The sequence below is a fragment of the Eptesicus fuscus genome, chromosome 12 (assembly GCF_027574615.1).
Source record: "Eptesicus fuscus isolate TK198812 chromosome 12, DD_ASM_mEF_20220401, whole genome shotgun sequence".
Lineage (NCBI taxonomy): Eukaryota > Metazoa > Chordata > Mammalia > Chiroptera > Vespertilionidae > Eptesicus > Eptesicus fuscus.
In genome coordinates, this window is record NC_072484.1 from 34,356,962 (window position 1) to 34,566,159 (window position 209,198).

Sequence of the window (209,198 nt, forward strand, 5' to 3'; positions counted from 1 at the left end):
AACTGTGTGGGCGCAGATACAAAAGGAAGATGGCATTATAAACAGCAGTCGAGTTCATCAGGGCAGTGGCCGCAGCTCAGCCAGTTTGAAGGAATGCTCTGCTCCCTCCAACACTTTACGGCCGAAGTGAAATTTTGTAACACGTGGCTTGTACTTTAAAATTAAGGGTCACAGTGATTAAAAACAACCATGGTCAAGACATTCAGGGCCAAGTGACTGGCTGCTTCTGAGCTGCTTAGGATTAGTCTTGCATCAAGAAAGTAGGAGCAACATTATGCCCTCATCCTTGGCAAGTGCGTGCAAGGCAATCACAGCAGACATATAAGATGATCTTTCCCTCATGCTCAATGGAGAAATACCCTTTCAGCCAAATCCTCAGAAGGCAGAACTGGAGGCACCAGAAGCACCACACACAGGCAGCATCACCTCTTTCAAAAGATACTTTAATACAGAAAATAGAAAAGCATTTGTGGTGGGTCTTTTCAAACCTGGAACACAAGTTGTGGAAGAAAAAGAAAAACTTCCTCTAGTATCATGGTTTAGACTTTTTTTGTACTGCACATGCACATCTCTTATGAGACACACTTCACAGCTGTTTCTAAGATTCTCTTGGTGGCCAATAAGAAAATTCAAAAGAGGGAGGGTACCTAGCACCTTGTATTCCCTCATGGTGACAGCTAGAGGACTTGGCAGTGAGGTAGTAGCAACAATCCTCACGTAATGAAATGAATTCATATCTATGTAATCATTCCCTGGACACTAAAAATAGGATGTCCTCCCAAATCTCATGCTCCAACCACCCTCTCGTGGGAAGCTGTGTCCACTTTATGCATCTCAGGAGAAGCTGAGAGGAAATGGCTGCCCAGCTGAAGTCACTGCCAGTGTCGTTTTTAGGATAAGGATGCAGAAACCTCACCAGATCCCAGGCCCAAACTGTTTTGCTGAATTCATTAAGCACAATTTTTTTTAGAAAACTGAAGGACAAACCAAATTGAAAGAATCACTGTTATAATAACTTTAATTTCTCTTGCATTTTACAGAAGTCTGTGAACGATTTTAAAAAAGCACCACCTTACCCCATCTTGTTTCTCTGACAGTTGTTAAAGTAGGCAATGATTATGTCAACAGCTTGAGCATCGGCATCTTGCAAGGATTTCAGACCAACCAGCCATACACCAAAGAACTTGGCAGCTTTTCTATCTTGTTTTTTTAATACAATGGTATATCCACTCTGATGGTAAACCAGTCCAGCCAAATTTCCACAACACACTTTGCAAAATCAGTGGTGATTAGCAAATTAGTTAGCTTTGGCACGGAGCTGTGCTCGCTTGCCCGTGACAGCCTGGAAGCCGGTTTTGATGCTGGCAACAGAGCATCGAGAATGACAAGTTTCACACTGTAAGAAATAGAGTCGGGTGTCCTTTTGCAGGATTGTGTCAGGTGATCGGCATGTGTGACAGGTGACATATTCCTCTGCAGGAAAAGCAACATACAGAATTAACTGGTGGCCTGTGGTTTCTTTCCTCTAAAAACACTTCTACACTAAACTCTACAAGCCCAGGCTGGCACCCAGACCAAGGAAGCTTAGCTAAACTTATTTGTAAGTTTATCCCTAAACTATTCCAGGGTAAGAAAACAAGCCGCCTGCTGCGATGCTTCAGGTACTAAACCATGGGTTGGGGGGTGGGGGGGGTGGGCGGGGGAAGACTTCAAATGTCCAAGGAAGCAGGAACACTTGCCAGATGCCTTGCCTATTCGTGCTTTTTCTACAGGAGAGCCACTAAGAAAGACCTTACAGCTCTCCGAGGTAGGTGGGAAGAGACCTTATCAATTTTATGTGATGAAGGAGATAAATGCAGACCAGGCCTGAATGCAGACAGTTTTCTCTGGGTTGGCCTTCAGCCTGGAACCAACCAGCAGCCTTGATTGGCTGGGCCTTCTCCCTGCACCCCCAATCAGCGGCCAAGAGCCACCTCCCTGCCCCACTTCCCCATCACTATCATTTTACCTCATCCTTTAAGGCCAGCCTTTCCAGCTCCATTACAAACTAATGACTCCCCAAAATAATACAGCCTGATGAGAACATTTCAGAGTGATGTACTGAGATTAAATCATACACTTACTGATATATCTTCTCAAAACATTTTCTATCTGTTTCTGTTGGAATCTTCCTTTGATTACAAGTTGGTTATTACCATCTATAGAACCACTATGAAAGAAAACAAATATCTCCATCATTGCCTTTTCCTATAGGGAACCAAATTCCAGGATATTTACATTCAATGAATTTAAAATATATTCAATGGCATAGGTTAAATTCTAGTAGTGCTATACTACCTGGTTTCTCAAAAATTATTTTTAATTAAGTAGTTGATACCTGATGACACATCTACATTTCCTAATACTTAATCCAATTTCAACCAATTAAGTCTTCAGCAACAAATCAAATTTATAATTGATTTTAAGTCTAAACACAAATTGCTTCCTTAACTGTGTGATGGCTCATTCATCCAACAAGGTAAAACACTTTTACTGAATGCATACCATGTTCAAAGTAAGACCTATCTTTAAAATTTCTAAGCACCAAATACATATTTTGATTATCATATATAGTTGTTGAAAATGTCCTAAAACCGATTATGGTACTAGTTCAATTAATTATGTGAACATTGACTTGTACATTATTTTATTTTTTATATATATTTTTATTGATTTCAGAGAGGGATAGAAACAACAATGATGAGAGAGAATCCTTGATCAACTGCTTCCTGCACGCCCCCTCCTGTGGGGATCGATCGCGACCCTAGGACATATGCCCTGACCTGGAAGAGAACCCTGACCCCAATTCATAGCTCAATGCTCATCCACTGAGCCACACCAGCTGGGCTGAATTGTACTTTTAAATGTGTGAAATAGATCTGTATAAAACTGTTAATCCCTCTACCCCTCAAGTACAGTTAGAGTCACAGGCCACATATTGTCAATAGTACTTAAAAAGTTTTGAGCCCGGCCGGTGTGGCTCAGTGGTTGACCATGGACCCATGAACTGGAAAGTCCACGGTTCAATTCCTGGTCAGGGCACATGCCTGGGTTTCAGGCTCGATCCCCAGTGGAGGGCGTGCAGGAGACAGCAGATCAATGATTCTGATCATTTATGTTTCTAGCTCTCCCCTCTTTTTTTTTAAAAAAGAGAAACTTTTTCAAAAGAAGCTAATGACAAGCACTTTGAGAGAGCAAAGCTCTAGGCTAGACATTTGTTAAATATTACAAATCACAAAGTGAATAAAATTCATCCAGGTAGTGTTAAATTTCAACATTTCACTATAAAAATGACTTTTGCACCCTGGCCAGTGTAGCTCAGTTGGTTGAGCGTTGTCCGGTGCACTGAGAGGTCACCATTTTAACTCCTGGTCAGGGCACATGCCAGGGTTGCAGGCTCCATCGCCAGTGGGGGGCATGCAGGAGGCAGCTGATCAATGTCTCGCTCTTATTGATGTTTCTTTCCCCCCACCTCCCTTCCTCTCTAAAAATCAATAAAAACTTTTTTTTTAAATGACTTTTATACTGAATCTCTCCTGTGATTCTCCTTTAACTAGTCTTATTATTATCCTCAATGGACTGGAACCCTTAATCTACAGGCTATGGTGAATTCTAATACTTGATGCAGAGAATGTTTTTTCATTCACTGTCAAAAGAAATTGACTTTTTTCAACCTTATATTAAGTCCACTGACCTTAAGTTCACTGGTTCACAACTTGTTATAATTTATCCCACCGCTTAAGAAATTATTCTAAGAAGTAGGGAAAATACTGCTACTTTTACTCCTTCATTAATTTATACAAGTTAAAAATAAGCAATGATCTCTCCCAATTTTTTGCGGGGGAAGGCAACCAAAATTTTTGGTGGCCTTAAAAAAAAAAAAAAGCAACAATTATATAATTTACATTTAAAACATAATTCTTTTACAACATATCTACCACTAGTCAAGTAAACTACTCCTTAACCCCACAGCAAGTATAGCCAATTCCAACAGAGTTTCAAGAAAAGGAAGAGAGCAGAACACGTTAGTTATCTCTATACTGCCAGCAAGGCACAGGATTAAGTCTTTTAAAAGAGCTCAAGCTCCTGAGAAACAAGCAGATCTGAGTTTGCATGTTGACTGTACCATGTTATATATATGACCAACTACAACTTCACTAAAATGGTTTCCAAATCTTTAAGACAGCTAATATTAGTTTCTACTAACAGTTCATGCAACTGTTTTAAGACCGAAATGGTACCCAAGATGCTCAATATGTGTTATTCATCTTTATTATGCCCTGAATCTACTTATTTTTAAAGAGATGGTTGGCTTCCTAGCACTGAACGGTCAATTCAATGGGGATGGACTAGCTTGGTGCCTTCAACAGGTGAGCTCTTAAGATAAGGAAGTAACTAATTATGGATCCCTGTTTCAACGTTCCTCCTGTGCCACTCATCAATTAGTAAGCTGTATTTCATCAATAGCCTATTAACAATTTAGAAATACTGACCTAAGAAAATAATTTCCTTTGAAATCTAATATTTGCTCCATAAAGATCTAAGAATCCAGTTAATGACAGGAAACTCTAAACACAGCAGTGCCATGATCCTCATTTTGGTATGCCAACAGGCCTGTTCAGATGAGTCACTGTTAATTCAGTTCTCTATTCCCAAGCAGCCAAGCTCTCCCACAGAAATGAGTTGACTTCCCTCTTTCAGTGGCCTAGAAGTTCCTCTGATAATCAGGTGAATTTTTTTTCTTTTTTTTATCCTCACTTAAGGATATGTGTTTTGGTGTTTTGTTTTTGTTTTTTTTTGTGTGTGTGTGTGTTTTGTTTTTTAATTTATTTGAGAGAGAGATGGATCCGTTGCCTCCTATACGGACCCTAACCAAACCTGTAACCTTTTGGTACACAGGACGATGGTGCTCCAACCAACCAAGTCGCCTGTCCAGGGCAGCGAAATATTTTTTCTAAGTGTGTTACATATCCTTTTCAGATTAAGAAAAGTTCTTATGAAATGTCCAGTAATACTGTATGTAACTACACTGAGTGGCCAGATTATTATGATCTCTGAATGCATAATAATCTGGCCCTCGGTGTATGTATGTATGTATGTATGTATGTATGTATGTATGTATGTGTATACACACACACACACACACACACACACACACACACACACACACACACACATATATATATTAGAGGCCCGGTGCATGAATTCGTGCATGTGTGGGGTCCGGCCAGCCTGGCCCAGGGGAGGGGACATGGGCAGTTGGCCAGCCTGCCTGCAGGTCGAATTCCTGGTCGAGGGGGCAATTTGTGTATTAGCCTTTTATTATATAGGATATACCGTATTTTCCGGTGTATAAGACGACTGGGCGTATAGATTTTCCTGGGTTAAAAAGTCATCTTATATGCCGGAAAATACGGTACACTGAGTGGCCAGATTATTATGCGTTCAGAGATCATAATAATCTGGCCACTTAGTGTATATATAAATGCAAATATTGTTTCTTACCTTGTACCCAATTCAGCCAATAAAAATGCGAGGAGATGTTTGGGCTGACGATGTAATCTAAAAAGAAAGTAGAATATATAAACTATTCTCCATGGAAAACTAACCAAACTTTTAAAAACCAACTTGTTCACTGTTTCAATTTGTGACTATTCTGCTATTAGGTGAACTTTAGTGCACAGTTCATCAAACTCTGAAATAAAAGATATGTAATACATTTTAAAGACCATAAAATAATATTGCAAGTTATTTATAAATACTGTACATACCTATGAGTAAATGTCTATAAACCTGGATAGAAAAGGTAAACAACTTTAGAAAGTAACATCTTTTTCTGGGAAGGAAGATGAAAGAGTTACAAACAATGGCTTTAATTGTTAACTGTAAAACCCTCTTTTAAAGAAGTAAAAAGATATGAAGTAACTGTGCCAAAACGTCAAATACACCAAACCTGGGCAATAGGATACTTGTGGGTGAGAGGCATGGAATGTGATGGTAATTTAAAAAGCTTTGTCTTGACAATGTCCATCTGAGGAAGAGGCACACCAAATTTAGCTGTTTTCCCTGAGCTCATTTGCTTGGCAAGCCCACCCCAGCCTCAAAAGCTTTTCTACCTCCCTGGGTTGGCCAAGCTCCTGTCTGAGGAGTACATTTAGCCTCTACACTCTTCACTCCATCTGGATCCATTCTCATGCATCAGCATGAGTTTGCTTCTCTGACCTCTGGATGTCTGATAATACAAGCCCTGAGACCTGTAAGTAGGAAGAAGTAATATATTTGAACTCTGACTTTCCTTAACCCAACTTCGACAACTGTGCATACTCTTTCTACCTGCAATGAAGTCCTTTAACGTAAACATCACTGAAAATTTGGTATTTGGAATGGAGATTCTCCATTAACGAACTTACAGTTTACAAATATCTGTAAAGTTGACAAAAGAAGTTTTCTTGGTTCCTACTCGGACGACCTGTGGAGGTTTCATGACAAATTTCCTTTTCTCTCCAGCAACCATATCTGGATTCTTTTCCCTCATGATGTTGAACACTCGATTCAGTAGCTATAGAGATAAAGTGGTATTCGTGTACATTCTTATTAACAGCAGAGGAGTATACTGGAATCTTTGCTTTACCTTTAAGCAAACTTCACTTTTTATTAAATACACACATCACTCTACATTCTGGGAGCTCCTTGAGTGCAGGACTCAATTCTCAACCAGGACCTGGTCCATTATGAATGCTCAATTCCTTGTTCAAAGTTAATGAATGAATAAACCCCTACTAACTCTGGTGTTTCTATAGGAAAGTATCTGATACAATCAAGAATAAGATTCAGGAAAGCCCAAATAAGCAAACTCCATACTATCCTGATCCCAAATTAGCCAATTCCTCTCTCCACTGCTCCCCCTCCCATTCCAGGGGCTCTATCTCCATGTTCACAGATTCAGACGGGAACAGTGAGTACTATAATGACTGCCACACTGGCTGTCCCACATGAGGGCAGCAGGCAATGCTATACACTGGCTACGTGACCTCTGAGTCTGCTTCACTAACAATTTGGAGTACAATGGCCCTTCCAATTCAGCGAGCATTTATCTTGCCTTTCTTTGAGTTCTAGTGACTAGTTAACCCCTTTCCGTAACAGAATCTGTCTTACCTCCTCATACGTGTAGTCTCTTTCTGAGCCTGCCCAAGCAGGGCCTGTCTGGTTACTGAATGAGATACCATCATCTTTTTTGCTGTCTTCATCTTCTAAAGCTACAGATAACAAAGACTAAGAATGAGGGGTAGAGGCAGATCTAGAGAAATGAAAGTATCAAAGACATTTGTCTTCCCTCCCAGAACTACATTAAAAACAGCCTCAAGCATAAAGGCATTAAGTTTCACAAATAACCTCTCATTCCTTAAAAACAGGGTCTTTCATAAACAACCCTTAATAGAGATCTCTCTAAGAATTTGTGATAACACAGACACACCTAACTATTTCTTGATTTAACAAACAAGATAAAATAATGCACTGGGATAATTAGAAGAAAAAATATCCAACTGTTTAGGCACTTAAGAAACATTCACATCCATAAAAACCCATCTGCTGACTATAGTAAAGTTCTTTAAAGACCCTATGGCACTTAGAAACTAATAAAACAGCACTTTTAACAAAATGAAAAAAATTTTTTCAACATTTAAAATTCAGTTACAGTAATTTTTCCAATCACCTGAAGCTGCATGATTTAGTAAAATTACAATTGCCAAATTCTACCCCCATGAAATCTTTAACTGTCATCAAGTTAGATACTGTTTTCCTTTTAGCTTCCATAATCAGGTGGAAATAAGGGTCAAAATAAAATAAAAGAGGAGCCCACCTATCAAAGAGATTAGGCCAAAGGCCTAAGTAACGAGCCCCCAGTATTACCTTCGTCTTTCTCTAGAATTTCATCCTCATCTGGGAACTTGACATTTTTCTTTTTCTTCTTTTTATTGCCAAGCATAATGTCAAGGTCATCCTCTGGTTCAGCTGGTTCTTGAACATCACTTTCAATCTTAAGGTCCTAAGAAATTAAGATATAAGTTTTAATATTTTGATTCCAGGATTTTAAAAAAATGACACAGGCTGACATCCTTTTAGAGGGAAACATTTTAATATTCAAATCTGAAGTTACATATAAGAAATGTCTCTCATAGGTGAGCCAAAGTGGCTCAGCGAGTCCCTGTCATTTACGCTGGAAATTTGAGACAGTTCTGTGGGATCTTTTCCTTTCTTTTTATTCACCAGCCTTGGGGTCTTAAAAAAATATGTTATCTATGTTTCCAAACCAGGCCACTGTCAGAATCACCTAGTAAATGTTTATTAAGATTCTTAAATCTTTTGACTGACAATCTTTAGCAGGAATAAGGGTCAGGAGTATTTTAAAGAAGTTCCTAAGTATTCTGATATAATCAGTGGGAGGAGGAGGTTTTTTTCCTCCTGACACCAAATACATGGTGTTTTTCCACACCAATTCTTCAACTCTCCAACTAACTGGGTGACCTATAATTCATTTTAACTCTGAAACTACCTTAGTTAGTGATAGACTCCACAGGTTTAAGGGCTCAGTCCCTGAAGACTATCCTCACTTCAGAGGCCAGTCACAACTAATTAAATCACTGACTGCTGGTGATTGAACTCAAGTTCCAACCTCCTTCCCCAGGAAGAGGGTTAAAAAGGAGGAGGATGGCTGGGTATATATGAATTCCAATCATCTAATCATGGCTTAATCTTTTTGATGACCAGCTCTTACCTATACTGAAGCTATTCAGGAGTTCCCAGCCACCAGTCATCTCAAAATTGACACTTTTACCATTCCAGAGATTCTAAGGGTTTTAGGAGCCATGTGCCAGGAACCAGAGACAAAGACTAAATATCTTTTATTATACCACAGTCAGCCTTGCTACCAGACTGCAAAAAGGTATTTGGGCATCACTTCAATAGATGACATCATTAAAGAAGGGAAAGGCAGAACCCATGGAGAATTAGGATCACATGAATGAATGGAGACAAGGTAAAGGTTGATCCCAAGATTAGTTGCTATAGTCATAGATGAAAATAGGGCCTATCACAGCCCAGAAATTAGTCATAAACCCCCAAGAAGAGCCAGTCTCAGTCTCCAATCTCTCCCTCCTTTCATGAGCTTATCCAGCTCCCTGCCCTGAAATGTGCTGTCAACATTACCTATCAATATCTATTTTTGTGTGCTGACAACTGAACTAGTCTCACAATGGCTATAGTAATTTCAGAAATCTTATCAGCAGAAAAGTTTAAATAGTTGGGAGTAAATGAAGTTCAGCTCTAAGATCCCACATCCAGCTGTGTGGTCTTGGTGCCACATTTGGCCATTAAAGACCAATCAACCCATGTGTATTAGCTGGATAATACACAAATAAAAAAACAGTTATTAACCTAGTCTCTAAAACAGTGATGGGCAACCTTTTGAGCTTGGTGTGTCAAACTTCGCCAAAAAACTGAGCATAACTCGGGTAGTGTGTCACTTGGAGGAAAAAACATTATTTCACAAATGTTTCATCCTCAGGAGCAGCAAATGTTTCATCCTCGGCATGCGGCCGCCTCAGCGGCCGCGTGTCATCACAAATGGCTATGCGTGTCAGTGCTGACACGCATGTCATAGGTTCGCCATCACTGCTCTAAGATGACAGTCAATAAATGAGAAACTCAGATATGCCAAATATAAATTAGCACATACCAGCCAGCTTTCTAGTCTTATTCTATTATTTATTTTATCCCAGTAAGATCTACTTCCAAGCCGAGGCTAAGTCAGTCCTAGTGAAAGGAAGAGAATCGTAGTATTTTTTTCAAAAGCCCTGTGATGGTCTGAAAATTCAGATAGGAGAGCAACCCAAGATTTTAAAAACACATCACCTACAAGTTAACGTCCATGCCCTCACTGATAAAGATATTGGTAATAAACTCTTATGTTATGACTTCAATAACAGAGAAAAAAGTATTCAAGCACTTAGTAAGAGTAGATAGAGCTTATGTAAGTAACTCTACAGGACAAAAGCTACTAACCAGAGGAAACAACCAAGATTTTCTGTGATACATCTCTGATGTGTCACTTTGTTATCCAGGATATTTAAACCTCACTTGTTCAGTAAAATTTGAGCATCTCTCTTTCTCAATTTCCCTGCAATAGTAGGAAGAGAATCCCCAAACAAGGAGAAAATAAGATAAATCCAGGTAAAATGGTCTTGTTCTAAATTATCTTGAAAATGGGGAAAATATCTTATTTCAGTACCTTAGCAGTTAGTACACAATGTCTGATGACTCAATGAATTAACCAAGTCGTGGAAACTGTGACACTATTTCCAAAATGCAATAAATTACTATACAGTATACATTTCCTGCTACATTTGGGACATACCTTGTTTACTTAAGTTTGAGCAAATAAACTTTACCGTTTGGGTCGAGGACACAAAATGGGATCTTTAAGAGCAGACTTTCAGTTCATCCCTCCATCGATTCCATTCACCTAACTATCCACCCATGTATCTACTGTACTTATTCAAAAGAATTCTACGATATTTATATTGGAAATCCATCTAGTATTAAGAGAACCTACAAGATCAGAGAACTCCATAAAAACAGCCTGAGTGCTCTGGTTCTCCCACAGGCCATAAGATCATCAGGCACAACCACCACAGGTTGGTGCTCAGAGGTACACATACAGTCTTGGTGGCTCAGGTGACACATAAATGTGTGTATCTTCAACATGCCACCAAAGTTTAACAAGAGAGTATGTGCTTCACAGATTTCTCACTTAATGAAATACTAGAGGCCCGGTGCACAAAATTCATGCACGGGTAGGGTCCCTAGGTCTGGCCAGCGATCAGGGCCAAATGGGGCCTTCCAGCTGCCGACCGAGGCCTTCCTTTGTTCCATGACACCCCCTGGTGGTCAGCACACGTCATAGCAAGCGATCAAACTCCCGGTTGAACTCCTGAGGGGACACTTTGCATATTAGCCTTTTATAGATACAGATCTTTTACTCAGCCAATCGCAGTCTAGTTAATGACAAGGGGCATCTATAGGAGCTGCCCCCTGGTGGTCAGTGTGCTCCCACAGTGGGAGCGCTGCTCAGCTGACTGATAGGTGCCAGACGCAGGGCTCACCGCTGGCCGCCACAGCAGCCAGACCACAGTGGAGCAGCAGCGAGCCTACCAAGCGGTGGCAGCTGTGTTTCGGCCTGATCTTCACGGGCCATGCCAAAGGACCACACCAGTGCAGAATCTGTGCACCAGGCCTCTGGTTTTGTAATCATTTTACAGACCCACAATAAAATACATAAAACCTAAATTTACATTCCTTTTCATCATAATCCCTTTAAAATACCTTAATCAGACATAATGACCTTAACAGTGTGATTAAGTACTTAACAAAAGCAAAGCCAGTAAGAGATGAAACAAAGAGGGAGAAACATCAGCCATTGAGCAACCTTTCAAGAGGTCAAATTTTACCTTCAATAAGAAAGCAATACTACCTTTACACCTTCTTCCGCCTCATCAATATCAAATATCTTTTTTGTTTTTTTCTTCTTTTTCTTTTGATTAAAGAAGTTCAAGTCATCTAGATCATCAGAGGCATCTAAAAAGACGTAATTAAGATTATTAACAACAAACAGAAGGCAAAGCATCCAATTATGAGATAAACCAACATTTAAGCTAGTAATTAAGGGAAAACCTCATTAGAAAGCCATAGAGAACATTTATGTATCTGATCGTATCATGCCTCACTGTTCCCAAGACAAAGTCAGGGTTTTAACACAATTTCCAAGGCCCCCCCCCCAGCTTTCTCTCTCTACTTCTGCTAACATCTCATCTCCCATACCTTAATCCCTGGTTCCAGCCCAAATGAAGTACTTCCACTTTAGCAATGCCTGTGGTCTCTCACCTCCAGCCCTTGCCATGGACTCTGCCACATAACTCTTACAGGATCTTGTTAAGAGTTACTTCCACCAAGAAGCCTTTTCTAAGCCTATCTATCCCTTTCCTCCAATTGGATGCCCCCAAGGTGCTTCAATAGTATCTTCTGTCATTCCAAAGGAGGTACTTACTGGCTTGCTTATCTATCTTCCTAATAGGTAAAGGGAGATGATACTAATAGATAATATGCCTTGTTCACCTATATCCTAGTGCCTAGCTCTACTTGTTAATCAATCAACAAAAGGCCTTATAAAGTATTTCACATTCATCAAATGAGGCTCTTAACATGAATAAAATGAATTTTATCTACCATTACTGAGTAATATTGGGTTATGTTCAATAAATTTTCCATTTGTCCTATACTGTTGTACACTAGAAATATTTTAGGATCCCTCTGCTACAACATTTTTTTCAAGGAGCTATTTATGAATTCATTTTGTCTTATTGCAAGAATGACTTATTTTCCAAGTTTGTTTTAATTACATATAAGATGCTTAGTACATGATGGAAGTTCACTGAATGTCAGTTCTCTCTATCTACAGTAGTGTCTTATATTCAAGACATTATGTTTACGGAATCACTTATTTCTAATAAATAATTATCTTTGTCAAAGCACAAAAGTGAATAATTAATGCTGGTGTCTAAACTGAAACACTTTTTAAATAATTATAATTTCTTCTATATGTTTTCAGACTTGCTAAGACACATAACTACCTATCTTGGTCATATTTCTTTCTGCCTACACTCAAATACAATCACCATTAAAATACAAAAAGAGACCTGACAGGTTAGTCTGGAAAATCAGCCCTGGAATGACAAGGTGTAGCCACTTGTGGATTCAGTAGGAATTTTCCTGGAATTTGGCAAGGTCCAGTGCCCACAGACTGTCGATGGCCTCAACTTCCACTGGAATAGCCTTATCAGACTGAGGGGTCAATGTATGCACAAAATCCAAAACACAATGGAAGAGAAATAGGCCTTTCAGCAAAAGAGTTCCTCTCTCACACCTATCACTCACCTTTTTTCCTACTGTCCTCTTCATCAGCCTCTACATCTTTGTCCTCAGTGGGCTCTGGCTCCACTTCTTTTGTTTCTGAGGGTTGAGTTTCTTCTGTCTGGGCATCCCCTTCCTCATCTAACATAAAAGGCTTCTTCTTCTTCTTTTTCTTCTTGCTCATAGTAGGATCAAAAATCATCTGTTTAAAAGACAATAAAGAAGGGACCAAGTGATTGTTTTCACACTCCAACTATGCTGTATTCTCAAAAGACATGCTTAAAATTAAGAGTATTTTGCTCTAGCCCAACGTGTTTCTCAGTGGTCAGAGCATGGGCCCAGACACTGAGAAGTCACGGGTTTGATTTGCATGTGGGAGGCAACCAATCGATGTGCCTCTCTCACATCAATGCTTCTCTCTCTCCATCCATCCATTCCTCCCTTCTACTCTCTCTAAAAATCAATGGGAAAAATAACCTTGGGTGAGAATTAACAAAAAAGTAAGAGTATTTGATGCATTCAAGTACCAAAACAGGATTAGAAACAAGGCCATTCAACCCTCCTTATACTATTAAACATGGAATAAGAGTGGAGGGGGGTGTTCCTTAAACATGTGCACCACCTTTCAATTTGTAAATTACCACAAGGTACAGCAACTTCACTTTTAGTTTCATGAGCAAATGTGGAGACTTTATGATGAATTAATCACAGAATTTAGGGAAGGGACCTTAGTAATAACCTTTGCTACACCCCTCATTTTGTGGATGAGAAAATCAATAACTAGGCAGATTATACATGTTTACTTAAGGTTGGTAACCTGGAGTTACTACTCCAGAAGATTTGACTTAATAAAAAAATTTGTTTTTAATATTATCCTTAAGTTCAGACAAACCTTTAAGGAAATCCACCAGCAACCCTTCACATAGCAAATCTATATTTGAGTAAGAGAAACTTCTATATAACCTTTTATTCTGCTTTTTATTTCTGGAACATTAAAAGTTTTCTTGGGTTATTTTTATCTAATGTCCATTAGAGAATAAGCAAAAAAATTAACTAATACCTTGTAGACTGTACTGATCACTTGGGGAAAAAAATACAGATGAAGTATTTTATTTTTAAAAAAATATATTTTATTGATTTTTTTACAGAGAGGAAGGAAGAGGATAGAGTTGGAAATATCAGTGAGACATCGATCAGCTGCCTCTTGCACACCCCCTACTGGGGATGTGCCCGAAACCAAGGTACATGCCCTTGACCGGAATTGAACCTGGGACCCTTCAGTCCACAGTCCACAGATCGACGCTCTATCCACTGAGTCAAACCAGTTAGGGCCAGATGAAGTATTTTAGACATAACAGTTTAAACAACATATAGGGTAGACTCCAGTAGAGTGGAGTGAGGTCACTGAAATAGAACAAAATTGGATTCAAATACCAAGTATTTTTTTCTTTAAGCCCCTCACCAATTTATATCCAAATTCTATCATGCTTAAATTTAGCATTTTCCCCAATGAAATGCTATGACAGTACAGTGAAGTGTCTGGTGCCCAACTGACTAAATTCAAGTCCTGACTCTTGCTCTTACTTCTATTACCCCAGGTAAGTTCTTGCCCTCTCCACACCCGATTGAACATCAAACCCGCAACCCAGGTACATGGCCTTGACCGGGAATCGAACCCGAGACCCTTCGGTGCACAGGCTGACACTCTAACCACAGAACCACACCAGCCAGGGCTTAAATTTCTTTATGTCCTAAGTACATTAAGGAAACTGAGCTACAATGAAACCAAACTGTGGTCTATAATAAGGTAGGTTTGGTATCGTACTCACTCGATAGAGAAGGACCTGCAAGATATTCTGGAAACTGATATAGCCTCATCTCAATTATCCTCTCTTATCTTAAGAAGGACCTAACTGTATAAATGAGTAATTCTGAAATGCAGTCAGTCTGAAGAACTTAATTTGGCAAACTTAAAGAAGAACCAGGAGAAAAGAGTTCCCCACTGCTGACCTACAAAGCCATAGGTGACCCTACATGGAATGTCCAAGGAGGTAGCTACAGTTCATACGCACTCCTGAGATATGGAGATTTGGCAAAAGGACAGAGCACTCCAGATACTATAAGTTCGGTTGTCTGGCAGGGCTTACGATTCATTTATTGCTTTTTTTCCAAGTAGCAACTACCCTGGAATAATAATTACATTTTATTATTACTCAGCATGACAGACCAAAGATGAGAGGGGTCCTGAAATCAAAAGAGGACAGCCTCACAAGGGCCTTATCCTCTGAAAAACATTCGTATTTAGCCTATAGGTTAACAGTTTATTTGTAGCCTTGTAAAGGGTTTGAAACTGCAGGAATTACACACTGAAATAATTAATATCTCTCTTAATTACTGACTCTGGATACTTAAGACACACTCATCCCCTCATTTTATTCACACCACCTCTCAGAGTTAAAAATAAGGAAACCAGGCATCCTAACGCAGTGCCCAAAGCAGACCTCCCCCAAACCACAAGGTATGTTGGTCTTGATTGAAAAAATTGCTTTTTAAGACTGAAAAGCAACATAAGACTGTTGTTATCTCTAAGTGATAGGATTCTAGATTTTTATTTCTCTTTATATTCTTGTGCATTCTATACACTTAGTACAACACACATTCCATTTTTAAGTCAGAAACTTCTTTAGCTTCTTTTGCAAACCACCTTACTGTGTTGTATGAAAACCCAATGTTCTGACACTTGGTAAACGGGATCTAGTAATAAGCAATCTTAACTATTGACAGCACTTTTAAAAAATTGGTCTGGAAAATAATGAATGCCTACAGATTAGAGGATTTTTCCTTACAGGCATCACCCATATTTCTCAAATACTGCTTTTTAAAGGTCTTGGTTCCACTAAGTTAAAAAAGGCTATGTTGTGGTGAATTTTGGCTTAATTACCAGGTTTAGAAATGTGTACAGCCCTGGCCGGGTTGCTCAGTAGGTTAGAGGATCGTTCTTATGAGCCAAGATTGTGGATTCGATCCCCTGGTCAGGGCACATGCAAGAACCAACCAATGAATGCATAGATAAGTGGGACAGCAAACTGATGTTTCTCTCTCTTCCCTCCTTTCTCTAAAATAAAAAAGAACTGTGTACAGTTTACTTTCATTGTTTCCATGTAGAAATTTTTGCTTGTCTGTAAAGTAGTCAGAAATTAAGGATTGGCCTAAGAATACTTATCTAGTCTAGTCAATAATACTGGAGAAACCAGAACCTCACATCCTTCCAGAGCGGAAGTCAAAGGCTGGTTCTAGTCCCACTTGCTGTGTAATCTTGGGCAAGTTAACCTCCCTGGGCCCTAGCTTCCTGTCTATAAAATGAAGTTGGACTGGTAGACCTAAAAAGTGCCAAGCTACTTAATATTTTATTGGCTTCCAAAAGTTCTCTACTGGAATGCTGGTTCTGCCATATTCCACTTCCTTCAAAACCTGACCCCACTGCTAAAACTGAATCCTCCAGTACCACAAATCTCTCTGTTGATGGCTCTTTCTATCTCCTGTACAAACTAGTTGATCTCTCTTAACCTCCCCTATATCACTTGTGAGCACTTTACCATAGACACTACACACACAGCACCCCACAGTACTTTGTACTACACAAGTGTTTTATTTTTAAAAGTTATGAAGAGCTTAGAAAATATGTAGAAAAAACAAACGTGAAACACTGCCACTCTCAGAACTTTTGAAATACAGTAGCCCAGAGCAATGTCTACCATGACCTCCAAGCAAGAACCATCTACCTTCAGACTCAGTTTCTCCCTCGGGTCACCTAGATGTAGGCAATATTTCATAGATCTGGAAGTTTACTACTGGCTCAGCCACTTACTATTTGATCATGGGCATGAATCAACACTCAAAGCCTCAGTTTTCTCATCCATAAAATGGGGCTAACAATAATACTTACCTTACAGGACTATTGTGGAAATCAAATGAGAGATTGGCGTCCCCTCCAGAATAAATCCAAATTCCTTAATTTGGTCTTCAAACCCCTCCATGAACTAGCCACTAACCATATTTCAAGGGATTAGCGCTACCCAAATTAGGATAGTGTACTTTCTGTGAGCACTCTTACCTGTCGTCTTAACCACCCCTTTACCCTGAGATCAGCCTTTCCATCACAAGAGGAAATGCCAAGGATCGTTCAAGGGCTACCTCAGAAGCCAACGCTCCAAAAAGCCTAGGATTTCTCCTCTTCCTTCTCTCCAAGGCCCTATAGACCAAGCACTCGAATGTTTACAGAAATGAATTACAAATTCAAGAGCCTCCCCCCCCCCTTTTTTTTTTTTTTTTTTTTGGTGGGGAGAGCTGGCCGGGAAGCAGTAACTCTCCCACCGGTGTTAATGAATACCTACTGACAACACCTAAAACCCAATTTTATTTTAAGCCGTTTTATTTCCCATGAACTGGGATACATCTGGCCAGAGGGATTTGAGGAAATGTGCTGAGGTACAAGCACGAGGGTAGAAAAAGGCCCAGCCAGCTTCGCGGCCCCGACTTCCCGCTCTCGTCACTGCGAACTCCGCGAAGGAAAACTCAGGGACTCCACCCTAAAACTTTCCAAAGTTAGACACTTTGTGAGGCTGAAGCCCCTTGACCTCTCATCCTATGGACTTTTTTTATAAATAGTGCTCCAGATGAGAGGACAACGGCGGATACCGACCAGGAAAAGGCAGCCTGCAAAAGTTTTTAACGAGGGCGCTCCGCCACCCCCGGCGCCCGGCGAGGAGGGTTGGAGGGAGCTGCAGTGTCAAACCGAGAGGAATGCAGGGGTCGCCAGCCCCAATCTCGTTCAGTTGGGACATTCACCGGCATTCAAGCCCCATTCTAGGTGAGCGACTCCAAATACTCTCCATTCCGGAAAAGCCGGCTTCAGCACCGCCGCCCTGAGGAGAGCGGGACGCGGCTAAGACCGCGGCTCCGGAGTCCTCGCCGGCTCTACTGCTCCGGGCCGCCTAGGCCCGGCTGTCCCACATGGCGGCCGGCCGCTAGGCCGCAGACTCGGTCTCCCACACGGGGATGGGTTCGGCTCCCCGCCTCAGTCCCCAGCCTTAACGCCAGGGTCAGGCCCTCACCTCGTCTCCGGACATGGCTGCGGCTCGAGTAGGCTCCGCACGGACGAGAAGTCGGACAGGTTAGCCCCAGGCCTCAGCCGCGGTACAGATCTCGCCGACACCTCTCCCACAACCGCACTAGGCTCTTGCATCAGCGAAAGGGATGATACCCCGCCCTCGACTCCCAAGCGTTGAAAATGCGCCTGCGCAGAGCCCGTCACGGCGCAGGCGCGCGGAGGAGCTGCCCTAACGCGCTGTCTGGCGCGAGTTACGCGGCGACGCCGCATCTCGAGACACGCCGGGACTTGTAGTCCCCTCAGAGGAGGCGGGCAATTGCACGGCGGCCTCGCCGCGACCCAATCCTGTGCGTGACGTCTGAGGAAGACTTCCAGGAAGGTTCGGTTTTGCCTGTGGTGACTTTTACCTCATCTTTCGCGGAGTGGCGAGTCTGCTTGTACAGTGGATTCAGGGCCATTTCTCCTGGGTTAGGGTGAGGGATAAAAACCGTAATATGGACCCGTTGGGGCTTTAATTTTCCTATTACTTCTACCGTGCCTCTTTGGGGGTGTTTTAGTGTTTGAGGAACTCTAAATGGGAGCTGGAGGTACTCACCTCACTAGGGGGTTTTACTTCATGGGAAATTTAACCTAACATGTTGGATTTCAACTTGGGAGGTCGCAAACCAAAGAGAAAAGACGTACCCTGAGGAGAAACGGCCTGGCAAGAGCGGGCGGGCGGGAACCTCACAACTACTTGTTTATGAAGTCTCTGCTGGAACGCGCTGGGTGCATCGTGCAGTTCCCTTGAGGCATAATAATAGCATCTACCCTTTAGGGAGCTCTCAGCGTGTCACTGCCCTCCACCCAAAGACCGCCGAGAACACACCTGTAGTTGAACAAAGTTGTGCTTGTTTCCTGCAAGGCGGGGAGACACGGCATGAGGAACAGTGGGCATCTCTAGAGGGTGCTGGAGCACTAGCCAGTGTGGCTCAGTGGGTAGAGCGCGGCCTGTGTACCAAAGGGTCCCGGGTTTGATTCCAGTCAAGGGCAGGTAGCTCCGTTGCAGGCTCTTTCCCAGTCCGGAGGCAACCAATCAATGTGTTTCTCTCACATAAATGTTTCTCTGTCTTTCCCTCTCTCTTCCACTCTCCCTAAAAAAAAAAAAAAAACAAACAAACAAAAAAAAACAATGGAAAAATATCCTCAGATGAGGATTAACAAACAAAAAAAACTAAAAAAAAAGAGAGAGAGAGAGAGAGAGAGAGAGAGGGTGCTGGAAAGAATGTACAGGATTTGGCTTGTGTTCGATAATTCCCTATTTGGGAAATGCTGGTATGATTAGCAAATTGTCTTGATGGCTTTCGTGAAAAGATTTATTTTCCTTTACAGCATGGTACCAGGCATGACCTCCCTAAACTGGCTACTTGTAACAGACTTTCTTCAGAGATTTCCCCAAAGGTAGTAATTTTTTCCCCCAGGAAAAGCCAAAATTCCCTGGGGTGTTGGCAAGTCACAAAGCAATGGAAGCTAAGCTTTTCCAGGATATAGATCCTACTAAGCTAATAAGAACATCAACACAAATCATCATTTGTATTTTTCTAACCTCTTTCATCTAGGAATCTCTACAAAACATAAACATTTATTAATTTCTTCCCGTAATGGTGAGGGAAATCATTATGGTTTTCTTGTTTTATAGACACAGAAGCCAAGTTATGAAGTGCACAAAAATTAGTGAGGAACCCAGAAACAGACTACTGGAATCTTTACTCTGGGCCATTCTTGATGCTCAGCCCCACCCCAGATCTCCAACTGCCCAATAGTAAGCTAATGATTATAATTCTTCAATTGTATACTAACTTTTATGTTTTCATAGTCTTTAAAATATTCTGTAGTCTCTTGACCCATAAAATAGCAGGCCTATAGGGGGTGTGACTTAAATAATTACAGTACTTGAACTAGAACCCAAATCTCATGAGTCTTAGTCCAATACTCTTTCTACTTCGTAAGCAAGTCCATACATCCTTGTAAGTGATATTTAACTTATAGAAACCATAATTAGAGATTCTAATCTGCATAGAAATCCAGACCTATTCAACCCTTTTCATCCATGGGCACCTAATTATATGGGGCCTTTAAGAGTTAGCTTTGGAGAAACAAACAAACAAAAAAAAAGCAAGTCACTGAGGTATTAATGAAAATCACTTGTAACTCTGAAATTGAATTTATCTTTGGGTTCATGTAGTAGACGGAAAGTATAGTGGTGATCCCCCAAAGAAGTCTTGAATAGTTATCCTTTGAGAACTAAACCAGTAGGAATGAATTCTCAACTATTTAGTCATATATAGAAATGATTTCTAAGAAAATGTGTCACTGAGGAGATTTAGGAATCAGCATTTCTAATCAAGTTTACTAGGCTGTATATACTCTAATGAAAATACCATATCCAAATACTGTCATTATGTCAGTGATTACCAAATCCATATTTTCAAACCAAACCTTTCAACCTCACATATTCAAGTGCCTACTTCTCTACTTATCTACATTTGCATGTTGAGATCTCAAAGTTACTGTGTTTAAAACAGAACTTTGGGTATTTCCACTTGTAAGTCTTCTTCATCTCAAGGGCACTGCCTGCCCAGTTGCTTAAGTCAGAAACCCAGGAATTAACTTGAGTCCTTCCTTTTCCTCACCTTCATTCACTTCATTATCAAATCTTGATTCTATGTTCAAAATAAAACTAAAATCCAACCATTTCTATCTCCAATGCCACTAGCCTAGTCCAGGTGATTTTCATCTCTCTCTTGGATATTATAACATTCTCTTGCCCCTTTCCTTCATTACACCACAATTAATTTATTGGTCAGTTATTTAGTGGTGATTTTCATAATCTCACTTCAATACTAGAATGTATATAAATTCCTTGAGGATAGGTACAAGCTGTCTTGTTCAGTATGATATTCCCAACATGTAACAAAGCCTAGTATCATCACAGGCACTTAGCTACTTGGTAAATATTCGTTGAATTACTGGACAAAAATCCAGTAGTGCCCATGATTGCTTATAGGAATATAGTTGAAGTTGGAGCCTTAATTTAATCATGTGTAGTAAAAATGACAGAAGCTGCCGAAACCGGTTGGCTCAGTGGATAGAGCGTCGGTCTGCGGACTCAAGGGTCCCAGGTTCGATTCCGGTCAAGGGCATGTACCTTGGTTGCAGGCACATCCCCAGTAGGGGATGTGCAAGAGGCAGCTGATCCATGTTTCTCTCTCATCGATGTTTCTAACTCTCTATCCCTCTCTCTTCCTCTCTGTAAAAAAACAATAAAATATTTTTTTTTTAAAAATGACTGAAGCTAACATAATTAAAATTAGTTGTAATCCAATATGTCTGAAAGAATGTGTTAGAATTGAAATGGTTCACCTGGAATCCAGAAAGAGAGGAATCTGCCAGGATTTGGCCATGTTTTTTCATCCAGCCGTGTTCAGGATTGAGAAATTGTAAACCCAAAGAACATTGTTAAGCTAGTTATTAACATAAATAATTTCTTAGGCTTCACCTGGTTCCTGAATAAAATCATCCACCTCTCTTTTTTTCTCATCATTCACCAAACAATATTTTAATTACCAACTTAGAGTCCATGGTACCTTTATACCAGGAAGGAAATACCCTGGACAGCAAACACAAATAGGTATATTTTGTTAATCTTCACCTAAGGATATTTTTTCCATTGCTTTACAGAGAGCTTGGAAGAAAGGGAGGGGGGGGGGGAGGGAGAGAGAGAGAGAGAGAGAGAGAGAGAGAGAGAGAGAGAGAGAGAGAGATATGACTGGTTGGCTGCCTCCTGTCTCCTGTGCATACTCCAACCAAATCCACAACCCAGGTATGTGCCCTTTATCTGGAATCAAACCCGAGATCCTTTGGTGCCAGGGCTGACCCTCCCACCACTTAGCAACACTGGCCAGGCTCAAACACAAATATTTTAGTCACTGAAAAAATATTTTTAAACTCTCAAATGTAACTCTGTGAGGACAGGAAATTGTTAATCACAGCTGTGTCCTTAGAACCTAGAATATTGCTTAATACAAAGATTCTTTATAGGTGTTAGATAAATGAATGTGTATTAGTAAATTAGAATTATGCTTTATGCCACATTCTTTTATGAATTAGGTATTGTGAGACAGTCCTCAAGTATATTTTCATGCTAGACGCATTAGGAAAATAAGATTTCTTGTCTTATAGGCCAAATAAGAAATCCTGAACTCCAGCACTCTACCACAAGGGTCTGTGAGACCCTGTTTGGTTAAGTAGCTGACATCCTTCTCTGATGTCAGGATCTTGGCTTTTTGTAACTTCAGTTCATTCTCCATCTGGCCTGCAGTTTCCTTTAAAAGTCTAATCATGCTGTTCCTCTGCCTAAAAATCAGTTATTTATCTGTTACTTTTAGAATAAAACTATCCACAGTCTGCCTCTCCAGGGCTCCTCAGCACTGTACTCTCAACCTTTTTTTTTTTTTAATTAAGTTTATAATTTATTAATCCTCTCATGAAAAATCTGCACAACCGTCACTGATAAAGTCACCGAAGAATCTTTACTCCTTCTTTTTGCCAGCACCAACATTGGCCTTTGCAGTCCCCCTGACTTTCTTCATTCTGTTCTTACATTCCTTTCTCTGTTTTCTGGAGGTCTTCTTCTCAGATAAGCCATGTCTTGCAAGTCTGTGTTTGGGTTCATTTTTCTTTGCGTAATCCAAGGAATCATACATCATGCCAGAGCCAGTGGTCTTGCCACCACCAAAGTGGGTTCTGAATCCAAACACAAAGATGACATCAGCTGTGGTCTTATACATTTTGGCTAGTTTGTCCCGAATTTCTGTCTTGGGTACTGTTGCCTTCCCAGGGTGAAGGACATCAATGACCATTTGCTTCTGCTGAAGTAGTCTGTTGGTCATGAACTTCCTGGTCTGGATAGTTACCGTGTCATTCATGATGAAGGTTTATCTTCAAGCAGCCAGGGAGGGGAACAAAAGCCTCTACCTTTCTTAATACTCCCCATCATGTATTCTAAGTTCCAGCTACACTAAATAACTACACTAAATCTCCTGAACATGCTGGTCCCCTGGCTGAAATGCCTGTCCCTTCTCTTCCCATCTGATGAACTTCTGCCATCCTTTAAGATCCAGCTTACTTTTTAAAAGAAGCCGATGGTTTACTTTGTGTGGGGGGAAAGCTATTCATTTCAACTTGTCTTCTTTCATTACTCAATTATAGCCCTTATCATATATTATAGCTACCTTTGAGATCCTGGAGGGCAGAATTCTGTGCCTTACTCATCTTTCTTTGCTTCCCCAATGCCTAGTACATGTTTGTGAATGTAAGAACCCATTCGGGTGATAGATGAGAGCTAAATACTAACTTGTAATAGCCTTATCTTCTTAAATGTAGCCTCCTTCCCAAGGGAGAATGGCAAACTTCCTAGCTATATTCCATTGGAAAAAATTGGGTGTGAATATAGTCTGGAAAAAATGTGCTTTACATACTCCCTTTATGATTCACTGTAAAATGAGGTGAAAACAGTTTTATTGATAGATTACCAGGCTCTTAGAAAGAAGTGATTCAATTTTGAGGATATTATACTAAGTGAAATAAGACAGTCACAAAAAGACAAATTTTTGTATGATTTCACTTATCTCAGGTATCTATAGTAGTCAGACTCATAGAAACAGAAAGTAGAATCGTGGTTGCCAGAGGTTGGGGGGAAAAGGGGATAGGCTATTAGTGTTTAATGAGTATAGAGCTTTAGTTTTGCAAGAAGATAAAGTTTTGGAGAGTGGTTGAATGAATAATATGGATGTACTTAACACTACTGAACTGTACACTTAAAAATGGTAAAATGGCTCTACTGGTGTGGCTCACTGGTTGGACCTATGAACCAGGAGGTCACAGTTTGATTCCCAGTCAGGGCACATGCCCAGGTTGTAGGCTTGCTCCCCAGTAGGGGTTGTGCAGGAGGCAGCTGATCAATGATTCTCTCTCTTTTTTTTTTTCTTTCAAAATTGTTTTATTCTAATGGCCAACATGCAGACAATCCACTTCAAAGCGCCTCCATTGCCATGTGTGCAAACTGAGGCTCAGGCTTCTTGGCTTGGCCAGAAGCCCATAGAGCCTAGAGGACTGGCATGTTGCTTTACAAATGACAAAAGGAATATAATTGTGAGAAACTAGTGTTCACCAAAATAAAACGCTACCTACACTGCCAGCCAGGTTGACTAGATGCATACTGACTACATCAGTGGTCGGCTCGCGAGCCACATGCGGCTCTTTGGCCCCTTGAGTGTGACTTTTCCACAAAATACCACGTACGGTGCAATTGAAACTTTGTGGCCCATGCGCAGAAGTCGGTTTTCAGCCTGGGCAAGTCTATTTTGAAGAAGTGGCGTTAGAACACTCAAGGGGCCAAAGAGCCGCATGTGGCTTGCGAGCCGTGGTTTGTCAACCACTGGACTAGATCAATAACCAAAAAAATACTAAGACTTGTTAAGGGGCCTTTACAAAACAGGCTTCCTGGGAGAACCCAGGAGGCTAACCACCCAGGCTTGAAAGTGAAGAAACAAAATCACACTGGAAATAAAATCAATATGGAAATTTTCTCTGAGAACAACCAGTAGAGTTTTGGTCCAGAGGTATCTGAAGACAGTCAAATATGTGCGGGGTCTCTATGCACCCCAACAAGATGAATGATTCTCTCTAATCATTGATGTTTCTATCTCTCTCTCCCTCTTCTTTCCTCTCTGAAATAAATAAAAAAATATTTTTTAAAAAAATGGATAAGATGGTAAATTTCATGTCCTGTGTTTTTACCACAATAAAAAAGTTAATGCGTAAAAAAAAAAAAGGGAAAAAGAAAGAAAAAGGATTCAGCACACCGTGTACATACTCAGTACCTTGGATTGTCACTACTCATTGCCCATCTTTCTGCCTTGCTCTTGAGAGACTTAGTAACCCCCAAACCCAGCACAGTGTTTAGGATTTCTTAGGAGCCCAATAAGTGTTGAAAGAATGCATTAAATAATACTTGAAATAAAAAAATTAATTTCCTCCTCTCTTCTTTTGGATAATTTATTTCCTCCTCTCTTCTTTTGGATAATTTAAACCCTTCCTTTTAAAATTGCTCTTTAAGGCCTCAAATAATCAGCCAGCCTACTATAATTTTATCCTTCTCTGTCTTCATGTAATACTTACCATTTTTTTTTATATATATTTTATTGATTTTTTTACAGAGATGAAGGGAGAGGGATAGAGAGTTAGAAACATCGATGAGAGAGAAACATCGATCAGCTGCCTCCTGCACACCCCCTTCTGGGGATGTGCCCGCAACCAAGGTACATGCCCTTGACCGGAATCGAACCCGGGACCCTTCAGTCCGCAGGCTGATCCTCTAACCACTGAGCCAAACCAGCCAGGGCAATATACTTACCATTTTGACTATGCTAACTTGCATCATTATTTATTTTTAAATGCATGTATCCTTTCTTTTCAGCTAGATTATAAAATCCTTAAAGGCAGGGACTGTGTACTGTTGCCTCCTAAAGTGTTTTAAATCTAGTAGCATTTTGATGCTTTAAACTGTTGGTGATGTTACCCGGGTTTACTTAGTGTTTGGGCATCTCTACAGAAGACTTCAAAACTCTTAAGAAAACCACAATGAGATACCACCCCTCACATCCATTAGGATGGCTATTAGAACAACAACAACAGCATACAGTAGGAAATGATAAGCGCTAGCAAGAATGTTGGTGGAAGTGTAAAATGGTGCACCCATATGTATGGCTTATCCTCAGAACAGTATGGTAGTTCCTCAAAAAGTTAAAAATAGAATTACCATATGAATTAGCAATTCCAATTCTGAGTATATATCCAAAAGAATTGAAATCAGGGTCTTGAAGAGATATTTGTATAACCATGTGCATAGCAGCATTATTCACAGTAGCCAAGAGGTAGAAGCAATTCGTATTCGGTCATAGATGAATACTTCTATGTTATGTGTATTTAACCACAATCTTGTTTTTAAAAGCACTGAATGGGGAGTCAAAAGACAAAGGTTGGAGTTCTTTTTCCTCATGCCTTGATTTTTTCATCTTTAAACAGAATAATGAAGCCTGCCCAGCTTCTGTTTTTTTGTGTGAGGATCAAATAGAAAAGATAGCAACAATCAAAAACTTTTAAGATAATTTTTTGAGTATTGTTTTTTCAGTATTCCAGTGTCTCTGATATTTTTAAATATTCATTTTAAGTTTCGCGTCTTATTTTGTAACAAAATACTTTTAAAGATGCCTCAGCAATAACCTGTTACCACTTCAAAGGATATATGTGTGCTGAACTCTTTCAATTTGAAGTGCTCACCTTATAATTTGGTCCCAGGAAAGCAGCAAGTAAACAGTCTTTTTGAGGACTATTGATGACCTAAGATGATAATTACTAATGTGGTTTAGCATTAATTGAGGAAATACAAGCTCAGGATTTTCATGTGAGCGTAAGAAAGCTGATCCCAACTTGGTAGAATAAGTGGAAGAATTCACATTTGCTGAGTATGTACTAAGAGTCAGGTCCTACAGCAGATGTGTTTTGTATGGACTATCTCATTTAATCCTCACAACAGTCTTGTCAGGTTAATAATATTATCCATTTTATAAACAGGGACATGAAGCTCAGAGAGGTTAAGTCACCCACGATCACACAATGAATGACGGAGATGGAATTCAAGTCCAGGTCTGTGTGACTCTGAAGCTCATACTCTTTCTATTCTCTTACACTGCCTCTCAAAATATATTTGACTCTGCCTATTGGTAATAGAGTTAATGATAAATGATATATATTGATGTATATTTGTACATTTATATCAATTATCTTACTTGGTCATTACAAATAAGATAGACTGTGTAGGGATGAGTATCACCATGTTAATAATAAAGAAACATAAAGTCAAAAAATTTAACTTACCTAACATCAACCAACCAAGAAATGATAATAGCAGGACTTGAAAACAGGTACTGTAATTCCCTGACCTAGGCTGTTTTCACATAAGCTTCATGAAAGTGGAATTTTACCTCTGAATTTTATGGTTCTGACACTATTTTTTTTTTTATCTTCACCTGAGGATATTTTCCCATTGATTTTTAGAGAGAGGGAAAGACAGAAATATCGATGTGAGAAAAATACATCAATTGGCTCTGTCATTCAACCCCAAACATGGCCTTGGCTATTGCTGGTTCAGGTTTTTCAAAATGGAAATTTATATTATTTTTCTGGCATAAAGGTAATAAATAAATCCTCATTAAAAATGAAACAATGCATAAATTAAAAATGCAAGCCATCCAAAAAATTTTTTAAAATATATTTTTATTGATTTCAGAGAGGAAGGGAGAGGGAGAGAGAGATAGAAACATCAATGATGAGAAACATTGATCGGCTGTCTCCTGCACACCCCATACTGGGGATCGAGCCCACAACTAGGGCATGTGCCCTTGACTGAAATTAAACCTGGGACCCTTCAATCCTCAGGCCAACACTCTATTCACTGAGGCAGACCAGCTAGGGCCCAAAATTTTTATTAGGCATATACAAATACACACACACACACATACACACACACACATGTTTTTACAAGACTGAAGAACTTAGCCAAAGTGTCCTACTTCTGCAAAGAAGGTAAGTATAGCAGAGAGAGAAAAGATGGGGCAAGAAGGTATGACCAGAAAGTCTAGTGGAAGAGTGCTGGGGAGTGAAATTCCTCTTTTAATGAGGTTGAAAGAAAGGAGTAGAACAGATAGAAAGAGTTTAGGGGAGTTAACAACTAGAGGGTTCTGTTTTGTTCTTAAAAGTAGGAGGCAGCCCAGCCAGCATGGCTCAGTGGTTGAGCATTGACCTATGAACCAGGAGGACACGATTCAATTCCTGGTTAGGGCACATACCTGGATTGTGGGCTCCATCCCCAGTGTGAGTCATGCAGGAGGCAGCCAATCAATGATTCTCTCTCATCACTGATGTTCCTATGTTCGTCTCCCTTCCTCTCTGAAATCAATAAAAATATATACTTTTTAAAAAGTAGGAGGCAGCCCTGACTGGTTTGCTCGCTCAGTGGTTAGAGCCTTGGCCTCTGGACCGAAGGGTCTCAGGTTCAATTCCCAGTCAAGGGCACATATCTGGGTTGCAGGTTTGCTCCCTGCCCCCAGTAAGGCCCTGTGCAGGAGGCAACCAGTCGATGTATCTCTCACATCAATGTTCCTCTCTCTCTCTCCTCCCCTCCCTGTCACTCTCTCTGAAAAAGCAATGGAAAAAAATGTCCTCTGGTGAGGACTAACCAAAGGAGAAAAAAAAGTAGGAGGCAGATTCATCTGCTATAAATTGGGTGGGCAGGGTGCATGAAGAAAAAGAGAAAGGTGATATGGGGCATAACTACTCGTATTCAAAATGATGCACTCTCATCTTCTGAAGACTTTATCTGCTGAGGCCTTTAAATCAGAGTTGAAAAATTGGAGAAAATATATCCTAATAGTCCTCCTCCTCTTTTGCAAAAAACCATGTGCCCAGACTCTGGATGGACCCCTGTCTTAGATTCTGGGCATGGGATTTTCTCTGTGGAGAGAAACTGAATAAGGTGGTATATCGAAGAGCAAAGGAGGAGGGCAAAATGTGAAGAGGGCACAAGAGCAGGTGTTATATATTTCAGAATACAGGGAAGGTAATTAAAATAGCCAAAACTTCTGTGTTTTTCTTAAATCCCGATTTGAACCTCCCTGTGTACAGTGGCAGTGAATCAGATGTAATCTAAATATGTCCATTGACATATTTCTTGGAAATTTAATTACCTCTGGAGAAATCTACAGTGAACATATTCAGTCATTTTGGAAGGCAGTGGTGATTTCTCCAGGGGTGTTATTTTAAAATCAAAACAAGCCTGGCCAGTGTGACTCAGTGGTTGAGCATTGACCTATGAATCAGGAGGTCACGGTTCAATTCCCAATCAGGGCACTTGCCCATGTGGCAGGCTGGATCCCCAGTAGGGGGCATGCAAAATTCTCCCTCAGCATTGATGTTTCTATCTCCTCCCTCTTTAGAATCAATGAAAACATTTTTTTTAAGTTTAATAACAAGCAACTACCTATAATGAAGAACATCTTTATTTCAAACTATCACTTGAATTGAAAACAGACAGTATTTCTCAGAGTGTGGTCTGAAGAACAATTGCATGTGGGAGTTAGGATGTTAGGGGTTAGAAGCAGGTGAGGATGGAGAAGTTTGTTAACATTGTAGTTTCTTGGATCCCATGTCTCTGGGGTGGGACCTGAAATCTGAATACTTTACAGATGCCCTGGCCTACGTACTCACTGGTTAGGGTCACAGGTTTGATTCCCAGTCAGGGGCACATACCTGGGTTGCAGGTTTGATCACCTACCCTGATCGGGGTGCATGCAGGAGGCAACCAATCAATGTGTCTCTCTCACATCGATGTTTCTCTGTCTCTCCTCCTCCCTTCCACTCTCTCTACAAAATCAATGGAAAAAAATATCCTTGGGTGAGGATTAACAATAAGAACAAAAATCAATGAAAAAAATACCCTCAGGTTAGGATTAACAACAAAAATAAATAAATACTTTACAGATGTTCCAGATTTTTTTTAAAGCTTTTATTATGAAAAATACCAATGCTATACAAAAAAATAGAGAAACTAGTGTCATGAATCTCACTGTACCCATCACACAGCTTTAACAACTCATGTTTTCTTCTGTATCTACTATAGCCCCTGCCACTGGATTATCCTATATAATAAAGAGCTAATATGCAAATGATTGTCACGCCATCACGCCATAATGGCTCAGACACTCAACAATGGGGAGAGAGGAATGGGGACCAGCCAGGCTGTGGCCCAGGAGAGGGACAAGCCGCCCGCCCTGCGGTCTCGGGCGCTAGCGGCTGTGCTTGTGCCTGCTGCCCAGGAGAGGGACAAGTCGCACGCCCCACGGTCCCAGGCACCAGAGGCTGCACCTGTGCCTGCGGCATGGCCTGGGAGAGGGACAAGCTGCACACCCTGCGGTCCTGGGCACCTGCGGCTGCAGCCTGGGTGAAGTCGCCTGCCCACAGTCCCCTGTGGCTGAGGCCGGCCTGGGCGAAGCTGGCCCAGGTCCTGGGTGCCTAGGGCTGGCCAGAGGGAGTGAAGCCTGTGTGCCGGTTGCCTGCGACCGGCTGGAGGAGGTTATCCTGTGTCCCAGGTGTGGGGCGAGGCAGAGGCAGTTAGGGGCGATCAGACCGGTAGGGGAGCAGTTAGGGGCGATCAGGTAGGCAGGTAGAGGTGGTTAGGGGCGATCAGGCAGGCAGAGGTGGTTAGGGGCGATCAGGCAGCCTGGCAGGTGAGTGGTTAGGAACCAGTGGTCCCAGATTGTGAGAGGCAATTGGACATCCCCCGAGGGGTCCCGGATTGGAGAGGGTGCAGGCCGGACTGAGGGACTGACCCCCCCCCCCCCCGTGCACAAATTTCATGCACCGCGTCTCTAGTTATTAAATAAGTTCTATTATTTATTATTATTATTTATCATATTGTTTCATCTGTAAATATTTTGGTATTTATTGCTAAGTGGTAAAAAACATAATCACAAACCATTATCATGCTAAATAATTCTTGGTTACACTAAAGATATGTCTACTTCAATCATTGAAAAATTATGAGGTTATGTCCCCATTTCCATTTAAGCTTCCAAGGTTATATGTATCTCACTGATATATAATTTCCCCAAAGATTCAAGATTGTGTTTACACAAAGGCAGATAGGTGATTTGAATCATAAGTGGGTATTGAATTTTGTTTAATTTTTTTGGATACATGTTGACATGGTTATATATACAGTTTTGAGCCACATTAATAAAGTTTCTAAGGTTGAACCATTCCTGAGATAAAATCCTAGATTATAAAATTGAATTTGATTTGTTAAATTTATTTGGGATTTTTGTGACTATATTCATGGATGAGCTTGACCTGTAAATTTTTTTCTTCTCTTACTGTCCTTGTTGGATTTTAGCTTCAAGTATATGTCAGTCTCATAAACTGGCATTATTTATCAACATTTCAACAGCTTTTTTTCAACATTGGTTTTTGAACTTCCCTATTTTCTTTCTGTTTGAGTATATTCCTTAATAGTTCTTTCAGCAAGAGTGTTCTGGTGGTAAATGTTCTAAGTCTCTGTAGGTGTTTAAATAAATTTATTCTGCTTTTACTCCTAAATTATAGTTTATCTACTAGTAGTTATAGACTTATGTCACCTTGTTCAGGAGACCCTCTAGATTTCACAAGTTCTGAATACAATTTTATGTTAATTTCTCAGTTAAACATTCCTGAACTTAATAGGTAATATGAATTTGAATGGCTAATTTAGTGCATGCTTGAAGTTTTTCTCCAATACCTATCTATATACTAGAGGCCTGGTATACAAAATTCATGCATGGGTGCGGTCCCTAGGCCTGGCCGGCGATCGAAGTGTGAGCATCTGGCATTGAAGTGCAGGTCCCAGCTGACCTCTGGGTCCTGGGCAGCACCTGGTCCTCTGGGCCCCCGTGCACCCCCCTCCGCCTGAGTCACGGCACCCAAGTCCCCACACGGGGATGCAGTGAGCACAGCCAGACATCACGGCCTGGGCACAGCATGGGCCTCTGGACTGCCCAGCGTGCCACAGAAGCCGGGCGGGCAGCACAGTCTCTCCCGGCTGGCCTCGCAGACTGGCTCCTGCGCGAACCCACAGGGAGCCCAATCGGCCCTTGTGGTCCTGGCAGCTGCGGCTCGGCTCACCTGGAAGAGAGAGTGTGGGTGCGGGGCGGGCTCCTTGTGGGTGCCTGGCACCTGAGCACGGGGGCTTCCCTGGTGCACGAGCCCTGGCATCCCAGGGGAGGGTAGTAGGGGGAGCGAAAGCGAGCTCGGCAGACACCCTGCATTCTCACTGCACCTCTGTCCCCATCACCCCTGCCCCCAGGTAGCTGGCGAGAGGTTGCAACACGTTGCTGATGCCCACCATGTTCCGTGCCGCCCCCTGGTGGTCAGCGCAGGTCATAGTGAGTGGTCGGACTCCGGTCTCCCAGTCGAACTCCTGGTCAAACGACCGCCCGAGGGGACAATTTGCATATTAGGCTTTTATTATCCTATCTAATAAAGCAGTAATATGCAAATTAACCATCACTCCGCTATACCCACCAGCCATGCCCACCAGCCAATCAAGAGTGATATGCAAATTAACCCAGCCAAGATGGCAGTTAACTTGCATATCCAGGCAAAGAGTGAAGACTGAAGACAGTGGAGAAGGAAGCCAAGCACTGCAGAAAGGAGCAAACCTGCAGAGAAGTAAGCAAGTGGGGCAGTGAAGAAAAGAGGGAAGCAGGCAGGGCGGGGGAGAAGGGAGTGAGTGAGGCAGCAGAGAAGGGAGGGAGCGAGGCAGCAGAGAAGAGAGGGAGCGAGGCAGCGGAGAAGGGAGGGAGCGAGGCAGAGGAGATGGGAGGGAGCGAGGCGGTGGAGACGGGAGGGAGAGAGGCAGAGGAGACGGGAGGGAGAGAGGCAGAGGAGTCGGGTGGGAGCGAGGCAGCAGAGATGGGTGGGAGCGAGGCAGCGGAGACGGGAGGGAGGGAGCGAGGCAGTGGAGACAGGTGGGAGGGAGCGAGACGGGTGGGAGCTTCGCTCAGGCTGCAGGAAACCCTATTCTTGCAGGAGTATTCCTGCAATGGGCGGCTAGTATAGGATATAAAAGCCTAAGCTACAGACCGACTGGTCGACCAGTCGCTATGATGTGCACTGACCATCAGGGGGCAGATGCTCAACGCAGGGGATGAACATATGCTAAGTCCTGAAGGCAGGAATGAACAGAGCATTTGGGAAATGGAGGACACTTGGATTGGTATTAGAGTTAATGTTGGGGAACAATAGATTAGGCAGAGACAAATGATAACATGACCTGCTAAGATGCCAAAGTGAGGCTTTAAGAATTGATCAGATAGACCAGTGGTTGGCAAACTATAGTAAGCTGGTGAGCCAAATATGAACCACCTTCTGTTTTTGTAAATAAAGTTTTCTTGGAACACAGCCATGTCCACTTCTTTACATATTTCTATGGCTGCTTTCTGGCAAAGACAGAGTTGCCACAGAGATCTTATGGCTTACAAAGCCTTTACAGAAAGTTTGTAGGTCCCTGAGATAGTCAAAACTTGTTGAAAGGGGGATTTTAGAGAAAGGCTTTGAATCAATCAATTTAAGACTGTAAGCTAAAACTGATAAAAGATTTTGGGTGTTTTCAGAAACTCACACCAAAATGATGAAATTTTAGGTCAAAGAATAGGGAAATATAAAACTCTCTGATAAGGACAAGAATTAAATTTTTATTTAAGATCATTTTAAAAATCTCATATATTTACAGCTTCTTAAATAAAGCTCCAAGACAGGTTTAGAAAACTTTAATTGAAATTTTTTCCTAGTTTGCAGACTGTGTGCCTTAAGGAATAATTTAGGTTGAAATTATATTGTCTTGCTTTAACACTTCTTGCACCATTATTTTGGTTTCCCCCCTGCTGGTGTTCTTTTGTTTGTGAATCTTTCACAAACCAATTGGGGCCAATTATCTTCTATGCAATTAAAGCCAAATAGTTTGTGCTCTTTAATGCAGCTATTTCTCATTAATCTTGGGCATTTTTTATGACACTGTTTTCCCTCCTAACTAAAGCTCTCTCATTCTGTGATGGGGGTTTCTGCAAATTAACATTCCCAGTAAACTTTTTGTAGGGTTCAAACTTTTCTGAATCATATCTTCTCCCCTATGTTGACAGCTGAAGCGCTCCCTCAGGTTTAATAAAGTGTTATTTTTGTATTCATTATTTATTTCACCCATGAACATTCAGCAGAAGAAACAGGTAAGGTATAGCTAGGAAGTTGTATCTAGAAAATAAAAATGTAACATTTAAGATGATGACAAAACGTTCCCCTTAAAAAATTACTTTCACTTATTGTCATCTATGTTCCAAATCCCCACATTTTCACAATCAATGAACATTTACTGAAATCTTACAAGTTGCATGGCAATGGAGATTCAAAGTATAAGAGGGGAGGAGGAGGTGGGCTAGAAGAGGTCAATGGGGGAAAAGGGAGATATATGTAACGCTTTCAACAATAGAGTATTACAATCTTTTTTAAGATTTAATTTTAAAAAAGCAAAAAACAAAGGTATAAGACCTGCTTCCTGCCTTCTTTTAATTCTTAAACTTTTAGTCTCAGGACCTCTTTATACTCTTCATAATTTGAAGATCCCAAAGAGCTTTTGTTTATGTGAGTTTTATCTAGTAATATTTACCATATTAGAAGTTGAGAATGGGAAACTGTTGAAATATTTATTTATTTAAAAATAACAATAATATGCCTCTGACAAATAAATACCATAGTATTATGAAAACTATACTTTAAAAACAAAAAGTTGTGGAAAATGGCCAAAATCAGGATGACCACATTTTTTCAGGTTTTTAAAACCTATGTCTCTTTCAGTATGCTGAATGGCTTTTTTAAACTACACGTTATTTCCTTTAAAATCCCCCAGCTTGAGAAACCCTGCAGCAAAAGACTAAACTGTACCAGTTTATTTATGTGATGCATTCACAAGGGCAAGGGCTATCAAGATGGTCTTAAGGAGGTATTTTATAGCTCGGGTAAACAGAGAAACATCAACATGATGACTTTACATTTTGCATACCATGGCTATCTTGCAAAACTTGGAATATGAATTTTAGGATCCATTTAGAAGGCAGACTTTGTAAATATACTTAGTTTAATGACAAGAAGTTTTTTTCCCCAGAAATATAAGGGTCATATAGTTTTATAAAAAGACCAAATTTATTTGTCCCATAAAACACAAATATAGCAGTTTTTTGGGTTTTTTAAAAATATTTTTTATTCATTCTTTACAGAGAGGAAGGGAGAGGGATAGAGAGCTAGAAACATCGATGAGAGAGAAACATCGATCAGCTGCCTCCTGCACCGCCCCCACCGGGGATGTGCCCGCAACCAAGGTACATGCCCTTGACCAGAATCAAACCTGGGACCCTTCAATCCACAGGCCAATGCTCTATCCACTGAGCCAAACCGGTTTCGGCAATATAGCAGTTTTATCAATAATTGCAAACTCTTGGAAGAAACCATGATGTAAAACAAAACAAAACAAAACAAACAAACAAAAAACCCCAGAAAATTAATGAAAAGATTGGCATTATTTTACATATTTGTGAATTTCTTTAATGTCTGGCTTAATAAAAGACAACTGGATTCACAATTTTCTTCTGCATTTGACCTGTTGTGATATCACATGTCATGCAGCATCTAGAAAATTCCACCTGTGTGAAAAAGGCAAATAATGTGTTAGTATTATTTTGAAAATAGTTTTGACCTTATATACCCACTGAAAGGAAGGGACCCCAAGGGATCCTTGGATCACACTTTGAGAAAAGGGATTTATATATGAAAAAGAAAATGAAAAAAAGTACACAACATATTTCAAGTGACAACGAAAAGAGATTTCAGAGCAGGGAGCTGTAATAACACTAGGAAAGGGATAAAGAAAGAGGAAAAGGCTTTGAGAAGTAAGTAGGATTGGAGTGTGGCCTTGAAGGAATGATAGGGTTAAGGTGGAAATCTTAGAGAGGGCCTTACAAAGAATAAGCAGAAAATAGCTGCCACATGCAAGAAGCAGTAAGAAAACTAATAAGTTGAAGAGGAGGATTCATGTAACAGTAACCATAAGAACGCTGAAGTGGCTGTATTAATATCTGATAGAGTAGACTTAGGGTAAAGGAGCATTACCAGAGGTAAAGAAGAATACTTGCTTTTGTTTTTTTAATCTTCACCCAAGGAATAATGGTATTTTTTCCATTGATCTTCAGGGAAAGTGGAAGGAAGGGGGTAGGAGAGAGAGAAACATCTATGTGAAAGAGATACATTGATTGGTTGCCTCCCACACATGCCCGACTGGGGGCAGGGATCAAACCTGCAACCCAGGTATGTGTCCTTGACTGGGAATCGAACCTGTGACACTATGGTGCACAGGCTAACACTCTTAACTACTGAGCCACCCTGGCCAGAGCAGAAAACTTGTTAATGTATAAAAGAGGGTCTGATTATCAAAAAGACTACAGTTCTAGCCTGGCTGTCATGGCTCAGCAGTTGAGTGTAGACTAAGCATGTCAAACTCGTGGCCCTTAGGCCACATGCTTCCCATAATGAATATTTTTGTGGCCCAGCCAATATAACGTTATGTAAGAAATGTTTTAATAAAAATTTTGTAACTTAATTTTTACAATATCCTGTTATACATAATCCTATGTAATAAAAGGCTAATATGCAAATTGACCGAATGGCGGAATGACCCGTCACTATGACGCACACTGACCGCCAAGCCTGCTTAGGGCCTAAGTCGTCAGTCAGACATCCCTCTAGGGCTCCCAGACTGCGAGAGGGCACAGGCTGGGCTGAGGGAACCCCTCCAAGTGCACAAATTCCGTGCATTGGGCCTCTAGTTATTAATAACCAACTACAACTAATGACTGATTACTCATGTTGCATTCATTTCCCTTACTCGCCTTACGCACAGCCTCACCATTTCTCTCCACTAATACTAGCAGTGAATATTTTAGCAGCCGATTGCCAAGTCATTAGTCTTGTACTGACTTGTTTGGTATGTGCAACAGGAAATATTTCGCTTTTGGAGAACAAGAAAAGTAGGTTTATTTGCATTACACTTATTAATTTGTGCAATTATTTAGTGTCTGGTAAGTTAATGCTCAAGAAAAAATATTAATTCTTATTAAAATGTTCTATTATTTTATGTTAACAATTACTCATTTATTTCAGCTCTTTGTATTCAGCATGTCTCTACCGAAATAAACCTACGTTTCTATGAAAATTGAAGGTTGTGTGTTTTTTTTTGTAGCTCACATAAACTTAAACCTTGTTTATTTGGCCCATGTTAACCTTTGAGTTTGACATGCTTGGCGTAGACCCATGAACCAGGAAGTCACAGTTCGGTTCCAGTAGAGGTACTTGCCTGGGTTGTGGGCTCAATCCCCGGTGGGGGGCATGCAAGAGGCAGCCAATTGATTCTCTCTCATCATTGATGTTTCTGTCTCTGTCTCTCTCTCCCTCTCCCATCCTCTCTCTGAAATCAATGAAAACATATAAAAATATCTACACTAATAAAAGAGAAAGATGCAAATTGACCGTACATTCATGATGCCCACCAGCCAATCAGGAGTGAGTATTCAAATTAACCCAACAAAGATGGCGGGTTAATTTGCATGCACAGGCACTGAGCGGGGCTGGGGCGGGGTGGGATGCCTGCGTCGTCGCCATGGCGACGACGCAGGCATTCTGCACCGCCCCAGATGCTCTGGGCCTCTGGGCAGCATGGGAAGGCAGAAAGGCAGCTCTGGGCCAGAGTGAAGGCAGAAAGGTGGCTCCAGGACCGGAGCAAGGCAGTGCCGGCAGCCAGGGGAAGAAAGGCCCATTCTTACATGAATCTTCATGCATCGGGCCTCTAGTTTTTAATAAAAGACTACAGTTCTAAATATGTATTCATAGAACAACAAAGTTTCCAAATATATGAAGTAAACTGGCACATGGAAGGAAAACATAATAAACAAATATACAATTAAAGCTGGAGTTCTCAACACCTTCTCTTGGTAATTGACAGTACAAATAGACACAAAATCAGTAAGGAAAACATGAATAACACAGTGTAAGCCAACTGTATCAAATTGCCATTTATTGAACTCTCCACCCAAAACTGAAAAATATACATTCTTTTCTAATTTTTGTTTGTTAAACCTCACCTGAGTATATTTTTCCATTGATTTTTAGGGAGAGTGGAAGAGAGGGAAAGACAGAGAGAATATCGATGTGAGAGAAACATTGATTGGTTGGTTGCCTCCTCACAAGCCCTGACCAGGGCCCGGGCTGGGGAGGAGCCTGCAACCAAGGTATATATGAGCCCTTGACCGGAATTGAAACCGGGACCCTTTGGTCTGCAGGCCGATGCTCTGTCCACTGAGCCAAACTGGCTAGGGCTACAGTCTTTTCAAGTACATCTGTAACACTAATATACTGTAGACCATATGCTATACCATAAAATAAATATTAATATATTTTAAAAGTTTGAAACAGCCTTGGCCTGTTTGCCTCACTGGATAGAACGTCGGCCTGCAGACTGAAGGGTCCTGGGTTCGATTCCAGTCAAGGGCACATGCCTAGGTTTGGGCACGATCACCAGTAGGGGGCATGCAGGAGGTAGCCGATCAATGATTCTCTTTCATCATTGATGTTTCTATCTCTCTCTCCCTCTCCCTTCCTCTCTAAAATCAATAAAAATATATTTAAAAAAGAAGTATGCTATCTTACCTGTTATATACCCACAATATAATTAAAATCAATAATGAAAAAATATCTGGGGATCTCTTCTCAGCCTTTTTGCTAAGATCAAGTGAAAAAGTATCTGGGAAAATCTCCAAATATTTAGAAATTAAGCAAATATGCCTTTCACTAATCCTTGGGACAACAAGGAAATAAAAAGAAATCAAAATATTTTGAAGGGAATGATAAAACTATGTATCAAAATTTATGTAATGCAGTTATGGCAGTGGTTAGGGAGAAATTTATGCCTTGAAGTACTTATATTTAAAAAGAAGATTTAGCCCTGGCTAGGTGGCTCAGTTGGTTGGAGTGTCCTCTCATACACCAAAAGGTTGTTGGTTCACATGCTCAGGTTGTGGGCTTGATCCCTAGTAGTGGCCATGCAGGAGGCAGCTGATTAATGTTTAGTTCGCACATCGATGTTTCTCTCTCTGTCTTCCTTCCTTTCTCTCTGAAAATCAATAAAAATAATTTTCAATGCTTTTTTTAAATTTAGTTGTGAGTTTTTTATTGTAAAATAAAATAGAAACATTGTATATAGCAAAGTTTTCCACAATATATAAATGCAGCAAAGATAAGGTGTTCAAATTATAAAAAGTAGAGCTAAAATAAATACATCTTCATTACAAATATGAGATTATATAATAGTTGTATTTGTGCCTCCTCTGTCTTATTTATCTTTATATTTCCAGCCTAACTCATTACTAACCTTCAATATATATGTAATGCTGCTTCTTTAAAAAAATATATTTTTTATTGATCTCAGAGATAGAGAGGGAGATAGAAACATCAATGATGAGAGAGAATTATTAATCAGCTGCCTCCTGCATGCCCCCTACTAGGGGTTGAGCCTGAAACCTGGCATCTGCCCTTGACCAGAATTAAATCATGTGACCTCATGGTTCATAGTCGATGCTTAACCGCTGAACCACACCTGCCAGGCAATGCTTCTTCTTTAATAAACAAAATAAAAAAACAAAAAACATATACTCGGGTGAGAATTAAAAATAAATAAAAGATTTAAAAATCAAATGATCTAAAACTGAATAAAAAGAGAACAAAGTAGAGTAAGCAAAAGGAAGGACATTATACATGTAAGAATGGAAATCAATGGAATAGAATATGGACCAAAATTTGAGAACATCAGTGAAATACAAAGTTGGTTCTTTGAAAGATTTAACAAAATTGATAACCTCTAGCTAAACTGATTCAGAAAAGAAGAAAAATATCAAATTACTAATACTAGGAACGAAAGAGAGGATATCACTCCAGACCCCACTGAAAGATATAATAACCAAAATAAAAAAACTCATTGGTGGGCTCAATAGTAGAATGGATATAACAAAAGAATGATCCTGTGAACTTGAATATAAATTGTTCAATCTGAGCCAAAAGAAAAAAGATTTTAAAAATAAGCAGAGCCTTAGAGGACAATATCAAAGGACTAACATTTGTATTAATGAAGTTACAGAAGAGGAGGATGAGTGTGGTACAGAAAAAGTGTTTGAAGAAATAATAGCTAAGAACTTCACAAGTTTGGTGAAAGACATTCATCTACAAATTCAAGGACCTCAGCAAACCCCAAACAAAATAACGCCAAAGAAATCCATGATTTATACTTGACAATCAGACTGCTGAAAACTAAAGACAAAGAAAAAATACTGAAAGTAGACAGAGTAAAATGACATATTAAAAGAACTATGAATATAATTTATCTCTCATCAAAACATATGGAGGCCAAAGGAAGTACAACATTTTTTTAAAATATATTTTATTGATTTTTCACAGAGAGGAAGGGAGAGGGATAGAGAGCTAGAAACATCGATGAGAGAGAGACATCGACCAGCTGCCTCCTGCACAACCCCCACCGGGGGACGTGCCCGCAACCAATGTATATGCCCTTGACCGGAATCAAACCTGGGACCTTCCAGTCCGCAGACCGACGCTCTATCCACTGAGCCAAACCGGTTTCGGCAACATTTTTTATGTGCTAAGTGAATGTCAATACAGAGTTCTATATCCAGAGGAAATATTCCTAAGAAATGAATGTGAAATAAAGATATTATCAAATGAAGGTCATACTAAGGGAATGCATTGAATTACTAAAAGAATTACTAAAGAAAGTTCTTCAAAGAGAAGGCAAATGATACCAAAAGGAAACTGGGGACATTAGGAGAAAAGGAAGAGCAACAGAAATGGTAAATATTTCGGTCCATATAAAAGAGTTCTTTAAAATGTTTGATGGTTGGCCCTGGCCGGTGATCTAAGTGCTTAGAGCAGTGGTTGGCAAACCGTGGCTCGCGAGCCACATGCGGCTCTTTGGCCCCTTGAGTGTGGCTCTTCCACAAAATACCACGTGCGGGTGCACATGTACAGTGCGATTGAAACTTCGTGGCCCATGCGCAGAAGTCGGTTTTCGGCCTGGGTGAGTCTATTTTGAAGAAGTGGCGTTAGAACACTCAAGGGGCCAAAGAGCCGCATGTGGCTCGTGAGCCGTGGTTTGCCGACCACTAGGTTAGAGCATTGGCCTGCAGACTGAAGGGTTGTGGGTTTGATTTCAGATCAAGGGCAGATGCCTGGATTGCAGGTTTCTTCCCTGATCCGGTCGGGGAGTGTGTGGAATGCATCCAATCCATGTGTCTCTCTCACATCAATGTTTCTCTCTTCTCTCTCCCCTCCTCGCCCCCCACCCCCTTCTCTCTCTCTGAAAAGCAATGAAAAAAATATCCTCAGGTGAGGATTAACAAACCAAAAAAAAAGGAAACCTGTATAATACCGTACAAAAATTTTAAAGCCTACAGTAGATAAAATGGGATACTAAAAAAATTTAAAGAAGGCAGTAAAGGAGAAATAGAGGATCAAAAAGAGAAGAAACAGGTAGAAAACAAATAATAAAATGGTAGACTTAATCCAAATATATGAATTATTGCATTAAGGTTTAAATGTACCAATTAAAACACAGAGATTGTCAGAATTGATTGTTTATAAGTAGCACAACTACATGCTGTATACAAAAAAAAAAAAAAAAGCTCACTTCCAATATAATTATATAGTTAGGTTAAAACTAAAAGGATGGAAAAAAGATATTAACATGCAAATCAAAAGAAATCTGAGTGGCCTTGGCCAGTTTGGCTCAGTGGATAGAGTGTCGGCCTGTGGACTGAAGGGTCTCGGGTTCAATTCTGGTCAAGGGCACATGCCCAGGTTGCAGGCTTGATCCCCAGTAGCAGGCATGCAGGAGGCAACCGATCAATGATTCTCTCTCATCATTGATGTTTGTATCTTTCTTTCCCTCTCTGAAATAAATAAAAATATATTTTAAAAAAATCTGAATGGCTATATTAATATTTGACAAAGTGTTATTTGAAGAAATAATAAGCACCATGAAATCTTAGAATAAAGAAAATTATCAGGGATAAAGAGGGGCATTATATAATGATACAAGGGTCAATTTACAAAGAATCCTAATATATAAAAACCCAGGTCCATAACCACCGAAGGCTCGACCAACCGGAAGTCAGTCCTGCAGGCATAGTGACCCAGCACTGACTACTGAGGGGGCTGCAGATCAGGCCTGGAGAGAGGCCTGGACAGAGAAGCAGGGTCTGATCCGTAGCCTCCATGGCAGCTGTTAATCAGCCCTTGCCTCCCTTTTTCTCTCCGGGCCTCTGTGGGGGCTGCTGATCAGCCCTGCCTCTCTGATCAGGCCCAGAGATAGGCCCGGAGATGCTGACTGGCATAGAAACCAACCAATCAGAACCAAATCTGGGTGAACTGTGAGGAGCCAATGGCTGCATAGGAGGCAGAGCTTTTGACGCTGACTGGCATAGAAACTGACCAATCAGAACCAAATCTGGGTGAAGTGCAAAGGCAGAACCTAAGGTGGGGGCTGAGGAGGGGTTTTAAGGGCAACAGCTGTTTGGTGTAAGGTGTAAGAAAGTGGTTCAATTTTTTAATGACCAGTTTGGCAGTATAGTGCATATGGCTGGCTATCAGTCCATATAGAAGGATTATGTATTTTTGTCTGCCAAGAGCATCTCCTCCTGCTGAAAAAGGCTTTTCCTCCCCATTTAAGCAATCCTATCCTATATAATCTATACTAATAAAAGGGTAATATGCTAATTAGATCGGGTCAACCGGCCATTTTCTGGACATCCAACTTCCTTCCAGACAAATCCATGGTAGTGGGGACCGAGGCAGAGAGGGCAATTGGGGGCGAGATCAGGCTGGCATGGGAGGACCATTGGGGGTGAGATCAGGCCAGCAGGGGAGGGAAGTTGGGGGCGAGATCAGGCCTGCAGGGGAGGGCTGTTGGGGTCAAGATCATGCCGGCAGGGGAGGGCAGTTAGGGGTGATGAGACAGGCAGAGACAGTTAGGGGCAATCAGGCAGACAGGCAGAGAGGTTAGGGGTGATCAGGCAGGCAGGCAGGCAGAGGGGTTGGGGCAATCAGGCAGGTAGGCAGAGGCAGTTAGGGGTGATCAGGCATGCAGGCAGGTGAGCGGTTAGGAGCCAGCAGTCCCACATTGCAAGAGGGATGTCTGACTGCCAGTTTAGGCCTGATCCCTGTGGACATCCCCCAAGGGGTCCCCGATTGGAGAGGGTGCAGGCTGGACTGAGGGACGCCCTCCTCCCCCCTGTGCACGAATTTTGTGCACTGGGCCACTAGTATATAATAATCCTAAATGTGTGTACCCCAAACAGAAGAATATCAAAATACATGAAGTAAAACTGATAGAATTGAAAGGAAAAATAGATAAATCCACAATTATAGTTGGAGTATCAACATTCCTCTCCCTGTAATGGATAGAGCTACCAGACAAAAAAATTAGTGAGCATTGCCTGGCTGGTGTGGCTCAGTGGTTGACGTCAACCCATGAACCAGGAGGTCATGGTTTGATTCCCTGTCAGAGCACATTCCAGGGTTGGGGACTCAATCCCCAGTAGAGGGCGTGCATGAGGCAGCCAATCAATGACTCTCTCTCATTATTGATGTTTCTATCTCTCCCTCTCCCTTCCTCTCTCTGAAATCAGTTTTTTTTTTTAAATGAGTGAGCACATAGAAGAACTCAACCAAATACATGTAATTGATATTTATGGAACCATGCCATCCAACAACAGCAAAATACACATTTTTTAAGTGTACATGGAAAAAATAAGGTGTACATGGAAGTTGTAATCAATATAGACCATATGCTGGATCATAAAATGAACATTAACAAATTTAAAATAATTTAAATCATGCAAAGTATGATTATCTGACCTGAATGGAATTAGACTAGAAGTTAAAATCAGAAATATAACAGAAAAATCTCCAAAAATTTTGATATTAAACAGCATTCTTTTAAATAATAAAAAGGTTAAAATTTCAAGTGAAATTATAAAATATTTTGAACTGAACAAAAATTATAGTACAACAAATAAAAATACACCAAAGAAGTGCTTAAATAGAATTTATAGCATCAAATGCTTATATTAAAAAAGAAAAGGTCTCAAATAAATAATCTTGCACCTTAAGAAATTAGAGAAGAACTAAAACCAAGGCAAGCAGAAGGAAGGAAATAACCCTAGGGATAGGGATCAATGAAGTGGAAAACAAACAAAAATTTAAAGAAACTAAAAGCCAGTTCTTTGAAAAAAATCAATAAAATTGATAAACTTTTAGTAAGATTGACAAAGAAAAAAGAGAAGATACAAATTACCAATATCAGTAATGAAAGTAATTATACACTTTTAAAAGATAATAAAAATACAGACATTTAAAAGATAATAGGGAATACTATGAACAATTCTATGAACATAAATTTAACAACTTAGATGAAATGAACAAATTCCTTGAAAACCACAAAATTCAAGATAAAATAGATAACCTCAATATTTTTATAACTATTAAATACATTGAATTTATAGTTAAAAACCCACCAGAAGAGGAATCTCCTGTCCCACATGTTTCAGTTTACATACTGGATTACTTCATTTTTATGACATTTAAATTTATTTATTTTTAACTAATTAATTTATTTTTTTGTTAATCCTCACCTGAGGATATTTTTTCTATTGATTTTTAGAGAGAGTGGAAGGAAGGAAGGAAGGGAGGGAGGGAGGGAGGGAGGGAGGAAGAGTAGGGTGGGGGGGGGGAGAAACACACCAGTTCCTCCCACATGTACCCAGAAAGGGGCCGAGATTGAACTTGTAACCCAGGTATGTGCCCTTGACCAGGAATCAAACCTGCGACACTTTGGTCTGGAGGCCGACACTCTAACCACTGAGCACACCAGCCAGGGCTATGACATTTTTAAAAAGTCAAAAAACTATGGAGATGGAGAAAAAATATGAGTGGTTGCCAGAACTTAATTAGGTATGAGGGCAGAATGGAGAGTATGATTGCCAAAGGATAGCATGAGAGAATTTTGGGAGACGATGGAAATATTCTGTATTGTTTGTGGTGGTGGTTGTGTGAATCTATACATGTGCTAAATGAACTGTACACACAAAAAGTCAATTTTACTGTATGTTTATGTATAATTTTTTTTTGTAGAACCAGGACTCCTTGGGCAAATCACTGATTCCAGAGCTGGGACACAGGAGGTATAAGATGAGCCTAGAACATCTTTTATGCTATTAAGTAAGGAATTACTAAAAGTAAGAATGGGTACATGTTTTGAAGGGAAAGGAGCTAGCTTGAAGGAGCTCCTACTGACCATATCTGAAATGTTAGCACCAGAATAATTAAGGACTGTAATAAATTATAAACATTAAACATAGAAAAATATAAATCCCAACTCATAAAAAATAGATAAATAGATGAATGAATGAATGAATGAATGAATGAATGGCAAGGACTGATGCTTACCACTAAATGTGTAGGGAATGCTTAGATGCTGAAATCATCATTTTGCAGATATCATAACAAAAATTGGTTCAAATAAAATATCAGTAAATATTAAACTTAGGAGCAAATTTTTATGAGATGCAGGATATTTGCATGATCTTAGAGTGTGTCCCAATAGATGGTTTATTGGTTACCAGGGAAAAATTAGTAACTCTACAGTGGCGAAATCAGACAACTTGATCATGTGGTCATAATTAGCATAATTAATAAGGGGTAGATGGGTATTGTGTGCCTCTGGATTAAACCCTAAGAACAAACAACATTTATGTAGTACTCCATCAGAAATGTATAACATGAATCTAATTATTTGGAAACATCAGACAAACCCAAAATGTTCACGTATTTTGTCATGTTCTATTTTTTTAAATGTCAATGTCATAAAACACAAAGTCTGTGTAAATGTTCAAGATTAAAGAAGACTAAAGAGACATGAAAACCCAATGCAATGTCTGATCTTAGACTGGATCCTGTGCTACAGAGGCGGGGCGGGGCGGTGGGGGGGGAATCTATAATGGACATTATTGGGTCAATTAACAAAATTGGAGAATGGACAATGGACTAAAGTATATTAATGCTAAATTTGCTGATGTTGGTCAACATTATGTGGTAAGGTAAATAGGATGTCCTTATGCTTAGGAAATGCACACTGAAGTATTTGGAGGTAAAGGACCATGAAGTTTGCAACTTATTCTCAAATTGTTTGGAAAAAAACTGAGTGTTTGTACATGGATGTGTATGTGTATAGGGAGACAGACAGGACATGAAAATGATAAAGCAAATGCGTAAAAATGTTATCAGGAAACTATAGGTAAAGGGAATACAGACAATTTTTGTATTACATGTATTTTTTCAATTTTCCATAAATTTGAAATTATTTCCTTCCCCAATTTCTAAAATTATACTCTTCAAAAGATACTGATGAAAAAATAAATAGGCAAGCCATAGCCTAGAAAATATTCACTGTACACATATAGGACAAAGGACTTATATACAAATAACTCCTATTCAGTAATAAAAATAAACAAGCCCAATTTAAAAAGGGACAAAAACTTGGACACATACTTCATAAAGGAAGAAATATAGAAGGACAATAAACATATAAAAAATTCTTTCAATTAGCAATAATAGCACCTTGGATATACCTCATTGGCTATGATACTGCCCCTGTACCAAGTTACACTGGGAAAAATTATTTTTTAAAAAACAAAACATGTTTTTAAACTGTTAATGTTTAATTAATTTTATAATAGAAATTAAATTCAGAAAAAGTTAATAGAAATTTAGAATTAAAAGTATAGATTTCCCTCCTGGCTCCTTGGTAGCCTGTCATGGGAGGTCCTTGTCACCATCCTCTTGCCTCCTCTAGCCCTGTGGAGCCCCACAAGTCTCAATTATGCATAAATGTATCTCTGTCCACGTTGGCCAGGCTGGTGTCCAGATCAGCAATGCCTGCTGGGAATTCTGTTGCCTGGAATACAACATCCAGCCTGATGGCCAGATGCCAAGCGACAAGACCATTGTGGGAGAGATGACTCCTTCAACACATTCTTCAGTGAGACAGGCACTGGAAAGCATGTGCCTAGAGCAGTGTTTGTAGACCTGGAACCCACAGTCATTGATGAAGTTCACACTGGTACCTACCGTCAACTCTTCCATCTTGAGCAGCTCATCACAGGCCAAGAAGATTCTGCCAATAACTATGCCCATGGGAACTCCACTATTGGCAAGGAGATCATTGACCTCATCTTGGACCAAATTTGGAAACTGGCCGACCAGTGCACAGGTCTTCAGGGCTTCTTGGTTTTCCACAGCTTTGGTGGGGGAACTGGTTCTGGGCTCACCTCCCTACTGATGGAATGTCTCACTGTCGATTATAGCCAGAAGTCCAAGCTGTAGTCCTCCATTTACCCAGCTCCCACCCGCACCCTCCCGCAGGTTTCCACAGCTGTAGTTGAGCCCTACAATTCCATCCTCACCACTCACATCACCCTAGAGCACTCTCATTGTGCCTTCATGGTTGACAATGAGGCCATCTACAATATCTGTCATAGAAACCTCAATATTGAGCACCCAACCTACACTAACCTTAACCGCCTTATTTAGCCAGACTGTGTCCTCCATCACTGCTTCCCTCAGGTTTGATGGAGCCCTGGATGTTGATCTGATCGAATTCCAGACCAACTGGTGCCCTATCTCTGCATCTACTTCCCTCTGGGCATATATGCCCCTGTCATCTCTGCTGAGAAAGCCTACCATGAACAGCTTGCTGTAGCAGAGATCACTAATGTATGTTTTGAGCCATCCAACCAGATGCTGAAGGGTGACCCTCGCCACAGTAAATACATGGCTTGTCAATTGTGCTGTGGTGAAGTGGGTCTTAAAGATGTCAATGCTGACATTGCCACCATCCACACTGAGCGTACCATCCTGTGTAGACTGGTGCCCCACTGGCTAAAAAGTTGTTATTCATTACCAGCCTCCCACTGTGGTACCTGGTGGAGACCTGGCCAAAGTACAGCCAGCTGTGTGCATGCTGAGCAACACCACACTGTTGCTGAGGCCTGAGCTTACCTGGACCACAAGTTTGACATGATGTGTGCCTTTGTTCACTGGTATGTGGGTGAGGGCATGAAGGAAGGAGAATTTTCTGAGGCCCACAAGGACATGGCTGCCCTTGAGAAGGATTATGAGGAAGTTGGAGCAGATAGTGCTGAGGGAGAGGATGAGAGTGAAGAGTATTGACCTGTCTGCTTCAATGTTATAATCTGGTGTCTTATGACTGACTGTCTTATTTCTGTTGTTCTGTGAAGTCCATTTGTGTCCCAAACTTGTCAATAAAAGTGATGTTTTTATTTATAAATAAATAAATCCTATATAATAAAAGGCTAATATGTAAATCAACTGAATGGTTGAACGACCGGTCGCTATGATGCGCACTGACCACCAGGGAGCAGATGCTCAACGCAGGAGCTGCCCCCTGGTGGTCAGTGCACTCCCACAGGGGGAGCACCTCTCAGCCAGAAGCTGGGCTCACGGCTGTTGAGTGCAGTCCCGCCTCTGCTGCAGACGGGCAGTAAGGAGTGAGGAGTCCCGCACTATGAGAGGGATGTCGGAGTGCCGACCTAGGCCCTAAGACAGCAGGCGGACATCCCCGGAAGGGTCCCGGACTGTGAGAGGGTGCAGGCCAGGCTGAGGGACACCCCCAAGTGCACAAATTTTGTGCACTGAGCCTCTAGTAAATAAATAAAAGTCTAATAAATTAGATGTTAACAATGTATTCAAACTTGAAAATTAATATCTTGGAAAATAACAAAATGTCATCTTGCTGCAGATACAATCATTTCTGGACCAAGAAGTCACCTAGAATAACCAATATTGCAGAAGTCAGGAATCATGAATTAACAGGAATATCTTATATTTATATTAATCACTGGATCCTCTTAGCCATTTGATAAACCAGATGTCACAATACGATATCTCTGAATCCCACAAAAAAGTTGGGTTGCCAATTATCATGGAAATGTAAAATAGCCTGATATGTGAGAAAGAGCATTGGATAAGAAGTCGAAAGACTTCAAGTATAGTTCACAGTTCTGCCACTAACTAGCTAAGCAAATCACTTAATTGCTCTGGGCTAAACTTTTTTTAAATATGTAAAATGAAAATTATATATTAAATCATCTTCAAGAGCTCTTCCAATAATAAACGTTTGTGAGGTGGGAAAGTAAGTAAAATTGCAGAAGCATTGCCTAGTAGAGGTCTCTCATGTCCAACATGGTTATATGTGCTCAAGGATAGAAGATAGAAAGTACTTACCATGCCTACTTATCTCATTTGTCCTTAGAGACAGATCAAAGCATCTTAGTTGGTGAAGGAAATGATACCATGAACTCCAGAATACTGTCATGACAGCTTTCAAATCCAATGAGATAACTATACAGGTCAGTAAAAGAAAAATAACTTACAGAAAAAAGAAAATTCTTTTGTGTGTGTCACGCTCTGTGCTAATTATATAGCTATCTCATCTACTCTTTTCGTATGAGATAGGTTTACTGTCCCCATTTTTTAAATTTAAATTTTTGGATCACAGAGTTTAAGTGATTGGAAGCCCATATTCATTCCATATTCCATCCCATCTCTGTCTAGAGTCAAATTCTTCCATGGAACTTTCCTATTCCTTGCATAGAAACTTCCTTGACCACCCTGGCCTACAATGATTTCTTCTCTGAGTTTCTCTAGTGTGTATTATCTATACGACTACTTTCACATCTATAACTTTTTGTAATGTTGTTTATATTTGATTCATTTATTAATCAGTAAGCATTGATTGAACAGCCACCATGGAACCCCATTAGGCAGTGGGGATACACAGATGAATGACACAGTCCCTGCCTTCAGGAATTAAAATCTAGTGGAGGACACAACCCTATTAGCACTTTATTTAAACATCCCAATCCATTCTCAGATTTAATCACTTTCTCTGCTTCTCTCTCCTCTAGTTTGGGACATTCTCATTTCAGCTCTCAGGCCAACAAACAAACCAATGAGCCTGAAGTAGCAAAACTAAGCCTTAAGGGAAAGGAGAACTTTAATTAATGAATTATAGTAGCAAATAATCTGTAAGCATCAAGGACAAAACACAGAGGAGGTAACAATTGACAGAGAAATTTAAATTATCCTAAACAATAGCACTCTTCCCAGGCAGATGGGATGTGAGCCAAGTTCCCAGCCCTGTGGCAGTGCAGGGCACACAGCTGTCTTTTTAAAATATATTTTTATTGATTTAAGAGAGGAAGGGAGAGGGAGAGAGAAAAACATCATTGATGAAAGATAATCATTGATCGACTGCCTCCTGCATGCCCTACACTGGGGATGGAGCCTGCAACTGGGCATGTACCTTGACCGGGAATCAAACTGTGACCTCCTGGTTCATAGATCGATGCTCAACCACTGAGCCATGCCAGCCGGGCTGGGCGGGGTTATATTAATGAGGAGTTCTGGTCATGCCTACTAATAGGCTTGTCTCAGAAATGAACATTGCAAGCATTCTCTTTATAAAAAAAAATCTTTAGCAAGCTTTCTCTTAAGTGGAGCTGCATTCAGAGGATTTCTTGGTCTTATCATTGTAACCTAGAATCTGAAAAAGAGAGAGAACAATCCCTGTGATTTCCTAGAGTATTTACCCCACATCCTTCCTAGAGGTGCCCCTGAGGGGTATTCCTGCCCAAGCCTCATCCTGTCTACTAAGCAAGAGGTGAAGCAGATGAATAGATTCCATCTAGAATGTAGAGGGTTAGGAAACTGAAATTCATTGAGCATCTACTATGTATTACACAAGTTCTCATTAACACTGTGGAATATCGTTGCCCTCATTTTACATCTGAGGAAACAGAGACCCAAAGAGGTTAAATAACTTGTCCAAGGTCACATAGCTAGGAGGTGGTATTGATTCAGCTTGGAAAATGGCATCGAATGAAGTCTTAGTTCAGCAGTCTGTTGGATCCTGGCTCTACCAGGCATCTTCCATGGCTAAATGGGCAGGAGTCCCCCACACAGCAGGCTCGATCCCAGGAAGACCTAGACTGCCAAAGTGACTAAACGAAAGCCTGAACCCTGAGTTCAATGATGCTTCTCACTCAGCACTATTTCCACAAGTAAGTCCAAAAATCTGACAATTTAATTCTACTCTGCTGATATTAGTATATCATCATCCAAACTGACAGGAAAGTGGGCTGATGGTGACATGATTTATAATGTCATTTTTCTGTAAGGAGCTTCGTAGGAACTCTCTAAAACAATAGGCACCCCCCCCCCCCAAAATCATTTATATTTACCTTTGGGATTTGGGGTGACACTTGGCAGCAGTACGGTTTTTTATTATGGTGCTGTGGGCTTTTAAAAAAATCTTTATTGTTGAAAGTATTACATATGTCCCCCTTTTCCCCCATTGACCCCTTCTAGCCCGCCCCTGCCCCCTGGTGTTGTGTTTTTTAAATGTCACAGTTGTGCTCTAAGAGCTCCAGTCTTTTTTAGTTGATTGTTTTTAGATAAAAAGAAGGGAGGGAGGGAGGAGGAAGAGAGGGAAGGATGGAGGGAAGGATGGAGGGAGAGGAAGAGGGAGAGGGAGAGGGAGAGGGAGAGGGAGAGGGAGAGGGAGAGGGAGAGGGAGAGGGAGAGGGAGAGGGAGAGGGAGAGGGAGAGGGAGAGGGAGAGGGAGACCGATTTGTTGTTCTGTTGTTCGACTTATTCATTGGTTGATTCCTGGACTAGTATGTGCCCTGACCAGGGATCAAACCCACAACCTTGGTGTGTCAGGATGATGCTCTAACCAACTAAGCTACTCAGCCAGGGCCTGAATATGTTTAAGTTGGGTTGAAAATCAAAATCAGTAGTCTTTGGGAATGTGCTGATTGATGAAGAAGCACAAAGGGGAACCAATTGGTCATTAAAAGTTGCCATAAATGATCAACAACTGGGGTGGAAAGTCATAAATGCATAATTCTAGTTACCATTAAAAGCTGTTTCTTTGTTAGAATTTAGGTACAGAGCCTCAGCACTAAACTAGGCTGGGGAGAAAGATTCATTGGCCAAAAGACTTCAGAAATCTTTTCCATAGCTGGTTTATACCCTTTCAGAGTGGAGTTTATTTTTAGCCTCTAAAGTCCCTTCTCAGAGAAAAAGTCGTTTTCTTGCCCTGGACAAGGGCAAAGTACCCTGAAGTACATAAGGTTTGTCAGTTTCATCCCTGTCCACAGGCCTAGTAACTTTAAGATAGACTTCCTTAGGACTGAATGTCTCGTGATGGTGTTTTTATCTTTCTTTTAGGAAGGCCCTGAATTTCTCAAATTGCTATTGAGAGACTCAGATACTTTGTTTTATAAATACTAGTAGTAGTTACAGACTTATGTATCCATCAGTCACATTGTCTGTGCAAAAAGACTATATACTCTAATGAATATAAACTTAAGAGTACCAGTCTCTTAGGTCTACCAGGTAAGAGTGTTCCTTAATGTTTTGTTTTCAGTGCTAGACACACCTTACTGTAAACAACCTTTTTGAGTGAAAGCTACTTTGGAGTTGTTTCACCACTCCATGACCATTGCCAGAGTAAAGTTATTTATCAAAAGCCAGATCTCCAAGTCCAAAAGAAGAGAAAGGACTATTATTTGCAAGGTTCAGTCCTTAGAGCCTATTCTGCTCTGCTGGTGCATGGCATGTCCACAACTTGCCTAGACTTTAGGCCGAACCTGGTATCAGTTGGAGGTGGGAGATGAGGAAATACCTTTCAGAAAAACCATGTCCCTCTTGGGCTCCCAGGGTCCAGTTTGGATAACTTGTTCTAATAATACAAATTTATTCAGTCAGTCAGCTCCAAGTATCTATTGAGCATCTATTATGTATGCCACCCTATCTAGGTGCTAGAGAAGATCCAAAAAGAGAAATCTTACACAAGGTTGTAAAAGCATTTACACAAACTTGTAAAGGAAGCAAAGCTGGCCTTGGAAGATTCTCCAGTTTATTTTCTTTTATTACTTACTAGAGGCCCAGTGCATGAAATTTGTGCATGGGAGGGGGGGCGGGCTAGAAGGGGTCACTGGGGGAGAAGGAGGACATATGTAATATGCCTCAGCCTAACCTGCACCCTCTCCAATCTGGGACATCCCTCTCACAATCCAGGACTTTTGACTCCCAACCGCTTGTCTGCCTGCCTGCCTGATTGCCCCTAACCACTTCTGCCTGCCAGCCTGATCACCCCCTAACCACTCCCCTGCCAGACTGGTCAACACCTAACTGCCCTCCCTTGCCAGCCTGATTGCCCCCAACTGTCCTCCCCTGCAGGCCTGGTCTCCCCTAACTGTCCTCCCCTGCTGGGCCAGTTACCCCTAACTGCCCTCCCCTGCAGGCCTGGTCGCCCCCAAATGTCCTCCCCTACAGGCCTGGTCGCCCCCAACTGCCCTCCCCTACAGGCCTGGTCGCCCCCAACTGCCCTCCCCTGCAGGCCTGGTCGCCCCCAACTGCCCTCCCCTGCAGGCCTGGTCTCCCCCAGCTGCCCTCCCCTGCTGGCCCAGTCACCCCTAACTTCACTCCCTTGCCAGCCTGGTCACCCCTAACTGCCCTCCCCTGCTGGCCCAATTGCCCCTAACTTCCCTCCCCTGCCAGCCCAGTCACCCCTAACTGCCCTCCCCTGCCAGCCTGGTTGCTCCTAACTGCTCTCTCCTGCTGGCCTGGTCGCCCCCAACTGCCTTCCCCTGCAGGCCTGGTTTCCCCCCACTGCCCTCCCCTGCAGGCCTGGTTGCCCCCAACTGCCCTCCCCTGCAGGCCTGGTCACCCCTAACTGCCCTCCCCTATAGGCCTGGTTGCCCCAAACTGCCCTCCCCTGCAGGCCTGCTTGTCCCCAACTGCCCTCCCCTGCAGGCCTGGTTTTCCCCCACTGCCCTCCCCTGCAGCCTGGTTGCCCCCAACTGCCCTCCCCTGCAGGCCTGGTCCCTCCCAACTGCCCTCTCCTGCTGGCCTGATCACCCACAACTGCCCTCCCCTGCTGGCCATCTTGTGGCGGCCATCTTGTGTCCACATGGGGGTGGACATCTTATATGTTGAAGTGATGGTCAATTTGCATATTACCTCTTTATTATATAGGATAGTACTCAATAGTCCTAGTTTTAGCCCCCATGTCCCTGATTTACCGTCATGTACCAGACCTACTCTTTCAAAAAGTTTAGGACATGTACCAGTTATTATACATGAGATGATTAAGTTATATTGGACATGATTATAGGTGATAAGTAGACAAACATAAAATAACAAAGAATTACATCATAAGAAAGTATTTTCCTTTGCAGTTCTCTTTCAAGCCTGAATTACATGTAGAAGAAAGTCTCATTTGAGCCCAGTATGTTATTAACATTCTTGACCACTTCTTAATCTCCATTTTAACCAACAAATAGACCATAGACCTGAAGTTTTCTTCTGGGAGTAGCTATTTAGAATTTAATGCCACTGTTTTATATTAATTTTCTTTTCTAGGCTATATTATGTTTATGATCAATGACACTGATAATAGATTTTCCTTTTTACATAAATGTATTTACATTTTTATTTTATTTTTTAAAATACATTTTTATTGATTTCAGAGAGGAAGGGAGAGGGAAAGATAGAAATACCAACGATAAGAGAGAATCAATGATCGGCTGCCTCCTGCATGCCCCCTGCTGGGGATCAAGCCTGCAACCCGGGCATGTGCCCTTGAACTGGAATCAAACCCGGGATCTTTCAGTCCACAGGCTAACGCTCTATCCACTGAGCCAAACTGGCTAGGGCTGTATTTGCATTTTAGAAAAGTTAATTGATTTAAAGAAAAATATTAAGTAAATAATACTTTAGAGGAATGGGGATATGGTTGAGATCCTGACACTGCTATTCAAATGACTAAAGTTTGGGAAACATTTCTTTTCCTCAACTCCAGTCCAACCAAAGTTACTGTTTGTGATCTATTCCTGTCCTTTGCTGGACCTAAACTAATTCAAGATCAGATTGTGATAATGACTGATAATGGGTTAGTTTACCATTATAATTGGACTTTCAGATGTTGAGCCTAAATAAATCATCTTAATGGTAGAAATTTTATAAAAAGACAAGCAAGGTAAGATATTTGTAGTAATAGAAATTTTCACAGTGCTAATATTGAGTGCTGCCATTTATTTGGGCTTTTTGATATTCTCTAATTCTCCAAACAACCCTGTGAAGCATTTATCAGATGATGAAACTGAGGCACAGGGAGGTTAAACAAAACTGTTTCTTGGTCACTCAACTAAAAAGGTTCAAAACCAAGATTCCAGCCAAGGTTTTCCCACTACACCATTGGTCTCTGGTGCCTGGAACCTCTGGCCACACGGGTTCCTATCTGTTTCCCCTGAGCATAAGGCAAACCCTAGAAAAGATACACAAATTAAAATCTGAGGAATTCGAGGGAGCACATGAACAGTGTACAATAATGTTACACAGTGAAATGGAGAGATACTGTGGAAATATGTTCAGAGTGGATGAGACTACTTGGAGGAAGTCAGGGCTCTACCAGAGAATTGAAGAGTCACCTGATTGCATTAATCTCTGCCCTGCCTTTTGCCACATAGCTCACAGACCTCCTTGTAGGACCAGGCCAGCCTTAATGCCTCCTGCTGACTTCAGGCATGCAGGAAGGAACAAGTGCTCTTGCTGCCTTACTTCTGTCTCTGGAAAGGATTCCTTTCCTCCCAGCCTGTAGCCCTGCCTCAGCTGAAGTTGGTGCTGCCTTCGGGACAATGCAGAGGCAGGCAGGGTGCACCTGCTTCTGGAAATAGAGCTCCTGTCAGCTCTGCTACTGTCCCTGCGAGGCCAGGGTCACAGGCCAGCTGTGCTCTGAACCAGGAGTCTAGGCGAGAGTTTCAAGTCCTTTTAGGAATCTGCTATCATGTTAACCTGGGGCTTTGAGTCAACAGCTGGGAATATCCTCTGTGACATGATGTAGGGAGAGAATGCTGAATCTCACCTCCTGCCTATGCAATGGACCAAGGCATTCTTGTCACCATCACAATCACACCTGACTTTACCAGTTAGTTTACAGAACACCTCAGATGAGAATTAAGGTAATAGGTATGAAAGAAGTTGATAAACTCTAAGGCCCCAGAAAAATGTGCAAGATGATGATACTACCAGAGCTTGCCTAACCTATTCCAGAGTTTAGTCCTTGGATCTCTGTCCTTTTCTCTATTCCCATTCTCCCTGGGTGATCTCTTCTGTTCCCCTAGTTTTAATTATTATCTATATGCCAATAACATGAAAACCCAAATAGATCTCTCCCCAGAACTGTAGTTTTTATTTCTAACAGATTCCTAGATATATCCATTTCCATGAATTCCACAGATACATTCGAGTAAACAAAATTTACCCCCTTCCTCACTAAGCCCAGCTCTTCCTTTGAAATTCAGCATCTAATGGGTGATGCCATCACTCACACAGTCACCTGAGCTTGATCCTGGGGGTCTTCCTTGATGTTTTCTTTGCCCTCATCCCCTTTCACCCAAGGCCCTTAGATGTGTTGCTTTCCCCCCAAACTCACTAATTCAGGTGCTCATTTTCCATGTATTATTCTGCCTTAACCTAGTTTATTTTCTTTGGTCTCCTTGTCTCCAGATGTATCAATCACATCAATCAACCCTCACACATCTGCTCTCATGATGTTTATAAAATTAAATCTGACCATATGTCTCCCCTGCTAAAAAACTCTTCAGTGACCAAGGATATGATCCAGGCTCCTTAATCTGATATGTCTAAGGCCCTTCCTGTCTGCTGCTTCTGACCCTTCAGGTCCCTCCTAACCCCACCCTTGTTTCCCTCTGTCTTTGCTATTGCTGGCCTTTCTGTCTGAAATGTGGTCTCCTTCTGTTGTCAATGCCCTGCCTCCACATAGGTAATCCTATTTATCATTTAAGATTCAACTCAGATATCACTTCTTTAAGAAGCCTTCCCTGAGTAGCCCCATCCCCTGGTGCCTTAGGTTCATTAAGTGCTTGCATGTCTTATGTATATCTCCATCAAGCACTGACCTCATTTATTATTATCACTTATTTCTTATAATTACATTATAGTTATGCATCTCTTCTCCTGGTCTATTATATTAACCCTTAGCAGGCTGAGACAGTGTCTTTGCAGCCTCTGTTTCTAGTATAGTGCATGGCATAAACTAAGCCCCCAATAATTGAATGTTAGAAAAGTAGTCTTAGCTTTTAAAATATGTCTTCAGTGGTAAAAACAAAAGAATCATTTTAGCTAAACCTCATTTACTTAGCATTCTCTTGCTCTAAATCCATGAGCATTTCAGCTAGTAAACTGAATAGATTTTTCTGAATATATTTTAAGTTTATGCCAAAACTGCATAGTAATATTTCAAAAAGATATTCCCTTAAACATTCCAGTGCCCAATTTAGCGATTATAGGTCATAGGTTCTCTCCTTATTTCCTGCTACTGGGTCTTCAAAGAGCTCCAGCTGCCTAGCTGGTGTGGTTCAATGGTTGAGCATCAGCCTATGAACCAGGAAGTCACAGTTTGATTCTGGGTCAGGGAACATGCACGAGTTTTGACCCTCAATCCCCGATAGGGGGCATGCAGAAGGCAGCCGATAGAGGGTTCTCTCTCATCATTGATGTTTCTATCTCTCGCTCTCTCTCTCTCTCCCTCTTCCTTTCTCTCTGAAATCAATAAAAATATATTAAAATGAAAGATCACCTGTTTAAAAAAAAAAGGAGCTCCAGCTAGAAGAAACACAAACATTTCAGATACTCTTCTCCCCAAGGTGTGGGGCAGAGCTCTGGTATGGCAATCTGAGGTCAGATTCGTTTCACAACAAGGTTTGAGGAGTTTCAGTACTCAGTTTGAGTAGTTTCAGTACCCAGTCTAGTGTGTCACTGTGCCCAGGTCCCTTTCCTCCTACTTCTGGGGCATGTCCCTTGGCCAAGTCTACCTTTGAATCAGGCTCCATGACTTGGCAAAGGAGGGACTGGATGGTGCTCAGGTGTGAAGCATGCTCAGAGCAGCTTGCATGCCCAAATACATATATCCTGGAACTTTTCCAGCCTCTCACTTCTGAGAAGCAGGTTTAAATTAAATAAATCAAGTTGGAGGTTTCTTTGTGCCAAAAAACCTACAGACTTTAAAGGAAAGTGTGAGGGCTGGTATTAAAACACTGTTAACAGGTATAGCTTTGTATCATTAAATACATATCCTCTAAAAGTCATGTTTCTTGAGTTTTCTAAATATCCTTGGCTCTCATCCACCTTGGTCCAACCTTGGTCCTTTTTGGGAGATGTCTTACAGTCAGTGCTTGCCCCCCTTGGTGCTCTTTGCCAGTGACAATGGTCTATTCTAGGTCCCCTTCTGTAGGCCTAGTGGCGTCATGGAGACCTCTGCTGAGGCTTTCAAATAGCAGTGCTTTTGCTCACTTCCCTGAGCACACAGTCATCTGCATTCAAGGTCCTACTGTTCTAGGGATCTGTGGGGGAATAGGAGACTCTTTAGCACCATCCCCTTCAGAGACAGGCTCAGGAAATTCTCTTTCTGCCCTCCTCTAATCCGAAGAGCCCTTTATTTCTCTCAGCACAACTTTACCACCTCTGAGAACTTGGGCTGCTTTCAAAAACAAAAGCCTATTGATTTATTTTTTATTTTTTCTGAAGTGAAAGAAGGCCTGATCTCCAGAACAAAAGGCCCTGGTTACTCTTTTGGGAGAGGCAGTGTGAAGAATGAATGCTTCATTCTTTCACAAAGAACAGAAGTGTCTGATATCACAGAAAATAAGAGTTAATTCCTCAAACAGGTTAGCCCATCAAACACAGAAGCAAAGCTTATTTCATACTTTGTTCCCAGGGTGTGAAAGCCTCTCCAGGAAGAGGCAATAGGCCAAATTATGGTAGAGATCCACATTGTAATTTCCAAGATCCAAATTATAATTTCCAGCCTCAGACTGGGGAGTGCTTTAAGTAAACAGCAAATGTAGGCTCTCCCATCTTCGGTGTAGATCCTAGATTAACTGGCATAGATGGGGCTGGTACCTCCATATTTCAATTCCCTATCACTGGCTTATTTAGGCTTCCCATTTTCTGATTTCCAGAAGAATTCTGAAGAACCAATAAGAGAATTACCCCAAGACCACATATGACCTTTGAATAATGATGGAATAATAGAAGAATTTTCCCTTGATCATTGATTTCATTTGCATAGATTTTTACTTTTTAGTATTTTGTGATGACCCACGTCCCTCATGGTTCAGGGTTCAGGCTCTGGAGAAGGGCCGAATGCAAATGACAGAGACAAGACAAGAAATAATAATTTGGAAATTGGGGGGCCAGGCGGGAGCCCAACGCAAGAGGAAGGACTCCACTTGTGTTCAGGCCTTGCCATCCTTTTATTCAATTTGGGATACACCTATAGCCCTTAGGCAGGCAATTCCAGTAACAGACAGACTATCTTATCAGTAAGGATTTACATGACTATCTGGTCGGGAAGTTGCTTCAGCTACCATTGTCTCGACTAAAGAGTCAGTGCATAGCTCTGACCTTTGCCAGGGCTCAAGCGTCACCAGCACTCTGGGCTCCTTGTCCAAACCTCTATGCTAATGAAAACAATAGGCAGCTTCCCACAGTATTTCATTAAAATATAATTATTTTAGCACCACCTTAAATTTTGCACTCAAGATTCATGCCTTCCTCTTTGGCCGGTGTGGCTCAACTGGTCAGGCATCATCCCGCCCACTAAAAGTTTGCTAGTTTAATTCCCAGTCAGGCCACATGCTCCAGAAACTCAATCCCCAATAGGTGATGTGCAGGAGGCAGCCAATGGATGTTTCACTCTCACATCAATGTTTCTCTCCCTCTCCCTTTCTCTCTCTCTCTCTCTTTTTTTAAATTAAAAAAAAATTTAGATATATTTTTTATTGATTCCAGAGAGGAAAGGAGAGGGAGAGAGAGAGAGATGGAAACATCAATGATGAGAGAGAGAATCATTGATTGGCTGCCTCCTGCATGCTCCCTACTGGGGATCAAGCCTGCAACCCCAGCATGTGCCCTGACTGGGAATCAAGCCCTGACCTCCTGGTTCATACTCAACCACTGAACCACACTGGATGGGCTCCCTTCTTCTCTCTCTGAAAAATCAATAAAAGATTTAAAAAATAAAAATAAAAAGATGCATGCCTTCCTTTTCTCACCGTAGTCCCTGGGTGGCTTCCCCTGCCTTAGCTACCTGGAAATCCTGTGGTTTGCAGGGGGTGGTGAATGGCCTGGGGCTCGCTGTGTGAGACCATTGGTGGAATGAAAGCATCTCAGCCTGACCTTGGGTGAGTGTTAGGGGCTTTCCATCCTGGTCTAGCACTTCTCCCAAACCCTCAGCTGGACTATATTAAGGCCACATCTATGAGGTACAGTGAAACTTCTGGGCATCAAGCCAAGAGTCCTTTGATTATTTGTCACAGATGGGGAGAATTTGTTAACATACCACTATTAATCAGGGATCATATGAGGATCCAAGAATTTCACTAAAATCTAGATGGTTCTGATTTTGCTAAGTGCACATTCATTAGCATGTCCCATGATAAGACGACCAGCATTTCACCACTTCATTACACCTGTGTTCCTAGCCTCATGTGTAGTCATTTCCCCAAGAACATTCTACTCTCATCACAGGGAACAATTTGGTCTGCTTGCTGTTTTCCAAACATAGCAAGTACTTTCATGTCTCTATGCCAAGCATGTCAAACTCAAAGGTTGACACAGGCCAAATAAACAAGGTTTAAGTTTATGTGGGCCACAAAAAACCAAAAGCTTCAATTTTCATAGAACGTAGTTTTATTTCGATAGAGACATGCTGAATACAAAGGGCTGAAATAAATGAGTAATGGTTAAAATAATAGAACATTTTAATAAAAATTAATATTTTTCTTGAGCATTAACTTAACAGACACTGAATAACTGCACAAATTAATAAGCATAATGCAAATCAACCTATTTTTCTTGTTCTCCAAAAGTGAAATATTTCCTGTTGCGCACAACAAACAAGTCCGCATAAGACTAATGACGTAGCAATCAGCTGCTAAAATATTCGCTGCTAGTATTAGTGGAGAGAAATGGTGTGCCTGCGTGTTAGGTGCATAAGGGAAATTAATGCAACACGAGTATAGTCATTAGTTGCATAGTCATGCAACAGTCATTAGTTGTAGTTCATTATTAATAACTAGAGGCCCAGTGCACAAAATTTGTGCACGGGAGGGTGGTCCCTCAGCCCGGCCTGCACCCTTTCCAATACAGGACCCTTCGGGTGTTGTCCGACTGCCTCTCCTAATCTGGGACCACTGGCTCCTAACTGCTTGCCTGCCTGCCTGCCTGATTGCCCCTAACCCCTCTGCTTGCCTGCCTGATCAACCCTAACCACCTCTGCCTGCCTGCCTGATCACCCTTAACTGCTCCCCTTCTGGCCTGATCACTCCTAACTGCTCCCCTGCTGGCCTGATTGCCCCTAACAGCCTCTGCCTCACCCCAAACCCGGGACCCAGGCTTCCCTCCCTCTGGCCGGCCGCAGGCACTCAGGACCTGGGCCAGCTTCACCTGAGCCAGCCGAAACCAGAAGCAGGGGACCATGGGCAGGCAGCTTCACCCGGGCCACAACCACAGGTGCCTGGGACCGCAGGGTGGGCAGCTTGTCCCTCTCCTGGGCCACAGGCGCAGGCGCAGCCACTGGGGCCCAGACCGCAGGGCATGCAGCTTGTTCCTCTCCTGGGCCGCAGCCTGGCTGATCCCCATTCCTCTCTCCTCAGTGTTGAGTGCCTGAGCCGTTATGGCGTGATGGTGAGAGGACATGATGACCATTTGCATATTAGCTCTTTATTACATAGGATTATGTATAACAGGATATTGTAAAAATTAAGTTATGAAATTTTTATTAAAATGTTTCTTACATACCATTATATTGGCCGGGCTACAAAAATATTCGTTGTGGGCTGCATGCAGCCCTCGGGCCGCAAGTTTGACATGCTTGCTCTATGCCTTAGCTCATGCTGTTTCCTTGCCTGGAATACGCTCCCTCTCCACCTGATGAACTCTTTACTTATCTTCAAAGCCAAAATTAAATGCCATCTCCTCTGTAGTTTCCCCTGACATGTTCCCCTTATTGAAATTCACCAACACTCCTCATAGTCTTTGCCCCCTTGTTACACAGCTGTTTTTTATGTCTCCTTTTCAGATGGTGAACTCAGTGAATGGCTTGAGAACTCAAGAGAGAACAACTCCTAACGTTACTTCCTCTCCACATCCTCTTCAACCTCTGACTTTATTCATCTGTGTCTCCACAGCTCTTAACATAATGCTGGGCACATGTAAGTACTTAACAAAGGTTTGTTGAATATGATGAATGCTGGAAGGTATCAAACAAAATGTGTGTTTTTTTAAAATTTTTCACTTATTTCCACTTCACAGAAGATTTTGGTTACTGGTCTCAATTTCCTCTCCTGATTATTTCTTTTCTTTCTGGCCTTATGCATTCCATTCCAATTTTACCTAGCTTTCTTTGGCTAGCTTTCCCAACCCTAACACTCCACTCATATATCCCCTCATTCAGCATTTATTTATTGAACACTCAATGTTCTACTGGCTCTATTATAGGCATTGAGGGTATAACAGTGAACAAGATAGATGGGATATTTTCATGGAAATTACATTATGGTTGGATAACTAGACCAAAACAAGTAAGCAAACAAAATAATTTCAAGTAGTAATAAATTCTCAGAAGAGAGTAAAGTGATATGATAGGGAGTGAGGTGGGAATCACATGAAAGAGTTTGTCGGGAAAGCCTTTCTAAGGAGGAGACATTTGAAATCTGGAGAATGAGAAAGAGATGGCCATATGGGGATCTGCTAAAAAAAAAATTTTTTTTTCAAGTGGAAAAGTCAGCACATGCACAGGCCCAGAGACAAAAACAAATGACTGAATAATATAACGCTTTATAGAAGTAAATAAAATGGTAAAGATTTTTCTTAGTCTGTCACCATCTCTTCAACCCTTTCCTAGAAAAGTAGCATTGATTCCTTCTGAGAAGTGACTGACTTCCTCTAGCCTTCACCTTGCCTACCACTCAAATCTCAGAATTTTCTTCCATCGACTCTCACTGAAGTTTACCTGGCTACAGTCATCTTGGTGACTGAAACACCAATCTCTGGGATTAGAAGCTTTGTGTGGTCCCTTATGTCAGACAATACTTCCTTCCCTTATCTCTTTCAGAAGGACTAGATCCTGGTCTTTCATCTCTTGGGAAGGGTCATCTCACAGGGAGACACAGATGGAAATCCAGGGATAGAATGGAGGGGAAAGCCAATTCTTTGGACAGGTGTCAACCTGGAGTCCATCTCTATAAATCCCAGGAGTGTCTTCCCACCTTACAGTCATTCTTATTACCCTTGTACTGAGTGTTGCTTTCTACTGAGCATTGCTCTCCACGGGGCTTCAATGTCCAGCTGGTGAGAGTCCAAAAAAGCTGGCTTCCTCTCTTAGATGCCAGAACAACTGCTTAAAGAGGCTGGAGGGAAGAAAAAAATGTCCTAGCTGGTTTGGCTCAGTGGATAGAGCTTCGGCTTGCGAACTGAAGGGTCCCAGGTTCACCTTCCTTCAAGGGCACATGCCTGGGTTGCAGGCTCGATCCCCAGTAGGGGGCGTGCAAGAGACAGCTGATCAATGATTCTTTCTCATCATTGATGTTTCTATCTCTCTTCCTATCCCTTCCTCTCTGAAATCAATAAAAATATATTTAAAGGAAAAAAAGAGGCTGGAGGACTTCCTGCCACTGGAGACATAAAAAGCTCTCAGTAAGCCAGGAACCAGAATCAAAATCATATGGTTTGCTTTGTAGTAAAGATCACAGGGCCTGAAAAATTAGAGGAAGAAAGGCCAACTAGGGGACAAGCTTTTTAGACCCTCCTACCTAAAGGGTCTTCTGTCCTTAGACTGCTGGCCCACTTGGACTCTCCTCTGGCTCAGACTGGTGAGGTTCAAACAATAAAGCCTGAAAGAATGAGATTACCTACTCCCTGAGATACCAGGGTCCCTTTAAGGGCCTCCTGACCAGATGCCCCCCAAATGAAAACTGTTCCTATTTATTAGTACTCTTTTCTCTAATGAACTGACCAACCCCACATCTTAGAAATACCGAGCAAGCAGCCCTTTATATGCCTGTTTACTCTGGATCTAAATAGATGCGGGTTCTCTAAGAAGGAGTTTTTATTTTTTCCAAGTTGCTTCTGAAGTAGAATCTCCACAAGCATTAAAAAGAAATGCATACTGATGACCCCTTTTGCATGTACCCAGTGTGGCAAGCCTAGACTTGGATCTGCTTGAGGACTTTAAATGCCGGGGCTTGTGTTAGTTCCAGTGGGTTCCTATCCTTACTAATATGTGAGTAGGTATTGTTTATGGACAAGTTGAGGAGGAGATGCTGCATGCTCGCAACTGGGATAGCCACCTGAGAAAAGGTGGATTCCTAATTCTCACCGTCTACTACTGCCTCCCTGCTCTCCAACCGCAATCCACCATGTCAGTGGCTCCATGTAAAAGGCAGCATTTTGGGGGAAAGATCTATGTCCAAATGTCCCATGTCTATGCAGAAGAGTTTGGAGCAGATGCCTTTGCTTTACAGCCCAGGCAAACACATAAATGGGAGAGACATTCCAGGCAGCCCTTTGCTATGAGAAGTGGGGAGAGCCTCCATGCCTCAGAGTTAAGAGCCTGCTCCATAAACCTCTCCCTTGAACTGTACACCCAGGGCAGGTCTGCAATATTCTGAGTCATTAAAGAAAAAAGGCAAAAGCAAAAAATAAGACAAATATAGGTTTTCCTAACTTCTATACTTATTTTCTTGCATGGGAAGGAAAATAACAGGTCTGATAAAGAGGATGACTATCCTTCTAGGCTGTTGTTGCAAGTGAATGTTTAAAAGGTTGTGGATGATCAGTGATTTGAGGGTGGGACTTTATGTTAAGTTGTATGACCACCCTCCCTGCTTCCCAGACCCGCTAACTTGCTCTACTATATGCTAAGGTTAGAGCATGGAGCAAGCTCCTGAAGCCCTTTGGCTCCAAACAGGTTCCTCAATTGTAGCCATCAAAGATATAGCCTTGGTTCTAGAAGCGTCAACCATGCCTTCACAGGAGATTTAGAAAAGCTGGAGTCAAACCTTTGCTCATTTCCTGGTGTTATTTCTCATTGTCCTTCAAGAACTACCCACAGAATCCAAGGGATTGGCTATTTGGGTAGGTTCAGTGGGGGACTTGCCACTTATACTTCATCCTTGTCAGCCACAGAAACAGGGTTAAATCACATTTCCGATAAACTTGTCAGAGTGTATTAGACTCTGCTAGATAGCCAGATTGTTTTGAAGTTTTTGACCAAAATAAGTTATATATATATATTTTTTTAATATATATTTTTTATTGATTTTTTACAGAGAGGAAGGGAGAGGGATAGAGAGTTAGAAACATCGACGAGAGAGAAACATCGATCAGCTGCCTCCTGCACACTCCCTACTGGGGATGTGCCCGCAACCAAGGTACATGCCCTTGACCAGAATCGAACCTGGGACCCTTCAGTCGGCAGGCCGACGCTCTATCCACTGAGCCAAACCGGTCAGGGCCAAAATAAGTTATATTTTTATATGTTTCATATATTTTTGTATAAGCCCCATCTTATTTAAGCTTTATAATAATACTATGCTTTGAAAGGGCAAGTATGAAAATCATTATTATATAGGTGAGAAAAGCAACTAAATGACTTTCCCAAACTTATCTAGTTCTGTTGTTACCAGAATCAGGACTAGGATATTGATGATCTAACTTCCAGTTAATTGATTTTTCCACCATTCCACTTTAAGAGCAAATATCCTACAAAAAGTTATAGTAAGACAGGGATACTTGACAATAATAGAACCCCTTCCTTGGGCTCTCATTATAATTGTGAAGTCTTCCTCTCTCAAAGCAGAGCCCTCCTTTGCCACAATGTGCTCCCCCAGATTCATATGCACTTCATGTGCATGGAGCCCCACCAAGCACTTTATATACCACTAGAGGCCCGATGCACGAAAATTCGTGCAAGAGTAGGCTTTCCTTCCCCTGGCTGCTGGCACTGGCTTCCCTCTGGCCCCTGGGACCTGGTCTGCCCTCCTCCAGCCACCCGCAGGCACCCGGGACCTGACTGGCTTCCCTCGGGTCCCGGCTTCCTCAGGGAGGATGTCCGGTCTACTTAGCATATTACCCTTTTATTATTATAGATTGCCTCAATTCATTCCCCAGTATCCCCATTGAGGATGTTACTTACCCACATTACTGATAAAGAAACTGAAGCTCAGCCTGGCTGGCGTGGCTCAGTGTTTGAGTATCGACCTATAACCAGGAGGTCACAGTTCGATTCCTGGTCAGGGCACATGTCCCAGTGTGGGTCATGCAGGAGGCAGCCAATCAATGATTCTCTCTCATCATTGATGTTTCTATCTCTCCCTCTCCCTTCCTCTCAGAAATCAATAATAAAATATATATATATATATATATATATATATATATATATATATATATACTAGTAGCCCATTTGCAGGAAGAATCCTGCAAGCGGCCGCTGCGGCCACGTGCGCTGCCACTGCCGCCACCGCTGCCGCCACCGCTGCGGCCACCACGCCTGCACCCACGCGCCGCTGCCGCCCGCCCCTCTCCGCCCCACTCTGCCCCGCTGCGCTCCGCCCCGCCCGGGCTTTCCCTCTGGCAGCCACCTTGCTTTCCGCTTTTCCTCCCTCTTCCTTCTAAGTTGTCTTCAGTCTTCACTCCTCCATCCCTCCGCATATGCAAATTAACCGCCATCTTTGTTGGGTAATTTGCATACTCACCCTGATTGGCTGGTGGGCGTGGCTTCGGCTGGTGGGCGTGGCGAAGGTGCGGTCAATTTGCATATTACTATTTTATTAGGTAGGATATATATATATATATATATATATATATATATATATATAACTGAAGCTCAGTGAAGGCAGATAAATTAGCTTAAAATCCCAGATCTTGTCCTAGTTGGTTTGGCTCAGTGGATAGAGCATCAGCCTATGGACTGCTGAAAAGCTGTGGGTTCAATTCCAGTCAAGGGCATATGCATGGGCTGCAGGCTTGATCCCCAGTAGGGGGCATACAGGAGGTAGCCAATCAATGATTCTCTCTCATCATTGATGTTTCTATCTCCCTCTCTCTTCCTCTCTGAATTCAATAAAAATATATTGAAAAAAATAAAAATAAATCCCAGAGTGTGTTGTTGGAGCTGAAACCAGGTCTTCTAATACTCTGGTCCTTTTTCTGCTGTACTCTAGGGATCCAGAAACATTAGCCATAACAGGAATCAAACATAGATCTCCTAATGACGAAAGTATATCCATGGAGGCAGATTCTAAGGCTAGGACACTATGCAATACAATAGAGAGGCCCAGTTTCTCCAGAAGGACCATGCCCTTCCCACTCGGTATCCACACAGAAACATGTGAGCATACTTACATGGCATGTACTGCCTCACCTGCCCCTGCCAGGGATTTGGTCACAGCTACAGCATCTTGACAACCTATTTAAACCAACTTGCAGTAACTGGTAGCAAAGTATCATTCCCTGACAGGTTGAGTGATTGAGCCTCCACAGACTTTGGAAAGGGAACCATTAGTCAAAACATTCAAGAACCATGCCGAAACCGGTTTGGTTCAGTGGATAGAGCGTCGGTCTGCGGACTGGAGGGTCCCGGGTTCGATTCCGGTCAAGGGCATGTACATTGGTTGTGGGCACATCCCCGGTAGGGGGCGTGCAGGAGGCGGCTGGTCGATGTTTCTCTCTCATCGATGTTTCTAGCTCTCTATCCCTCTCCCTTCCGAAAAACAACATATTTTGCTCTATTCCCTCTCCCTTGTGAAAAAACATATTTTGCTCTACTTCCTCTCTGTGAAAAACCAATAAAATATATTTTTAAAAAAAATTCAAGAACCAGAGGGTCCCAGAGAGGTATGTATTAATTCCATCCAGATGTTGGGATTGGGTTTTTTTCTTTCGTTCATTTTTTTTTCAATCACATTCAAAGAGTGAACAAGTTATTTTCATCTTATCAATCAAGCAAGATGGAAAGAACTTTGCTTCCTTTATTCTTGGTCTGGTCTTCATCAAAGGATCAAGAGGGCTAACAGCATCTGGGTCATTCAGGAAGGTAGCTGAATTATCACAGGATACTTCACACATATGACTGAATTATCTGAATTGGTAAATGGTGTTGTAAGTATATCAGCAAAATCCAATGAGAAGCCTCCAAGTTCACTTTAATTTACAGCTTCCACACTGTTTACCTGCAGTGTAGGCAACCCATCTGTTGTGAAATCCAAGAAACTATGGCTGTGCAAATTGGTCCAACAAACAGCTGAGTGTGCACGTTGCTCTGGTAGAGAGGGAAAGGCCAATCTAACCGTAAGTACATTTTATATCATAGCCTCTGAGCAGCCTAGGTGGCCTGGAAGCTTTGTTGTGTTATGTGGCTATCAAATAGGTCATCTGATAACTATTAAAACTCCTCTCCAGCAGCACAGGCTTTCCTGAGGTTAACTCTTGCTGTGGAGCTAAGATGAGGAAAAGCAGATCTTCTTAAACTGCAGCTACAATTGGCAATCCCCTTCCTTACTCCACTCCTGAGCTCCTGACTTTCCTTCCTTCAAAAAGATGTGCTTTGCAAGGTTCACTTTTTCATCTAGCCTGATGAGTCTCAAGATTTTTGCTCCTTAAATTGCTTGAGCAGAACAAAAGATTTTGCTCTATTTACACCTACTTACTAGATCAAATAAACAAGCCAGCAAACAAGCAAAAAGCCCACTTTTTAATTTTTTATTTTATTTTTTTCCATCACCATTTATCTCCTCTATGCCCTTTTCCACCTCCACCCATCCTCTCCACCCCGCAATCACCACACTGTTGTCCATGTCCATGAGTTCTCTCTCTCTCTTTTTCTTTTTTGCTTAATCCCTCTCCCCATCCTTCTCCCTCCCTTCCCTCAGCCCCCACCCCCGGAGCTGTCTGCCTGCTCTCTCTGAGTCTGTCTCTATTTTGCTTGGTAGTTCAGTTCATTAAATTCCACATATAGTTGAAATCATATGGCACTTGTCTTTATTTTTCAATTATAGTTGACAAAAAAGAAAAAAAACACACACACTTTTGAGGTGTTTTTTGCTGAATCCCTGTAACTTCTCTTAAACATGTTTCTTTGATACTTTTACGTGTTGATTGAAATCCACAGTGGAAAACATGTTTCAAGGGAGGGGGGGTAGAATCACCCAACATACTTCTGTGTCTTGCATTTTGACTCAGCCCACAGAGCAATTGGGAGAATCTTTGCAGACCCACTAGAGATCTCCGGATTCCATGGGAGAACCATTGATCTAAAAACATCTTGATTTCAGAATCCTTCTTCTGATCTGGAATTATGTTATCGACCACAGAGAGCGGCTACTTACAATTCGTGAGAGAGGGCCCTGTATAGTGAGAGGTGAGCCCCAGTGTGGGGAGAAGAAATCTCTTTCTCTTTCTCGGCGGGCGTTTTGCTACCGTATGATATTTATGCTTAGTATGCTATCTATGTGCTCAATTTCTTCTCCTTCACCTTCTCTTCTTCATGCTTCCTCTTCCTCTCTCCTCCTCATCTCCTATTTTTTGTTTATTTGCTCCTCCTATTGTAACAGTCTCCCCAAGCCCTCAGTGCTTAGATGATTTTTGCCTGGTACATTCTGCTAATTGGAATTTCGGAATCACAGTTTCTTATTTGAGTGCAGCATTTTCCTAAATATTTAACCACCTAAATTATTGTAAAAGCAGCTGGCCCCTACCCATGCCTTGTAGAGAAGGCTGCAGGTCTGTACCCTTCACTGTACCAGAATGCAGAGCTTTGTTGAGCTACGTGGAGGAAAGAAGAACCTTAATGGAGGGAGCAGCCATGTTACAATGAGCAGACAACAGGGACGATATGAAGAGCAAGTTTAGGGATTAATGCAACCATATCCTGGAAGCATGAAGTTACAGATCTCCCAGCTGAGCCCCCTGAGAATGAGATAGTTAGTCTGGTCAGACTGCTGTGAAAATTTTTTAAAAACTGACTCGCATTGAAGGTAGGGAGTGGATCTGTGTCTCCTCTGCTACTGAAAAACAACATGGATCTCATTAAGAATCGGGAACTAACACTGGTGACTTCCCTTTGGGTACAGCCCTCAGCAGGAAGGCCCTATGCAATGGTAATTACCAGGAATGGGGGTGGGAGCCATTATAGACTTTTGATTTGGTCACTTAAACATCCTGTCAGACAGATGAGAAAGGAGACGGACCCTTACCTCAAAAGAAGTAAGTTGTAGGTTGAAGTATTTAGTTTCAGTCCCTGTCAGGCTGAGGCTTTGAAAAACAGACGTGTGGGTCTCGGAAACCAAATGCCAGATTGCCTTGCTTTGGAGCTCTGCAAATTCAAGAATATAAGGAAATGTATAACCCAAATTGAGACTGTTACTTTTTTTTTTTTTTTAAGGTGTTTTTAAGAAGACTTAGCTTGAAACAGAAGTACTAGATTCAAAATATTGTAAACCGCAATTTGAATCTTGTTTAAAATATGAAAGGGCTCTGGCCGGTTTGGCTCAGTGGGTAGAGTGTTGGCCCGAGGACTGAAGGGTTGAGGGTTCGATTCCCAGTCAAAAGCATATACTTTGGTTGCAGGCTTAACCCGGAGGCAACCAATCACATCGATGCTTTTCTCTCCCCCTTCACCCTCTCTAAAAATTAATGGAAAAAGATCCTCGGGTGAGGATTGACAAAACAAAACAAAAAGATGAAAGGATGAAAAGTGTGACTGCACTCACTTGTTTAGAAACAGTCATTACAGACAGGATTCTAGGCATTGTGTGTTTCCCCCTTCCTTGGTTAGGTCTGCTCTCAAGGGCCCTGAGCAGGCCTCTTTCAATACACAGTCAGTGATGCGGCTTTTAGAAGGTGGAGATGTTCGTTTAAAATGGCTCTTTGTGTCCTGTAGTTGCACCCTTTGACATTTGCTTCCAGGAAAGTGTACACAGTGATGACTGACTAGATATCTGCTTTCTCAGTTCAACTGTGCAATAAATTAGGAGGCCATCTCCATCTTTGGCATCACTATACTGATAAATTAGGGAGACAGAGGCAAAGCATTCACTGCTTGGAGCCTAGTCTCCCTGTGGGCAGGTGGCCTGACTCACAGGAACAGCAGGCCCTGGTACACACAACTCAGAAGCAGGAATTAGGAGGCCAGTGTTCAATCCCGCACCCATCTCTAACTGCCTGTGAGGCTTTAATTTAGTCGCCGACCTCCTCAGGGCTGCCCTTCCTGTGTATCAAATAGGAAGACAAAGACTAGCCTCCTCTAGTCTTTGTGGATAAAATGACAACTAAAAGAATCTGCATAGCTGGGGAAGAAGGAGTGGGGCCAGAGAGAAAGTGCATTATGATACCGGACTTTCTCACTTGATCGCTTAAGTTTTTTAATCTTCATCTCTCTCTTCCCTGGGCTCCTGACTGGTCTGAACTCACTTTGTTTTCTCTTAAGTAAAATTTTTGTTGAAAGATTTTCTGTTTTTATTGGGGAAAAAGTCTTCAGCTCAATGAATTTTTTCCACGTGAACACACCCTAGATCTAAAAATAAGGCATTACCCCTAGCCGGTTTGGCTCAGTGGATAGTATATGCCTGCGGACTGAAGGGTCCCAGGTTAGAATCTGATTAAGGGCACCTACCTGGGTTGGGGGCTTAATCCCCAGGACGTGCAGGAGGCAGCCGATCAATGACTCTCTCTCATCATTGATGTTTCTATCTCTCTCTCCTTTCCTCTATGAAATCAGTAAAAGTATATTAAAAAATAAAAATTAATAAAAATAGGGCATTACCAGCACTCAGAGCCCCCATTATACCCTCTTTAAGTCCCTTTCCTTCCAAGGGTAACCACTAACCTGACTTCTAACACCATAATTAAGTTTTGCCTGTTTTGCTTTTATGTGTAACTTACGCTTTTATGTGTATATGCTTTTATGTGTAACTTCTTTTGCTTAATATTAGGTTTGTAAGATTCATTTATGTTATTATGTGTAATAACAGTTTCTTTATTCTCATTGTTATATAGTATTTCATGAATTAATATACCACAATTTATTTATCCATTCCCTTAATGGGCATTTGGGTTGTTTCCAATTGAGGGCTATTATGAACAGTGCTACTAGGAACATTCTTGAACAGTTTAAAAAAAATTTTTTTTATTGATTTCAGAGAGGAAGGAAGAGGGAGAGAGAGATAGAAACATCAATGATGAGAGAGAATCACTAATCAGCTACCTCCTGCGTGGCCCCCACAGGGGATCTAGCCAACAACCCGGTCATGTGCCTTGTCTGGCAATTGAACCATGACCTCCTGGTTCATAGGTTGATGCTCAACCACTGAGGCACACCAGTTGGGCTTGAACAGTTTTTTGATGAACATAAGAATGTTTTCCTATTGGCTATTATCTAGAAGTGGAATTGCTGAATCATAAGACATGTGAGTTCTGCTTTAATAGATACTGCCAGTTTAAAAAAGTAATTGTATCATTTTACACTCCCACCAGTCATGTCTGAGACTTCTGTTTTTTCTACATCCTGACCAATTCTTGACATTGTCTGTCTTTTACATTTAACCATTTGGATGGATGTGTAGTGGAATGCTTTTTGAGTTAAATTTTTATTTCCTTAATGACTGATGAACACCTTTTAATGTATTTATTGGCCCTTGGCTATCCTATTTTATAAAATACCTTTCAGTCTCGAACCTGCTTTTCTGTTGGATTGTCTGACATTTTCATTGATCTATAAGTGTTCTATAAGTATTATAGATACTTGTTATATACATGTTGCAAATATAATTTCCCACAATGCTGTTGAGTCATATTGGCGCCTGAGGCAAAAGGAAAAATCAGAAATACTGATACCTATCTTTATTTATATATTTTTAAGATATTTTAAAAATTGATTTTTAGAGAGAAAGGGAGAGGGAGAGAGAAAGAGAGAAATATCAATGTAACAGCAAAACACTGATCACATGCCTCCTGCAGGGCCCCAACCGGGGATAGAGCTTGCAACCGGGGCATGTGCCCTGATAGGGAATTGAACCAGTAATCTTTTGGGTGCACAGGATGATGCCCAGCCAACTGAGCCACACCAGCCAGGGTTAAAATTTTGATATTTTGTTCATGGATTTTTTCATGGTTATTTAAAAAAAATATTGCATTGACATCTTATTTATCTTGATTACTGTTTTGTTTTGTTTTTTGGTGCCCCCTTAAAAACTTGTGTCCAGCCCGGTCAGCCTGGCTCAGGGACCTGTGAACCTGGAGGTCATAGTATTGGCATTTTAACAATATGAAGTCCTCCAATCCATAAACATGGAATGTTTCCTTTCATTTATCTTTTTAAATTTCTTTTATCAATTTTCTGTTGTTTTCATTATACAAGTTTCATAATTCCTTGGTTAAGTTAGCTCCTAAATATTTTATTATTTTTATGCTATTGTAAATGGAATTGTTTTTATAATTTACTTTTCAGATTGTTCATTTTTATTGTATAGAAATGCAACTGATTTTTTGTGTTAAATTTTTCCTGCTACTTTGCTGACCTCATGTAATAGTTCTAACATTTCTTTCATGTAGAATTTGTAAGGTGTTCTATATATAAGATTATATCATTTACATACAGAAATAATTTTATTTCTTCCTTTCCAATTTTGATGCCTCTTATTTCTTTTTCTTGCCTAATTGCTCTGGCTGTAATTTTCAGGACTATGTTAAGTAGATGAGGTGAGATTTGGTATCCTCACCTTGTTCCTGATCTTAGAGGAATAGCTTCCAGTATTTCACTATTGAGGATGATGTTTGCTATGGGTTTTTTGTATGTGGTTTTTATTGTGTTGAGGTAGTCTCTCTCTAGTCCTACTTTTTTTTTAGTGTTTTTATCATAAAAGAATGTTGAATTTTATCAAATTCTATTTTCTATATCAATTGAGATGATCATGTGTGTTTTTATCCCTTATTCAGTTAATGTGGTGTATAACATTGATTGATTTTTCTTATATTGAACCATTCCTGCATTCTGGGAATAAATCCTACCTGGTCATGGTATATAATTCTTTCAGTATGGTACTGAATTTGGTCTGCTAGTATTTTGTTGAGGATTTTTGCATTGGTGTTCATAAGGAATATTGGTTTATAGTTTTCTTTTCTTGTAATGCCTTTTTCTGGCTTTGGTATCAAGGTAATGCTGGCCTCATAGAATGAGTTAAGAAGATTGGCAATTTTAAATGTTTAGTAGATTCCACCAGTGAAGCCATCAGGGCTAATTTTTTTTTGGCTAGGGGATTTATTTTTTTATTTGAACTAAATATGTTTTTGTTTTATTTTTTAAAAATTTATCTTTATTGTTGAAAGTATTACATAAGAACAGAAAAGAAAATATTACAGATGTCCCCCTCCCTCCCCCCCATGGACTCCCTCTACCCTTCTACATCTTATTTATCTTGATTACTGCATCCCTCCCCAGGCCTCCCCTATTGTCTACTACTTATTCAGTTTCCTTACTAATAATAGGTCTATTCAAATTTACTTTTTCATTGTGGTTTAGTCTTGGTAAGTTTTGTGTTTCTAAGAATTTGTCTATTTTATTGAGGTTATTCAATTTGTTTGGTGTATAATTGTTCATAGAACTATCTTAAATTCTTTTTATTTATTTACTAGAGTCTTGGTTCACAACATTTGTGCATTGGGGATGGGGGGGGCCTCAACTGGGCCTGTGCCCTCTCGCAGTCTGGGACCCCTTGGAGGATGTCCGACTGCTGGCTTAGGACCGCTCCCCGGACATCCCCTGAGGGGTCCTTAGCGCTGCCATGGAGACAGGAGAGGCTCCTGCCACCACCGCTGCGCTCACCATCTGTGAGCCTGGCTTCTGGCTGAGGGGTGCTCCCCCTGTGGAAGCGCACTGACAACCAGAGGGCAGCTCCTGCGATGCATGTCTGCCCCCTGGTGGTCAGTGTGTGTCATAGCAACCCGTCATTCTGCTGGTCAGTCAATTTGCATATTAGGTTTTTATTATATAGGATTTATTTTTATAATGCAAAAACAGATTTATTTGTTCACACACCATGAAGGAAAGCAGTCTTATGACAAATGGAGAAGGTTAAGATTCTTAAGGAGCTGATTTTGGGACCTACTACATGGGAAGACTTGTTTTATCACCTTCAGATGTTTGGTCTGTTTATCAAACACTTCAGCAGGCTTTATAAATGGGTCTTCTTCCTCTTGGGTCTGCTTTTCTAATTCCTTATGATATACAAGTTGCATTCCAAGTAGTTTGTGTTCTTCTTCTATTTATCCAGGTACTTTCCCAAGAAGCATAAGAGATCCTATTCATGTTGCAGAAGCCATGGTCTTCGGGTCTAACAGGAGCTTGGTTAACTTGTTCTCCAGCTCCAGAGCAGACTCTAGAGCTTGGATCCCAGTTCCCCAGTTATCTATCTCAGGCCTCTTAATGACCCAACAGCAGATTTTACTCTGACATCCTCTTAGATATCTTATGAATTGCTTTCCATGTTCCCTCTTTATCTCAGCTTGGTCTTCAACGAATGTGGCAAAAAGAGGTTCTCCTGGGCCTTCAATGTAATAAAAGGCCATAAGTAAATAAGCATCACTGATGTGCAGCTTATAAGATGCCATGTGATCAATAGCAACCCTACACGCTCCAGACAGGAGGTGCTGGGCTGCCATCTCAGCATTAGAGAAAACCAGGCATAAACAGTGCTCAAATTCTTTTTATTTCTGTAGAATTCACAGTAATGTCCCCACTTTTATTTCTTTTTTAAAATAATATATTTTTATTTATTTCAAAGAGGAAGGGAGAGGGAGAGAGAGCTAGAAACATCAATGATAAGAGAGAATCATTGATCAGCTGCCTCCGACATGCCCCCTACTGGGGATGGAGCCTGCAACCCGGGCATGTGTCTTTGACCTGAATTGAACCTGGGACCCTTTAGTCCGCAGGTCAACACTCTATCCGCTGAGCCAAATCACCAAGGGCCCCACTTTTATTTCTGATTTTAGTAATTTGAGTCTTCTCTCTTTTTCCCTTAATCTGTCTAGCTAGACTTAGCAAATTGTTTTACCTTTTTGAAGAACTTTTTGTTTCATTAACTTTCTCAATTGTGTTTCTTTTTTTATTGATTTATATTTTTTAAAGATATTTTTATTTATTTCAGAAAGGGAGAGAGAGAGAGAAACATCAATGATGAAAGAGAATCATTAATCGGCTGCCTTCTGCACATCCCCCATTGGGGATCGAGCCCACAACCCAGGGATGTGCCCTTGACTAGAATCGAACCGGGAACCCTTCAGTTGTTAGGCCAACGCTCTATCCACTGGACCAAACTGGCTAAGGCTATTGCTTTTTAGAGCGAGAGCGAGAGAGAGAAACCTTGATGTGAGAGAGAAACATCAGTTGGTTGTTTCCCATACATATTGATGGGAGGTCGAACCAGCAACCTAGGTATGTGCCCTGACTGGGAATGAAACCCACAATCCTTCAGATGCTCCAACCAGAGCTCCATTATTTATTTTATTTATCTCTGCTCTAATCTTCATTATTTCCTTTTAGCTTTGGTTTTGTCTGTTCTTTTTCTAGTTCCTTAGGTTGTAAAAGATAAGTTGTGATTTGAGATCTTATTCATTCATTCATTCATTTATTGCTGCAAATAGCTTTATTGTTTTTATTTGTTTCAATGCATGGGAGAGGGCTTCAGGGTGGTTAAAAGAATGGATAGTAGTTAGAGGGAGAGGCTCAGGCAAAGCTAAACACCAGAGGAATGCAGAGGGGCCCCTCAAAAGCTTCTGGGCTCCAAAGCCTTCTACTTGTGCTTGAGGGTGAGCCTTCCGAAGAGATACTGGCCAGCCCAGCCTGGGGGCCAGCCAGCCTGTGGAGGTTAGTCAGGTGGTTGCCCATTTTCTTGATGAGTTTCACCTCCTCATCCAGGAAGTGGTTCTCCAGAAAGTCACAGAGATGAGGGTCTGTGTGGGTAGAACCCAGGGCCGTGGTTGGCAAACTGCAGCTCGCAAGCCACATGCGGCTCTTTGGCCCCTTGAGTGTGGCTCTTCTACAAAATACCATGGCCTGGGCGAGTCTATTTTGAAGAAGTGGCATTAGAAGAAGTTTAAGTTTAAAAAATTTGGCTCTCAAAAGAAATTTCAATCGTTGTACTGTTGATATTTGGCTCTGTTGACTAATGAGTTTGCCGACCCAGGGAATGCAGCTCTGAAAGTGCCTGGTTCAGTTTCTCTCCAAGGCCAAGGTGGCTCCCATACATCCTGAGTTTTGCCCCACTCATCTTGGGAAGGCTTCAGCACATCCTGGAAGAGAATGCAGCCACCATGCTAGTTTTGCATCTTTAAGAGATGCTCAGCACCCTCAAACTTCTCAGCCAACTCGTGGGAGAAGTGGCCCATGCCCTTGAGAGGCACATCATCATGGTCAAAATAGAAGCCCAGAGAGAGGTAGGTGCAGAAAGCCTGCAGATACAGGTTGGCCAGGTGGTTGACGATTGACAGCAGCCTCCACCTCAGTGGAATAATTCTGACGAATTTGGGAGCTCATGGTTTTTCAGCAATAAGAAGTTAAGGTAGAAAAAAAAAACTGGTGTGTTGGCTGGTGTCTGAGGTGGTTCTGAAGATGGTGAATGGATAAGACACTGGAGAGTGGTCAGAAGCTAGAAGAAGGGGTGTCCCTGGGTCTGTTCCATCCAAACACTGTTGAATCAAGAGACAGATCTGAAACTACCGAGGGCACTGTCTGGATCTTTTTTATTTATTTATTTTATTTTTTAAATATATTTTTATTGACTTCAGGGAGGAAGGGAGAGGGAGGGAGAGAGTTAGAAACACCAATGATGAGAGAGAATCATTGATCAGCTGCCTCCTGCACAGCCCCTACTGGGGATTGAGCCTGCAACCCAGGCATGTGCCCTTGACTGGAATCAAACTTGGGACCCTTCAGTCTGCATGCCGATGCTCTATCCACTGAGCCAAACCAGCTAGGGCAAGATCTTTTTTATTTTTTAATGTAAGCATTTATAGCTATAAATTTCCCTATTGACACTGCTTTTGCTGCTTCCCATAAGTGTTTGTATGTGATGTTTTTGTTTTCATTTGTTTCTAAGTATTTTGTAATTTCCCTTGTGGTTTCTTCTTTGATCCATTGGTTGTTTAAGTGTGTTGTTTAATTTCCAGTTTTTTTATTTTCTAGTTTTACTTATATTATTGATTCTTAAAATATACACCTTTATTGTTGAAAATATTACAGATGTCCCCTTATTTGTTTTTAACTTCATCCCATTGTGATTGGAGAAGAGAGTTTAATATCTATCTTTCTACATTTCATGAGACTTAATTTGTGTTCTAACATATGATCTATCCTGGAAAGTGTCCCATGAGCACTTGAGAAGAATGTCTATACTCTTTTTGTGAAGAGTATTCTCTGTATGTCTGTAAGATCTCATTGGTTTACAGTAGTTCCCCTTAACTGCAGTTTTGCTTTCCATAGTTTCAGTTAACCAGAGCAAACTACAGTCCAAAAATATTAAATGGAAGATTCCAGAAATAAACAATTTATAAGTTTTAAATTGCACACTGTTCTGAGTATCATGATGGAATCTCACACCATCCTGTTCTGTCCCACCAGGTTCATGAGTCATCTCTTTGTTCAGTATATCCACAAAGGAGGACAGGGTCCTTTTTGCCCATCCTGGTTCCTGCAAGCTATGTGAAAGCTCCTCCAGGAACAGGTGAATAGCTGTTTGCCACAGGTAGCTGCTACTGTGTAAAAGCCAAAATTAACAGCAATTTACTGTCCAAGACTTTCCTTGGAAGTTGTAACTGTCAGTAGACTCCAGAGTTCCTACATAGTTGCATTAGACAGATTCTTTCAGTGCAGTTGTTGTGTAGGTGGGGAGGCAAATTCCTTGTGCTTATTACTCCACCATCTTCCTGGAGTTATCCTGTAGGAGTTTTTTTTGTATGTTGTAAATACAAATCTTTTGCCACATGAATGTATTGGAGTATTTTTCCCCCAGTCTGTTGCTTGATTATTCATTTTCAAAATGATTATTCTTTTCATGAGCAAAATTTTCTTTATGCCTAAAAAGCTTTGACTACTCTATGGTTGCAAATATATTTTTTAGAAGATTTATGGTTCTAACTTTTACATTTAGGTCTGTGATCCATCTTGAATTAATTTTTGTATATGGAGTGCAGTAAGGGTCAGAATTCTCTTCCCATAGACATATCCAGTTGTTTCAGCACAAGTTGTTAAATAGACTTTCCTTTCCCTATTGAATTGACTTGGTGTCTTGGTTGATAATCAATTGACTATATATGTCTGGGTTTACTTCTGGACTCAATTCTGTTTATTAATCTATTTCTATCTACTTCTATTTTAAGCCTGATGTAATTATAAACTAAATCTTGAACTCAGAAATGTAAGTACTCTGACTTTGGTTTTCTTTTTTCAATATCACTTTGATTACTCTAGGTCCTAGGTCCTTTGCATTTCCATATAAATTTTAGAACCACATTATCAATTTCTTTAAAAAAAGAAAAACTTGCTGAACTTCAGTTGATTTGAGGTTCTATATGATGTTATTTCCCTTCAGAGAGGGATTACTTTTGTTTCTATCAACCAGAAAGTTTAGGGGCTGAATACCTTTATCTAATAAATGTCTTAGGAATTCAAAGCTGGGCCCTGGCCAGTGTGGCTCAATTGGTTGAGTGTCATCCCATGCACTGAGAGGTCGCTTGGATTCCTGGTTAGAGCACTGATGCCCAGGTTATGGGCTTGATCACCAGAAAGGGGCATGCAGGAGGCAGCCAATTAATGTTTCTCTTTCTCATTGATGTTTCTCTCTCTCCCTCTTCCTTTCTCTCTAAAAAATCAATAAAACATGTTTAAAAAAATTTCAAAGCTGGGCTTTAGTCTTTATCAGGGCTGGCCAATTACCCTTATCCTAGGGTGAAATCCATCACAGTCCCAATAGAAAACCTGGGATGTTTACCAGGACTCTTTCTCCTTTTCAGGCTCTTTACTATAATTTTTGTGTTGCCGTTCAAAGCTGGGAAATTGCTGAAAGCTCTTTCAGCTTCTCAATGCTGCCTTTGTTTTTGGAATCAATAACTATCTGTAGGATAAAGTTTTCCCAAACACCAGGTTCACCTTCCTTGGCTTGTCTTTTCTTCCAGATCTTGGGCCAGCAAATTCTCATTGCTTTGGGTAGCTTTTTTTATGCCTTCAAATTGATGTTTAAGAAAATAATAATTATCCACATTTTCCAATTGTTCTCAGCAAGAAGTTTATCTGTAATAGCCCAATTATTCAGCCTTTGCTGTAGATGGAACTCTCTGACATACACTTTTTAAATATAAGTTAATTAAAATGAACTTTGTTTTGTAAAATATTTTCAGACTTTCCTAATTATTCTGGAAATAATTGGAAATTACTTAGAGGAATTGAAATTGCTAGCCTGGAGGTTTGGCTTTAGCATTACTAGTGTGGAAAATTACCACAGACCTTCAGACCAACATGAGACAGGCCACAAACAGAATGTGATGTTTGGAGCTGCTCACCAAAACTACTTGGTGTGCCTTATAAAAGGGGAGAAAATATTCCTTTGTTCATTATATTTACCCAGATCCACTGAGGCAAAGTGGCTTTACCCATTCATCATTTTTCCATTATTGTGCTATAGCAGCATGTGGGTTTTATAGCTGGATAATACTGGAGAGCACTCCTCCTATTTGCTTTTAGATGTTCATAGTGGAATCTGCTCACCCTAGCTTAACCCCAGGAACTTCTTGCTATGCTGCCATTTAACAGGTGAAATCAGGTTGGTGGAGGTGAAAGCAGCAAGAGGAGAACGTGCCCTAATTGGCAATTTTAACTTAAATCTCTGAAATTTCTCAAATAAAATGTAAGGATAGCTGGAAGCCTATGGCTCTTGTACACAGATGTGTGCACATAAGCAACCATATAGACATCCATACACACTCCTAAGCACATCCATATTACACACTCAAATAGTGTGAAGCCTAACCTTAGGCTAAACTAGATAATATCATGTAATCCACTGGATACTGTGTGGAAAGGTATGACTTCTTGAGGAAGGACAGGATCAAAAAGCAAGAGCTAACTTTGGTTGATACCTATTATGTGCCAAGTATATACTGGGGTGGTCAAAAGTAGGTTTATAGTTGTGAGTATGCAAAACACAGAATTTATTCTTGTATTATTTATTTATTAATTACTGTATTATGTATTTGTATTATTTGTCATCTTCTGTAAACCGACTTTTCTCCACTCTGTACATATATTTATATTTAATCCTTATAATAATCTTACAAAATAGGTACTTTTATCTTCATTTTTAAAAAATATTTTTTATTGATTTCAGAGAGGAAGGGAGAGGGAGAAAGAGATAGAAACATCAATGATGAAAGAGAATCATTGATTGCCTGCCTCCTGCACACCCCACACTGGGGATTGAGCCCACAACCCACATGTGCCCTGACCAAGAACAGAACCTGTGACCTCCTGGTTCATAGGTCGACGCTCAACCACCGAGCCACGCCAGCTGGGCTATTATCTTCATTTTTAATTTAAAGGCCCTACCCAGGCTCATATAGCACAGAAATGTTCACATTAATAAACTTTTTCTGAACATGTAAATACTGAGCTGATTATTAAGAATACAGAGACAAGAGGTATAAAACATGGTCTTCACCCCCCAAAGCTTACAGTCTAGTTACTTCAGAGACCATTTGTGTAGCATCTACAGAATCTATGTATCTACAGAATCTACATACCTATAAAAGGTACAGAGAAGCCCTAGCTGGTTTGGCTCAGTGGATAGAGCATCAATCTGAGGACTGAAGGGTCCCAGGTTCAATTCTGATCAAGGGCACATACCTCAGTTGCAGACTCCTCCCCGGCCCAGGCCCTGGTTGGGGCTCGTGCAGGAGGCAACCAATCAATGTGTTTCTCTCACATCAATATTTCTCCCTCTTTCCCTTTCTCTTTCACGCCTTCTAAAAATCAATGGAAAAATATCCTCGGGTGAGGAATTAATTAAAAAGGTTCAAAGAATAGAGACAAAGAAGCCTGAACCTTCTTTCATGAAAATCGCAGTCTAAGGGTGAGTCAAACTTACAAACAGGCACTTTCATTATAAGATAGTGAGTTAAAAGTAAGCATAGGGTGTCATGGGAGCATGGAGAAGGGGCTTGTAGCTCAATATGGGGGGCGGGGGAGGGTGTCGAGGAAGCAGGAAGAAATAACTCCTGAACTACCATGGGAGTGGCACAATGAATGCATCTGAAACACTTAGCAAGGGACACTGACAGTATATGTGTTCTGAACAGAATGTTATAGGTTATGTGGCACTATAGAAAGCCAATGAATATTCCATGACTGTGCTGTTCCCTGAACACCTTCAGAGTGGGAACTATCAGACCACAACTCTTTCCTTCTTTTTCCTTTGCTTGTGCAACTTCTAAAGCCCATTCTCTTGTGAGGAATCCCAGCTATTCCTTTTATCCATCCTGCCTTCCTTCTTTACTCCCACCCTCACTCCCTCCCCGCTTCGCTCCCCTCTCTTCCTTCCTTCCTTCTTTTCTTTGGCTCCCCCCACCCCACCCCACCCACACCCCACCCCACAACTAATAGGCCACAAGAGTTAGAGAAACTGGGGAAGTCTTCAAGCAGAATGTGAGACTTGAAGGATTTGGGGGATTTAAATGTAAAAGGAGAGGGCATTTAAAAAGAAACAAATGCCAACTATTGAGTAAATTGGCTCATATTTGTTGGAACCCTAACCTGATATAAGGATACCACTCTAGAACACTGAGATGAATCTGTCCCATGGGTTGAAATGAGCAGGACATATTTGTGGGCAGTGAATGGAAAGCATATATGGAATAATGGGAAATAAAGTCTAATAATAAAAATGGGATATATTACAAAGGGCCTGGAAAGCAAACAGATGAGTTTAAACTTGATATGGTTGATACAAAGAGTCCTTTTAAGCTTTTGAACAGGTGAGAGGAAAAAGTAGGGGGAAAGATTTGAGAGAGGGAAGACTGTTACACAGACTAACACGAGGCTGTATGTGAGCCTAATTATGGTGATAAGGGTCTCTAGGGTATGGCAGAAGCAATAGAAAGAAAGGACAGGGCTTGTGGATATAGAGAATCTTTACTTCCAGAATATCAATTTTTGCCTTGGAAATGCTTAGTTACAGCTTACAAAGCATAAAAGAAGTTGGGTTGGGAATGGTAGACTACAGAGAGGAAGGGAAATGAAAAAAGGCTGCAGACTGAGAATGAAGCTATTACTACTGTGATCTGCAGCTAGTAAGTAGCCCAGGCCTTAGGTGTCTTCCAGTGAGGTTTAGGGCTCAACACCTGTGAAATATCTTTTTTTTTTTAAATATATTTTTATTGACTTCAGGGAGGAAGAGAGGGAAAGAGAGACAGAAACATCAATGATGACAGAGAATCATTGATCAGTTGCCTCCTGCATGCCCCACACTGGGGATTGAGCCCACAACCCAGGCATGTGCCCCAACCTGGAATAGAACTGTGACCTTCTGGTTCATAGGTCTATGCTCAACCACTGAGCCACACTGGCGGGCATGAAATATCTTTTTAAAACTGCTAAGAACTCTGAGAATCATTGTTTAGAGCAATGATTTTCAACCAGTATGCTGCAAGAATTTTTAAAATATGCAATACCTGCCGAAACCGGTTTGGCTCAGTGGATAGAGCGTCGGCCTGGGGACTGAAAGGTACCAGGTTCGATTCCGGTCAAGGGCATGTACATTGGTTGCGGGCACATCCCCAGCAGGGGATGTGCAGGAGGCAGCTGATCGATGTTTCTCTCTCATCGATGTTTCTAACTCTCTATCCCTCTTTCTTCCTCTCTGTGAAAAAAATCAATAAAATATATTAAAATATGCAATACCTGACTATTTAGTCAGGGACACTAACCTCTTTTCCCTTAGATTGTCAAATAAAGAAATGACAACTAATACAATAATAGCTGCCCAGTATTAATGAATCAAAATTTTACCTGTTTTTTGTCAGCTCAGCAAAATATATACATATATATATATATATATATATGTTGGTGTGCCACAAAATTTTAGTAACTAGTTTATATGTGTATGCCATGAGATGAAAAGGGTTGAAAATTGCTGGTTTAGAGGACAGTATTGATCAGATTGAGCAACTCCAAAACTAGAGATAGAGCAGGGGGCATTTTAGGAGGTTGAACGTGCAGAGAAGCTTGTTTGTCGAATCACAGAGGGAAGCCCGGGTGGGTGAATGGGTGGGAAGAGATTAACCGAAGAATTTATATGCATATATGCATAACACAGACAATAGAGTGGTGAAGGCCTGGGGAGGGGAGTGGGGGCAGGCTAGAGGGGTCAGTGAGGGGGGAAAAGGTGATATCTGTAATACTTTTAACAATAAAGTTAAATTAAATATATATATATATATATATATATATATATATATATATATATATATTAGCCCTAACTGGTTTGGTTCAGTGGATAGTGTCAGCCTAGGGACTAAAGGGTCTCTGGTTTGATTCTGGTCAAGGGCACATGCCCGGGTTGCAGGCTCGATCCCCAGTAGGGGGCGTGCAGGAGGCAGCCAATCAATGATTCTCTCTCATCATTTATGTTTTTATCTCTCCCTCCCTCTCCCTTCCTTTCTGATATCAATAAAAATATATTTAAATATATATATATTTTTTTAAACACCTGGAGCCTGAGATCCTGACTTGCAATTCTGAAGAGGAACCCAGGAATGTTTAACAAGCTCTTAAGGTAATGCTAATGCAAAAGGTGTTCAGGAAACCCTTTGAGAAGAATTTAGGGAAAGATAAGCTGCCTCCTCGGGCAGCATATGCCTTCTCAGTCACATCCATGTGACTTCACCACACCCAGCCTCAGGACTGCCAGGCTGTTCTTTCAATTAAGACCTTTCTGCTCCACTGGCAGTGAAGGAGAAAGAGATACTCGTGTTTCAGCAAGATTGGCTTAAATAGGCTTATTGTCTGAATGGCTTTAAAGGCTTATCGATGTCCAAGGGGTTTTTAAGAATGATCGGCATAACATAATCAGTGAATGGAAATGAATACATTTTCTTAAATGACCCCATAGGGACTGGAGTGAAAAAGGAAGGGGCTGTCCAGATTCAGGGACCTAGCAGAATGGACTTGCTTGAGAAAATCAAGCAAGACAACAAAAGAGGGCTCCTGGGATTGCCCTGTTTGGCAAATCTAGTGAAATGACTTACAAGTGTGGTGGAGTAGCCCCTATGGCTCCCAGAATGGCCTAAATCCAGTTGAAATTGCACAACCAGGAAGGACTGACAATCTGTGAGACAAAGCAAGGTCCAGCATTCAAAGCTTGACAGACCTGACCAAGACTTTTTCTCCTGCCTTTGAATTTATATAGTTCCTTAGTTATATATTCTTTATGCCACTTAATTCTTTTTATTTTATATTAAAAGTTGTATTCTTATCTCAACCTTCCTTCAAGATTGGATATTCATCTTTTTCATTTTTATACTCCCTGCACTTCCACTAGGCTTCCTGAAATATAGTCATCTTTGTTATGTTATTGATTTTATTTGGTTCTATTGACCTATTTCAGTTCCAGTACCACACAATTAAAATAACTATAGCTTTATAATACTTTTAAATATCTCATAGAGTATATTCAACTTCTTCTTTTTTAGTATCTTCTTGGTTGTTCTACAGCTTTTCTCAAATGAACCTCAGAGGCATTTACAAAAAAAAAATCAAAATTACATTGGAATTTAGATGGAGATTACGTTAAATTTATACATTAATCTGGGGAATTTTAAAATCATGATAATTCTTACTATCAAGCAAAATAGCTGTTTTTCCATGTATTCGGGTTGTTTTTATGTCTCTCAGTAGAGTTTATAGCTTTTTAGTATATGTCCTTATAATTGCCTAAATGTATTCCTATTTATTTTTTTAAATTCTTTCAACTGTGAATGAGGTATTTTTATTTTACCATTAGAGTTTTTAAGTCATTGTTAGTCTATACAAATACCATTGATTTTTAAATATTTATTTAGTAACTAGATCTACAACTATTTTAGAACATGTGTCTCATATGTTGACTGACCAGATTGGCTGAAACACTCTATTTGTATATTATGTACATAATTCATATTAATTAGCTAGTGAATTTTCTTGGGCCATTATGAATGTAAATTTGGTATAATCAAGCAGTCCTATTAAAAAACTTCATCATAAATTGTCTGTAAGATAGTGCCATCCAATAAAGTCACAAAATTTAATTTTAAGACAAGTGACAGCTTTGCAATTAAGGAGCAATGTCCTTACTTAGTTTATAGTTTAATAAATTTGAATACTTATGCAGAAACTGATAGTACTAGTAAGACAAGTATCTTTGATAATAACAGCTATCATATATTGAGTTTTACTATGGATAGAGATTTTGTATTATTTACTTCAATAATCACAACTTAGTAAACAGGTTCAAGGAGCTAAAATTTCCTACCTATGGTTACATAGCAAGTTAATGATAAAGAGAGAATTTAAACAATTTGTCGGACTTTAACTCCAAAGGCAAACTTTTGATACTTGAGTACTTCCCCTAAGAGGTATAATACTATCAATTCATCAACTATGCTGGTGATGAGAATTTAGTATAGTATAGATAGACGACTCTCACAGGAGTATAATTTTGTTATTTCAAACAGAATGAATACAATCAACCAACATAAAATAATTGGGACTGGATTTAACCTTTTACATGAAACAACTAATAATTGGAAAAAGATATATGAAACAATGGTTTCATTGGACACCAGGTTATGAAAGCCAGTGATCCCTGAGAAATAGAAAACAAGTGAGCCTTACAATTGGAAACATGAAGAAAACTATACCAAGGAACAACATAATCTAATTTCTTAAAACCCATGATAAAAATAAATAAAAAAATTAAGAGCAGTCACAGGGAAAAGGCACAATGCATACAAAAGAACAAAGATAAAAATAATATCAGATTTCTTGATATAATGAAAATCAGAAGACAGTGGAAGAACATTTATAAAGTAGTAGGGTGGGAGGAGGAATCTTGATAACTTAGAATTCCATACCCAGAAAAAATATCTTTCAAAAAATTAAAGTGAAATAAAGACTTTTCAATTTAAAAAAATTAAAGTACTTAATCACCAACAGAGCTGCACCACAAGAAATCGTTTTTCTCTTTTAAAAAATTTATTCGGAGGACGGTAAATAAAATGATACAGGTTTCAGGTAAATAATTCTACAATACATAAGAAATATTAAAGGAAGTTCTTCAGGCAGAAGAAAAATAATACCAAATGGAAAGCTTATATATACAATAGGAAAAAAGAGTACCAAATATGGCAACTACAGTGGGTAAATAGAAAATATTTGTTTTCTTATTATTTAAATATCTTTCAAAGATAGTTCAACTTTTTAAAAAATTTTTATTGATTTTTTTACAGAATGTAAGAGAGAGGGATAGAGAGTTAGAAACATCAATGAGAGAGAAACATTGATCAGCTGCCTCTTGCACACCCCTACCGGGGATGTGCCTGCAACCAAGGTACATGCCCTTGACTGGAATCGAACCTGGGATCCTTCAGTCCACAGGCTGACACTCTATCCACTGAGCTAAACCGGTTAGGGCAAAGATAGTTCAACTTTTACCCCCATTTTTTGTTGTAGTAAAATACAACAGTTCAACCTTTTAAAAAAAAATAATTATGCTTCTACAGAAGTAAAACATATGACTCAATACTAAGTCCACAAAGGAGAAAGGGAAGTATACTGTATTAAGGTTCTTATACTATATGTGAAGTGATATAATGTTACTTCAGGGTAGATTGTGATAAGCTAAAGTTGTATACTCTAAACTCTAAAGCCACTAATAAAATAACATAATAAATAATTATAATAAACCAATGAAGGAGATAAAATAATAAAATTATTAAGTTAATCCAAAAGAAGGAGAAAAGGGAAACAAAGAACACATGGAATAAATAGAAAATGAACAAAATGGTATATTTAAATTCAGTTATATAAATAATCACATTAAATGTAAATGGTCTAAAGAGGTAATATGCAAATTAACCCTCACGCCCTCACAAGATGGCTGCCTACAATCAGGCCAGCAGGGGGGTTAGTGAGGGATGACAAAATGACTGAACAGCAGTCTGCATGGGGTGGCCAGGCCAACATGGGGGGGAGCAGTTGGGGGCGACTAGGCTGGCAGGGGAGGCAGTAAGGGGTGATCAGGCTGGTGAGGGGGGGGGGAGTTAGGAGTGACCAGGCTGGCGGGGGGGGGGGACAGTTAGGGGCAACCAGGCAGGCAGGCAGGTGAGTGATTGGGAGCCAATGGTCCAGGATTATGAAAGGGATGTCTGACTGCTGGTTTAGGCCCAAGGGGTCCCAGATTGGAGAGGTTGCAGGCTGGGCTGAGGGGACCCCTCCCCCCATGCACAAATTTCGTGCACCGGGCCTCTAGTCAATAATAAACGGCAGAAATTGGCAGATTGGATAGAAAAGCAAGACTCAACTACAAACTTCCTCCAAGAAGCTGACTTTACATATAAAAACACAAGTAAGTTAAAGGTAAAATAATGAAAAAAGATATACTAGCACTAACAAAATAAAGTTGAAATGGCTCTTTTAATATCAAATAAAGTATATTTTAAGACAATATTACTAGGGTTAATAAGAAAGAGGTCTGTTCATCAAGAGGATATAACAATCTTTACAATTTTTTAATATACATTTTTATTGATTTCAGAAAGGAAGGGAGAAGAAGAGAGAGAGAAACATTAATGATGACAGAGAATCATTAATCAGCTGCCTCCTGCATGCCCCACACTGGGGATCGAGCCCACAACCTGGGCATATGCCCTTGACTAGAATTGAACCCAGAACCCTTCAGTCCATAGGCCAACTTTTTATCCACTGAGCCAAACCAGCTAGGGCAACAATTTATATACCTAACGATAGAGATTCAAATACAGTACATAGAACCAAATTCACAATTACACTGAGTGGCCAGATTATTATGATCTCTGAATGCATAATAATCTGTCCACTCCTATATAATAAAAGGCTAATATGCAAATTGTCCCCTCAACCAGGAGTTCGACCAGCAGGCAGGCCGGCCAACCGCCCATGTCCCCTTCCCCTGGCCAGGCTGGCCAGACCCCACCTGTAGAGAGCAGTTATAGGGTTAAGCCTCGGACTGACCTGCTGGCAAAGTCGCAAACAAGTCCCAGCTTGGAGGGCACAGCCCTCTAAGCATAATTAAGCTTGATCTTGTGACTACTCCCCAGATCTTTCCTGGGTAGCTAATGGGCTGTGGGAGGCGCAGCAAGTGCTGCCAAAACAAGTGAAACTTACAAGAACATTGTAAATTACCTTGTTTGCCCCTGACTATAAATAAAGCATCAGCTTTGCAGTCTGGATCTGTTCTGTGGCCTCAGCCAGGCACAGAAGATCCACCTAGACCCAGCTTATTCTCTTGTCTGTCTTTTTCTTCATCCTTCACCAGCCCTCCCTCAGACTCGCCGAACCCTTGGCTGTGCTGGCGCGGCACACCCACCATGCATGAATTCATGCAACGGGCCTCTAATATATATATATGTATACACACACACACACACACACACACACACACACACACACACTGAGTGGCCAGATTATTATGCATTCAGAGATCATAATAATCTGGCCACTCAGTGTATAGTAAGAGATTTTATCATCCCTATCTTAATAATCAATAGAACAAACAGAAAAAAAAAGTCAGTAAGGATATGGAAGACTTGAGCAACACTATCAACTGGTATTTGATCTAACTGGTATTTATAGACTTATCCACCCAGCAACAACAGGGTGCATTCTCTCTTTTTTAAGATTTTAAAAAACTTAATAGACTTTATTTTTTAGAGCAGTATTAGGTTTACAAAAATCTTGAACAGAAAATACAGAATCTTTCATGAATGTGTGTGTGTTTTATCTGAAATTGAAGTTCAAGAATCATACACAAAGAAATGTCTTTTTCATCTTTGGCTAATGCCTTCAGCAGTGAATATTACATAAGGAACTATTAAACTAGGTGACAAGAATGTGAAACTGTATTGTGCTGGAGTTTTAATTATAATGATACTAGAGGCCTGGTGCATGAAATTCATGCAGGGGGGCGGTGTCCCTCAGCCCGACCTGCGCCCTCTCACAGTCCGGGAGCCCTCAGGGGATGTCTGATGCGGGGAGCGGGCTAAGCCGGCAATCGGACTTCCTTAGTGCTGCTGTGGAGGCAGGAGAGGCTCCTGCCACTGCGGCTGCACTTGCCAGCCATGAGCCCGGCTCAGGGCTTCTGGCTGAGCAGTGCTCCCACTGTGGGAACACACTGACCATCAGGGGGAGACTCCTGCATTGAGCATCTGCCCTCTGATGTTCAGTGCGCGTCATCTCTGGTGGTCAGTGTGCATCATAGTGACCGGTCGTTCTGCAGTTCGGTCAATTTGCATATTAGTCTTATATAGGATAAAGAATGGGGTTTATCTGGCATGTTTTGGAGTTTATTCTTCATTACATGGACCTTGAAATATTTTTACTTTTAGCACAATCAAAAGACGGATAGCTATGCCCTGTCCAGTTTGATTCAGTGGATAGAGCATTGGTTGGCCTGGGGACTGAAGGGTCCCGGGTTTGATTCCAGTCAATGGCACATGCCTCGGTTTCAGGCTTGATCCCATGAGTGTAGGAGGCAACCAATCAATGTGTCTCTCTCACATTGATGTTTCTCTTTCTGTCTCTCCTCCTTCCTTCCACTCTCCCTAAAAAGCAATGGAAAAATATCCTTGAGTGAGGATTAACAAAAAATTAAATAAATAAATAAATAAATAAATAAATCTATACTAATAAAAGGGTAATATGCTAATTAGACCGGATAGACCAGATATCCTCTGGACATCATTCAGGATGTCCTTCCTGACAAAGCGGGGGCATGGCTGGCCTGAAAACCACCTGCGGCCCCTTACCCAGGCTGGCCCTGCCCCCCAGCAGGGACCCCCACCCTGATCGGGGATTGGGCCATCCTGCAAACCCCGTGGCCCCTTGCCCCAACTGGCCCTGTCCCTCAGTGGGGACCCCCCACCCCGATCTGGGGCCCCTTCAGGTCATGCCAGCCAGCCCCCACCCATGCACCAGGCCTCTATCCTATCCTATCTAATAATAGACAAATATGCAAATTGACCATACCTCCGACACACCCACAAGCCACACCCACCATCCAATCAGAGCGAGTATGCAAATTAACCCAAACCAAGATGGCTACAGCCACAGAGAGCAAGGTTTCCTAGGTAACAGAGGAAGCCAAGCTTTCCGCCAGCCGTTGCAGGCCTAAGCCTCCACTCAAGCTACAAAGTTTCAATTATAGAAGGTAAACAAATTCAAACAAATGGCAGCAGAATGGAGCTTGAGAGAGCAGGCCAGGGTTGCCGCCAGCAACAGGGGAAGCAAAGCTTTCCACACACCCTGGCCGGGCCCACCTGCTTAAGGCAACAAAGTTTCAATTATAACCCCAACACAAATGTCTGCGGGCCTCGGAGGGAGCCCCAGGCTTGGCTCTGCTCCAGGCTACAAAGTTTCAATTGTAGATGGAAAATAAATTCCAGATACCAGGGCCTCTGCTTGGGTCGCCAGGGGGCATGGCCCGCCTGCAAACCACCACAGGCCCCTCGCTCAGGCCGCCCCGTGCCCCAAGGGAACCCCACCCTGATCAGGGACACCCTTCAGTGCAAACCAGCTGGCCCCCACCCCTGTACCAGGCCTCTATCCTATCTAATAAAAGAGTACTATGCAGATTGATCATCACTGCAACACACAATATAGCTGCCCCCATGTGGTCAAAGATCCTGCCCCATGTGGACACAGGATGGCCACCACAAGATGGCCAGCAGGAGAGGGCAGTTGGGAGGCACCTGGCCTGCAAGGGAGGGCAGTTGGAGGTGATCAACCCTGCAGGAGAGGGCAGTTAGGGGTGACCAGGCCGGCAGAGGAGGGAAGTTGGGGGCAAACAGGCTGGCAGGGGAGTGGTTAGGGGGTGATCAGGCTGGCAGGCAGAAGCGGTTAGGGGCAATTAGGAAGGCAGGCAGGCAAGCAGTTGGGAGCCAGCAGTCCTGGATTGTGAGAGGGATGTCCGACTGCCCGTTTAGGCCCGATCCCAGGGATCGGACCTAAACGGGTAGTCGGACATCCCTTGAGGAGTCCCAGATTGGAGAGGGTACAGGCTGGGCTGAGGGACAACCCCCCTCAGTGCACGAATTTCGTGCACCGGGCCTCTAGTGGTATATAATAAAAGGGTAATATGCAAATTGACCCTAACAGCAGGACGACCAGAACAACTGCTGGACCAGTCACTATGAGGCACACTGACCACCTCTTGGTTCCTTTCCCCAGCCGGCAGCCTCCGATCGCCTGATGGCCACCTGTGGGGGGGGCGGGGTCAGTGAGGGGGCGTGAACAGCCGACCTCTCGGTCCCTCACCCCCGCCATCAGGCACTGATCACCCGATGGCAAACAGGGAGCCAGGGGTGGGTGGCAGTAGGGGGTGGGGCCAGCTGCAGGCAGCTGGGGAAGATGGCCCTGATTGCAGGCCAGGCCTAGAGAACATACCCACACACGGATTTTGTGCTCCGGGCCTCTAGTCCTATCTAATAAAAGAGTGATATGCAAATTAACCATCACTCCACTACACCCACAAGCCACGCCCATCAGCCAATCAGGAGCAAGTATGCAAATTAACCCAACCAAGATGGCTGCGGCCATGGAGAGAGCAGGAGGCTTGGGTTTCCCTAGCAATGGAGGAAGCCAAGCTTTCCACCTGCCCTGGCAGGCCCAGGCCTCCGCTCAAGGCTACAAAGTTTCATTATAGAAGATAAATAAATCCCAACAAAAATGGCAGCAGTCACAAAGCTGGAGAGAGCAGGAGGCTTGAGTTGCCCCCGGCAATGGAAGAAGCCAAGCTTTTCACACACCTTGGCGGGCGCAGGCCTTCACTCAAGGTTACAAAGTTTCAATTATAGAAGATAAATAAATCCCAACAAAAATGGCGGCAGCCATGGAGCTGGAGAGAGCAGGAGGCTTGAGTTGCCCCCAGCAATGGAGGAAGCCAAGCTTCTGCAACCCTGGCCTGCCTTGGCCTCCGCTCGAGGCTACAAAGTTTCAATTATAGAAGATAAATAAATCCCAGATACCAGGGCCTCCGCTTGGGTCGCCGGGGGGCGTAGCTGGCCTGCAAACCACCACAGGCCCCTCACCCAGGCTGCCCCACGCCCCAAGGGAACCCCCACCCTGATCCGGGACACCCTTCAGGGCAAACCAGCTGGCCCCCACCCATGCACTAGACCTCTATCCTATCTAATAAAAGAGTAATATGCAAATTGACTATCACTCAAACACACAAGATGGCTGCCCCTATGTGGTCCAAGATCCTGCCCCCATGTGGACACAAGATGGCTGCCACAAGATGGCCATTTGGGGAGGGCAGTTGGGAGGGACCAGCCCTTCAAGGGAGGGCAGTTGTGGGCGATCAGGCCAGCAGGGAAGGGCAGTTGGGGGGGACCCAGGCCTGCAGGAGAGAGCAGTTAGGGGGGACTAGGCCTGCAGGGGAGGGCAGTTAGGGGTGATCAAGCCGGCAGGGGAGGGCAGTTAGGGGAAATCAGGCTGGCAAGGGAGCAGTTAGGCATCAATCAGGCTGGCAGGGGAGTGGTTAGGGGGTGATCAGGCTGGCAGGCAGAAGCGGTTAGGGGCAATCAGGAAGGCATTTGGGAGCCAGCAGTCCTGGATTGTGAGAGGGATGTCCGACTGTCCGTTTAGGCCCGATCCCAGTAGGGATCGGGCCTAAACGGACAGTCGGACATCCCTCTAGGGGTCCCAGATTGGAGAGGGTGCAGGCTGGGCTGAGGGACACACACCCCCGTGCACCAATTTCATGCACCGGGCCTCTAGTAAATAAATAAAAAGACAGATAGCTAAAATGCAACTCCCACAACAAGGCCACACCAAACCAGCATTCTTATCCTGAGAGGTCTTCCTTTTAGTAACAGCAAAGATGCTGAAAGACAAGTCTCTAGAATGTAAGTCAGAGAGAGTATCACTCAAAGGGACAGCTTGTTGGAACAAGTAATTGACTTCGAGTAACTGAACACTCTTGTTTTTAACACTGTAGAAATTCTTTACTTGAGGTTTGTAAAAAATTGAAAGCCCCATAGTAGTTCTAATTCATGATTTCTTTGTTATCTGAATTCTGCTTTTAGCAAACACTGACAGCCATTGAAGATTAATTTTTTATTAAGTCTATTTTTCAGCCTTGGCCATAAAGGGTCTTATTTTTTAGAATTCATTGTCCCATTCTTGCAGTCTCCTGTACTTATTTCACAAAAACAAAGAATACACATTCTTTTTAGTTGCACAGAAAATAGTTGCCATGATTAACAATATAATGGACCATAAAATAAGTCCCAAAAAATTTTAAAGGACTTAAGTCACACACGATATATCCTTTGACCACAATGTAATTAAATTAAAAATAACAGAAAGATCTATAAATATTACCCAAATATTTGGAAACTAAATAACATACTTCTAAATAAGCCACAAGTCAAAGAAGAAATAAAAGGATAAATTATAAAATATTTTGAATTGAATAAAATTTATGGATGTCAATAAAGCAGTACTTGGAAACTTCTAGTGCTAAATTCCTATGTTGGAAAAGGAGAAAGTTCTCAAATCACCTTGAAGAGCTAGGAAAAAAAGAGCAAATGAAACTCAGTGTAAGCAGATAAGAGAAAATAATGAAATTGAGGAAAAGAGGAAATAATAAAGTTCAAAACAAATTAAATAAAAAACAATAGAGAAAAATAAATGAAAACAAAAGCTGGTTCCTTAAAAAGATTTAAAAAATTTGACAAACCTGTAGCCAGACTGATTAGAAAAAAAGAGGGAAGATATACATTACCAACTTAGTAATGAGAGAGAGAAAATCACTAGAGATTCTATAGACATTAAAAGAATAAAAAGGAAATATGAAAAACAACTTTATGCCAATAAATCAGCAATTTAAATGAAATAGACAAATTCCTTGGAAGACAAAAACTATCAAAGTTTACTCAAAAAAGCTCATACACACACACACACACACACACACACACACACACACACACACACACTAGAGGCCCGGTGCATGAAATTCGTGCACGGGATGTGTTCCTCAGCCCAGCCTGCACCCTCTCCAATCTGGGACCCCTAAACGGGCAGTCGGACATCCCTCTCACAATCCAGGACTGCTGGCTCCCAAATGCTCGCCTACCTGCCTTCCTGATTGCCCCTAACTGCTTCTGCCTGCCAGCCTGATCACCCCCTAACCACTCCCCTGCCAGCCTGATTGATGCCTAACTGCTCCCCTGCCAGCCCGATTGCCCCTAACTGCCCTCCCCTGCTGGCTTGATCACCCCTAACTGCCCTCCCCTGCCAGCCTGGTCACCCCCAACTGCTCTACCCTGCTGGCGTGGTCACCACCAACTGCCCTCCTCTGCCAACCTGGTCACCCCTAACTGCCCTGTCCTGCAGGCCTGGTGCCCCCCAACTGCCCTTCCCTGCAGGCTTGATCACCTCCAAGTGCCCTCCCTTGCAGGGCTGGTCCCTCCCAACTGCCCTCCCCAAATGGCCATCTTGTAGCAACCATCTTGTGTCCACATTGGGGCAGCCATCTTTGACCACATGGGGGCAGCCATCTTGTGTGTTGGAGTGATGGTCAATTTGCATATAACTCTTTTATTAGATAGAATAGAGGCCTGGTGCATGGGTGGGGGCCAGCTGGTTTGCCCTGAAGGGTGTCCCGGATCAGGGTGGGGGTTCCCTTGGGGCATGGGGTAGCCTGGGCGAGGGGCCTGTGGTTATTTGCAGGCCGGCCATGCCCCCCGGTGACCCAAGCATAGGCTGGAAGCAGGTATCTGGGATTTATTTATCTTCTATAATTGAAACTTTGTAGCCTTGAGCGGAGGCCAGGGCAGGCCAGGGAGGTGGGAGGCTTGGCTTCCTTCATCGCCGGGGGCAACCCAAGCCTCCTGCTTGCTCCAGCTCCGTGGCCGCCACCATCTTGGTTGGGTTAATTTGCATACTTGCTCCTGATTGGCTGGTGGGTGTGGCTTGTGGGCTTAGCAGAGGTACAGTCAATTTGCATGTTTCTCTTTTATTAGATAGGAAAAGCCAGTGATTGGAACAATGGAATGACCAAAACGACCAGAACGACTGGTGGCTATGGCACTTACTGCGGCAGCCAACCAGCCTGATCCAGGCCCCAATCGGCCCCCCACCCTGGCCAATACATCATGAATATAGATGCAAAGTTCTTCACAAAATTTTAGCCATTCAAATCCAACAATGTCCTTTTTTAAAAGATTTTTAAATTGATTTTGGGAGAGAGAGAGAGAAACATCGATGTGAAAGCAGAACATTGATTGGGTCCTCTTGCATTCCCCCTACCAGGGATCAAGCCCCCAACCTAGGCATATGCCCTGACAGGGGATGGAACCCATAACCTTTTGGTGCATGGGACAACACCCAACCAACTGAGCCATACCAGCCAAGACTCTAACAATGTTTTTAAATATATCTTATTGATTTTTTACAGAGAGGAAAGGAGAGGAAGAGAGAGTTAGAAACATCGATGAGAGAGAAACATCGATCAGCTGCCTCCTGCACACCCCCTACTGGGGATGTGCCTGCAACCAAGGTACATGCCCTTGACCGGAATTGAACCTGGGACCCTTGAGTCCACAGGCTGATGCTCTATCCACTGAGCCAAACCAGTTAGGGCTCTAACAATGTTTTTAAAAGGATAATATATTGTGACCAAGTAGGTGTGTTTTTTTTTAATTCTTGCATTATTTTTTATTTATTGGTAATAATCATAACTTGTATGTCTTTTTCTTTTTTTTCAAGAAAAATGATTTTAAATATAATGTTACATGAAACAAACATTAATATTTCAAGAAAAACTATTTTAAATATAATATTACAAGCAATAAACATTAATATTTCAAGAAAAAAAAGATTTCAAATATAATATTACCAAAACTGTATTAACATAGTATAATATCACAAAAGTTGTAGGATATATTAAAAATCTTCAAATAACAGGATTACTTCTATTATATTCTAAAATATTTTCCCCTGGCTCTATTTTTGTTCATCAGTTTGTGTTGTTCATTATATTCCACAAATGAGTGAGATCATGGGATATTTATCTTTCTCTGACTGGCTTATTTCGCATAGCATAATGCTCTCCAGGTCCATCCATGCTGTTGCAAATGGTAAGAGTTCCTTATTTTTTACAGCAGCATAGTATTCCATTGTATAGATGTACCACTCATCTGCTGATGGGCAGTTAAGCTGTTTCCAAATCTTAGCTATTGTAGATTGTGCTGCTATGAACATAGGGGTGCATATATCCTTTCTGATTGGTGTTTCTAATTTCTTGGGATATATTCCTGGAAGTGGGATTACTGGGTCAAATAGGAGTTCCATTTCTAATTTTTTGAGTAAACTCCATACTCTTTTTCACAGTGATTGCATCAGTCTGCATTCCCATCAACGGGGCATGAGGGTTCCTTTTTCTCTGCATCCTTGCCAGCACTTATCATTTGTTGATTTGTTGATGATAGACATTCTGACAGGTGTGAGATGGTGCCTCATTGTCATTTTGATTTGAATCTCTCGGATGATTAGTGACTTTAAGCATGTTTTCATATGTCTCTTGGCCTTCCGTATGTCCTCTTTTGAAAAGTGTCTACTTAGGTCCTTTGCCCATTTTTTTAATTGGATTGTTTATCTTCCTTTTGTTAAGTTGTATGAGCTCCCTGTAAATTTTGGAGATTAAACCCTTATCGGAGATAACATTGGCAAATATGTTCACCCATGCAGTGGGTTTTCTTGTTGTTTTGTTGATGGTTTCCTTTGCTGTGCAGAAGCTTTTTATTTTGATGAGTCCCATTTGTTTATTTTCTCCTTAGTTTCCATTGCCTTAGGAGCTGTATCAGTAAAGATATTGCTATGACATATGTCTGATATTTTTCTGCCTATGGATTCTTCTAAGATTTTTATAGTTTCCCGTCTTACATTTAAGTCCTTTATCCATTTTGAGTTTATTTTTGTGTATGGTGTAAGTTGGTGGTCTAGTTTTATTTTTATTTTTTTGCATATATCTGTCCAGGTTTCCCAACACCATAATATTGAAGAGACTATCTTGACTCCACCGTATGATCTTGCCTCCTTTGCCAAATATTAATTGAGCATAATGGCTTGAGTCGATTTCTGGGTTCTCTGTTCAGTTCCATTGGTCTATATGTCTGTTCTTGTGCCAGTATCAGGCTGTTTTGAGAACAGTGGCTTTGTAATATAGCTTGATATCTGGTACTGTGATCCCTCCAACTTTGTTCTTCTTTCTTAGGATTGCTGTGGCTATTAGGGGTCTTTTTTTATTCCATGTGAATTTTTGGAGAGTTTGTTCTAGGTCTGTGAAATATTCCGTTGGTATCTTAATAGGGATTGCATTGAATCTATAGATTGCTTTGGGTAATATGGACATTTTAATGATGTTGATTCTACCAGTCCATGCATATGGTATATTCTTCCATTTGTTTATGTCTTCCTCTATCTCTTTTTTCAATGTCCTGTAGTTTTTCGAATACAGGTCTTTTACCTCCTTAGTTAAGTTTATTCCTAGGTATCTTTTTTTTTTTTTTAAATATATTTTATTGATTTTTTACAGAGAGGAAGAGAGAGGGATAGAGAGTTAGAAACATTGATGAGAGAGAAACATCAATCAGCTGCCTCCTGCACACCCCCTACTGGGGATGTGCCTGCAACCAAGGTACATGCCCTTGACCGGAATCGAACCTGGGACCTTTCAGTCTGCAGGCTGACGCTCTATCCACTGAGCCAAACCGGTTTCGGCTATTCCTAGGTATCTTAATTTTTTTGTTGCAATGGCAAATGGGATTGTTTTTTTTAGTTTCTCTTTCTGTGAGTTCATTATTGGTGTATAAAAAATCCATAGATTTCTGGGTGTTAATTTTGTATCCTGCTACATTGCCAAATTCATTTATTAAGTCTAGTAGTTTTTTGATGGAGTCTTTGGAATTTTCTATGTACAATATCATGTCATCTGTGAATAGTGACAGTTTACTTCTTCTTTTCCAATTTGGATGTCTTTTATTTCTTCTTCTTGTCCGATCGCTGTGGCTAGTACTTCCAGTACTATGTTGAACAGAAGTGGTGAAAGTGGGCATCCCTGTCTTGTTCCTATTCTTAGGGGAAATGGTTTTAGTTTTTGCCCATTGAGTATGATGTTGGCTATAGGTTTGTCATATATGGCCTTTATCATGTTGAGATATGCTCCCTCTATTCCCACTTTGCTGAGAGATTTTATCAAAAATTGGTGTTGGATTTTGTCGAATGCTTTTTCTGTGTCTATCGATATGATCATGTGATTTTTGTCTTTCAATTTGTTTATGTGATGTATCACGTTTATTGATTTGCGAATATTGTACTAGCCTTGCATCCCTGGGATAAATCCCACTTATCATGGTGTACGATCTTTTTAATATATTGCTAGATACTATTTTCTAATATTTTCTTGAGGATTTTAGCATCTATGTTCATCAGGGATATTGGCCTGTAATTTTCTTTCTTTGTAGTGTCTTTATCTGGTTTTGGAATTAGGATAATGCTGGCCTCATAAAAAGAGTTTGGAAGTGTTTCTTCCTGTTGGATTTTCTGAAATACTTGGAGGAGTATAGGTGTTAGTTCTTCTTTGAATTTTTGGTAAAACTCCCCTGTAAAGCTGTCCAGACCTGGGCTTTTGTTCAGTGGGAGTTTTTTTTATTACTGCTTATATTTCATCAGTTGTTATTGGTCTATTCAGGTTTTTTTTATTCTTCCTGATTCAGTTTTGGAAGATTGTATATTTCTAGGAATTTGTCTATTTCATCTACATTGTTCAGTTGTTGACATATAGTTGTTCATAGTATTTTCTTACAATCCTTTGTATTTCTGTGGTGTCCGTGGTTACTTCTGCACTTTCATTTCTGATTTTATTTCTTTGGGCCCACTCTCTTTGTTTCTTGATGAGTCTGGCCAATGGTTTATCAATTTTGTTTATCCTTTCAAAGAACCAGCTTTTGGTTTCATTGATGTTTTTTATTGTTTTTTAGTCTTTATGTTATTTATTTCTGCTCCAATCTTTATTATTTCCTTCTTTCTACTTACTCTGGGCTTTTCTTGTTGTTCTCTTTCTAGTTCCTTAAGTTGTAGGATTAACAGTTTATTGCTGTGTTGTTGTTTTTTGTGTGTGTTTTTTGTGTGTTTTTTTTAGCAATGCCTGTAGTGCTATGAACTCAGGACTGCTTTTGCTGTGTCCCAGAGATTTTCGGTTGTTGTGTGTTCATTTTCATTTGTTTCCAAGAAGTTTTTTATTTTATTTTTTAATCTTGTTGGTAACCTATTCATTGTTTAATAGCATGCTATTTAGCCTCCATGTGTTTGAATGACTTGGGGTGTTTTTATTGTAGTTGATTTTTAATTTCATTCCACTGTGATCTGAGAAAATGCTTGATATGATTTCAATCTTCTTGAACTTGTAGAGTCTTGTTTTGTGTTCTAATATGTGGTCTAACTTTGTGAATGATCCATGTGCACTTGAGAAGAATGTATATTCTGCTGCATTGGGATGAAATATTCTATAAATGTCAATTAAATCCAACGGATCCAGTGTTTCCTTTAGAGTCTCTGTTTTCTTGTTAAGTTTTTGTCTAGAAGACCTACCCAGTGAAGTCAGGGGTGTTAAAGTCCCCTACTATGACTGTATTGTTGTCAATCTATTTGTTAAAGTCCTCTAGAAGTTTTTGTATATATTTAGGTGCTCCTATATTTGGTGCATATATGTTTAACAGGGTTATATCCTCTTGCTGGATCAATCCCTTTAGTATTACATAGTGTCTTTTGTTGTCTCTTATGATGGCCTTCATTTTAAAGTCTATTTTGTCAGATATGAGTATTGCTACTCCAGCTTTTTGTTTGTTTGTTTCCATTTTCATGGAAAATTTTTTTCCATCTCTTCACTCTCATCCTGTGTGTGTCTTTTGTTTTGAGGTGGTTTTCTTATACACAGCATATAGTTAGATCATATTTTTTTATCCATTCAGCTACCCTATGCCTTTTGATTGGAAAATTTAGTTCATTTACATTTAGGGTTATTATTAATAAGTACTTATTTATTGCCATTTTAATTCTGTATGGCTAGGCTTCTCTCTCTGTTTCTTCTTCTCATTATAGCAATCCCTTTAGCATTTCTTGTAATGCTGGCTTGGTGGTGATGTACTCCTTTAGCCTTTTTTTGTCTGGGAAGCTCTTTATTTGACCATCTCTTTTGAATGATAGCTTTGCTGGATATAGTAAACTTGGTCTCAGATCCTTGCTTTCCATTACCTTGAGTACTTCATGCCATTCCCTTCAGGCCTATAGAGTTTCTGATGAGAAATCAGGTGTCAACTGTATGGAAGCTCCTTTGTAGGCAACAGTTTTCTTTTCTCTTGCTGCCTTTAAGATTCTCTCTTTGTCTTTAATCTTGGCATTTAAATGATGATGTGTCTGGGTATGGGCCTATTTGGGTTCCTCTTGTTTGGGGTTCTCTGTGCCTCCTGAATTTGTGTAACTTTTACCTTTACCAGATTAGGGACGTTTTCTGCCATTATTTCTTCAGATACTTTCTCTGTCCCTTTCTTCCTTTCTGCCTCTTCTGGCACACCTGCTATTCTAATATTGTTACATTTCACATTGTCCCATGGCTCCCTTAAGCTGTCCTCCTGATTTTTTAATTGTCTTTTCTTTTGGGTTTTCTGATTGAGTGATATTTTCAACTCTGTCTTCTGATTCACTGATATAATCCTCAGCTTCCCCTAATCTGCTGTGTATTCCTTCCAATGTGTTCTTTATTTGTGTTATGTCATTCTTTTTTTAAAATATATTTTATTGATTTTTTTACAGAGAGGAAGAGAGAGGGATAGAGAGTTAGAAACATCAATGAGAGAGAAACATCAATCAGCTGCCTCCTAAACATACTGGAGATGTGCCCACAACCAAGGTACATGCCCTTGACTGGAATCAAACCTGGAACCCTTCAGTCCATAGGCCAACGCTCTATCCACTGAGCCAAACCAGTTAGGGCTGTCATTCTTTATCTCAGTTCTTTTTTCGTAGTTATTATATCTTTTTTCATGCAGTTGAGCCTCTTTACCATCATTACTCTGAATTCTGTTTCAGATAAATTTCTTATCTCTGCTTCATTTACCTCTTCTTCTGGAGAATTCTCTAGTTCTTTCATTTGGGGGTTGTTTCTTTGTCTCCTCCTTTTGGCTTTTTATTTGATTTTGTGGCTATGTATTAGGTAGATCCTCTACACCTCTCAATCTCTAGTTCAGGACAGTGTTAAAGGCTGTTTCTGACCAATAAGATCAAGCAAAGACTCAAAGCCTCCAGAGACTGCCTCTTCCTATAGATTGATAGGATTCCAACTTAAATTGCCCCTGGGCAATTGTCCTCAGGTGTGGTGAGAGTTTTTTTTTCAACAAGGTGATGTTGTTGCTTCTGCCTGAAGGCTAATTATTATTTTTAATCTCTTAAGTGGCCTCAGGGCAAGGTGTTTCCCATTAGGGTGTGTCAACTCTCTTCCCCCCCAGGCAAGGCAAAAGTCTATGTGGGAAAGATGTCCTCCGCTGTGTGAGGGAATGACTCAGCCCAGGAAAGTTGGGGTGTCTGCCTTCTGAGCTCTATCCCCTGAGTCCCCAGTCCTGGCTTCTGCTCTCACAGCTCCAATCCACTTCACTCTCCCTCTGCCAGAGCACATTGTGGTAGCTCCACAGGGAATTTTGGGTGTTGGCCCTTTAAGAGGGTGCCTGAATTTTCAGCTGTTACTCTCTGGCAGACAGCACCCTGCTGCTTTTCACAGCCAGATGTTACGTGGGTACCCTCCTCAGTTTTGATGCTCTCTGTTGGGGGGCCCAGATTGGGGATTAGATCCCAGAGTTCTTATAGACAACCCCCACAGCTGAGATATCTCTCCGGGACTTCTGTTGCTGTCTGTGGGCACCCAGCCAGCCCTTTCACGCCTCTGCCCCTCCTACCAGTCTCTATGCAGTCTCAGGTATCAGGGTTCTCTCCTGCAAGTTTTCCATTGATTATTCGGGAAGTTTTCCTGTGTTTCAGTTGTAATGCCAGTTTGTTCCTAGGAGCATGTCTGTGCAGCATTGACTTACTCTGCCACCATTTTTAATCCTTTGACCAAGTAGGGTTTAATCTCACAAATGTAAGGTTGCTTTAACAGTAAAATCTCTATCAATGTACCCACCAGTTTGGTTCAGTGGTTGAGCCTCAACCCATGCACCAGATTACCCGTTTGTTTCAGGCTAGATCCCCAGCAGGGGGCGTGTAGGAGACAGCCAGTTGATGTTTCTCTCTCATTTCCATCTCTTTCTACCTCTCCCTTTCTCTCTAAAATTCAATAAAAACATACTTTCAAAAAATTCACTACTAAAAAAACTATCAAGGTAATTTACCATTCTAAGAAGCTAAAAAATAAATATATATATATATATGATTGTTTCAATAGATGCATAAAAGCATTTGACAAAACCTGACATCCATTTCTGATTTTTAAAAATCTTAGCAAACTAGAATAGAAAAGAACTTTCAATCCTGGCCATTGTCACTCACTGGTTAGAGCATCAGCCAGGGCTCGAGGAAGATCATAGGTTAGATTCCTGGTCAAGAACATGCACCAGGGTTTCAGGTTTGTTCCCGAACATAGGCCTGGCCACTCCCAGGAGGCAACCAATTGATGTGTCTCTCTTACATCTAGGTTTCTCTCTCTCTCTCTCTTTTTGTCTCTCTCTCTCTCTGTTCATCTTCTTCCCTCTCTCCCTTCCTTTCACTCTCTCTAAAAAATCAATGGAAAAAATATTCTCAAGTGATGATTAATTAAAAAAAAGAAAAGAAAAGAACTTCCTCAATCTGATAGAGCATCTACAATTAGCCTATAGCTAATATTTAATCATTAAAGATTAAAGTTTTTCCTCTATGATAAGGAACAAGGCAAGGGTATCTGTTCTCACACCTATTTAACATTGTCCTGAAGGTTCTAGCCAATGCTGTAAGGCAAGAAAAAGAAATAAAATCCACCCAGTTTGGAAATGATACATTAAAACTATTTATTTGCAAAAAACAAACAAACAAAAAAAACACAATTGTTTACACATAAAATCCAATAAAAGCCCCAAAAGATCTACTAGTAAGTTTAGCAAGGTTGAAGCATTTGAGATCAATATACAAAAATCAATTGTATTTTTTTTTATTATTGATTTCAGAGAGGAAGGGAGAGGGAGATAGATAGAAACATCAATGATGAAAGAGAATCATTGATTGGCTGTCTCCTGCACACCCTCTACTGGGGATCAAGCTTGCAACCCCGGACATGTGCCCTTGACCGGAATCGAACCTGGGACCTTTTGGTCCACAGGCTGATGCTCTATCCACCGAGCCACACCAGCCAGTGCTGTATTTTTATTTAGCAGCAAATACAGTAGAAATTGAAAGGTAAAAAAAAATGCCATTTATAAGCATCAAATATATTAAATACTTTGTGATAGGGCTGTATAAGACATATATTTTGAAACTATAAGATATTGCTAAGAGAAATTAAAGAAGTCCTAAGTAAGTAAAAATATACCATGTTTGTGGATCAGAAGATTCAATATTGTTAAGATGTCATTTCTTGCCATATCAATCCATACTTCAGCACAACCTCAATCAAAATCCCAACAGGCTTTTGTATAAGTTTATGAGCTTATTCTAAAATTCATATGGAAATATAAGGGACCTAAAATAGCCAACACAACTTTGAAAAAGAGGTACAAAGTTTGTAGACTTACTTTCCCTGACTTTAAGACTTGAAAAGTAATCAACAAAGTATGGTATCAGAATAAAGAAAGACGAATGACTCAGTGGTTCAAAATAGAGAGTTCAGGAATACATTTACACATATATGGTTAATTGATTTCCAACAGTTACAAAGGATAGTCTTTTCAACAAATAGTGCTGGTGCTGGAATAATTAGCCATATGCAATGAAATGAACTTCAACCTCTAACCTCACATCATATTCAAAAATTAATTCTAAAAAAAAAAAAGAAGAAAGAAAGAAAGCCTAGCTGGTTTGGATCAGTGGATAGAGCATCGGCCTGTGAACCAAAGGTTCGATTCTGGTCAAAGGCACATGCCCAGGTTGTGGGCTCCACCCCCAGTAGGGGGTGAGCAGAAGGCAGCCAATTAGTGATTCTCTCTCATCATTGATGTTTCTATCCCTCTCTACCTCTTCCTTCCTATTTCTGAAATCAGTACTGCTAAAAACATATTTTTAAAAAATTAATTCTATATGAATTAATTCTCCTGTGTTTTCTTTTAAACATTTTGTTTATCTCACCATACAGAAAGATTTTACATTTTTGTCTACAGTCATACTGTGAACTGAGAGGTCACTGGTTCGAGTACCAGTTAGGGCACATGCCTGGTGGGGGCTGATCAACTCTTTCCCTCTCCCTTCCTTCTCTCTCTAAAAATCAATAAAAAATATGTTTAAAAAAATGTCAGAGATAAGGTCATCCCCTTCCTAGTACAGTAAGGGGAAACACCCTTACACATGTAATATCTTTTTTTTTTTTTTAATATATTTTATTGATTTTTCACAGAGAGGAAGAGAGAGGGATAGAGAGTTAGAAACATCGATGAGAGAGAAACATCGATCAGCTGCCTCTTGCACAACCCCTACTGGGGATGTGCCCGCAACCAAGGTACATGCCCTTGACCGGAATCGAACCTGGGACCTTTCAGTCCGCAGGCCGACGCTCTATCCACTGAGCCAAACCGGTTTCGGCACATGTAATATCTTTTACAGAGTAACTACTACTTGGATTTCAGAGCTTCTTCCATGTCTGTTTCTTAAAATTAAATAGCCTGAAATAATCCAGTGCATGAAATTCGTGCATGGGGGCGGGGGGGTGTCCCTCAGTCCCCCCTTCCCCCCTCACAGTCCGGGAGCTCTCAGGGGATGTCCTTCTGACGGCTTAGGCCCGCTCCACGTGGGCCTAAGCCATTAGTAAGCCTCCCTCTGCAGGAGGCAACCTGGCAGATCAGGGGAAGGCACCGCCCCCATCACCCCGCTGCTGCTGCCATTGCCTGCCGCCACAGCTGCCAAGGTGTTTTCATCAACATGGACTCCAGTCCCTTCACCACAAAAAAATGACAACTTTCTTTATGTATTTTCAAAATGTCTCTTTCATAGGATATGACCTACCTTTCTTTCTTTCTTTCTTTCTTTCTTTCTTTCTTTCTTTCTCTCTCTCTCTCTCTCTCTCTCTCTCTCTCTCTTTTCTTTCTTTCTTTCTCTCTCTCTTTCTCTTTTCTTTCTTTCTTTCTCTCTCTCTTTCTTTCTTTCTTTCTCTCTCTCTCTCTCTCTCTCTCTTTTCCTTTCTCTCTCTCTCTCTCTCTCTCTCTCTCTCTCTCTCTCTCTCTCTTTCTTTCTTTCTTTCTTTCCTCACCTGAGGATATTTTTCCATTGATATTTAGAGACCGTGGAAGAGAGAGGGAAAGACAGAGAAAACATCAATGTGAGAGGGACACTGTGATTGGCTGCCTCCTGCATGAGCCCTGACCTGGGCCCCAGCCAGGGAGGAGCCTGCCCTTGATTAGAATCAAACCCAGACCCTGCAATCTGCAGGCCAAGTCTCTATCCACTGAGCCAAACCGACTAGGGCAAGATATGACATTTCTTAGACCCTCCAACAGTGAACCTTCATTTTTTCCTCCAGGAGTGAGGTGGAAAAACCCTAGATCACCTTCTTGGATTCTTATTAGGCAAGTTACCAAGAATACTTCAAGTAGCATATAGGGAGCTTAGCCAATGATCGGTCAGAAAAGGTGTTTCCTCTGCAACTTACACGCAGAGACGGGACTGCTGGTGAGGGCCTGCCTTCAGCCGCAAGCAGGCCCTCTCCCTCTCCCTCTCCCTCTCCCTCTCCCTCTCCCTCTCCCTCTCCCCCTCTCCCCCCTCCCCCTTCCCCTCTCCCCTCTCCCCTCTCCCCCATCCCCCTCTCCCCCTCTCCACCTCTCCCCCTCTCCCTCTCCCTCTTCCTCTTCCTCTCCCCCTCCCCCTCTCCCTTTCCCTTCGGTCCACTCTCTTTAAAAAGCAGTGAAAAAATATCCTCTGGTGAGTATTAAAAAAACAAAACAAAACACAGAATAACAGGCCTCCTCCTTGGAGATGCTGAATATGTAGGCCTGAAAGAGAGAATTCTTGGCTCTGTGAAGATCCCTACATGAATTTTATTAACAATATTTGGAAAATTAGCCTAAGCCACACCAATGATTCAAGTTTGTGCTTTTCTGTGTTCCAGGGAAGAACCAAATGATCTTTTGTTTTATTGTGTCAAAACAAAATTTTGCATGTGTTAAATACATAATTCTTATTCAAATACATAATAACAGATACAAAAGTTCTGTTTAACTCAGTGATGGGACTGGCAGTATGAATGAGGGGGCCTGATGCGGCGGGGGCCAAACATGGCGGGTATCTCCCTTTTCTGCATCCCTCGCGGAAAGAGAGATGAATGAACTGGTTCTAAATGGAGGCGGCCAGGGATTGAGAAATAATAGAAATAAAGAGAGCAAGACGCAGAAATAGATTCACAAAGCTGGGGGCTGGGTGGGACACCATTTTGTCTGCTGGAGAGGCAGCATGATGATGACCCTGAGCCACCCAGCAGGTTTATTTTATATCCCAAAAATCCAGGAAGTAACACCAAAACTTAGGATCAGAGGAGCTTATTTGCATTCTTAACTAGGCCCTAGCATTACTGGATTTACATATCTAGACCCACCCCTGCTGACACCTGGGCTGCTATGAAGTCAGAACTGATTAACATGTCCAGCCTTATTGGGGAAGCATGTTCCCAGGGCGTGGCTCGGCCTACACCCTGAGTTCAGCTGACGATAATTAAAAGAAATGCCCAGGTGCCTCCCAGGCAGCCCTCTACAGATAATAATGCTGTTCAAAGGAGATTGCCAAAGATGAAAGCCTGAAGTAAAACTGCTAAGTTAGATACAATCTGGCTAATGTCCTATAGGACAATAAAACCATCACTTTTTGAAATGGTTTGTCTTCTAGTCAGAAATTAGTTACATCTTTAAAAGCCTAAAAATTCTTTTCATCTTATTTTGCTGATCATTTTATGTAACTTTCCAGGGCTGTAAAATGTCAAAATATATGGAACTTATTTAATTGTAAATAGTGTATCATAGTTATGTGTTTCATAAAAAAAGAAATGATCATTCTGTGGGTCTCTCATGCCCCAATTATACTGAAAGGACTTGCTGTCAACGTTTTAATCTGGGCCTGTGCTCGGCCACGGAGGCTGCGGGCAGGCCCACCCTTTCCTCTCAGGGCCTGCGATCAGCCATGGAGGCTGCAGGCAGGCTCATCCTCTCCTCTCCTAGCCTGCGCTTGGCTTCAGGCCAGCCCCCCTATCTATGTCCGTGTCTGCTCCGGCTCCGGGGGACCTGCCTAAGCCATGGTGGGGCGGCTCCAGCCGGCCCCCATGTCCCTGTCTGTGTCTGCTCTGGCCCCCCTGTCTCTGTCTCCGTCTCTGCTCAGGGCCTCACCTGCGTGTGCAACCTCCTCCTATTCAGTCATGACACGTTATGGCATCTCAGCCTAATTTGCATATTACCTCTATATATATATATATATATATATATATATATATATATATATATATATATGGGACTACCATGAGACCACTGTCATATATGCGGTCAGTTGTGTGTGTTTTTTTAAATATGGAATGCTTCACAAATTTGCGTGTCATCCTTGCACAGGGGCCATGCTAATCTTCTCTGTATCATTCCAATTTTAGTATATGTGCTGCCCAAGTGAGCACTGCAGTCAGTTGTTGACCAAAATGTCATTATGTGACACATGATTGTATGTACAAATAACTTATCTGTCAAAGGACTTGTATCCAAATATTATAAGACTAGAAGCCCAATGCACAAATTTGTGCACAGGTGGGATCCGGCTGGCCCACCCCAACAAGGGCCTATTGGGCTGGGCCAGCTGGGGGGAGGGGCCACAGGCAGTTAGCTGACTGGCCCCACCCCTGATTGGGGTGTTGGGGGTCAATCGAGGCCGGGCCAGCAGGGGTGGGGGGACAGCGATCAGGGCCTGGATCTGGCTCGTAGGCTGCCACAGTGCATGACATAGCCACTGGTCATTCTGGTCCTTCTGGTCATTCTGCCATTCCAGTTGCTGAGCTTTTATACTGTATATATAGATAGTGGGAATGCAGACTGGTGCAGCAATTGTGGAAAACAGTATGGCATTTCCTCAAAAAATTAAAAATGGAACTCCCATTTGACCCAGTGCTCCCACTTCTAGGAATATATCCTAAGAACCCCGAAACAGTAATCAGAAAGAATATATGCACCCCTATGTTCATAGCAGCATAATTTACAATAGCTAAAATTTGGAATCAGCCTAAGTGCCCATCAGCAGATGAGTGGATAAAAAAAATTATGGCAAAGGACTTGTATGCATGCATATTAGTATAACCAATGGATACAGACACTGGGGCAGTGGGGGCTTGCCTGGGGTGGGAATGGCTGGGGGCAGAGGGGTCAATTGGGGAAAAAGGAGACATATGTAGAACTTTAGACAATAAAAAAAAATTATGGTACATTTACAGAATGGAATTCTATGCAGCAATATAAAAGAAAGAATTCTTACAACAGCCTGGATGGACCTGGAGAATATTATGCTTAGTGAAATAAACCAGTCAGAGAAAGATAAGTACCACATGATTGAAATCTAATGAAAAAAATAAACTAATGCAAAAATAGACTCAGAGACATAGAAGCATGAACAGACTGTTGAACCTCAGAGGGAAGGCAGGGGAGGGGGCCAGGGAAGAGATTAACCAATGAATTTGTATGCATATATGTATAATCCGTGGACACAGGCAATGGGGTGGTGAGGGGGTGGAGGGTGGAACAGGAGTGGGATGAAAGAGGTTAATGAGGGGAAAAAGGAGGACCTATGTAATACTTTCAACAATAAAGAATTTTAAAAAAAATAAATATTATAAGAAATATAAGAAAACAAACAACCCAATTTTTTATGATTTTTATTTTTTAAAATATATTTTATTGATTTTTCACAGAGAGGAAGGGAGAGGGATAGAGAGTTAGAAACATTGATGAAAGAGAAACATTAATCAGCTGCCTCCTGCACACCTCCCACTGGGTATGTGCCTGCAACCAAGGTACATGCACTTGACCAGAATCGAACCTGGGACCTTTCAGTCTGCAGGCCAACACTCTGTCCACTGAGGCAAACCGGTTAGGGCCAGCCCAATTTTTTAAATGGACAAAATATTTGAACAGACACTCTACCAAAGGAAATATACAGGTGAAAATAAACTCATTAGGAAAATACACATTTAAACCCCAGTGAGATACCACTATATGCACCTATTAAATGTTCTAAAATTAAAAAGACTAACCATATCAAGTGTTGGTGAGGACAGGAGCAAATGGAATTATCATACATTTTATTACTTAGGAAATGGCAAGGGTTTTAGGAGTTCTGTCCCAGATAGGGTTTGGGGGCAGGAGAGGGGAGGGAGCAGAGACCTATATATATTTTTTTCTATTATCTCACAGAAGTTCATAAGTTAGCATGTTTTATGGACATTAGCAGAAGACACTAGACTCTTGGAGTAAAAAAACAAAGTACTTTATTGATGACTGCATGGCAAGCAGCGTGAGGCATGTTCACACTGGTTCCCCTTGTGCACAAGGACCATGGGTCACATGGAGGCCCCAGATAGATGCCTATGCATGAGTGGCTTGCATTTCAGGAGAGGAATCTTGAGCTTAAGAACCTTCCATTTTATAGCAAATAGTAAGCAAGCCTGGTTTTTGTCCCAGAGGGTGACATTACATCATCCTTCAAGATTGTTCACAACCTGGAGGTCATATAGTATTTGTCTTTCTCTGTCTGATTTATTTCACTTAGCATAATACCCTATAGGTCCAACCATGTTATTGTAGATGGTAAGATTTCATTCTTTTTTAAGGCTGAGTAATATTCCATTGTGTATATGTATCACATCTTTTTATCTAATCATCTACTGATGGACACTTAGGTTGCTTTCATATCTTAGCTATTATAAATACTGTTTGATGAACATATGGATGCATATATCTTTTCAAATTAGTGTTTTGGATTTCTTTAGATAAATACCCAGAAGTGGAGTTGCTGGGTCATAAGGTAGTTCTAGTTTTAAATTTTTGAGGAACCTCCATACTGTTTTCCATAGTGGCTGCTACAATTTTCAATTCCATCAGCAGTTCACTAGGGTTCCCTTTTCTCCACATCCTCACCAACACTTATTGTTTGTTAATGTATTGATGATAGCCATTCTGACAGGTGTGAGGTGATATCTCATTGTGGTTTTAATTTGCATTTCTCTGATGATTAGTAATGTCGAGCAGCTTTTCATATGTCTATTGGCCATCTGTATGTCCACTTTGGAGAAATGTATATTCAGGTCCAGGTCCTAAATTTTGAACCTTTCACTATATTATGCTATTTTCTCCATCTGTAGTTTGATCCTCCCCCTCTTTTTTTTTTTTTAAGGCGTGTGTGGTATATATGCACAGAAAGAGAGTTGGAAGGAACTACATTCAAATGATTATATGGCTAGATATGACTACTAAATTTCTAGTGATTCTTACTTTTTTCTCTAGACTCTTGTGTACTGTCTGATTATTTAATAATATGCATACAACTTTTCTAAGCAGAAAAAATAATAAAGCAAATTTAATTTGGGATAATAGAAATAATAGTATAGAGCTTCTCTTCTTGTGGTACACTGTTTAAGAAGAAGGTCTCTGGAATAAGACTGCCTGGGTCTGAAACCCAGCTCCATCGATTTTATAGCTATGAACTCTGGATGAGTTTCTTAATCTCTCTGAACCCCAGTTTCTCATCTATAAGATAACAGCAGCTAGAGTTGTTTGAGGGTTAAATGAGATAAAAGCACATAAAGTGCTGAGCACAACGCCTGGCACAGGGTAACCTGTCAATTGATCTTAGTTATGTTGTTATTATCTTGAGTTCAATCAGCAACGGGCCTAACATCCAACTTTTTAGTAAATCCCAAAACACCATCTTAAATACAGGATCTGCTTATATCTTAGAGAAGGGATTATATTCACAGTAGAACCTCTCTTGGTGAATCAAAAGAGAAAAACAACAGTATTTCAGAAAATAGTTAAGAAAAAATAAGGTAACATTCTGAGGTTCCAGATGGACATGATTTTGAGAGGAACACTATTCACACCACTACATCCATAATTGCTGGTCAATACCTTGATTCTAAAACTTTTAATTAGCAGTAAGTGCAATAAAGTAGACAAAAGAAAATTAAAAGGCCTAGTTTTTGTCTTGACTTTGCCACATAATAATACGGGACAATGGGCAAATCTCTTAATGTCTCTGGAACTCAGTTTTCTATTCTATAAACTAAGGGGCTTGGACTAAACAGATTTCTAAATAACTCTCAGTTATTAAACTATATGATTCGCAGAAAATGTATTCATTCATTTCTCATTTGACATTAATTGAACATCTCTGGGGCCAGAAACCTGAGGGTACAGTGGTAAATAAGGCATTTAAATGGCTTCTCTCAGGGACCTTACACTCTAGAAGGGGAATACCAGCATTGAACACATAATTATTATATTCACTCTAAAAAAAAAAGAAAAGTATTGTTTGTTGTGAGAGTGTATAGCAGAGAGCCCTAACCTGGTCTGGGGGCGGGGGGTGTCAAAAAACATGTTAAGAAGGTAACAACCATGCAAAACTTCTTCAAGCTAATTGTGTCTCAACGTGCAACTATAGAAATTCAAGTAGTAAACAGTAGCATTGAACCACAGTTCCCTCTGGTATCTCCAGTAAGTTTCCAAGTTCAGAATACCCACGAAACCCAATGGCAATATTGTTCCTATCATTCATTGTACAGTACTGAGTCTTTCAATAACCCGTGAGCCCGTTAGTTCTGTAAAAACAAGGAAATAACTGTGGTGGAACAGTCTATCAGAGGGTCATTCCAGTTGTCTCTGTGATGTCATGAAAACTTTCCCTAAAGATTTTCTTTCATCATTGGAAATGGAATTTTTCTTTTGCTCTCAGATGCAACCCAAACTCTCCAAAACCCCAGATCCCTGAGTCCCCAAGGCAATTCCCCCAAACTCTCTTCTATTGTTTCCTGCATAAAAATCAGTGTGGGGTCTCTGTGGTGCCTCTGGAGCTCACAGAATGGTCAAGGGGATAGAAGTGAAGAGATGGGGCAAGATTGGGGTCATCTGAGAGAGAGAGGAAAACACTGCCACTTCAACACTGGGAAGCTTGAATCTCAGCCCTGCCTCTGGCCCTGACTTGTAGTCTGACCCCAGGGTCACACTGAACCTCTGTATTCCTATGTCTTCATTCCCCCCTCTTTGAACCATCAATTTAGATCTTTTACTCCCCTCCCAGACAGTAAAAGAAAAATGTGAGGAAATAAATCTTGGCTGTGAGGACCTGCTGTGTCTATAACGGAAGAATTGCTGTGCTGGAGACACAGTAGGGCTTTGGTGCTCACTGAGTCTTCCTCTTGAATGTGTCCCTTATGAGAGTGGTTGAAATCTGGTGTCGTCCACAACGACCACTAGATACCCTAGTGTCTGGATCTCCAATGGGGTGCAGGTCTGAGGCCTCCCCGCAGGAGCTACAGCAAGAGCTACAGTTTTCTCCTCTTTGCTTGGGCGGTTTTGGAGCAGTCTGACTGGAGCTGCAGTTAATTTGGTTAAGCTGCCACAGAACAGGCCATTTATATGTGTAAAAGCCGCTGTGTGGAGCCTGGGCGGGTTTGTAGAATGTGCGGGGCAGGGCCTCAGGGCGGGGCGGGGTCTCAGGGTGTCACTAGGCTGGGGCGTGGCCAACGGCCATGGCTGCCTTCAGCAGTCTCTGCCTTTCCCCGTTTCCAAGTCCCCGTGTCCCGCGCTCCAGTGCAGCAAACCCTGATTGCTGGGCGCACCTCTGCAGAAAAGTCACTCTCACTCTCCGACTGATGGCCGAGAGTCCAGCTTCTCCCCGTAGGCGTCTGGGTCCCCTGAGTGTCCCCAGAAACTGGAGTTCAGAGTGATCAGGAGCTTGTCTCCCTTCAGTTTGAAGAAAAGCCGCGCGCCCAGTCGCCCGCCGCCAGCCTGCTTCGCGCGCGCCTCGGTACCTCTGCTCTCCAGCGTTTGTGCTCCCTTCTCTTCTTAGTTGCAAATCTACCACTCAGCCAGCTTTCCCTTGGTTCTGGGTGGTAGATGTTTTGTTTTTTAGTTGTATTTTTGAAATTGTTGTGCGAGGTGGCAGTTTAGTTGTTTAACTTTGCCGCCATCTTGGTTCCTCCAGTGGAAATAAATCTTTTAAATATGTCTTAATTGAAATATTTCCTTGGCCCATTGTAGAAGGATGGAAGATGTGTTTCTTGACATCAGAAACACAATTTTCTATAATCTGTATTTTATTTTATCTTCTATAACTTATTTTCCCTATAGGATGAGCCCAGGCTGTATACCCAGAAGGCATTCAATAACTACATTTTCCTCTATGTGGTATAAAGGGAATTAGAGAGATAATATAGTGAAATAGTTCAAAACAAGTCATTTAACCACTCTTCATAACTGTTAAATGAGGACAATTCCTAGTTTATAAGGTCATTGTGAGAGTTAAGATATATAAAGTACTTAGCACAGTGCCTAGCACATGATAAAAAAAAATATTTGGTAGCTGTTATTATTATTGTAATCAGAACCCAAGTTTGGCTGCCTGCCACCACAAAAACCAAACATGTGAGACAGATGCTGGTGAAAAAGGAAAGAGATTTTATTCAAGTGCCAGCATCTGAGGAGATGGGGGACTCTTGTCACAAAGCCCATCTCAGCATCTCAGTGCCATTTGGGATTCTCTGAATCATTTGGGATTCCATAGGAATCAATAGGTGCCCTAGCTGGTTTGGCTCAGTGAATAGAGCGTTGGCCTGCGGACTGAAGGGTCCCAGGTTCCATTTTGGTCAGGGACACATGCCTGGTTGCAGGCTTGATCCCCAGTTGGGGGCATGCAGGAGGCAGCCAATCAATGATTCTCTCTCATCAATGATGTTTCTCTCTCTCCCTCTCCTTTCCTCTCTGAAATCAATAAAAAATATATATATATAAAAGAAAAACAGGTGGCGCACAGCTCAGTGACTAAGAAAAATCCCAGTTCCCTGGTGTGGGATTTAGTTGAAGTGCTCTTTTGGTTTTGATATTTGGATCTTTGGGTATTGTATGCTTTTCTTGTTGCCTACATCTTAGTGGGTGTCTTAAGAGTTGTGTTTTTAATTTTGGGTTTTATTACTAGGATTTAGTTTGAGAGTACTCATTTCTTTAAACTTGGTCTTTGCTTTAGATGTTTTGATTTCTGTGTTGAAATGGGCAGCTTGGTCTCTGGTCCATCAGAGAATCCATTCTGTCGTATTTTAGCTGACTGGTTTGTACAAGCTTTCATGTTGTTACATCATAAGAATTCCACTCAGAAAGATCTAAGTTGATGGTTCAAAGAGGGGGGAAAGGTCTCACTCCCCTCCCAGACAGTAAAAGAAAATTGTGAGGAAATAAGTCTTTTAAACACTAAATCCTCCTCCTGATGGCTGGGGAGCTGCTGCAGTCCCAGGAGCAGTGTGGAAATTAATACCACCCCAAAACTCTGGGCAAGCTGTGGAAGCAACAGGGGCCTCTGGCCCACCTCAGTCTAAAGGGGAAAAAAATGGTACTTTTACATTCAATCCACTGGAGGCCCAGGAGTTGCTGCAATACTATGAACAAGCCAAAGGGGTTGCTATATCCCCTCACCCCCTCACAATCTTGACAATTCAAATAGAAACAGAACAAAATAAGGAAATTAGCTATGTATTCTTCTTTCCTTGGTTTTCAGCTAAAATAAATAAGTGATGGGCATTTAGTTGATAAATTATTGTATTCAGGAGGTCTATAAAAGGTGGGCATGAGGCTGAGTTAATTAGATCATAATAGATCTCATTTGATCATAATATTTTAGAACTGGATTAGACCTAAAGGAGATCATCTAAGTCCCCAAGAGAAACTCTCACATCTGTGCACAAGAAAGTTATATTCAAGGATGGCCACTAACCTCAGTGCCCCCTCCATAAGAACTACTATCCTAGAGTTAAAATGAATAACTAATTCTGTAGGAATCCACATAGGTAAGTCTCAAATAATAGCAAACATATAGTGCTTACTACTTGTGGTCATTATTCTGTGGGCTTTGCATATTTAAACTTATTTCTTCTCACAGAAAGCCTTGTAAGGTCAGTGCTTTTACTGTCTCTATTTTACATATGGGAAAACAACTTACCCAAGATCATGCAGCTAGTAATTGTGACGATAGGATATAAGCTCTGCCCTGGAATCTTTTTTTAAAAAAAGGAATTTTATTGATGTTTAGATAGCGGAATCTTAATGTTTGACCATCAGGCTATAAAGCTTCTCAATAGTATGATATTGCTGAAAAATCAAGGTGCAGAAAGAGCCATATATATAAAACCATGTACATAACTGTTTAAAATCCTTAAGACATTTCTGTGTTTTTACAAAATCAAATATGTAGAAGTGTAAAAATATTCATGGGAATGGTACTTACCAACTCAGATAGTTGTTACCTTTGGGGGAGGAAGAGAAATGAATGGGAGCTATATATTTATTTCTTTAAAATTCTGAAGCAAATATGGGGAAAATGCTAACATTTGTGATAAGCACATAGGTAAATATAACATTTCATGTGACTTGTCTAATGTCACATATGGTAAGTAACAAACATGGATTTTTTTTTTTAATATCACCTATCTAATTCCCCATTTAGGGTTTGGAGTCTGTCTATATAGATTAGGGGACCAACCAGAGAGTAATTTGTCCAGGAGCCTACTGCAAGACAGTTGCAGAAGCCAGGAACCCAGACTTCCAGAATACTCTTCACCCTTATCCACCACCCCGACCCACATCCTCCCATTCTTATATAATCTGTTTTATGTTCTGATTTTTCCTCCAAGGTTCGTGGTTTTGCCTGCTGTCCATCTTGTGTTTGTTCTATTGGCTGATTACTTTTAAGGAAATAATTTTTTATTGTTCACATCTTGTGTTTGTTCTATTGGCTGATTACTTTTAAGGAAATAATTTTTTATTGTTCACTTATGTTCATTCCATTGCTTCATACTCAAACAGAATTATATTTTAGAGTCATAAGCCCCAATCAGCAATAGGAATTTGATGTCTTTTCTGCTTTCTTTCCCTCCTTTTTTTCCTTCTTTCCCACTTAGTTTCACTTCTTATAACCCTGTATTCCATCACCTAATATCCCTCAGATACGAGATGTTGTTCCCTCCTCCCAACTCCATATTTGAATTATTTATTTAGCTGAAGGACTTACTTGGCGAGCCATACAACAAATTAAAATTTAAAAAACATTCACATTTGTGGAGTGCTTCAGAGTTTTCAAAGGGTTGCCACAATCTCATTTGATTGTCCTTTCCACCCAGGATTGTAGGCCCAGGTAGTGGGTTCAGAAAGTTAACAAAGCCTGATCTAGAATCCAGGTCTCCTGGCACCTTAGTTGCTTCTCATTCCAATTGTCCCTGTCTCTACAGGCCACCAAAAAGAAGTTCGTCCCTAGAAATAAGGATAAATCAATTTAGGGCTGGCCGAAACCGGTTTGGCTCAGTGGATAGAGCGTCAGCCTGCGGACTGAAAGGTCCCAGGTTCGATTCCGGTCAAGGGCACGTACACTGGTTGTGGGCACATCCCCAGTGGGAGGTGTGCAGGAGGCAGCTGATTGATGTTTCTCTCTCATAAGTGTTTCTAGCTTTCTATCCCTCTCCCTTCCTCTCTGTGGAAAATCAATAAAATATATTAAAAAAAAAAATTTAGGGCTGTACTGTACTCTCCCACCACCATCCCCACAAAAACAGACAATGCTTGCTTCGGGGCCCTGTGGTAAGCTGCTGCCTTCTACAGGGCCTCTGGGCCTCACATCCCCAGGGGATCATATAAATTCTAGCTCCTTATAAATTCTAGTTTGTCAAGTAAAATCCCAATGAGAAAGAAAAGGAGAACCACAGCCTAACAACTTACAGATCCAGTAGAAAGGCAGCCCCTTCAACTGATGAAAATTTACATAGAAATTGAAAAATTGTGAGACCAATATTGCAAGTCCCAAAAGAGATAGGCTGGGCCTCAACAATCTGTCCACCTAGGGTTTAACTTTTCCACTTAGTGCCCGTTAGTCCTCTGAAAGAAGCTGAATTAAACCCTTCTCTGACAGGATTTGTTTTTCCAGGTTAATTCATTAGGCCAAAGTTTTATTCTGTCTCCTGGGATCTGTTCAGTTCTTAAATCCTACCCATGAGTATCCTCAGTGCAACCACTTCCCTCCCAGCTCCTCCTCCTAATCTCAGTGTCAACACCAATTCCAAAGACTGAGAAGAAATACAAGGAAATCAGACCACAAGACTTGTGGCCATCCCTTAAAAGCCAAGAGATGAGACTGGGAAACTGGTAGCTCCTGGGGTCTTTTAAACATCTCAGCAGCACATCTTGCCTCTGCTGCCTAAGGACAGGTAAGGCACTCCGTTCTGGCTTCCCTTAGAGAGGCTGAGAATGGGCACTGTAAGTAGAAAGAAAACGATTTTCTTTTCTTTTGCTGCCTATAGAGATTCTACTCTTCTTCAAGTTTAAGTTTCAAATGACCTGAGTTGCTAGAAACCCTCTCTGTAATATAAATGTTACTCTTGACTTTTGCTTCTTTTATAAAATCTGCTCTCCTGGTCTACTTACCACTGCTATTTAGCTGATGAGACATTTCTTGTTTTCATTGTGAATTGAAGAGAATCTTCCTCTTGTGAGATGGAGTGAAGTTTGAAGTAGCTTTTGTAATATGGTTGGTTGTATTCTTCTTGTCTTTGAAATTACAGACAAGCCAACAGTAAGCCCTCTCTACTGCAAGGTAAGAACCAAAGTTCCTTTGGCCTCTGCCCTTTGAGGGGAGGCATACGAGTTTAGTTGGCCACGTAAAAATGCTTTCAGAGTGAGTGAAGATGCTGCCACCTTGGATAATTTAAATAACTTGTCAGTCATCTCTCATTTCTTAGTTTTCAGGGAAACCAGATTTATTTGTTCCACTTTTTTTGGGTCAGAGAGGTTAAGAGTTTAGAATAAAGGAAGCAATCTACTTTTCACTAACTAGTAGCTTCTTATTTCTCTTTACCCTGCTTTTCCCATTTTCTAGCAGTAAATTATAAAATTCTTAGAAGTACTACTTCAAATCTCAACCCTGACATGAGTCACATTTTAGCAGTTCTTTAAATGTCTTCAGAAACTCACTTGTAATATCAGATTTCTAATGACTTTTACAAAGCAGAATTTAGGATTTGGGATCAATCTGCCTGTGTAGAACTGGTTCATTTCATATTTATTAGAGCTAAAACAGATAAACAAAATTCCACTTATTGAAAATCCTCATTTTCCTAAGTTGTGTGTGTTTTTTCCAGAGTGGATGCCCATTTGAGCACATTTTAATGCCTGTTAGAGGAAATCTTGAGATAATGTTTTCAATTGTAGATGGATTTGCTCTGCTTTGGTGACATTGTACATTTGTTCTGCCATTTCCATTGGATAGGCTCTAGGAAGCTACAGAGCAAGCACATTGGAGTCACTTTTGGTTTCTTTGGTTATTTGGGGATGTCTTTGTGGGATCAAGAGATCTTGACTCACTCCGACAAACACTTTAATAGGTGTCCCATCCTAACCCTCTGTAGAATCTGCTTCCTAACACCACGTCCCAAAGCTCTCTGGACCCTTATTTCTTTGCTTCCTCCTTTCTTCCTCTTCTCAGAGATCTTCCCTTGGGTAGGAAAACTGAAAACTAATCCAGTAATACTAATCGCTACCAACTTAATCATAACTTAGAGCATTTGCACTTTACTCTCCTATTAGCCCATAAAACATGCAATGGAACCTGGCTGGTTAAGGGAAGATAGTGGTTTAAATCCTATAAATTCTCTCACTCTGCCTTCCCATAGAACTCAGACTAGCAGAAAGAGGTTGTCTGAAGAAAAGCATTAACTGGAGACATTTTTTTCTTTAATATATTTTTATTGATTTCAGAGAGGCAGGGAGAGGGAGAGAGAGATAGAAACCTCAATGATGAGAGAGAATCATTGATCAGCTGCCTACTGCATGCCCCACACTGGAAATCGAGCCCTCAACACCAGGCATGTGCCTTGACTGGGAATCAACCTCAGCCTTCCTAGTTCATAGGTCTATGCTCAACCACTGAGCCACGCCGGCCAGGCAGGAGACATTCTTGATCTTGGACTATGGTAGCCTGGGTTAGTGGGTAGAGGGATTTGGAGCAACATAGGGTAGGACTGACTTTCCATAGAAACCTTAAGAGATGACTATACAGGGAGTCCCTGGGTAGAGGACCCCACTCTTCTCTGGCAGAAGACAAGGGCCCAGAGAACTGTGGACCTGGAGGAGGTAGGATTTAAACAGGCTCCTGAAAGGAAGGGTAGGATTTGGAAAAGGAGATGGGAAAAGCCATGGCATTCTAGATAGGGTGAAAAGAACCTCTCATTTGCAAACTGGAAGCTACAAGTACAGTAAGTACAGAAATGTACAACTCTCTGCCATTATCTTTTTTTTTTTTTTTTTTTTTTTTTTTACTATGAGGGAACATTTATTAAATCTGGGGATGTAAAACAAGAAAGAGCTTAGATGGACACAAACACTAGGAGATGCTGGGGGTTGGGGGTGGCCAGGGAGAGGTCAATGGGGGGGAAAAGGAGACATATGTAATATTATATATAATACTTTAAACAATAAAGAATTTTTTTTAAAAAAAGGGGGCTTTAGCATTGAAGAAGCAACAGGGGAACCTAGGCTGGCTGCCCTAGCTCTCTGGGATGTCAGAGAAAAGGGAGCCTTGGGAACAGGTTCAATGGACTAGCCTGCAAGGAGTTGCCTCTGCCCATTGCTCCCCAGGTTGCAATTTTCATAGGGTCCCTTAGGGTTTAGGGAAAAAAGTGAGGGAAGAAGAGGGAAAAGGGAATGGTGAGATTGGGGGTGTCCCCAGAGGGAGAGCACGAGCTAGGTCTGGGTCCTTTGTCTTGAGGTTTTCTGTCTTTCTCTCAGGTGGGAATCTCAGGGGATGTCTCAGGGAGGGTATTAGAAGAATATTAAACAGTTCTCTAGATGTGGTTCTCCAGGGCCCTGGTTTCCACTGATCAGTCAGAGTCAGGGCAGGGGGTCTTAGTCATTGCAGCTGGTCCTCGTGTCCCCTACCTGATTTTGCTGTTTTTCTGGATCTGGAGCTGAAATACAACTGAGGCCTAGATATTATTACAGGGAGATGACCTTCTGTATCTGCTGTAAATTGCTTTGCTAGTTTGTTCAGATATTTGCCTCAGTTACCCTGTTCCACTTGTCCAGGCTTACTGGCCTATCTCATAAAGATGATACTAATCCAGATTATTTAATTCAAAAGGTGTTCATCACAGATGTGAATCCATAAACATTGGCAGTGGCCCTCAATTAGAAGGCTGCACAGAATTCTTAAAGAAAAACACTTGATCTTTCCTGTCAGAGGACTTCCAGAGGAGTTGTACTGATGGCTCAATGTGCTGGTGGGCTAGACCTCGAGGTTACAACTTTGGAGACAGTTTTGGAGTTGTTGGTAGAGTTGGTTCTTTCAGAGGGCTGTGAGGGAAGGATCTGTTTCAGGTCTTCTTTCCATGGCTTGTAGTTGACTGTTTTCCCGATGTATTTTTTCACACCATCTTCCCTCTATGCATGTCTGTCTCTGTGTCCAAATTTCCTCTTTTTATAAGGACACTATTCATTTTTAATTAGGAACCATTCTAATGACTTCATTTAAATTTGATTACCTCTATAAAGGCTCTATCTCTAGATTAAATCACATTCTGAGATACTGAGGTTTAGAATACCAACATACCTTTTTTGGGGGGAGGGATATGGTTCAATGCATAGCAAGGGGAAACTTTTCTGATCTTAAGAAAAGACTTGGCAAGGAGTTCTTCCCAATGACTCACTGATCCCAAGGCGAATAGACTTAGGAACTTTAAAACACAGAAATCCTTGAGAGTCTTTCCAGTTCCCAGATGTTCTGCCATTATCTTGTTCCCTATCCCCACCCATGGTTGTAAAGAGGCATGCTGGGAGTGAAGCATCAGCCCATGTTCGACAACAGCTGATTTTGATCAATGGCGATGGGGTTGTTTTCCTTCCTCTACTCCCCTCCCCAACTGGGAAAGCTGGAGTCCACTTAGGGATGTGCAACACTAAGTTACAAACCCCAGTCTTGTGGGTAAGATGAGCCATGCTTTATTCTGGTTAAAGAGAGCCATCCCATTCAGAAAGAAGCAAAACTGCTGTCTTGACTTGGCTGTAAATAGTTGCCCTACTCTTAAAAAATATATAGACCTAAGAGTGCTAAACCCCCAGTCAACATTTTAGAAGTCCCTGATCTACCAAATACAGCAAGCATGTCAAACTCAAAGGCTAACATGAGCCAAATAAACAAGGTTTAAGTTTTTGTGGGCCGCAAAAAACCGAAAGCTTCAATTTTCATAGAAACGTAGGTTTATTTTGATAGAGACATGCTGAATACAAAGGGCTGAAATAAATGAGTAATGGTTAACATAAAGTAATAGAACATTTTAATAAAAATTAATATTTTTTCTTGAACATTAACTTACCAGACACTGAGTAACTGCACAAATTAATAAGTGTAACACAAATAAACCTATTTTTCTTGTTCTCCGAAAGCGAAATATTTCCTGTTGTGCACACCAAACAAGTCAGTACAAGACTAACGATGTGGCAATCAGCTGCTAAAATATTCGCTGCTTGTATTAGTGGAGAGAAATGGTGCGCCTGCACGTAAGGCGCATAAGGGAAAGGAATGCAACACGATTATAGTAATCAGTCATGCCGAAACCGGTTTGGCTCAGTGGATAGAGCGTCGGCCTGCGGACTCAAGGGTCCCAGGTTCGATTCTGGTCAAGGGCATGTACCTTGGTTGCGGGCACATCCCCAGTGGGGGGTGTGCAAGAAGCAGCTGATCGATGTTTCTCTCTCATCGATGTTTCTGACTCTCTATCCCTCTCTCTTCCTCTCTGTAAAAAATCAATAAAATATATAAAAAAAAAATAAAATAAAATATAGTAATCAGTCATTAGCGAACATCTACACTAATAAACGAGAAACATGCAAATTACCATCACTCTGCTACGCTACCAGCCAATCAGAGTGAGTATGCAAATAAACCTGAAACCATTGCGGCAGCCCCGCCCCGCCCCCCCCCGCCACTCGGGGCCTGTGGGGGTCGGAGAAGTTGGGCACCAGCACCTGAGGCTGGCTGCAGCCCGGGAGACGAAGAAGCCACCTGCCCCCTGATCCCAGGCCGCAGACAGCAGCAGAAGCCTCACATCTGCCTGCCCCACATTCTGGGGGAGATGGAGAAACCAGGCCCCAATGCCTAAGGCTGGGTGCAGCCCGGGAGATGAAGAAGCTGCCTGCCCCATGATTCCAGGCTGTAGCCAGCCAGAGAAGTCGCCCACACTGCATCCCAGGGAAGACAGAGAAGCCACCTGCCTGTGGTCCAGGCACCAGCACCTGCGGCTGGCTACAGCCTGGTAGACAGAGAAGCTGCCCACCCTGCAGTCCCGGGCACCAGTACCTGCGGCTGGCTGTGACCCGGGAGATAGAGAAGCTGCCCACCCTGTGGTCCCAGGCACCGGCACTTGCGGCTGCAGCTGGCCTGGGTGCCTATGGCTGACCAGAGGGAGGGAAGCCTGGATCCCTGGTGCATGTGGTCGGCTGGAGGAGGGAATCCTGGGTCCCAGATGCGGGGCCAAGGCAGAGGTAGTTAAGGGCAATCAAGCCAGCAGAGGAGCAGTTAGGGACAATCAGGCTGGCAGGCAGAAGAAGTTAGGGGCAATCAGGCAGGCAGGTGAGCGGTTAGGAGCCAGCAGTTCTGGATTGTGAGAGGGATGTCCGACTGCCAGTTATCCCCTGAGGGGTCCCAGATTGGAGAGGGTGCAGGCTGGGCTGAGGGACACCCTCCTCCCACCCCCGTGCACAAATTTTGTGCACCCCCCGTCCCCCGTGCATGAATTTCATGCACCGGGCCACTAGTTATTAATAATTATGTATAACAAGATATTGTAAAAATTGTCACTAATTTTTTTATTCAAACGTTTCTTACATACTATTATATTGGCTGGGCCGCAAAAATATTTGTTGTGGGCTGCGAGTTTGACATGCTTGAGATACAGAGATCAGGCAAGAGTACAATTTGCCTTTTTAAAAATACATATTTTATTGATTTTTTTACAGAGAGGAGGGGAGAAGGGTAGAGAGAAACATCAATGAGAGAGAAAAATCGACCAGCTGCCTCCTGCACACCCCCTAGTGGGGATGTGCCCGCAACCAAGGTACATGCCCTTGATCAGAATCAAACCTGGGACCTTTCAGTCCACAGGCCGACACTCTATCCACTGAGCTAAACCAGTTAGGGCACCTTTCTTTTTCTTTTCATTTCCCTTTTTTAATATTGAAAAATATTTTTAAACATGGATCATTTCATATAACCTCCACCTAGAATCATCCTTATTTGTTACCATATTTGCTTCAAGTTGAAGTTCTTTTTACCACACAGCTCCAAATTCTTAATCCTCCCACTGTTACAGAGATTCGGAACAATCAAACAATGCAGGAGAGTTTGGAGATCTATTTTATTCACCGCGGTGGGCTTAGAAAAAATGAATTCAAATTCTAAGCAAGGCTACAAGCAGAACTTCCCTTTTTATTAAAGATCCAGCCCTATGTGTGCTTAGTGGTTATCTTGCTGCTGGCCTTGAAAACAACACAGTTCTATCCAATTAAAAAATGCACCTGGCATGGCACTGAAATTATGGGCATATCTAGTCTCTGGCCTACAAGGTCAGACAGCTAAGTTTATCTTCCTCATTATTCAAGCAGGCTAAAACAGGCTAGAAAGCAAAGTTATTTTTTAGAATAAGAGTCTGTCTAAAACAACAGCAGAGAATTCCAAACAGTAGTTTTACAAAATAGGGGTTTGCCTTCTCACCACCAGGGATAATTCTAGGCATTTCATTACCTCTCTCCCAATAAAACAGGGAGACCAATTTCCTCCTCATGCCTATCTCCTAGGATGTAAGTTATAGGCAGGTCACCTAATTTGCAGAGGGCTCCATGCAAAAGAAAAACATGAAACCACATGTTTAAAAATTCAGAATTTCAAGAAGGCTCCAGAAGAGCAATAAAGTAAGCATGAGGCCTTCAAAGTGTGGGGCCTGTGCAACTTGCACAAGTTCTACTCCCATGAAGCCAGCCCTGGTTTCTGCAGTCGGACATCCCCCGAGGGGTCCCAGATTGGATAGGGTTCAGGCCAGGCTGAGAGACACTCCCTCCCAGGCACGAATTTCATGCACTGGGCCTCTAGTATATATATAAAAGCCTAAGCGGCCATTATGACCAAATGACCAGAACGACCGGAACGACTGGTCGCTATGACGTGCACTGATCACCAAGGGGCAGGCGCTCAATGGTGGTCAATGCCGCTCCCACAGCCAAACTTCCATGGTCTCCCCACTCCCTTCTCCCCTCCCCCCCGCCCCCCCCCCCACCTCTGGCTAAGGCTCTGGACACCAGAGAATCTGGGACCAGGAAGCCTGAAGGAGGAGAGCAACCCCGATGCTGATCGAGACAGAGTGGCAGCTCAGAGGAGGCAGAAGGGGCAAGACAGCAGCCTAACTGCAAAGACGTAAAGTAAGCACCACCACCATCTTATCTCTGCCACCACACTGCACTGCTTGCCCTTCTGCCCCCATTAGCCACTTCTAGCTTGGCCCTGCACCTTTCCAGGCTCCCGACCACTGATTGGCTAGCGCTCCTATGGTGGTGTGCCACCGTTGGCTGAAGTCAGCTACCTAGCATGCTTGGGGGTGAATCCCTGAGAAAATGTGCAGCTGAGGTAACTCTGCCCTGGGGAGAGTGAGACGGCCCAAGCGCAGCAAAGTAGAGCTGTATTTCCACCTCAGAGCATAGCTGGTGTTCAGGCCATTTTGGGGCACTCTGTCTGTGGTCTTTGCTTGCTGCTACCTCAGCACATCTACACAACTAGATCGGGGCCTGCCGGCCAACCTCCTGTGCCCCCTACCCCACCCCCGTGCACGAATTCATGCACCAGGCCTCTAGTGTAAGCATAAACACATTTGAGAGAGTCTTTATATTTGTTCACAAGTGGGATCACACTGTTTATATTCTTCAGTTTGCTTCAATTTTATATTTCTTTAATATATTCTAAAGCAGCACGAATTGGTTTAGATGTGCCCCTTCCAACAAGCACACTTTCCCAACTATAGAATTTTTGCCTGGACAGAAAAAAAACTGATCATCTCTGCTCTCATATGCCTGTGATTCTGGATGAGCCCCACTCAGGTTGCAGGAACATAATATACAAAGAAAGGGTCTCCACTTTATCTCCCAGAGGCTGGGTGGTTCTGAGCTTTTTAGGGGCCAGAGACTCCCTTATGGATCCAGAGAAAGCAATGGACCTTCTTTCCAGAAAAAAAACGCACATATGCAAAAAGTTTTGCAAATAATATCAAGGTTAAGATTCCCTCCTGCTATAATTTCCTTTTCTTCCCAAGTTTTTTGTTGTTATTGTTCAAAAAACTGGTGAGGGGAGAGTCTGCCTCCATCACCACTAGCCTATATGAGTTGATCCCCTGCGTTGGGGCCCTTCTTGAGCCTTACTTTGCCTTTGGCCACTTTTCTCCTACACGGGGATGAGATTGACCCAGGTCCTCAAGTCCCTGGCCATTGGTGCTTGGCAAGACTGGAAGCCACTGGTGGAAGCCAACTGAGTCCAGTCACCTCCCCTGCAATGCCAGCTTGCTAGCTGCCCAGAAACACTGGCTCCCCTCACTGGTGCTGTGTATCGCAAATCAGCGAGCTGGAAAAGACACCTAATGAGCCAATTAGTTAGGAGTCATCTTTATTGCACGCAGGTTCAGAGCAGATTACCTCTGTCAAATTCTGAACAACCACAGGAGAGAGTATTTCCTTTTTATATCCTTCTAGTTCTTTGTGTAAGACAGCTTGTAACCTTGAATACATATTATATCTAATCAAACACCTATAACCTTGGATGAACAAACACTTGGCAGAGTATGTGAATTAATATAGTGTTATCAGGCCCTTTAGATGGCTAGCTTGCAAGGTCAGACAGTTAAGTTTATCTTTTTCTATTATTCAAGCTAAAAGCAAAGTTATTTTACAGTCTAAAAATAACAGAGTTGACCTACAGAATAAGAGACGAAGCATAGCAGAGTAGCTCAAACAGCAGTTTTTCCCAAAGAGGGACCACTGTGCTTCAGTGCCACGAAGCAAAGCCCAGGGCAGGCTCTCAGGGCTGCACCTCATTAACACCTAGTATGGTCAGCAGCTATTATTGTTCACCGTCTTCAAGAAGACTCTGCTGCCTTCACCTCTTCTTCGGTTTCCATCTCTCCCTATACCTCTGTCCCAATAGGTGGTTAGTCATCCCCCATCACTGGGAGATTATAATATTTTCCTTTGCTTTGGGGACCAACGCTTTGACCCTGAAGGATTAAGATACCAGACTATCCCCAGTGCCATTGCTAAGGGGATATCTGCAGTGCTCAGTGTGCACTGTAGACTGATACACTGTCTCCTCGCCTCACCATACTCAGAGATGATTTGGACACTGTTGTCTCCCACACTCCCTCTGTCAGAGCCCTTACACATTAGTTCTCTTGCACACGCACACGCATGGACACACACCAACAAGACTCTTGAGGTACATAAGCTGATTGCATTTAGCCATGACTTTCCACACCCTCTTTTACAGAGTTTAGTCAGATTCAACCACACTCATGCATTTGTAAATCCCTCAACTCCTAAGGATACACAAGTAGACTTTACAAAATCTTTCTTGGTGCAACTGTTTAACCTGCTCCAAAGCCTGGGAAGCTAGAATTAGAAATTATGAATTCATAGAGTTTTAGAATAGAAAGATATTTAGATTCTTCTATTCAATAATTTTTTATTAAGTTCCTATTCTGTGCCTCATAATGTATACTGAATTATATAGTCACATTGTCTCATTTTACAGATGAGAAACCAGAGGCCCAGACAGGCAGGATCACACAGCCCCTTAAATGGCAAGTACATTCAAGTGACCTGACTCCTCTTCCTGGATTCTTTCTATCCACCATGCTGAAGAAAAATTCATCTTAAGTGCTAAGCAGTAACTTAAAGCAGCTGATGAGTTTAAGAGGAGGACGTGTCATCAGTGACACTACAAATCAAAGAACTGCCTCACTACTACAGAGTGGAAGGCCAAATTATTCTTGAGAAACATTACACAGGTAGTCATTGCTGCCAGCATTATTATCCTGTATTAATAGCAGGGAGTATGTGTTCCATGTAGAGTAGTAACAGCAATGAGGGCTCTGTAAAATGAGACAATATGACTATATAATTCAGTATACATTGAAAGGCACAGGTTCATAATCCTTTACCTGAAATTTCCAAATCCCCAAACTCTGAAAATTGTAAGGTTTTAATTTTCCTTTGGTAATTCATTTGACAGCAAAATGACCTTACCTGAAATCATTTGTCAACAAACCTGACCTGAGTATGTGAATCAATTCACAGCCTTTGTTTGTTCTGTTATGAATATTCACATCTTTTTGCTACAGAAGCATCAATATTTTTATCATGGATGCTCCCAGGCCCCTTATAATGGGGTTTAATAAACTATATAGATATTGTTTTCCTACAATCCACAACATTCGGAATTTAAAAAAAAAAATCTGACTCCAAGGATTATAATACAACCAGGTATTATGGACCTATATTACATTTACAATATACATATCCTCCCCAGGATTGGTGCAAGGTATACTGGTTTTTAGCCCTCTCCCAATACACAAAGATTAATTCCACTGAGACTTCACCCTTTCCAGACTCAGTGTAGTTTTAGAGTTCCACTAAATTAGCCTATGTGCATAAGTTCATTCTCCTGACTCAAACCATACCTGCATTCATTCCCTCTGGATGTGGGAATATAGTCTATGCGACGACATACACTTGTCTAAGGGTGCATTTATCGCTGCATCTTTCTCACGGAGTCTTATGAGCCTTATTCACTCCGCCTTAGTAAAGCTTCTTCCACTGTGAAGCAGTAGTAGGGACCTTTGAACAACTCTGCCCAGGCTTAGGGTCTCCTGGGGCCACTGGTTTTTGAAAAAAAAAATAAAATACAGTACCCCCCCCTCTGGTTGGCAGAGTCCAATCGCAATGCATCCCTTTTCTCCTTACTTCATTCCTTGTCTTCCTCCTCCCATCTCTCCTTTTTTCTCTTCTTCCATCATCAGTTCTCCTTCCCTGTCTTAAGCCTTGCTGGTCCTCCGGTTCCCTTGGGACACTTGTGGAATCGGGTCAGAGCACCAGCCCAAAGAAACAAAGAAAGCAGGAGGGCACATTCTCTTGTCACATCACCTGACTGCCTTCCCTGTCCCACTCAGGCCTCCTCAGATGGATGTCACCCGCCTGCTCCTGGCCACCCTGCTGGTCTGCCTGTGCTTCCTCACTGCTTATAGCCACCTGGCACCTGAAGAGAAGCCCAAAGATGACAGAAGCCTGAGGAGCAACTCCTCCATGAACCTGTGGGATTCCCCTTCTGTCTCTATCATGGGTAAGCAGCCTGACCTTGGGTCCAGCTTCTGAGTTCTGGCCCTTGAGAAGGCGCTTCAGGATGCCAAACATGCTCCCCAGGCTGATACCGGATCCATTGCCATAGGTCAAGGCTCCTTCTTGCTCATCCCATCAAATAATCTGGACGAATAAAGCGTCCCTTGACTCATTTGGTTTAGGAAAGCCCTGCATGCCAACCTACCTAAAATGTAGCTTGGCGTGTCAGAGGCTTGGAGAGTTAAGACACTTGGTGAACTTAGTTTAACTTAGCATTTCTGAAATTTATTGAATCACAGCACACCTATCAGTGGTAACAAACTTTAGGGAATCCTGCAGACCATAACCAAGACTGGGATGAACCAGTCCTGTCAGGCCAGGGTTGAGAATGACTGCTAGGGAATGTAGCAGGGCCATCACAGCTGGTACTAGAGACCTGTTTTCATTCCATCTGGAAATAACAATAACAAGCATACTTATTGTGTGCTAGGCACTGCGAGGTGAGGCACTCTTTTTACTCCTATTTCACAGTTGAAGAAATTGTGTTTTAGGAAAGCTAAGTAGCTAACATAAGATCACACAGTTCTTAATTGGCAGAGCAGAATTTAAACCCAGTTGTTTCACTTCAGAACCTAAAATAAAAACTAATGTCCCTTACTGCCTTGCCTCTCACTCGCAAAAGAGGATATTCTAGATCAGTGGTTCTCAACCTTTCTAATGCCGCGACCCTTTAATACAGTTCCTCATGTTGTGGTGACCCCCAACCATAAAATTATTTTCGTTGCTACTTCATAACTGTAATTTTGCTACTGTTATGAATCGTAATGTAAATATCTGTGTTTTCTGATGGTCTTAGGCGACCCTGCTAGCGGTCGCGACCCACAGGTTGAGAACCACTGCTGTAGAGCCTAAGACCATCAGAAAACACAGATATTTACATTACGATTCATTAACAGTAGCAAAATTAGCCAAAACCGGTTTGGCTCGGTGGATAGAGCGTCGGCCTGCGGACTCGGGGGTCCTGGGTTCGATTCCGGTCAAGGGCATGTGCCTTGGTTGCGGGCACATCCCCAGTGGGGGGTGTGCAGGAGGCAGCTGATCGATGTTTCTCTCTCATCAATATTTCTAACTCTCTATCCCTCTCTCTTCCTCTCTGTAAAAAATCAATAAAATATATTTAAAAAAAAAACAGTAGCAAAATTACAGTTATGAAGTAGCAACAAAAATAATTTTATGGTTGGGGGTCACCACAACATGAGGAACTGTATTAAAGGGTCGCGGCATTAGGAAGGTTGAGAACCACTGCTCAAGATGAAGGCAAGGAAAGGGGTTGAAGCACATCAACGCTGACTGATCACCTTCGATGTGCCAGACTTTCCGCTTTACAAACATACCTTACTTATGCTCAAGACAACCCTGCAAGGTAGGTATCACAGTACCCTGTTTGCAGATTAGAAAACTGAGTCTTAAGAAGAATAAGTAGGTTGGCTAAGGCTACACAGATGCTATATCGCAAAGACTGAATTTAAATCAGGTCTGCCTGACTCCAAAGCTCTGAGAAATGGAAAATAGGACTATAGGAAACCCGGGTCTATCCATGTATAAGACACTGAGTCCATTTTACAGGGCCTTCTGGAATTTCCCCTTTGCCTTCCTTCAGAGGACACTTTGCTCTCAGTCCCTGGCTCCAGGTCAGCAGTCAGGCTAACAAGAACCTAATGGCTAAAAAAAAAAAAAAAAAAAAAAAAGGAACCTGATGGCCTACGTGCCAAGATGTGATTCATCCAGCCAACCTCTCATCCTCTCCCCACCTTGGGACTTCCTGGAGCCCCCTCAGCACTTCCCACTTCACTGCAGCTCAGGGCCCCAGAAACATCTGTCTCTGCTCTTTTCTCTCTTTAAAGGGATAAACAAGAAGTCCAAAAAGATCAGCAGAAAAGAGGCAGAAAAGAAGAGAGCTTCCAAGGTAGGCCTGGGAGTTCTCACTGTGGGGGTGGGACTGGACTTAAAAGGGGAGGACCCCCAAGCTCTGGTTAGGAACTAAATGATTTTTCAGACCTACATGAAGAAAAGAAGCTGACAGCTACCTAAAGGCTTCCTGCCCTTGAGTCCTGAACTAGACCCTCACAGAAGCCCAAGGAGCTGAGGTTCACTGAGTAAAAACACTTACATGCTTAAAAGCATCTTCCTATACTAGCTAGCCCCTGGGCTGAAATTTTATCATCGCTTATTCTTTTGGATAAATGCACTGTTTCCTAAACCTCAGTCATTTCAGAATCATTTCCACAACTTTCGCCACATCTGAGTTTCATCTATTTATTAAATATGTTTAAAATTAAAATGTTATAAATTATATAACTGTGATAGAAAACCAGTATCATTTGTCATAAGTAGAAGTTAACTATAAAAATAAGTAAAATGAGCCCGGCCAGCGTGGCTCAGTGGTTGAGCATTGACCTATGAACCAGGAAGTCGTGGTTGCATTCTCGGTCAGGGCACATGCCTGGCTTTCAGGCTTGAGATGTGCAGGAGGCAGCCCATCGATGATTCTCTCATCATCGATGTTGCAGTCTCTCCTTCTCCCTTCCTCTCTGAAATCAATAAGAATATATTTAAAAATAATAATAAGTAAAATGAAAATAAAACACCGTTAGTGGATTCTAGCTAAATGGTATTGCCTGCCAAAGGCTGTAAATCTGAGGCTTGTTCTCTGTGTTAAAAGGAAGATTAGAAAGTATTCGGGAGGCATTAAGGACATATTGGCACCAAACCACATTGAGCCTTTCAAATTGAACAAGATAAAAAATAAATAATCCTTTCTCATTGGGATTGAGCATCATTTAATATTTATGCACCATTTTAAATCATATCACTATGGTACAGGTTCCCACACTTTGGGAAATATTGGAGTAAGGCATTGTTGAAATGCACACATTATTCCTTAGTGTGCCTCATTTTACCAGATCATCTGTAACTAGACAGGGGAAGCCTGGACTAGGCTTTAGGAGGTAGGACCTGGCACTGATCTTGAGAACATTCCTGCTCCTCTCTGGGCCTTAGGTGAAGTGAACAAGCAAATCAGATGATTGACAGATAAGAGTGTATAACTGACAAATATATCTATACTAGTGGCGCAGTGCACGAAATTCGTGCACGGGGGAGGGGGTGTCCCTCAGCCTGGCCTGCACCCTCTCCAATCTGGGACCCCTCAGGGTATGTTCGTCGGACATCCCTCTCACAATCCGGGACTGCTGGCTCCTAACTGCTCACCCGCCTGCCTGCCTGATCACCCCTAAACACTCTGCCTGCTGGCCTGATCAACCCCAACTCCCCCCCCTCCTGGCCTGAGCACCCCTAACTGCCTGCCCCTGCTGAACTGATTGCCCCCAACTGCCCCCCTGATGGCTAGCTCCCCCCAAATGCCCCTGCCACCGGCCTGCTCACCCCCAAATGCTCCCCCACCAGCCTTCTTGTCCCCAACTGCTCCCCCCGCCAGCCTGATCACCCCTGTCTGCCCCTCCCTGCTGGCCTGCTTGCCCTCAACTGCCCCCTCCCCGGCCTGCTCTCCCCCAACTGCCCCCACCCCCGCCGGCCTGATCACCCCTAACTGCCTCTGCCACCATGGCTTTGTCCGGAAGGACTTCTGGAAGGTCTCTAGAAGGTCTCCTGGTCTAATTAGCATATTACTCTTTTATTAGTATAGATGCTAGGTACTGGGAATATGGAAGTGAACAAGAGTTTCTTGTGGGGAAAACAGGCAAACAGCAAGTAAACCAATGAAATAAATTCTTAATATGATAAACACTGAAGGAATTAAAGCATGGTAATGAGATAGAAGGGAAAACCTCTGCAAGAAAGTACTTAAATATCAGACTGAAAAATTCAGTAATCTCAAGCAGCAACACCCAGTAGAAATACAATGGGAACCACATATATATTTTTAAATGTTCTAACAGCCACGTTTTTTAAAAGTAAAAAGAAACCCATGCAATTAACTTTAATATTGTATTTAACCCAATATATCCAAAATATTATGGTTTTCTTTTCTTTTTTATTTCAGAGAGGAAGGGAGAGGAAGAGAGATAGAAACATCAATGATGAGAATCATCAATCAGCTGCCTCCTACATGACCCCTACTGGGGATGGAGCCCACAACCTGGGCATGTGCCCTGACTGGACTCAAACCATGACCTCTTGGTTTATAGGTGATTGCTCAACCACTGAGCCACACTGGCTGGGCCACATCTTAATTCTGATGTTAATTTTTAACAAAGTCAAACGTAGTCCTAAAAAACAATAAAGTGTTTATCAAAAAAATTTTACACTGCTTCAGTTTTAAATTAAAATTAAAAGAAAAATTTTAAAGATCTTTATTGATTTTTTTAGAGGGAGAGCAAAAGAGAGAAACATTCATGTGAGATTGGCTACCTCACCATCTGATGGAGCCAAAACCCAGGCATGTACCCCAACCAGGAATAGAAGGGGCAACCTTTCAGTGCACAGGACAACGCCCAACCCACTGAGCCACACCAGCCAGGGCTAAATTGAATAAAATTTGAAAATTCAGTTCTTCAGTTGCACTAGACACAGGAAAGGGAGTATCCAGTTCAAACACCCTGTAGTAGGAACACTTTTTCTTCGTTTGGTGCACAGAAGGAAGGCCAGTGGGGCAGTGTGGTAAAGGTGTTGAGGGGAGGGGTGGGCGCACACAGGGCCTCAGGGCCAAAGTAAAGTTTATGTTTTATTCCAAGTGCAAAGAAAAAACCATTGGGGGGCTTTAAACCAGAGTGGGATGCCATCACAGGTCTTCGGAGAGGTTTCTTTGGAGCACTGGAGGACGGACTATAAGGGGCCCAGGGCAGCACAGAACACAGGGGCCTGGCCCAGGGTAGCAGAGGTGAAGAAGAGAGTAGAGTCAGGATTTATTGTGAAGGCAGAACTGAGAGGGGTTGCAGATACACAGAAAGGGAGAAGGGGTAGTTAAAAACTGGAGTTGAGTGGGGTCCCTTAGGGAGCGAAGCGGGCCAGGCCGGGCCACGTCAGTTTTGCTGAGGATGGAGGCGGAGGGACATGATTAGGGAGCAGCCAGGGCCCCCTGGGGTGGGCAGTGGGTGGGGATGTCGGTCCGTGGCCTCCATCGCCCAAAGATTCCTCGGCAGAGGTGAGGTCGGGTGGGGCGGGAGTGGGCTGTTGGGACAGCCCCGGCATTTCCCAGCAGAGAAAGGCTTCGATTAAGAAGGTGACGCGGCCCCGGCCCCCGCCGCCCGATCCCTGCGTAGCCACCCGCAACAGCTGCAAACAGCCGGCGCCCCCCTGCTGTGACCCGTGCGCCTCCTGCATGTGCCGCTTCTTCCGCAGCTCCTGTTCCTGCCGTGTGCTCAACCGCAACTGCTGAGCGCCGCCTGCCGGCTGTCAGCGGGGCGGGGCTCCCAGGTAGGAATTCTCCCTGGACCCTGGGGACACTGAAGAGCTGGTGATCTCTAGTAAGATGTAGCTTCTTGGGACTCGGCGCGGGCGTGGCTACTGAGGTTGGGGCGTAGCTTTTAGTAGGAGGGACTTCAAGGGCACGTGGCTTGGGCTGGGCTAAAATCCAAATAGTTTATGCAGGCTGATTGAAAGTGTGTGGCTGTTTCTTTAAAGGACCAGAAAGATCATTTTCCCTTCGAGGAGTCCACTTTACATCGAAAGTACGGCAGGCTGCGCACGCACTATTTCCGTGGTCTGGGGGAAACCCGATTATCCCGACCCTAAGGCTATACTCCTCTTAAGCGTTTCTCCAGATCAGCTGGAGACAATGCTGCCCCCTACCTTTAAACCGGAGAACACCCGAAGATGCCTCCACATCCAGGGAATGCAGACCACCAGACAGAAAGGAAACATTAAGGAACTACCATTCAGTCTTTCACCCTTCTAAGGAGCTCCCCCGACCCCACCCCCGAGAAAAACAAGAAAGGCACAACTCCATACACAGTCTCACTGGTTTGTCTGTCTTGGGGGGATCTGCAGATAAACCTGGGATGGCTGGTTGTGACTGGGCAATGCCATGGGTCCCTACAGCCAGAAGGCTATGCCTTAGGAGACTTCCAAACAAAGGTGCCACTTATGCCCACCCTCCCTTTTTTCCAGGGATTTCCAGAGGTGTAGGGGACTGGGAGGAGTTTCTTCCACTGCCAAGCTAAATAAATACTGACCACTGGTCCCCAGGCATTTTTAACCCTTACCACCTTTAGTTTGGGCACCAAGTAAAAAGCAGGGGTTCAGGACTCCTTCCTCACTCATACCACAGTAAGCAGGCAGCGAGCTTGGTGATTTGAAAATAAAAGGGAACCACTAAAATGGGAATCCAGAGGCCAGAAAGGGAAGCTCTGACACTCCATGGCAACTACAGGAAGAACTGTCAATTATAGGCCCCATCAGGAAAAGATTGCATCTCCTACAAGAAACCAACTACCCTAGCAACTCGGCCAATGAGAAACCATCATCTCCCTGAAGTCACTTTTCTCCAATGGACCTTTGTTCAAAACCTCTCTCATTCCTTTTTCTCCATAAAATATGGTTCCTTTCCTTCATTTGTTGGACTTGCCTCTATGGCTTTTGTTATAGTTTGCGTGTCCTGATTTGCAACTCTTTGCTGTTCCCAAATAAACTCATTTTTGCTGGTAAAATAACTGACTTTTTTTTTTTTAATTGACTTTGGAGACAGAAGGGAGAGAAATATTGGTTTGTTGTACCACTCATTTAATGTGCCCTGAGCAGGGATTGAACCCGCAACCTGGCATATCGTGAGATGCTCTAACCAACTGAGATACCCGGCCAGGTAAAATAACTTTTACTTTTAAGGTCAACAGTGAGTAGGCAGCAACCTTTGTCCTGGATTATTGGGGCCTGTCACCTAAAATGTCCCAAGCTGGTGCCTGAAATTTCATTCTTAGAGATTATCTGAGCCTGTGAGAAGCTAAGTGCAGCATATCTTTGGAAGGACCCTGGGAAGAGGAACACCTGCGATACTGCTTTGGGGAGAAAGGGGACTGAGGTGGGAAGGAGGTCTTTGATCCCAGCCAGAGTCAGGGATCACAAAGAAACTCCCAGCACCTTGTGGCTCAAGGGCCGCAAGAGCTAAGATGCCACTTGTCAGTGCACCCCAGCAGCTGGAGCTCTTCCTCAAGGAATCACTACAAGCAAGAAACAGGAAGTTGCAAACTGGCATAGATGATTTTATGTGAGTGGAACATCGATCAGCTGCCTCCTGCACACTCTGACCAGGGATTAAGCCCACAACCTGGGCATGTGCCCTGGCCAGAAATCAAACCAGCAACCTCAGCAACCTCTCAGTGCATGGGATGATGTCCAACCGAGCCACACCGCCCAGGGCCATACGATGATTTTAAAAAGGCCTCTGTACAAGAATGATTCTAGAAGCTGAGGCAGAAAAAAATGTGAAGCAGTTGCCTCTGCCCTGATAGCTACCATGTATCTCCTTGGAGGTGAGGACAGTGGAGCTCAAGGGCCAGCACAACTAAAGCCACCTCCCCTGGCCCAGGTGTCCATTCACCAACTTCCATCTTTCAAATTCCTTAAAACTCTCTCCTTTCCAAGATCTTGTCCCAACTGAAGACCCAGGTTGTGCCTGCAGTGACATAGCCAGTATGCAATAGGAGGCAAACTTCAGAACCTGGACCAGATAGAGCAGGAACCACCTGGATAGAGTACAAGAAAAAAGATGGGTGCTCCAGGCTCAGCTAGTAATAATTCTGCACACTGGACAAGTCTGTGCTTCTCTGGGCTTCCTTTCACTTGTGTATAAAATGGGAAGCTCCTGCCATTATTCCTGATGTTCTTGTTATAAATCTGAGATAGTGATGCTTCTTGTGCCTTAATAAGAAATATGAGGGGAGGAGGAGCTGCCAGTTGCTTGTTTTGTTTACTATCATTTAGGCTGCAAGACCATAGGACAAGAACCTTTTGTACCTTGTACCACAGCTGCTACTGATAAATGCCATCATTAATGAGAATATTAGGAACATATTGCAGCCACTGCTCCTGTGTTTTCCAGACGTTGATCACCAACCAGGCACCATTTGGCTCCCAGGGGTGAGGCCCGAGATGCAAAGCCAACGAACCAGTCCGTTAGTGATAAAAAACCACTTAGCTGCTGGGTCCAGACAACTGCATGGAAGACTAACCCATTTATTCCTTCAGCAAACGTGTACTGAGCATCTACAATGTGCCAGGTGCTGTGAATATTGTGAATGAGTCCAATATGGATCCTCTCCTTACAGAACTTATGGTCCAGTGGACCATGACCATAGGCCCTGGTAGAGGCTAAAACAGTTGTTAGGAATAGTTCCTTTTCCTGAGAAAACAAAAACAGCCATGGCCAGGCTAGATAGTACAGGACCCTTGGCCAATTCCTTCTTTCCCCAAGAAGCTTTGATGGCAGAGCCCAGACATCAGGAGTTAGGTTAAGAGGCTTAGGAGACACATCATCTTTCATTGTGAGCGCCTGGTCAGTGTTACCCATGTGACAGATTAGCAGACCTGAGATCAGAGTTAAGGCTGAGACCAGACTGGCAGGACATCTCCAAAAAGGAAAGGGGGGGGGGGGAAAGCCTGGGTAATAAACCAGAATCCCTAGGGGACCAGAGATGGGGCGACTACATGGGATCTCACAGATGGGAACATCTGGACAGGTAGTTCCTGTGTCTGGGAGGAGACAGACTTGAGGGAACGGAGTGTGCTTACACACGAGCCGGGCCTGTTGGAGGAGGCAGCATGGCTGTGGTGCAAAATAAGGCATTTAACCTCTCTGGCTCAGATGAACAGTGGCCTCCTCCTCTTTTCTACTGAGAAGTCATTGTCCCAAAGATTACCATGGTAGAGTGGCTGAGGTGGGCCCTGTGGGCAGCACTCGGTGGCAGTCTTGCCTTTAGGGGACCTGGGTTACAGTTCCGGAGTTACTGCTCCAAGTGTTGGAGGGTCTGAAACCAGGCTCCCTTCCTCCTAAACCAGGGCCTGTAGGTGTGGAAAGAGCTTGAATTTTGGGCTAAGAGCCAACGCTCCTGGTGTCTCTCAGAGCCTGTTTCTTGATTTGTAAACCAGGAATTCAAGTCCCTAGAGGTTATCATGAAGAATAAATAAGTGCTTACTTAGCACAAAATTAAGTGTACAATAGCAGTGGGCATGGTAGTGACTCTTGAATCTGTTATGACCACTGATGTCATGATCAGCTAAGTGGGTCCCATGTCATTTGTCACTAATAACTACCATTTAACTACCAAAGTTTGTAAATTATTTACAGCAATCATATCAGATATGCATATAACTTACTGTATAATCTAGGGTCAGCCACTTGGCCTCTCTGAACCTGTCCTCATTACTAGCACAGGAGTAATATCACCTCATAGCCAGAGGCTGAGAATACAAAAATGAACAAGACACAAGTATGGAATGTTCAATCAAGAAAGGACATTTCAGGAATCTGTGCAGCTGAAGTTCTCATCTTGATGTTTAAGGCCTCTCCTTCCTGTCCCTCAGGCTACCTTTCTAGTCCTCTATCTCATAATTCCCCCTAAACTACAGCCAAAACACTCTTTCTCTCCTCCTACTCTCTCACTCTTTTCTTGCTTAAGCTGGTCTGTTGCTGCCTGGAATACCCTTGCTTTCAGTTCCTTCTGTTAAAAGTCTTCATTTCTATCAAAATTGATTTCACGTATCACCTCGTCCCTGCTGTCTTTCTCCTACTGCTGCCAGGCACTAAACTCTATAAAGCTGGGCAGATAAAGAGATGCACCAGGGGATGGCAAAGCTGTTGTGTGCCTGCCTTCTACCTCTAGCTTGAGATCTGAGCAGGCTGGGTCAGGTCTCAGGCTTCCCCTTCGGGCTTCCATCCAGTAGATGACCCTTATGGTAAGCAGTTTCCAGTTACCATTCCCAGGTAGGTTCTTATTTTGCTTTAATTTTCTAGACCAGAACAGGGGTTCAGCCAATGACCATTTAGGCAAATAGGAGGGAGGCTAACTTTCCACCCACCTTTCTGTGATTTCATTCATGATGAGGCCTCTTACAAACTGTGACTTTAGGAAAGACACTTAATTTAACCTCTCTGAGTCTCCATTCTCAGCTATAAAATTAGGATATATAATATTCAACTACAAAGCCCCTAGCAGCCCGTAGGTGCTCAATAAATAACAGTTCCCCAAGGAGCACTGGATCAGCCCAAAGTGGAAATGGGGCGAAAAAGAAAATATGAATTGGGACACAAAAACTAAGGTAGAGGAAATAAACACAAACAGGAATTACAATAAATATAAAGTTAAATTCACCTACTAAATGAATCTTAGATTGGGTTAAAACTAGGCTGTTTACAAGAGACACGCCTAAAGAGATATAGTTCTCTTCACTTTACCCATCCTTCCAATCCCAAAGGTTTGCCTGCAGCCTTTATAACTCCACACTGCAGACAACCCCATGTCTTTTTTCCCCCATCACCGTTTATCCTCCCTATACCCTCTCTTCTACCTCCACCCCTTCCCCTCAACCCCATGTCTTCATCAGCACACAACTATTACCCCTTGCTCATGGCATACATTGTTGGCAGTGGATTATCTATATAATGAAGGCTCAAAATTATTTTAGGCACCAAAATTTTTATTTATCTACCTTCTTGCTCTAACATTATATAAACATAAACAAAATTTATCTTTTTGACCCAGGGTTGTGATAGGAACCATTACAAAGTGGTGGCAGATCTATGCCTGCTTTTAAGATTCTCTGGCCCCTCTCAACCTCTGGCTGTCACTTCTCTTGTCCTTTCTCGGCTGTCCCGTAACTGTATTTTATAACCCCTGTAAAATAGGGACTCAAAGTACCAACCTCATTGTTCTGAGGTATAAGAGAATGCCCAGCACTAAGCCAGGCTCTCAGGAGCATTTGAACTCCACCAGTTCCTCCCCGCCCATTGATATAGCTCCTTCTCATTTGTCATGGGCTGAGGAAGCAGTGAGCCCGTCAATCAAGAATATGGGCACAACATCCATAGGGCAGGTGAGGGCTTAGATAGTAAAGTACACAGGTGTTACGCCATCACTTCCAACTTCCAGCCTAAGGAAGGACTGACTGAGTGAGCAGTTCTAAAACCCCTGAGCTCATGGTTCCCTGTGGGTATCTCCCATGTACCTCCCCTGTGACCAGGGCTTGAGGAGGGGCTTCTCAATTCCCTCTCCCACACAAGGAACAGTATGAGGGATATAACGGAGGCCAAAGACTGAGTGGCCAGCCCCAGGGAGTCGATGGGGGACATTAACAAATCATTCTCAAAATTGGTGCCATTTGCTCTTGAGGAGAAGAGGAGGGACCTGGGCAAGGACAGCAGCTAGAAGGCAAAAGGGCAGATCTGGTTCTCAGTAACGGTAGTGATCGGCCTTGAAGGGGCCATCACGGGGCATGCCCAGATACTGGGCCTGCTTCTCCGTCAGCTTGGTCAGTTTCACATTCAGCTTTCGCAGGTGGGCTTCAGCTACTGCTTCATCCAACTGGGGAGAAACACAGGAAGACGTGGAGTCAGTACCATGCTCTGGAACCTCTTACCTGCATCCAGCTGCCAATGGAGGCAAGAACTGTTGTGTGGGGGTACCTGCCAGGCGTTACACATATTACCTCATCCTATCTTCAGTCAGACTCAGTGGATGTGTTGTTTTTGACTGCCCAGCTCCCCTTCCTCAAGAGGGAACCATGCTACATCCTCCCCTCCAAGTAACCTGGTGGGACCATCAATTACATCTCCTTTCCCACCTTCCACCAACCCAAGTAGCTAACCAAAATGCCTCTCTGGAATATATCTAGGGACAAAACATTTTCCCTAACAGGTAGAGACAGGATCTCTCCAATTTCACTGGGATTTCTAAACAGGGAGGGTATCAGCCTCAGTTTGCTAGTGGAAAGTCTATTTGACAAGTGAAGTGAATGTAAAGAAAGAAAAAAAAGAGCCAATACAGAGAAACACAGAGCTCTAATAATATTGAATCCCTGGGTCCACTGTCTGAATCTTGACTCCTCCTTTATACAGGGTGGGACAAAAGTAGGTTTACAGTTGTGAGTACACGAAAGAGAGTTTATTCTTATGTTATCATTTATTAATTATTGTATTATTTTTCATTTGGACAACTGTAAACCTACTTTTGCCCCACCCTGTGCAGCCAATAGAGTTTCTTTTTAGATTAAATTGGTGTGGTTGTTTTAAAGTATGTCCTTAAATTCTTTGTCTAGAAATTCATAATACTCCTTTCGGGAGGTGGTGCCTAATTGTTCACCCCTTGAGTGACTCACTTCTAATAGAAAAAAGCAGAAGTGATGGTATATGACTTGGAGACTAGGTTCTAAAAGACACTGCAGCTACTTCCTTTGCTCTCCTGGACCACCCTCTGGGGAAAGGCCAGCTGCCATCTCCTGAGGACACTTAGGTGGCCCTATGGAGATTCCAATGTGACTAGGAACCGAGACCTCCTGCCAACAGTGAAGTGGATCTTCCAGCCCATCTAGCCTTCAGATAGCACTGCAACCTCATGAAGGACCTCAAATCAAAGCACCCCACTAAGGTGCTCTCAAATTCCTGACCCACAAAAACTAAAATAATAAGTGTTTACTGTTTTAAACCATAAGTTTTGGGGTTAAATTGTTACATAGCAATAGATAACTAACACACCAGTTTAAACACGGTTTCTACCCACTTGCCACCAAAAGGATCCTGACTAATAAAAAAATTGCCATCCTCCTTTCACAAACGTAGAAATCAAGGCTCAGAAAGGTGAAATGACTTGCCCAAGGTCACACGGCTAGTTATTTATAGAGATAGGATTTGAACCCAAGTCTATCTGGCTCTAAAACCCCAAAACTTGTCTCAAACATCTCAACTTATGGCCTCCAAGGCATCTTTGAAGAGATGGAACAGAAACCAAGGAAGACAGAGGCTGGGGTTAGATAAGGCCAATTCCTAAATCTGACCAATGCTGAAATGCATAAAGAAGTCTGAAAAGGGCACTTAGAGAAAGGTAAACTCTCAGTGTGCGGTGTCACTTTCTCAGCTTCCTGCTCTGGGTAAGGCCTGTCTCTATCCCTAATGCCCCAAGTCCCACCCCATGATGACACAACAGCCTTGGACTACAGCCCAGCCCCTACAACTTTTACATGTCCAAGTGGTTTCATATCCATTGTCTCACTAGAGCCTCACAAATTCCCTTATGGAGGGCAGTATTTACTCTTTTATCAGAAGAAGAAACTGGGGAGAGGCAGGCAAGGCATGAGCAGAGCCCAGCCCCAAATCCATGTTAATTCTGGAAGCAGAATGAAGGTCTCTCACTCTGAGTACACATTGACTACTCCCTTCACTTGGCCTGACCTAACCCTGAATACACTTCTTCCTTCTCTTTTAACCCACACCCAGAAGGCAGTGTGTCATAATGGTTAACTTGGACAGACAGTAGAGCTGGGTTCTACTCCTGGCCCAATACTTGACAACTGTGGGAGCAAGTCAATCTCTGAACCTTAGTGTCCTCATTTGTAGGATGGATCTCTCATGGCTATCACAAAGATCAATGCTAGAGTTCTTGGTGCAAGTAGATACCTTAATAAATGGTGGCTGCTCTCTCTGTCATTGTCCATACATCACATGTGAGGCATGAAGCCAAGGATGTCTTGTCCCCCATCCATATCTTGGCCGTGATGAAGGAGGTAAGCATGAGGCCATGTGCTGGGGTGGGAGATGAGATCTTTGACTTTTTACTTCCAACCCTGACCTCATTTTAAGGCCTGTCCAGTTTCTCACCATCAATCATATTTATTCCAACTGGGATCAGATGGAAGTCAAATCAGACTTTTTAAACCCCATAACACGGCTGGGGACCTGGCAGGCTACATATATCAGGAGAGCCCTCAAGGCCCTTATGGGTAAAACATCTGGTCCAAGGGAAGTATCCAAGGAAGACTAGGTGGAAAGGAGTTGGCTGGCTCTGGAGGCAGATGCTCTGGGGGCAGATGCCCCAGGCCTTAAGAGGACACCCAGGCTTCTTCCTACTTCACTTGGCAGAAGCAGCCTTTCAAGGGGTGGAGGAGTGGTATGGAGACTTCATCAAAGCTTCCTCAGTATCAAATGCTAGACGAGCAAGAGTTACTCTTAGGGAAACTGAGGCCCAGAGAGGCTAAGTGGCAAAGCCAAGTTCAACCATGACACTGGAAAAAAAAAGGCTGGAACTAAAACATAGCAATTCTGATCCTTGGGGGTATGCACATTGCATAGGGTGTTAGGATAAGCACTGGGTTTGATATGAGAAGACCTCCTTGTCATGGTTACCCTGACCACACTCCCATAGCATGTCAGATGCTATACTCAGTGTGTTAGTGGTATCATTTCATTCCAAGGCCACAATCCTACAGCCTGCAGGCTGCATTTTTGGCTTACAGACATGTCCAAGTCGACCCACCTGATTATTTTTAAAAACTGTTAACAAGTTGCCTATATTTAAAAATTGAATATTTCATACAAAGATCTTAACATCTGGCTTCTCTTGAAATGTCAGGAGCCCTGGTCCAATGGGCAGGGGTTCCAGGTTAATGACAGCTGACCCCTTCACTGGGCCTGTGCTCTTCTGTTAGTCTCCACCCAGCCCAATTCACTCATTTACCTGCCCAATCCCTGTTGGCATATGGGTTTGTGACCCCTGATCTAAGGAAATCCTCACAATCCTTAAAGGAGGTAGTATTACCTTCGTTTTACAGAGGAGGAAATAGAAGCACAAAGAAGTTAAGTAACTTGCCCCAGTTACACAGCTGCTAAGTGGTAAGGCTTAGATTCAAACCTGGGTGGGTCTCACCATAAAGCCCATGCTCATCACCCAGTAGAGAATGGGAGTCATTCTCTACTTTGGGCCTGAGTTTCCTCCTCTGCTAAATGAAGAAAATGCTTTCTTCCCTGTGGACCTCTCAGGTGAACTCTGGCAAGTCCTGTGTGGGGAGCCCAGGGTTGGATGTATGACCCTTGGCCTGGGTTGGAGGTGGGTACCCACCTTCTTGGGCAGGAAATGGACCCCAACGGAGTACTTGTCTGGATGGGTCCACAGTTCAATCTGCGCCAGCACCTGGTTGGTGAAGGAGTTGCTCATCACGAAGCTGGGGTGACCCATTGCACAGCCCAGGTTGACCAGCCGGCCCTCGGCCAGCAGGATGATTCGGCGCCCGTTCTTCAGCCGGTAGCGGTCCACCTGCAAGTGGGCAGAATAGCAGTGAGGGCTGGTAATGCTCCTAATGTCCATCCCTGCCTCATCCTACCCTCTTGCTCAGCAGGCCTACCTGCCTCCAACAGCACCTGTGAAGGGCCTAGAACAACCTCTAGCACAGCCATGGCACACTCAATTAATAGTAAGAGACAATATTTATCAAGCAGCTCTGAGCTATAGACCTTACAGATCTGCTGTGAGAATGTGACACATGTAAAGCACTGGACACATGGCTTGGCACATACTAGTACTCAGTAAGTATTAGGTAATGTTGTTATTGTTATTATTATTACTCTTATTGGCATGTACCCTGAACTAAGAGCATACACATAACTATGTAACTATATGTATATATACATGCGATTAATAACAACCCTATGATTTAAGTACTACTATTATCCCCATTTCACAGATAAAGAAACTAAAGTTCAAAGGGTTAAACTGTCCAGAGCCACACACTAACAAGTAGCTGCAATTTGAGCCTGGACAGTCTGAGGACAGATCCCATGTTCTTAATCACCCAGTAAAAGCTGAATGTAGTGGTGCTAAACTTTGGCTGCACATCAGAATCATCGTGGGACCTTTGAAAAATGGGATGCCTTGGCCTAACTCCGAGATGCTGATTTAAGTAGCCCTGAAACCAGGCCCCCTTCCTCCCATCCTGTCGCCCAGGTTGCCAGAGCTTCCTCATCTGCCCTCCTTTGGCCAGCCCATGAGCACACCCCCCTCAGCCCTCCATCTGCCCACCCTGTTAGAAGGGCTGGGGCTCCGCACCTGGGGCTTGATGTTCACTTTCTCCACAGCGTTATCGTTCAGCCACTTGACATCAATCTCCACGTCAAAGTGTCCAATGTTACATACGATGGCGTCATCCTTCATCTGCTCAAAGTGCCTATGGGAAGCCCGAATCCATGGGAGACCATCAGGAATGAAGAGCAGCCCCAACCCAGCCCCTTCTCTCACTCCCCAGGATCCCTACCTGCCAAGGATGATGTCGATACAGCCTGTGGTGGTGACAAATATGTTGCCCTCCTGACAAGCCTCGTCCATGGTAGTCACCTCATAGCCTGTGCAGACAGTGGCCATGGGTCATCCAGGGTGGCCTTGCCTTTCCTCTGGCCCCAGTGACTGACAGCCAACCCTCGCCCTATCGTACCCTCCATGGCAGCCTGCAGTGCATTGATGGGGTCAATCTCGGTGATGATGACTCGGGCCCCAAAACCCCTCAGGGCCTGGGCACAACCCTTGCCCACGTCGCCATATCCTGCTACCACCGCCACCTTGCCCGCAATCATCACGTCTGTGGCCCGCTTGATGCCATCTATGAGGGACTCCCGGCAGCCATAGAGGTTGTCAAATTTGCTCTGAAAGGAGAGGAGGTATGGGGGCAATGGGAGCAAGCAAGGCCCTACGGCCTCAGACCCACTCTCAGCATCTTGGCCTGATGGACCTTGGGCTGATCATCTATGACTTTTCTCCACCAGCTAATGCCCTCATATGCCTCTCACCCTGCTTTCTGCCCTGTGGAATACCCTGCGATCAGCCCTAAGACCTTCTAGCCTTTCTCTACTGGTCCAGAAGGCTTCTCCAGAATCAATTACTAAAAGAGATTGCCCAAAGAATCTGCTTCACTTTAAAGCTCCTGATGCCCAGCTCTCACTGTATAGTTCTTCACCTCTTTAATACACTAATTACCCTCAGTCTGCAATCTCCTCCCTCCCCTCAAATGAGGCCTTCAAGTCCCTAGCCTGCAGCCTTCCCAGGGGTCCTTCCTCAGGGGCCTACTCCCAAGCTGCACTGGGAGCCAACAGCTGGAACTGTCACTGCCCCCAGGCTCACCTTTGTGACGGAGTCATTGACGTTGATGGCAGGAACCTTCAGGATCCCGTTGGCCTTCATCTTGTACAGGTTGTGGACCCCTGTTGTGGTCTCCTCGGAGATGCCTCGGATACCTGAACAAGAAAGGAAGGGGTAAGCCTCAGGCCAGGAAGGGGCCACCTAAGGGATTGGCTGGGGGGTGAGGGTGGCTCTGGAATGAAGCCTCAAGAGCCTATTACATGAACTCACTCAAATTCTTCATCTTTGTCCCCCCCTGCCCCAACCACTCCTCTTTCTGGGTTCACATCTCTGTGACTGATACCACAGTCTACCCAATCATCTAGGCCAGCAAGAGGGAGGAGTCACCATCATTACCAGGCCACTCCATTCCACTGTCCTAGTCCCTGCCACCATTATTCACCTGACCTCCCAGCCACAACCCATCCTCCACACAGCAGGCATTTTGAACATGTACATTTTCAGAGAAATTTTTTCAAAACCCTCCAATGATTTCTATTTGCTCTCAGAATCAAGCTAAATTCTTTTATCTTAACCTATTAATACTCATACATCTGGCCTTTACTAGAGCTCTAGCTGCTCCTATAATACACCCTCTCCCAGGGAAGGAAGCTAAGCTACCAACCAGGCTGGCTTCTTTGTTTTCTGAAGAGTCAATCCTTTCCTCCCTCACCCCACTTTCCTCTCTACCCTGCTTAAAAAACCTGACTCATTCGCAGACCTGGCTTATGCTTGCTCTTAGATCATCTCAGCCAGACCGCCCCCTCCCCTCCCTAGCCACCCTGGCAGAAGTCAGGTCAGGCCCCAGCACGCCCTCAGGAACCTGCCATCCTCCCATCTTCCACAGAATCTGCTGCTTGAGGTGCTGGGAATCCTACCAGCCTGCTGCTTTCACATGAGCCAGGCTCCATCGAGGTTGCCAGCAAGCACCAAGCCCACCCACCCACCCACCCACCCGACTCACCCGACAAGAGCTGTGGATACTTGGTGTGGATGAGGTTGGTGAGATCACCGCCGTCATCCAGAATCATGTTGAGAGGCCCATCCTTGAAGTACAGAGTTTGCTCAATGCACCACAGGTACTCCTCATCTGTTTCACCCTTCCAGGCATACACTGGAGGGTGAATGGCACATCAGTGTCTGCTTCCCCACTGGAACCTGCTCTAGGAAACTACCTGGGCAGAGCCAAAACTATCTCCTTCCTAATTCCCATGCCCAGCCACCCCCAGCCCCTCTGAGACCTCAGCGGTAATAAGAACACAACTTGGAGCCACAGAGACCTGAGTTCAAATCCTGGCTCTGCACTTGCCAGCTGTGTGACTTTGGGTAAATCACTTCACTTCTCTGAGCCTCAGTTTCCTCATCTGTAAATGGATTACGTGAGCTGGAGGCCAGATACAGGTAACTGGAATGAATTATTTACTTTCCTACTCCCTTCTGTCTAGGCCCCAAGGATAGGGGCATCAACCCATAATGACCAGAATCCCACCCAAAGTGCTGGGACGAGGTGCTGCAGAGGCAGGGAGCCATATTCATGTGGACCCACAAGGCAAGATCCAAGAATTGTTCTGCACTAAAAGGACTTGAGGGCCCAGCAGTCTCTGTGGTGGGTGGTCTCAGGCAAAGTCTGGCCAAAAAATTACTAATAGCAGTTATTGTATAGTGCTTTTTCTGTGCCAGACATTAGCACCAGTCCAGGCTCCTCCCATCAGATGATATGACTGGGACACATATGTGGGGCTCCCATGAACCACTTATGAGAAAAGACCACTGGCCAAGCAGGGCAGGCTGCTTCTCTGTCTATCTGAGGCAGACAATGGTCTTGAAGACAAAGAATTTCCCAGAAAAGGCCACGAAGCCCAACCATGGCTGAGGAATGGGAGACATGCCTATCCAGCCCTGGTTAGTCACTGAAGGGATCCTCCTGACCCTCTCCCCCACACCTGTGGCTCGTGAGGACTCATGAATGTCCTACTTAATCACCATCAGAGCTAACCACTCCCCTCCCCAGGCCGAGGCTGACACATGCCATTTCTCCAGCAGCTTATGAAAGCTCTTCCTCTTATTTTTGGTCCTTCTACAGACCCTAGGCAATCTACCTCTAGAGCTCTTTTTCTGACCAGTATTCCTCCCGATTCTTTTTGGAAACAGACCCACATCCATCCTTTTTTTAACCTTTTGCACTCGGATGTCGAGTGTGACTCAACACGGTTAGCATCGGTAGCAGGAATCGAGAAAAAAGTAAGCGAGTGCAAAGGGTTAAAAAAGGTTTTTAATGATTTTTAGAGAGAGAGGAAAGAAGAGGGAGAGAAACATCAATCAGCTGCCTCCTACACGTCCCCCACTGGGGATCAAGCCCGCAACCCAGGTATGTGCCCTGACTGGGAATCAAACCCTCTTGGTGCATGGGTTGATGCTCAACCACTGAGCTATACTGGCCAGGCCCTACATCCTTTCTTTTTCTTTTCCTCCACATCCTTTTTGTAAGGATCTTCCCCTCCTCTATACCAAGTGGTTCCCAAGCACAAGATCCTGTCCTTCTTGATCACAAGACAAGCGGGGACACTAAGTACCTCCCATGGAATTTTAGATGGCAACAGAATAAAACAGCTTTCTTATGGGTCATTAGGCTAGGATTGTGTGGCCATGACTCCTCTCCCCAGCCGCAGGGAAGTCTGTCACTATAGGAGCCAGGAAGCAAACATGGAGAAGCAAGAGCCCCTTCATGCATTCCCACATCCCCCAGCAGCAAGCAGGACTCACCCGGAATGCCGGCCTTGGCAATGGCAGCTGCTGCATGGTCCTGGGTGGAGAAGATGTTGCAGCTGGACCACTGCACCTAGAAGAGCCAGTAAGATAGGGCTGTGTGGTCACAGAAACACCAGGGTCATTGGACAGGGATAAGAAAAAGCCCTGGTGCTAAAAGTGAGAAGCTCACTGTGTGATCGAGGCCCAGCCAGCTCTGTGACCACAGAGTGGTGGACCTGGTAAGTGAATAGGAGCCAGAGCAGTGACAAGACCTAACTTTCATTTTAAAACAGCACTCTGGTGCTATGTGGAAGAGAAAGGACTCCACAAGGAAGCAAGGAGAAGAGTGAAGAAGCTGTTAAGAGGTCAGGCAAGAGATGTAACAGTAGCAGTGGAGGTGATAATAGGTATCTTCTGAAGGCTGAGCTGAACCGATTTGATGTAGAATTAGTTGTTGGCGTGAGAGACAAAGTGGAGTCAGGGATGACGCCAGGTTCTTGAACTAAGAAAACCTGGAAGGCTGAATTTCCATTTGCCTATGTGAGGAAGACTGCAGAAAGGGGTGGGGGAGGGGCGCACAAGAAATCATGAGTTTGTTTGCATATGTTGAGGTTGTTATGTCTATTAGATCTCCAAGTGGAGATGGCACATCAGCTGCTGAATATACAAGTCTTGAGTTGGGGGTGGGGGTGGAGGAAAATCTAAGCTGGTACATTTACCTGAGAGTCATCACCATGTAGATAGTATTTAAAGCTATAAAATCAGAGTGTGAATGTTTAAAAGAAATACAAGGACTGAGTCTAATGTAGTCTGTTGGTTTGGGCTGCTCTCCTGCCCTCTTTTGGAGAAGCACTATCTTGTTCCCAGACTCCTAAAGAGGTTAGAAGAGCTGTCAATCAGGTACATATGACCCAGGCTGAACCAATCAGAGCACATCATCCTTCTGGCAGCCATGATTGGCCCAGGGCAGGCACATGACCCTAGGAGGGCCAATGAGAGCCAGTCCTTCCATGTCTCAGTTGGACACTGGGGTTGAATTTTTCTACCAGAGCTCCTTAGGCAGGAGGATGTGAATTGAGGGCAGTTTAATGCTATCTTCCCAGACGGAAAAAAAATGTGCACACCAGTCACCACAGAAGTGACGGCACTGTGACAAGGCTGTTGCCCCAGCTGGGCCTGATGGGGCAAACCACACTGGTTTTCCCACTTCACACAGAATAGCTGCAGAGCTTACCTCAGCACCCAGGGCAACAAGGGTCTCAATGAGGACGGCTGTCTCAACGGTCATGTGCAGGCAGCCGGCGATGCGGGCACCCTTCAGTGGCTTGGAAGCCGAGTACATCTCCCGCATGCGCATCAGGCCCGGCATCTCGTTCTCCGCGATGTCCAGGGCCTTGCGTCCCCAGGAGGCCAGGCTGATGTCAGCTGCAAAGGCAGGATGAATGGGAGTTCCATGAGCGGCTCATCCCACCAACCAGGAAGCACGCCACTGGTCACTCATCCACGTGTGGACTTGAAACATTAGGCTGAGCAATCTGGTCACTGACTCTGTCACTCATTCAACAGGAATTTATGGAGCTGAGGCAGTCAAAAGAGAAAGGCATGGTCCCTGCCTAACTTCAACTTATAATCTTGTGGGAGAGTACATTTAATCAAAGAATCACACAAGTATGTGTAAATAACACAGGTAAGTGCCCCCTTGAAAAATAGCTATCAGCCTATATATATGTATATATACTCCCCACTACCTTTTCTGCTGCCACCTACCAACTTCCTCATTCCCTAAAGATTTTAGCTCCTGGTTGACTGTCCATCTTCCAAGTCATCACTCTTGCTAACTTCATACTCATAAATGATACTATTAACACCTTGGATTTGGCACAGTTCTTTGATTTTCCTTAAGATATGAAAATGCTCCTTCCCCACTCCTGATGTTCCCACCTGTAGAGAATTCATCTGTGTGACACTTCGGGCTCCTTTCTGCCCAGGGGAGGTGGAGTGACTTGTCTGATTAGTAAACTTGGGAGGAATAAATTGGGCATGTGCAGTTCAGCTCTCCCTTCTTTTTTATTTTCTTTTTTTAAATCCTTAAACAAAAAGATTTTTATTGATATTTAGAGAGAGAGAAAGGGAGGGGAAGAGAAACGGATGTGAGAGAGAAACATTGGTTGGCTGCCTCCTGCACGCCCCTATCAGGGATGTGCACTGACTGGGAATCAAACTGGCAACCTTTGGGTGCACGGGAAAATGCCCAACTAACTAAGCCATACTAACCAGGCGCAGCTCTCCCTTCTTTTGCAAGCAAACAGTAGCCACCTTGCTTGCAGGAAGCATGTTCTTCTACACCGAGACCTACCAGGCCCACCTTGTCTGTAATGGATATGTAACTGAATTTGGGGGTTCAGTTAGCAAGTACACATGAACCTCCTTGTTCTCCAATGCTAATCTACATCCTCTGGCTTCAATGTTAGTAATGAAAGTTATATTTTGGCTTCTATCTGCCACCCCAGATGTCTCAAATTTGTCCAAATTCTCAGGCAGGAAAAAAGAATACTATCAAGAGCTCTCTCACTATCTCAATATTCTTCTAATAATTTCACCCTCCCTACCCACGCCACACTAGCCCATTCCGAAGGTCAGTCCCTTCCCTTGTAAAAGTTATCTGTCGTGCTTATAAACCTCTCTTGGAAAATCAGATTCAATAGATCTAGGATGGGGCCTGGGACTGCTGCTGATTATTATATTTAGGGAAGCTTAGATCCTGTCAATTACCCAAGGGGGTAATAACAAATAATAAAACTGACTACGTCAGACTGCTTCCTGCTGTACAATTCAAAGATGAAATATTCCTCCTCCATGGGAGGGACTACTTCTACTGGGCCTCAACACACACACCTTCTCCCTATCCTTACCCCTACCCCACCCTGCCCACCTTGGCAGCCCATCACCAATCATACTCCCCCCTGGAAATGTTGATTTCAAGCAAATGGCTGTGACTATGTCCCATCTTTCCAATCTTCTCCCTCCACAGCCCCAACTCTAGTAAGGCCGAAGCCAGTCAGGTCTGAACCTCTAATGCATTAATCCTACCAGTTTCCACTGCCCCTCATAGTTTGCCTTCACGTTCTCAATTTCTTCCTCCCACATTTTAAGATTTTGCTGTCCTTTCTACCCTTCTGTCCTCTGATAACTCATGGCAAAACTCCCACCATAGTTAAACCCAATCCTCCACTCCACCTAAATCATTGAGTCCAGCGGGAGAAAAATCACAACCACACTAAAAGGTCTCATTTACTAAGACACAAATTCAAGAAACAGGCCAGCAATCCTATTACATTTTCTTAGTAAATTTATTCTCAACTGATGACCTCATTCACGATTCACTGAAAAAAACTCAGAACTAGGCCACTTTTCCTCCACGGATTCCACTAGTCCTCCTCCACTGTAGCTACAGACTAGGCATTCTTTTGTTACAATAGATAAGTTGTCTCTGCTCTGTAGCCTGATCCCATGCCCTCTGGCATCCTTGAGACTTCAATTCCATGGATACTGCTCTTCTCAAGGTCTCTCAAGACCAGCCTGATTCCCACACCTAATAGTCAATTATCTATGTTCATGCTTCTCCCTGCAGCACTGATCCCACTAATTACTCCTTCCTTCTGAAACCCTGTTTGGCTTCTATAACGGTCCTGTTTTCCCTACTACTTTTCTGGCTTCTATTCCTATAAGTGACTAATGTTTGGAAGCCCTCAGGGTTCCATCTTCTCCCTTTTTCTTTAAATACAGTCTCTGCAGCAGTGACTCCCACTTATTTATCTCCAGCCCAACTTCTCCCCTGATTAGGAGACTCATATAACCCAATTGCCTACTGAATAGCTCCACTTAGATGCACAACTGGATCTATTATGTGTCAAGTTTGAACCCTCATGACTCCTTACCTTGCCAATTTTCCCATTTTAGGAAATGAATATTCGAACAGCCACTCCAGACAAAAATTTTCTTGGTTCTTTTCCCCTTTCACCCTCTTCCAATCCATCAGCATATTGTTGGTTCAAAATCACAAATATATAAGCAATCCAACCATATCTTACTACCTTGGATCACTGAGGAAGCCTCTTCACTGGTCTACTATTCTCCCCACAGAAGCCAGAAGATGCTTTATAAAATTTAAGTTATAGCACCTCCGCTCTTCTGCTAAAGTAAAAAACAAACCTCCAATGGCTTCCCCTTATCTTCTCTATACATGAAAGCCTAATATGCTAAGTGTCCGACCTTTTGACCATTCGCTATGACGCACACTGACCATCAAGGGGCAGACACTCCGACTGGTAGGTTAGCTTGCTGCTGGGGTCCAGCCAATCGGGACTGGGCAAGACAGGCCGGACATGCCCTGGAGCCCTCCCACAATCCCTTCCCGGCCTCTAAAATAGTTCTCTAATTAATTTCCTTTCAGTGTGCATGAATCCGTGCACTGGGCCTCTAGTCCATTAATAAAATCCAAACTCCTCACATGGCCTGAGGGCCCTACCCACATGACTGCCCACCCTTGTTCTCCTACCTCTCCTTCCTCTCCCTAGCTTCTCAACCACATATATCTGCTTACTGTTGGTCTTCAGACAATCTGAACTCACCCTCCTCAGGGCTTTAACCCAAGTTCTCTTAGCCTGCATGGTTCCTCCCCAAGCATCTGATACAGACCTGGAAAACAGTAGGTGCTCAACAAAAACCTGGAAACAGGAAAGAACTTGGTATATGGTAAGATATGTACACATATAATATCTTAATAAAAAAAAATTCCAGCTATTAGAACCTCAAAAAAAAAAAAAAAAAAAAGAACTTGGTATATTTCTATTGGAGGAATGGAATGCACCAGGATGACTCTAGTAGAGGGAGTAAGATAAGTCAGGATCTTATTCCCAGTAGGGTGGCAAGACTACAGAGTTTTAAGGGGAAGTATCATGACCAGTTTATCTTTTGAAAAGACCTCTTTGGCCCAGTCAGCATGGCTCAGTGGTTGAGCATCAACCTATGAACCAGGAGGTCACAGTTCGATTCCCGGTCAGAGTACATGCCCAGATTGTGGGGTGTGCAGGAGGCAGCAGCCAATCAATGATTCTTTCTCATCATTGATGTCTCTCTCTCTCCCCCTTTCTCTCTGAAATCAATAAAAATATTTTTTAAAAAGAAAAGACCCCTTTGATGGCTGCATGTATATGTGGAGCAAGAGACCCAGGGAAACCTGTAAGGAAAGGGACCAGAACTGGGGTGGTGGCTGTGGAGATAAAGAAGTGGGTGGAACTCCTCACTTACAAAATGGAGACAATACATTAAATGTATGCATGTCAGCCCCAACCTCATCCTTGAGTCACCTTTGTATGTCCAGTGCCCAGCAGGGCCTGGCACAGAGAAGGGTTCAGCAAATGTTTACCGACCATATTTGTTTTTAGGACTGAATGAGAGAAGGTCCATGAAAGGAGCTGGCACAAGACAGGGGTGGCAAAAAAGAAACAAATCTAAACCCAGTACAACTCCCAGCATTTACCCATGAGAAAAGGACCCAGAGAGGGGTTTGCCCCAGGTTCCACAGCCAGTCAGTGGCAGAGGGACTGGTGGCCAGAAAGAGCTAGCGCCAGAGGCCTTCTCCAGGCTCCTGAGGCCCAGCAGTAATGGACAATGGGTTCTGTCCTATCCTGCTAAGCTCCACCCACTCTATCACCTGTCCCTCTAGCTAAAAATAACACCACTGTCATGGCAGCTGTGCCTGCCCCAGAGTTTTCCCTCAACTCCAAAGGCACAGGAAGGTCTGGTGCTCCAGGCTCTGAGGCTTTTGGTCCTACAGGAGCTGAGAACTTGAAGTTGCAGGGACACCTCTTGGCCAGGACAAGCCAAGAGGAATAGCAAGACCCTCTCAGAGCCTCACTTTCTCCATCTGTAAAGTGGGAATAATCATCCCCAACCTTGCTGAGTCCTGAGGATTAAAGATGTCATGTGGATAAAGGCGAGCACAATATGCCCTCCTCAATGGGGGCTTCCTCCCTCTATCCCAGCCACGCTCCCTCACCTCCAAATGTAGCCTTATCTCTTCCCACAAAACCCAATGCCCTCAACCCTGACCCATCGATCTCTCCATAGCATGACAAGCCTCTATCCAACTCTGCCACTAACGTTACCTTGACTTAACCTTTCTGAGCTTCAGTTTCATCACCCATAAAATGGGGACACCTACTCTGGCCATTACTTCATAATCTACTACTGATAAGCTACTGCAATTGACCCTTGAACAACACAAGGGTTAGGGGCAATGACCCCACTCTCAAAAATCTATGTAAGTCCAGACCATGTGGCTCAATGGTTAAGCATGAGCCCATGAACCAAGAGGTCACCAGTCCAATTCCAGGTCAGGGTGCAGGCTTGATCCCAGTAAGGGGGTGTACAGGAGGCAGCTGATGGATGTTTCTCTCTCATCATTGATGTTTCTATCTCTCTATCCCTCTTCCTTCCCCTCTCTAAAAATCAATTAAAACCTATCTTTTAAAATTTGCTTTACTGCCCTAGCCAGTTTGCCTCAGTGGATAGAGGGTCGGCCTACAGACAAGGGTTCCAGGTTCGATTCCGTTCAAGGGCACATGCCTGGGTTACAGGCTCAATCCCTAGTAGGGGGTGGGCAGGAGGCAGCCAATCAATATTCTCTCTCATTATTGATGTTTCTATCTCTCTCTCCCTCTCCCAAATCAATAAAAATATATAGATATTTTTAAATTTGCCTTCCTAAAAAAAATATCTGTGCAAGGAGCTCTTGTATTTCTCCGCATAATGTAAAAACTTGTGATTTCAGGATGACTGACCTGCTCAGTGACACACAAGTGCCAAATAAAGATTTTGAATTAAAGTAAACAAACAAAACAAAAAAAACACAACCCCACAATTAATTTGTTTTTTTAAATGTGGCCCTGTCCGGTGTGACTCAATTGGTTGGGCATCATCCTGTGCACCAAAAGGTCGTAGGTTGATTCCCAGTCAGGGCACATGCCCAAGTTACAGGTTTGATCCCTGGTCAGCCTGCATGTGGGAGGCAGGCAATCAACGTCTTTCTCTTTCTCTCCCTTCCCTCTCCCTAAAATCAATAACATAAAAATAAAATAAAATCTATAACTTTTGATGCCTCCAAAACTTCAGTCACCCTTGGTATCCATAGGGGATTGGTTCCAGGACCCACCCATGAGGATACCAAAATCCATGGATGCTCCAGTCCCTCATGTAAAATGGCATAGAACTGCCCTCCCCAGAGAGCTGTTTGTTAGAGCATCATCCTTATACACCAAGGTTTTGGGTTCGATCCCTGGTCAGGGCACGTACAAGAAGCAACCAATGAATGCACAAATCAGTGGAACAACAAATCAATGTTTCTCTCTCCCTAAAAACCAACCAAAATTTTTTAACCTTTAAAAAATAATTAAATGGGTCCTAACCGGTTTGGCTCAGTGGATAGAGCGTTGGCCTGTGGACTGAAGGGTCCCAGGTTCGATTCTGGTCAAGGGCATGTACCTTGGCTGCAGGCACATACCCAGTGGGGAGTGTGCAGGAGGCAGCTGATCGATGTTTCTCTCTCATCGATGTTTCTAACTCTCTATCCCTCTCCCTTCCTCTCTGTAAAAAATCAATAAAATATATTTTAAAATAAATTTAAAAAAATAATTAAATGGGCCGAAACCGGTTTGGCTCAGTGGATAGAGGGTCGGTCTGCGGACTCAAGGGTCCCAGGTTCGACTCCGGTCAAGGGCATGTACATTGGTTGCGGGCACATCCCCAGTCGGGGGTGTGCAGGAGGCAGCTGATCGATCTTTCTCTCTCATCGATGTTTCTAACTCTCTATCCCTCTCTCTTCCTCTCTGTAAAAAATCAATAAAATATATAAAAATAAATTTAAAAAAAATAATTAAATGGGATAGAATAATGCATATGGCCCTCCACCTAAGCAGATTCAACCAACTACTGATGGAAAATACCACAGATGTGAAATCTAGAGACATGAAGGGCAAACTGTGTGTTTATTGAAAAAAGCCACATATAATGGACCCATGTTGTTCAAAGGTCAACTGTATTTCACAGAATTTCTGCAAGTCACTTTCTGTTACAGCCTCAGCTGCTTTCTCTGAATACTATAATGGGATCCAACCCACCTCTGATTATTCTGTAAACACATGCAAATCACCAGATACACAGCAAGAGCTCCATAAATGTTATGGAGCCTTTCTCCAGGTTTAATGGTGTCTTGAATTTACTTCAAAAACGGCTAGCCAGCATGAACTGGTGTTTTCAAAGAACATTAGCTGTTCAAGTGTTCTCTGATACACAGTGGTGAGGTGTGCTCAGAGGACTACAGTGCCTGGCTTCATATCCTGCTCACTTGGTCCCAGCTGTCAGAAGGCAGGTTACCTTTATTTCCTGTGTCTTAGTACACTCTTTGTAAAATGAGAAAGTAAAAGCCGTGGAGTAAAATGAATTAATCTAGGATACAGATATAAGATGGTGCCCATCCCCTAGTAAACGCCCAAAATATTTAAACTCTCAGTATATCATCTTCAATCCATAGGACAGCAAGAATTGTTCTAACCACTCCAAATTTTCTTTGAGATTCTCTGCAGGACTGTCCCTGTCGGCCAGGCGGGTGACCGCAGAGGTTGAGTAACAAGCCCAAAGTCCCCTGTGAACGTACAGTGCCGGCCTTGGATTCGCTGTCCAGGCCTCGCCTCACACGCCTATTGGGGGGCTCCAGTTCCCTCGCCTTCCCTGTAGGAAGCTCAGAGAAGGACCGGCACTTGTCCCGGACCACCCAGCTGGCCCAAGAGCTGGCCCAGGCCCGGAAGTAGGATCTGGACCTCCTAGTGTAGGTCCTGGCAGATGCCAGCAACCCCAGGCCACGGCCAGGTGCGCACTTCCCGCCAGTCCCAGCGGGCTCGGTGCAAAACGTGCCGCCTGTTGGAGGCTCCGCAGCCCACGCCGCAGGACTGGGCCTCGCGGGGTATGCCGGAACTCGTAGTCCGCGGCCACCCCCGACAACCCGCTCGCCGTCGCGCGAGAACTCCAACCCCCAGGCGGCCTCGCGCGGCCAGGATCGCGCGGAGCCAACGATTCAAGGGGGTCCTCAGCGCCTCGCGTCGGCACCCCGGCCGTCGCCGGCACAGGCCCCCCCAACGGTCAAGGAGCAGAAGCGGCCTGCTTCATGTGCTGGAACTCACCGACTTTGTAGGGCAGTTTGTCCGTCATGCTGACGGCAACTCCGTACGGAGTGATGGACACAGGCGAAAGGGGCCGGGCCACGTACAGGGAACCGGAACGGGGCGGGCAACAACGGGAAGGGATCAGCGCCTGGCGCCCGCGCCTTTAAATATCTCCCCCTTATTTGCATATTCATGATCTCGCTAGGGCTGCGCCAAGGGGGCGGGGCCCAATGCCCAGGGGCGGGACCAGAGTGAATTCGGACCTCTCCTGAGAAGCGGACAGGTTTCATCCCAGGAGAGTCGGAATGGAGCTGGGGAGAGGCCTGAGAGCAAATGAGAGATTGCTCTTTGTTTCGTTAAGCCAGGGAATCGATGTCAAAACCGAGTGGAACTGAAATTCCAACCAGTTCATTTCCCTGTGCCTCAGTTTCCACATCTGTAAAATGGCGGAATGATATCTACCACACAGATTATAAGTAAAGTTGCAATAGGTCAGTTACCTAGAATCCCAGACCTTCCACCCTCTTCTAACCTGACCACTCTCCTGAGTTTAGGTAAGTTTGTATGCATTTTTATACTTTTAATACATATGTAAAATCATTAAATACTTCCTAGAATTCTTTGTGTTTAAAACCTTTTATATAAATGGTACCATACTGGCTTGAATCCAGCAGATGTGCCTCAGCCTGCATCCTGTCTCACCAATGTGCCCATGGCTTCCACTTTCCTAACTCTCCTCCAACTGTTCCTTATCCGGCCTTAACAACTTCCTCCTTCACTAACGCCTTTAAGAGTTGATGTTCCTTTTTCCTCTTATTCTGCTCCATCTTCCTGGGCCATCTCACCCACACTTAATGGCTATTGTGACCACATATATCCAGGTGATTCAAGTATTCATGGAATAAAACAGTCTTAGCCCAGGAGCCACCTGTTTCCCTTCTTAGTCACATGCCTCTTCTCCCCAACCCTGGAATTATCGTTACCGTGAATTTTATCTTAATCACTTATTTGCTTTTTTAAATTTAATTTAATTTAATTTTTTTAAATATATTTTATTGCTTTTTTACAGAGAGGGATAGAGAGTTAGAAACATCGATGAGAGAGAAACATCAATCAGCTGCTTCCTGCACACCCCCTACTGGGGATGTGCCCACAACCAAGGTACATGCCCTTGACCAGAATCAAACCTGGGACCTTTCAGTCCGCAGGCCGACGCTCTATCCACTGAGCCAAACCGGTTAGGGCTTATTTGCTTTTCTTAATGGGTCTTGACAATCGGTAAACAATACATTGTTTAGTTTGCCTTTTTGCCTTTTTGTAAATGAAATCATACCGTATATATTCTGCAACTTGCTTTTCTCTCTCAATATTGCTTTTGAGAGTCATTTGAAAAATTTTCATTGCTGTATAACCCATTTATTCATTTTATTATTTTTAAATATGTTTTTTATTATTTTTATTGATTTCAGAGAGGAAGAGAGACAGAAACATCAATGATGAGAGAGAATCGTCAATCAGCTGCCTCCTGCACGGCCCCTATTTGGGATCAAGCCCCAAACCTGGGCATGTGCTCTTGACCGGAATCAAACCCAGGACCCTTCAGTCCACAGGCCGACGCACTATCCACTGAGCCAAACCAGCTAGGGCTATTCATTTTTTTATTGATAAACTTTGAGTTGTTCATGTCTGCCCATTTAAAAATAGGTGGTTTGAGCCCTGGCTGGGTAGCTTAGTTGGTTAGAGTGTCGTCCCAATACACCTACATTGCAGGTTTGTACCCTGGTCAGGGCACATACAAGAATCAACAAATGAATGCATAAATAAGTAGAATAACAAATCGATGTTTCTCTGTGTGTGTGTGTCTCATTTTCTCTCTCCTTTCCTCTCCCTCTAAAATAATTTTTTTTAAATTTTTTAAAAATTAAAAGTAGGCCCTAGCCGGCTTGGCTCTGTGGATAGAGTGTCAGCCTGCGGACTGAAAGGTCCCAGGTTCGATTCCAGCCAAGGGCACATGCCTGGGTTGCGGGCTCAATCCCCAGTAGGGGGCGTGCAGGAGGCAGCCTATCAATGATTTTCTCTCATCATTGATGTTTCTATCTCTCTCTCCTTCTCTCTTCTTCTCTGAAATCAATAAATAAATTTAAAAAATATTAAAAGTAGGTGGTTTGCTTTTTCTTTTTAGTTAATAGGAATTCTTTATGTATTCTGGATACTATCCCTTGCTAATTATGTGTGCTGCAAATATCTTCTCTAGGTTTGTGGTTTGTCTTCTCACCCTTTCTATGTTGTTGTTCTTTTTAATTTGTTTTTGTTTTTATTATTATTGTAGAGAGAGAGAAAGGGAGTGAGAGAGAGAAACATCAATTCATTGTTCCACTTATTGAACTGACTAGAACTTCCAATACTATCTATATACATAAAAGCCTAATATGCAAAGTGTCCCCTCAGGAGTTCCACCAGGACAACGGGAGTTGGATCACTCACTATGACGTGTGCTGATCACCAGGGGGTGGCACAGAACATGGCGGGTGACCAGCAGTGGTGGCGGCAGGGCGCTGAGGGAGTGAAGAAAGAGGGAGGCGGGGAGGCGGGGGAAACTGCATGGTGGTGGCATGTGGGTGGCGAGGGAAGGAGGAGGTGGGGAGATGGGGAGCCTTATCAGCCCTCATCACTGGCCAGGCCTAGGGATCCTACCCATGCACAAATTTCATGCACCGGGCCTCTAGTGTTGAATAAGAGTGGTGAGAGCAGACATCCTTGCCTTGTTCTTGGGACAGAAAGCATTCAGTCTGTGTGTGTGTGAGGGGGTGCGGGGGGGGGGGGGGGCAGGCACCGGCGGAAGGGATGGAGAAGGAAGAAGCATTGTCTTTCATTGTTTTTTTATTGTTGTTAATCCTCACCTGAGGATATTTTTCCATTGATTTCTAGAGAGAGTGGAAGGGTTGGGGAGAGACAAAGAGAAAAACATCAATGTGAGAGAGACACATCAATTGGGTGCCTCCTACACACACCCCAACTGACCCAGGTTAGGGATTGAGCCTGCAACCCAGGTATGTGTCCTTGACTGGAATCAAATGCAAGACCCTTCAGTCTGAGAGCCAATACTCTATCCACTGAGCCAAACCAGCTAGGGTTCTTTTACCATTTAAAAAAAAAATTATTGATTGATTTTTATTTCATTTTATTTTATTTTTAAATATATTTTGATTTTTTACAGAGATGAAGGGAGAGGAATAGAGAGCTAGAAACATCGATGAGAGAGAACCATCAATCAGCTGCTTCCTCCACACCCCTTACTGGGGATGTGCCCGCAACCAAGGTACATATCCTTGACCGGAATCAAACCTGGGACCCTTCAGTCTGCAGGCCAACGCTCTATCCACTGAGCCAAACCAGTTAGGGCGATTTTTATTTTATTTTTAATGAGAGAGGAAGAGGGGAGAGAGAAACGTCAATTCCACTTATTTATGCATTCGTTAGTTGATTCTCATATGTGCCCTGACCTGGGATCCAGCCCACAACCTAGTGTATCAGGATGACTCTCTAACCAACTGACCTACCCAGCCAGAGCCAGTCTTTCACCATTAAGTATGTTAGCCATAGATTTTTTTTTTTTTTTGATAGATGATCTTTGTTGAGAAAGTTCCTCTCTATTTCTGTTTTTCTCGCGGTTTTTAAAAATCATGAACAGATATTGAATTTTCTTGTGTGCTTTTCCTGATATCAGCTGATATCTTGAGGTTTTTCTTCTTTAGACAGTTAAAATGGTGGATTGCATTGATTGGTTTTAAAATATTAACCAACTTTGCATCCTTGGAATGTCCCCTATTCCCCCCACCCACCTTTGCCCACCTCCATCTATCCCCTGTCCCCCCTTCTCTGGCCTTCACCACACTGTTGTCTGTATCCATGGACTATCAATGTATTTATTTTTTAAAAATATTTTTTATTGTTTAAAATATTACATATATTAGTACATATATCTCCTTTTTTCCCCCCCCATTGACCTTCCCCCAGCCTCCCCTACCCCCTGTTGCATGCCCTCATCCCATCCCCCGCAGTGTCTTGTGTCCATTGGTGTGCTTATATGCATGCATACAAGTCCTTTGGTTGATTTATTTCCCTCCCTCCCCAACACTCCCCAGCCTTCCCTCTGTAATTTGACAGTCTGTTCTGTGCTTTACTGCCTCTGTATCTATCTTTTTATTCATCAGGTTATAATGTTCTTTATTTTCCATAAATGAGTGAGATCATGTGGTATTTTTCTTTCATTGCCTGGTTTATTTCACTTAACATAATGCTCTCCAGGTCCATCCATGCTGCTGCAAATGGTAAGAATTCCTTCTTTTTATAGCAGCGTAGTATTCCATTGTGTAGCTGTACCATAGTTTTCTAATCCACTCATCTGCTGATGGGCATTTAGGCTGTTTCCAAATCTTAGCTATGGTGAATTGTGCTGCTATGAACATAGGGGTGCATATATCCTTTCTGATTGGTGTTTCTAGTTTCTTGAAATATATTCCTAGAAGTGGGATTACTGGGTCAAATGGGAGCTCCATTTTTAGTTTTTTGAGGAAACTCCATACTGTTTACCACAGTGGCTGCACCAGTCTGCATTCCCACCAGCAGTGCACGAGGGTTCCTTTTTCTCCGCATCCTCGCCAACACTTGTTGTTTGTTGATTTGTTGATGATAGCCATTCTGACAGGTGTGAGATGGTTCCGCATTGTTGTTTTGATTTGCATCTCTCAGATAATTAGTGACTTTGAGCATGTTTTCATATGTCTCTTGGCCTTCCTTCTGTCTTCTTTCAAAAAGATTCTATTTAGGTCCGTTGCCCATTTTTTTATTGGATCATTTATCTTCCTTTTATTAAGTTGTATAAATTCCCTGTAGATGTTGGAGATTAAACCTTTATCAGTGATAACATTTGCAAATATGTTCTCCCATACAGTGGGCTTTCTTATTGTTTTGTTGATGGTTTCTTTTGCTGCACAAAAGCTTTTTATTTTGATGTAGTCCCATTTGTTTATTTTCTCTTTAGCTTCCATTGCCCTAGGAGTGGTATCGGTGAAGAAATTGCTTCAGCATATGTCTGAGATTTCTCTGCCTGTGGATTCCTCTAGTATTTTTCAATGTATTTCTTTATTTCCCTTGAAACTTCCTCTTTGACCTGAGGACTGTCTGCAAGTGTGTTGTTTACTTTTCATGTTTGGATATTTTCCCATTATCTTTATTATTAATTTCTAAGTTTGATTTCACAGTGATCAGAGAACACACTTTGTGTCATTTTAATTATTTTAAATTTGCACCTGGCTGGCGTGGCTCCGTGGTTGAGCATCGACCTATAAACCAGGAGGTCATGGTTCAATTCCCAGTCGGGGCACATGCCTGGGTTGCAGGCTGAATCCCCAGTGTGGGGTGTGCAGCAGGCAGCCGATTAATAATTCTCTCTCATCATTGATGTTTCTATCTTTCTCTCTCCCTCTCCCTTTCTCACTGAAATCAATAAAAATACATTTAAAAAAATTATTATTATTATTTTAAATTTGGTAAGATTTGTTTTATGACCCAGGAGTGGTAAATCATGGTATGCACATGTTCTTTGAGCATATGAAATGAATGTGTGTTCTGCTGTTGTTAGGTGGAATGTTCTATGTGTCAATTAAATACTTGGTTGACAATGTTGTTGAGGTCTTCTGTATCTTGCTGATTTTCTGTCTAGTTGTTCTATCAGTTGTTGAGGGGTGTGTTGAAGTTTCCAACCATAATTATACATTTGTCTACTTTTCCTTTCAGTTCTGTCAGTTTTGCTTCACATATTTTTCAGCTGTTCACGCAGATGAATTTAGGATTGCTCCGTCTTCTTGGTGGGTTGACCCTTTTTATCATTATATAAGGGAAAAGAAACCAAAAAAACACAAAACATTGGGAAAGGGAAGGGATTTCTTAGTAGTGCTAGGTAGGGTGGAGTCCAGGCTCCTGATGTGGTTGGCTGGTGGCGTTGGGGTGGTGATCATTTTTCTTTGCAAGTTTACTATCAGGCTGATCAAAATTAAAATGTGAGGTAACTATTAATGAGGCTGTGGGGAAGCAGGTGTTCCCTCATACTTTGCTTTTGGGATTGTGCATTGGTCCAGCTTTCATGGGCAACACTCTGGTAATAGCTAACAAGGTTACAAACGCGTACCCTTTGACCAGCAGTTCCACTTGTAGCAGTTTATCCCAGTGATGTCAGCACATGTGAGTGAAATTATGTTAAGAGGAAAAAATTAGAAACAGTCTAAATGTCTTTTAGTAGGAGACTTGTTCCATTTTAAAATTGGTACATTCCACATGGTGAAATACTGAGGCAGCCACTTTTTTATTTCTTTATTTTTACGTGGAGATATATATATATATATTTTTATTGTTGACAGTATGACAGATGTCCCCATTCCTCCCCCACTTTGCTCCCCTCCACCCAGCCCCCACCCCATCCAGGCCTTCACCACACTATTGTCTGTGTCTGTGGGCAATGCATATATGCATATATGTTCTTTGGTTAATATCTTCCAATATTTTTTATTTTTTATTTTTTTAAAGAAGGCACTTCTCTTTTTTTAAATATATTTTTATTGATTTTAGAGAGGAATGGAGAAGGAGAGAGAGATAGAAACATCAATGATGAGAGAGAATCACTGATTGGCTGCCTCCAGCATGCCCCCTACTGGGGATCGAGCCTGCAACCCAGGCATGTGCCCTTGGTTGGAATCGAACCTGGGACCCTTCAGTCCGCAGGCCAACGCTCTATCCACTGAACCAAACCGGCTAGGGCTATTTTTATTTTTAAATGTTATTTATTGATTTGAGAGAGAGAAGGAGAGGTTGAGAGAGAGAGAGAGAGAGAGAGAGAGAGAGAGAGAGAGAGAGAGAGAAATCAATTTGTTGTTCCACTTATTCATGCAGTCCCGGGTTGCTTCTTGTAAATGCCCTGACTAGGGATCTAACCCACGGCTTTGGTGTGTGGGGATGACGCTGTGACCAGCTGAGCTGCCCGGCCAGGGCTGAGGCAGCCACTCTTTTAAAAAGGAGATGTTTCCCTATTGATAGAGAATGATCCATTGTCGAGATAAAATGTTAAGTGAAGAAAAAAAGAAAAGCAACATGCAGAACAGTATAACATGTTACTAGTTGTGTAAAAGAAAACAAACAGGTATTTTGCCTATATATGCCCGCCCCACCAAAAAAAAAAAAAAAAAAAAAAAGGCTGGATACACAAGCAACTGCTAACAGCTTCTTGTAAGTACCTCCTCCCCACACTGCACTGAAGTCCACAGTGGACAAATAATTGTCAGCCTGGCCTTCTTCCAGCCCAGGTGCCAGCAGCGGCTCCGGGATTGCTGCGCAGGCCCCCCAACACAATAGGTAGAGACCCCAATACAATAAGCCTGTGGCTGCTCCGCCCGCCCTTTGAACCTGCCCTATCAGTGTTTGCTTTTGTAGACACTTAGGTCCCCAGTGTGGAGGCAGGAGAGGGGTGGAGAGGGAAGGAGCCTGCCCATTGGCTGAGGGGTCCTCTAGACTGGCCTGGCTCCAGCGTCCAGGGCTCAGACTCTGGGTTAATTTGGAGGCTGCGAGATGGGGGAATGGGGTCCAGATGCTGAAGACACTCGCTGAAAGGGTTGTGACACCTGCTTTACAACTCCTTCCACATCCCTCCCTCCAGTCCCCCTTGCATTTGTAAACTGTCCCCAGAGTCTGCCTTGGCGTCACTCCTGGGCAGTGGAATATAGAAGTAGGGGGATTTCTTTCTTTTTTTATTTTTATTTTTTACTGTTTAAAATATTACATATATTAGTACATATATCTCCTTTTTTTTTTTTTTTAGGGGGATTTCTTATAGAGCTTGGAACCGAGCACCCCCTGCACCCAAGCCCTTCTTATCCCAAATCGCTCCATTGTGAGGGGCGAGGGGGCCCACGAAAGTTCCAGGAGCTCGCTATGCTCACCCACCCACACACTTCTCTTTCTGGTGGCGTCCTCCAGACTCATAGAATACAAGAGATCATTCCTCACCAGCCGAGTGCCCTCTCTGAGCCTCAGTCTTTCCACCTATAAAATGGGGGTGGAGCCCTAGCTGGTTTGGTTCAGTGGATAGAGTGTCAGCCTGCAGACTGAGGAGTCCTAGGTTTGATTCCTGTCAAGGGCACATGTCCAAGTTGCAGGCTTGATCTCCAGTAGGGGACGTGCAGGAGGCAGTCGATCAATGATTCTCATCATTGATGTTTCTATCTCTCCCTCTCCCTTACTCTCTGAAATCAATAAAAAAATATTTTTTAAAAAGTGGGGGGTTGATTATATATCATTTTGTCAAAATTATCTGATTGTCCCACTACTTCTGGGAGGGTCAGGAATGTGTCTGGTTTTGTCTGCTGCCGTATTCCTATTGTCCAGTTCTGTGCCCGGCACACAGAAGGCACTCAATACTTGTGGAATGAATGAATGCTCCCAGATGTCTGCATAGGAGCCCATGTTGTGGTGTCTCTTGGCTTCAGCCTCCAGACCTGGCTGTCCTTGGGGTAGAGGTCAGGAGCTACCCCAATCTGGGTCTCAAATGTCCCCGGCTGGAGCCTTCCCCAGCTGGATGTCCTCTTAGGTCAATTCCCCATTCTTTTAATATTTGCTGAGAGCTTAGTCCAGGGACATTAGCAATTTAACAGTCTGGGGTGCTACCACTCCTTTTGATTTTTCAGACGATCCTCCCCCCCCATGAAGAGATAGATATTGTCTAAATAATCCCACAGAGTAACGCAAAATGAACAGGGGATGCTCTGACTGGTCCAGGGTCAGGGAACACATCCTGAAAGGAGATCTGAAGGAGGAGGAGTTTAACCAACAAGGAGGAGGTCATGCTGTGAAGCTGTAGGAGACCCATCCCCAGCCCACTGCCTCTCTGCAGGGATCCATTTGCTGGGAGTCCTGAAAGTACTACTCCCCCTGCCCCGCCCCCTCCCCTTCCTCCCCCCAATACACACACACACACACACACACACACACACACACACACACACACTCACACTCACCTCTTCCGTCAGTCAGGTGGGAACCAACCTTTACCCCATACTGCCAGGAGAGGGCACCTTGCTCCTAGTTTCGGCTTCCCCTGCCACAGTTGCAGTCCTGTGATATTATAAACCTCCCATATGCCCTGAGGGATAGGCAAAATGCAGCTTATTGTCCCCTCTCATAGAAGAAACCAAGGCTTAGAGAAGTTTCATGGACATACTAGTAGCTAGTCAGTAGTCTTTTGATTTGTTTTGAGGACCTTTAGCCCAGGAAAGCATCTGCTCTGGGTGTTGATAGTGACACTTAATGTAAGGATACTAGTTGCAATTGATTTATTAAGTATTTCCTATGCTCCACTCTATAAGGTAGATGTTGCAATTATATCCATGTTACAGATGAAAAACACTAGGCCTATAGTGGTCGATTGGTGTCTGATCCTAGAACTTCTGCTGGTAAACACTGTGCTACTCTGCTTTCCCATCATACTCTCTCCTATAACCCCCATCACACATTCATTTGAGAATGATTCATTTGAGAATGCTACATGCAAAGACATAGAAGAAACAGAACAGAAACCCTGCTCCCCAGCTCCATTTTAACAAACGTGTGTTTACACATAGATACAGTCATACAAACTCTCAGACTCATATTCATTCACACATACAGTATACACTTCCCCAGCATCACAAATATACACATATATTCACACTCATACACATGCTCGCATATTCACACACTCTCATATACTCAGTCCCATATATTCAGACATACACTCCATTAGGTGTCAGTCAAGACCTGTGCTTTAATTGCCAGGGCCCTTGGGCCCTAGGTTAAACCAGTGATCTGTGAGCTGATCATGACACCCCTCCCTTCCTCTTCCCTTCCATTCATTCCACAAACATTGCCGGCTGCTCACTGGGGACAGGCTACTGGGGGAACACAGATGACTCACACCTGGCTCCTGCCCTCAAGGAACTTCCTAGCCACGGGGAAGAAAGACTCATCAAGAATTACCACAGTAAAAAAAAAAAAGAATTACCACAATCATGGATGCCAGGGCAGGTCTGAGTGGAGCATCTATAATGAAGGGAGGGACTCCACCCCTGGGTGCACCATCCTGGGGCCTCTGGGGGGTTCTCAGAGGAAGAGGCGCCCATCAGAGTCTTCAGGAAGAGCCAGGTAAAGAAAGCAGAAAGAGACCTGCCCAGGTGTGGGGACAATGTTTGTAGTGTCATGGCAGAGTAAAAAAGTAGGGGCATGCGATTGGGGGAAGTAGCCGACATCATGAACTGTTTCAAAACCTCTATGTAGATTATCCTATGTAACCCCCTCAACAACATTATGGGATAAAAATATTACTAACTGTATTTTGTAGATATGGAAACTGAGGATGAGCAAGACCCAGCTGGTAAGCTGCAGTCAGGATCTGAACTCAGCTCTGCCGAGCTCCAGGGTATAGGTTCATGACCTCAGGGCTTTGCTGCTTTGGCTGTGGTCACATTTGCTTTGCACAAATGTACACCCTCCTCTCTCTCCCTCTGGCACTAAAGGGGATGTTGAGAGATGCACCAAGGTAATGTCACCCTCCACACTCCCTCCAAACTCATCTAAATACCCTGGTGCCTCCTTCTGTACCCAACGTGCTGTCCTGCCCAAGAACTTTCAAATAGTGTGTCCTTATGGACCACACAGTTCTGTTTTGGTTTTGGCAGACAGCTTTGTAAAATATCTAATACATGTTCCTAAGTTCTTCATGGAGGACTGAAGGCTCAGAAGGCTGTGAACTCCCCGAAGGCAGCCACCAAACCTTGGGCGTCTCTGCACCCCAGCATCCAGCTCCAGGTCTGGCCCGGGGCAGCTACCACATTAAGGTTTGCAGAATGGAATGAATGACATGTGGATTTGAGCAGAAGTTAGAACATAGTAGTCCTTGGAATCTTTGCCCCATTGCTGATGTTTTCTGATGTTTTGAATTAGTATCCAATTTTTTAAAATACATTTTTATTGATTTCAGAGAGGAAGGGAGGAGAGATAGAAACATCATTGATGAGAAAGAATCATTGATCAGCATGTGCCCTTGACCGGAATCGAACCCAGGACCCTTCAGTCCGAAGGCCGATGTTCTATCCACTGAGCCAAACCAGCTAGGACTGAATTAGTATCCAATTTTTAAAAATTGGGGGAGTTCACATGGAAATCTGTATGCCAGAAGCCAATTCCAGCATGTCATAATTGCAAGAGTTTCATCAAAAGGTTGATGGAACTTGGGGACTCAACAAGGGCTGAGTCACATATGTTATCACTTGTTGGGAATGGCTAAAGGCATTTCCCCAAACCTGAAAAGGGTGCATTAAATTGATTGTTTGCTGCCAGACAGCTCAGGGCATCTTAATCTACATGTTATTGCCTCCTACTGGCCAAACACCTGAACAGCCAAAGGCAATTCCCCAATCTGACAATGCTTCTGTACCAAACCCTACTCTTTGTGAAGTGTATATCTCCACCTTGCCTTAGGACAATTAGTGTTAATAAAAAGCAAGGGGTCCTGAGACAAGGAGAACTTGGTTTCTTCAGCCAGGCTCCTCTGCCTCCCCCAATATGCCTTTCAAAATTATGTTTCATCTCTGGACTCTTATTTAATCTACACACAGCCCCTTCTCCAGATTGCTGAACCCTTCTAGATGCCGGATCAAGACCACCGGCATTAAATGACGCCCAACATCCGGCATTATCTGTGTCTCCAGCTTCTCTTGAAAAAATTATCAGAACTATCATATAGCAGGGGGTGGGTGAGCTGGATTTTAGCTACTCTCTTTAGTTGGTGAATAAGCTCTCCGGGCCAACACATATTGGCCCATTTCAATATTATGCCAGATGATCCTCAGATGGTACAGGATCATCTCAATGAACATTGGTTGTCCTCATTTGCATAGCACCTTGTCCCTACACTGCAGGATTTCCTGAATTCATATGTTGGTTATAATTTACTTACCTTGTAGTTGCCAACCTGGATCCTAAAATGCAAGCATTAATAATAACCCCTTAGCCTGGCCGGTGTGGCTCTATGGTTGAGCATCGACCCAGGAACCAAGAGGTCACTGGTTCAATTCCTGGTCAGGGCACATGCCGAGGTTTCAGGCTCAATCCCCAGTAGGGGGTGTGCAGGAGGCAGCTGATTGATGAAGTTCTCTCTCATCGATGTTTCTATCCCTCTATCCCTCTCCCTTCCTCTCTGAAATCAATTTTAAAATATTTTTAAAATATATTTTAGATAGTTAAACAACTAATCTGCTGCCTCACACAACAATTTCAAAAACACAACTAAAAGACAAAAACGTCTACCACCCAGAACCACTGGAAAGCTGGCTGAGTGGAAGATTTACAACTAAGAAGAGAAAGAAGCACAAACGCTGAAAAGCTGAGGTACGGAGGCACACGAATCAGCCGGCGGCGGGCGGCTGGGTGCGCGGCTTTTCTTCAACCCGCAGGGAGACAAGCTCCCGATCACTCTGAAATCCAGTTTCTGGGGACACTCGGGAGACACAGACACCTATGGGGAGAAGCTGGACTCTCGGCCATCGGGTCGGAAAGTGAGAGTGACTTTTTTGCGGTGGTGCGCCCAGCAATCACTGTTTACTGCGCTGGAGCGCGGGGCGCAGGGACTTGGAAACGGGAAAGGCAGAGACGGCTGATGGCAGCCATCGCCGTTGGCCACGCCCCAGCCTAGTGACGCCCTGAGACCCTGCCCCGCCCTGAGGCCCCACCCTGAGGCCCCGCCCCGCACATTCTACAAACCCACCCAGGCTCCACACAGCGGCTTTTACATATAAATGGCCTGTTCTGTGGCAGCTTAACCAAATAAATTGCAGCTCCAGTCAGACTGCTCCAAATCCGCCCAAGCAAAGGAGGAGAAAACTAGCCCTTGCTGTAGCTCCTGCTGGGGGACACACATTACACAAGGGTACACCAAGAGTGTCCACCTTAAGTAATTGGGAGGCTGACCCGTTGAACCAATAGGACACCTAGTACACAAAACTACCCTACCAACTCAGGGAAGCAGAGAATATGAGAAGGCAAGGAAACAGATCACAAACCAAAGAAATGGAGGAAAACAAGCGATTGGACATAGAGTTCAAAACCACGGTTATAAGGTTTTTCAAGGATTTCATGGAAAAGGCCGATAAATTCCATGAGGACCAACTAGAAATTAAACATACACTGACTGAGATAAAAAATATTATACAGAGACCCAAAAGCAGACTAGAGGATTGCAAGAATCAACTCAAAGATTTGGAATACAAAGAGGCCAAGGACACTCCTCCAGAGAAGCATGAAGAGAAGAGAATTCAGAAAGTTGAAGATAGTGTAAGAAGCCTCTGGGACAACTTCAAGCGAACCAACATCAGAATTATGGGGGTACCAGAAGAAGAGAGAGAGCAAGATGCTGAAAACCTATTTGAAGAAATAATGAACGAAAACTTCCCCCACCTGATGAAAGAAATAGACTTACAAGTCCAGGAAGCGCACAGAACCCCAAACAAAAGGAATCCAAAGAGGACTACACCAAGACACATCATAATTAAAATGCCAAGAGCAAAAGACAAAGAGAGAATCTTACAAGCAGCAAGAGAAAAACAGTTAGTTACCTACAAGGGAGCTCCCATACGATTATCAGCTAATTTCTCAACAGAAACCATGCAGGCCAGACGGGAGTGGCAAGAAATATTCAAAGTGATGAATAGCAGGAACCTACAACCAAGACTACTCTACCCAGCAAAGTTATCATTCAGAATTGAAGGGCAGATAAAGACCTTCACAGATAAGAAAAAGCTAAAGGAGTTCATCACCACCAAACCAGCATTATATGAAATGCTGAAAGGTATTCCTTAAAAAGAGGAAAAAGAAGAAGAAAGATAAAAATTATGAACAACAAATACATATCTATCAACAAGTGAATCTAAAAGTCAAGTGAATTAAAAATCTGAGGAACAGAATAAACTGATAAACTTATTAGAATCAGAGGCATAGAATGGGAGTGGATTGATAATTCTCAGGGGGAAAGGGGTGTCTGTGTGGGGAGTATGGGAAGAGACTGGACAAAAATCATACACCTATGGATAAGGACAGCGGGGGGGGGGAGGTAAGGGCAGAGGGGGGGGTGGGAACTGGGTGGTGGGGAGATATGTGGGGAAAAAGGAGAAACAATTGTAATCTGAACAATAAAGATTCATTAAAATATATATATATATATATATTTTAAAAAATAATAACCCCTTAAACTCAAGCTTCCAGGATTGATGGACTTGTTGTCTCCCTGTGAGGTGGGCAGGGCTGGGACCCTCACATCCTACTGAAGACAAAACTGAGTGATGAGCACTTTCCTGAAGCATCACAGAATCAGCAGTGAGAGCCTGGGGCTTGAAGAACTCACACTCAGATAAGGTGATGGATGTGCTAGCCGGCATGTGGTGTGAGAATCAAATCATATGGGTTTTGCTCCGAGTTCCTGGATCTTGGAGGCAGAGAGGAGGGTCCAGAAGGAGGACAAAGAGCTTGGCATGGTGGTCTGAAGCTAATTGTGGGTAATTGTCTGCTCTGTCATTCAGGTATCCATTGCTGTAACAAACCACGCATGCTTAGTGGCATAAGACAACAAAAATAATTTATTACTTATTTTTTGTTGGAGGGATTGATTGGGCTCAGCTGGGCAAGTTCTTGCGCATGGTCTCTTACGCGGTTGCAGTCAGACAGTGGATGGGCTGGTGTCATCTTAAAGGAAGCATCCTTACTCACAGGGGCTGTCAGCAGGAAACCTGAACATGGCTTCTCCACGTAGCCTGGGCTTCCTTAGAGCGTGGTAGCTGGGTCCTAAGGGTGAATCCCAAGAGAAAGCCATGCAGAAGTTGTAGCTGTATCAAATTTTAAACTATATGTATATTCTTCAAAGATTTTTCTAGCTTTATTGAGATATAATTGACATATAACATTGTGTAAGTTTAGGGGTATAATGTTATGATTTGATCCATGTATATATTGTAAAATGATTAACACAATAAGGTTAGTTAATACATCATTCACCTCACATAATTAATAGTAATTATTTATTGTGGTGGAGATGGTGGTAGTGAGAACATTTAAGATCTACTCTCTTAGCATGTATATAAAACAGTAATTGTCCTGCGAACATTAGATCCCCAGAATTTTTTTAAAAAATATATCTTTATTGATTTCAGAGAGGAAGGGAGAGGGAAAGAGAGACAGAAACATGAATGATGAGAGAGAATCATTGATTGGCTGCCTCCTGCATGTTGCCCACTGGGGATCAAGCCTGCAACCAAGGCATGCGCCCCCGATCGGAATCAAACCCGGGACCCTTCTGTCCATAGGCCAACGCTCTATCCATTGAGCCAAACCAGCCAGGGCTAGATCCCCAGAATTTATTCAGGTTAGGAAGTTTGTACCCTTTAACCAACATCTCTCCATCTCCCCCACAACCCAGTCCCTGGCAATCACCATTCTACTCTATGTTTCTATGAGTTTGGCTTTTTTAGATTCCACATACAAGTGAGATCATACAATATTTGTCTTTCTCTGTCTGACTTATTTCACTTAGCATGCCCTCAAGGTCCATCCATGTTATTTCAAATTGCAAGATTTTCTCCTTTTTATGTCTGAGTAGTATTCCTCTGTGTGTGTGTGTGTGTGTGTGTGTGTGTGTGTGTGTGTGTATGTGTATGTGTGTGTGTACACCACATTTTCTTTACCCATTCATCCATTGATGGACACTTAGGTTGTTTCCATGTCTTGGCTATTGTATGTGTCACCTTCTATTATCTCACCTTGGAATTTATATGGCATTGCTTCCAGTATACTGGTGGTTGAGGCAGTCATCAAGAAACAACAAAGGTCAAGAGAAGGGACCAGATTGGAGAGTGGCAAGGTTCTAGAAGAGCATGAGAGATAGGAGATATCATTGTGATCATTTTTGAAAATTGACTCTGCCACACCAAACAAGGGGGTGAGCCCTGGAGTCAGATGTGTGGGTTAAAGTCCCAGCTCTACCATTTATGGCTCTAAGTCTCCTTCTCCTTACCTATAAAATGGGGCTAATAATAGCACTTCACTTCCTGTGATTGCTGTGAGGATTGAACAAGATAAGGACCCACCGTGCAAGGTACCTGGCACATGGCTTGTGCTTAATGGCTATCACTGTTGTTGGGACAGGTGATCAGGCTAAGCTCTGACCAGTGTGATTCACTGTACCAGGCCATTGCCTGTTGCCTGTTTGTGTGTGTGTGAGGAAGCCTGGAGGTGAGTTCAAAGGTGTGTGTGCAAGTGCATCCATGTGCACATGCCCACAGGAGCTGAAGTGAATGTGTGTGTGTGTGTGTGTGTGTGTGTGTGTGTGTGTGTGTCAGTGTTAGTGGGTGCATGGGTGGGAACTTGGATGGGGGCCTGCCTGTGTACACGAGTGCACATGCAGGACTATGGACATGTGTGAGAGTGTGGGACATGCGAGTCAGAATGACTCAAGTGTGAGTGTGTGTCCACAGGTGTATGCGATTAGTACTGGGTGTAGGTTGATAGAGCTATGACGGTGTACGAGAGTGTGGGATATGGCCAAACATGTGTGTTTGATTGTGTGTATATGTGCATGAGTGTGTGTATTTTTCAGAAGTTGCCTGTCCATGATTGAAGCTTGGAAAAAATGAGAAAATGTAGAAACAAAGAACCCTTTCAGACCTTCCCAGGGATGTTCGAATCAAATGAACCCCTGGGGACTACAACCAGCTGGCAAGACAAGGCAAGCCAGGTGGAGGGGTGTGGAGAAAGGCTTTTCTGAGGTTAGTAATCATGCTTGGGCTGGGAGCCAGGGTTCCTATTAGGGCCAACTGCTTCCCACACACAGTTGCCTCTTCAGCTTGGAGACAGTTTAGCATCTCAGCCCTCCTCCTCCTCATTCCAATAGCAATTAGTAGATAATTTGTTCGTTCATTCAAATACCTATTGAGTACCAAGTATGGGCCTGGCACTATGCTAGAGGCTAGGGATACAGCAGCGAACAAAGCCCCCATTCTAGAAGAGCTAATGTTCTGGTCGGGAACTTTATATACATAAACACATATGTCAAGAACAAATATAACGTCAGATGGTGGCGAGTGCCGTGAAGAAAAATAAAAGGGATGGGGGTGACTTGAGAGGTGGGAGATACTCTGCAGAGGCGGTCAGGGAGGCCTCTCAAAGGGGCAGAGTGTCTGGGGAAGGACGTTCCAGGCGGAGGGAATAGCAAGCACGAAGACCTTAAGGTGAGAATGTGCCTGGCACATTCCAGGAATGACAAGGAGGCAGCTGAGGCTGCATGAGATGAACTGGGGGTGAAGGGGGAGAAACTAGGTCATAAAGCTGCCAGGAGTTGGAGGACCATGAGCTTTTGCAGAGAGGACGACTCTCCTTCCTTTCCCTTCCCTTCTCTATTACCCACGTGTGTTAGTTTCCTGGGGTTGGAATAGCAAATTACCAGGGACGGCTGGTGTAAAACCCAGAAATTTATTCTCTTACAGTTTGGAGACCAGAAGTCCAAGTGTCAGCCGGGCCACACGCCCTCTGAAGGCTCCAGGGGAGAATCCTCTCCTGCCTCTCCCAGCTGCTGGTGGCTCCAGGAGTTCCCCGGTCTGTGGCTGCATCACTCCAGTCTGTGCCTCCATCTTCACATGGCCTTCTCCTCTTCTCCCTCTGTCTCTTTTCTCTTTTTGTTTTTTTCTGAGGATACTTGTTATTGTATTTAGAATTTAGGGCCCACACTAATAAACTCATCTCAAAATCCTTAATTGCATCCACAAAGACCTTTTCCCCCCAATAAGGTCACAATCACAGGTTCTGAAGTTAGGACATGGGTATACATTTTTGGAGGGGTGGGGAGACACCATTCAACACACTACACTTCATTTTTTCAGGATCTGAAACAGAGCCAAGTATGGCCTGTCTGGGTTTCAGTTTCCACCTTTGAAAAGAAAACAATAGCATAGGTTCCTACGGTTGTCAAGAGGGAGAGATGAGATCATGAATGTAAAACGCTTTTGCTGGTGCCCCACATATAATAGGTGCTCAATTTTGAATTGTTATTGTTTGAGTAATGTCCCCATGAAATCAGTCATTTTATCAAGTATCTTGAGCTTCTTTTGAGTAGAGAGCCTCCATTAGGAACCACAGGAGTCAAAAAGGAAGGGGCAGGCCCAGCACAGGAACCCTTCCTCAGGCTGCTCTGGTTTGCAAAGGTACCTGCCACCCTCACCCTTTGTGATGGTTAATTTTATGTGTCAACTTGACTGGGCCATGGAGTGCCCAGATTAATCGTTATTTCTGGGTGTGTCTGTGAGTGTATTTCTGAGTGAGATTATCATTTGTATCCGTGGATTCATGAAAGTAGATTGCCCTCCCCAGTGTGAGTAGGCACCATCAAATCCACTGAGGGCCTGAAGAGAACAAAAGACAGAGTACAGAGGATTCCTTCTCTTCCTGACTGGCTTGCTTGGGCTGGACATTGGTCTTCTCTTTTCCTCGGACTAAATTATACCACCAGCTCTCCTGGGTCTTCAGCTTGCAGACAGCAAATCATGGAACATCTTACTCTCTATAATCACATGAGCCAATTCCTCAAAATCAATCAGTCTCTCTCTCTCTCCCTTTTTCTCTTAACATGGATGAATCTCAGATATTATGTTGAGTAGTGAAAGAAGCCAAATCAAAAAATAGCACATGCTGTATAATCCGACTTGTATAGAGTCCAAGAACAGGCAAAACTAATACATGTTTATAGAAATGAGAATAGTGGTTACTATGGCTGGGAGGCTGGGGACTCTGGACTGGGACGGCGCCTGAAGGAACCTTGGAGTAGTCTGGAAATATACTGGATGGAGGTTACATGGGCTTAACAAATTTAAACATGGATGAAATGGACACTTAAAACAATTGCATTTTATTTACTTAACTGTATGTATGTTATATCTCAACCAAAACATTAACAAGCCTGTCAGTACCAAGTGTTGACAATGATGAGGAGCTCCAGGACTTCCCATGCTTGCCTGGTAGGGGAGGAGTAAATGGGTATAACCACTTTGGGGAGCCATTTGGCAATAACTTGCAAAGTTGAAGTTGTGTGTGCCCTTTGACCGACTAATTCACTTCCAAGTCTATACATGAGAAAACTCACAAGAAGACATGTACTGTGCTGTTCATTGCATCACTGTTTGTCAATGCAAAATATTAGAAGCAAACCAAAGGTCCGTCAACAGGATAATAAAATGTGGTGCACTCATGTAATGTAATGCTACATAAAAATTGGGTCAGAGAAAAGAGGCAAGAGAAACAAAAGTAGTAGATCAAAGAGGGCCTCAGAAATCAACTCCATGCTCTATTTTATTTTGTTATTTTAAAAATAATATATTTGTATTGATTTCAGAGAGGAAGGGAGAGGGAGAAAAAGAGAGAAAGAGAAACATCAGTGATGAGAGAGAATCATAGATTGGCTGCCTCCTGCATGCCCCCCATTGGGGATCCAGCCCACAACCTGGGCCCTGACAGGAATCAAACTGTGACCTCTTGGTTCATAGGTCAGTGCTCAACCACTGAGCCACACCAGCTGGTCAAGAAGAGCATAGTGCCGTCCTGGCCAGTGTGGCTCAGTTGGCTGAGCATCAGCTCATGCATGGAAAGGTCACTGGTTCTATTGCCAGTCAGGGCACATTCCTGGGTTGTAGACTCAATCCCCAGTCAGGGCCATGCAAGAGGCAACGGATCAATGTTTCTTTCTTTCTCCCTGTCCCTTCCTCTCTCTCTAAAAATATCAAAAAATAAAAAGGCATAGTGCTGCCAAGCAGAGTGGCTCAATGGTTGAGCGTCAACCTATCAACCAGGAGGTTTAATTGCCAGTCAAGGCACATGCCCAGGTTGTGGGCTCAATCCCCAGTGTGGGACATGCAGGAGACAGCCAATCAATGATTCTCTCTCATCATTTACATTTCTCTCTCTTCCTCTCCCTCCCTCTCTCAAATCAATACAAATATACTAGTATACATTTTAAAAAGCATAGTGCCACCAGAATAGCTAAAACTTAAAGAACTGACAATATCAACTTGATAAGGATGTGGAGAAATTAGAACTTTCATTCTCATACATTGCTGGTAAGAGAATAAATGGGCACAACCCCTTTGGAAAACTATTTGGCAGTATATACTACAGCTAAATATATATCTCCCTTATGATTCAGAAACACTTCCACTTCTAGGTTTATACTAGTATACCCAAAAGGAGTGATACATAGGTCTGTCAAAAGATGTGAACATGAGTGTTCATAGTCTTCTTCACTGAAAACAACCCAAATGCCTATCAACTGAATAGATAAATTGTGAGCTATTCATGCAATGGAACACTAAATAACAAAAAAGAGAGAGAAAACGACATAGAGGAGGAGAGGGAGAAATTACTAATTCTGCAACAACATGACTTGTCCAGTCGTGTTACAAAAACAGGACTGAACCCCAGATGTCGGTGACTCCAAATTCCATGCTTTTCAGAGGTAACAGAGTAAATTAGGAATGCCTTTTTGAGAGACGCTTGGCAGTATCACAATTAAAAATGTAATGGCCTTTGTGCTAGCCAGTGTGGCTCCATTGGTTGGAGTGTTGACCCGTACACTGAAAGGTGGCAGGTTCGTTCCAGGTGGGGCACATACCTAGGTTGCAAGTTTGATCCCGGGTGGGGAGTGTGCAGGAGGCAATAGAACAATGTTTCTCCATATTTCTCCCTTGCATTGATGTTTCTCTCTCTCTCTCCCTTTCTCTCTTTCCCTCCCTCCCTTGCTCTGTCCCTCCCTTCCTCACTAAGCCCACCCTAGGAAAAATATCTGTGTGGATATAAAGAAGCATGTGCGCCCATTCGATGTGGCTGAATGGTTGAGTGCTGACCCATGAATCAGGAGGTCATGGTTGATTCCTGGTCAGGGCACATGCCCTAGTTGTGAGCTCAGTCTCCAGTAGGGGGCATGCAGGAGGCAGCTGATGGATGAGTCTCATCATTGAAGTTTCTATTTTTCTCTCCCTCTCCCTTCATCTCTCTGAAATCAATAAAAAAAATATTTAAAAAAACAAAAAATAAAAAGCATGTGCAAGGACGTTCATTTCAGCATTGTTTGTAATAGGGAAAAATAGGAAACAACCCAAATATCCACCAGCAGGATAATGAGTTAAATAATCTATTCCCTGTAAGAAGACACAGAAGTACATGGCTGATAGTGTGGACTCTCCACTTAAATCCAGCTTTATTCACTCAGTTAATATATTTAACCTCGCCAGGCCTCATTTTCTTCATCTTTAAAATGGAAAGAATGCTATCGGTCACAGGCAGTAGGGTTGAAATGAGATACATATGTGAAGCATGGAAGATGGGGCCTGGTACCTTGTAGGCTATTGGGTGTATTTTCCCAACATATACACTATGGCATACTGGGCAGCAGTTAAAAAGAACTAGTAAATCTGTATGTACTGTATAGAAATCTCCAACTCATGAGGTGAAGTACAGAAAACTAGTTGCAGAACAATGTGACTTCCTTGGAAAGCAAAATGATAGATTTCCTTTTTTTTTTTTTAATATATTTTATTGATTTTTTACAGAGAGGAAGGGAGAGGAATAGAGAGCTAGAAACATCGATGAGAGAGAAACATCGATCAACTGCCTCCTGCACACCCCCCACAGGGGATGTGCCCGCAACCAAGGTACATGCCCTTGACCGGAATCGAACCCGGGACCCTTCAGTCCACAGGCGGATGCTCTATCCACTGAGCCAAACCGGTTTCGGCTCCTTTTTTTTTTTTAATGTATTTTTATTGATTAGAGAGAGGGAGAGGTTAGATAGAAACATCAATGATGAGAATCATTGATCAGCTGCCTCCTGCACGCCACCCCACCGGGAATCGAGCCTGCAATCCAGGCATGTGCTCCCACCTGGAATGGAACCCGGGACCGTTTGGTCCGCAGGTCGAGGTGCTAGCCACTGAGCCAAACCGGCCAGGGCCAAAATGATAGATTTCTATATGTTTATGCCACAAATACATAAAAACAAGATCTGGCATGATATGCATCACTTTATTTATTTATTTATTTATTTATTTATTTATTTATTTATTGATTTTAGAGAGAAAGGAAGGGAAAGAGAGAGAGCAACCAGGCCTGGCTTGGTTTGGGATCATCCTATGCACCTAAAGGTTGTGGGTTCGATTCCTAGTAGGGGGTATGCAAGAGGTAGCTGATCCATGTTTTGGTATCACATCGATGTTTCTCTATCTCTCCCTCTCCCTTCCTCTTTCTCTCTCTAAACACACACACACACACACACACACACACACACACACACACACACAAACCAATAAAGCACAGTCCAGTCTAGCATCCCGCTATCTTAGCTTGTGTTTCTAGCGATAGTCCATTGTATGTGGGGTCCACCTGGCTCATGGCCGTGGCAGGCTAGCACACACGGTGAAGGTGGGGACACACTAACAGCTACCTGGTAAGTGGTTATAAGGGTTAAATGAGTTAACACACATAAAACACTTAGAATAGCGCCTATCTGTTATGCAATGTAAGATCATTGTTAGCTTTTACTCATGGAATTAAATTTCTTTTCTTCTTCTGTGCCCTTTCACTGGTCTAAATAACCTCTCTGTCTTGGTCAGCCTCCCACTCACAATTCCTCCAGGGTCTTATGCAAGGGAAAAGCTTTAAGAAGTCTGAAGGACTTTATTGGAGACAACCCTGTCTTAACAGGGTTAAGATAAGGACGGCAGGGGAAGGACAAGCCTGTGAGTGGAGGAATGGAGTGGGCCAGGAGAGGGGTGGGGAAGAGACACAGTAGGGCCCAGGCTCCAAGAACAGCACTTAACTATCTAATTATTGTATTTCATCAAATTCAGGACCCACTAGGCTCTGGCCAGGTAGCTTAGTTGGTTAGAGCATCATCTCAATACACCAAGGCAAGGTTGTGGGTTTGACCCCCAGTCACACAAGAATCAACCAATGAATGTATAAATAAGTGGGACAACAAAATCAATGTTTCTCTTTCTCCCTCTAAAAAAATTTTAAGATCCATCATTGTAATATGCACGATTATTTTATTTTATATAACACTACATAAATTTTTAAATGCTGCAATTAGTTTATGACTTGTCTTTAGCTATTATATGCATGCCAATTGCAAAGATATTAAAAGTCTAACAAATGTACATTGTAGAATTATTAAAATATGGGTTCCTAGGGCCCTGAAAGATTATGATGTCCTTGCCCCCACTAAACTATAAAATAAGTATAAGAGGATTTTCCCTATGATGATTACTTTAAAGTCCTTTTATTGGGGGGGAGGGATAATAAATGTCAAATTCTTTCCCTAAACCATATCTCATCTCCTTTGTTCCCCTGCAGGGGCTGAGTCAGCCTGTTGGGTGACCCAGGCCTGCCCTGGGGGAGGCGAGAAGTCACACAACAGTTCTTTGAGCTTCTCCCCTGCAGCAGCAGCAGCTGGAAAGGGGCCCGGCTTTATGGGGGAACAATGGTGCCAGCCAGCTGCGGGGGAAGCAGAGCTGAGCAGCCTGGCCTGACCTGGCCTGCGTCCAAAAAAGCGACCCTTGCACCTGAAGGGTCCACTGCACTGGGCAAAGGTCTGAGAGATGCAAGGAAAAGGGAGAGGAAATCCCTTCAGTCTTTCTGGTAACTAACCATGCACGGAATCCCAGGATCTCCCAGTCAGAGACCTCCAGGCCCATGGAATTAAGCTGCTCCATTATACAGATAGGAAAACAAAGACCTAGAAAGGTCTGGAACTTGCCCAAGGTCTCACAAATCAGTGGTAAAGCTGGAGACAGAATCCAGGTTCCTTTTGACTCACCAAATTTACTATGAAGTGATGATTTATACAATCTTTTTTAAAAATATGTTTTTATTTATTTTAGAGAGAGATGGAGAAGAAGGGAAAGAGAGAGAAATATCAATGAGAGAGAGAAACATCAACAGCTGCCTCCTGCTGGGGATTGAGTCTGAAACCCTGGCATGTGCCCTGACAGGGAATCAAACCTGCAACCTTTCAGTGCATGGGATGACACTCAACCAACTGAGCCACACCGGCCAGTGCAATTTATGCAATCTTTTATAAACGTGCCCAGGTCATGTTGGTTTGACAGAGTGTTTGTCTGACACATCAGATAAAGTGTCTGATGCACCTGATTACTGGAATGAGACGAACAATATCTTAAGTATGAATACCTCCAGGGAAGAGGAGACCTGTGGTTACCTGCCTGCCTCTACTCCTTCAAGCCAATATTTACTGTGACATAGTAACTGCCCAGGTTCAAAGCCCACCTCTAACATTTCTCATGTTTCTGACCTTGGATAAATTTGTCATTTGTGTTAGCTAGCCTCCAAGACAGCCCTCAATGATTCTCACTTATCAGTATCCATCCTCTAGTGAACTCAGTCCCCGCCCACAATGATTAGAGCTCATCTGTGTAACCACTAGGATATTGCAGAAATGACCACATGACCTCTGAGACTAGGTCAGAAGAGACATTTCAGCTTCCTGTTTACTCTCTTGAATGACTTGCTCAGGGGCAAGTTAAGGCACTGGACTTCCACAAAAGAAACATGAGTTTATTTGAGCCAGTTGCCAGGAAGCAAAATCTCAACATATTGAGAAAATGCCCCAGAGAATGGCACTTTTGCACCTTATTTTATACATTAGAATAAAAGGAGATGTAAGAGGGTTACTCGAAATCTATTGGTGATAGATTAGGGAAGTAGGAGAAAGAAAAGTGGGGAGGTGGCAGGGTGGGGGAAGGAATCTCTGGGATTGCCTAAAAAGTAGAAGGAATAGACACATTTCTTTTCCATTTGTGGATATAGGGTAATTCGCAGTTAACAACATCATAACAATGGCAATGAGGAGTTTTGTGATCTCTGCTCTGGTGCAGTGATTGTGCCATGAGGGGTCTGGAAAAAGGAAATTACCCTGACATTTCAAAGGTATGTTATCCTAGGTGCAAAAAGACCATAGACCGGTTCAGTTAAGGTAAACATTGACCTTTGTCAGGGAAGATATCAGTCTAGGACATGTCTACCCGCCATGACCTGCTTTTCGTTAAGAAATTTTAATTTCAAACTATCCTATGTGGTTACTCTAGGTCACTGGGTTTGTAAGACCCACCATGCAGACCTCCCCTGAGCTTGTCAGGTTGAGTATGTGGCCCCCTTTCCCTCCCCATATTCAAGCAGCCCAATGGAGAGATCTACCTGGCAAGTAACAGAGATCTCCTTGACCTGTCAGCTGTCAAATCGTTTGCCGGCCATGTGCACGAGCCACCTCGGGATTAGATCCTCTAGCCCTAGTCCAGCCTTAAGATGACTACAACCCTGGTTGACATCTTGGCTGGAACCTCCTGAGATGCCCCAGGCCAGAATCACCCAGGTATTCTGCTCTTAATTTCCTGACCCACAGACAATGTCTGCGATAATAAATGTAAATAAACATTTATTGCAGTCGTGAGCTACTTAAGTTGTTATACAGCAATAGATAGTGAATACAGTCACTCTTTGCCTCCCTTTCCTCATCTTTAAAATGGAGATGAGGATAGTACCTGCTTCATAGAATCAGCGAGGACTCAATAGTGTTACCGGACAGGGGACCTGTCCCTGAGCGGGTCTGCCTAAGGCCAGCTGGTAGTGTGTGGGTTCTTGACTTCGTGTAGGGAAAATTTCACAACAGGAGTCCAGGAGACTATGATGATACATTCACTAAAGCTGGGGACAGTGAAACAAGGAGGGGCTGAGCATAGACGAAGCAACAGGAGCGTCTAGGCGGGGCTGCCTTAACTCTCGGAGAAGTCAAAGAAAAGGGGGCCTTGGGGACAGATTCAGGGGATTAGCCTGCATGACCATTGCTCCACTGGTGGTAGTCTCGTGGGGACCCTTAGAGTTTAGGAGATGCACGCCAGTGGGGGAAGAAGAGCGGAAAGCAGGAGGGAACGGCAATGGCACGGGCTGTTCCCCAAAGGGAGAGAGCACTCTGGGTCCTTTGTCTTGAGGCCTTCCTTTCTCTCTGGTGGGTGGGAATCTTAGGCAAGTTCTTAGGGAAGGGTTTCAGCAGAATATTCATCAGTTTTTCAGTGTGTTCTTTCAAGGGGTTGTTAGTCATTGCAGCTGGTCTTGGCGTTGCCCACCGGGTTTTGTTGCTTTTCTGGGCCTGGAGCTGAAATACAACTGAAGCTTAGATGTTATTGCTAGGAAGGTGACCTTCTGTACCAGGCTGTAAATTGCTCAGCCAGTTTGTTCAGCTATCTGTCTCAGTTTCCCTATTCCAATTCCACTTGTCCTGGCCTACTTGCCTGTCTCAGTATGATGATGTCTGGAAAGGGTTTGGCTCATAGCAAACAGTTGTTGATGGGAGCCAATGTTGCCATATTATTTTATGATCCTTATTAACTGAGAGCAAAGGTTAAGTAGTGTATGAGTAAGGGCCTGGAGCGAGGATGAAGTAACAACACCCGGTACGTATCTTCTTCATTTTCCCTGCAATTCCGCTCTGACTGTACACTTGCATACTTTCTCCCAAGGCAGAAGTCTGTGGAGGGCAGACAGAACAGAAATAGTTTCCCATAGATCCCCTCAGAGACTGTCTGATGGACTGCTCCCCTCTGCCCCAAGGTGTGCTGGTTCCTGGAATAGGCCACTCCCCTACAAGGTAAGGGATATTCCCCCTTATCTGGGGCGGATCACATACCAGTACCCTATCCACCCTGCCTGTCATGCAGTGCAGAGGATATCCATGTCATCTTGCCACTGCGCAGGACACACATTGCTAGGAGGTCTTCTCAACAGAATTTGCTTTTATTATTTTTATTGTTATGTTAACGAAAAAACCATTGAAACCTGTAAAGAATTTTGTGAGTTTATTTGAGCCAAATTGTCGACATATGCCGGGAAGCAGAACCTCAATGAATTGAGATAATGCTCCGGAGAATGCAGGGTTACATCTATATTTATACCTTGAAATCAAAGAAAAGGGACGTAGGTGAGTTACATGAAATCCATTGGTGACAGATTAGGGAGGTGGGACAAAGCAAAGCGGGGAAACCTCTGGGATTGGGTGAAAAGTGAAATGATGGACATGTGCTTCTCTTACAGAGATAGATACAGGATACTTTAACGTAATTAACAGTTGACAATTAACTTGATAACAATAACAATGAAGGAATGTCCCGGTGCCATTTGTTGTGCCCTGAGGGGTCCGGGGTAAAAAGGAACTTACAAGTTACCCAGACATCTCACAGACATCTCACAGATATGTTATCTTAGAGGCAAAAAGGCAAATGGGCTCAGTAAAGATCTAAGTTGATCTTTGTCAGGGAAGATATCGGACTAGGACATGACTACCCACTATAACCTGTTTGTAGTTAAATATTTAATTTTCAAACCATCCTTTGTGGTTATTTCAGGTCTCTGAGTTTGCAAGACGGCCACGTAGGCCTCCCCTGAGCTTGTCAGGTTAGCATGTGGCTCCTTTCTTTCACAGTTATTAAATGTTTTTACAGTTTATTGATTGGTTGTTGTTTTTTTAGAGAGAGAGAGAGAGAGAAACATCAATTTGTTGATCCTCTTATTTATGCATTCATTGGTTGCTTCTTGTATGTGCCTTGACCAGGGATCACACTCGAAACCTTGGCATATCGGGATGATGCTTCAACCAACTGAGCTACTTGACCAGGGCTAGGAGATTTGCTTTGACTCAGCACTTTCCAGTGACGTTCCCTTACCCCTGGCAGCTAGTCTGCTAAGGATTGCTTTCCTCCTCAATTTGTCTCTGAGTTTAAATTTTAACTGTGCTACTGATTTTCCCTTTGTCAAGTCACTCAACCTCTTAAGCACCATTTCCTCATCTGCCAGAGATAGTGGATTTTGCCTCAGGGTGGTTGGTGGTAGAAAATGAAGCAAGACAGTATGAAAGCTTTGTTAAATGGAAATAATAAACTGCAGGTGAACAACACAGTTTTGAATAGCACAGGTCCCCTTATACATGGATTTTTTCCCCCCAATAAATATACAGTTGGCTTTTCTTAACCCAGAGTTTTACATCCAAAAACAGTATTTTTGATCCACTGTTGGGAGAGCTGCCTGTCTGCATTGTTCTCTGCCATTTTATGTAAAGGACTTGAGCATCTGCAGATTTGGGTATCTACAGGGGTCCTGCAACCAATCCCCCTCAGATACCGAGGGCTGTCGTCAAGTTTTTGGGGAGTCTAAAATTACACTCAGATTTTCAACTGCACAGGGGTTGGTGCCCCGAACCCCCACATTATTCAAGGGCCAGCTGTATAAATACCCCAGTCTGTTGCCCAGCTCCCTGCTCTGCCCATTCTCTCCGTAGTTGGAGCCACTTAACTCTCACGTGCAGCCTCTGCCCGGCTCTGGGCTTGAGACCGAACTTTGTTTTTTAATCAGGGAAGCTTAAAAGAGATTTGATCTTTTAATCATGGGCTCAGCTATTAGTTGAAAATATGCCATGGTACTTTCACCAAAGTAATAAAATCACAGTATATTATCCTTACATTTGGATGTGCATCTGGACCCCACCTCCAGAGATTTGAATTGAATTCTCTAGGGCAGTGATGGGCAGCCTTTTGAGCTTGGTGTGTCAAACTTCGCCAAAAAACTGAGCATAACTCGGGTAGTGTGTCACTTTGAGGAAAAAACTAACTCCAAGATTCTAGTCGCAAATGTTTCATCCTCAGGAGCAGCAAATGTTTCATCCTCGGCATGCGGCCGCGTGTCATCAGAAATGGCTACGCATGTCATTGCTGACACGCGTGTCATAGGTTCGCCATCACTGCTCTAGGGTGTGACTTGGACAGTGGGAACTTTAAAAGCTTCTTTGCCTTACACCCTGAATGAAACAACTGTTTTCAGGACACTGGACATCGGATAAGGAAGGACAGTGAACTCTGAGAGAATGGAAACAAATGAGGTGAGACCTATGATTTCCCCAAATTACTGTCTTGAGAGTTTTCAAGCTATGGTGCAGGGAGGGTGAACCCAGGTAGAACCCAGCAGACTCTGTGAGTTGGGCAGACAGAGCTGAGAGTCTGGAGACCAAAGAGGTAGATCTACGTTGGCAGAGCACCAGAGAGAAGGTAGTTGCACAGAGAGAGAGAGAACGCTGGAGATCTCTAGTTTTCAGCTGAATACTCACTAGCACATGCGTGTGGAGAAACTATCTGAGGTCTGGGAAAGAACCATCCAGAAGGATGAGAGGTACAGTGTTCCTGCTCACAAAGGGCTGGGAATAGTGCCTGTGCCCGCTAGCCAGACCTGAAAGCCTCCTGACTCATAGGGTGCTCGGTGGACTTCACAGTACTCAGTAGTGCAGAAAATTAGCCCTAGACTAAGCACTGCGTTGGTCCCACCTAATCCTCAAAGCAAGACCCTAAAACATCAAACTGTTTCCAAATAACTGCATTCCAGAACAAAGTTCAAGAATACTTATAGAGTTACAGAAATATCCAGCAGTCAACAGGTCACATTTACAATATCTGGCATGCAATAAAAAAATTTACCAGTCATGCAAAGCAGGAAATAATGAGGAGAAAACGAAATTGAAATTGACCCAGAATTGACATAGGAGTTAGAATTAGCAGACAAGGACATTAAAATAGTATTATAACTGTAGTATACATGTTCAAAAAGATAAGCAGAGACATGGAAATATAAAAAAGAAATCAGCCCTAGCCAGTTTGGCTCAGTGGATAGAGTGTCCGCTTGCAGACTGATGGGTCTCAGGTTCGATTCCAATCAAGGGCACATTCCCAGATTGCAGGCTCAATCCCCAGTAGGGGGTGTGCAGGAGGCAGCTGATCAATGATTCTCTCTCTCATCATTGATGTTTCTATCTCTTTATCCCTCTCCCTTCCTCTCTGAAATCAATAAAAAATATATTTAAAAAATTTTTTTAAAGTAAATCCTTAAAGATGGGACTGTTGGAACAACTGGCATGTGTTTTTTAAAACAATTTTATAGAGGTATAATTGACATACCATAAAATTCACCCAATTTAAGGTACATTTCAAAGATTTATGGTAAATTTATTGAGTTGTACAATCATCATCACAGTCTGTTTTTAGACTATTTTCATCATGTCAATAAGATCCCTCATGGTCATTTACAGTTAGTTCTTGTTCCCACCCCCTGCTCCAGGCAGCTACTCATTTTTCTGTCGCTTTTGCCCTTTCTGGCCATTTCATGTACATGGAATTATACAACATGTGATCTTTTGTGTCTGGCTTTTTCATTTAGCTTAATGTTTTTAAGGTTCCTCTATGACATAGCATGTATCAATAGCTTATTTTTATTACAGAATGCTATTCCATTGTATGGATATAGCACTTTTTTGTATCCATTCTCCAACTGATGGACTTTTGAATTTTGTGTGTGTGTTTTTTTCCACTTTTTACTGCTGTGAACATTCACATGAAAGTCATTGGGGGATTTATTTAAAATTTTTTTCTTGGGTAGATATGTAGAAGTGGAATTGTTTGGTCTTTTGACAAATTGATGTTTAACTTTTCAAGAAACCAAGACATTTGTCCTGCTGGTGTGGCTCAGTGGTTGACCCATGAACCAGGAGGTCATGGTTCGATTCCAGGTCAGGGCACATGTCCTGGTTTCAGGGTCCATCCCCAGTAGGGGATGTGCAGGAGGCAGCCAATCAATGATTCTCTCATATTTCTCTCTCCCTCTCCCTCTCCCTCTCCCTCTCCCTCTCCCTCTCCTCTCTCTCCCTCTCCCTCTCGCTCTCTAAAATCAATAAAAAAAATATATATTTTTTTAAAGAAACTTTTTCAAAGTGATAATACCATTTTAGATTCCTCCAACAATGTATGAAACTTCCTGTTTTTCCACATTCTTGCCAACCTTTGTTACTGTCTGGAGTTTTTAAAATTTATTTAATAACCATTCTAGTGGGTGTAAAATGGCATCTCCTTGTATTTTTTTTTATCTTCTTATATTTTTAATTTGCATTTCACTAATGACTAATGATGTTAGACATCTTTTCTTTCTTTTTTAATTTATTGATTTAGAGAGAGAGGAAGAGAGAGAGAAAAAAAACCATAAATTTGTTGTTCCACTTATTTATGCATTCCTTGGTTGATTCTTGTATGTGCCCTGACCAGGGATTGAACCCTCAACCTTGGCCTATCGGGACTACTCTAACTAATTGAGCTACCCGGCCAGGCCATAGACATCCTTTCTTGTGCTTATTGGCCATACCTGTACCACATTTGGTGAAATGTTTATTCCAGTCTTTTGTCTTATTGAGTTTCAAGAATTCTTTGTATATTCTGAATACAAATTCTTCATACATGTGTTTTGTACATATTTTCTCCCCATCTGTCACTTGTGTTTCATTTCCTTAATGGTGTCTCTTAAAAAAATGTTATTGACTCTGGCCAGTGTGGCTCACTTGGTTGGGTGTCATTCAGTGCACTGAAAAGTTGCTGGTTGGATTCCCCATCAGGGCACATGCCCAAGTTGTGGGCTTGGTTCCCAGTAGGGGTGTGCAGGTGGCAGCTGATTGAGGTTTTGCTCTCACTTGGACGTTTCTCTCTCCCTCCCTCTCCCTTCCTCTCTCTCTCATATCAGTTTTTAAAAGTCTTTAAAATTTTTTTCAAAAGGTTATTTAAGTGAAGTTCACATAACATAAAATTAACCATTTAAAATTGACCAATTCAGGCCCTGGTCAGGTAGCTCAGTTGGTTAGAGCAACATCCTGATACACCAAGGTTGTGGGGTTCGATCCCAGGTCAGGGCACATACAAGAATCAATGAATAAATGCATAAGTAAGTGGAACAACAAATCAATGTTTCTCTTTCTCTCTAAAAATTAATTTTAAACAATTTAAAATTGAACAATTCATTAATGCTATCTTTTGAAGTACAAAAATATTGAATTTTGATTATCTAATTTATTTTTTATTGGATATCAATTTATGAGTAATGCCTTTGATTTCATATTTAAGAAATCTTTGCCTAACCCAAGGACTTAAAGACCTTTCCCCAATGTCTTCTAAAAATGTTATAGTTTAACTCTTCTCTTTAGGTTCCTGATCTATTTAGAGTTATTTTTTGTGTATTATGTGAAACAGGGGTATAGTTTATCCTTTTACATGTGGATATTTTAACATATGTATTTATTTTATTTTTTTAACATTGATTTCAGAGAGAGGAAGGGCGAGAGGGAGAGACAGGGACATTGATGTGAAACATGGAATGGTTGTTTCCCTCACGTGCCCTGATGGAGGATCAATCCTGCAACCTGGGTTTGTGCCCTGACTGGGAATTGGTTTGTTGTATGGGACAATGCTCCAACCAACTGAGCCACCTGGCTAGGGTGAACATATGTATTTTAAATTTGAATGCATGTGGTCAAATTGTCTTCCCACCACATAGTTGGCATCACAACAGTCAGCAGTGAGCCTGGCTGTTTCTCACATCCTTGCTAACACACTCAGATATCAAACTTTTTGTTCCTGACCAATCTGTTACTGGCAAGACGATGAGACCTCGGTTCTTGTCTTCTTGAAGGAAAGATTTCAATCAAGAGACAAAGTTCAGAAAAGCAAGCAAGAATTTATTAACCACAGCAAAAACACAATGAAACAAGGAAGGGTATAGAAGAAGCAACAGGAGAGCCTAGGCTGGGCTGCTTTGGCTCACTGGGAAGTCAGAGAAAAGGGGGCCTTGGAGACAGATTCAGAGGTCTAGCCTAGAACGAGCTGCTGCTGCTGCCCATTACTCCTCTGGTTGCAAGTCTTGTGGGGTCCCTTGGACTTTAGGAGATACATGCCTATGGGGGAAGAGAGAGGGAAGGCAATGGCACAGGTGTGCTCCCTGGAGGGAGAGCATGCTGGGACCTTAGTTTTTCAGGGGTTTTAAAAGTGGGTTGTTTAGGGGAGATTTAAGGGGAGGATCAATAGAATATTCATCAGCTTTATGCTGCTGTGCCAAAATGAGATTCATTCCCTTAACTTCATCTGTCCTTGCGTATGGTCGGCACAAATGGCACTAATTGGATTTCTGCTGTCTATCTCTGAGTAGGGTGATTTAAGCTATTTACCCTCTGGTTGGGGAGGAGAAGTTTAAACCATTTTATATATATATACTAGTAGCCCTGCACACGGATCCGTGCGCCAGTAGCTCTCTGCGGGGCCTGGCCACTGCGCGCCCGCTGCCCAGAGGCTCTCCACGGCCCAGAGGCCCATCCGTGGCTGGGCGCAGAATACTTGCCTCATTGCCAGGGCGATGATGCAAGTGTACCCTCCTCCCTCCCACACCTCTCTGTGCCCGCTGCCCAGAGGCCCTCCATGCCCGCTGCCCAGAGCTCACGCTGCCCACTCTCAGCGGCCGCCCCCCTGGGACTGGGGGGACTCTGGCGGGGCTGAGAGGACTGGGCGCCACCATCTTGTGGCTATGGGCACCATTATCTTTGTGATGGGATGACAGTTAATTTGCATATTACCCTTTTATTAGATAGGATATTTCATTTCAGAGAGAGGTAGGGAGAGAGATAGAAAGATCAATGGGAGAGCATCATTGATCCACTGCCACCTGTACATCCCCCTACTGGGGATCAAGCCCGTAATTGAGGCATGCACCCTGACCAGTAATCATACAGTGACCTCTTGGTTCATGGGTCAATGCTCAACCACTGAACCCCATCGGCTGGGCCAAACCATTTATTTTTTTATTTTTATTTTTTCAAACCATTTATTCTTAAGTGTCCTTGGTTTGGGGAAGATAGGATTTACTAGGTGGCTGCAAACTGCTGTTTAACTATCTGTCTTAGTTTCCCTATTCTGCTTGTTCTGGATTTTCCTAGTTTCTTACTATCTTATACCAAATCTAATAGTGAAAGCATAGCACCTCAATAGTTTTAATTTGCTAAATTCCTACTTTAGCCACATCCTAAGCATTATCTGTGAAATGATCAGATCAATGCATTAGTTACCTACTGTTTTAGTATACACACTAAGAAACAAAACTACTAAAATAAAAAAATTACCATACAATGTATCAAAATATTTACTGATAAAATTGATATGCCCTCTGGGATTTGTTTCCAAATAAGCTATTAGTTAAGGTAAAGGATGAAAGCTATTGTTAATAAGTTGATATTTGATGCTGGGTGAAGCTGGAAATTTATTATACTATGTTCTTTTAGATATCATTGAAATTTTTCATAAGGAAAAAGTTTTTTTTAATGGCCATTTATGGAACCACCTAAAATCATCTTGTGTACATCCATTAATGCACAACCCCTTAGAAGATACTGGCTTAAAGGTTAACAAAGAGGGCTCTCTAGATCCAGACTGACCAAATTCCAATCTTGCTTCCATCAGGTACTAGCTGATCTCGGGCAAGTTGTCAAACCTCTCTAGGACACAGTTGCCTAACCTGAAAAATGAAGAGCTAAACTTGTTATTGTTCTGTACTGTGTTAATGTTCTCTCACTTTATCGTTCCCACAACCCTAAGAGGGAAAAGTATATTAGTCTTGTTTTACAGGTAAGGAAATAGCTTTAATGCAGATGACTGGACTATTTGACCTTGAGGGACCTGCCCCTCTTTCCTCTAAGTTTTGATTGTCCTCAAGGACTGGAAACAAGGTCACACATTCCTTTGTATTTCAAATTACACCTTGTGCCACCTCAGGAGAAGTTTACTTGAATCTGGGATGAGTTCTGAGATTCTCAGGAGCATTTCTGGTCTGACACACCTTCCTGGCTTGCATATTGCATAAGGTGACCTGGATGCTTATTTCTTGATCTATCTTTGCCCGAGGAATTCACAGGCATGACTTTAATTTAAAAAAAAAAAAGATGTTTAGGATAGACATATCCAGTAAAAACTGTAGGTAAAAAATGATTCTGATGTGCAGTCTGTAGGGATGGGTCCATGGTCTTTCCTAGGGGAAGGACAATTTTAGCTTTGAAAGCCAGGAAAGGGGGAATTGAGGATAATGAGGACGAGACGTTCTGACATGATGTTTATTTTCTAATGAAGTTTCTCAGTCCTGCAATTGCTTGTCTGACTTGCATTTCTCCTAAAAACTGCAGGAGGAGGTGCAGAGAGAACTTTATGGCTATTTATTTTGATTGTTGACTTTTAGAATGTGTTAAGAAAGCTGTCTATTTGAACAGGAGAGAAAGTTTATTCTAAAAAATAACCCGGCCGGAGTAGGCTCAGTGATTGAGGGTCCACCCTTGAACCAAGAGATCACCGGTTTGATTCCTGATCAGGCACATGCCCAGGTTGCGGGCTGGATCCCCAGTAGGAGGCTTACAGGAGGCAGGCAATCGATGTTTCTATCTCTCTATTCCTCTCCCTTTCTCTCTCTAAAATTAATAAAAACATTTAAAAAACTGCCGAAACCGGTTTGGCTCAGTGGATAGAGCGTCGGCCTGCGGACTCAAGGGACCCAGGTTCGATTCCGGTCAAGGGCATGTACCTTGGTTGCGGGCACATCCCCAGTAGGGGGTGTGCAGGAGGCAGCTGATCGATGTTTCTCTCTCATCGATGTTTCTAACTCTCTATCCCTCTCTCTTCCTCTCTGTAAAAAATCAATAAAATATATTTTAAAAAAAAAACATTAAAATTAAAAAAAAAATAACATAAAAAAAAAAATAACATCTAGGCTTTGCTAGATCAGAAAGTACCTACAAAGGCAGCCTGAGAGACCTTGTACCTACCTGGGAAGGCTCTGCACATGCTTTGAATCCCTGAATTCTAAACTTTATTGCTCAAAAGGCCACTTGGAATGTGTATCAAAACCCTCCAGTCAAAACCAGTTTTTCAAACCTGAAGGCCTCTAAAGAGGTGCGTTTCAAAGGGCTTCACAGTGTGGAATCTGTGCCGACTTTGGTCCCTGTGGGAGGACAGCAGTGTCCACCCTGTGGGGTGTCCACGCTCAGGCCACCAACTGCAGGAGCCACCCTGTGAAAGGCTGCAGGCGTGGACTATTCCAGAAGGGGTTCTGAGCGATGACAACAGGCAGGAGTCCCTGTCCAAGGCAGTCATTTGAAGTCCAGCTCATTTAGTGTTTTTCTCTACTTGTGAAATCAAAATGGAAGACACCCATCACAGAACTGCTATTTTCACGTTCAGTAACTTTTAAAAATCAGTGGCTTTTATAAACATGTCTTCTAATATATCATCAGGTCTATAAACAGCAGGGAGTTCACCAAGAAGGAAGGGCTGCATAGAAATCTCAGGTGTGACTCTCACCATAGAGCTGCTCCTCTTTGCAGTTGGCTAATAATAATGTTCTAGGTCATGGCATTAGTATTTCATGATAAATATTTTTACTGTGAAGGCTGCATATTTAAAGACACAATGGCATTTTAAAATCCAGTAAGTAGTGATTTCAGGATGTAAACAGAGCTATGAGCTGAAAGCTTCTCCATGGTTTTCAAGACACCCCCCCCCCCCTTTAATTTTGGCGATATATTTCTATAAGTTTGAAAAAATACATTTATATTCATTATAGAAAATCTGAAGGATACAGAGAAGCATAAAGTCTTTCATGTACCTGAAACACCGCCCCCCCCCCTCCCTGCAATCAATACATGACCTTTATTGCATCTTTAAAATATCACAAATAGCCCTAACCGGTTTGGCTCAGTGGATAGAGCGTTGGCCTGCGGACTCAAGGGTCCCAGGTTCGATTCTGGTCAAGGGCATGTACCTCGTTTGCGGACACATACCCAGTAGGGAGAGTGCAGGAGGCAGCTGGTCGATGTTTCTCTCTCACCGATGTTTCTAACTCTCTATCCCTCTCCCTTCCTCTCTGTAAAAAATCAATAAAATATATATTTTTTAAAATATCACAAATAAGTCTGAGGAATCATCCGGCATCTTACCGTTTCTATAGCTGAACAACTTAGATCTTATTCATCAGCCTGCTGGCCTGTTCCTTTTTCAGAAACATAGATACGACCCCAAATTTTTGTGATATCCTTGTTTTTAACTGTTTTGGCTTGCTGAATCAAAGCAGTTGAATTTGATACAAAATCAGTGTCATTTCCTTCAAGAATTAACTAATCTTTCTGGGATTGAGATACTGAACAAGCTATGCCTGACCTCATCCCAAACCCTGTGAGTGTATGTTTCACCTAAGAAATTTCTGATTTCAATAAGAGAACCATTTTTCTGAATAATGACATTGATGGGAAAGTGAGAGTACACAGACCTCATCTTATAATGGAAGCCCAGTATAACACCCTTGATTGTAGATGGTGCAAATGGTAGCCAATTCCTTTCTATTTTTCCCACCATTTATCAACCTGGAACCTCTTCTTTTTCCTTCCAATATGACCGAGTTCTACATTAATGTGATTGAAGTCCCTCCCCAGGGTGCCTCTGGGGTGACGGCCACATTTTCTGGCTCGTCGACAATCTGATTACTGAGAGTGGTCTTCATCCTCGCAGCAGATGCAGCAAAGAGCACAAGGTCTCATTTTTACATTGATCCAAAAAGAGGCCATTGTGAAGTAGTTGAAAGACACATTCCTGGGTATAAGTTCCAGGTCTGTTTTTTGCATTTTCTGTGAATTTTGGCAAGTCACCTGACCCTTCTGAAACTCTGTTTTCACCTCTAGAAAAGTGGTAATTTGCAATACATCCTACCTCATTGGGAATGGATATAGGCACATCTAGTTTAGGGCATATAGTGAGCACTCAATAAATGTGTCTCTGTCTCCTCAATAAAGAAGTTTTCATTCAGGCATTTTCTGAGTACCTTTAAGATGTTACTACATGCCAGAGGAAATACAGGGATGGATAAGACCAGTTTTATTTTTTTACCTTGAATATGGTTTGAGGAGGGAGGAAATCTTAAACATTAAATGGTCCAGTCGGCTGCCTTTAGATTAGAAAAACACATGTGACTCCCAATTTCCAGATGTCAGCAGAGGAGAGGCCAAGAAAAGCCAGGTCATACGGCAAGAAAATAGTACGGAGGAGACTGAAACCCAATTAGGAGGAATATTGGGACAGAGGCAATAAGCGAGAGCTTTTGGAAATAAAATCATGCTTGAGGTTCCAGGTTTGTAGCTCAAAAGAGAGAAACAGGTGGGAAATGGAGATGCCTGGGAATGGATCAGGGGGTCACAAATCCAGCCTGAAGTTGGGCTGCATTTTGCTTTGCAGGATTTCCCCCTCCTCACCCAACATTTTATTATGAAAAATTTCAAACATGTAGAACTGTTGAAAGAATTATACAGTGAACATCCATTTCCCACCACCTCGATTCTACAGTTGTTCAGTTTGCTACATTTGCTTTGTCATATATTAATCCATTCATCTATCCCTCCACCCATTCATCTTATTTTTTATACATTTCAAAGAAACTGTAGAGTTCACCTCTAAACAATGCTTATCATTAGAGTTCAAACTATTTTTTGAGGTTAAATTTACACATAGTGGGCTCAGTTATACCATTTGCTGAGTTTTGATAAATGCATACAACTGTGTAATCCACACCCCTAAAAAGATACTAAAAGAAGTTTTACAAAATTCTCCCCCTCCAGAGGCAACCACTATTGTGATTTTTTTTCACCTCTGAGTAGGTTTTACCTTTTCTGGAACATCATACAAATAGACACATATAGGGTGTACTCTTTTGTAAAAGGCTTATTTCTTTTAGCATAATATTTGAGATTTGTGTATTTTATTTTGTGTATTAGTAATTTGTTCTTTTTATTTATTTTTTTATTTAAATTCTTTATTGTTTAATGCAGTGATGGCGAACCTATGACACGCGTGTCAGCACTGACACGCGTAGCCATTTCTGATGACACGCGGCCGCATGCCGAGGATGAAACATTTGCTGCTCCTGAGGATGAAACATTTGCGACTAGAGTCTTGGAGTTAGTTTTTTCCTCAAAGTGACACACTATCCGAGTTATGCTCAGTTTTTTGGCGAAGTTTGACACACCAAGCTCAAAAGGTTGCCCATCACTGGTTTAATGTATTGCATAAGTCTCCTTTTCCCCCCATTGACCTCTCCCCAGCCGCCCACAACCCTGCTCTTTTTAAAAATACAGATATTTTTATTGATTTCAGAGAAGAAGGGAGAGAGAGAGAGAGAAACATTAATGATAAGAATCATTGATCAGCTGCCTCCTACACTCCTTCTACTGGTTCCAGCCCATAACTGGGGCATGTGCCCTGACCGGTGATCGAACCCGTGACCTTCTGGTTCACAGATCAACACTCAACCACCTAGCCACACCGGCTGGGCTAATTTGTTCTTTTTTATTGCTTAGTAATATTCTACTGTAGGAATTAACATACCACACTTTATCTATATTCCTGTTGATGAAACAAACAGGAGTTTTAAACACTTTGAATTGGTTACCAATGTTTTAGACCTGAGTTCAAATTTTAACTCTGCCACCTGCTAGATATGTGACCATAGGCTGGTTACTTTGCCTCTTTCAGACTCGGTTTCCCCATCTGCGTAATGGGGGAAAATATAGCTATTGCTTATTGAGTGTTTGCTTTGTGCTTGCCTGACACTGCTCTAAGTGTTTTTGCATGCTCATTTAATCCTCACAATGATTCCTGATATAGGGCATAATACTATTCCCATTTTATAGATGCGGAAACTGAGCACCCCACCTAGATTGCTGGGAGTGTTCAATGAGATAGTGTATGTAAAACACTTAAGACTATTTGGCAATTACTTGTAGAAAGTAAACATTAGCTGCTATTTTTTCTTTTACCTTACTGGCCCTTGGAGGAAATTAAGTTTACTGTACCTGGTGGAGAAAATATATAAAGCACTGGGGATAGGGTTGCCAAATAAAATGCAGGCTGCCCAGTTAAATTTGAATTTAAATTTAAACTTGAATTTTAGATAAGCAATGAAAATAATTTTCGTATAAGTATGTCACATCAATATTTGTCCTGTACTTATCTGAAATTCAAATTTAAGTGAGCATCCTATATTTATATTTTCTAAATCTGGCAACCCTACCTGGGAGGGAGTGACAAGGGATGGAATTTGTGTACCTCATTTTGCAGATGAGGAAACAGTCTTAGACGGGGGAAGTGATGGAGCCATCACTTAGGTCTTAAGTGATCTCTTTGGATCCAGAGCTGAGGCTTCCAGAGCCTCATTCACTGTCTTTTCTCCATCCGTGCATTTTCAAGTCTTCCCCCGCCTCTGGCAGTGGAGTGCAGAATGGCTCCAGCGAAGAGGGGCACAGCAGTGTGACTGAGTGTTCTGCAGAAAGCCAGTAAGTGACAGGTGGCATGCGGGCCACTGGGGTTTCTCTCCCACTCCTTCCACTGCATCCCTACTTCCTTCACTCTTTTTTCCCCAGAGGCCTGGAAAGCCCCTTCTCTTGCTGGCGGGGACCTCCTTCAGGTTTCCTGCCCCCTGCTCTAGCAGGGCTGGGTCCTGCCCCAGGCTGACCTGGGTGTTGAAGGCAGAAGGAAGGTGTAGGTGGAAGGCTTTATCAGCCACTGGTTCTGCATTCTAACCAGGCCAAGATTAGACTGACTTCTGGATTGAGAACCTGGGAGTCAGAGCCACACAGCATGAGAGATGAGGAAATGGCCAGGCTGGGATTCTCTGCCCTACCCAACTCAGCTTCTTTATGCAGAACCACCAACGACCTGCTCTGGATTTCCTAGAGTCTTCACAGCATTCTAGGAGGTAGGATTCATTCATTATTCCCATTGAGAGATTTGGACACTGAGATTCAGGGGACTTGCCTAAGACTCCTGAAGCAAGTTGTTGATAGGATTAGGTCCTTGAAACATATTCGGTAGAACCTCATTTCTTAAACATCTCCCATCTTGAACAATTCGCTTCTAAACCTGATAAGCCTTTCATGCTGATACCTGTATGATCAGTCACGCATCTCTTAGGTGACAAAGGAGAGAGTGCATGAATATGAGTCAGTTTACCCCTGTTAAAATCTCAGGATATTGTGCTATGAATATTTTTGTGTTTTTTGCTTTTGTTGCTGCTTATAATTATTGTTACATTTTCATTTTTTACTGTAAATTTCCTTTTTGTTAAATTCTCATACACTTCATGTCCTTTTTGTTTTTAAAGTGTTTATAGATTAAACAGTACATTAGACACGTACTGTATATAAGAAAGGTTAAAACAGGGAATCAACCCTAGCTGGTTTTGCTCAGTGGATTGAGTGTCGGATTGCTGGTTTGGTCTCCAGTGGGGGGCGTGCAGGAGGCAGCCGATCGATGATTCTCTCCACAGTTGATGTTCTCTCTCTCTCTCCCTCTCTGAAATTTATAAAAACATTTTTAAAAAACACAGGGAATCATTTGGGGGTCTGGAGTGGATTAATTCAATTCACATTATTTGTAATGGGAAAAAAATGATTTGGTTTTTGAACAGCCTTCCAGAACAAATTAAGTTTGAGAACCGAGGTTCTACCTTACCTCTGAAAAAGCCTAAATTATTAACTCGGCTCAGTACTGCCTCCCACATTGGAGCTAATCCTCCCTGTTGGTATTAGCAAGTTTAGGATAGCATAGTCCAGTAGTTCTCAAAATATGATTTCTGGGCATCAGCATCACCTGGTGACTTGTTAGAAATGCAAATTCTTGGACCTAATTCCAGAACTCCCTGACTTAGAAATTCTGATGGGTGGCACCTGGCAATCAGAGTTTTGTTAAGTCCTCCCGGTGATTCTGATGCACTCAAAGTTTGAGAATCTTTGGGGTGTAGTAGAAAGACATGCAATTGTGGAACAAAATGAGTCTACATCTAAAACATTTGTTTAAGTAAACCTTTTTTTTATTGATTAAGGTATTACATATGTGTCCTTATCCCCCCATTACCCCCCCACCCCACCCCCATGTTTTTTTTTTAATTTCTTTATTGATTAAGGTATTACATATTTGTCCTTATCCCCCCATTACCATCCCACCCCACCCCACCCCCATGTTTAAGTAAACTTTTATTGACATGATATAAATGCAGAAATATACACAAATCCCAAGTACAGCTTGATGATTTTTGCAAAGTGAACTCGCCTGTGGATCAGCACTCAAATCAAGACACAGAACATTCCCCCGGCTGGTTTGGCTCAGTGAATAGAGCGTTGGCCTGGGTACTGAAAGGTCCAGGGTTCGATTCCAGTCAAGGGCACATGCCCAGGTTGTGGGCTCGATCCCCAGTTGGGGGCCTGTAGGAGGCAGCCAATCAATGATTCTCTCTTCATCATTGATGTTTCCATCTCTCTCCCCCTCTTCCTTCCTCTCTGAAATCAATTAAAAAAATAATATATATTATTTATTTATTTATTTTAAAGACACAGAACATTATTACCAGCTCTGAGAAGCCCCTTTGTGGTTCCTTCCTGCTACTACCTCCCCTCCAAGGGTAATCACTACCCTGACTTCAAACACCATAGATTAGTTTTGTCTAACAGGGTTTTTAAAATGGTGGATGAAGACAGGATCTGGAGCCACTGAGCTTTGGTTAGATCCCTGGTTCCTGGTTGATGTAATTTCCTTGAGACATATTTCCTTCTCTGTATACTGGTCATAAAAGTACTTCATCCTTTTAAGGGATACTATGTTTTCCAAACTTGCCTGGTGACAAGAATCACCTGGGTGCTCTTCTGGGGACAGTGTCTTTAGATATTCACAGTGGCCCAGCATTTGACATACAGTCAAACAATACAGCCTCTAACAAAACCTGGCTGTCCCAAAACCCTGGTAATAGAATTATTTACCTTTATAACAAGAAGGTTGGGAAAGCACCAAAATCTGCATGTGGCGTGAGCACAGGCCAACTTTGCAGAGTTCTGCTGTGAGACGTAAAGTTCTAATGTTGTCTAAAATGAAAAAGCATGTCAGCAGGGCCTACGGTGATCCACGTGTGCTAAATGTGTCGGCGACAGGATCAAGTGTGCTTTCCTTAGTGAGGAGCAGAAAATTGTTGTGAAAGTATTGAAGGTATAAGCACAGAGTCAGAAAGCTAAATTTAAAAATGAAGCTTTTTTGAGTAATAAACAAACAAGCAAAAAAGAATCACCTGGGGCACTAGTTAACCCATATTCTCCAGAAAATACATTATTTTCTTTTTAAATTAAATTTATTGAGGTGATTTTTTAAAATATATTTTTATTGATTTCAGAGAGGAAGGGAGAAGGAAAGAGAGAAAGAAACATCAATGAAGAGAGGGGATCACTGATTGGCTGCCTCCTGCATGCCCTACGCTGGGGATTTAGCCCGCAACCTGGGCATGTTTTCTGACCGTGAAGTCCTGGTTCATAGGTCGACACTCAACCACTGAGCCATGCCAGGCTGGCAAGATTATCTGTTATACTTGCCAGGCTTTTTTTTTTTTTTTAATTTTCTTTATTGGTTAAGGTATTACATATGTGTCCTTATTCCTCCCTCCCCCTACCTCCCTTTCCCTTCCCCCCACCCCCCCTCCGCTCCCGCCCCCCCTCCCGCTCATGCCCTCACCCCCCTGGCGTCTGTGTCCATTATTTATGCTTATATGCATGCATACAAGTCCTTTGACTGATCTCTCCCTCTTACCTCCACCCTCCCCTACCTTCCCTCTGAGGTTTGATGGTCTGATTGATGCTTCTCTGTCTCTGGATCTGTTTTTGTTTGTTTGTTTGTTTTTTGTTTTAAATATATTTTATTGATATTTTACAGAGAGGAAGGGAGAAGGAAAGAGAGTCAGAAACATCGATGAGAGAGAAACATCGATCAGCTGCCTCCTGCACACCTCCCACTGGAGATGTGCCTGCAACCAAGGTACATGCCCTTGACCGAAATCGAACCCGGGACCCTTCAGTCCGCAGGCCGACGCTCTATCCACTGAGCCAAACTCGGTCAGGGCTGGATCTGTTTTTGTTCATCAGTTTATGTTGTTCATTAGATTCCACAAATGAGTGACATCATGTGATACTTATCTTTCTCTGACTGGCTTATTTCGCTTAGCATAATGCTCTCCAGGTCCATCCATGCTGTTGCAAATGGTAGGAGTTCCTTCCTTTTTACAGCAGCATAGTATTCCATTGTGTAGATGTACCACAGTTTTTTAATCCACTCATCTGCTGATGGACACTTAGTGTGTTTCCAAATCTTAGCTATGGTAAATTGTGCTGCTATGAACATAGGGGTGCGTATATACTTTCTGATTGGTGTTTCTAGTTTCTTGGGATATATTCCTAGAAGTGGGATTACTGGGTCAAATGGGAGTTCTACTTTCCAAGTCTCATAAAATGTTAGGAAGTATTGCCTCTTTTTCAGTTTTTTGGAAGAGTTTGAGAAAGATAGGTATTCAATCTTCTTTGAATGTTTGGTAGAGCTCACTAGTGAAGCTATCTGGTCCAGACTTCTACTTTTGGGGAGGTTTTTTTTTTGTTTTTTCTGGGGAGGTTTTTGATGGTGGTTTCAATTTCCTTACTGTTGATTGGTCTATTTGGATTTTCCAATTCTTGATTATTTAGTCTAGGAAGGCTATATATTTCTAAGAACTTGTCTATTTTTTCTAGGTTATTGAATTTGGTGGCATATAGTCTTGTACATTTCTTTGTATTTCTGTGTTGTCCATCACAACTTCTATTTCATTTCTGATTTTGAGTCTTTTATCTTTTTTCCTTAGTGAGTCTAGCCAGAGGTTTGTCGATTTTACTAATCTTGACAAAGAACCAGCTCTTTGTTGCATTAATTTTTTGTATTGTCTTTTTGTTCTCTATTTCATTTAATTCAGCTCTAATTTTTATTATTTCCTTCCTTTTGCTGACTTTGGGCTGCATTTATTCTTTTTTTTAATTCTTTAAGCTATAAAGTTAGGTTGTTCATTTGGGATTTTTATTGTTTCTAGAGCTAGGCCTGTAATTACATAAACTTCTCTTTTATTATCACTTTTGTTTTGTACAAAAAGTTTTTACATGTTGTATTGTCATTCTCATTTGTCTATATGTATCTTTTGATCTCTCCTTTTATTTCTTCCTTGTCTAGAGAGAGTGTAAGGGAGGAGAGGGGGAAGAGAGAGAGAGAAACATTGATGTGAGAGAGACATATTGATTGATTTATTCCTTCACAAGCCTCTATGGAGGCCTAAGGGTACCTGCAACTGAGGTCTGTGCCCTTAGCCGGGAGTTGAACCCATGACCGTTGGGTTCATAGACCAATGCTTTAACCACTAAGCAACCATCCAGGGCTTGACCCAATCATTCTTTAGTAGCATGTTGTTTAATCTCTACATATTGTGGTCTTTCCCACTTCCTTTTTACTGTTGATTTTCAATTTCAAAACATTGTGGTCAGAGAATAAGCTTGGCATGATTTTAATCTTCTTAAATTTGTCGAGGCTAGTTTTGTGTCCCAACATATGGTCTATTCTTTTGTTTGTTTGTTTGTTTGTTTGTTTTTGTTTTTATATATGGTCTATTCTTGAGGATGTTCCCTATTCACTGGAGAAGAATGAATAATCTGGTGTTCTGGGATGAAAGGCTCTGTAGCCCTAGCCGGTTTGGTTCAGTGGATGGAGCGTCGGCTTGCGAACTAGAGGGCCCCGGGTTCGATTCCGGTCAGGGGCATGTGCCTTGGTTGCGAGCACATACCCAGTAGGGAGTGTGCAGGAGGCAGCTGATCGATGTTTCTCTTTCATCGATGTTTCTAACTCTCTATCCCTCTCCCTTCCTCTCTGTAAAAAAAAAAAAATTAAAAAACAAGAAAGGCTCTGTAAATGTTAATTATGTCCATTTGTTCTAAAGTGTCATTTAAGGCCATTATTGATTTTATCTTATTTATTGATTTGAGAGAGAGAGAGAGAGAGAGAGAGAGAGAGAGAGAGAGAAGAAGAAGAAGAAGGAAGACAGAGACAGAAAGATTGATTTGTTATTCTACTTATTTATCCATTCATTGGTTGATTCGTGTATGTGACCTGACTGGGGATCGAACCTGCAACCTTGGCATATCAGGATGATGCTCAAACCAACTGAGGTAACTAACCAGGGCAAGGCCTATATTTTCTTATTGATTTTCTCTTTGGATGATCTATCCATAGCTGTCAATACCATATTTAGGTCCCCTACTATAATTGTGTTTTTGTCAGTTTCTCCTTTAGCTCTGTTGGTAGTTGCTTTATATATTTTGGTGCTCTCTGTATATTGATGTGTTGTGTCTTCCTGATGTATGTCCCCTTTATTATTATAAAATGTGCATCTTTGTTTCTTGTTATCTTTTTAAAAAATATATATTTATTGATTTCAAAGAGGAAGGGATAGAGATAGAAACATCAGTGATGAGACAGAATCATTGATCAGCTACCTCCTACTGGGGATCGAGCCTGAAATCTGGGCATGTGTCCTGACCAGGAATCCAACCATGAGCTCCTGGTTCATGGGTTGAAGCTCAACCACTGAGCAACACTGGCTGAGCACTTGTTATCTTTTTTATCTTGGAATCTACTTTGTCAAATATAAGTATGGCTACACCTGCTTTGAGAATACATTCTTAATGGGACAAAACTTGGTTGGAGGTGGAGAGGAAATTGTAAAAACTTTTTAATGTAAAAGCACAGGTATGTATATGGTGCATAAATATATATACAGTATATTTGTGGTATTAAAATATCATGAGGGGAATGATTAGGGAAAATAAGTGTCTAAAATTTTTCCTTAGAGAGATGATTAAAAAAAAGTTGAACACTTGTCAGAATGGCTATCATCAATAAATCCACAAACAAATGTTGAAAATATGGAGAAAAGGGAACCCTCGTGCACTGTGGGTGGGAATGCAGGTTGGTGCAGCCACTATGGAAAACAGCATGGAGGGTCCTCAAAAAATTAAAAAATTGAACTATCTTATGACCCATTGATTCCACTTTTGGGTACATATCAGGAAAAAAACCAAAACACTAATTTGAAAGAATATATACATTCCTATGTTTATTGCAGCATTATTTACAACTAGAGGCCCAGTGCACAAATTCGTGCACGGGTGGGGTCCGGCCAGGCTGGCCCTGATTGGGGTGGATCAGAGCGGATCAGGACCAGATCAGGGCCGGGCCTGTCAGAAGGAGGAGATTGGCCAGCCAGCCCAGCCCTGATTGGGGCCCAATCAGGGCTGGGCTGGCTGGGGGGGAGGGGCTGCAGGCGATTGGCCAGCGGGCCCCACTCCTGAATGGGGTGTGGGGGGCCAATCAGGGGCCAGTGGCCAGGGGTAGGGGCCATGGGTGGTTGGCTGGCCAGCCCTGCCCCCGATTGGTGTGTGGGGAGGTGATTGGGGGCAGAGATGGCTGGGGGGAGGGGCCGTGGGCCTATCACAATGGTGGGAGCCCATGGGGGCGGGGCCAGCCTGGGGGAGGGGCTGCGGGAGGTTGGACCCAGCCCCACCCATGATCGGCTGGTTCTCTGGCCGAAGTGGGCATCATAGCTACTGGTTGTTCTGGTCATTACAGCGTTCCGGTCACTGGCTTTTTATATATATAGATAGCCAAAATACTGAAGCAATTCAGGTGCCCATTAATAGACGAGTGGATAAATAAGTTGTGGTGTATCTACACTAATAAAAGAGTAAGATGCAAATTGACTGTACCTTCACGACACCCACCAGCCAATCAGGAGTGAGTATGCAAATCAACCCAACAAAGATGGTGGGTTAGTTTGCATATGCAGGCCCCGAGCGGCCCAGCCGCTCCGGGCCTCTGGGCAGCATGGGAAGGTGAAAAGGTGGCTCTGGGACAGAGCAGAAAAGCAGCTCCAGCCAGAGCAAAGGCGGTGCTGGCAGCCAGGGATAGGAAGGCCCATTCTTGCACGAATCTTCGTGCATCGGGCCTCTAGTATATATATAATAGAATATTACTTGGTCATAAAAGGAATGAAATTTTACTCCTTGGAACAGCATGGATGAACCTAGAGAATATTATGCTAAGTGAAATAAGGCAGCCAGAGAAGACATATATCATATGATTTCACTTATATGTGGAATCTAAAGAGTAAAATAAAAGAACAAACCAAAATGAAACAGACTCATATACACAGAGAACAGGCTGATGGTTGCCAGAGGGGGTAGGGGATGGAGGCATGAGTGAAAAAGGTGAAGGAATTAAGAAGTACAAATTATGACCTTTAGCACAGTTGGTTAAAGCATTGTCCAGATAAACCAAGGTTGCAGGTTCAATCCCCTGTGGCTGGCTAGCTCAGTTGTTTACATCATCATCCCGATACACCAAGATTTTGGGTTCAATCCCTGGTCAGGGCACATACAAGAATCAACCAATGAATGTACAAATAAGTGGAAGAACAGATCTTTCTCTCTCTCTAAAAATAAATAAATAAGTACAAATTGGTAGTTACAAAATAGTCACAGGGACGTAAAGTACAGTGTATAGGGGATATTGTAATAATTATGTATGGTGTCATGTGGGTATTTGAAATATGGGGGGAAGGGACAGGACACCACTTTGTAAAGTATATGATTGTCTAACAATGCTGTATACCTGAAAGTAATACAAAATAACATTGAATGTAAACTGTAATTGGAAAAATAAGTTGAGAAACAATGCCCTATAGCAGTGATTCTCCAAATGTGGTCCTTGATTAAAAATGTATATTTTCAGACTCACTCTAGGGGGACCTACTGAATGGGGAATTATGGGTGGAGCCCAGCAATCTAAGGTTTAATAAAATCCTCCAGGTACTAGTAATTCTGATGGGCACTAACGTTTGAGAACCACTGCCCAAGAGAATCGGAATGCGGTAGAGGTCCAAGAATCTCTTTAAAATATGGTTTTAATTGACTTTTAAAGAGAAAGTGGAAAGGAGAGGGATAGAGAGATAGAAACATTGATGAGAGAGAAACATCAACATCAACATCAATTGGCTGCCTCCTGCATGTCCCCCAAGCACTAAACCCGGGCATGTGCCCTGACTGGGGATCGAACCAGTGACCTCTTGGTTTATACGTCGATGCTCCATCATTGAGCCAAGAATCTGTATCTTTAACAAGCTCTCCTAAAGACACATTTTAGGAAAAATTGACATGGAGGATTTAAAAGTACTTTGAAAAGTGTGAGTGTCTTTCCAGATGGAGGAAACATGCTAAACAACATAACAAAGGTCACTAACTACTAAGCGGTTAGTTGTGTCTCTGAGTCTACTGGCACAGCCTATTCATTTTCACAAAGAACCCATGAAGGAAGTTGAGGATGGACTCCAAAGCCAGACTACCTGATTTATACATCTGTAAAGTGAGGATAATGAAGGTACTTCTCTCCCAGGTTTGTTGTGAGAATTGAAGAAGCTTATTGATCAGCTCTTAGAACACCTTCCAGGTTGGCTCCACCTACGCGTAAGCTATTTTTATCATGCCTAAGCGGACCCTGTTAAAAGGTGGATTTGAAACCAATCAATATTAACTCCGGAGTGTACTTTTGTAAGAACTAAGCTATAATCCAGTGGTTCTTCAAGTCTAATCCACCACCAGAGTACACCAGAGAGCTTTTGTAAAAATGCAAATTACTGCCTGGCCGGTGTGGCTCAGTGGTTGAACCTTGACCTATGAACCAGGAGGTCATGGTTGGATTCCCGGTCAGGGCA

At 42.7% G+C, this 209,198-nt stretch overlaps 4 protein-coding genes, 1 long non-coding RNA gene, 2 other non-coding genes and 1 pseudogene across 9 annotated transcripts; 4 read left to right on the plus strand and 4 right to left on the minus strand.

Annotated features, from left to right (window-relative positions):
• Nucleotides 1–1,000: 1,000 nt before the first annotated feature.
• EIF2S2 (eukaryotic translation initiation factor 2 subunit beta) lies at nt 1,001–18,273 on the minus strand. Of its 2 annotated transcripts, XM_008149719.3 has the most exons (9): nt 18,120–18,273; nt 13,030–13,207; nt 11,570–11,673; nt 7,951–8,086; nt 7,195–7,295; nt 6,450–6,598; nt 5,545–5,601; nt 2,124–2,209; nt 1,001–1,473 (listed from the first exon to the last, which is right to left on the minus strand). In XM_008149719.3, the coding sequence occupies exons 1-9, from the start codon at nt 18,132–18,134 to the stop codon at nt 1,298–1,300; spliced, it is 1,002 nt and encodes a 333-aa protein (XP_008147941.1). In that variant the 5' UTR covers nt 18,135–18,273; the 3' UTR covers nt 1,001–1,297. The 2 variants fall into 2 exon arrangements, with proteins under 2 accessions (XP_008147941.1, XP_028013714.1); XM_028157913.2 differs by lacking the exon at nt 5,545–5,601.
• Nucleotides 18,274–19,809: 1,536 nt separating this feature from the next.
• LOC103293364 (uncharacterized) lies at nt 19,810–49,384 on the plus strand. Its single transcript, XR_008557627.1, has 3 exons — nt 19,810–19,916; nt 26,792–26,863; nt 49,299–49,384. It is a non-coding gene; the product is annotated as an uncharacterized LOC103293364 (long non-coding RNA).
• On the minus strand, nt 22,642–23,104 carry LOC103293365 (40S ribosomal protein S24-like). Its single transcript, XM_054723831.1, has one exon. It carries the CDS (start codon nt 23,080–23,082, stop codon nt 22,687–22,689), a length of 396 nt encoding a protein of 131 aa, XP_054579806.1. The 5' UTR covers nt 23,083–23,104; the 3' UTR covers nt 22,642–22,686.
• Nucleotides 46,848–48,249, plus strand: LOC129147031 (tubulin alpha-1C chain-like; annotated as a pseudogene).
• A 12,851-nt stretch (nt 49,385–62,235) lies between the features above and the next one.
• Nucleotides 62,236–135,793, plus strand: ASIP (agouti signaling protein). The gene is made up of 4 exons (XM_054724058.1): nt 62,236–62,352; nt 130,216–130,385; nt 132,286–132,347; nt 135,600–135,793. Coding segments are annotated over exons 1-4 (411 nt in total). The 5' UTR covers nt 62,236–62,350; the 3' UTR covers nt 135,777–135,793.
• LOC114234501 (U6 spliceosomal RNA) lies at nt 109,241–109,347 on the minus strand. The gene has a single exon (XR_003620711.2). It is a non-coding gene; the product is annotated as a U6 spliceosomal RNA (small nuclear RNA).
• MIR9228-1 (microRNA mir-9228-1) lies at nt 114,030–114,126 on the plus strand. Its single transcript, NR_130525.2, is given in 1 exon segment — nt 114,030–114,126. It is a non-coding gene; the product is annotated as a microRNA mir-9228-1 (primary transcript).
• A 5,214-nt stretch (nt 135,794–141,007) lies between the features above and the next one.
• Nucleotides 141,008–159,579, minus strand: AHCY (adenosylhomocysteinase). Of its 2 annotated transcripts, none has more exons than XM_008149716.3 (10): nt 159,471–159,579; nt 151,466–151,656; nt 150,247–150,322; nt 148,448–148,597; nt 147,487–147,599; nt 146,804–147,011; nt 146,627–146,714; nt 146,422–146,539; nt 145,438–145,632; nt 141,008–141,912 (listed from the first exon to the last, which is right to left on the minus strand). In XM_008149716.3, exons 1-10 carry the CDS (start codon nt 159,496–159,498, stop codon nt 141,781–141,783), a joined length of 1,299 nt encoding a protein of 432 aa, XP_008147938.1. In that variant the 5' UTR covers nt 159,499–159,579; the 3' UTR covers nt 141,008–141,780. The 2 variants fall into 2 exon arrangements, with proteins under 2 accessions (XP_008147938.1, XP_054580133.1); XM_054724158.1 differs by lacking the exon at nt 159,471–159,579 and adding an exon at nt 158,948–159,068.
• Between the last annotated feature and the right edge of the window lie 49,619 nt (nt 159,580–209,198).

Bases quoted from the DNA above. Each gene is read 5' to 3' on its own strand.
- EIF2S2 (XM_008149719.3), bottom strand. The intron at 6,599-7,194 runs GTAAGACAGATT...TTATCTCTATAG, and splicing joins GAGACTACACGTATGAGGAG to CTACTGAATCGAGTGTTCAA. The intron at 5,602-6,449 runs GTAAGTTCGTTA...CTTTCTTTTTAG, and splicing joins TTTACAGATATTTGTAAACT to ATTACATCGTCAGCCCAAAC.
- LOC103293365 (XM_054723831.1), bottom strand. From the start codon at position 23,082: ATGAATGACACGGTAACTATCCAGACCAGGAAGTTCATGACCAACAGA.
- ASIP (XM_054724058.1), top strand. The intron at 130,386-132,285 runs GTAAGCAGCCTG...CTCTCTTTAAAG, and splicing joins CCCTTCTGTCTCTATCATGG to GGATAAACAAGAAGTCCAAA. The intron at 132,348-135,599 runs GTAGGCCTGGGA...ATTTCCCAGCAG, and splicing joins AAAAGAAGAGAGCTTCCAAG to AGAAAGGCTTCGATTAAGAA.
- AHCY (XM_008149716.3), bottom strand. From the start codon at position 159,498: ATGACGGACAAACTGCCCTACAAAGTCG. The intron at 147,600-148,447 runs GTGAGTCGGGTG...TTTCTTGTTCAG, and splicing joins GTATCCACAGCTCTTGTCGG to GTATCCGAGGCATCTCCGAG. The intron at 146,540-146,626 runs GTAGGGATCCTG...GGCTTCCCATAG, and splicing joins ATCGACATCATCCTTGGCAG to GCACTTTGAGCAGATGAAGG.